The 243,793-nt window shown below is 40.5% G+C and overlaps 5 protein-coding genes across 24 annotated transcripts; 4 read left to right on the top strand and 1 right to left on the bottom strand.

Annotated features, from left to right (window-relative positions):
* Positions 1-6,745: 6,745 nt before the first annotated feature.
* On the top strand, positions 6,746-161,655 carry LOC132382929 (activating transcription factor 7-interacting protein 1-like). 17 transcript variants are annotated; one of them, XM_059953513.1, is made up of 18 exons: positions 6,746-6,908; positions 40,561-40,609; positions 42,024-42,085; positions 80,518-81,626; positions 87,846-87,896; positions 89,861-90,006; positions 92,087-92,224; positions 95,714-95,794; positions 112,529-112,644; positions 115,135-115,223; positions 116,814-117,434; positions 121,888-121,979; positions 146,474-146,755; positions 150,085-150,169; positions 152,164-152,391; positions 156,342-156,560; positions 157,552-157,661; positions 158,662-161,655. In XM_059953513.1, exons 1-18 carry the CDS (start codon positions 6,880-6,882, stop codon positions 159,079-159,081), a joined length of 3,927 nt encoding a protein of 1,308 aa, XP_059809496.1. In that variant the 5' UTR covers positions 6,746-6,879; the 3' UTR covers positions 159,082-161,655. The 17 variants fall into 17 exon arrangements, with proteins under 17 accessions (XP_059809496.1, XP_059809499.1, XP_059809501.1 ...); XM_059953506.1 differs by having other exon boundaries at positions 6,891-6,908; positions 42,024-43,034; XM_059953509.1 differs by lacking the exon at positions 6,746-6,908 and adding an exon at positions 6,923-7,229 and having other exon boundaries at positions 42,024-43,034; positions 157,555-157,661; positions 158,665-161,655.
* Positions 157,557-193,943, bottom strand: LOC132382932 (ankyrin repeat domain-containing protein 54-like). Of its 4 annotated transcripts, none has more exons than XM_059953527.1 (10): positions 193,377-193,937; positions 184,337-184,384; positions 183,291-183,389; positions 180,914-180,985; positions 178,320-178,367; positions 177,216-177,340; positions 174,140-174,247; positions 170,835-170,905; positions 168,691-168,847; positions 157,557-157,692 (listed from the first exon to the last, which is right to left on the bottom strand). In XM_059953527.1, exons 1-10 carry the CDS (start codon positions 193,612-193,614, stop codon positions 157,636-157,638), a joined length of 1,023 nt encoding a protein of 340 aa, XP_059809510.1. In that variant the 5' UTR covers positions 193,615-193,937; the 3' UTR covers positions 157,557-157,635. The 4 variants fall into 4 exon arrangements, with proteins under 4 accessions (XP_059809510.1, XP_059809511.1, XP_059809509.1 ...); XM_059953526.1 differs by lacking the exon at positions 157,557-157,692 and adding an exon at positions 157,699-158,321 and having other exon boundaries at positions 193,377-193,943; XM_059953528.1 differs by lacking the exon at positions 168,691-168,847 and having other exon boundaries at positions 157,627-157,692; positions 193,377-193,932.
* A 2,538-nt stretch (positions 193,944-196,481) lies between these two features.
* Positions 196,482-221,196, top strand: eif3s6ip (eukaryotic translation initiation factor 3, subunit 6 interacting protein). The gene is made up of 15 exons (XM_059953523.1): positions 196,482-196,660; positions 201,147-201,189; positions 204,327-204,537; positions 204,674-204,753; positions 205,193-205,254; positions 206,939-207,008; positions 207,913-207,986; positions 209,152-209,323; positions 213,189-213,343; positions 214,167-214,337; positions 215,676-215,809; positions 217,050-217,223; positions 219,008-219,197; positions 219,412-219,492; positions 220,333-221,196. The coding sequence occupies exons 1-15, from the start codon at positions 196,628-196,630 to the stop codon at positions 220,366-220,368; spliced, it is 1,686 nt and encodes a 561-aa protein (XP_059809506.1). The 5' UTR covers positions 196,482-196,627; the 3' UTR covers positions 220,369-221,196.
* A 4,708-nt stretch (positions 221,197-225,904) lies between these two features.
* Positions 225,905-231,407, top strand: LOC132382934 (mitochondrial ribosome and complex I assembly factor AltMIEF1-like). The gene is made up of 2 exons (XM_059953532.1): positions 225,905-226,027; positions 231,126-231,407. Exon 2 carries the CDS (start codon positions 231,195-231,197, stop codon positions 231,405-231,407), a length of 213 nt encoding a protein of 70 aa, XP_059809515.1. The 5' UTR covers positions 225,905-226,027; positions 231,126-231,194.
* Positions 231,408-234,649: 3,242 nt separating this feature from the next.
* mief1 (mitochondrial elongation factor 1) lies at positions 234,650-243,549 on the top strand. The gene is made up of 4 exons (XM_059953524.1): positions 234,650-234,793; positions 235,980-236,154; positions 239,055-239,308; positions 241,758-243,549. The coding sequence occupies exons 1-4, from the start codon at positions 234,650-234,652 to the stop codon at positions 242,562-242,564; spliced, it is 1,380 nt and encodes a 459-aa protein (XP_059809507.1). The 3' UTR covers positions 242,565-243,549.
* The last annotated feature ends 244 nt before the right edge of the window (positions 243,550-243,793 follow it).

Genomic DNA, 243,793 nt, shown 5'->3' on the forward strand with positions numbered 1-243,793 from the left:
ACATGGCAAAAAAAAGTCTCAAAGTCCTCGCTAGCCCATCATCTCATGTAGACGGTAGAAGGAAGAAAAACTCTTCCTGCCATGAACCTCCAGCGCCGCAAAGCTTCCCGATGCAGCCTCTGGAAGCATCTGACCACAGCCAACTCTAAGTCCGTCCGAAAAACTTTGAGCTTCCAACCAGCCCTCCAACACCGAGCACCATCTCTGTCGAGCGCTTCGACCCTGGCCCCGACCGCCAAGGAACAGGCAAAGTCGAGGATTCGGGGCCTTCCTCTCTGGAGATTTCTCGATCACACAGTAGCAGCAGCAGCGAAACAGACTTGTCAGAAGTTTCACCAGATGTTCCTCCGTGCTTCTCAAGTCCGTCCCCATCAAATCAGGATTGTGCACGGCCCCTACCTAACAGGTAACAGATATTAATTCCTAGAGTGGCCGCGCGCGTTACCATCGCGCCACCATTTTCTCTCTGGAAAGCTTCTTGAATCTGATGGTATGGAACCTAAGGCTCGTGAACTTCCTTCCTGATGGCAGCAGTGAGAAAGGAGCGTGGCCCTAACGGTAGCGCCTGGACAGAGGTGGGGGAAATCAAGCAATCAGTGAGTGGGGGAAATTGACAAGGGATGTGAGTTTGGGATTTTTTAGGGAGGCCACTGCAGGAAATCTAGGGCATCAATTAAACTGACGTAAAGTTGGGTATTGACTTTTATTCCCAGCAGTCATGTCATTCTTGTTACAGGGAATTTCCCCTTGATTTGGCTTCCTGTCAAGTTCAACTTGAAGTTCAAGTTTAATTGTCAATCAACCATACACAAATACCCATGAATACAGCCAAAGAAAACAGCATTACTCCGGAGCCAAGGTGTAAAACTGATATACTGCATGCAGATAACACATAAAAGTTAGTAGTAAACATGCAATCACAGAAAAAAATATAATATAGCCCAAATCCCTGACACTGTGAATGTGTCAGCAAGAGCAAATGCACAGCAGTCTGCAGCAAAACACAATCCTACTTCTTGTCCACAGAGCGAACACTGGAGAGCAGCACCAATGCCAGCACGGATGCTGCGCACTGACTCTGGTGCCTCTCTCTTGGGTGGCTGCAAACATCCGGCACCGTGGAATGAGGCTTAGACCTTGCTACAACCAAGGCCACGCAGTTCCCCCACCATCAGTTCCATCAATATACCAGTGAACCAGACTTGCAGCATGCTACATAACCAATGTCGGAAGCTCAGGGTTTGAAGTAAATTCATTGTCTGTTATGATATGGCAACAATCAATATAGAATTGAGACAGTTTTTTTTATAAATAAATAAACATTTATTTAAACTCTGCTCAATAAAAAATGAAGAGTAAAAAAATGTCTAACTAAACCAGAAGTTAACTGCTATATGGCAACTCGAAAAGTTCTTAAAGTGATAAATACGAACACAGTTCTTCAAATGATAAATGCGAAAGTCCAAATGACTTATACAGTTAATTAGGAGAGACTTTCCTGAAGTAACAAAATCCTTGATGACATTACTGCTGATCCCAGCTGAAATATGCCTTGCCTGAAGGATTCACAATGAAGGAAATAAAAACGGCTTGAAGGAACTGACCTTTTCTTTGGCGAATAACTCTTTGCCCAGCACTTTCTCGCCTTACAAGACAGGGGTTATCTCGGATGCAGGTCACTATTTCTTGAATGAAGATCCAACAAGGTCGGTCCTGTATTACTGCCGATGACACCAACTTTACTTGATCTTTCGGGTTTCCGTACTTTGGTAAATCTTCACTCTCCAATACTTAGACTTTAAGATTAAATCAAAGATACATCAAACATAACTGGCAGTGATTTTCAAAACTGCCTGCACAATGACATGTACCTTACAGTAAGAATTAAAACTCCACTTTAAAACAAAACTGTGTCATGAAACCAAATATGCAGCATAATGGAGTAACGGATGACTTAAACGATGTCCCAACAAAAACTGCTGCATCACAGCAGGCTTTCCCCGTTTTATACCTGTTGGACCAGGCCATCACATGACCTCACACTGGCGGGAAAGTTACATCATGTGATCTCATACTGGCTGGAAAGTACGTCCTGTGACCTCACACTGGTGGGAAAATACATCACCTCACCATCACAAGACTATTACATCACGCTCACATATCAAAGTACATACATGTCACCATATGAGATTTATTGTCTTGCAGGCCTACTCACTGAATCCATAGAATAATCACCATAATAGAATCAATGAAAGACCGCACCAACTTGGGCACTCAACTAGTGTGCAAAAGCAAACAAACTAACCAAATCCAAAAATAAAGAAATGATAAAAATAAATAAGCAATAAACATCGAGAATGCGAGATGAAGAGTCCTTGAAAGTGAGTCCAGATCAGCAGGAACAATTCAGTGATGGGGCAAGTGAAGTTATCCCCTTTGGTTCAAAAGCCTGATGATTGAGGAGTAATAACCATTCTTGAACCTGCTGGTGAGAGTCCTAAGGCTCCTGTAACTTCTTCCTGATGACCGCAGCAAGAAGAGACCATGGCCTGTGGGGTTTCCTGATGATGGATGCTGCCTTCCTGCAACAATGCTCCATGTAGATCTACTTGGTGGTGGGGAGGGCTTTACCTGTGATGGACCGGACCAAATCCACCTACTTTTTGTAGGATTTTCCATTCAAGGACTTGGTGTTTCCATACCAAGCTGTGGTGCAGCCAGTCAATATCCTCTCCACCATTCATCTATAGAAGTTTGTCAAATTTTTAGATGTCATGCCAAATCTTTACAAACTCCTAAGAAAGTAGTGGTGCTGCCATGCTTTCTTCATAATTGCAACTATATGCTGGGCCTAAGACAGGTCCTCCAAAATAATAACAATTCCAACAGTGCCTTGTGATCAGAAGAGGAATAACTAAGGCAATCTCTCACTGTTGGACTGCATACCAACTCCCTTGTCTCTCTGTAGGCAGGCAGCCCGATACAACAGGATTCAGAAAAATCTAACCTCATTGATGCCTTGACCTGAGCAGGATGTGCTTCAGATGTTTCTCAAATTTTGACACATATGAGAGGCCCACTGAATCTGGAAAATGAAAAATTAAAAGATATGCTGAAATGCTAAAACGAGACAGGCCACATTTGTGGGAAGAGAAACAGAGCAAATGTTTCAACTCAAAGGCACTTTGTTTATGACAAATCAGGCAGATTGAGTGATCTGATGCTTTGCTGTCTCCGAGAGGAGAGCTGCCTCGAGGTCAAGAAGATTAGAGACCAGGCACGAGCCCACGAACAGCTCCATTTCTTGCTGATTGAAGTGCCAAAGGAGATTGAAATCATCGAGTGGATGTGGAAGGTGAGTGAGTGTTCAGCACCGACCACCAGCCTCTCGCTCACTGCTGCCAGAGGAAGATGTGTGATGGTATCTCGCAATTATTTAACTAATTTATAGTCAAATATATATAGACTTACTGTAAATCATATTTTTTTTCTATTGTACTGATGCCACAAAGACAACAATATTTCATAACATGTGCCGATGATATTAAACCTGATTCAGATGGCTTTCTTTGTTTTGTGGGTGTCTGTGAGGAAGATGAATCACAGTGTTGTATACTGCATACTTATTTTGATAAGAAATGTACTTTGATTTTGAGCTACCAGTTGGTAGTTTAATTGCTCATTGTAAGTTGTCCTGTGATTGAGGCTACAATTAAACCAGGGGACAACTGGGCAGTGTGGTTCAAATAACCTATTCTCAATAAATAAGTTTTGTTTGTTTCAGTGACGTAAATTCGGGGGGGGGGGGACTGCATCCACTGTATTCGTTGTTGAAACAAGGATTTGTAAGAATATAAAAGGATGCAGATTGTAATTGAGGTAGCAATGGAAAAAACAATGTTCAATATAATGCAACACTTTGTTGAGTTCTTTCACCTTTGCATGAAAAGCATTTGCAAACAATTGGATACAATTGGCAGAATCAAAGGTCATTCTTTGACATGTTAATTGAAATTCCCAAGTTTTGAGGTAAATGAATCTACTGGAGCTCCTATTATTATACTTTTTTCTCTCTTAAAGATCCTGCATTTCCCCTGTTTTTCCCTTTCTCTGTTTTACTAGTAATGCTGAGGTCCATCGTAAGATGTGCTAGGATACATCAACAGTGATGTAACTTGGGATCATTAGGTGCTTCAATATCAGACATCTTCACCCAGGCGACCCAGCCAGGGTTGATTAGGCCCTGGCTTGTGTCCCAGCATCAATGGTCCATGGGTCGCACTTCTTGATCCATGGCCATCTGGAGGCTTGTTCAGCAGCCTCTGTGGTGGTCTTGATGGCTCTTCTCATTGCTACCATCCTAATTCTATATTTAAAACCAAAGACACTTGCAATTTTCTACAGATGTACTGTGGAGAGCTTTCTGACAGTCTGCATCACCATCTGTTATGGGGGGGCATGTGGGGGCTACTGCACAGGTTCGAAGGAAGTTACCAAAGTTGTAAAATTCATCTGCTCCAACATGGGTACCAGCCTCTGTGGTAGCCAAGACATCTTCAAGGAGCGGTGTCTCAGAAAGGCGGTGTAAATCATTAAGGACCCCCATTGCCCAGGACATGCCCTCTTCTCATTGTTACCATCAGGAAGGAGGTACAGAAAAATGAAGGCACACACTCAGCAATTCAGGAACAGCTTCTTCCCCTCTGCCATCCGATTTCTGAATGGGCATTGAACCCACGAACATTACCTCATTACTATTGTTCCTTTTTTTGCACTACTCATTTTAACTGTTTAATACTTCTATACTTACCGTAATTCCGGTTATTATAATGTACTGTACTGCTGCCGCAAAGTTAACAAATTTCACAACATATGCTAATCCTATTAATCCTGATTTTGATTCTTTGCATCCCCCTGTAATGCCGAGGAGAGAGTAGGTTCTGAAGAGTGAGCAGCCAGCAAAAAAACTCTACACCTCATCTCTGTAGGCTCACAGAGTGCCCTCCAAGTCTGTCTTTGGCACTGCTCTGCTGGCTAAAATTTAACTTTTACTGTTTGTTTTATTTGCAAGTACTTTTTCTTATTTTCCCTTTGTGTAACCTTCTGAGACCTCTGAATGCTTTTGTTGTCTGTCTTACTCCCAGGGCATGTTTCAAGTAAAGGAATGCTAATAATTTATTTAGATACTGATTTATAATCCTGGCCATGTGTTATTATTATTAACTTTAATTTCACCATCTGAGTACAATTACATTATATAATAATTTTGCATTTATATTTCCATGCCAGATTTGGAATCAATAATTTATTCTTATTAATTCACTTTCCTAAAAATCTTTGCTCACCATAACTCTAAAGTGACGCCACAATCCAGACTCACTTTCAACGACTGTATTTTATTTTTTAAAAATTTTACTTCTAAAATTTATTTTATTTTGCAACTTGGTTGCTTAACAGTCTTTGTTTATGTATAATTTCTATTGTATTTTATTTTCCTCCAAAAGCTTGCATGAAAATTGAGCTCAAGTTAGTCATATGGTAACATTTTGACACTTTTGACTTACTACAGCAAAAACACCCCCCCCCCCGTGCCTAAATGAAGTTCTTATTTGCATGCCGAGATAGAAAGCTTCTTTTTTTGGAGGAGAGGGCAGGAATTGGCTCAAATCGTGTGTTAAATGAGTGCAAAGACAGGCAACTTCGCGCTGTTGCTATAAGTTCGCGTCTCCCACAAGTTCCAGCGTCAGTTCTGCAGTGGCTCGTCCTGGAGCTCCACAGCGACCCCTGCGGCCGCGCGCGGAAGCGCGTAGGAGTGGCAGAAAAATGCAAGCGCCGATGCTGCCGATGCAAATATTTAGCAAATGCTAAGTGTGGAAAATAAACGTGCAGTCTTGTGGGACCCAAACTAAACTGACCATTTCAGAAGCACTCGGTGTGACCTAAAAATAATTCTGAGTCAGAATTGAAAACAAACGCGTTATTAATATTAGCGAAGTAAAATTAATGCGATATACACCTTATTATTAATGTTATCAAACGTCGGGACATCGAAGCGCCTGGTTCACTGCACAACGGCTGAATCTTTAACGGTATTGACTGGAAATGTAAATAAAGCAGATTTAGTAAACGGTAGCGTTCTTAAGGCAGTGTTTTAGGACCTACATTTATTCTCAGTAATCCGTGTATAGATCTTAAAAGGTATTAAAATTACTTTTGAGTTAGGGAATTAATTGAAAATAGATGTGTAATGAGTATTATAAAACCAATGCAATATGCACCTGATTACCAACGTTATCAAAAGTCGGGAAAACCAAGCGCCTGCTTAGCTGCAAATCGGACGACGCTGAAAATTACATTGACCGGGCTGCTATGCAAATCAGCGCCCGATATATTTACATACCACGCCCCCCCGGCCAATTGTCCTGCGGCAGACGGGTGGAGAAGCTCCCTGTTGAATTTGCATATCAACGCTCCATTATCTGCATAAGATCCAGCCCACTACACGGCGGCCGCTGATTGGTAGTGAGATGCCTAATGACTTGCATGCGAACCTTGCCTTATCTGCATATTAGCGTCCGGCTTGGCCGGCACTAGCGGTAGTGGGGGGAGGGTGGGAAATTCTATCTTACAGATAATAAAAGTAAAAATGAACACTGGTGTGCAGTGAATACATTGAGGGAAGCCAGAGGGGGTGGAAACTAGGGAATATGTTACTGATTTCTGGAGAGAGAGTATAGGGCTCATTTGCATACTCGCCACGCGCAGCCGCCATCTTTGTTATGAGGGGGCGGGCGACAGCTCTGGCGGACAAACGACGGGGCTGCAATAGGGCAAAAGGCGGGTTTGTGGGTTGGGGGGGGTTTAGGCAAAAGCGAACTGATGAGACGGCGTCTGAACCAGTCGCACAGGTAAGCCCGCGTTAAACCGTGCGGAACGAGCCCTTTCCGTGTGCATTTTGTTTCTGTGCCTCCCTCCCTTGGCTCTCGTCGTGCTTGGCGCTTCCGCCCCTGCGGGGCGGCCGGGGTGGCCCCGCGCCCGGCGCGAGCGGCTGCATTGGAGCTGCATGGTTGCTGCACGAGACCGCCGGTGCGACTGCGCATGCGCGTGGCGCTCCCAGCCAAACCACACACACTCTGAACCGTGGTGGTTGCGGGATTTTTCACACCCCCTCCTCTCCTGCCCCCTTCAAACTACAAGTGTGGCGACCTCGCTGGATGCTTCACGGCAAGGTAGGTCTAACTCTGGTTTATACTGATCCAAAAGACACATTGAAATTATTTTCTCTTGAACCATGCAGAGAGATTTTTCCCCCCAGAAGTTTGCATAGTTCAGCTTTATTTCCCTGCCTCCAACGTGGGCATATTTCTCCTTAGGGGGAAGAAAACAACAAATGAATGCATGCAGCTATTGCTGCACTTGCTTTCCTGCTGCATTGTTGTAGCTGCCATCCATATTCTGAATTCTAGATCGTCTGCCCATGTGTGTTTGTGAGCAGGTGATTTTTTTTTAACAAAGAGTACACAGTTAGATTTGACTTGATGCATCAGTGTTAATAATTTATTGATTTTGCAATTTTGAATGTTGATATGCACCCAAATGTACTGCATGCCTGTTGCTACCCATGAAATACATGTCCTGGGGGAATACTTATCTAATTTTTGATTATCTTTCACTCACTAGTTCCAGTAAAAATTCAGAACAGCATGAAAACCTGTATACTTGTGTTGCACAGTACCTAATTTGTTGGAATACGTCTGATACGGGTCATTTGAGAAATTGACTCTGATCTGCACAACCTTATGTATATTTTATGAAATAAAGTATATGCATGTGGCAAGAGAAACAAAAAAAATCTGATTCTTTTACTTAATGTTAAATTTGATCAGCTATTCCTGCTGTTGGTTTTGAATCGTGCAAATCTCTCGAGATTAATCCAAATCCCTTGGGTGGCAAACATAAAAAAAAATCCCTCATTCATCCAAAGGAAGTCTCTCCAAGATGTACAACTGACATTTCTTTGAGGAGTTTGGGTTCTCAGTGCCGCAATCTTTGGGAAATTAAAGCTATATCACAGCATTGAGCCATTTTTAATTTTTATGCCAAGTTTTTCCAAATATTGCCATAAATGCAATTTAAAAACGTGAAACATACATGCCTTTTACTGATCTGAGATGGCAACTGGGAAAGGTTTTCGAAGAATGACGTCTAAGGTGAATTCACCGCTCAAATGCAATCTCCACTTACAGATACTGGTGAAAATGGTGTTTACAGCAATTTTTCACATTGATTATCACCTGACAGTATTCGTATAAAGTACATAGCATTTGAAGATTGTTTAATGTCATTTTCAGTAGACAAATGTAAGGAGAACAAAGTAATTGTTACTCCAGGTTGTTGCAGCACCAAAATAAAACACAGAAGATAAAGAACACAATAACAAAAAAGCACAATAAATATATAAATACATATAATAACTTACACTCGAAGTGATACTAGACACAGGAGCATATGTACATAAGGTGACTGACAGGACATGAAAACGTAGTGGTAGTTGGGGGTGTGACAGGGTGGGTTAGTGGGTGGAGGTGTTAATCAGGCTTACTGCTTGGGGAAAGTAACTTTTTGATCTGGTGGCCCTGGCATGGAACTACATGGCCTCCCTGATCGGAGTGGGACAACAGTCATTGAACAGGGTGGTTGGGATCCTTCATTATGTTACTGGCCCTTTCTGTATGTACGTTACACATTTTAAAACATTACTTTGCGTCAATCTACCAACGGTGAAGGAATGTTGTGAAATTCAATTAATTACATCTGAAAATTTGTGCGTTTGGCCCACAGTTTTTGAATAGAAGGAACTTGAAGGCCATTAAGCAACATTTTCTCAAAGTGCAGTCACTTTCTGAACTTTGGCCCCTTTTTCTCCAGTTTCCGCCGCAGATGATTATGATAAAGGTATTTATTTGTTCTTCAGCTCAATGAATTGAGTGAGCAAAGAGCCAGAGATAGTTGATGAATACTGCCTTGCTTCCGTTACTATTATTTCACAAAAAGGTAAAGGATTCATGTGAAGTTTGCTGATGGCACACACCCAGTTTGAAGGAATCTGAAATTGCATAATAATTATGTCCAGCATTACTTATCAGAAAGGAAAAAAGGGACAATTTGTTCCAATCTTTTAGTGTGCCTGTGAATCTTCTTGCACCAGCCATTGATGCTGTGTAAGTGTGAACCCTGTTCATCATGACTGTACTGGCATAGTTCTAACATCTTCATTGCTGTCTGCTGGGACTAAACTGATGATCCCTTATGTCAGCTGAATTAAGAGTTTGAATTCGTGGTTTTCCATTGTCTTGAGAAAGAAGAGGTAATTCTCAATCTGAGAGGCTGCTTTGTGGAGAATATGAAGAAAACTCAAGAATTGTGACTAGGAAGGGCCTGAGATCTAAACTGGAGCAAGCAAGGAGTCTACAGCCATACCAATAAGCTTGCTTATTTTAATTGCAGTGTTTGGGCAAAATACCATAAGCCTGTTTCACTTCAGCTGGATCCAAGACTTGAAAGTGCTGATTTTGTGTGGTGTCAAGCTACTGGAAATGATCAAATATGGGGCAAAATCCCTTAATTCTCCTTCCAAAACCACCTCCTTTTTGTAAGTTTGATATATAAGATATTAAAGATGATTAAATACTAAAATCATAAGAATTCCTTCTAAAAGTCTTTTATAAAGTCTGTTGAAATACCTTTCCTTCCCAAGCTTTTTGTTGCTCAACTAAAAAGAACAAAGCTCGGTGTAAGATTTTGTTTGTCACTTCAGTGCAGCACTTTGTGCACTGTACCTTCTTAACATAAGAAAAATGAGTAAACCATATGGCAGTTTTAACTGTATACTATTGGATATCTTGGCTGTTTCTTTATCTAAAGTCCCCATCCCTGCCTGATTCCATATTTTTATTGCTTTAGAATCCAAAAGAAAACAATTGGAAGCAGTCAATAATTGATGACTGAATATCCAGGACCGTCTTGGAGGAGAATTCCAACTACTTATGTACCTATTGAAGAAATGTTTCATCTCAGTCTTAAATGGCTATTTATCCTGAGATTGTACTTCCTATTTAGAGGCAAGAGAAGTGCCATCATGTTAATTTTCTTTAGAAATGGGTGTTCCACAGAAATTGCCCTTCATTCTTTGAGATTCATGCCCATCATCTTCAAAGTGCAGTTGCCTCATTCGATGATCCTTTCATTGCATTGTCCTTTGAAATGGAAGCTAAAATGATGCATGGGTCTATCCAAGTGTGGTTTGTGCAAATCTTATACAGGTGTAACAATGCATCAATCTGGCCACCAGTTTCTTTGCAATGGAGGCCAATGTGCCATTTCCTTTCCTAGTTTTTGTTATGGACATGGACAGCAGAATTCCTCTGATTGCTAAGCTTCTTGCAATTTTATTCTTCTGAAACTTTTTAATATCAAGTTTCCCTCTTTAGACTCCACCTACCGCCATCTCCTCCGCTCACTTACCTTGCCTCTTCCTCTCTACCTCATGAGGTATGTGTGTGCCTCATCCATACCTTCCAGGCCTCACTTTTTACATCAGAATTGACATTGCATTATATTTGTTTTTCTCTATTTTAGATGTAGAACTGAGATAAATCCCAGCTCTTTATTTACAGCAGAATGGAAGTATCAGCATATGGCTATTGAGGTTGCAGAAGAGCTATAAGGTTACCTTTCTCAGCTTTCTTTGAAATGTCTTCCATCTAGGTTGACAGCAGTGTTTCACAAAGAATGAGCCTGCTGCCTCAGGTGGGTATCCAACTTTTTGTAGTCTTATGGTCTTACTCTTACACAGAAAATTCCGTTACAGTATTTGGCTGTAAATGCAGGAGGTAAATATGACATAGTTGACTGGATATAATGAATTTAAACAATAATAATCCCTGTTGAACTTTTAAAATTTCTTTTGTATGGATTATTCTGGTCGATGCATATTGTTGCCTTTCTAATGTTCTTTCTTTATAAAGGGCACTACAGTGCAAGCAGCTGCTGGCAACCATTGCTCAGTGAAGTTAATGCATATAAGCCTGATATTTGTTGGATATGCTTGAAGAAATCATCATTACAGTGTCGGTTAGCACTTCTCTAGTTGATCCAAATTTACATGACTATCACCTCGTGAATCCTATTTGACATTGTTTCAGTTGAGCATACAAGGATTTGAGTCAATTTTTCTTCCAGTAGAAATTCTAGTAATGTCTGTGAACAAACAACTTCAATAAATTATGGAAAGAAGCTTTTTCAGGATGGTCAGTGTTCTGAATGGGTGGAGCAAGAATGACAAGAATAGTTGATTAAATGTTTTTACTGAGATGTCAGTAATTGTACATGCTGGACAACTTGCAATATGGGAGTGACAGATCTGAGCCCGCCTGCCAAGACAAAAAGTGTGTCCACTTGAAAATCTGCGTAAAGGATGCCCAATTGATTAATGTGTGATAGGTCAGCCACATACACACTTGCAATATTCTCACAATCGATTTGATACAGTGCCATCCATTTTGCTCTTTAATCCTAATTTATCTTCTTCCCCCCCCCCCCCACCAGTCCTCACTTGCCTACCTTTACCTTTTTAAAGATCGCTTCCTTTTTTTCCCCTTACCATCTTCAAACTTGGGTTTTCTGTGTGGCACTTCACATGCTGTAGTGTGGTATTAATATTTTGAAAGTGATGTGAAATCACTACTGAGCTCTCCATGAACTGTATCTGAATAGAAAAATTTTAGTGATTGAAATGTATCTTTTAAATAAAATATGTTGATTTTTTTTTCCCCATATAAAGAAGTGCCTGGGACTTCCTGAAGCAATTTGTTTTAAAAGCAGATATCATGGGGACTAACAATATTTTAACTTTTCATGAAACCTCCCACAACAAATCCCTGTACTATGGTTTGAATGTTGCCACAGTTTTATATAGATTTATTCTTTTCATATCACTTTCTTTTTGAGCAATTTCATTTGCTTTTAAGTTATTGGAACTGACTTCACAACTGTCACACTGTTTTGAATTTGGTTATTGTGAAACAGTTGCCTGCCATATGATTATGGTGTGATCTTTGGTTTATTTTGGTTATTTGGTTTACTACTTTGCTTCCTGTGTTTTGTTTGAAACCTATTACTATGGAAATGTGTGTAATACAAAATTAAAGAAAATGTATACATAAGTAATATACCAATTAAAATTTGTTTGAAAGTGAATACTTCTAACAAAATTGTTTTACAATTTTTGGCACTGGATAGATTTGTATCAGTACCTTTAAATCCTTTTTAGGCCATTTCAGGGCAAAGCTATGTTACGCCTGAGCCATTGTTATTTGAAAGCACATATCATGGGTTCATCACATTTACCCCATGTACAATCTAATACTATTGAGAAATAATCAGACATTATATACTTGTAAACAAGGCCAGAAGTAGGAAGATCGTTAGTTGGTGCCAGAGAGAGAGTTTTAGAGTTTTGGATTATTGGGCTCTCTTCTAGGGAAGGTTGGACCTGTATAACAGAAACGGTTTGCACCTGAACTGGAGGAGGTATAATATATGAGTGGGAAGGTTTACTAGTGCTGCATGGGTGTTTTAAACTAAAGTAGCAGGGAGGTGGGTACAGAGCACAGAGACAGATAATGGAGTGGTTGTGAAGAAAGATGTTATGCATGGTCAGGAATCAAAAGGTTGAGTATGGTGGGATTAATTTTCTGAGCTGTGTATATTTCATTGCAAGAAATATTGTAGGAAAGGTGGATGAGAGAATAGATCAGCACGTGGAATTATGACAATTGTAGTCATTAGTGAGACCTGGTTGCAGGAGGGGCAGGACTGGTGGGATTCAGTTGTTATAGATGTTAGAGTGAGAGGGCTGGCATTACTAGTCAGAGAAAATCACAATAGTGCTCAGTCAGGACAAACTGGAGAGGCTTTATAATTGAGGAATACGAAAGGTATGACCATGTTAATATGATTACATTATAGACCACCCAACTGTCAGTGGGATTTAGAGGGGCAGATTCATAGAGATATTGCACAGTCGCAAGAAACGTAAGGTAATGATAGGTGATTTTAATTTTCCACATTGATTGGGACTAAAAGGGTTAGATGGAAAGAGTTTGTCATATGTGATCAGTAAGTTTTCTGATGGTAGTCTTTTTCCTTGGAAAGTTTCTAAGGAAGGCTTTCAAAGTTTGCAGCAGGATTTGGACCAGGTTGAAAAATGACTGATGGAATTTAATGCAGACAATTGTGAGATGTTGCACATTGGGAGGACCAGCTAGGGTAGGTCTTTAATGGTGAGCAGTAGGGCACTAAGGAGTACAATTTTTGGGAATACAGATCCATAATTCTTTGAAAGTGTCATTAACAGTAAATGGGGTCATAAGAAAGCTTTTGGCACATTGGCTTTCAAAAATTAATGTATTGAGTCCAGAAGTTAGGAAGTTTTGTTGAAATTGTATAAGATGTTGGTGAGACCTAATTTGGAGTTTTGTATGGAATTTTGGTCACCAACCTTTTTGAAAGATATAAACAAGATTGAAAGAGTACAGAGAATATTTATAAGGGTGTTGCAGGGACTTGAGGATATGAGTTATAAAGAAAAAGCTGAATAGATTAGGACTTTATTTCCTAGAACCTAGAAAATTGAAGGGAGATTTGATAGAGGCTGATGTGTATTCTCTGTGGGTCTTGAATGTACAGTCGAGGATTACAGAAGTAAACTTGATTTATTCAGTAGTCTTTGACTAACCTATGACTTGGTTGGATTTGATTGAAGTTGATTGGTAGTATACTAACAGCGTCTCTCTCCTGTACTAAACCACATTCCTTAATTCACAAGTATGTCAATTTGCTGCATCTCTTGAATATGTTCAATTATTTAGCCTCCTCTGGGTGGAGAATGTCAAACATTCACTATCCCCTGGGTGAAGCTGTTTTATTTCTCATCTATCCAGAATAGCCAGCCAGTTATGTCCAGACCTTGAGCCCTGGTTCTAAACCCAGGGAAAACATTTATCTATCTTCAAATTCCATTAAGAGTCTTGATTCTTTTAGCGAGATCAGTTTCTTGTCTTTGTAAATTCAGGAGCTCAGGCCTAAACTGGTTCTTAAAATGATAATCCTATCTCAATAATCAATTTGTATAATGAAAATACTGTACTTAATCCATTCCTACTGTTCTTAATAACACATTTGGGCAATGGAAAAGGAATGGTGCAGAAAAAGTCAAGCTGACTAAGCTTAGTGTGAATCAGTTAGTATCTTACTCTCTAAAAATCCTTGTTAAACTATAACATAATCCTAGGGAGGCAAGTTATAAATAAATATTTTAGAAGGATTCCTGTTTATCAAGTCTATTGACCCTTCAAAGAATTCACTAAAAGCACAAGTGGTATGTTCAATACAAAGCTTTCAGATGCTGTTTGGTAAGGCTCCATGGAGGATGATATCAAGATAAGAGCATGGATAGCAAATTGGATTCAAATATGGCTGCAGAATTAAAACTTTGCTAGGGAGTAGTTTTAGGCACAATAGAGGCTGCAGAATTTTTAAAAGCTGTTAACAAGGCTGTAAATGTTTTGTTATGGGAAGGGATTTGTGAGGCTGAAGTTGCTTTCTTTGGAATAAGGAGAGCTGAGGGGAGATTTTATTTGAGGTGTTGAACATCTTTGCAGGCCAAAGGCAATAAATAGAATAATATAGCTGGAAGGATATGAAGGAAAAGTTGTCTTCTGGGCGTGTGAGATTCAGAAACATTTTTAACTGTTTTTAAAAGATGCCCATTTTTGGGGTGATCTGTAGGGCTATGGGCTAAGACCTGGGAGATAAAATTAGCTAATTTCTGCTGTGGTATTTCTAGTTTCTAAAAGGGAAAGACTCAAATCTATTGTAAAGAAGTGGTAACGGGATACTTTGTTCAATTTCTTTAGCTTCTGTGTGGATTTATTAAACATAAAACAAATCTATTTTTTAAGATTGTAACGAGCAACATAAATCAGGGTAACCAATGTCTTTTTGAGCCATTGTTGTACCTGTACTTCCAGGAGGTTTCCAAGATTGTTAAGTAAAATTAGTCACCTTAGATTGAGGATCACAAAGGCCTGGATGAAGACTGGTTGGTGGACAAACAGCAGGGGAGTAGTCAAAGGGCCACATTTGGATTGGGAGGCCTGTGGCTATTGGGGTCCATTGGTGAAAGGCTGTGGGAACACAGCAGTTCAGAATTTATTTCAATGCCAAGGGATTGAAAGTTGAAGGTGTTCAGAAGGACCTAATTATCATAGTACATGAATGGCAGGAAGTCACCATTGAGGTACAGCAAGCAAGAAGGCAGGTGGTATCAGCCATTTGTTGTTGGAGGATTTGATAGCAAGGGCATAGGTTATTTACTCTAATTGTATAGGGACTTAGTAAGATTGCATCAGGAATATTTTGTATTAATCTGGTCTCCTAGCCCAAGGAAGAAAAACCCAGTTGGGTTTTTACAGATTCTGTTTCCTCTTGCTTGGCCAAAAAAAAAATGTGTTCATGTGTAGGCTAATAGGGAATGTGAAAGGGAAATTGGAATTAGTGTATGGGTGCCTGATGGTTGCCATGGCCATGCTGGGCTGAAGGGATCTCTTTCTATGCTACAAGAGATAAAATATGATAAAAGTTTATCAGATTGATTTCTGGGGGGTTAAGTTTGTTGTATGAGGTGAGGCTAAGTAAATTGCTATTGTATGGTCTTAGATTTAGAGTGAGAAGTAATCTTATTCAAACATGGAAAATTCTTTATATCTTTGACAAGGTAAATGTGGAATTGATTCATTGTTTTTGACTGAGTTGTTCAGGGCAGTTGGCAACTGCTTCGAAATAAGAGATTGGCTGTTCAGGGATGATTCTTCTTTGCCCAAAGACAGTGGAAGTTTCTACTCATTAGGGTTCTGGAGGTTCTGTCACATGAGTATAATCAAAACAGATTGGTTGATTCCTTTTATTACTAAAAGTCTATGGACATACGGTTGCACAGAAAGATGACGCCCCCATGGAACGTGTAGATTTTCTTCAAGTCCTGTTTCTTCCTACAGTCCAAGGACGTACCAGGTAGGTTAATTGGTCATCGTAAATTGTCCTGTGATTAGGGTAGTGTTAAATCGGGGTTGTTGGGGGTTGCTGCTCAAAGGGCCGGAAAGGCTTATTCCATGCTGTATCTCTTTAAAAATAATAATTAAGCATCATCTTATGGAATTATACTTAATGCAGAAGGAAGCCAGTTTGTTCTTTGTTTCCATGCTGGCATTTAGGTGTATATTCCGCTTTCCCTGTATTGTTGCATCTTTCTCTCTCTCTCTCTCGCTCTCTCACCCTTTAATTCTCATTTGACCCTTTTTGCCGTTAACTACATGAACGGGTAATTTTCAGTAGCCATTTAAGAAACCAGTGCTTGTTTTGAAATGTGGCAAGAAACCCAGGCCCCTTGAGCAAATCAATGTGACCATGAAAATGAACATATAAACACCAAATGACAGCACCCAGAGTAAGGATCAAACCCAGGTAGGTACCTGGAATTGTGCTGTCTTTGGGAGCAAGTATGAAAGCTAAATAGTCTACACAACTAATTCATGTTTGATAACATTTGTAAAGTTTAATATTTAGAACAAAGTAACTAAGAATGTGGGAGACAGTGCGATATAATAAGTTGTGTATAAGTTTCTAGTCACTGGATTAGTAGTGAATTAATTTCCTATCAGTGAAGTTTTCCCCTTTTGGTTGGAAGGATAAAAAGAAAATAAATGGGTTAGAGGAAATGATACAATCTGGGAATAACATTGAAAATTACACAAAAGACTAGCACTATTTGATTGAATAGAAATTTGTTCTTGGTCATTAAAGCTAAAGATGATTACACAAGTGGTGCCTACACATTAAAATCCACTTCTTTCCATTAAATGACACAGTTACAGAATTTGAGAACCTGATGTATACATTGCTCATCTGTTTCCACGCTGTGTGATTAGACCAAGTGACTGAAAAACTAACTTCTGGTCGATTAAATTTCAAGATTCAACCAAAAGATGTAGGGTTCTTTCTGGATTCCACTATCAGGAAAAATTAGGGAGCAGTGTAGTGCCTTGGAAATGTGTTCCTTCAAGTCAAAATCAAGGAACATGTGCCCCCCCCCCCCCCGCAGCATAGGGAATACCTTCACCAGAACTAGTTCAAGAAGATGACTTGGCTACCCTCTCAAAGTCACATAAGAGTGAGCAATAAATTTCTCTGACACTTGCATCTTCTGAAACCATCAATTACAAATTACAAATTAACTTGTTTCTTTTAATTTTTGATTTGTATGATTGTCTTTTTTACAGTATTCACTCATTAAAATAATATGTGTGAAGCATACGGTCAAGTTACTCAATAATGCACATTTAGTTGTCGGTGTCTCATTGAAACAATTGACATAGAGTGTTTCTATTTCTAGAGGCCCCTTTTGGGTTTGAGTTTATTTGATATTTACAACTGTCGACGGCATTAATGGTATGCTTAATCTGCAACTATTTAAATATTAAGTTTGTTTTTACAAACTATAGCTAATATAACAGCTGTGCCATTTTGAAATGAAAAAATATAATGCTGAACAGTTGTTTGCAAAATACCTTAATTAAACTTGTGCAATGAAAATGGCTGATAGTTGGCATGCTGAAGATTAATTTTGCAAAATAATCTTTTCTGCTATAGAATAGTGGGCATAAGCCTGTATTAGTTTAATTCTGTAGTAATAATGAAAATCTTTCATTGCTGTGGCATTTCCCACTGGTTAGGAGAAATAGTGATTACACTGCAGTTAAATGCATCCTTTTCCATTCAGTTTGTGAATTGCATTGAGTGAAATAAAATTTTGGAACAGAAGAGCTTGAGTATTCTAGTTTTCTTAAGTGTTTATTAAATTCAAGACTAACCAAAAATAAAATAAGTGGGTGGTTTGGCCTCTCCCCATTTATGATGTGGGCCCCTGAGACAGCTCTCTGCAGTGCAGACAAGGCAGCCATTTTGTGCACTCTGCTGGTACTCTGACTTCCTCCATTATACAAAGAGTTTAACAGCTGGAATCATGTGACCAGAAATCTCTTTAGAACCTTAGATGCTTCCTTTCTTTACCTACTTTAACCTAGTCTGCTTCACGCATTAAAAAAATGAGTGTGCAAGAGGATCTCTATTCTTAAATTATCTCACAGGAAAGCTATTAAAATCAAAGTGTGCAATGTGAAGTGTCATAATAGAGAAGGACATATTTTTTCATTTTCTGTGAATCTAATTAATACCTTGCATATTTTTTATGGGTAGTTTTAATAAATATAGATTTTGCTCTCTACTTTGAAATTCATAATGGTATAAATGCCCAGTGGGGGGAAGGTTTGTGCAGCTTTTCAGAAATCTGCAACAAAAATATCCTATCATTTACAATGTTTTTTTTGTTTACAAAAGGCAAAGGATAAAAAGAGTAAATTTATTTTATATGTATCTATTTTATCCTAATAGAAAACTGGCAATGCAGTTTGACATTCATTTAAGATTTGTATTCCTCGGTGATCTGCTGCAGTTGTGAAATGTGATCGTTAGTTGTTATATCAATAATATTTCAACATTTACCTCACACAGATGACTAAAATCCCAAGACCTTAGTGTTTTCACCAATGTCTTTCAGTTGACCTTGCAGCTTTCCAGTTCATACCCAGTACAATTTTCCTTTTTGATGTGGTATTATCCATGTTTGTTTGTCTCCAATTTTGCAATGAAACGTTAAATTCTTGTATCGCCTTTGATGCAGTAAGCTATCTGAAGTTGATTTTTTTTTGCTTTTGAGGTGTAGTGGAGACCTGAACAGACTACTCTTTTAAAAGTGCATGCATACCTTAAAGAATATCACATATAAAGAGCACGCGTGCATGTACAGAGGATAATGCACGTTGGCCACAGTCTATATTTCACAATTGTTAAGATGTTATAACTAAGGGGTGCTGTGAATGTGATCTTTCTCACCAGTGAAATCCAGTGAAGTGAAAAGCATATTATGCTGCTGGCTGTGTGCTTCATACAGTAAGAAGAAAATGCAACACAGAAAGGGAGAATCTAATAGCTTGAACTTCTAGATTTAAAATGTTAATGATTGATGTGCCGGCGATGAGAGTATGATGTAGATAAGATCTGAGTTGGTTGGGGTGTCATTTGCTTTGATGATGGACCCTCAAAATACCTTGACAGGGTAACGTTCTATTTCTCAAGTTTTTTTTTAGAATTGTTTAATTTTAAAATGCCAAGATCTGAGATTTGATATCATTGGGGGAAGGGGGGAGGGGATCCCTGTTTATTTTGGTATTATTGACTTTTAAATTAATAAGTGTTTAGACAAAAGTAATTTGGAAAAGATGGGAGTCATTCCTATATTGTGGTTCATGATATAGTCAAATAATGGGTTCAAAGGCTGAGACAGATCTTGCATTCTGGCAATTTCCTCCTGTATGTTCTTGAAGTGGGGCTTCTTTTGTTGTTTTTCCCCTCCCTCTGGTGCCTGGTGGTTCTAATAGCCGTCTGGCTCTCTCTGGCATCTTGGAATCTCTGGCCTGGATTGCCAGGAAGCAGCAAGTAAACTTGCACTGTAGAATCCTGTTTGCTAATTGCCTAGTGTGACTGACAGGCAGTTGACGTCAGTGTGGGGCCGCCTCTAGACACATCTGCTATGCTGTAGTTGCACACCCAACAATCAGAGCTTGCTGTCTGCTGGTAAGTCCTGTTGTTGTTATGTGGTTGTGTGCTTGCAGCTATCTGACTGTAGCAGGCAAAGAATATTGTGTAACATATATACACACACGCCCCAACGTTCACACCCACACCAAAGCTAAAGTGAATGAATCATTGAAGGGAGATGATGCAGGGTAGGAAACCATTTTCTAGTAAGTCTCTGTAGAGAAGTCAGTGTAAGTGAGGATGAAGCTACAGTAACCTCAGCTGCTGTGTCTCGGCAACCTCAAAATGGCTGACATTTGTTGTGGCTGTTTCCCCCTCATGCAAAAATGCCTTGAGCAAGTTTCTGTGGTTTATTTAAGGAAGTGCAAATATCACATATCAACTTTTATAAGCAGGTAAGCAATATTAAATATTTATTGCTTTTTATGTCTAACCAACATCAGACAGCTTTTCTCTCCTGTTGTTTTCAATGTTTTTCTGTTTTTTTTTTCAGATTTTTGAGTTTTTCTGCTAATTTTAAGCGTAAATTAAATTTAAACATAGTTATGTCCTGCTGATTGTATATCATGAATTTTTTTGCGATGTTTCTTGAAAAACTTTTGAATTTAGTCTACTGGAATCCTTCTGAAGGACCAAAATGGCTGCTAAATGGAGATTCAGCGCCTACTTAATCAAAATTCTAGGATTTGGGACTATGAAAATGGCTGTTAAAATTAAGTGAAGACCGCTTAATGTGGTTGAGTGTTTATGTGAATTCACAGGACTTAACCCATTCTCAACTGGTGCACATCAGTGTCTTATTATTTCTCTCTGGTAAGTAATAATTGTGGCCACTTGTAAGGCTGGTGAGGGGATCGGCAGTTACTGGTTTAGTCAATCATTACCAGACAAGGAAAAGCTGTATTCTTTTTGTGTTGAATGGTGCAAGAGTGGCTGTTCAGTAGTAGTTTATTTTGAAAAGGAATTTTCTGCAAATTTTGAAATCTAGACAGCTCCAGAACCAAGAATACTGTTGATTTTATGACGGATAGATGAACGATACTCTCCCATAGTTTTGCAGCCATCATAGGATTCTGAAGAGGGAGGGGTTGGGATGGGTGATGGGAAGAAAGCGCCTGGTGAAAGTCACCCAGGATATGCCTCTTATTGCTACCATTAAGGAGGTGGTACAGGAGGCTTGAAGACACACACATCGTTTCAAGAAGAGCTTCTTTCCTTGCACCATTAAATTGCTCATTCCATCAGGATGGACGATGAACACATGAACACTACCTTGTATCTTTTCCCTTCTTTCTGCACTAATTTAATTCAATTTTTTATATGCACTTGTAATTTATGGTAATTGTTATGTAATGCAGTTTACTGCTGCTGCACAACAAATTTCACACTATATACCGATGATAATAAATTTGATTCTTAATGTAGTTAACACGTTTTAGCTTAGACTTGTGTTTTAACTTTTTATTATATGTTGCTACCAATAAAGTCTTGTATTTAAATATTATAGCTTTTTAATGAGTTTTTAATGTTTGATTAATATTTTAGTTAGTAATTTTCTTAAACTAACTTTGCCAGTTGACCACACACTCACTTTTCATCTTGCATGATGGTTATGCTGGTGCTAGATCCTCAACAGAGTCTTCAAAGCTGCAATCTCTCTCAAGCTTCCAGGATCTTCTCATTTGAGTCTTCCTATGTGGTGTTTTTCAATCATGCGCTGCTCGAATTCATAATACAAAGGCCTGGTCATCTATGAATGCTTAATGTTGCTTTTGTATTTTTAAATAGACTAAATTTTTTTGGCTAGTAACTGTCCTCTCTATATTTGAATATTTTAGGGAATCCTTTGACATGCCTTCTGTTTTTCCAATGTTTTGTAGTATAGCCAAACACAATTTTTAAAAAGTATGGTGCTAATGAATTTTCCTTTCCTTATTCTCCATTCCAAAACAAAACAGACTAAGAAACCATTTTTAAAAATGTCAATTTCTATTTAGAATCTTCTAGAATGATTTGTAATACCTTTGAGTACATTTGGTTTTATTATTTAGAAACTGGGAAATTTGGCTAAGGTGGTAAGGTCTTCATTTAATGATAATTCATTGTTGACTCAAAATCTTGTATTCCAGTGCGTGTTGACACCATCCACAATCATTTGAATAACTTCTGCAGAAAGCACATGCAGTGCTTGCAATATTCTGTAATACTAATCAGGAGCTAAAGTTGGATATTACTTTTGTCATTTTTCACAACAAAAGTGTTTTTGATTCCTATTTATTGGCATTTTGATAGCTGTCCAAAGTAATGAATAAGTGAAATTTCAAAGTAACAATCACATTTCTATTTTTATTCACCATTGATTTCAAATCAATAGTATTTTTGATTTTTGGTAAAACACAGGTATGTAATAATACTTTGGTTTAGTGATACCAATTTAAAATAATGTCATTATCTTTTCAGCATTAATGATATACAATCCTTCAACTTTTCTTTTATCTACTTTAGGCTTTTACCTTAATGGAATGTTTCAATTTAAAATGCCATAATAACAATATAATTTTGCAATCTGTCAGATATTACTTAAAGCTGTAACATTTACTGGATGTTATTGTTAAAAGACAATGTACAATTAGGTTTTTGTACAGGTACTGTTGAAAGCTAACCCCAGTATCCACTTAAGAGGCAGATTACATATTATAACTGTTAACACTTCCAAGTATTAAAATCGATGTTGGCATCAGATTTTAAATAAACCCAGAAAACTGGTTAATTGGTAACATTTTCTAGAGCTCACCTTTGACCAGTCAAGTGGGATACAAGTACTTCATTAGTTATGATTGGCTGTATGATATTCTGAGTTTGGAATTTGTGCTTTTTTTTTAAGATGTACTTTTGGAATGCTAAAATTTTAAATGCTAAATTACTAAATTTTTTACAATGACCTGTTTTCTGGAATCGCATTCTTTGCAATTGCATTTGTCATCCATAAGGCAGAATTTCACATCTAGATTTGCCTCTGGCTGAAGTGTTTATTAACAATTATCTCATTTATTATACTCATCTCACTTGATGAGTGTAAGCACAGATTTTAGTCACCTAACATCTTGTTTGAATTAAGATTTAAAGTTGCTAGTGTTGATTTTTACCCATGTGAGTGTAAAATGCTTTAATTTTGATAAATATAAATTGACTTTCTCAAGCCAACTCACCCAGTGACTTCCCTGTTCGACTCCAGAAGCTTTGAAGATTGTTGAACAATTGAGTCTTGTGAGAAAACCTCTAGTTGTATGTTTATGCTATAAATTGTCTAATGAGTATAGTTCATGTACAGTTATTTTTCATAACTTTTGCTCAGGGTGTGTATGAAGTCCAGCAAAGGGAAATCATTGTGTTTTATCTTTTGTATTCTGTGTGCCCAGGGATAAGGGAGAGCTGAAACGAAGGTCTAGATTATCATCTTATGAGCCAGACACATGCACAATACAACTGGAATTTCACGTGTGGGTATACTGGAGTAATGAGGTTTCTATACTGACTAGCAAAGGGAATAGATCCAAATAGATTGACAAGTAAAATGCTGTCAGTAATGATTTTATTATAAGAAACTTGAGTTGTTTGGAGAACATTTTTTGAAGGGCTTGCAAACAATGTCCTAAAAGAACTGAGTTTCCTGTAAATAATTTTGTAATTGCATAGTTAGCCAGATCTTTTGACTATAGAAGATTACATATTTTGCATTTCTTGCCATACTCTTCAAGCTTCTGACAAATTTAAGATGCAATATGTGTTTTTCTTAAGTGTATTCACTAATTGGCTAACAGGCATGTTTATGTACTTTGTCATATTAAGACCTGAGGAAAAGGAATACATTTTCTTCAGACTTTGTGCTTGTTTTTCATTTCTTGGGAAACTTGCTTGATTAGACCAAAACAAATAGTATGTTTTTGAAGTTTTAAATTTCAAATTTATTTTAGCCACTGTGGTACAGTAGTGTTTATAAGTGGGGAACAATACAAACTATTGAACATATTCATCATTCTTGCACTACACATAATGTTCACTGAGAACTTGATAGTGGTAAGGTTTATTTTTGCATGATTCTTAGTTTATATATACAGATTCAATTAACTAAACCAAACTAGGGATATTCTGATGGTTTCACTGTTCTCTGCAAAAACAGGACATCTCAGTCTTTTAAAGGTAGTGAAGCTGGAGTATGCTTTATGATTAACTCATTATGGTGGTTCTGTCTCAATTCTGCTCAGCTGACCTGGAACATCTAGCAGTCAAATTTTATCTACTGAGGGAGTTTCCTGCCACCATCTTGGTAGTCTCAGGCCAAAGTCATGCAGGAAGTGGAAGAGCTGAGCACTGTGATCAACAATCATGAACCAACACACCCAAATGCCTTCCTTATCATTGCTGGGATTTTCAGTCAGTTCAGCTTGAAGAAGTCTCTGAACAACTACCACCAATGTATCACCCGTGGAGCCAACACACTTGACCACTGTTACACCACCACAAAGAATGCATACCGTGCAAAATACTGTCGTATTTTGGAAAGTCCAATCACCTAGCAGTACTTCTACTCCTTGTGTATAGGCAGAGACTAAAGCTCGTGGCACAAGTGGTGAGAACCAAGAAGGTATAGTCAGGAGGTGAAGGAGCACTTAGAGGACTGCTTTGAGTTGGTGGACTGGACAATATTTAGGGATTCAGCTTCAAATCTGAATGAATTTGCAACAGTTGACAGGGACTTCATCCAGACCTGTGTGGATGAATGTGTGCCTTCAAGAACGTGCCAGATATACCCAAACCGAAGGCCACGGCTGTACCAGGAGATTAGTAATCTGCTGAGGGCTAGGTCTGTAGTATTCAAGACTTGTGATCCAGAACTATAGAAAGAGTCCCGGTAGAACCCACAGAAGGCTATCTTAAGAGCAAAGAGATAATTTGAAGTTGGGAATGAAATCGGATGCATATCAGCTGTGGCATGGTTTGCAGGCCATATCTCCTACAAAGCAAAACCTAACCTCAAGACTGGCTGTGATGCTCATTCCCAGATGTGTTTACTTGAAATGGAGAATAAAACTATATCCCTGCAGCACCTGGTGACCCTGTGAGCTCTTTCTCGGAGACAAAATATTTTTCAAGAGGGTGAACCCTCACGAGACGTCAGGGCCTGATGGTATAACTGAGAAGGCACTGAAAACCTGTGCCAACCAACTTTTGTGTTGAAAGACATCTTCAGTCTCAGTGCTGCAGTTAGGGGTTTTCACCTGTTTCAAAAGGGCAACAATCATACCAGTACCCAGGAATAATAGGGTGAACTGCCTCAATGACTACTGCCCAGTTGCACTCACATCTACTACGATGACGTACTTTGAGAGGTTGCTCTTGGCCAGAATCACGTCCTGTCTAAGCGAGGACTGGGACCTGCTGCAATTTGCCCATTGCACAATAGGTCTGCATCTTATGCAATTAACAGCTTGGTCTTGGGTCATTTAGACAATAGGAATACCTGTGTCAGACCGCTGTTTATTGATACAGCTCAGCATTCAACATAATCATGCCCTCATTTTTAATCAACAAGCTCCAAAACCTGAGCCTCTGTAACACCCTCTGCAACTGGATTGTTGATTTCCTCAGCCTGTGCTTACCAGAATTGATCGCTGAAGATCAACACTGACAATAACCCAAAGGCAGCATCCATCATTAAGGACCCCATCACCCAGGTCATGCCCTTTTCACATTGCTACCATCAGGGAGAAGCCTGAAGGCACACACTCAATGATTCAGGAACAGCTTCCCCTCTGCTGTCAGATTTATGAATGGACATTGGACCCTTGAGCACTACCTCGTTTTTTCTCTTTTTGCATTACTTAATTTTTTTAATGTATCTACTTAATGTAAATTACTTTGTAGTTATTATGTATTGCAGTTTCTACAGCCACAAAACAACAAATTTCACAATGTATGCCAGTAATATTAAACATGATCCTGATTCATTTTGATCCTGGTGTAAGATGTATACATTAGCACCCTCAAGAGATTCAACTTCATTTTTCAACTAGGTCACATTGAATTATGACCCAGTGTTTTGCTTATTTTTTTGCTGATTTGACTGGGATTATATTTAGGGAGTAGAGTTGATAATTCTTAATGGAAAGAATTTGTGTATTTGTCAAATGTCATTCTGCTGAAAGATAACATTTGGCTGGGAATGGTGATCTGGGATGCTATATTCTTAATGCAATTTATACAATTTTCAGGGATTGGGATACGGAAATTCAAAATGCATTCTCCAGCTTCAAAGATAAATTACAGAAGAGGTATAACAAGTTTATATAAAATCCTAAGGTATAAAGTTGCTCTGGAAATAGACCCAGCCTAATAAATAGGAAATATTGATTCCACATCTGTATTTTTCCAGTCATAATCATAGTATGTGATCAGGAGCAGAAACTGTCTTAACCATTTTCTCCAATTAATCTATGTAACCAGCTGTCGAAAGAGATGCCTGGAATTTACAAGAAGTGCAGTGATCTAGTGAGTGACCTAAAAAAATGTTTAGGCAATTATTAGATTGTGTTTACTTTTGATAGTGAGGCGTTGCCTTTATTTTTCTTAATTAAATATCAGTAGATTTTGTTCAAAACATTAATAAGCAGTTTTAAAGTCTTAAGCTTGCATTAGAAGGAGGTTATTTCACTATTTTAGGCTTGTGATTATGGTGCTGTAGTGTGTACAAAATTGAAGTGATAAGATAAAGTAGATAATTTTAAGCAGTTGTATTGAATTTCTTTTGCTTTATTGAAATAAATTGAATATCACTCTTCTCCCTTTTTGAGCCACAACTACTGCTCTGTCTGGTTTTCCTTATGTTATGAGATTTAATGATATTTTACTGTTTTTGACTTTTCTTGTATTATGTTTACAATTTCTGAGGCAGAGGAAATAATGGGGGAAGGAATGTAAACCGAGGTGCTCAGTTATGGTCTTCGCATTAACCTGAAAAGAGCTTAGTTTAGTATGACTTATTTTGAAGACTGGGTATTTTAGTTATATTAGCTGAGTGTTCAAAAAAGCTGATGTTTGATTGTAAATTTCATTATTTTTCAGTTGTATCAATGTTTACTTTTTTCTGTTTACTAATACTGGAAGGTATTCTGCTGATCAGTTGCATCTCTGCATTGAACTGATGATCTTCCAATATTGTGAATCACTGATACGGGTTGCACTACTCTGGACATGGGCGATGTGTAGCAAAATGGGTACCTACTTAACCTTTACTGCTTGAAGCAGATCGAGTATAGACTAGAAATATACTAAGAAGTGTGCATTGGATGATGGTTAATAATCTGGAGATCTAGAATCCAATCAACATTATCATTAATTTTGTAAAATATTTAATATTGCTCACTTTTTCTAAACTTGTATTCTCATTTGTATGATATTCTCTATAAAAACATATAAAACCATTCTTGGTTTGAAGATGGTAGGAACTTGCACTGATGATTAGACAGAAACCCAATAAACTGTTTTCCAGTTTTTGTTATGTAAAACTAGTAGTAGTTACTGATTTATTATATCACAAACAATGCAATATCTTTGCTTAAGTTATTTTCCTGGTCCTCCATATTCAAATTGGATAAGCAAGTAAGATTGCAATAATGACTATGTTGTGATAGTACTTTCAAAGATTGCCACATCTATCAAGATGGATAGAGATTGATGTTAATCTGTCTGCAAATAAGCAATAGGCCTTTTTGGACATAAGCTAGGGATCATTTTATCCTAAGGGGTAGTGAATCTTTCCTTTATTTCCAGTGAGGTCTCTTTAAACAGTAGTTGCTCATATTTCAAGTTTGCTGTTCTTTTTTGCTTCTCTGGGAATCATTTGAGAATCATTTGTTCTTGGGTGGCTGACAAGCCATTGTGGGACTGTAGACTGTCACAAGACAAGCGGGGGAGTAAAAGTGGATCATTGGAGAGATGGTGCATTTCATCATTTAGACTTGGCTTCTGTGTATTTCTATGGAATGGACTCTATTCTCAGTGCCATACTCATTTACCATTCTCAATTATCATAGATTTGTGATTCCCTTAAATCTCTGTGCTAGTTACACTCTCTCAGAGAAGATCATTGTTTTTGTTTGTTGTAGTGGAGTTGGCAAATTTATTTTGCAAGTCTGGTGTCGGGCATATGAACTGCATGGTTTGCTCTTGGGAGTCGATTAGAATCTCAATGCAGGAGATGTCGGCTTGGGAGAGGGCACTGACGTTGGTTCACTTATGCTGCCAGTAGATTTGGAGAAGTGTTTTTATTCTCTTCTGTTGTTCACTACTGGCATTCTGCCCAGTTGTTTAGCCTGCTTTGAGCTAATTATCAGCCTGGTTGCTTAGCAACTGTCAGCCGTCTCCTGGAGACGAAGGGAACTAATGCCTGGGGCAGCAGAAGTGCAGCTGAGCTGGGCGTGAGAGATGGCAACTGGAGTTGCAGCACATGCTGCGGAACTGAGCAGAGTCTGTGGGTACATGATCAATTAGGCATTGCTCAACAATCGGATACTGATTAACGTCTCTTGTATTTGTCATGCTTTTTTACGTATTACATAGTGCTAAAACTAGTCAAGTCTGAGCAAGTGAGGAGAGATGACTAGTGCAGTGTGCATGTTCAGATACTCTGCGCAGCAGTATTTGCAGTGATTTCAGAAAGAACATTCTTTTTATACAATTATCCTTTTTAAGTACTGATTTTTCAGTTTTGAGGTAAAGCAGTTGTAATTTGCAGTACTTTGCTTATTTTTCAAAAGTATTTATAGTTTTAACAGGAAGTGTAATCATTGCTAGACCACAGAGGTTATTCTTTTTTGAAGTATAGGAGTAAAAAAAAATGTTTTTTTTAATGTCTATCTTAAAGCCAAACAGTCTATTCACATTTTGACAAAGGATGGTGGTAAATGTAAACTGTAGTTTAGAGGTTAGCACCACGCTATTACAGCTTGGGACGTTGGAGTTTGGGGTTCAATTCTGACGTTATCTGTATGGAGTCTATATGTCCACATTGGAATGCACAAGTTTTCTGAGAGTCCTCCAGTTTCCTCCACAGTCCAAAGATGGATCGGTTAGTAGGGTAATTCGTTATTGTGAATTGTCCTGTGATTAAGCTAGAGTTAAGTTGGGAGTTGTTGGTTGACACAGTAGTTTGAAAAGCCTATTCTGCGCAGTATCTCTAAATAAATAAAGTGAATTGAAGAACATGAAGTCCATCCAATTCCAACAAAACAAAAGCAGAAGTCAGTTACCTTTTGTACATTTACATCTATGAGCATTTTTCATTCTTCTGTATCTTGAACAAATATTTGTGAATAATAATAAATTGCCAAATCTCTGGAAACCTTAATTTTTTTAAAATTAAAGTTGGTCTTTCTCAATAATACTTGTGCTTTATTCTCCTATTTTGACTACTAGACAAGTTTTTTTTTATTTAGGCTCAGTCGTTCAACAGATGGGCATGTTTGTGCTGATTCTTTTGCACATCTACTGAAATCTCACATGCCTGTATTCAAGGCAGTATTCTTCACTGCCTTGTCTATCTAAGTATCTCTCAAATGTGGTCATAATTTGGTATATATTTGTCAGGTCACGATTCGTGCTCCAGAAAAAGTGAGCCCCAGCTTATCCTATCTCCCCTAAACTGTAGCCCTCCAATTTATACAAACTCCTTGTGAATTATTTCCTCTACTTTCTCCAGTGCATTCATGACCAAGAGAGCTGCACATAATATTCTCTAGTGTATTCTAACCAGTGTCTTATTAAGTTATTTGGATGAATATGTTTATTAGCAAAAGATTAATTCTACTAGAGTGGTTAGTCTTTAATTATTAGATGTCTGCCATCTGTGGTAATTGAATATTCTGGTACTCTATCAAACATGTATAGGAAAACCCCAGTAGTTTTTCACTTGTGTTTAATTCATGGACCTGGAGTGATAATGAATGGATCAGATATTTTAAAAGTTTTTAATTACATTAAACTTTGTACTGATCAATACAAAGGTAACAAGTGGGATGAATGCATGACTGGTCCTGGTCTCCCGAGACATTCATATGATCAAAATAAGATGAAGTTAGTCTCAAAGGTAATGTGTAGTATAAATAAATTTAGAGAGGTTTTGTGTATAAAATGCTTAAAATCAAAAATCTGATGACCATTATTATCCATTTCTTTATTATCATATGTTCAAAGCTATGTTCATTGTTACATAATTTCACTTTTAATGGTTGATCATTGTTGTAGATTCCAGAGACTTCCTCCTTCCCTCCCCCCACCCATGTTATTCCTTAATGTTGGTAATTTCATATTCCATTTGATTTTGTTTTTCTTCTGATTTTATTTTAATAAAGTTGCAGTGCACACACTGCTACTCAAATGATCTGGCTGCATCTTGCAATGGAGTGTGATTGTAAAAATATTGTTTCCTGCAATTCATCGTTGTCTCAATTGGCTTTTGAACCCAGCTCTTTGACTTTTAACTGTATTACAAAACAAAGTTTAAAAATCTTGCCTGCAATACTATATGAAATTTTCATTTCTATAAAGTATTGAAGAATGATCTTGCATCTTCTGCTATAACAGCTTTAACTCCCAAGAAATAATTTTATAAATCTCAAGTGCCTCTGAAAATGCTGCTTTCTTGGCTACTTGATATTTGAGGAGGGGTCAGAGAAGAGCTGCATTGGAAATTATAATTTCCCACGTGGAAAACCTAGATGGGCTTTTTCTTCAGAATGCCACAAATGTTAATATTGAAATGACAAAGTTAGTGAAACCGTGTTCGGTTCTTGAGCCTCACTAATCTACTTACTGTGATTCACCTTGCTGGAAGGTGGTCACACATTTATCTTGCCTCATATTCCAAGAAGCTTTTATTCCTAAATGAAAATGATCGCCTTTCAGCTAAACCAGAAACTTGATTGTGATCTAGAAGCAGGTGCAGCCTTACTACCTTATTGCTACTCCCTCAACTAAATTGTGTTGTACCGGATTGAAAGTCAAGTATGTCTTCTTTTGGACTGCATCGTTTAGCTGCTTTTTGCATCAGCTTACTTAGCCACTGAGGATATTATATGCCTGCAGAACTGAATTTGATAATGCTAGAAGAATTAGCTCAATTAATTAAATGATTAATAGAGAAAATGATCAAAGATGTTGCCTGGATTTGGGCACTTCAGTTACAGTATAGGGAAAGGATGAATATTTTAGAAATGATTAGCTGTATTGCAGTTATTTTATGGTAATAAAGTGACATGTTGCAAATACTTGGGTCAGGCAGCATGTGGCTAGAACAACAGCATTAACATTCAAACCAAGACCTTTAAATGGGATGAGACAAAGTTAGAAAACAAGCAATTTTCAGAGGAGATGAAGCATTGTGAAGAATTTTAGGATGGATACTGAGAGGATTGACTGCTACTGTTACGTACCTGTGACGTGACAGGGATGTACTTGTCACGTGACAGATGTTGAAGCTATACTGGACTTGAGGTAATGGTCTTGTGATGGTGGAGTGATGTCATTTTCCCACCAGTAGAGGTCATGTGACAGTTTTTTTTTACAGAGTATAAAAGGAGGACCCCTCCCTGTGAGGAGGGGCAGTTCGTGGCTGGATTTGCCATGTTGACTTCGTGCCACTGCGTGATTTAATGTTATGATGCAGTTTAGTTGAAAGATGAAGTTTTATCTAATGCCTAAAGTTTAAAAGGTCATTGCCAGCAGTTTCTTTATAATACTGCTAGTTGAGAATCGGTGGAGAGTGAAGATCGGAGTTCGGGAGTTAAAAGATCGAGGGAAGTCGATTTCGACGGTGAAACAGGTTCGACCTTGTTTGATCCTCATTCGGAAGGAATTCGTTGACTGTTCTCGTGTTAATCCCATGAATAATAGCAGAAAGGATTGGGAACAGTTTTGTAAAGGAAAGGTCAGTGCCTTTAAGCCGTTACATATCTTCTTCGTAAAATTCTTCGTGGGAAAAGTAGTTCAACTGGGAATTGCAACAACACGATGTGAAAGAGAATTTAAATCGTCTTAAAAAGTCTCTCCCTTAAATGGACTGTAAGCATTTTGAACTTTTGCAGTACTACTTTGAAGAACTGTTTAAGCTTCATTGCTTTAAGAATTGTTTAAGCTGCCGCACAGCAGCTGATTTCTGGTTACGTGAGTGGTTTGTTTACTTTTGGGGGGGGTTTGTTTTCAGTGTTTAATAAACGTGTTATTTGTTATAAAAACCCCTGCCTCACTCATATATTTATTGTTGCTTGAATCCGTAACACTACAAGCTGATGGTGCTGACTGAGAGTTGAAGATTTGCTGATTGTAGATGATATGTCTGAAGGAGATGCGAATAGAGCAATGTACGAATTGTCAGATCAAGTGCAATAGCTGGAAATCTAGAATAAAGTACTGGAAATGGACAATAAATCAGGCAATTGAGAACATTAGTGGTTGGTTTGGTCTCCTAATTATTGTATTGTGTAGTATAAGTGATGAAATTAAAGTCTGTGAAACAAGTGGGCAGTAATTGTGGGGGCTAATGTCTACATTATAAACCCCTATAAAGTCCCATGTTGGAAGTTAATCAACAAAAATCTAAAGTACATGCAATTTGGGCAATGTACCCAGTCAGTTTAATAGATGGCAGTCAATGAGTGTATTTGTACACCATTGAGAAATTTTGCAATTGGAGAAAGTATTGGAGGGAAATGGGGATAGAAGAGAATTGGGAGTATAATAATTGTAAAAATAATTTATGCTAGTCATGCTTGCATACCAAGAGTGGAGCTAAATTCCTTGATCAGTTGCACACTAATTAATTTCTTAGACTTGACTAATTTGATATGCATTGCCAACTGTTTCTTGAATGAGCATTTTCCTTGCTAGTTTAATGCAGTCATGATGCATCAGTTCTGCATATATAAAGACATTTTGGAGCACTAACTTTCTAAACTGATAGCAGATTCAATAAATAGAATTTTCTGTTTGCCAAGATATAATGAACCGTGTCACAGGCATATTTAACACGTTCACATATCTTGTGATTTATTGGGTGAATCTGATGATTAAATTTGCAAATGACGCAGGTAGGTAAGAAATTAGTGAAGATGATATTTGGGGCTACAAAAAGATATGGATAGGTTAAATAAGTGGGCAAACATCTAGCAAATGGAAGATTGTGTGGGATAATATAAAACGTGAAATTTTACAGGATTTTTTTAAAGCAGTCCATTTAAATTGTTGGAAGTTACAGAGCTCAGTCTATCCTGATACTAGATTTTTGTCTATGTACGTGGATACTGTGACTGGGAAAGGGGAAAGAATTTTCACTTTAAAAGTGAAAGTGGTTTGCTGAGCCTGTTTCAAACCTTACTATTCACAATCTATACAGGTAAAGAAGCTTAATTATCTTTGACTGTCACATTCACTCATTTAGACATCCTGTTCTTTTCTCATCTCTCCCATCTTTTCTGCCACTGAAAACTAATTTGTTTTCTGTCTTGCCCAGTTTTGGCTGAGTGTCTGACTTGAAACATTAACTCTTTCTCTTTCCACAAACACCAGCTGATTTATTGAGCCTTTAGTTTTTTCCATTTTTATTTCAGAATGTTGTTGTTGCAGGAGAATTAAATACAGAAACAGGAAGGTTACACTTTAGTTATACGGGACAAAAGTGAGGCCTCATTTGGAATCTCCAATGCACAGTGTAATATTTGAAATTTCTAAATAAGGAAGAATGTAAATGTATTGGAAATGCTCAGAAAAAGCTAATACATGGAGTGGGTTCATTGTCTCATAGTGCAAGGCTGGACCGTGAAGGCTTGTATCTACAGGAGTTTTGAAGAGTGAGAGGGGGATTTGATGTCTCTGTTGTGAATCTCTGGAGTTCTGTACAGTTAAGTAAGTGGTCAGTGGGATTATTTAAGACAGAGTTTGGATTTTGAAGGAATTGAGTGATTATCCAACCATCTTTTAATATCTTTAATGAGTACTGTCAAAATAAAGAGCCCTTAATATGCTCCTCTTTCTTAGATTACCCGTTTGGCACATGAATGATTTGCTCCCATTTCTAACTCCCTGGGTTCTGTGATTAATCTAGAAAACATTAACCCATTGACTGGTGGAGCTTAAGGTGGCCAATGAAGTGGGTAGTTGAATAGCTTGAGGTCATTTACTCAGGACTTCTATGTACACACTGCATATTGCTCATTTTGGGTTCAAAATGGTCCTTTTATCCTTTGAACAGTTTTAGATGAATTTCTGAATCAGTGGGATTACTGTGCTTGTTTTCGCTAGGAGCATTTGAGAAGATCCTTGAATTTATTTCATCTGCCTGGTTATCTCGTTTGTGCCAGTAGGGAATAGCTTGTTTTGTGATGCTAGGCACACAAACATGGCCTACTCAACAGAGCCAACTGAGTGCAATTAGGTTGGGGATGTTAGCTGGGAAAGAATGGTTTGTTTGACCTTCCACTGAAGATGGAAAATATTTTTAGCAGTGACAATCTTTCCAGTGCCTTGATATGGTTGAGAATTGAACTAACAGCAAGTACTTCAAGGTTTGAAATACTGATGCCTGATAGATTAATTTTGTATCATGTTTCTAGTTTTGATATTTTTTAAAGTGCATTTTCCTAGGTGAACCAAATACTGTGTTGGTACACTGGTGATGGTGGATTTCATTGTCAGTGTAACTGCGGAAATGTGGCGTCTATGGAATGGGAAGCCTGCTTCTGTTTCTTTTCAGCGTGTAATACAGCAAGGAACAAGTAGAGAGAGGAGCTTTAGTGTTGCAGATGTTGAACAGTGTATGCCTTGGTCAGTCAATGATATAGATCTCGGCCTTCAAATGTGAGCAAACATAAGCATTATCATTGTAGTGCCACTCATCTGCTGACATTGATCTGACTTTGGATTTTGAATTTGTTTCCTGTTAAATGAGACAGGATTTCTGCTTCAACATGTGAGAAGTCTATCCCCCAAGATGAAAGACAACAAACTGATCCTCCAGGATGACTTCACCCTCAAAATACAATCCTTGCATTTTGTGATCAGCAAGATGATTTTGTCACAATCAGTAGCCTATTTTGTCAGGACCTTGAGGTATAAGCTGTGGTCCGACATTGGCACCTATTGAATTATATCATTGATAGAAGGACCATAAGGATCTGTCACCTGTCTGTGACAAGTATTGATGACTGTTGGACTGACCTCTGCCCTGTATGTCTTATTAACCTCCATTAAACTGACTACAAAATGTTGCCATAGAACAACAGGGTTGAAGCTATGAAAGAAGAGAACACATCACAGGCAACCTGTTAGCTCGAGCCAGTAGAGCTGCAAAATATCTACAACTGATGGTCTGCCTTGAAAACAGCCATAACTGACTCTTAAATAGACCAGCAAAGCTCAAAGTGAATTTATTATCAAAGAGAGTGTGCATGTGTGTCTACATATAGATGTGTGTATATATCACCATATATTGCATGAGATTTAGTTTCAGGCATTCACAGTAAGCACAAAGAAACACAGTGGAATCAATGAATAACTGCATACAAAGATGGGCAAACGTTCCTTTGTTTAAAGCCAGATTTGTTTAACTTGGTGAGTTGTTTCCCTTACATTTGCTAAGAGTGCAACATCCATTATGAAGGATCCCCACCATTCAGATCACGCTGCTGTTATCAGGAAGGTGCAGGAGTCTCAGGACTCATGCCACCAGGTTCAGGAACAGTTATTACCCCTCAACCATCAGGCTCTTGATCCTGAGTGCATAACTTCACTCAGCCCATCTCTGAACTGTTCCCACAACATATGGAGTCACTTGCAAGGACTCTCCATCTCCTGTTTTCGATATTTATTATTACAATTTTTCTTTTGTATTCGTAGTTTGTTGTCTTTTGGACATTGTTTGTTTGCTAATTCTTTTGGGCGCAGTCTGCTGTTGATTCTATTGTTTTCTTGGATTTACTGAGTATGCCCACCAGAAAATGAATCTTGGGGTTATATACGGTGACATATATGTACTCTAATAATAAATTTACTTTGAACTCTTGACTATTTCCCTATTTAATCAGTTAAAGCATTGTATAAAACAAATCCTCATGGCAATTTGTGTACATTCTTCCCAAACCTTTAGTAAGGATTCTGTCTTTGGGTGAGAGGAAATTATTAACCCCAGACAAGAACAAAATAATTGAAACCAGGATGGTGGTATGGACAGAATAATAGAGCAGTCATAAGAACATTGATTTATTACTTGTATTTATATAGATTTTCTGTAACTATCTATTTTTTTTTCAAAATACATCAGTGAAGTACTTTATAACAGTTATCATTGTTATGAAAGGACATAATAGCAACCATCTTGCCCTGTGTTCTGAATGGCCAGGCAAGTTTTTATTACTAATGGAGTTGCTTGAGGGCTTTGTTGTTCAACTTGGGAATGTTGTGTCAGCAAATCAGGATGGTGAAATTGGGAGAAGGTTCTAGAAAAATTAGGAGAGGTTTTTGTGACGGACACTGGCATGCGTCAAGGTTTTTTTTTGGCAGCAGCTGGGAGAAGACAAGGGAAGATGGCTGAGGATGCTGTTCCTGTTGCACAAGGTGCTTTGTGCAGGTGAATGGCTTCAAGGAGGAGGGACCAGTTTGTTTGAGATTGATTTCAAGTGACATTCGGATTGCGGTGTGCACTTTCACCCAGTCCGAGAGTCCAGTGCATGAGTTAAAAACAACTTCAAGATGAGCTCCAACAAGTGCAAATTTAACTTTTTAATTATGATGAGCCCTTTCTGTTTAAATTTTTCTTTAATAACTTAAGTTAACATTCATAAATATACTTTATTGTTGTATGCAGTTATTGCTTGCATGGGGTTAGTAAATTACACAGTATTCACACTGATGGGGGTTCGGGTGGGCAAGACACCCCATCCTCACAGGTCATAGTGACCCTAGATGTACCAAGTCAGAGAAAGGTGGTTTTCTCACCACTGACTCGGATGGCTGTCAGTGAGGGGTTAATGAGAACCCAGTAAAAAGGGGGTTTCACAAATTTCAATAGCTGTACCACAGAGAGCATTCTGACTGGATGCATCACAGCATGCTATAAAGGCTCCAATGCACAGAATTGCAGGGTTTTGTAGACTCAGCCAGCTCCATCGCTACCTAACATTGAAGACATCTTCATGAGGTAGTGCCTCAAGAAGCCTTAAGAATCCACAGCATACAGATCATTCTCTAATCTCATTACTAGGAGGTACAGGAGACAATTCAGAAACAGCTTCTTTACCTCTGCTTCAGATTTCTCAAAGGTCCACAAACACCATCTTGTGCCTTTTTTTTTGCACTATTTCAAGATTCAAGATTGTTTAGTCATTTCCTTTACAAAAGTGTAAGGAGAACAAAATAATAGTTACTCTAGATGAGGTGCAGCACAGGAAAAAAAGAAAAGATAGACAAATACACAAAATAAATAAATAAATAAATAGATAGATAGATAAAGACAATTATATGTGCATAAAGTGATACTAGGCTGACTGAAAGGAAGTAATAAAGTAGTGGTGGAGTTAGTGGGTGGAGGTGTTGCTCAGTTGTGCTGCTTGGGGAAAGTAACTTTATTTATTGAGATACAGCATGTTGTAGGCCTCTCTACCCTTCAAGCTGTGCCTTTTGAGTCTAGTGGCCCTGGCATTGATGCTACATGGCCTCTTCCCTGATGGGAGTGAGACAAACAGTCTATGAGGAGGGTGGGTGGGATCCTTCATGGGTAATCTGTAGTAATTTTGTGTCTTTGCACTGTCCTGCTGCCACAAGACAAATTTCACTTCATAGGTTTCTGTGCTGTAGTTTTCTGTGACTCTGACTCTGAGAGCAATAGTGATTGACAAATGGGATCTGGTTCTAGCTGTACATGCTCTCCAGTTTTGATTCTCTTTCTATTGACTAATTGCTAGGGTATTTATCCAAATATTAAAGTTTTACTCAAGATTAAGTAGTCACTGTTCCTTTAAGTTGGCCTTATCGGTTCATATTTTGAATAATATTTTGAAATTTTTTTTGAGAAAATATTTTGAGATTTTGAACAATTTCTTCAGTATTCACTAAGGAGAAGGATATTGAATTGTGTAAGGTAAGGGAAAGAAGTAGGGAAGTTATGGAAACTATGACGATTAAAGAGGAGGAAGTACTGGCGCTTTTAAGGAATATAAAAGTGGATAAATCTCCGGGTCCTGACAGAATATTCCCTAGGACCTTGAGGGAGGTTAGTGTAGAAGTAGCAGGGGCTCTGACAGAAATATTTCAAATGTCATTAGAAATTGGGATGGTGCTGGAGGATTGGAGTATTGCTCATGTGGTTTCATTGTTTAAAAAGGGTTCTAAGAGTAAACCGAGCAATTATAGGCCTGTCAGTTTGACATCAGTGGTGGGTAAATTAATGGAGAGTATTCTTAGAGATGTAATATATTATTGTATGGATAGACAAGGTCTGATTAGGAACAGTCAACATGGATTTGTGCGTGGAAGGTCATGTTTGACAAATCTTACTGAATTTTTTGGAAGAAGTTGCGAGGAAAGTTGACAAGGGAAAAGCAGTGGATAGTGTCTATATGAGCTTCAGTAAGGCCTTTGACAAGGTTCCACATGGAACGTTAGTTAGGAAGGTTCAGTCGTCAGGTATTAATATTGAAGTAGTAAAATGGATTCAACAGTGGCTGGATGGAAGACAGAGTAGTGGTGGATAACTGTTTGTCAGGTTGGAGGCCGGTGACCAGTGGTCTGCTTCAGGGATCTGTACTGGGTCCAATGTTGTTTATCATATACATTAATGATCTGGATGATGGGGTGGTAAATTGGATTAGTAAGTATGCAGGTGATACTAAGGTAGTGGTATTGCAGATAATGAAGTAGGCTTTCAAAGCTTGCAGAGAGATCTAGGCCAGTTAGAAGAGTGGGCTGAACGATGGCAGGTGGAGTTTAATGCTGATAAGTGTGAAGTGCTACATTTTGGTAGGAATAATCCAAATAGGACATGCATGGTAAATGGTAGGGCATTGAAGAATGCAGTAGAACAGAGTGATCTAGGAATAATAGTGCATAGTTGTCTGAAGGTGTAATCTCACGTGGATAGGGTGGTGAAGAAAGCTTGTGGTATGTTGGCCTTTATAAATCAGAGCATTGACTATAGGAGTTAGGATGTAATGTTAAGATTGTACAAGGCATTGGTAAGGCCAAATTTGGAGTATTGTGTACAGTTCTGGTCACCGAATTATAGGAAACATGTCAACAAAATAGAGAGAGTACAGAGAAGATTTACTAGAATGCTACCTGGGTTTCAGCACCTAAGTTACAAGGAAAGGTTGAACAAGTTAGGTCTATATTCTTTGGCGCGTAGAAGGTTGAGGGGGGGACTTGATAGAGGTATTTAAGATTATGAGGGGGATAGATAAAGTTGATGTGGATAGGCTTTTTCCATTGAGAGTAGGGGAGATTCAAACAAAAGGACATGAGTTGAGAGTTGGAGGCAAAAGTTTAGGGGTAACATGAGGGGGAACTTCTTTACTTGGAGAGTGGTAGCTGTGTGGAACGAGCTTCCAGTAGAAGTGGTAGAGGGAGGTTTGGTATTGTCATTTAAAGTAGAATTGGATAGATATATGGACATGAAAGGAATGGAGGGTTATGGGCTGAGTGTGGGTCAGTGGGATTAGGTAAGCGTTCGGCACGGACTAGAAGGGCTGAGATGGCCTGTTTCCGTGCTGTAATTGTTATATGGTTATATTAAAAGCTGTTGAACCACAACTGATTACTAAGATATCCATGATAGAAAAATGGTGACCTCATGGAAGCATACAGCAGACAATTGGTTAACAATTAGCAGTTTAATAAAAACAGTAGGTTTTTTTTGTTAACTTTGAAGCAAGTTATATTTATTCTACTTCTACTGTGTGATTAAATGCACACCTGAAACCTCTGCATAGGGCAATTTAACCATTGCACACTTCAGTAAAGTAGAAGTAAGGTTCAATAAAATATTTCAGAAGTAAGGTTCAAAAAAATCAAACCCAAACCTTCATTCTTACTGATGTGATAAATGCCTAAATTAATTCTGATATTTGTATCATCTGTAGTTGATTGTTTTGTTGTAGTCCAAGTTTTAAATAATCTTCTACTCTAAAATATTATTTACTAAAAATGTTTGACGGTGAGCTACATAATAAATTAGTTTGACTATGAGGGATATCCTGAAGCTCCAAAAGCTTATTGAAAATTCTTGACAATAGAAAGAGCAAAAAGATTGCTAGTAATTTAAAGTTTTCTCCTTTATCTAGCCATTATCCAGTATTGAACAAAACAACTTGAAATGCCATATTTAATAAAGTTGTAAATAAATACCGAGCAAGTGAAGAGAAAAGCAGATTTTCAATATCTGAAACTTTCTGCACATGCTACCTAACCTGAGTATTTTTTCAGCATTTTCTGTTTTTATTACAAACTTTTAGCATCTGCTGCATTTTGCATTTTTTCATATTTTGGAAACCTTAAATTATTTTGTGAAGTTTGATATTAACCACCCCCTAATAATGGTTACTGGGTTGAAAGAAATTCATAAAGTACATACTCTGAATGCACTGCTATCTGAATAAGACGTGTCTTGTAAATTTGTTCTCTACTTGATGTTGCTCATTAAATGCTGTTTGCAAGAGTCTAAGATTATTTTCCAATTTCTTTCAGGAGGGACCAAAGTGAAACACTGAATGGTCTGCTTGAAATAAATCAAAAGGTATGGTTGCTGCTTGATATTTCAAGTTAACAAGCTAATTTTGCTGTAGCAATTCAATCTCACTCAAGAATACCTTAGTTTGAAGTAAAGATTGTCACATTTTTCTCCCACTGTGACACAAAGGAACCTTCACAAATTATGCAAACAATTGTCTTATGATTGAAGATGATGCTGTTGCACATATTCTGCTTGGGTGTATGGAAATTTTGTTTTCTTCCCTGTCTATGGTTTAATATGCTTCCAGGATTACTGCACCAATGTGATATTTCACTCTATTGGCCATTGGCCATGACTTATATGAATCCAGACATGATGAACATCATTTTGGAGCCTCTTTCTGTTCTATCTCAACAAGTTTACAGCATGAATCACATAGCCTGATTTAGGAGTAGCAATCTTAGATAACATTCCTTTTGTGTTTTGCAAAATTGAGGTCAAAATTGCGAGAAAGCACCACTCAGATCAAAATTGAATTCTTGCGTTGTGTTTATTTGTAGACACTGTGTTCAATCATACAGAATGTGCTCTGTAATAAATATTAACATCATATTAGGACAACCAGACAATGTTTAATCGTACAACAGCTGCACTTCTCTCTCGATTTTGATCTCATAATTTATTGTCATCTTGATGTATTGCAGCATCAGTATAAGCAGTGTTGTGAAGAATCCTACAGAAACTTTTATTAGATAATTTTGGTTTACTGAATTGAAATGGAAGTATTGGATGAGATGTTGAGATTCATTCCCGCTATTTTGTTTCATTTCCAAATTCCATGTATTCCATGACATTTAAAAGGATTCTTTGCTGAATTGATAACAAGTGTTCAGATCATTAATTAAGAATCAATGGAAGTCATTGCAAAATAATTTAAACTCATTTAATGAACCAAATATAAAAATGCATTTCCTGATTGGGTGCATGTGGTTAATGGACAGAAGAGTTACATTAGTCGTAGAAGGAATGAATGTATTTTTTTAAAAAAAGATCCTTACTTTTCTTGGCACCACTTGTGTTGTGCTATATTTAATAAGCTTTGCATCATGATACAATAAATTTCTGAATCTAACAGTGCAGTACTTTTTTTTTTAAAAAAAAGTCTTAGTTCTGGTCTTCATCAAAGTGGCTTGTCAGCTTGATACATGGAATACCCAATGCATGCATATACTTCAGATTATAACTATATCTCATCTTTAAAATCCGGTTTCTGGATGCTGTTATGCGCACAAGTATAAAGCAAAATCAATGATTTCTTGTGTTTAATTCCTGATATGTTCTGACTTCATATGATTTTAGCTGAAGTTCACCTCTGTAGATTTGAATTCTGGAAAAAAACAATAGTTACGCTCATTAACTGTGAACTAAATCTGTTTTGATAAGATTCTCTTTAAACACTGTTTCAATTCTTGCCTAGATTTTTCCAGGAATGTCTGAAAAGGAGAAAGAAAATGATGACATCAGACAAAGGGAAAGAGGGCACGTGATTTTCACTTAAGCACCAAGTTCTATTTTCTTTCTGTGAATTTGTCATTGAGGCCTTGGATGGGATGCTAGTCCAGAGGTTAGGTTGCTTGGCATTCAAGATGAAGTAGTCAGTTGGATTCAGCATTGGCTTGGCTAAGAAGCCAGAGAAGATAGTACCGTAAATTCCGGACTATAAGCCACTACTTTTTTCCCACGCTTTGAACACTGCGGCCTATACTACGGTGCGGCTAATGCATGTTTTTTTTTCATGCCGCCAAAAACATTTTGCCTCGTAACAGTAGACCAATAAAATTGATGAGTAGTTCACAGAGGTCTAATGAAATTGTACGATAAATCAAGCACACTTTCACAATTAAATTATTGTAAATCAGTCATTTGTACTCACCCTCATCAACATGGAAAACACTCGAAGAAAAGCATATGATGCAGCTTTTAAGTTAAAGGCGATCAATCTGGCGGTTGAAGAAGGAAATCGAGCTGCTGCACATAATTTTGGCATAAATGAATCGATGGTGAGACGGTGGAGACGCCAGCATGAAGAACTGAGTCAATGCAAAAAGACGACAAAAGCTTTCAGAGGTAATCATAGCAGATGGCCCGAACTTGAAAACTTTCTTGAAAACTGGGTTAACACACAGAGAGCAGGCGGCCGCGATGTTTCCACTGAGCAGATCAGACTGAAGGCTAAAGCAATCGCCACCAAAATGAAAATCGAAGATTTTAGAGGTGGGCCATCGTGGTGTTTTAGATTTATGAGACGAAAAGGCCTGTCCATCAGGGTACGCACGACTCTGTGTCAGCAGCTCCCTCCCGACCACGAGGAAAAACTTGCTAACTTCCGCACATTCACTCAAACAAAGATAGCGGAGAATTCCATCGGGCCAGATGATATCATAGTGCGCAGGAGGAAGATGAAGAAGGCGATCAATAACTTTTCCTGGTAGGCTGCAGTACATATATTTTTTTACCAGTCGTTAGGAGATATTGGAATGTTGTTCGTGCACTGTTCAGTAAAAAAGTATACGCAACGTAATTTGTGTGTTACCGATACGTATGTATATTTAAAAGTAGCTGTGTTACAGGCACTGTTCGAAAAAAAGCATTTGCAATATGTATTTGTTTATGTTACCATACGGATTTAATTAAAAGTTAAAAAATCCTCACGTGTAATATCTTTCTGTGTAAATATCTCATATTACAACTTGGGACACCTGCGTCTTAAAATCCGGTGCGGCCTGTACAAGTACAAAATTGATTTTCTTTCTAAAATTAGAGCGTGCGGCTTTTAATCAGGTGCGCTCTGTAGTCCAGAATTTATGGTAGATTGTTTCTGACTGGAAGCCAGTGACAAGTAGTACCCTGCAGGGATTAGTGCTGGATCCATTATTGTTTACCATCTATATTAATGATTCAAATGGTAATATGGAAAATTGGATTGGCGAATTTGCAGATGCCACCAAGATTGGGGACATAGTAGACAATGAGGAAGCCTATCAAAACAAGCAAGATTTGGACCAGCTAGGAAAATTGACTGAAAGATGGCAGAATTTAATGCAGACAAGTGTGAGGTGTTGCACTTTGGAGTGACGAACAACAGTAAGACTTGTACAGTGAATGGTAGGGTACTGAGGTGTGTGTTAGAATGAAGGGACCTGTGAATACAGATCCATAATTCCTTGAAAGTGAGGCAAAATTTGGTGTATGTGCATTTCTGGTCACCACCTAGGGGAAAAGATATCAATAAGCTTGAAAAAGTTCAGAAGATTTGCAGTGATGTTGTTGAGATTTGAGGACATGAGTAATAGGGAAATATTGAATAGGTTAGTACTTTATTCCTAGAACGAGGGGAGATCTTGTAGAGGAATACAAAATTATGTGTGGTATCAATAGAGTGAATGCAAGAAGGCTTCTTCACTTCAGGGTGGGTGAGTGTAGAACTAGAGGTCACAGGTTTGAGGTGAAAGGTGAAATATTTAAGGAAAACCTGAGGGGATCTTCTTCACTAAAAGGGTGACGTGAGTGTGGAATGAGCTACAAGCAGAAGTGGTAGATGCAGGTGTGATCTTAACATTTAAGAGATGTTTGAAAAGTTACATGGATGAGATGGGTATGAAGAGCTTTGTCAGGATACAGATAAATAAGACCAGACCGCCACTGGTTTGATAAGGTTGAAGGGTTGTTTCTGTGTTGTAGTGCTCTGTAACTCTGAAGTAGTGTGGATTAATTTTGCTGCTGAAAATGTGGCCTGCCTTCACTTAGTCACATTAACAAACACACCAGACACTTAATCTTCTGCTGCAAATTGCACACCAAATTAATTTATTCAGTCACTTCACCAGTACATAATACAGTACACTTACCCTGATTATGAGAAGACGACCATTACAAAGATTTCAAGGCGGCCTGCTGCTAAAAGTCTGGCACAGGAAAATCATACTTTCAATTCAAGGAAAGTTTTGTCAAATTTATTTCAAATAGAACCTGGTGTTTTGTATTAGTTGCCAATAACTCTGTTTTGGCGTAGATAGACAACAAGTCTAAAACCTTTTATCTTGAACTAAATCATTAAATAAAAGTGTTGGAAGTGCACAGCAAGTCAGGCAGCATTTGTGGAGAAAGAAATAAAATGCTGTAAGATCATTAACTTGAAATATTAACTCTGTTTTTCTCTCCACAGATGCTGCAAGACCTGAGTATTTCCGGTCTTTTCTGCTTTTATTTGAGATTCATCTGCAGAATTTGCTCTTGGGACTAAACCATCCTTTGTCTCATCTTGTTCCTGAGCTCTCTTCACAGCTGTGTTTCTTACTTAATTGTATTATTTCTGACCTTGTAGAGATCTCCACAAAGTTATTGGGATTTTTAAGTGCTTCCTACTTCTCTATTAGGTTTGTGCAGCATATCTCAGTTTGTTTCGATTCTCCAATCTCAGGTCAGGAGGATAGAAGATGATCCAATATAAATATTAGCTAGCCTACAAAAATTGAACCTCAGCATTTTGAATACACATAAGTTATTGCAATCTTGCTGTGGAAGGTTCAAGGATGATGTATTGCAGAAGGTCAAACACATGATCACTAACTGTAAGCTCCAATCTTATGGACTTCCTGCCCAGGTATTTGGCAGAATTCATCGAAACAATGAACAAACATTACCAAAGATAATATTACACTTTGTTTTACTTTAGAGCCTACATTAAATGAAAACCCAAAGGCAGAAAATAAAATAGTTTTGTATTATTCTATTGCTCTGGTGAGCACTATGCAGCAAACTACATTAAGTCATTTGGTTTCACCTTATTTCCTGCTCTATATAACTCATAATTTGAGCACAGGTGATTATGCAGAATCTGAGTCTTGCAGATCAGGGAAGACTTTTTTGCCTTCTGATTTTTCAATTGTTGGTTTCTTAATTCACTTCAACATTTTTTCTATCATATTTCATTTCTCTGACTTTTTCTGCAAACTAGATTGAGTATTAGAAACATAGAAAACCTATAGCACAATACAGGTGTTTTGGCCCACAATGCTGTGCTGAACATGTACTTTTGAAATCACCTAGGGCTACCCATAGCCCTCTTTTATTAAGCTCCATGTACCTTTCCAGGAGTCTTAAAAGACCCTCACACACAAAATGCTAATGGAACACAGCAGGCCAGGCAGCATCTATAGGAAGTACAGTCAATGTTTTGGGTGGAGACCCTTCGTCAGGACTAACTGAAAGAAAAGGTAGTAAGAGATTTGAAAGTGGGAGAGGGAGGGGGAAATCCGAAATGCATTTTGTATGTGTTGCTTGAATTTCCAGCATCTGCAGATTTCCTCGTGTTTGCGGTCTTAAAAGACCCTATTGTATCCGCCTCCACAGCCATCACTGGCAGCCTATTCCATGCACTTACCACTCTCCGTGCAAAAAAAACCAAAAAAAAAACACAACAGCAACAACAATAACTTACCCCTGACATCATCTCTATGCGTACTTCCAAGCACCTTAAAACTGTGCCCTCTTGTGTTAGCCATTTCAAATATCCCCTGAACATCTGCCACATATCTGCCGTATGTTTTCCTGAGAACATCTGTTCCCAATTTATGCTTCCAAGTTCCTGCCTGATAGCCTCGTATTTCCCCTTACTCCAATTAAACGTTTTCCTAACTTGTCTGTTACTATCCCTCTCCAATGCTATGGTAAAGGAGATAGAATTGTGATCGTTATCTCCAAAATGCTCTTCCACTGAGAGACCTGACATCTGACCGGGTTCACTTCCCAATACGAGATCAATTACAGCCTCTCCTCTTGTAGGCTTATCTACATATTGTGTCAGGAAACCTTCCTGAACACACCTAACAAACTTCACACCATCTAAGCCATTTGCTCTAGGAAGATGCCAAGCAATGTTTAGGAAATTAAAATCTCCCACCACCACGACTCTTATTATTACACCTTTTCAGAATCTGTCTCCCTATCTGCTCCTCAATGTTACTATTGGGTGATTTATATTAAAAAAATCACCCAGTAGAGATATTGACCCCGTGTTTCTGACTTCCACCCACAGAGACTCAGTAGACAATTCCTCCTTCCTCCTTTTCTGCACCCATGACACTACCTCTGATCAGCAGTGCCATACCCCTACCTCTTTTGTCTCCTTCACTGTCCTTTCTGAAACATCTAAAGCCTGGCACTCGAAGTAACCATCCCTGCCCCTGAGCCGTCCAAGTCTCTGTAATGGCCATAACATCATAGCTCCAAGTACTGATCCATGCTCTAAGCTCATGTACTTTGTTCATGATGTTTCTTGCATTAAAATGGACACATCTCAAACCATCGGTCTGAGTGTATCCCTTCTCTATCACCTGCCTATCCTCTCTCTCGCACTGTGTCCAAGCTTTCTCTATTTGTGAGCCAACTGCCCCTTCCTCCATCTCTTCAGTTTCTACCCCTACAGCAATCCTAGTTTAAGCACTCCCCAATAGCCTTAGCAAACCTCCTTAGGGTAGCCTTAGACGTTACGTGATGTCCTTAATTATTTCAAACTTTAAAGTAAATTTATTATCAAAGTATCAAAGTATATGTAACCCTGAGTCTTGTGGGCATTCACAGTACATGCAAAAAACACAACAGAATCAATGAAAGACCGCACCTAAGAGAATAGAAAACAATTAATCTGTAAACCAAATACAAAAGGAAAAATAAATAAGTAATAAATATCGAGAACATGAAATGAAGAGTCCTTGATAATGAGTCTATAGGTTGTGGGAACATTTCAATGTTGAGGTGAGTGTACTTATCCCCTCTGGTTCTAGAGCCTGATGGTTGAGGGATTGTAGAAAGTCATCATTGGTATCAAAATCCCCTCCTCCATGATTTCCATCAACACTGGTGCACCACAGGGCTGTGTGCTTGGCCCCCTGCTCTACTGACTTAACACCTTAGACTGTGTGGCAAAGTACAGCTTCAACACCATATTCAAGTTTGCTGACAACACCACTGTTGTGGGCTGAATCAAAAGCGGTGATGAATCAGCATGCAGGAGAGAGATTGAAATTTTGGCTGACTGGTGTCATAACAACAGCCTGTCACTCAACATCAGCAGACTAAGGAAAGGAGAGGGAAAACTGAAGTCCATGAGCCAGTCCATATTAGAGGATCAGAGGTGGAGAGGGTTAGCAACTTAAAATTCCTGGGTGTTACTATTTCAGAGGACCTGCTGGATGGAAGCATGTAAGTACAATTGCGCAGAAAGCACTGGAGTCTGCAGAGATTCAACATGACATTATTCAACATATATGGTATATATAATTATCTGGATAGACAGGGTCTGATTAGGAACAATCAAAATGGATTTGTGCGTGGAAGGTCATGTTTGACAAATCTTACTGAATTTTTTGGAAGAAGTTACGAGGAAAGTTGACAAGGGAAAAGCAGTGGATAGTGTCTATATGAACTTCAGTAAGGCCTTTGACAAGGTTCCACATGGAACGTTAGTTAGGTATTAATTAGTTAGTTAGGTCCGTCGTCAGGTATTAATATTGAAGTAGTAAAATGGATTCAACAGTGGCTGGATGGAAGACAGAGTAGTGGTGGATAACTGTTTGTCAGGTTGGAGGCCGGTGACCAGTGGTCTGCTTCAGGGATCTGTACTGGGTCCAATGTTGTTTATCATATACATTAATGATCTGGATGATGGGGTGGTAAATTGGATTAGTAAGTATGCAGGTGATACTAAGGTAGTGGTATTGCAGATAATGAAGTAGGCTTTCAAAGCTTGCAGAGAGATCTAGGCCAGTTAGAAGAGTGGGCTGAACGATGGCAGGTGGAGCTTAATGCTGATAAGTGTGAAGTGCTACATTTTGGTAGGAATAATCCAAATAGGACATGCATGGTAAATGGTAGGGCATTGAAGAATGCAGTAGAACAGAGTGATCTAGGAATAATAGTGCATAGTTGTCTGAAGGTGTAATCTCACGTGGATAGGGTGGTGAAGAAAGCTTGTGGTATGTTGGCCTTTATAAATCAGAGCATTGACTATAGGAGTTAGGATGTAATGTTAAGATTGTACAAGGCATTGGTAAGGCCAAATTTGGAGTATTGTGTACAGTTCTGGTCACCGAATTATAGGAAACATGTCAACAAAATAGAGAGAGTACAGAGAAGATTTACTAGAATGTTACCTGGGTTTCAGCACCTAAGTTACAAGGAAAGGTTGAACAAGTTAGGTCTATATTCTTTGGCGCGTAGAAGGTTGAGGGGGGGACTTGATAGAGGTATTTAAGATTATGAGGGGGATAGATAAAGTTGATGTGGATAGGCTTTTTCCATTGAGAGTAGGGGAGATTCAAACAGAAGGACATGAGTTGAGAGTTAGAGGCAAAAGTTTAGGGGTAACATAAGGGGAATTTCTTTACTTAGAGAGTGGTAGCTGTGTGGAACGAGTTTCCAGTAGAAGCGGTAGAGGCAGGTTCGGTATTGTCATTTAAAGTAAAATTGGATAGGTATATGGACAGGATAGGAATGGAGGGTTACAGGCTGAGAGTGCGGGCCAGTGGGACTAGGTGAGAGTAAGCATTCAGCGCGGACTAGAAGGGCTGAGATGGCCTGTTTCCGTGCTGTAATTGTTACATGGTTATATTACATCTAAAACTTTGACAAACTTTTATAAATGAGGAAAGCAACATTCATCATCAGTGATCACCACCACCCAGGTCATGCTTTCTTCTCGCTGTTGCCATTAGATAGAAGGTACAAGTCCTCATGACCAGGTTCAAGAATAGTGACAACCCCTCAACCATCAAGCTCTTGAATAAATGGGGATAATGACAGTCAATTGCTCCCTCTGAAATGTTCGTACAACCAATGATCTCTCTTTAAGGGCTCTTATCTCATCTCATCTCATGTTCTTGTTATTCATTGCTATTTATTTATATTTGCAATTGTTTTGTGAACTCTGGCTGATCTTTCATTGATCCTGTTACAGTTAGTTTTTAATAGATTTGCTGAGTGTGCCCACAGGCAAATGAATCTCAGGTTTGTATGTGGTGATATATATGTACTTTGATAATAAAATTTACTTTGAGCTTAGCTTTGATCATTGAAATCACATAGATTTCAGTTTTCATTATTTAATGCACTTAGCAAATTATTGTTTAAGCTCGTTTTGCTCCTTGCATATCATATCTGCCAAATCTTTTGATAGCTCTTTTTGTAGAACCTGAACTTTTGCACTAAGGATGACCCTAAATGGACAGGTTTCCTTCTGGTTTGTATTGAAGCTTGATTTTTGCTTGTACAAACAAATCAGTAATTGCCAGTTTTATTTTGAAGTAAGCTTACCAGTTTGCATATTTAGGTTAAAATGAGGTAGGGAGACAAATTTTCACAAAATAAATTAGTTTGTAATGAAAAAGTTGTTATTCTGAAGTACTATGCATTAAATGTCTGATTACCTTCACTTATTTGACTCTTGATTTATTAGATAATTGTAAGATACAGTACATTAATGTGTTTCTCTTGAATGCTAATTGGTTGAATGTTCAACAGATTTGAATATGTACAGTAATTCAGTGACCAGTTGACTGCATTTTTTTGTCCATTCTATAGTTATTGAATATTGAGCATTTTGAACAAGTTAGTGACTTCATACAATAACTTTCATTATGGAATGCACAAAAACAATTAAGGATACTGTAAGGAGAATACAGTTCATTTCTAAAATCCAGTCTAATAAGGAAATCGTTTTAATGTAGATACCTTTTTAAAAAATTTTGAATATTAATTCATCTTTAGGGTCAACTGTTTACACAGTTGTTGAAGGGGAGTAGAACATAAAATCATTTCCAATGACTGAATTTTAAGAGATACTGTGTGATATTAGTTTAACGTAGAGGGTTTAACAGTTGGTGGTAATGATTGAGAGGCTTTGGTTGAAAGCGCTTACCTATTTTTTTCCTCCCGATTGAGACAATCATACAACCAGTCGATTTTCACCAAGATCCAAATTGAGTTATTCCTTGTGTTTTCTTCTTTGATAATTTAATGCCAAAATATGTTCAGTTTCAGTAAGTACTGGTTATCTTTTGAAAGTTGGCCAAGGAATAACTTGAGTTAAGAAAGTTTGCTTGCATTCTGGGCTCTGTAGCAGAATTATTGTTATCTTGCGCATTACTTCAAGGATAGCTTGCTTCCTTTCCAAATGCTGATTTTTGTTTTGATGGTTGGTGAATTTTGTGTGGGATCTGCAGGACAGGAGCTACTTGATGTGTAGAATGGTAGTGGTGATGGTGTGCTCCTTTACTGTTCTTCCCTGTGCTTTGGATAAAGAGACTCTAGATTCGGGTTTTACCTGATGCTTCTCCTCCATTTTGACTGGTGTGGACTGAGGATTTCAACAAGTCATTCAGGAAGCTGTATTTTCCAAAGAAGCTCTGAATATTCTGGAAGCATCTTCTTTTTGGCTTCTGATACTTTTTTTTTGCTGCGTTAAAGCTCAGTGGCATGCCAGGTTAGAAGGTCTAATGAAGACACTGCAAATCTTATGGCCCTCTCATAAATGATGCCTGAGTGTAATTGGAATCTCAGTATGAAGATGCTGTACTGAGACAGACCTGAAATTAGTTCATCTACACTGCAAATGGATTTGGAAATATTTCTCTTGTGTGTTTGGATACCCATGTTTCTGAAGTGCAGGAACAACTTGATGCCAGACTGAGGTAAACTGCCACTGCTCTCTTCCATGGGCACACAAGCGCAATGCAGACTAGTGGTGAATTTCATCTACACTTTCACTTGAGAGATGAGCCCCAGAATACAGAAAGTGATCCATATATTTTCTCCTGTTGGTGAGGTGTGACATTAGAAGATGAGAAGACCTTTTGATTTGTGGATGCAGGTTACGGCATTGCAACAAGAAAGTTTGAGAAACGCATTACAGTTTGGCTTTGTTTGACCTTGCTCAGGACTTAGTGAATACATTGATTAGAATCAAGATTGAATGGTTTCACAGCAACCACCTCGCGCTCAATGTCAGCAAGACCAAGGAATGGATTGCGGATATCAGTAAGGGGCAGCTGGGAAATGAGGGATCAGCAGTGGAAAGAGTAAGCAGCGTCATCATCTTGGACAATCTATTTTGGGTTTGTTTTACTGGTTACAGTTTAAAAACAAAACCCATTTCATCTTGGTTGATGGATTTTTAAAAAAGTTTTTCAATCTACTTAATTGAAAAACTCTGTGCTAAATATTCTAATATGTTAGGAAATGCACCAGTAAGCAGATCAGCAACACTACCAATGTGTACAGTTCTGAAATGATGTTGTGAAATGATTTGAAATGCATGAAAGTTACAGCTCGGTGAATGCATTCTTTAATTTGCTGAATTTTAAGCAATATGACCATTTTTGAAAGGAAAATTTGAGTTGTAATTAACTGCATGTATTTATTGTAGATTTAATTTGGTTGAAATACTAACCTAATCAAAATTGAAACGCAAGAGATTTATTCTTGGTGTGCAGCAAATAATAGTGCAAAATATCTACTTTTTTACTCATAAACATGAATAAGCAGCACTGATTTGATGAGCAATGTTCCTAGTGTATACAGTGCAAACAATGCAAAGTTTTGATTTCTTAATGGGTGATTTTGTACTTGGGAGAAACTTCATGAATTGGCTCCATCAAATTAGTGAAGCTGCAGAGCAGAACTGTATAGATTTATGTGTTGGATTTATTTTGAATTTCATTTTTAGTCTGGATCTTGCTGCAGTGTAGAAGTAATACAAGGATTTGGGTACACAAAAGAGAACTATATGAAAGAAGCACATGGTTATGCACCTAGCTGCAAATCCTTTTACTTCACAGGGTTGATTTCCATTGCACATGATATGTTTCCATTTACTTTACAACCGGATTATTTTCCCATAAGCTTTGTCCTTCTGGTCCAAGGTCAGTTCCTCTGTACATTTTTAAATGGCACTCAATAAATGCTTAAAAGATATGGAATGTAGTTGTACTATATTGCAAATAAGATGCAGTGATTTTCCAAAAAACATTATGTGAAATCCTTGCATGAATCTCCATAAATCTGTTTGGTTACCCTCCCGTACTCCCCATGAATATTTAGTTTCTGGTTTGCAACTGTAGAGTAGGCTTTCAGTTCATATGACATTAGTTTGTATTTTGTTAAAATGGAGTTTGAAGGAAATCCCTTAAAAACTTAAACCTTATGTACTGAAGACCCAATTGATGTTTTGATGAATCAGTTTGAGTTGAATTTATTCTTGGTGTTGGATACTGAACTTTATTACTCTATCAAGACTTTGTGGTATGCCTCTCTGAGAAGAGTGATGGCTTATGTATTTGCGAAGAATTTGAGTAGCTGCCTAGAAAACTTTAACTATGCTTCCCAAAAGCACTCAAGAAAAGCACGAACAATAGGTACAGGAAACTCACTCACATCGGTGGATTCAGATTCATCTATTTATCACATCTACATCAAAGCCCACAGTGAAATGCGTTGTTTAACACAAGCGCATCCTAAGGAGGCAGGCTGCAAGTGTTGTCATATATTGAAGTTCAACATAGAATGTCCGCACTGCTCGGCAGAACAGTGCAAGCCTCGTTTCCCCCTCCCACATAGACGGTCCTCAACCCCAGAACAGGCCTCTGGTCCTCCGGCAAGCTCACAGGCAACAGGAAAATTTATTACCCAGTTTCCTCCATTCTGGATCTTCTTCCTTAACTGCATGTAACATGTGTTGTCACGTAAAGAGTTGTGGCGATTGAGGAGACAGTTCAGTACTGGCTCTATTGCAGTTAGGAGTAGGCAATAATGATTTTGGTGATACCCAAAACCTTCAAGTAAATAAATAAACTTCATCTAAGTTCATTTGGAAGAGGATTGTATCAAACCAAGCAGCAAAGTACTGATAAACAACACAAATAAAATGCTGGAGGATCTCTGCATCCAGAAATGAATAAAGTCAACATTTCAGGCCTCAACCCTTCGGAGCTGAGAAGGAGGAGAGCTAAGAAATTCTCTCTTCGGTTGTCCATCGGAATCTGATGATGACACCCACTCCTTTAATGGTGAGATCTTTGATGACTATACAGTCCTATCCTGGGCCCACAAGTTCTATTGCAGGTGGGACACGTATATGTGGTAGCGATGGCAACCATGGCTGCATTTCTCCTGGCTCTCTTCTGCTGTCTTCTGGTTGTCCTTTCCATCTCCAGAATACGAACCCCGTCCCTACACAGCTTACGGTCAGCAGCAACATCCTCCAGGTCCTCAGGTCTGATCTTTTACTTCCTTAAAGCATTTTTAAGAAGCTCTCCAGCTGAGCGTTGACTATGACATAGCTGGCCATATAACACTGTGGAGTAGCCGACATGGGGATATCCTTATCACGTGTCCCAGCCACTGCAGTTGACGCTGGGTGATCATGGCCTCAGTAATTCTGCAGTTGGTCTTTACAAGTATTTCAGTGTGAGACCAAGTACTCACGCCAAGTAATTTCCAGGATGCGCTGAAGGCAGCTTATGTGGAAGCGCTCCAAGAACTTGATGTGACGACTGTATGTTACCCAAGCTTCACAGCTATAAAGGAGGGTGGTGACACAGACCGCTTGGTACAGAGCGACCTTTGTGGAGGGACAAAGGCTCATGTTTCGAAAGACTACGCTGAAGTCTCCCAAGGCAGCTGATGCCTGCTTAATGTGGCTCTGGATCTTGTTGTCAATGCCGCTATCCTCAGACAGAACGCTCCCCAGATATTTGAAAGATGGCAGTACTGACAGCTTTTCATCACCAACAGTGAAGGCGGGTAGGGTGGGTGGGACACTGGTACTCCATTGGCAAACTGCTTCTGTCTTGATGGTACTGACAGTCCGCCCCATCCTGCTGTATGCTTTCACCATCACATCAAGGACAGTCTGAAGATCCTCTGGAGTATGGACCCCAAGAGCACAGTAATCTGCATACTGCAGCTCCAGGACCCGTTCTTTATGGAGTTCAGTGGTTGCATGGAGCCTCCTGATGTTAGAGGTTGCCATCTAATCTGATGGCTCTTTAGGTCCTTTAACAGAGGAAGGGATGGTTACACCTTTTTCTGGAAAGGTTCCCCCTCAGGTGAACAACATCTCCACGGAGTAGGATTGGCCATCAAGAACACCTTTCTACCAAGTCTCACAGAAAGACCTGTTGGCAGTAGTGAAAGACTAATTACTGTATCCCCCTGGCAAAGAAACGTTATGCCACGCTTCTCAGTGCCTATACACCAACTTTGCCATCTGAGAATGAGGCCAAGCAAATTTGGCTTTTTTTTATCATACATTGAATGAAGCTTGAAAATTACTTAACTAATAAAGCACATGAAATTCAGTAATGTGTCTTGAGTGTCTTCCATTATGTTCAGTTTCAATTTTCCTATTGTTAATGAGAAAGAATGGTCTTTTTTTTCTGTTCCAGAATTGAGAAATAGGAAAAGGATTAAAGACTTGTGTCTACTCAGTTGCACTACAGTACATCTTTTACTCTTGTTTCTGTGAATAATTAATTCTCGCACATTTGTCCAGCATTGCTTTTTTGACTTCTCATCTGGTGACCAGTTCCCAAGTCCAATTACAAAATTACACCTGGCTTCTGACTTTTGCTTGTTGGGCTTTTCATTAAACCAAAACACAGATGAACCAATGAAGATCTGGCCTTGCATGCACCTAGCTGAGGTCCATTGGCTACTGTGAACCAATGTTTTATATATGAATATTACTGAGATGCTTGAGTGGAATAGATCAGCGCCTTTGGCCACATCTACAACCTCCATTGGACTTTGCCACCAACAACTTCCCAATGGGATGAAGTGAATCTTCGGAACCAATGAAAAAACTGTTCAGCTTGTGGTGGATACACTCAATGTACTTGTGGTTGAGCTGAATCGTGTGTCTGCAAACTGTAATTGTGTTCCAAGACATTGTCAAACCTGTTCATTTAAAGCATACGAGAGGATGGCTGTATACTCGACATCTCCAAAGGTTTCTTACCAAGCAGTCCTGCTATACTAGACTGCCCTCTTACAGTGAAGGTTCAACAATGGGTGGAGGGGGGTGGGAGAGGTTGAATAGACCACTTTGCATATTGCATTAGCCAACTGTAGATAAGTGTTAACGTCACTGATGGAATTCTCCACTCTTCAGTGTATCAGCTTGTCAGGGAAAGAGGAATTTGAAGATAAAGACTGTGGACCCATGAACACAAGATTCAGTGGGTCCACTGAGCAATTGTGATCTCTGCCTTCCTATAAGTTTCTGAAATGTGAACTACCTACAACAGGTTCTTGAAAAATAGAACCAGTGCTGATAATGTAAAACTTCCAAATTGGGAATGTGAAACACTCTGAGCACCTTCTCCTCAGGCCAATGTTCAACAAACAAAGGCCTTTGTAGTTTTGTCACATCGACTTCAACTGCATCTTTCTCTTAATCCCATGTTTTCTTATTGGGAGCAGATTACCTAGTGGCCAGAGGGGAAAAAAATGTTCAAGAATATGCTTAACACTTCCTTGAAGTATATGAATTTCTAGGAACTTCTGGTCCTGAACTTTTAAATTAGAGAAGGTAGGTTCAGGAAGGGAATGAAAACTTCTAGATCATGCATTGGAATGTACAAAAAGTTGTGCAAGCAATGGAAAATACACTTTCACTCAGTCCATCTGGACGGGTCGATGATTCTCACATTGGTGTAAATTGGCAACCTCAGAATTACAACTGGAGAGGAAGTAAGGCATCCTCAAGCCTGAAGGACTATTCATACTGGACCATAATCTAGCAAGGCTAAAGTAGTGTAACAATGTGGATTTTTCTGTCAGCTTGATTTTTACTGCTTTCAGGTGCAAAAGCTTTTTTTCTCAGCCTTAAATTTATCGTCAGTAGTAACAACTTGCATTTATATATTGATGCATCAAATAACTATATTTGTAAAAGAAACTTCTTTTAAACTGCTGGATTCAAGTAAGTTCTTTAAAATCAGCTTTTTTCCCTCATCCTCATTGCCTCCAAACGTGCCGCACTGAAAATCTTTAATTAAAATGCATAAAATTTTTGTTTAGGGGTTGTGGGTGTCATTTGCAAGTCTAGTACTAAATGCTCAGTGGTGAGCCACCTTTTAAAAATGAATATATTAGCTTTATTTGTCACGTGTACAAAATGCGTTGTTTGCGTCAATGACCTACACAGTCTGAGGATGTGCTGGGGGTGGCCTTCAAGTGCATACGGCCCAGTTAATCATGAGTAAAGACCTCCCCATAATTGAGCACATCTACACAGAACTTTGTAACAGGAAGGCATCATCCATCATCAAGCAACTCTAGGGCTCAACCACCAAGTTCAGGAACAGTTACTTACTTCTCAACCATCAGATTCCTGAACCAGAACGGATATTTTTCATTCAACTTCACATGTCCCATCACTGAACTGTTTCAACAACCTATGGACTCACTTTCAAGAATTCTTCAACTCATTCTCGATATTTACTTTTTCCTTTTTGTGTTTACACAGTTGGCTTTTGCACACTAGATGTCTGCCTGTTAATCCAGTCTTCCATTGATTCTGTTGTGGTTATTTGATCTGTTGAGTAGGCCATAAAAAAATGAATCATTGTCTTAAAAGTTTACTTTGGACGTGTCATGAACCTTCTAGCATCAACACAGCATGTCCACAACTTGTTAACCCTAAGGCGAACTTCTTTGGAATGCAGGAGGAAACAGGAGCACCCAAGGGAAAGCCACGTAGTCATGGGAAGAACGTGCAAACTCCTTACGGGCAATGGCAGGAAATGAACTCTGATCACTGCTGCTGTAAAGTCTTACACTATAGCGGCTACGCTACAGTGCCATTGTACCAACCAGATATTATGGTCTCTCAAGATAAACGTAAAAGTTGGGAATGTTGGAAGCATTTTGCAGTGGAGGGAGCATCCAGAAATAGAAGCCAAGTTTGTTTCTCTTCCCAAGGGGAGCAACTGGCCTGTTGACTGTTTCCAGTATTTTTTATATATCAGATTTATATATCTGTTCTGGTTCAGGAGCCTGATGGTTGAGAATTTTTTGCAATTTTTAAATTTTCTGTTACTCCTGAAATGGTCCATTACAAGTTCTGTTGTAACAGATTACCGGGTTTACAGAGGAAAAGTTTCAAGGACGTATTCAAAGCCACCTTGAAATGCAACATGTCCACTCATGACAACCTCTGGCGCATATATTCAGAATGCCATTGAGAGCATGCACTCTGAGCAACAGAAGCCTTGCATATTCAATGGAATGAATATACAAGTTTGCAAACTGACCGCACAGCTGTCCAGTTATGTCTCCAGCTCCATCTTGGCAAAGTTTCCTACATTGGCGTTGTCAGCATCCTCATAGCCACTGTGGCCATAATAGAAGCAAATGGTCCTTGATTGAGAGGAATTGTGTAAGAAGATTGTAAGGTGAAACTAGGTGCATTTTCTCTTAGTATTCGAACATAGCATCCATTGCTGTGAATAGTCACACACGCAACCTAGATCTGGTGTGCAAGCCACAATTTCTGAATTGTCTATGACACAGTTGGTGCTATTGCAGCAGGATACAAGTAGGCTGCATTTGGTACCTGAAGTTTAATGCAGAGAAATGTGAGCTGATGCATTTTGCTGGGGAGAATGAAGAAAGCCAAAATAAAATAATAGGCAGAGACCAGAGGGAATGTGTGCATGCGCTATTGAAAGTGGTTAATTATGGGTGCACCTTTCTGGGTTTCGTCCTTGTTCAGCATAAAAGCAATTGTGCTTGAAACTTTCACAAGATACTAGCCCATTTGCTGTACTGAATGCAGTTCAGTCACTTCATAGGAATCATGTGAAGTCACAGGAAAGGATCTTGAGGAAACAGGGTATTAGAGAGGCTGAAGCTGTTTTCTTTGGAGGAAAATAGAGATGGTATGTAAAATAGAAGGGTCTGGATGGAGTGAATAATGGGAGGCTATTTTTATTGGTGGAGTGGTTGAGGACTAGAGGTCACATTTTTTTTTAAAAAGGAAGAAAATTAAGAGTAACTTGAAGAAAAACTTAATGCGGAATGTGCTGCCCTCATATAGTGGCGGTAGGTTCTCTTGAGACCTTCAAGAAATCAGTAAAAGGTTATAAAGATTAGCTTTGTCACAAGTATGTCAAAACATATTGTGAAATGCACCTTTTGCATCAATAGCCAACACAGTTGGAAGATGTGCTGAGGAAGCTCACAAGAATGCTTCTGGCACCAACATAGCATGCCTATAACTTATTGACCCTAACCTGTATGTCTTTGGAATGTGGGAGAAAACCAGAGCACCCAGAAGGAGCATTTGCAAAGCTATGGAAAAATGGATGGCAGTGTTGAAGGGAGAAGAGAGGTGGAAACAATGAATTGGTTTGGTGGAGAGTCTAGGCATAGTGGAAATAAATGGATTCCGGGTTTCATGGTAATGGAAGTGTGAGGGATATGCTGGTGCATGAGTTTTTACAGTTTGTGACTGTACATTTCTGCTGATGTTGATTAAATGCTGTGTTTCTTGGATGCCTTGGTTTGAGCTGCCAATTATGTTCAGATTCTATTTTAACTATTTTATAGGAAAGATGTCCTTGATGTAGATAAATCATTGTCAATCAGCTATTTGGTTTTCATGAAGTGCCACCTAATAAGAACTGGGTGTCCTCCATTTGCCTGCAAGATGTGTAGCAGGAAAATGATCTTTATCTTGCGCAACCATAAATGTTTTAAGAATCAACCCAAAACTATATGAATCTTGGTTACTGAAATTTCTTTCACTTATTTCTTCCCTGCATTCATGCTTCACCTTCCTTCTTTTCTCTTGTGTATCTTTATTTGGCTATTAGACATATCTGTGTGGACAGGTACTGCTGTAGGCCTTTTGAAGCCTGTTTCCTCATATACAGTGGATTTCAGTGAATTGGGATACATCGGGACCAGTGCTTTTGGTCCAATTAAGCAGCTGTCCCAATTAGCTGAGGTTTCATGAGAATAGTTAAAAAGACAAACTATCTTTTAACTGAGTAACAAATTTTGCATTTAAATGAAATACAGAACAGTACTATAAAACTGTGTATTAGTTCCCAATAGGTTTTGACAGAAGAATTAATCCAGTGTATGCTACCATGTTCTTTTCAATGAGTGTGAATGACCAAAATCAGTGCAAACACCTAGTGCAGGTAATGGAATTCCTTTTAAATATTAAAAAATCCTACTTGCTGACTTCATTGAGGAGGCAAATTTCAGACTTCAAATATTTTTTACAATTAATTATGTGTATGGACATTAAACATCCTACTGGGCATTCTGTTACTGCAGCTAGTTATTTTAAGAGTTGGGATTTTCCTACCTTCTTGTCAGCCAATTATTTGTAAGCAATGAGTGAATAAATTGTGATTTCAGTTTAAAGCAGTTACAGCATTCCTTACTGTAAATATGCTTGTGCTAAGTGCAAGCTTTTCTACTGGAACTAACTAATACCTACTTAACAAAGCCTGCATTGTGGGGACTTTGGGAATACAGGGATATCAGAAAAATTTTGTCAATTTGACTAGTTACAACCTCTCATGAACCCACAATGAATTCTACACAAGCGGGAAAGCTAATCAATGTCTCTACTTTCTGAGGAGGCTGAAGAGAGCTGGACTACGCACATCTATAGTCATTCTACAGATGCACAGGCCATCGTAACAAGCTGCTTCACTGCCTGGTACAGAAACTGCACAGTGGCAGGCAGGAAGGCTCCACTATATGTAGACAAAACTGTTCAACGCATCACTAGCACCGGACTACCCGCCATCAAGGATGTATATAAAGAAAAGGGCCAGTAATATGGAAGGATCCCACACAGACTTTGCTCATGGACCGTTTGTCCCTCTCTGTGAAGAGGCATTCCAGGACCACCAGACTCAACAACAGTTACTTTCCTCAAGCAGCAAGGCCTAATCAGCACCCTTCACCCACTAACCCACCCCATCATCACTCTTCTATAATTTTCTGTCAGCTTATGTACAGACACTCCTGTGCCTGGCATCACTTCATGTACATGTAATCAGTGTATGTATATTAGCTATCTTACGTATTTATATATTTTTTTTGATTGAGTTTTTTACTGTGCTGCATTGGATCAGGAGTAACAACTATTTCATTCTCCTTTACACTTGTCTACATTAAACAATTGTGAAGTGATGAACATCTAAGTACATTCTCATCAATACACTTGAATCTTCCGGAATCATTAAATATTTTACCCACTGGATGAAGATTTTATGTTCTTGATGAATAGAGTGCAATATTAACTGCATTAATTGTTAGTGACTTGATAGTTATCTAATGCTATTTTTAAGACTAAATGGGTTCAAATTACTCTGCAGATTCATTTTCTGTGGCACTGACAATTACATGGTACATAACATCAATATAATGCAGAACGGCAAGCTATTTTCCTCTTAATTTAGTCTGTTCAGCCATATTTCTATTCATCTTTACCTAACCTCTAACACTGATGTGATCTCTGCTACAATTGCAGCTGCAGTCTCAGAACCCTAAGGTATTTAATATATATAAAAACTCACTTGTTCCAGAACCCCGCAGCACTTTGAATAGTTATTGAAAACAGAAACATAGAAAATAGGTGCAGGAGAAAGCCATTCGGCCCTTCGAGCCTGCACCGCCATTCAGTATGATCATGGCTGATCATCCAACTCAAAACCCTGTACCTGCTTTCTCTCCATACCCCGATCCCTTTAGCCACAAGGGCCATATCTAACTTCCTCTTAAATATAGTTAATGAACTGGCCTTAACTGTCTCCTGTGGCAGAGATCTGTATCCTGTAGCATTTTTCATAATTTAAATTATTTTTTATATAATTTACAAAAATTCTTTTTTTTTAACATAGGTGTGGTTCACAAAAGATGAATATGCATTTCTGTGTTGCCAGTCATGATGACTTGCAATTTGAGTAAATAACCTTGGGGAAAGTAATTATGATGCACAGATTGGCACCCAGTGGATATATTTGTTATATTAGAAAGTATAAAATTGTTCATGTTGTCTTATTGGAGGGAATGGGAGTAGAAGTCTAAAGGATAGCGTGGTTATCTGGCATTCTTTATTTTGTCAGCTTTTTTTTAAGATGTTTTATTGGGGAAAAAAATTCCTTTTACTTGTTTGGAGCCAGTAGTGTTGTACTGCTTTTAAGTTATCTCTGTGTTGTTGGCTGCGTGATCGGTATACAAAAGCAACCATTAGATTACCATTCAAAGTCCTTATCTCATTATGTGATGATTATCATTCAAAAGATTACAATTACCGATTTGTAGTAGTTAGTGAAGAAGGCAGGTATCAGGTTAAATCCTATTTTGAAACCTTTACTCATGATAGATTCTTTTAGGACCATTTTGGTTTATTCCCTCCATGTCAACTGATACAGGCAGGCTGTGATGAAGCATGTATTTGACAACCCACTAACTTTAAATTTCAATTCCTGATTGCACTCTGCAGCTTCTCACAGTGTACCTTTTGAATAGGCCCAGTTTTAGACTGATTAATCTTGTGTCTGGTGCCACCAACTGAATAGTTATAAAAGAGGATTATACAGAACTAATTGAGTCATGTCTAGAATAGTAGTGCTTTGACAGCCTTGGACATTAAAGTAAATAGGTCCATAAATATCACTCATTATTTGATGTTATTTCACTGCCTTTCAGAAAATGGGAACGGTAGAATCATATCTCCCTGATTTTTTTTTTATTTGCACATTAGGTCAATTATATTGGTTACTTAGATGTTGGATGAAGATGCCAGAACTTGCCTGCCTTTCCTCAGTACAGCAAAAATATAAAAGAGATATGTAACAGGAAATACAATGTATTGTCATTTACAGTGACAACTTAATTTAGTAAAATTTACCATAAAAGTTAAATAGGAAGAATGACCAGTGTGTTCAACTGTGAGTGTATGGCAGAATATTCTTCATATTTTGACAGCTTGTATATTAAGCGGCCTGGAGTATCCAAATAAAGAATGGTGGATGATCCAATTTTGTTAAAAAAAAATCTTCTGGTTTTGTGGAACCTCCTGAGTGATAGGTGGATGTAAAATTATCAGAATTTCCATAATCACGATTTTTTTCCTCTCCCATGACCCATGGACACACGAGTTTGATCTCTATATACTGGGTGGCAGTGAGGCCACACAAGAGTCTGTATTTGAGGAAGTCGTATTTTGAATTGCATCCTGCATTCATTCAGTTGTATGTACTGTGCTGGTCTGATGTGATATCAGCTGCAGAGTCTGCAAATATGGTTTGTCTTTTTGCGTCATATTTAGACCTAAAAGCTTTTTTTATTGTGAGAAGATCTTGATGTGGCGTGAGTTATTGCATGCAGTACAACATCTCCATGCAAAGGAATGCAGTTTTTTTTTCTCTGTTTAACAAAGTTAATTGGTTAATGTAGCTTTTGAAAACTAAAGCACACAAAGGTAGATTTATTAGGACAGGAAGGTTTTTGGATGAATCTCATAACTGCACATTTGCAGTCAATTTGTATAATATGTTGAAGCCATTGTCTTCTGTTAATTGTCTTCACATTTCAACTATGTCTCTTTCCCCCCATCCCCCCCATACCTTCCCATCATTACCATATAATCATCTCCTTTGCCCCTGTCTGTTGCCAGGCAAAATTTGCAGTGCTGGCTGTTTATTGCTTAGCTCTGAGCTGCTTCCTATTGGTGGCTGTGGATCTGATTATTCAGACCTATCAGATTGAAGATATTCACCCTTCCCCCACCCAGCTCATTCCCCTCCTCCCTTCCCTCCCCCTTCCCCCCCACCTTCCCAGTGCTCTGACTTCAAGGAAGGTGAGGTCTTGTTTTCTCTGCAGAGTTGCTGAGACTGACTGGGTTACAAAATGGCTGCAGGGGCCTGCCTCATGGGTATGTCCAGCATTTTTAGTTTTCTCTAATGCACGAAATATTTTTAAAATTCATTTTATGGCACATTTTTCTCTGAAGTTTATTGGAACATCAGGAACACAATGAGAATTTTTTTTTGATATAACATTTTCCAATCTTAGGTATAATTGGTGACACTGGGCAAGATGAATAACAGTTCATTGTTTAATGAAAAAAATTGGCACTACAGTTATTTTCCATTGAACCAATTGAGCTGTGTATCCAGAATTGGTGCATTATGGGATAGCTAAATCAGATCAGATTGACATCAAATCTTGGTAGCATTTTTCACTAACACTGAATAGGTGGAACGGGGTTGTAAACTGCAAGACAAGATATTGCTTAATGTTAACAGTTGTTAATCTTGCAGATTATGATGCAAACAGGTGTTTATATTTAAACATTTATTTCACTTTATTTGGTTTCCTGATTTGTAGCATACTGAATGATGCTGCTTTTGAAATGGTATTAATTTAAGTGTATTCGAATTAACTTTTTACTTTGAACACTTATTTAATGAACAACCTGTGGATGAAGAATCCGTACTTGCTACTCATGAATCACTTTTGTAGTCTAAAACTGAGTAAAATAAAGTAGTTTGTAGATTTGCTCAAATAAGTTGAATTCAGTCTGAGCTGATAGCCAATTAATTCTCTTTCCCTCAAAGCCCTATTATAACTCGCAAGAAGGTGCAGATTTAGTTTCAAGTATTGACGATATTTTGACTTCTTACATACACTACTATTGCTTGTGGCATAATTACTGTAAACAGCCCAGAAGGTAGGTCTTGTCCTTTGTGGACAGGCCGTGCTTGTGCTTGAGGGCACTTAGATGATCAGTTGTGTGTTTCCATTTCCTTCAAATCTCACGATCAGGATGACGCAATGCATATGGCAGTTAGTTGGATGCCTAGATATCTTTATTTTCACAGAGCTCCAGGTGATGAGAACTATCTGTGTGATGGAAATGACTCATTGCAAGTCACTCAATCCCTGTGGGAACAAAATGGAGCACACCCAGTTTGATCAAGAACAAAATGGCCATCTTAACTACCTCACAATCCAACACCTTTAATGATACAGCATTGGTACAAATATTGGTACCTGTTAAAGCTTTGAAATAATGGATGGCCTGTACCAATACTGTGGCAAACCCTCAAAAAGATATGCTGCTTGTGGTTTACCAAATAGAATGCACAAGCGCATTTCATAATATATGGCTTTCAGCAAAGTGTGCTTTTGTGGAGCTTTTAATATGCTGATTGGATGGGTTCTTAGCAGTAGTGACAGCCAAGGATAAATGCATGACTAAGTTTTTGAAATAAACTGACAGTAAAGGTAATGTATTTTAAATGTGTTTATGTGCCAGAAGTTATTGCAAGGAGATGCATTTGTTTACCATATTAAACAAGTCAAATATGAGCATTGAAATTGAAACATGATCATTGCTTACCTGAAGTATTCTTAGTGTTATGTTATTTTGGAAAACTAAATAAATTGCTCACATATTCTTCACTGAATAACTTTTGTGTAAATAGTGAGCAGGAGTGCCCTCTGCTGTCAAAATAAGGTTGGATCTTAAAAGATGTGAACAATGTTTGCTGCACACTTGCTTTTAAAAATAGCATTTGGCTACAGTTAGCACCGCATTAGCTCCATTCCAGCTTAACTTTTCTCAGTTGAGCTCTACTGTGAATACAATTTTTTTCATCCCAAAAATGTAGCTTATAACAATTAATACAAGCTGAGTTCTAGGATCATTTCGTTATTGAAGTCAAGTAATGTACCTATGAAGCAACATTTTTAGCACAATAACATTGAGATTCTGGGTGTTGAATGGTAATGCAATTCTAAAAAGGGTCCGCTGACCACTTTTCAGCATGTTTTGTATTTTGTGCAGTTAATCAAACTACTTTTTATTTTAAACCATTGCTTTTGTGTGTTAACAATTTATCTGTGACTGTAAAAGGATAGTTACACATCCATAGCAGAACAATGTGCGCAGTGTGCCCATGAAAAATTAACTGATAGAATTCCTTCCAACAATCTGATTTTTCTCAATGAAAATCAGAGGGAGATGCAAATTTCTTTTGCAAGATATGGAGACTTTCTTGAATACAAATTTTGTAGAAATAGAAGAAGCTATTTCATCTAAGAGAGCTATGGCATGACTTACAAAATTAACAAAATATATTAATGGTCTGAAACTAGACTGGATAATGAGCAATTGAATGGCTAGAAGTCTGAAACTGGTAATTGAAGGGAGAGATCTATAGATGTTCATTTCAGAATCAGGTTTATTATCACCTGCATGTGTTGTGAAATTTGTTAGCTTGACAGCAGCAGTACAATGCAATACATAATATAGAAAGAAAAAAGTTAAGTAAATCAACTAGAGGAAGTATATATGTATATTGAATAGATTAAAATAGTGCAAAAACAGAAATTATATATATTTTTTTAAAAAGTGAGGTAGTGTTCATGAGTTCAATTTCAGTTTAGGAACGTATGGCATCGGGAAAGAAGCTGTCCTGAATCGTCGAGTGTGTCTCTTCAGGTTTCTGAAACTCCTTCCTGATGGTAAAAATGAAATGAGGGCATGCCCTGGGTGATATGGATCCTGGGTCCTTAAGAATTGATGTCACCTTTCTGAAGCACCACTTCTTGAAGATGTCTTGGATACTATGGCAGCCAGTACCCATGATGGAGATTGCTAATTTTACAACTTTCTGTAGCTTTCAGTCCTGTGCAGTAGCCCCCACATACCAGAGGGTTATGCAGATTGTCACAATGCTCTGCACAGTGCATGTATAGAGGTTTCCAAGTGTTTTTTTAGTTGACAAACCAAATCTCTTCAAACTCCTTATGAAATATAGCCGCTGTATTGCCTTTTTCATAGCTCCATTGGTATGTTGGGACCAGGTTAGGTCCTTAGCGATCTTGACACCCTGGAACTTGAAATTGCTCACTCTCTCCACTTCTGATCCCTCTGAGGATTAGTTCATATTCCCTTATCTTACCCTTCCACTTGATAATCAAAAACTTTAATTCTAAATTATGGCGGGGTTTAAAATAGGCATTCACTATTTTTCCAGTGCAGCTATATTGCTTTTGGAAAATATTCAGTTTAAAACTTCACAAAATACCTTCTGTAATCATACCTGCTACAATGTGTCTGAATTAATCTGTAATTTTTGAATTTGGGTCCACCATACAAATGAGATGTTGCAACACTTGTAAAAATCATTTTTAAAATCTGTAGCCATATCATTTAGCCAAAATTACTTGCTTTCTATTTTGGATTTGAACCACCATTTTGCTACATATTTCAAATCACAGATGGCTAGTGGACACTTAAAAATAAGTTTACCAGGTTCATTAAGGCTGTCATTAGAAGAAAGGAAAGCCACGAATCACAAAGTTAGCATACTAGGGGACTGACAGAAACCTGTGAATCAGAATTAGGTTTTAAATTACTGATATATATTGTGATTTTTTTTTTGTTTTGCAATACAGTGCAATAAATAAAAATTATTATTCAATCCTCTTTCAGTCCTGTGCATTGGAGCTTCCGTACTAGATGATGATTTAACCATTCAGGATGCTCTCCATGATGCATCTGTGGAAATTTGCTCAAGGCTTTGGTGACGTACCAGCTCTCCTCAAGCTCCTAATGAAATGTAGCTGCTGGTGTGTCGCCTTCATGATTTGTATCAGTATTATAGGCGTAGGATAGATCTTCAGAGGTGCTGACCATCCGGAACTTGAAACTGCTCCCCCTGCTGATGTCTCAGTGAGGACTACTGAGAGTTCTCCCAATTCTTCCCTTCCTGAAGTCCATAGTCTTACTAATGTATGTAAGTTTGTTGTGACACCACTCAACCAGCTGATCTATCACTCCTGTACACCTCCTCTTGATCATCTGAAATTCTGCCAACAACAGTTGTGTTATCAGTGAATTTATGGATGGTGTTTGAGATGTTCCTAGCCACACAGTCATGAGTGTAACAGTGGGCTAACCTCGCATTCTTGAGGGGTGCCTGTTAATTGCCAGTAATTCGCACTGATTGTAGTCTCCTGACGAAGAAGTCAAGGATCCAATTGCAGTGTGAAGTATAGAGGCTCAAGTTTTGAAGCTTGTTGATAAGTCCTGAGAGGACAATGGTGTTGAATGCTGAGCTGTAATCAGTGAAGAGCAAGCAGCCTGACGTGGGTGTTTCTGTTGTCTAGTGGTCCAAAGCAGAGTGGAGAACCAGTGAGATTTCAAACACTAAACCTGTTGTGGCGGTCGGCAAATTGTAGTGGGTCCAAGTCCTTGGTTAGGAGTTAATTCTAGCCATGACCAACCTCTCAAAGCGCTTGGTCACAGTAGATGTGAATACAACTGGGCAATAATCATTGAGACCACTCACCTTTTTGGGCAGTCTGTATGATTTTTGCCCTTTAGAAGCAGGTGGAGTCTCTGACTACAGCAATGAGAGATTGAAGATGTCCTTCAACACTCCCAACCAGTTGGTTGGCTTAGGTTTTCAGTGAACTACCAGGTACACCACAGGGTACCTTGAAGGATGTTGTAACGTCACCCTCTGAGACAAGTCACAGGATCACCAGATGCTGCAGAGATTTGCATAGGTATTGGTATATTGTCCTTATCAAAGCGTGCATAAAAGGCATTCAGCATACTTGGGAGTGAAACATCATCATTTATGATGTTAGGTATGCAAACCCTGCCAGAGCTGACGTGTATTCAGTTTTGTTTCAATTCTACCTTCACTTGGATTTTCTTTTCCCATTTAAGACAGCCTGTAGGTTGTACTTGGATTTCTTATAAGTTCTTGATCACTGGTCTTGAAGACTATATAGCTAGCCCAACAGCAGACTACACATCTCCTGGTTTATCTACAACTTCTGATCTGGATATGTCCTGTATGTTCTCAAAGCCATACACTCATCCGCACAGGCCTCGATGATAAACCGTGGCATATTCATTCACATCTGAAGCCCTGATTATGATCCAGTCCACCAATCCAAAGCAGTCTTCTGCCTCCCTTGACCATACTTTCATGGTCCTTGCCCCTGGCGCTGTGGTCCTTAGTCTTTGCCTGTACACCAGGAGTAGAAATACAGCCAGGTGTTTGGACTTGACAAAGTGTGGGTGTGGGGATGTCACAGTAAGCATTACTGATGCTGGTGTAACAGTAATCGAGCGTGCTGGCTCCTCAAGTTCCACAGATGGCATGCTGGTAGAAGTCAGACACTACTTCAAGTTGGCTGAGTTGAAGAACCTTGCAAAACAGGTATCCCCTACTTTTCAAAAGTTTGCTTTACGCCACTTTGCTTTTCGAAAGACTGACATTAGTACTTGTTTTCACTTATATGAAAAAAGGCGAAAAGCGAAAATAGCGTTCAGTGTTTGTTTTGCAGCAAGCCGTATAGAGGCAGTGCGCACCCTGAGCAGCGAGAGTGGCACCACCAAGCTCCTTCCCCGGGAACTACACTCAGCATCCATAGCTTTGAACTGTGTCTGTGAGCATCGGTGCTTTATCTCCGTTTATTTTGTGCATCCGTTAGCAAGATGTGTCCTAAGGTATCAGAAAAGCCTAAGAGAGCTCGTAAGAGTGTTACGCTTAGTGTAAAACTGGACGTAATTAAGCGTTTCGATCGTGGTGAAGAAAATAAGGACATTGTGCGTGCGTTGAACTTGCCTGCATCCACCATTCTGTCCAACTGCACTGTATATACATTATTTCTACTTTATATAGGCTGTGTATTTATCATATAATTCCTGCTTTTACTATATGTTAGTGTTATTTTAGGTTTTATGTGTTATTTGGTATGAGTTGGTAGGTTTTTTTTGGGTCTGGGAACGCTCAAAAATTTTTCCCATATAAATTAATGGTAATTGCTTCTTCGCTTTATGCCATTTCAGCTTACGAAAGGTTTCATAGGAATGCTCTACTTTTGGATAGCGGGGGAAATCTGTAATCAGGAAGGCATCAGGGTGTGCTGTCGCATGATTGCTGATATGGTGCTCAGCTCCTCCGGTACCTGCCTGGCTTTGACCAGGGTGGAATGTACACTGTAAGCAGGATGTTAATGGAAATCTCCCTCGGCAGATGGAATGGACAGAACTTGACCATTAAATGTAACTGGCTGTGGGAACAGGACTGAGACAGAACTGCCATGTCTGTGCACCATGATGAATCCTAAAGCAAATGATGATTCCTTGGTCTTTCCATAGTGCTGCTCTCTGGTCCATGCAGTAGAGGGTGAAGCCTTCAGGCTGTACTGCGGGGGTAGAGCAATGTCTGTTGAAAGCAGAGTACACAGCAATCCTTGATGCCTCTGGTACTGTACATTAGCAATCCTTGATGTATTCCAAGGACTGTACATCAGCCAGGTAGGGCGATGGTGCCTCACGGCCTGATGTTTCAGTTTTACCTGTGGCCCAGTCTGACAGCCTCACTTTCTTAAAGGGAAAACCGCTCCCAATATCCATGTGTTCTGCAGTCCAGAGACTGCCAACTTTGAAGCTTGATAGATTTTTAAAAAAATCTTGAAACAATTTTACTTCCTGAAGTACCTGACTTTGACAGTGGATTCCTAAATGGGAGTATTTAATGATTCCTTTGGAACTGCACACAGTTGCTATTCTCAGATGCCATCTTAAATCCTCCAAGCTATTTCAGAATCAGGTTTAATATCACTGACCTATGTTGTGGTATCTGTTGTTTTGTGGCACTGGTACATTGCAATACATAGTCATTTAAAAAAAATTACTAAGTATATATATATATATAAAGAACCAATTTGTGCAGAAAGAAGAGAAAATATATTAAATGTTCATTATCCATTAGGAAATCTGGTGGTGGAAGGGAAGAAGCTGTTATAGAAGAGTTAAGTGTGTGCCTTCAAATTGCTGTACCACCTCCTTGATGGTAGCAATGAAAAGAGGGGATGTGCTGTGTGATGGGAATCCTTTTTGAGGCATCACCTTTTGCCAATGTTTTGGCTAAGTTTGCAACTTTACAGCCTTTTCTCATCCTGTACTGTGCCCCCTCCCCACATCAGAAATTGATTAATTAGAATGCTTTCCAAAGTACATCTGTAGAAATTTGTGAGCATCTTTTGTGACATAACAAATCCTAATTAAATAAAGTTGCTGTCATGCCTTCTTTGTTATTGCACCAAATATGTTGGTTCCAGACTAGGTCCTCAGAGATGTTGATACCTGTCTCTGAATCAGAATCAGGTTATGTCTTGAAATTTAACATAGCTGTAGCAGTACAATGCAATACATGATAAATACAGGAAAAAAATGGATTGCACTTAGTATATATGTAAAATAGTCAAGTTAAACTAAAGATAATGCAAAAGCAGAAATAATTTTAAAAAATAGGTGAGGTAGTGTTCATGTCAGTGTCTGTTTACAAATTGGATAGCAGAGGGAAAGATGCTGTACATCCTTCCTGGTGGTAACATTGGGCATAGGGCATGTCCTGAGTAATGGGGGCCATTGATATGGATGCAGGCCTTTCTGAGGCACTGCTCCTTGAAGATGATTTAGATGTAATGGAAGCTAGTAACCATGATGGAGCCATCTTAATTTTATAACTTTCTGTAGTTTTCAGTCGTGTGCTCTAGCTGCCCCACAAGCCTGTCAGAATGTTCTCCATGGTATACATGTAAAAATCTGCAAGTGTCTTTGGTTTTAAGTATACAGTTGGGATAGAGCACATCGTATTAAATAAATGATAAACTTTTATGGTTGAGAGGAGATATGTTAATAATTGGGAGTCAATATGCTAGTGTAACTTAAAAGCATATTCTATTTCAAGTATCTGAGTGAAAAGGTACGTGAGTTTTCAGGTTGTTTCAATGCCTGATGGTTCATGAAGTAGGAACTGTTGCCCAAGCAAGTGTTTTGGAAAGATGTATCAGCTTCAGTGAATCTCAAAGCAGTTTTTTTCAGTTGTGTCATCTCCTACTTTTAAAAAAATGTTTTCTTCAATTCTTGTGTGCTAATTCAATTGAAATTCTTTTATCTGGAAATTTTTCGGTCATAATTATAAGTTTTGTATCTGCACACTATAATTAAATGTTAACTTATTCAATATATTCAGTTGAATTCATGTTAAAAATATTTCCACTCTTACCAATATCTTTCTTGGGAAAGTTCTGTGTTTAGCATAGATGATGTTCTTGCCCACAGTGGTAAATTTCTTTCGAGATTTGATGTTGAGTAAGGATTAGTGAATATGTTTTGGTGATGAGAAGTGGTTAACTGGTTTACAAAAAAAATACAGACAAGGGAATAGGAATAAAGTAAGGCAATTAAATTTCAACTTTAAAAAGAACTATTTTGTTGCCTCTCCTTATCATCTACAGTAGAAATGCAAGTTGCCAAAGTATCTTCTGGCATGAAAAGAAATCCAGTAACCATTACTGAACTAATTATAACAGTTCAACGCATCAAGTCTATGCTTGTTCACACCAGAGTAATCCCATCAGTTCAGTTCCCCTTGTCTCATATTCCTTTTCACCCTGAAGAATAATGGCCTTTTTCATTTCAGTGACCATAGCATCTGGATTTATGCTGAGCTGCCTTGTTAAGTAATCAAGTATACCTTTCAATTGCTGCTAAAATTGTACTGTCTACCGACACTGTAGGCAGTATTAACATTCAGTTCTACAATACTTGTGAAATAAAGGCTTGAAGCCTGGCAAATAACGAATCTCCTCGAATGTTTAAAATTGCTAAATTACGGAAGCTTTGAAACTTTTCTTATCCCATAGAACATAAAAATGTACAACACATTACAGGCCCTTCAGCCCACAATGTTGTGCTGACCGTGTAACCTACTCTAGAAACTGCCTAGAATTTCCCTAGCACATAGCCCTCTATTTTTCTAAGCTTCACGTACCTATCTACGAGGCTCTTAAAAAGACCCAGTTGTATCTGCTTCCACCACCATCGTCGCAGTGCATTCCATACAACTCACCACTCTCTGTGTGGAAAAACTTACCTCTGACATCCCCTCAGTATCTATGCCCCATTTGAGCCCTGGGAAAAAGCCACTGGCTATCCACACGATCAGTGCCCCTCATCATCTTGTACACCTCTATCAGGTCACCTCTAGTTGTCCATCACTCTAAGGAGAAAAGGACAAGTTCACTCAACCTATTCTCTTAAGGTATGTCTCCAGTCGAGGCAACATCATTGGAAATCTCCTCTGCACTCTATCTATAGTACCAACATCCTTTCTGTAGTGAGGTGACGAGAACTGAGCACAGTACTCCAAGTGAAGTCTGACCAAGGTCTTGTATAGCTGTAACATTACCTCATAACTCTTGAACTCAATCCCACTGTTGAGAATGCCAACATACCATACGCCTTCTTAACAACACTGTCAACCTGCGCAGCAGATTTGTGTGTCCTTTGGACACGGACCCCAAGATCTCTCAGATCCTCCACACTGCCAAGAGTCTTACCATTAATATTATATTCTGTCTTCAAATTAGACCTTCCAAAATGAACCACTTCACACTTATCTGGGTTGAAGTTCATCTGCCACTTCTCAGCCCAGTTCTGTATCCTATTTATGTTCCACTGTAACCTCTGACAACCCTCCGGACTGTCCATAGCACCTCCCAACCTTTGTCAACAGCAAACTTACCCACCCTTCTACTACTTAATCCAGGTCGTTTATAAAAATCACAAGGAGGAAGGGTCCCAGAACAGATCTCTGTGAAACACCACTGGTCACCGACCTCCATGCAGAATAGGAACCATCTACAACCACCCTTTGCCTTCTGTGGGCAAGCAAATTCTGGATCGCTTGTTCAATTTTCAAAGAACAAATCAAGAATAGAAAGGGTGGACTTTTAAGTAGTTCTGCAGTGAAAAGAGTCAGGATGAATTAAATAGTTTAAAAAAAAATTTAGTAATACAACATGGAGTAGGAAGTAGACCCTTTGCGCCACGCTGTTTCAGCAATCCCTGACAAACCTGATTAACCCTAACCTAATACAATAACCAGTTAACCTACTTGGTATGTCTGATGGCTGTTGGAGGAATCTAGAACACCCAAGGAAAACCCATGCATTCCACAGGTGGTCCTATAGGGAGGGACCCCTTCACAAAATAGCGCTGGAACTGAATTGCAAATTCCAGAATGCTCCAGGCTGTAGTGGCATCACAGTAACAGTTACACTATCATGGCACCATTTTTATGATGAAAGTGTGGAAGGTGAAGTCAGTTTGGTCCGTTATGCATGTTCCTTCTATGTAATCTGCCTTACTATTAAGTTCTGGAGAAGATTGTAGCTATGTCTTTTTATGTTTTTTTTTGTAGGTTGGATTTGTATAAACACATGGGAATTTTTGACATAATCTGATGGATTGTTTACTGAGGCATGAAGCATGGTAGAGCATTGTATTAATTTGAACGTTATTTTCTGTGTCCATAATGCCAATTCAAATTACTTCTTGCAGCAAAACAAAAATATATTAACATCTTGATCTCACTTAAAGGAAAAACTTATTGATTCACTTATAATTGCTTAACTTTAAATATCTTGATATGACTGTTTAAATCAAAAGAATTCATCTGTGGAAATATATTAAAATGTAAATACCTGCTTGTGCTGAATCAGATATTTCATTCTGACGTTAGCCGTTGTCCTTAGCCTTTGTTTCCAATGCCATTTCTGTGCCCATAGTTGTACTTCAGTAAACTCTAGTTCTTGTCAAATTCTGCTACTTGCATCCCATGTTGCATAAAAGTCTCCTCGACTATCACCATATTTCCTGCCTTACCTCCATTAGTTCCTGTTACCCTCACGTGCAGTCATATCCTCCCTTTGTCTACATCATATTTTCAAGTCAAGTCACTTTTATTGTCATTTCGACCATAACTGCTGGTACAGTACATAGTAAAAATGAGACAATGTTTTTCAGGACCATGGTGTTACATGACACAGTACAAAAACTAGACTGAACTACACAAAAAAAAACAGAGAAAGCTACACTGGACTACAGACCTACACAGGACTGCATAAGGTGCACAAAAACAGTGCATTCTTCATTTCAGTAGTCTTGAGATGCCTTTTTGGTCTGGATTGATGTAGATCAATAAGGTGCTTAATGGTGCTCTTATTTGTCAGCAGTGATTGTCTTTGCATATGGTAGAACTTCTCAGCCTGGGAGTTGCTTTCTAAACACAAAAGTAACTGGAAATCTTCAATAAAAGAGAACGTTGGATATAGTTAACAGATCAGGTAGAATCTGTGGAGAGAGAAACACGGTTGAGTCCTGAGTTTTCCAATGTGTATAAAGAAGGTAAGGTGCTATCCTGCAAACTATTTGTCAATTACCAGCCTGTGCATAAAGGATGGTATGGGCTGCTTTATTATATGGTACTGAATGTTGTGCATTCATCAAGAAGCATCTCCTCTTTTGGCCCTATTATGGAGGCAATGTAGTGGTGATGAAGTTGGTGGTTTAGGACGTTACATTCCGGAATTCTTACATTCTTACTGGAATTGTTCCAGATCTTAACGTTGAACCCAACAACCACAGCCTGCTTTTGTGTCAGAAAGTGTCGAGTACATTTTCACCTTTGAAGACGCTTGGCCATTTCAGGCCCTCTGTTGGTCAGGGTCAACCATGAATGTTGTATCGTGGCAGAGGAGCGGTTATGGGATTGCTTCAAGTCAGTGGACTGGGCTGTGTTCAAGAAATCATTAGTAGATCTGAATGAATGGTTGTCATGGACTTTATGCAGTAGCAACAGACGAGTATGTCCCCACAAAAGGCAAGGAATCTTCAACGGTTTTTAATTTGGAGCAAGAAGGCTGCGATTGAATGGCTGGTTTTTCGGAGTAAAGGGAGCTTTTTACTACTCAGGTTATAGAGAAGTGAGACTGCACAGGCACATGACGTCAGTCAGTTGAGCGCAAAAGGTTTAAAAAGAAGGCCTCTGTATCCAGTGGGCAGCGGAGTGAGAGGCAGCAGAGTGGTTTTGGCTTAACGGGCTTAGGAGGTAACGGGACGAGGGGAGGTAGGTTCAACTGTGTTAATTGCGGAAAGGAGATAGTATAAGTTTGAGACCGGTGTTCTGTGCTTGGTGTCGGATGTGGGGGGGGGGCGGGGGGTCCTGGAGTCTCCCAGCCTCCCGGACAGCCTTATCTGCACCCGATGTGTCGAGCTGCAGCTCCTGAGGGTCTGATTTAGGGAACTGGAAATACAGCTTGATGACCTTCGCCTGGTCAGGGAGAGCAAGGAGGTGATAGAGAGGAGTTATAGGCAGGTGGTCACACCGGGGCCACGGGAGACAGACAAGTGGGTCACATTCAGGAGGGGGAAGGGGAAGAGTCAGGTACTAGAGAGTACCCCTGTGGCTGTACCTCTTGACAACAAGTACTCTTGTTTGAGTACTGTTGGTGGGGGGGAACAACCTATCTGGGGGAAGCGGCAGTGGCTGTGCCTCTGGCTCAGAGTCTGGCCCTGTGGCTCAGAAGGGTAGGGGAAGGGAAGAGGAAGGCAGTAGTGATAGGGGACTCTATAGTCGGGGTCAGACAGGCGTTTCTGTGGACACAGGAAGGAAACTCGGATGGTGGTTTGCCTCCCAGGTGCCAGGGTCCGGGATGTTTCAGATCACGTCCAAGATATCCTGCAGTGGGAGGGAGAACAGCCAGAGGTCGTGGTACATATTGGTACCAATGACATAGGTAGGAAAAGGGAGGAGGTCCTGAAAAATGACTACAGGGAGTTAAGAAGGGAGTTGAGAAGCAGGACCGCAAAGGTAGTAATCTCGGGATTACTGCTTGTGCCACGCAACAGTGAGAATAGGAATAGGATGAGGTGGAGGATGTGTGGCTGAGGGATTGGAGTAGGGGGTAGGGATTCAGATTTCTGGATCATTGGGACCTCTTTTGGGGCAGGTGTGACCAGTAACAAAAGGATGGGTTGCTCTTGAATCCCAGGGGACCAATATCCTGGCGGGGAGGTTTGCCAAGGCTACTGGCGAGAGTTTAAACTGGAATTGTTGGGGGGTGGGAAGAGACTGGGGAAGAGGAGGTTAGTTCACAAATAGAGAAAGCTTGTAGACAGTGTGAGAGGGAGGATAGGCAGGTGATAGAGAAGTGACGCTTAGACTGAAGGCTTGCAATGTGTCTATTTTAACACAAGGAGTGTTGTGAACAAAGGAGATCGGCTTAAGGTGTGGATCAGTTCTTGGAGATATGACGTGGTGGCCATTACAGAGACTTGGATGGCTCAGGGACAGGAATGGTTACTTCAAGTGTTGAGTTTTAGATGTTTCAGAAAGGACAGGGAAGGAGGAAAAAGAGGTGGGGGCATAGCACTGTTGATCAGAGATAGTGTCGCGGCTGCAGAAAAGGTGGGCGCCATGGAGGGATTGTCTACGCAGTCTCTTTGGGTGTAGGTTAGGAACAGAAAGGGGTCAATAACTTTACTGGGTGTTTTTTTATAGGCTGCCCAATAGTAATAGGGATATTGAGGAGCTGATAGGGAAACGGATCCTGGAAAGGTGTAATAATAACAGTTGTCGTGAATAGAGATTTTAATTTCCCAAATATTAATTGGCATCTCCCTAGAGCTAGGGGTTTAGATTTGGTGGAGTTTGTTAGGTGTGTTGAGGAAGGTTTCTTGACATAGTAAGTAGATAAGCCTACAAGAGGAGAGGCTTTACTTGATTTGGTATTGGGAAATGAACCTGGTCAGGTGTCAGATCTCTCAGTTGGGAGAGCATTTTGGAGATGATGATCATAATTCTATCTCCTTTACAATAGCATTGAAGAGAGATAGGAACAGACAAGTTAGAAAAGCATTTAATTGGACTAAGGGGAATTATGAGGCTATCAGGCAGGAAATTGTTCTCAGGGAAAAGTACGGAAGAAATGCGGCAATATTAAGGGGATATTTATGTGGAGTTCTGTATAGGTACGTTCCAATGAGACGGAAGTTATGGTAGAGTACAGGAACTGTGGTGTACAAAGGCTGTAATAAATCTAGTCAAGAAGAAAAGGTTTCAAAAGGTAACAGAGAGCTAGGTAATGTTAGAGATCTAGAAGATTATAAGGCTACTAGGAAGGAGCTTAAGAAGGAAATTAGGAGAGCCGGAAGGGGCCACGAGAAGGCTTTGGCAGGCAGGATTAAGGAAAACCCCAAAGCATTCTACAAGTATGTGAAGAGCAAGAGGATAAGGTGTGAAAGAATAGGACCTATCAAGTGTGGCAGTGGAAAAGTGTGTATGGAACTGGAGGAAATAGCAGAGGTACTAAATGAATACTTCAGTATTCACAATGGAAAAAGACCTTGGTGATTGTAGTGATGACTTTCAGCAGACTGTTAAGCTTATAACTGTTAAGAGATGAGAAATAACAATTTAATAAATATAGATATTAAAAAAGAGGGTGTGCTGGAGCTTTTGGAAAGCATCAAGTTGGATAAGTCGCCGGGACTGACAAAATGCACCCCAGGCTACTGTGGGAGGTGAGGGTGGAGATTGCTGAGCCTCTGGTGATGATCTTTGCATCATCAATGGGGACAGGAGAGGTAGCCCAGGAAATTATAGACCAGTGAGTCTTACCTCAGTGGTTGGTAAGTTGATGGAGAAGATCCTGAGAAGTGGGATTTATGTACATTTGGAGAGATATAATATGATTAGGAGTAGTCAGCATGGTTTTGTCAAGGGCAGGTCGGCCTTACAAGCTGATTGAATTTTTTTGAGGATGTGACTAAACATTGACAGAGTAGTAGATGTAGTGTATATGGATTTCAGCAAGGCATCTGTTAAGGTACCTATGTAAGGCTTACTGAGAAAGTAAGGAGGCATGGGATCCAAGGGGACATTGCTTTATGGATCCAGAACTGGCTTGCCCACAGAAGGCAAAGAGTGGTTGTAGATGGGTCATATTCTGCATTGAGGTCGGTCACCAGTGGAGTGCCTCAGGGATCTGTTCTGGGACCCTTACTCTTTGTGATTTTTATAAATGACCTGGATGAAGAAGTGGATGGATGGGCTAATAAGTTTGCTGATGACACAAAGGTTGGAGGTGTTATGGATAGAGTGGAGGGCTGTCAGAGCTTACATTGGGCCATTGATAGGATGCAAAACTGGGCTGAGAAGTGGCAGATAGAGTTCAACCCACATAAGTATGAAGTGGTTCATCTTGGTAGGTCAAAAATGATGGCAGAGTATAATAATGGTAAGACTCTTGGCAGTGTGGATTATCAGAGGGATCTTTGGGTCCGAGTCCATAGGATTCTCAAAGCTGCTGCGCAGGATGACTCTGTGGTCAAGAAGGCGTATGGTGTATTGGCCTTCATCAATCATGGAATTGAATCGAGCCATATAGGACCTATATGCAGCTATATAGGACCCTAGTCAGACCCCACCTGGAGTATTGTGCTTAGTTCTGATCAGCTCACTACAGGAATGATGTGGAAACCATAGAAAGGGTGCAGAGGTGATTTACAAGGATGTTGCCTGGATTGGGGACCATGCCTTATAAGAATAGGTTGAATGAACTCAGTCTTTTCTCCTTGGAGCGACGGAGGATAAGAGGTGTATAAGATGATGAGAGACATTAATCATGTAGATAGTCAGAGCCTTTTTCAGAGGCTGAAATGGTTGCCACAAGAGGACGCAGGTTTAAGGTGCTGGAGAGTAGGATACAGAGGAGATGTCAGGGGTAAGTTTTTTACTCAGAGAGTGGTGAGTGCGTTGAATGGGCTGCCAGCAACGCTGTTGGAGGCAGATACGATAGGGTCTTTTAAGAGGCTTTTAGATAGGTACATGGAGCTTAGTAAAATAGCCAGCCATGGGTAAGTCTCGTAATTTCTGAGGTAGGGACATGTTCAGCACAACTTTGTGGCCCAATGGGTCTGTATTTTGCTGTAGGTTTTCTGTGTTTCTAAATTCTATTACTTCTAAACTGACTACTTATTTTATAGTGACCTGTGTAGAATTAAATTCTGATGTCATGAGACATACAATAATCGAGTGGTAATGTTTCTGATTCTTTTAAAATATCTGTTTCATTACATTGCTGTCCTTCAACTTGGCTAAGCTCAGTGTTCTTGCCAGTCAACATTTATGTGGACTCTTCATTTTGAAATTACGTGTCCCAGTAGTTGGAAATCATCTGCAGAGAGATAAGAAATAACAATTTAATAAATAACATAGCAATGGATATACTCTAATCCTATCAATGACCTTCAGATCAGTTGTTGCTGTAGTTTTACATTGTGCTCCTGTATCTTGGAAACCCAGAAGGACTTGGCCCTCCAAAAGATTCAATACAAATATATACCATACATGGCTAAAATATGTCAAGAAAAATCCTAGCAGGTCAAGCAGCATCTGCAGAGGGAAAGAGTTAATATTACATCAATGACATTTACATTTTTGATTAGCATTGTAAGTAGTTGGCTCTGAATTACATCTTTAGATTATTAAAGTATTTTTAAGTATTAAGCACACACAAAATACTGGTGGAACACAGCAAGCCAGGCAGCATCTATAGGGAGAAGCGCTGTCGATGTTTCGGGCCGAGATCCTGATGAAGGGTCTCGGCCCGAAACGTCGACAGTGCTTCTCCCTATAGATGCTGCCTGGCCTGCTGTGTTCCACCAGCATTTTGTGTGTGTTGCTTGAATTTCCAGCATCTGCAGATTTCCTCGTGTTTGCCTTAAGTATTAAGCAATTCATTTATCTTTGTAAAAGTGGTTGAACTAATTTCACTACAGTTATTGTATGGGAAAAAATTACTTTTGAAAGTCATCATAAATCAAAATGACCTGGTAACTTTTTGACCCTGTACACAAGGTATTCAGTAGTCTGTGACTAGAGGGCCTGACCTCTTGAGTTATATCACAATGTTTCTTTCTTACTTTTCAGGCATTCTGAGATGGATACCAGTGAAGAGCTTCCAAGAAAAGTTTTCAAGGCCAGAAAAACGATGCGCGCAAGTGACCGACAACAGCTAGAAGCTATCTATAAAAGCAGAGAGGAGCTTTTAAAAGCCAATGAAGAAACCAAAACTAAACTCTGCAATGGTAAACACGAGAATGGCGATTCTGATGGCAAAACGTCATTAAGTACCAACTGCATGGATGATACAGACATTGACTGCATTAATGATGTGAGGCTGGGTCCAGAAGAACTACAAGGCAACTCTGTTGACGAACTTGGCGTTGCACAAATACCTGAACTAAGTCTTGCTGAAAAATGTCTTAATGATGATAAGGACTCAAGCTCTCAAGATGAAAAAATGGACTCCATGCCCTCAGTTGCTGTAGATGAAGAAATATCTGCTGAAAATGCAGAAAACCAAGTTTTGACGGACAGTGAGAGCAAAACAGATGATGTTGTGGAACCAGAGTGTATTGCATCAAAGGAAGATTCTTTAATAGCAGATAATTCAAGCACTGATCAGAACCTTTCAGATGAAGGGAAACCACCCCCTGTTGATGAAAATGGGGCTCATGATGTACCAGATGAGAGTAGTCTTTTGTTACAGTCATCATCATCTTCCTCTGTGAGGGAAAAGGAAGACTGTGAAAGTTCAGTGGGTGTTAGTGAAGAGGCAATAACAAGCAGCATAGAAACTGTACAGGAGAAAAATGACAGTGAAAACTCTAAAGTGGAGTGTGTAGAGACTGAAAGCGAAAGTGCAACAAAAGATGCATTAAATGAGAGCAGATCAGTTGGGAGTGGCCAATTGGAAATTGGAGATATAATACCTATTCTGGAGAAATTGGCTCCGGAGAAGGATGGTGAATTATCCAGCAATCAAGAAAATGATCCTGCAGTGGAATCACCTACACCAAAGGACAGTCCATTGCAAGAAGAGCAAATGGACACTTCTCTCAATAATTCTCCCTCAAAAGAAGAATGTAATGGCAACTTGCCTGAAGAAGCATTTCTCGTCTTGTCTGATGAGGATGAGCCAGTAGCTGAGAAGCAAGCAGAAAGTGAAGAGCTGGTACCAAAAAACGATAGTGCAGGTACATTGTTTTGGTATCTTGTGCAATCTTGCTGAAAGAGTTTTGGATGTAGTCGGAAATTTCACTGCTTTATCAATTAGTGTTAACATTCATAACTGCCTAATGTATGTATAAAAAAAGCTTGCTTGATTTTGTACTATTTCCTAATGAGTGTGACTAATTGAAGTTTGTCTTTAGGAATATAAAGGTGGGAATTTCACATTACAGGTATTCCATATTTAGGACAATGTGGAAAAGGTTTTATCCCTAAATCTCAAATGATGAACTGCAAGAAAAAGATGAGAAATATCCTCCTTTTCTAAGTTCAAAATATACTTATTATCAAAGTGCACATATGTCACCATGTACTACATTGAGATTCATTTTAGTGTGACATTCACAGTAGATACAAAAAAAATCAATAGAATCAATTAAAACTGCACGCAAGCAAATACAGTGAAACCCCGATTATATGCGCCCTGATTTTACGCAAATTTGAATATAACGCGATGAGTATTTGAACTCCATGTTCATGTCAATCCATACTCCCCTTTCTCCAGCCTTGTATCCCCTTTGCCAGTCAACTTTCCAGCTCTTGGCTTCATCCCTCCCCCTCCTATCTTCTCCTATCATTTCAGGTCTCTCCCTCCCCCTCACACTTTCAAATCTCTTACTAACTCTTATTTCCGTTAGTCCTGACAAAGGGTCTCGAAAAGTTGCTGCCTGGCCTGCTGCGTTCCACCAACATTTTGTGTGAGTCATTGGACCTTTTCTTTTGGTCTATATTGAACAAACTTCTAGAAAAAGAAAATCTTTTTCTGTGAAAGATAAGCTTCACGCACTTGATGTGATCAAGACTAAAAGTCAAACTCAAGTTGCACGAGACCTCAGGATACTGGAATCAGCACTTTGTGGCTGGAAATCTCACAAAGAAAAGCTACACGCGTGACTTTGCAAAGTTTAAAGAAGAAGCAGGACTAAAAGCCAAACGCCTGAAGACAGCCAAAGATGGTAGCCTCGATGGCTCCCTGTATAAGTGGTTCGCTCAAGCTTGCTCAGAAGGCCTTCCAATTTCCGGTCCTATTCTCAAAGCTCAAGCCAAGAAGTTTGACATTCAGATCAACAGAGAAACCTCACAGTTCAAAGCTAGCAATGGATGGCTAGACCGGTTTAAACGCCGTCACGGGATTTCTCAAGTGTTAGTGTCAGGAGAAATTCGTTCAGCCGACAGTGCTGCTGCCAGCTAATACCTGGCTGAACTAAAACCTCTCTTAGAAGAAGGTGACTTTGTGGAAGAACAAGTGTACAACTGTGAAGAAACGGGCCTCTACTACAAGGTATCCCAGACCGTTGACTGGCTAGCAGCCAGCGACTTGCTACATTCAAGCAAGGAACTCTTGATCACTTTATTAAGAAATAAACTGTAAATGATGATTACTAATATTCTTGAATGTTTTTATTTGTTGTTTTGTGTATTATTTAATTCAAAGGTAATTTACTTGCCAGAAGGTAAACGTGCAAAAAATGGATCAAATAGGGTGAAAATAGGGGTGTTTTAGGATGTCAGGTCAACATTAGGTCAGTTTGAACACTGATTTTCTTGAACCCTGCTTTAGTGCAACCCATACATCGATTTGTTGGGACCAGGTTAGATTCTCAGAGATCTTGCACCCAGGAACTTGAAGCTGCTCACTCTTTCCACTTCTGATCCCTGTATGAGGATTGGTATGTGTTCCTTTGTCTTACCCTTCCTGAAGTCCACAATCAGCTCTTTCGTCTTATTGATGTTGAGTGCCAGGTTGTTGCTGTGCCACCACTCCACTAGTTGGCATATCTCATTCCTGTACGCCCTCTTGTCGCCGCCTGAGATTCTACCAACAATGGTTGCATCGTCAGCAAGTTTATAGATGGTATTTCAGCTATTCCTAGCGACGCAGTCATGTGTATATATAGAGTAGAGCAGTGGGCTAAGCACACACTCCTGAGGTGTGCCAGTGTTGATCATCAGCAAGGAGGATATGTTATCACCAATCTGCACAGATTGGTCTTCCAATTAGGAAGTCAAGGATCTAATTGCAAGGGGAGGTACAGAGGCTCAGGCTCTGCAACTTCTCAGTCAGTAAACATGAGGAGAGATGTAAAGTGTGAAAACGCTATAATATGGGGGGGGGGGGGGGAACCAAAGGTGCTTCAAAAAGATGTAATCCAATTTTAAAAAAAGTATGTTTAACCAATATTTAACTGGAAGATTTTTAGAGAATACGTTAAAAAAAATCTATGCCAAAGAGCTGTGTTTTGGGGAGGATGTAATTAAAGAGGTGTTGTGAGTTGTGGCCTGGTCAGGTAGATAGGGGTAAGTAATGACAAGGAAGTCGCATTTTAATTAAATTTGTATTATTATTTTTCTGTGATTTTGGTTCATATCAGGGTCAACTAAGTGGATTGCTTAAGACTTTTTTTGCTGTGTTTGCAAGTTTAGTGCAGACTTTTGCAGTGTGACCTTCAAGTAGGAAGAATTATAAGACCTATCATGGGCAGGTGTACATTATAATCTAAGCCTTAATAGTTGAGCATACAATTCTAAAATGCGCATACCAGCAATAAATGTATTTATTTATTCATGGAATACTTGTGTTGCTAGCAGAGCATGTGTTATTCATCCTATTTATTCTTTAGAAAGATGTGAGCGGTGTGCGGACTTGCTATGGTCCATACAACAAAGGTGCTCCTATAATATTGTCAGCGATTTTAGAAATGTCCATGCGACGAATATGTGCGATTTGGAAGGAGAACTCAGAGATGGAATTCTCAGGCCACAGCAGGTCAGGCAGCATCTGCAGATTGAAAGAAAAATGTAGAAATTTGGTTCATCAGAATTAGAAAAGATTTTTTAACAAAATTTAGATTGCAAGGGAAAGGGATTAGGTGGAGAGAATAAAGAAATGTCTTTGAGGAGGGGACTGAGGAAATACTAAATGACTTTGTGCTGTTGGCTAAGAGAATGTTGAAGGCATGTAACAGAGAGTAGTGGGAAAAAATGAAATTAACTGTGTCAGACCTAAAGCACAAAATTACAGCAGTTATTAGAAACATAGAAAACCTATAGCACAATACAGGCCCTTTGGCCCACAAAGTTGTGCTGAACCTTAGAAAATACTAGGCTTACCTATAGCCCTCTATTTTTCTAAGCTCCATGTACCTATCAAAAAGTCTTTTAAAAGACCCTATCATATTCGCCTCCACCACCATTGCCAGCAACCCATTCCATGCACTCACCACTCTCTGAGTAAAAAAACTTATCCCTGACATCTCCTCTGTACCTACACCCCAGCACCTTAAACCTGTGTCCTCTTGTGGCAACCATTTCAGTCCTGGGGAATATCCACACAATCAGTGCCTCTCATCATCTTATACACCTCTATCAGGTCACCTCTCATTCTCCGTCATTCCAAGGAGAAAAGGCCAAGTGCACTCAACCTATTCTCATAAGGCATGCTCCCCAATCCAGGCAACATCCTTATAAATTTCCTCTGCACCCTTTCTATGGCTTCCATATCCTTCCTGTAATGAGGCAACCAGAACTGAGCGCAGTACTCCAGGTGGGGTCTGACCAGGGTCCTATATAGCTGCAACATTACCTCTCGGCTCCTAAATTCAGTTCCATAATTGATGAAGGCCAATACACTGTATGCCTTCTTAACCACAGTCAATCTGCACAGCTGTTGTGAGCGTCCTATGGACTCGGATTCTCCACACTGCCAAGAGTCTTACCATTGAGACTATACTCCGCCATCATATTTGACCTACCAAAATGAACCACTTCACACTTATGTGGGTTGAACTGCATCTGCCACTTCTCAGCCCAGTTTTGCATCCTATCAATGTCCTGCTGTAACCTGACAGCCCTTCACACTATCCACAACACCTCTAACCTTTGTATCATCAGCAAACTTACTAACCCATCCCTCCACTTCCTCATCCAGGTCATTTATAAAAATCACGAAGAGTAAGGGTCCCAGAACAGATCCCTGTGGCACTCCACTGGTGACAGACCTCCATGCAGAATATGACCCATCTACAACCACTCTTTGCCTTCTGTGGGCAAAGCAGTTCTAGATCCACAAAGCAATGTTCCCTTGGATCCCATGCCTCTTTACTTTCTCAATAAGCCTTCCATGGGGTACCTTGTCAAATACCTTGCTGAAATCCATATACACTACATCTGTTGCTCTTCCTTACTCAATGTGTTTAGTCACATCCTGAAAAAATTCCAATCAGACTCGTAAGGCACGACCTGCCCTTGACAAAGCCATGCTGACTACTCCTAATCATATTAAACCTCTCCAAATGTACATAAATCCCACCTCTCCGGATCTTCTGCATCAACTTACCAACCACTGAGGTAAGACTCACTGGTCTATAATTTCCTGGGCTATCTCTATTCGTTCTCCTGTCGCCATTGACGATGCAAAGATCATCACCAGATGCTCAGCAATCTCCACCCTCGCTTCCCACAGTAGCCTGGGGTACATCTCATCTGATGCCAGCAACTTATCCAACTCGATGCTTTCCAAAAGCTCCAGCACATCCTCTGTCTTAATATCTATATGCTCAAGCTTAACAGTCTGCTGCAAGTCATTACTACAATCACCAAGATCCTTTTCCATTGTGAATACTGAAGTATTCATTTAGTACCTCTACTATTTCCTCTAGTTCCATACACACTTTTCCACTGTCACACTTGATTGTTCCTATTCTTTCACATCTTATCCTCTTGATCTTCACGTACTTGTAGAGTGCTTTGGAGTTTTCCTTAATCTTGCCTGCCAAGGCCTTCTCATGGCCCCTTCCGGCTCTCCTAATTTCCTTCTTAAGTTCCTTCCTAGTAGCCTTATAATCTTCTAGATCTCTAACATTACCTAGCCCTCTGAACCTTTTGTAAGCATTTCTTGTCGTCTTGACTAGATTTATTACAGCCTTTGTACACCACAGTTCCTGTACCCTACCTGTTTCATTGGAATGTAGCTATACAGAACTCTACACAAATATCCCTTGAATATTTGCCACGTTTTTTCCGTACTTTCCCCTGGGAACATCTGTTTTCAATTTAAGCTTCCAATTTCCTGCCTGATAGCCTCGTAATTCCCCTTAGTTCAATTAAATGCTTTTCTAACTTGTCTGTTCCTATCTCTCTCCAATGCTATTGTAAAGGAGATAGAATTATGATCATTATCTCCAAAATGCTCTCCCACTGAGATCTGACACCTGACCAGGTTCATTTCCCAATACCAAATCAAGTAAAGCCTCTCCTCTTCTAGGCTAGTCTACATATTGTGTCAAGAAACCTTGCTGAACACACCTAACAAACTCCACCCTATCAAAACCCCTAGCTCTAAGGAAATACCAATCGATATTTGGGAAATTAAAATCTCCCATCACGACAACTTTTATTATTACACCTTTCCAGGATCTGTTTCCCTATCAGCTCCTTGATAGCCCTGTTACTATTGGGTGGCCTATTTAAAAAAAAAACACCTAGTAAAGTTATTGACCCCTTTCTGTTCCTAACCTCCACCCACAGAAACTCCGTAGACAGTCCCTCCATGGCGTTCACCTTTTCTGCAGCTGTGACACTATCTCTGATCAGCAGTGTCACACCACCACCTCTTTTCTCTCCCTCCATGTCCTTTCTGGAAATCTAAAACCCAGCACTTGAAGTAACCATTCCTGTCTCTGAGCCATCCAAGTCTCTGTAATGGCCACCACATCATAGCTCCAAGTACTGATCCACGCTGAGCTCATCCATTTTGTTCATAACACTCCTTGCATTAAAATCTGAAATGAAAAGAATACCGATTATGCAAAATCTGACCTTTCATGGTCCTGAAAATCCATCAGTGCAGATGTGCAAGAAGCTAGTGGGATTTAAACCGTAAGATGAAGCCAGTAGTAAGTTTTTGATGAGACACTTGTGGCACTTAAGGAATGACCAATCACTCCTATATTTTCTATCATTCCAGTTGTTTTATAACCTTTTATAAACTTGGGTTTAGTACTTTTAACCTTTAATGTTGGTGTTTGTCTCTGATCATATTGCTATGAGCTCTGAGTTAGTTTCAAACGGTTAAGCTGGATAGGAGTTGACAGTTCTTCTAGAGGTGGGGTACATGCATTGAGGTAGATGGTGCACTGATGAATTATAAAATGATTCATTAACTGCTCTGGTACTTTGTTTCTCAGATGCAGACCACAAAGAACAAGCAGCTGATATAAAACAAAAGCAAGAACCAAGTAAGTGCATTTGAAATTGAAGGAAAATGTTGCACGAAGTTGTCATCATATCAATATTCTTCCTACAAATATGTTTCACTTTGTGTAAGTCTCACTCAGTAAAGTATTCTAGATACTAACTTCATCTATCTAGGCTGATGAATTCTGCAGCAGTTGCCTATTTGAAACATAGTAAATTTGTAAAATTAATCTTTTAATTGAAGTTCCCATTTGTTGATGTATTGTTGCTGCTGTTGGTAGCAATAATTCTTCTCCACTTCTGTGACGTGACACATGATATTACAAAATGTCATAATTTGAGGCAGGTAACAATTTGGGAGAGGTACCGTTTTGGATAGTTGTGGGTGCAACAACATGGGCATAGATTTTTCCAGAACTTGTGCTGCTAGGTAGACAAAAGTGCATTTTTTTAATTGGAATTGTGGCAACAGGGTGGTCATGCAACTGAAGGCATAACGTTTTATTTTTGGTTCTTATTAGGGTTTAACATGACAGTGCTGTTGAATAGAATGTTTTCCTTTTCACTCAATGAATTCATTTTGTACTTTCAGGACAGATATAGTACAGTTTAGGTAATATTTAGTGATATCTTGTCCAATAATGCATCTTATAGTTTCTGCATAATGTCCTTCACTACATTATGTTCAAGATACCATTGGATATAAGCATTCCTTGTAATGATTGCAAGCAACAAACTGCTAAGCCATGAAACGTGCCCATGGGTCACTTACTGGGTGTTTATCTGTGATTGCCCAGCTTGTTTCATTTAAAAACTTCCTCCCTCCATCTGTTTGTGATAGAGTTGAGCTCCAGTTCCAGTAGTTTTGATGTAATGAGCTGTACATTTGTGTGAAATACAAGTTTTTCCATTATTATAGACCTTTGCACAGTAGTGTAGCAGTTAGTGTGGCGCTATTACTCTAAGGCGTCAAAGTTCGGAGTATATTCTGAAGTCATCTGTAAGAAATCTATATGTCCTCCCTGTAGAATACATGGGTTTTCACCAGTGCTCTGCTTTCTTCCCACTGCCTAAAGACATACTGGTTGATAGATTAAATGGTCATTGTAAATTATCCCATGATTGGGCTGGGGTTGAATCAGGCTTGGCTCAAAGAGCCTACTTGATGCTGTATCTCTCTAAGTAAAATGAATAGAAAGGGAAGTGTACTGAGGTTTGAGGCAGTGATCAGCAAGTAAACTGAATTGGTTTCCATAATGTTCATTTGTTATGTGCCATCAGAAGTGGTTTGCCATTGCTTTTTTCTGGGCAATGTCTTTGCAAGATGGATGACCCCCACCATTATCAATGCTGTTCAGAGATTGCCTGACGTCAGTGGTCACCTAACCAGGATTTGTGATGTGCACCAGCTGCTCCCATAATTGTATCGTGACCCTGATCTGGAGGGTGGGGTGAGAGGGGCTAATCAAGTGTTACAGCTTGCCCAAGGGTGACCCACAGGCTAGCGGAGAGAAGGAGAGCCTTATACCTCTCTTGGTAGAGATGCATCTCCACCCTCCCAGCCATTCCAAAAAGTACAACACTCAAGTCCTTGGAGAGTGTTACAACTGTGGGTTACAAATGAATAAATATTTTTCTTAAATTGGGGAATGCAAAACGCAGTAATTGGCCATATGATCAGACGTGGAAAATTAAACAATGACGATAAATATAGAACAGAACAATACAGCCAGGAACAGGCCACTTGTCCCAAAGATGTAATGTTCTGCCTGCAGAATTGGGTATCTATGTAAACTGAAGCTGTAACCTGGCAATCTTTCCAAAACCTTTATCCTGTGTATTTGGTCACAGTTTTCTGGTGTTCACATGTTTAGAAAAGTAAAATATTGAAATATGTTCCTTTTTTCCTTCATCATATGCACCATATCTATTTGATCAGTAATTGTGAGAGATCCCCAAATTAAAATTAATTTTTAAAAAGAAATATCTTTGTCCATCTCTGCAGATGAAGTAGTGCCACGGAAAAGGTCCAAGTCTGAAGACATGGAAACCAGTATATCAAAACGGTGTCGGTTTTCTGAAGGTGAATATGAAGCAGCCTTAAAGGTGAAGATCACTGCCCAAGGCGAAATCCGTCAGACATTGGAGAAGGTATATAACCTGTGCTAATGTCTCGCTGTGTCATTAGAAAATGGCTCATTTTTTTTCACCACATCATTGTCCAGTGTGTGATGTCTGCTTAGTTAACTAGAACTTTTCTCTTTCTATAACCTGTTGATCTCAGACAGGAACCCATGTTGTCAGCTCCAATCTTTATAATAGTTTGGTTCAAACTCTTCTGTCTGTTGCTTGCGCTCTTGTTGTCTTCACACAGGTGACATTCTTTCCTTTTGCTGAATTTAGTACAGTTTTTGAAAGACTAATCCATATTTTGATTTTTCAAAGTTCAAAGGAAGATGTATTATCAGTGTACATCCATGTCCCCACGTACAACCCTGAGATTCCTGTTCCTGCGGGAATACTCAACAACTCTATAGAACAGTAACTCTAAACAGCATCAATAAAAGAGCAAGAGCATAGAAGACAACTAACTGTTGAAAGGCAAATATAAGTAAATAGCAATAAATAACAAGAGCATGAAATAACAAGACAAATAATCCTTAAAGTGAGTCTCAATAGAGGAGTGTAATTATCCTCTTTGTTTTTTGTTCAAGAGCTTAATGATTGAGCGGTAGTAACTATTCTTGAAGCTGGTGATGTGAGTCCTGAGGCACTTGTATCTTCTGCCTGATGACAGCAGCGAGAAAAGAGCATTGCATGGGTGGTGAGGTTCTTTGATGATAGATGCTGTTTCCTATTTAAGCGTTTCATGTCGAGTGCTCAGTGGGTGGGTACTGGGCTAAATCCACTACCTTTTATAGGACTTTGAACAGAAGGGCATTGATGTTCCTATACCAGGCTATAATGTAGACAGTTAGCACGCTTTCCCACTACACATGGATAGAAATTTGTCAATGTTTTTGATGTCATGCCGAACCTCCGTAGCTTTCTAAGGAAGTAGACATGCTTCCCTTGCAGTTATGTTTATATAATGGGTCCAGGGCAGGTCCTTTGAGATAGTGGCACCTTCTCCATCTGACCCTCTCCATCTCTGATCCTCCGATGATTACTGGCTCATTAACCTCTGGTTTCCCTCTCCTGCAGTCTACAATTAGTTCCTTGCTCTTGTTGACACTGAGTGAGTGTTTGTTGTTATGACACCACTCAGCCAAATTTTCAGTCTCCCTCCTGTATGCTAATTCATCACAGGAATTACACATCATAAATTTGATACAGCCCACAACAATGATGTCATCAAACTTGAATATAGTGTTGGAGCTGTACTTAGCCCCACAGTCATAAAGTGAGTAGAACAGAGGCTAAGCACACAGCCTTGTGGTACACCTGCGCTGATGGAGATTGCAGAGGAGATGTTTTTATCAGTCCAAACTGGGGTCTGCAAGTGAGGAAATCCAGGGTCCAATTGTACAAGTGTGCAGATTCTCTCATGGCCCTACTAGGATACATTTATTTTCATTTTCTCAGCATCTCGCTTTCTAAACTGAAGTCTTTTCTTAAACCTGCTAACCTGACACTGGCATTTAGATTATTGGTTTTCAGGCCAATTATCTTACTTATTACTATTCTAGAAATTTGATTACTTCCTAAATCAGGTCTGGAAAATGATAGGCACTTGTACCCAGGATTTGTGGGCACATATTGATCAGAATTTGTAGGCACATTATATAGCAACGAGGAGAAGTAAGTCAAAAGCTTGCTCAGCCACTCAATATCTGATCCTTTGCTTTATCCATTCCATCAGCTACCACCCCTGCCTCACCCACCACAACTTGCTTTGATGCTGTGTTTATTTTCCATCCAAAAACTTGTCACTTTCAACCTTGCATTTACTTAACTCTCTCATGACAGATCTGCAGTTCCAAAGTTAGCACCAAGTCAGCATATGTCTGTCCTATGACAAGCATTCTTTGAGCTATATTGTCCAAGGCCTCCTGTAAACTCGCCAGTAAGAGTGCTGCACATGGAGTAATATCATTCATGTCTTTTTGCAAAAATCACAAGTGTGTTAAAGCTTAAGCACTGAGGCAAGTTTTCCAGCTGAAGCGAATGCATAGGAACAGGGGCAATAATATTACTCACAGTGTGTAACTCCAGTTTTATTTTTGCACAGATCGTTCAACAGATTATTGAAGAGCGTATCAATGCCTTGCAAAGTGGTGTTTTCGATAAGAAATTGGCAGAGCTCAAAAACAGAGTCGAAAAGATAGAATGCAATACAAGGCACGAATCTTTAATCAGTGGCTTACAGGTAAGTATGAAAATCCATAGCCCTGTTCTGTACAAGATGTGGAAGTAATTTGGAAAAAAGGTTGACAAATGACTAGAGTTGCTCACAGTTCCTCGCTGCTTGTGAATAAAGATTCAGGACTTGATAATATGTTTGAAATGGTTATTGTGGATACCTCTAAATCTCAGTCAAATACTCAACTTTGTCTTGTGTCATCGTAAGCTTAAAGGGCACCTTTATGAAATTAGGATTTTGGTTCCAGTTAAACAGGTTAACCTATTGGAATCTCTGTAATGCAAGTAAAATGATTGAAAACACCAATTGTGTATGTAACCCTGAGGTTCGGCCAGCATGTGTTTGTCCAGGGCAGGGGTGGGCAAACTTTTTGACTTGTGGGCCACAAAGGGTTCTAAAATTTGACAGGGGGGCCGGACCAGGAGCAGATGGACGGAGTGTTTTGGTAATACACCTCATAAGAGAAAATAAAATATCATGGGATATGTAGAAAACATGTGCTTTAATTTCAATTGAAAATGAACAAATGCATTACAACAAAATATCTGTCTTTGAAGTCCCATGGTATTTAGCTATTTATTGAAATGACTTTTAAAACACTGAAAATTAAATGAATAAAATACAGCTTTTTTAAATAGTAACAGTTATTATTTTAAAGCACTGAAAATTCTGTTATCCTTCAAGATATTATCATCATCACTCTCCTCCTGCCTGTCTTTATTTCAAAAACGGTAGGAGATGCAGGTCTACTTGTCCTGCTCCTTCTTATTCAATTGTCCCCTGTGCCAAAACTCAACAACGACCAGCACAAGGACAGAACAGTGACAGCGCGCCAGTATGCGGAGCGTGTTATTTGATCTGGAGCGCATTTTTTATTTTGAGAATGTACGTGCACCTGCGCACTACTCATGTCCATCACTTAACAGAAATGACATGTAACATGTAAGGCTTATTGAAAAAAATATTTTCAAATGCATTTTTTACATAACACAACGAAGAAACTTATTTTTAATTCCAGTGGGAACAGTGTTGTTGGTCTCCCTTTTTAGCCAGCACATCAAAGTCTGGATTTAGTTTTGTTGTGGCGATTCTCAGGATGGATCTGAGGTGTTGGTCAGTTAACTTGGATCTGTGGCTGGCTTTGTTGATGTTCATGACGCTGAACGCCTGTTCACACAAATAGGTCGAGCCGAACCAAGAGTAAAGCGCAAATGTGGAGTAATACGCTGCACCTCAACAAAGGTCAGTGTGTAGCGGTGTGCTACATGCAGTGCTAAAATTACGACACGGAGTCGGACATGCAGTCGAAGAAAAAAACTTTATTCGAAATCCCCAGCCTCACTTTTAAACCTCCCTCAACCTGCCCCCCCCCCGTGGCACAGAGGCTCCAAAGCTCTGTGCTCGCAAATCCCCGCAGGCTATCTCCCTTAGCCGGAACGCTGGCTAATTGTGAGCCAGTTCGGATGTGCCAGGAAATGGGTCGCCACAAATGTATATAGAGTGCGTCATCTATTGGGAAAACGCCAGAATTGCGGGGAAAAACGTTAGCAAGGTTTATTAATATAATTTCATCAAGTTCTGCGGGTCGGATTAAAAAGCTTAATGGGCCGCATATGCCCATGCCTGGTCTAGGGGAAGACAGCCTCAGGCCCAGCCAAACTGAGAAATCTCGTTTGTGTGGATGCTGCGTGATGTGTTGCCTGGTTACCAATCTGAACCACAAAATATCAGACAGTCCACCATATGCAATTAAATGATTGAACTTTATAAATCTTAATCTGACTATAGGGTTAGTAAAGAAAAGAAAAAGGGCCTGTTTTAATGAAACAGTCCAATGTGCATGTTGGAGCTCATGAATTAAACTATTTGTCCCCATCGACCTTCTCCAAGTGTCGCTGACATTCGAACCCTCGTTCCTAGTCTATCAACTCTCTCCACTCACATCTTCCCTCTTCATCTCTCGCCAACAAAAGACCATGAAATCGCTGCTCCCAGACGCACAAAAAAGAATAATGTGCCTCTCATTAGCTAGCAAACATTCCAAAGCCCCTGTTATCTCTAGTCATAACTCAGACATTGCTGCTACAGAGAAACCATTACCTTAGCAGTGAAAAATTACAGAGAGGCCATTACATTAGCAGTGAAACCTTACAGCACGTTACATGTAGTTAAAAATTAAACGGCATGCCTATATCCTGTTAGAAATATTGTAAATACTGATTTTACGGCTGTATGTCTATTAACGTTTGAAAGAGCTAATTTATTCTTTGGAATCTAGGCATCACTGGCAAGGCTATCATCTTTAATTGTTGTCTTGACCTGCACCAGTCCATCTGGTTAAAATGTTCCCGTGGTTCTGTTCGGTAGGGTATTCTAGGGTTTAGACCCAGCCATGTTAAAGGATTGACGATGTATTTCCAAGTCAGGATGATCTGTGAATTAGAGGAGTATTTGCTGGTAATGGTATTCCTGTGCTTGTTGGTGATGAAGGTTCTGCATTTCAAGTTCAGGTATATTGTCGTTCAACCATACACAACATGTATACAGCTAACATTGTTCTGGGGTAAAACACAGTACATATAGTCACAGACGGCACATATAGTTACAATCCGGCACATATATATATATATAAAATAATATTGGCACAAATATAAAATAATTTGTGGCATGGCCCGAAGATTGACAGTTTAACATAAAGTATGAGGTGCATGCTTATGTAAGACAGTATAATGTCACTGTCTTGTCACTGACACTATTATAATAAAACATGAAGTAGTATAACTATGTGAAATGGCAGCAATAGAAAGTACCAGTGAACGTTGGAGTAGCCTAAACAGTTTTTAAGTGGCGTACATTATAATGAACATTTGAAGGAAATGAATAGGATGCTGAATAGACTACTACCAAAGCAGCCAGCTTTGTTGTAGATAGTATTGAGATGGAAGTTTTTGAGCTGCCTTTATCCAAGGAAGGGAAAAACACTCACGTTCTTGACGTTGTTGCAAAGGCTTTGGGGTGCCAGCAGCAAGTGTCTGAACACTTTTAGTAGCCAGAATATTTATCTGGCTGGCTTAGTTATCTTTATGGTTGGTACTAGCCCACCCCTAAGTGTTACTGATAGACTTAGCAACGTTAAATCCATTGACTGTCAAAGGTAGGTGGTTACACTCTTGTCCATTACCTTGCTCTTAATGAAGTGACTTATTACTGATTTATCAGCCCATGCTTGAATATTGTCAGGCTCATGCAGATTTGGGTTTGCCAAGGAGTTGAGAATGAAATTGAATATCATGCAGTCATCTATGAACATCCTTCTTTCTGATAGTGTTGATAGGAATGTTAATTATGTAGATTCATATTTTTTAGCTTTAAGATGATCTAATTGACAATCAGCTGAGAGTAGTGTTGGGGTAGGAATCTTGGCTGAGTAAAACTCCAGACCAAGATTTTTAAACTTGATCTTCTAAATGATTGTGTTCTTTGTATTTTCTGCAGGCAAAGCTGATGCAGATAGAGAAAAGGCTGGGGTCAGCAAATCAAGCTCGCAGTGATTCCATCTTAAAAAAGACACAAGAGGTTGGTACCAAATGGGTTTGTTGTTTAATGATGTGGGGTGTTGGATCTCTCTTTATTTTCTGAGCCTTCCAGGAGTTAAGAATGACGAGCAGTCTTAAATCCTTAAGGACCATTTAGTTTGAAATACAAACAAACATATAAATACTAAGCAAGCTAAATAAAAAGCTGAGAAACAATGCAGAGAGGTGAATGGACAACAGAGAATGAAGATAAAAAGAGAAGGAAAGGTGGCATCTCTGAAAAAATACATAATTTCTATAATCGAGACAACAGAAATTTCTTGGATAAGAATAAACCAATCAACGGTTGCACAATTACGCAAGTAATGTGCTAATACTTAGCCAATGAAAAATGAGAAGGGTAATAACCATTAGTTTAACTGCTATACCGCTTTCTACCAGTAAGTGGAGATGGACTACCACATAATTTTAAAAATGCATTATTTTTTTAAGAAGTACTAATAATTAATATACAACTTTAGGTTTACATTGATTCATCTTACAAAAAGTATTTTATAAAATCAGTGGTTTCCAACAGGTGAGATAAGGTCCTTTAAGGCATAATTAAGAAATCAGTAGTGTACAAATGAGTCCATATACTTAAATGCAGTATGCAGTAAAGTGTAAATTGTAGTAATCATCAGAAAATCACATTGTTGTATCCCTTTTCAAAGTTCTTTCAAAAATATTGAAGCCTTGTTCTTGAAAAAGAACTTATTGATTCAAATGTCCATACTTGTGTGCATGTGCAGTGGTCAACTAAATTTTAAATGTTTATGTAAGTATCCAGAAAAGATCAATGCAAACTAACTTAGTTCACTACTTACAGAGATAGACTGTAACTTGTTTTAGCAGTTAGCATCAGTTGAAAGCTACCAATAAATTTTTTCCTGTTGTTCTTTGGTTTTTGTCACTTCATATCTTGGCTAAGGAAGGTTGAACAAGTGGTGGTCTTCTAAATTACAACCAGGAGAGAATAGTTTTGGTGTTAAATGCAACATTTTCATGTTTGTGGGCAATGTAAAGCTTGAGAGAAGTGGGTTTTAGTATGAGCTGTGAGGAGGAGAGAAAGGTTTACTGATTTACAAACCCCATTTCCAGAAAAGTTGGGATATTTTCCAAAATGCAATAAAACAAAAATCTGTGATGTTAATTAAAATGAACCTTTATTTAACTGACAAATGTACAAAGAAAAGATTTGCAATAGTTTTACTGACCAACTTATTGTATTTTGTAAATATACACAAATTTAGAATTTGATGGCTGCAACACATTCAACAAAAGTTGGGACAGAGGCATGTTGACCATTGTGTTACATCACCTTTCCTTATAATAACACTTTTTAATCATTTTGGAACTGAGGATACTAATTGTAGTAGATTTGCATTTGGAAATTTTATCCATTCTTGCTTGATATAAGACTTCAGCTGCTCAACAGTCCCTGGTCTCCGTTGTCTGATTCACCGCTTCATGATGCGCCATACATTTTCAGTAAGAGATAGATCTGGACTGGCAGCAGGCCAGTCAAGCACACGCACTCTGTGTCTACAAAGCCACGCTGTTGTAGCCCGTGCAGAATGTGGTCTGGCATTGTCCTGCTGACATAAGCATGGACATCCTGGGAAGAGACGTTGCCTTGATGGCAACATATGTCTCTCTAAAATCCTAATACACACCTCAGAGTCAATGGTACTTTCACATACATGCAACTCACCCATGCCGTGGGCACCGATGCACCCCCATACCATCACAGATGCTGATAACAATCAGGATGGTCGTTTTCATCTTTGGCATGGAGAACGCGACGCCTGTTTTTTCCGAAAACTAGCTGAAATGTGGACTCATCTGACCACAGCAAATGGTTCCACAGTCTTTCGGTCCATCTGAGATGAGCTTGGGCCCAGAGAACTCGCCGGCGTTTCTGCATAGAGTTGATGTATGGCTTCCTCCTTGCGTAATACAGTTTCAAGTTGCATTTATGGATACAGCAACGGACTGTGTTAAGTAACAGTGGTTTTCTGAAGTACTCCCAAGCCCAGGTAGCTGTAATTGTCACAGTAGCATGACAGTTTCTTAGGTAGTGCCGCCTGAGGGCTCGAAGATCAAGCGCACTCAACAGTGGTTTCCAACCTTGCCCTTTACACACTGAGATGTCTTTGAATTCTCTGAATCTTTTCACAATTTTATGTACTGTAGATGTTGAAAGACCTAAACTTACTGCAGTCTTGCATTGGGAAATGTTCATTTTGAACTGACTAACAATTCTCTCACGAACTTTGGCACAAAGTGGTGAGCCACGACCCATCCTTGCTTGCAAAGACTGAGCCTTTGATGGATGCTACTTTTATACCCAGTCATGATACCTCACCTGCTACCAATTAGCCTGCTTAATGTGGAGTCTTACAAACCGGTGTTACTTGAATATTCTGTGCACTTTTCAATCTTAATTAAGCTCTGTCCCAACTTTTGTTGAGTGTGTTGCAGCCATCAAATTCTATATTTGTGTATAATTACAAAATACAATTAAGTTGGTCAGTAAAACTATTGAAAATCTTTTCTTTGTACTTTTGTCAGTTAAATAAAGGTTCACGTGAATTAACATTCAGAGATTTTTGTTTTTATTGGATTTTGGAAAATATCCCAACTTTTCTGGAAATGGGGTTTGTTGAATTTGTTGAATGTTGGATCAAACCTGAAAGAACAAATGTTCAGCTACTGCTCTTTACCATGTAGTGTGGAAATAACATCTGGAAGCACAGGAAGTCCTAATCAGGGGATTTCACAGAAATTCCTTAAAATCCATTGTAAAACCTGGTTCGGTGTTTTCTTTCACTGTTCCAATATTGTGGAAATGTATTTATTTACAAAGATCTGAGTGGCAAATTAAATTGAGGTTGATGAGGGAATTATCACACAACATACTGGAACATAAACTTCATCAAAGATGTTAAAGGTTGAAGTCATTTTGTATGTCATTATTTAGCTCCCTCTGTCATTTTGAATGCCATTCAGTCATTTTGGAAGCAAAACTACAGTTTGCCCATGATGAGCAGATGTTCAGTGGATATGAGGGGTCTTTAATTACACCTTAGGCTACATTGTGGGGCGGGCCTCGTTGTCAAATATTTACACACACTACCCTATTTAAGTACTGCAGTTGACAAAATAACTTGCATTTATCATTTTTCTTAGTAGATAGTGAAGGAGTAATCCCAAGATCCTTTGTTTTTAAGGGGTGATTATGTAAGTGAAATTAAGAAGGGTTATTTCAACCAGTCTCTGTATTTAAATTGGTTTTGGATTATCGGTCATCAATAAGAGCAGAAGAAATAAAATGTCATAACTTGATGCAATCATATTTATTTAACCACTTTGTTTTAAACAAATATTACTTGCCAATGTGTTACTTCTAGTGAAGTTATTGAATGCTTCTCCCCTGGCTGGAAATGGAAAGAAAGGCCAAGTGCACTCACATCTATTGGATCTACTAGGATCACCTGGACGATAGTAATGCCTAAGCCAAGCTGCTATTTATTGATTAGCATTCAACTCAATGTTACCCTCATTTCTAATCAACAAGCTGCAAAACCTAGGTCTCTGTACCTCCCTCTCCAACTGGATCCCTGATGTCCTCAACGGGAGACTGGAGTCTGTGGAAAAGAAATAGCGTCTCCTTGCTGACAACACTGGTGCACCTCAAGGATGTGTGCATAGCTCACTACTCCTAATCTCTCAATACCCACAATTGAGTGGTTAGCCACATCACAAATGTCATTTATAAATTTGCAGACAGCACACCTATTGGCAGAATTTCAGATGGATTTGCAATATATACATGGAACCTGCAAGCGATGGAATATTGACTACTTCAACAAATATGTGCAGTATTCTGACTTTTGGACTGTTCTTGGCAGGCAAGTAAAATACCATACTCAACAAGGCCCCAGCAACCCCCAACAAACCAGATTAACCCTAATCTAATGATGGGACAATTTACAATAACCAATTAACTTACCTGGTACACCTTTGGACAATGGGAGAAAACCTGAAGACCCAGAGATAACCCACACATTCCTAACAGGACAGGGCTGGAATTGGACTCCAAACTCCAGAATGCCTGAGCTGGAATAAGAATTGTACTAACTGCTATATTACCATACCATGGCACCCTATCTAACAGGCTCTGTCAGATTCCATTTTCATTGCTTTCGAAGATCAAGTGATACAGTTTAATTTTTAACACAGTTAATTGGGAGAATTACATAAAGTTACCCCATCCCATCATGTTTATTTTTATTATCTATATCTCTTTTATCCTTTTCCCATTTTAACCACAATCATTGGTTCTGATGTCTCTAACCCCAATCATTAGTTCTCTATTAGCTAATTTTTTCTTGCTGTCAAAATCCCTTCCCTAAGAATATCAAGTGATGGCATTCACCTACTCTTCTCATTCCTAATGACTCAATAGGAGTTTCTTCATCTTGCTCTTTCCGGTAGTTCAGGAGACTTGCCCACAAGCAATGGCAGCAGTAACAGGCTTTTACACTCTGTCCTCTCTTCTTGCAGTTCTGACCAGAAGTCCTCATTATCTAATTTTAAAAAAAGTGAAGCTTTGAGAGATCAATTTCATTAAACTAAACTAAAGTGACGAGTTTAACTGAGGAGCCTATGAAAAAGGCAGTACTACAATTAGATCAGGGCACTTGAAGCTTGTTGTAGATTATGAAGTTTGCATCAACTTATCACCAGCATATAACCTGTAGCACCAGAGATTCCAACACACTAGACCACTGCTATACTAAGATAAGGAATGCCTACCATTCCATGCCCAGACCATATTTCGGGAAATCTAATCACTTGACTGTCCTTCTATCTGCATACAAAGTAAGGACAACAAAGAGCTAGTTGTGGGAGGCAAAGAAGCATCTACGGGATTATTTCAAGTAATGGACTGGACTGTGCTCAAGAACTCGGCTATGGATCTGAATGAATAAACCACAGTTGTCATAGACTTCATAAAAACAGTTGTAGACGAGTGTGTCCCCACAAAATCATTTATTTTTCCTCAACTAGAAGACCTGGATGAACCACAAGATGAGAAATCTGCTCAGGGCTAGATCAGAGACATTCAAGTCTAGTGACCAAGAAAGTTATAAGAAATCCAACTGCAATCTCCAGAAAGTCTTCTCGCAGGCAAAGAGGTAATTTCGGATGAAACTTGAATCAGTGATGGATACTCAACAGCTGTGGTAGGGGCTTGAATGCTGTCACCTCTTACAAAGTGAAATTATGTGACAAAGTTGGTAACAGGGCTTTGCTTCCAGATGAGCTGTCTTCTCTCCTTCTTTGACTGTTAAAACATGGAGAAGTCATTACAAGCTCCCTCTGCCAGCTCTTGATGATCCAGTGATTTCATTCTTGGAGGCCAATGTGAGAATATTCTTCAAGAGAGTGAACCCATGGAAAGCATTCAGCTCAGATGGGGTACCTGGCCAGGCAGTCTGAGGTATCCATCTGCTTCAAGCAGGCTTCGGTTATACCGGTACTTAAGAACGTTGTAACCTGCCTCAACTACGATCACCCAACAACACTTGCATCCACAGTGATGAAGTGTTTAGAAGAGGTTGGTGATGAAACATGCCAACTCCTACCTGAGAAGCAACTTGGATTTGCTTCAATTTGCCTATGGCACAACAGGTCCACTGCAAGTTCCATTTGATTGGCTCTTCACTTAACCCTGAAATAATGCATACATTAGGATGCTCTTTATCAACTACAGCTCAGCTTTCAATGCTATCATCCCCTGAAAACTAATCAATAAGCTCCATGACCTTGGACTCAGTACCTCCTCAACTGGATCCTCAATTTCCTTACTTGCAGACCCTAGTCAATTTGGAGTGGCAACAGCAACTCTGCCCCATTCTCTATTATTGCAGGTATACTACAAGGCTGTGTGTTTATCCTGCTCTATTCACATTACACGTATGACTGTGTGGCTAAGCAAAGCTCCAATGCCATATTCAAGTTTGATGACAGCACCACTGTCTTTGGCAGAATCAAAGGTGGTGACAAATCAGCATATAGGAGGGAGATTTAAAATCCTGCCGGGTGGTGCCACAACAACCTCTCACACAATGTCAGTAAGGCCAAAGAGCTGATTATTCCTTAGTGTTACCATTTCACAGGATCTGTCCTGGGCCCAGCGCATAAGTGCAAATACAAAGAAGGCACTTGCGGCCCCTCTACTTCTTTAGAAGCTTGCAAAGGTTTGGCATGAAATGTAAAACCTACCTGTATTATTGTTGCTTGGTTCCATACTGAGTTGTTTAGTTGGAAAGGAGAAATTGAGATGAGGCAGATCTGTGTGAATTTTTTTTTAAACGGGTAGAAAATTGTTTTTTGTTGAAGATTCAGCTGGTATAGGTGTGGCCAAAATTTATGTAATTTTCTTCCAGAATAATATAGGTTCATTGAACTGTGTGAAACCATTCAGAGCAGCAGCTCAGATCTTGGAAGTTATCAGCCCAGATTCATTATCAACACATGGTTTAAAACCCCTAGCCAGTTTCTTCATGCAAAATTTCTGAATGCTTGGTATTGACCAGGCAGTGAGATACTCTGATTTATTAGATCACATCCGTCAAATGTGTCTTATCACTGTGGCCGATCCCTTAATTGTCACTGTGGCTCATGGAGGGTCTCTAGTGGCAAAGACCAAGTACTGAAGCAGATGGTTTATCAGTGGCTAATTGTGGTTATTGTTTTGTATCTCTGAAGGTATCAAATGGGCACTAAGCAACAGATTCTCATTCTATAGGTCTGAGTGGTCTTACATTTTTAAACTGTTGTTTTCATAGTCCAGTACTTCCAGATCAAAATGGAATAAAATTTAAAACACCTATGTTTCAATAAAATATTTTTAACTGAGTGATTAGTGGACTTGTTTGCAGTCAATCAATAATAGAGGAATAATTTTTCATTTAATCTACTAAATGAACTGTTTGAAAATATTTAGTATTTGCTTCTAAATGTGATGAAATTTTGAGATCTAGATTGGTATTTCTCACTACACTTTAATATTTTAAAATAACCCACAATCTGCTGCTCCCCCCTCTATGATTTCTGCTGCCCTCCGACTCTTCGACCATGTACTCACCCAGACTTACTACCAGTCATGTATCTTTCCCGAGAACTTGTCCTTCCGTTTAAAAAAAAAATCCCTGCCCCTGCCCTCTTCTAATTCCAACTCTAGCCTCTTACTACTTCTCACCTATCTATATTACCTCCCCCTGGGTCCCCTTTCCTTCCTTTTCTCCTACTGTCCACTGTCCTCCCCTATCAGATTACTTCCTCTCCAGCCCTTTACTTTTCCTACCCACCACCAGCATTTTGTCTGTGTTACTTTGGATTTCCAGCATCTGCAGAATTTCTTGTGTACATGTAGGCATGTTTGATTCCAACAGATTTGAGTAGAATTTGGTTCTCTGATATTAGACTGGACGGTTGGCTGAACTTAGGGCCTCCTTGCAGTTGTTCTGTAACAACCACCAGTCCTTTGTTCATCACTAGTGGTGCATATAACCATCAAATAACTTTATTTGCTGCTCATCCAATCACTGACCTTTGTCATTTTTTATCTTAAGAATACTCACTGATAATTGTATATTACATCGTATCTGGCTGCACTGGATTTGCAGTCATCTAACTTGCTGAACTGTCATTGTAGATTTAGAAAGGAAATAACAACTGGTAAATTATTTGTTAATATTTCATTTTTATGTTGACCATATTCTAGAATCTTGCTACCAAATCAATGAAATATATAATTAACATTCAGTACATGCATTCAGAAGCAATTGAAAACGGCTCACACCTGTTCTATTGCATCGGGGAACCCAGATGTGAACAGAATTTGGACTGATCACTATATAAGACTGTAATTTTTATATGAAGTAGCTTGTCAAGTATTGAGTAGTCAGGTGATGTTAAAACTTGCTATTAAAAGCAATTTGATCACCCTTCTCAATTCTTGTAGTTGTTGGTGAGGACAAGCTGATTATTTAAGTAGTTGGAGAACCTATTGAGGAATTTATTAGTAAAGATTTTGAGTGATTAGGAAATGGTGGTTTGAACCAGCATCCTCAACTGAACTTATTCAAACACTAGACGTATAGTCACATTATAAAAATTAAAGCAAAAGATGAACGATTTAGTTCAAGTGATTCCTCCCTGATACTCGTTGAGCACACAGTAGGAGATACTAATTGTGAGGAAGCACATTTGTGAACAATCCATGCTTGGTCAATGGAAATCTACTTAGTCGAATCACAGTACATTTCTCAAAGCCTAAGACAAGTTATTGTCCTGGCATAAACTCAAAAATACCTGGTAAAACCTTGTTGGATATTAAACAAGTACACAGTTTAAAACTGCTGTGTACTTCATAGATGAAATTTAGTTAAAGATCTGGTTTTGTTTTGGTTTGTACAGTACTTAGGTTTCTGAGAGGTACAAGTTTTACTATATATACAGATTTAGTAGCAAATTGTAGATGGGTAGTTTGTGTCAAAAAGTTGCTCATCCTGGGTGTAAATCCCTGCTGAGTTTGTGGAGCCAGGATTATTCCAGGTCATCATTTTGTTTGCAAAGCAGACATGACCTGTTCTGGCATTCTCTCTCTTCTCCATTGATGCTGCCTGACCTGGATTTCCAGCATCTACGGAATCTCGTGCTTATGAGCTGTTCACGCTGTTCTTATTTGCAACCACTTTTAGCTTTTGTTTTGAATAGTAACAGGACCAGTGTCCGCAGAATTTGCTGCAAAAGAAATTTTAAAAATGGATACTTAATGCTCTCATTGTAAATTGATACTATAGTATTATGTGGTAACATTAAATCCTGCTTTAGTAGTGTGTGTGTGTGTGAAGAATTCTAATACATTATTCATTAGGTCTGCAGAATTATGGATGATTGCATTCTGTCTAAACACTGTCAGTTTGAGTAAGGCAAATAAAAGCTGTGGTGATACCATTAAAATAGTAATTGAAATTTTACAATGTTAATTCACAGTAATATCAACCTTGAAGCTTTCATCAATGTAAGGTCACTATATGCTTATTGGCCACTTTATTAGGTACACCTGTACACCTCGTTAGCGCAAAGATCTAATCAGGCAATCATGTGGCAGCAACTCAATGCATAAAATCATTCAGACATAGTCAAGAGGTTCAGTTGTTGTTCAGTCATCAAATTGGGGCAGAAATGTGATCTAAGTGACTTTGACCGTTGGTGCCAGACAGGGTGGATTGAGTATCTCAGAACGGGGAGGGGGGGAGGATGGGATGTTAATCACGACCAGAATATAGGTGATAAGTCACTTATGTGGAATATACTCAATTTCATTTCTAAAAGTGTTTATCTAATGAATTTAATATTAAACACAGCACATATTTTCCTCACATGCATATAAGGATAAGTCAATAGCATTGTAACATTTTAAGTAACGTTTGGATATTAAACACACAGCGCATATAAAATCACTGCAACACACCAATACTGCTGAATCAGTGGGAGCCCTGGGCTTGTTTTCCTGCAACAAGACAGTCCCATCGAGGGGTGATAGGAGACAGCGATACTCGAAAGGGGTTCCTTAAGTTAAGTCTATTCTGCGATTTAGTTTCCGTTGCATTCATTGCAGAAAACCCCGCTTCGCAGAGATAATGATGTTGGAAATGGAAGCAATGTTTTCAGTGCTGTCATGGCTATCTCAGGATATTCAGCCGTGACTTTGATCCAGAATGCCTGCAGAGATGCTATGTCAGACATACTTTTCAACCCACCATCATTTGCGAGCTCAAGAAGATGATCTTCCCGCACTAACATAGATGATTCACTGGGGACATTCATAAATGGGTCACGGACTCATTCCTTTGCACATCTTGGGTCATTTGCGGCTGGGAAGTTACACTCAAGTTCTGTCAACAGCGAACATAGGTGATCGCGCACCAGCTGTGAGAAGGATGGTGCAGCCTCAGTCTCTCCCAAAATCCCAGCTAATGCTGGGATCATGTCAAATATGCCGCTGTCCACTCGCTGTCCCCACAGTTCCAGTTTGGCTTTGAAAGCAGACACTTTATCTGCCAACTTGAAAACAGTTGTCATTCTCTCCTGAAGTGACAAATTTAGTTCACTGAGCAAGTTGAAAATGTCACACAGATCAGCAAGTTTTGCTATCCACTCCTCATCACTGAAGTGTGCTGCCAGTGGTGACTTTTTTCCTGAAAGAAATCTCTGAAGAGGCTCTCTTAACTCAAAAATCCTGGCCAGGGCTCTCCCCCTTGATAGCCAGCTGACTTCAGTAAGAGAAGGCGTTTGTGCTCTGCATCCATTTCCTCGCAAAGCTGTTCAAACAGACGTGAGTTAAGGGCTTTTGCTTTGATGTGATTGATAACTTCAACAACGTCACTCAATACGCTTTTAAGATCAGGTGACATTTTTCGGCTAGCCAGCATTTCCCTGTGTTTGACACAGTGTGTAGCCTGGCATTCAGGAGCAACCTCGTTGATTCGGGTAGTGAAACCAGACAGCCGTCCAGTCATATTCCATCACAGAATGACCAATCCAGCTTGCCTGACACGTAATCATTCAAAGACTTGAATAGTTCTGCCCCAGTTGTGTTAGTTGACAGCAGCAGTGCACACAACATATCCTTGTGCACATCGTCTTGAAATTCATATCACACGTAAACCAGCAGTATTGCCTTGTTGTCGGCATCAGTAGACTTGTCGACCAGGATAGTATACCGTGGTGACTCGTTAAGCTGTTCCAACAACTGTGCTTCGATGTCCTCAGCTATGTCATTGATTCTCCTTGAAACTGTGGTAGCTGAAAGAGAAACCTGTGCCATCTTGTTAGCTGCAGCTTCTCCCAACAGTTCACAGCACATGTCCTTGGCAGCAGGCAGAATCAATTCCTCACCAACAGTGAAAGGCTTCTTAGCCTTAGCAATACGGCTAGACACTAAGTACGATGCTCTCAGAGCAGCAGCAGGTGGTTGCTGTCAGCACTTGCTTCTGTCCTGCTTCCTCACATTTTTTCTGCTCAGAACTCAACTTCGGCTGCTTGGACTCAAGGTGCCGTAGCAGTTTTGAGGGCTTCATTGCCTCATTAGACTGCTTGTCTCCACATATCACACACAGGGGGCTTGGAGCATGCGAGTCACCAGTTACATTAAAGCCATATTTTATATACATCGCGTCGTATTTTCTGTTAAGGGAAACTTTCCTTTGTTTTGCAGTCTCGGCCTCAACTGTCTCTGCATTATCATCATTGTTAGGCCTTTTATGTCCTCTACCACCTCTTCCAAAGAAACTCTCAAGCGATGTTTGTTTTTTACTCATCGAGTAGTTGTAGGTTAATGACCGACTGATGACCTCGCATGCGTTCAAATTCAACAGTGGACATGACGGAATGAGGGAAGGTGCAGCTGACTCATATCATTTCCTCGCAGCCCGGTGGTTGGAGACCGCTGGTTTAGAGTTTACAAAGAATGGTGTGAAAAACAAAACAAAAATGCATTGAACAGCAGTTCTGTAGGCGAAACAGCTTGTTAATGAAAGTCAGAGGAGAATGGCCAAACTGGTTCAAGCTGATAGGAAGGCGACATTACGTTACAACAGTGGTGTGCAGAAGAGCATCTCTGAACACACAATGTACCCAACCTTGAAGTGGATGGGCTACAGCAGCAGAAGACCTTGAACATATCTAATAAAGTGGCTACCACTGAATGTTATTTTTATTGATGGGGGGGGGGGGCTTAAGCAGTTAAGCAGTTAGTGTTACTGTCCAATAACTTCTGCTAATTTCAGCAGAAATCGAATATACAGACAAGAATGAACATTCAGCTTCCATTCCAGCAGAATATTTATGTTGTCATCTTCAGCATTATAAATCTATATATTGATTTTGAATTTTGGTGCAGGGGTGGATAGCACACAATTTAATTTGACAAACCATACCCCTATGCCATGTGAAAATTGTACATTGTTGGATACTGGCTTTTTTATTTTAGAAGCTGAATTTTATTCCTATTGAAAGATTCCATATCTGCTGAAATCAGCAGAAATTGTTGTACAGCAAAACTTATTGCTTAAACCTCCATAAGTCAATATAGTTGACCCTTTATTGATGCTGGATGAAAGTTTCAAAAGAAATTCATGATAATATTGGTGTCAAATTTTTATCAATTAAAAATAAAAGTCCTACTGTAACTAGGGAATGATTTCAAACTGTGGGGGAGATGTAGAACAACTAGGCCTAGTAATGATCATAGACAGTATCAAATTGTGGTTTAAAAAATCACAAGTGCCTTGTCAAGAAAATCTGTAGTCATGTCCAGTTTGGACCCTGTGAATCTAGATTTATCCCGTGTAATTGGTTCATTAATATCCTCAGAAAGCTACGTGGCTTGCAAGCAATAAGGAATGGCCTTACAGTTACCATCCAGATCATCCTCCCCCCACCAAAAAAAAACTATACGTAAAATCTTCAAAACCACAGAATTTGGGCTGCTCTGGCAGTACCTGCTTTCCTCGTGATACCTTTTCACTTCCTTACCAGCAGTTGCAGGATTGGGAATGGCATTGCATTTAATGTCTAAGCAATTTTCTGTTCTCTCTTTCTCTGAACATTTATTGTATCACAAAGTTCTTCTCTACCAACATTTTATCGCATTCTCTGCCATCTCAGGATTAATGAGGAGCGGAGCTGTGGACGCTGTTCATTTCTCAAAGTATTTCTTGTAATCATGACGTGATAGTGCTCATCTTTTTCTGGCAGCCTTTTAGTTTGCCTCTTGTACTATTAGTACTATAAGTAATGTAATCTAGACACATTAGGCAGATGGAACACAGCAGGCCAGGCAGCATCTGTAGGGAGAAGTGCTGTCGACGTTTCGGGCCGTTTGGCCCGAAATGTCGACAGCGCTTCTCCCTATACATGCTGCCTGGCCTGTTGTGTTCCACCAGCATTTTGTGTGTGTTGTTTGAATTTCCAGCATCTGCAGATTTCCTCGTGTTTGCACATTAGGCAGAATTGGGTTGCCTGAGCAATGGCACATGAGTCAAATATGAAGCCAGTGCTCAAGAGTAGAGCTTGTGACTAGTGCTGAACACTTCAGCCTAGGTTTTCCTAGGATTCCTATGAATTGTTATGGATGTGAGACCATACTTTTGAACCAGCCAAAGACAAACAGCAAACGCACAGCATGCAAGAGAATTCCTAGAAGCGTGGTTTTCCATAAACAATTCTATAAACAGACGTGTAGTTCTCAATCTCATATATAAGTCAATGCAGGCAAAATTCCAGACAGCGCAGAGTTCTTCATGCAACCAAACAGTCACAAGACCTCCCTCCCTATGTCACAGTTGAGTTTCTGTAATGACAACCAATCAACTGACTGATAAGGTCCAAGCATTCGGAGGACACTCCAAAAGGGAACAGTGTGCTGATGATGTCTCCTCATACTATGACAAAACATTTACAAATGGATTGCCAAGTTCAGAGAACCACTCAACCCAACCATAAACAGTAGAAAACTACTGGTAGAAAACTCATTGATAGAAAACTTCTTTTAAATCGGTATACAGTGGCATGCAAAAGTTTGGACACCCTGGCCAGATTTTCTGTTACTGTGAATAGCTGAGTGAGTAAAAGATGTCCTGATTTCCAAAAGGCATAAAGTTAAAGATGACACATTTCTTTAATATCTTAAGCAAGGTTACTTTTTTATTTCCATCTTTTACGGTTTCAAAATAACAAAAAAGGAAAAGGGCCCGAAGCAAAAGTTTGGGCACCCTGCATGGTCAGTACTTAGTAACACCCCCTTTGGCAAGTATCACAGCTTGTAAACGCTTTCTGTAGCCAGCTAAGAGTCATTTAATTATTGTTTGGAGGATTGTCGCCCATTCTTTGCAAACGGCTTCTAGTTCTGTGAGATACTTGGGCAATCTTGCATGCACTGCTCTTTTGAGGTCTATTCACAGATTTCTGATGATGTTTAGGTCCGGGGACTGTGAGGGTCATGGTAAAACCTTCAGCTTGTGCCTCTTGAGGTAGTGGATTTTGAGGTGTGTTTAGGATCATTATTATCCTGTTGGAGAAGCCGTCCTCTTTTCACCTTCAGCTTTTTTACAGACAGTGTGATGTTTACTTCAAGAATTTGCTGGTATTTAATTGAATTTATTCTTCCCACTGCCAGTGAAATGTTCCCCATGCCACTGGATGCAACACAAGCCCAAAGCATGATTGATCCACTGCCATGCTTAACAGTTGGAGAGGTATTCTTTTCATGGAATTCTGCACCTTTTTTCTCCAAACATGCCTTTGCTCATTATAAATGATGGTGAAATTCATGAAAAAAGATTTTCTGTTGCAGAGCACCCCGAAACAAAGGTCAAGATATATTTAATGTTTGGTGTTCATATCTGGAAACAAAAGGTCTGTCTTGGAGGATCTGTGTTGGCATCTGTACTGATGGTGCCCCATTCAATGATTGGTTCCATGAGAGGTTTCGTTTCTCTTTTTTAAAAAAAGACAAAATCCTGATACTGTTGCAACACACTGTTTCAACATTGCAAATAAATTTGCATATTGTAAATAGCATTAATTAAAATCAATTTACAACTTTTATTTAAATTAAATCTTCTGAGCCTACCTTTAGAAAAATTAAATCCCATTTTGGCTTAAGCCGGTTCTTTAAAAGAAACTTGTTATGTTTGCCTTAAGAGTTTTAAATATTTTTGAAGGGGAAAGAAAGATTAATTTCAAAAAAGGTTGGTTTTTGAGCCCTGAGACCTGAAAAATTACATCAACAGTTCCTCCAAGCTAAGAAGGTTGAGAAAGGCGGTTCTGTATTCTGACTTTAACCAAATTCACAAAAGTTGATCATCTTCCATAATTCTTCATTGTTATCAGAATTATGGTGTTTCTGTTAAAGGCTTGTATCGCATATTAAATAATAAGTGGAAATCCTCTATAATTGACTCTGCTTTTATTATGCAGATCTGTTCACAAAGTATTTCTCAATTGTGTTCCACTCCTGTACATCTCCCGGTGCCACTGTATTTTAGATCGTATGACATGGGAGCAGATTTAAGCCATTCATCCCATCGAGTCTGCTTCACTATTCAGTTGTGGCTAGTTTATTTTCCCTCTGAAACTTATTCTCCTGCCTTCACTCCATAACCTTTGACACCCCTACTAATCAATTGTAGTTCCTCTTAACAGGAAATCATTAAAGTGTTACATGACATTGTGATTCTTAGAACGCATAGTTGTGCTTCTCAGTTCTAATTCTACATAATGTTCCTTTGGGAATGGATGTATTTTTGTTCCATCTGGTAAGGTTTGATGTGCTAATGAGACTTAAGAATGCAGCTGTGGAATTGAAAGATGCCAAGCATTCACAGGGCAGAATACTTGGGAAGAAACTTAATAACTGCTTGTGTACTTTGAGTTAACACTTGTCACTTGCAGTGAAGTTATCTGCATATCATGTTATTCAGTTAACCAGGGAGAGAAAAGAATTTAAAAAATCACTGCACCAATGCTCGTTAATACATTGACTTGCTTGTGTCCTCTCAACGTGAACATTTTTGCCATATGATAAATGCACTATCATTTAATATTCTGTTCTTTTTTTAGCTTTTTATCTTTCATGGATGTTGTCCACAGCAGTTATTTGCCATTTGGCTGGTAGCCTCATTAGCAGTAAACATCTCTGTATGTAAACATTTTTTTGTGTGTGCATTTCTGTTCAGAACACTCCATACCTTTGCAGATTCCTACTTTTTATTGATCTGCAACTCCGAAGTCTTAAATTAGCACATTGATTTCAGTATACCCTCATTCTGCTGAATAAAACTACGTTGGCAGAGAGTAGATGCATGCTGCCCTTGCTCTCCAGTTTGTCACTATGATTTTTTTTTTACGAATTCTAGTCTTTGACATTAATTAAACCTGAGAAATGAAACACTAGTGAATAAAATAAATGTTTCAGAAGTATAACAGTTTACAACATTTTGAGAATTCAAGCTCAGAATTGGGTTTAATATTGTTGATATGTGTCATGAAATTGTGTTGTTTTGCAGCAGCAGTACAGTGTAATGCATAAATAATAGTAAAACTTACAATAAGAAATATATATATAATATATAATTTTTAAAAAATCTATACCCATCAGAGTGAGGACTGGTCACTACTTCTAAGAGTGAAGATTCGGAATGTGTGGAAAATATGTTCATGCAGAGAGATTATAATTGGGATGTGTGTGTGTGTCTAGAAGTGTGGTGAAAGCAGAGTTGATCAAGACTTTCCAGGGTAAATTGATGTGGCATTTGAGAGAAACCCCTAACTTACAGCCTAAGAAAAAAGAGTGGACAATGAGCCAGTGTGGACTCGGGAACCAATTGATTTCCTCCTGTACTATATGGAATCTATGCCTCTATAAATTTTGTTAAAGAGCAGAAGGTTTTTTTTGGTGGGCAGCAGAGAGGCTGGTCATTTCAGATCCATTAATACGAGAACTGCTTTTCTTCACAATCCAACTGGATACTGTTTAAAGTTATTTAAATGAACCATTTGATGTCCCAGAAACTAATGTGATTCGCTCGTGTTTTAGGAATAGAATATCAACTTGGGAACATGTATTTTTATTAATTTCTGTTCTTCCCAGAATATTTCCATCTCGATACCTCAGCAATCACCTGGAGTTCAGACTACACAACCCAACTCTCCCAGCAAATCCCATAATCCCCCCGTTTGTTCTTCTGGCAATGTGCAATGTCGCAGGTAAAACAGCTCTTGATTCATTCTACCACTTCGTTTAAAGTTTATACGATCAGTAAATATTGTAAAATATGATTCTCGTGCTTGGTGCCCAGTGAGTCTTCATTTAATCACAGTATCAATTTTACATTTAATGTCCGAGAGGTGTATACAATATTCATGCTGAAATACTTATTCTTCGCAACCATCCACGAACCATTTTTTGGAGTACCCCCAAAAAACGAATGAGAGTTAAATGTTAGAACCCCAAAGCACCCCCACCCCCAGCTCCCTCCTCCCCCACCCTCAAAAAAAAGCATCGGCACCCACCGCCAAGCACTCAAGCGTGTGGCAAAGGCACAGACTTGCAGTATCCCAAAGGGAGAAAGAGGTGTTTCCGTTTCACAGTAAGAGGGGAAACATAACAAACAACTTGCTGATTTACAATGTTAAAAATCCATTTGGGCTCTTTCCCCGAGCTCTGTGCCAAAGAACTCGGGTCACTGGGCACATAGCTAGCAGCCAGCTCATTGCTTTCGATCTTCTGTCTCCCACAACAGACCAGATTCCTGAAGAGACACCTACCTTTGGTCTGCCTGTCTCTAGAGCCACGAGATCCCAGATCTCCGAAGGCGAGTTAATCTCCTAGGTCACATCCTTGGCATATCGAATAACAGCCAGTCGTGAAACCCCGAGAGCGGGTCCCACTCCCACAAAGAACCAAAGTCAGCGTGTAACTCCAGGTCAGAGTCTTCAAAAGAACCCCGAAAGGGAAAAAATAGAGATATTAAAGATGGAAATATCTGCTTCCGAAGATGCAAGCAAAGGCAGCGTCATTGTCTCCTCCTAAGCTCCTCCCCTAGATTCCAATCCTCCTTTGATGCCAATTAAAATAGGGTAAAAGAAAAAAAATTTGAGAGATTCATAATATAAAAGGGAGGGAAAGAACTTCTGAAAAACTAATTCACCCAGAGATAAACATTACAAAATTGTGAAGTGATTTTACGTGAAGGTTCAGATGCAGGTGGAGTGTTTCTGGCTGCTGTTTTAGTACATCTCTCGCAATATGAATTGGCCCATGAGCCAAGGCAGCCGGATGCAGTACAGTCCCACATCTAAGTACAGTCTTAAAGGCCAAACAAGTGCTCAAGTCTGACACTAGTTAGCAACTGTTAGGCAACAGTCTCCTGTCCCGGTTAAGCAGCGTAGCGTCTCAAATAAATGATGGGAATCCTGCCTGTTTTCTTGTTTAGTTTTTGTTCTTTAAGAGTTATCCCAAATAAGCATTTGCCCCAATTAACAGGAATCCTCTGTATTTGAAATCTAAGGTATTAGATTTATATCTAGAAACTTAAATGTAGAGGTACAGCACAAACAGGCTCTTCTGACCCAACGAGCCAGTGCCACCCAATTACACCCATGTGACCAACTAACCTACACATGTCTTTGAAATGTGGAAGGAAACCCAGGTGGTTACAGGGAGAGCATAAAAACTCCTTACAGACAATGGTGGGGATTGAACTGGGTTCACTGGTGCTTTTAAGTGTTACACAAACAGCTGTGCTACCATGCCATCTTATCTCACTCAGTATAGTTCAGAATTGTCAATCCCAAATGGAATCCCATGTATAAATGGGGTTCTTGTTTGAGATTATCACACTTCAGCTAGTGTGATTGAAGTATTTCAACTGCAGATGGAAGAAAAGTATTTGGGTGTATACAGTTTATTTCCTACATATCAGTATCCACTCGATGGTCAGAAAGTTGAATTTTCAAACTCTTTGTACCTCCATGGAGCACTGGAATTTTTCTCCATTCTTTCTGGCTCTATCTAGTTTAGCAAAGGTTACCTATGCAGAACTTGTTGTGACATAAATCCAGGTTTTCTTTATTTCTGATTAAGTATATACTCTTGTCTTCCTTTCTTCCCATATCTGAGAGAACTTTCACAACTGTCTACTTCCATTTATTTATAATTCACCCTGTTTGCTTTCTTAACGTTTAATTTCCTCACTAAATGAGATGCTGTTAACTTCACTGGGCAATTAGCTTCTCTTTAATGGCCCCAGTATTAACCTGTAGTCCATCTTATTATCATTAAAATTATCCTACCTCAGATTGCATTTGTGTTGTTAGCTCTTTAATTATAATGACTGACGGAAAAATGGCGGGTTTTGTGGCAGGGAAAATAATATTTAAGACCAGTATGGAAAAACAATGATTTATCTCAGAGTAGGTTATAAAATCAGCACACCACTATGGGCTGAAGGGCCTATACTGTGCTATACTATTCTCTATTCTGTTTCTATTTCTTTCTATTTCTCCCCTCCCTTCAACCTATCTAATAATATTTATCCGTGGTGATTTTAGTTTTAATTTAGGGTTATTTCCAGGTCTGTTATTTTGTGTCCTCAGCAAATGACTTTTTTATTGTGATATAAATTTCACCTTAAAAAAATCAGCAAATGGCAAGGATTGTAATAAGCTTTATTCCCTGTTGTTTTCCGTTTTCAGTGGAACAGTAAGGCAGATGCTGGATTTAAGAAGAAATATGGCAGATATTTCAGCAGCAGTCCAGCCTTCTACAAATTCCGGTAATAAAGGTACTTGCAAAACAATTCAGTGCAATTGCATAGTATCTTCTAACTGAACTTGCATTTACTCTACTCTCTTTCACCTCTCAGCAGAATCCTAGCATGCCTGCCAGACCTGCTAGTTAAAGTAAAGTTCTGACAATCCGCCATCCAAGTATAGGAAATCCCAGTCATTCAGCATCTTTTGTCATGTGGACCCTGCTCCCTTGAAGTGCCTGGGGCACCTATATCTCACTTTCCCTTGAAGTACACTGGTTTCACTGAAATATTTATTATACTACTGTGTGACGTCTTTGAAAAATAAATTAAAAGTCTGTTGAAGCATTAAGTAAAACAACATCAAATAATTCAGAAAATCTGTCAGTCCAGCCCTGCCTAATTCTGAGCATACCAGGTTAATGGAGTTTTACTATAAACTGCAGGATGTGGCTCCGAAGTAACTGATTAGTGAGAATATAATTTTTTACTATTTTTAATTGAAGAAAATTCTGCTTTTCAGAAGAGGAATTTGGATAATTTCTTCTTTCCCTAGTATTCAAATCACTGACTTCTTTACTAGATCTATTTGGTTTCCAACAATGTTTTATAACTTTTATATTTTCTGATTATGTGTTGCCCTGAAGAGCAGAAGAGAGAGCAGGACTTAAAGCAGTTAATATTATTTTAAGCTTCCAATTTGCCAATTTTTTTGTTTGAGATTTAATCGTAAATTTTGCAATTTAACATATTTGTCATCCAGATAAGAGAAAAAGATAATTGCTGCTTTGTTAAGAAGTAATTTTGGGTATTATAAGAACTTGTAGATACCCATCAAAAATTCATTCACATTTAAAACACTCATTTTGTTAACATTAATATAATGACATGCTGTTGCTGTGTTTTCGGCTTAATGACTGGCTCTCTTCACATCTTCTGGGAACGCATCAGTAGTAGGTTCATATCGTACCACAATATTAAATCTGTATCCTACTGCCCCATTGTGTCATGTGTTTAGGCTCCAAAGAGTTGTACAACATATCTGAATTGGCCCTGCCCTTTTGCAATCCTACCATCAGTCAAATTAAAGGCTTAACCACCAGATTTGCCAACCAGACTGTATCTGCAGATGCTGGAAATAAATAATAAGACAAAATGCTGGCAGAACTCAGCAGGCCAGACAACATCTATGGGAGGAGGTAGTGACGACGTTTTGGGCCGAAACCCATCATCAGGAGTGAAGTAACATGGGATGGTCGAGGGGGGATAAGAAGATAAGATCATAGTATAATCTCCCCCCCAGCCCTACCTTTCTTTCTCTTTTATTTCCCATAATTCTCCACCTTCCCCCCCCCAGCCTATTTCCCTCCAGCCTATCATTTCCCAGCTCTCCACTTCATCCCTGCCCCACTTCTTATCCCCCCTCGAACATCCCATGTTACTTCACTCCTGATGAAGGGTTTCGGCCTGAAATGTCGTCACTACCTCCTCCCATAGATGCTGTCTGACAGCATTTTGTGTTTTTATGACTTGCCAACCCCATGGTGGGAGCCATTATGGTGGATGGAGTGGGAAGTATATACTATTTACAGACTCTAATTAAAGGATGTTCTGCTGTTGCAGGGTCATCTGGTCGTGTGCTTCCTCCTCTGCTCCCAGCAACTGCCACAGTGGTAGGAACCAATCAATCACTGCCAGCCTCTGGCAGTAACCAGCCTATGCCAGTATCTCTACAGTCAGTGCCAGTATTACTTACCGTTCCAGTGGCAATGTCTTCCCAACCTCAGCTCCTGCAGGCCTCAGCAAACACCTTGGTGACCAACCAGCAGCCTGGACTGGAGTTTTTACCTGTTCAATCCCAACCCTCGATTAACAACCTCTCGAAGTCACTCGCATCACAAATGCCAGCAAATGTAGCAAAAACAAATGGTGCTAGTACTTCTTTGCCAAGCCCAGGAGTTCAGAGGAAGTCCCCTGCAACGATGGGATCAATGCAAATCAGTAGCGCAATTTCCAGTCAGACTGCTTCTGTGACTAGTACTCAGACTGTTCTTTCACCCCAAATTTCCCGGACGTCACAGCAATCTTTGAACTCCCCAGGACATTTTAGCCCTTCAACAACTTCTAGGCCTGCATTACAGCCAAGGCCTTCACAAACTTACAGCCAAGGGCAAGTGTCTGTGTCATCAGGTCAGCCATTAACTACCAGTTCAGATATAACCAATACAGGAACCTCCAGAACAGGTAATGACAACTCGTGTGCTGCGAGCTGTACGTTCGTTTTGAAATAATGTCTTCTGTGCATTCATTAAGTTAGCATCATAATGCTAGGTTTTATTGTGTTGCCTTTTACTGTCACTAAATCTGTAATTTTTCCATGTTAAGTTGTGAAAAGGTTTTACCTATAGTGCCTATAAAAAGTGTTCACTACTCCCTTGGAAGTTTTCATGTTATATTGTTTTACAACATTGAATCACAGTGGATTTCATTTGGGTTTTTTGACACTGATCAACAGAAAAAGACTTTATGTCAAAATGAAAACAAATCTCTGCAAAGTGATCTAAATTAATGACAAATATAAAACTCAAAATTATTGATTTCATAACCATTCATCCCCTTCAAGTCAGTATTCAGTAGATGCACCTTTGGCATCATAGACTAGACCTCTGCTGGAACATAATATTCATTTCAGGATATAACATTTTGGAAGGAATAACAATACTTTGAGGGAGGGTTATTGAAGATGAGGGACTTTAGTGAGTCTAAGGAACTGAGGTTTGTTCAAGAAGGTTAAGGGGAGACTTAATAGAGCTGTTCAAAAGAGGAACTAATCCCATTGTCAGATGGGCAAGTAACCATACATCCCAGGATTAAAAGATAATCAGAGTAACGATGAAGTATGGTAGGGAGGGGAAATTGGAGAAAATAAATTATATTCTGGCAAGCATGCCATGAAGGGAGAGTGAAATGTAATCATAAAATCAATTTTAAAAAGTAATATACTTGAAGAAATTTGAAGAGATCTGTGAAAGAATTGGAAAGTAAGTCTGCTCAGTTATGCAGCTACTGGAGCTGCTAGTCTTCTGACTTTGATATTGACCACTGTGTAGGTCTTCCAAGGTGCTAGCATAACAATGATGGACTGAAAGACCACCTGCTATATAAATTTATCTGTAACCTCCAGAAGAGTTGAGTGGGGACTGGTGCTAGAATTGTCTGCAGTCTGAGATAAGAAAATGCTGACTTTATTCTTATAAAACAAGTTCCCTATTCCCTCATTCCCAACTAAGTTGGTTAAATTCCAATTTATTGAAGTGCATCTTACTATTAGCCTGAATTTGTTTAGTGACCCATTAGCCCCTTTAAAATTGACAGTTCAGGAATTAGAGGGTAGACTAAGCAATATAGCTAACACTTAGATGAACCTTTCAACTGAGGTAAACTAGTTTCCCACTGGTGCCCTTAACCGTTCTTCTGGAACTTTGGCTGTATAAAGGCCTATTATTATATGTCAATAAAATTGGGTTACAATGCACATTAGACTTCTGGGGTTTAACAAAAAACAAAATGCTGCTGTTCATTGCTTCTGTTAGTAAATTTGCAACAGCTTGTGAGACCATGTTGATAATGTGTTTGCATGCCTGAATAACAAAATACTTGCAAAGCAAAATAAGGTAGCAATTTTGCTATTTTATTTCTAGCTTGTAGCTGGATCTGAGTAGAGCTTTAAAATACAAGTTCTCTGGTCTACTAGGTGGTCTGAGTATCCAATGCAAATGTTTTCCTAACACTTAAAAGGCAAATTCTTACCAAAGTAATAAATTGCATGGTACACAATAGAAAATGTTCTTTGTATAGTGGCATATTGTCAGAATTATTGTGACCAACTTCACGTCAGATATACTGCTATATTTGGAGTGGTGCAGCAAACCGATTGTTTTATACCTGTAAACTTATAAAAATTCTTTCATATATATTTATTAAAACTTGAATGACCTCAGGCTTGTACGTATATTTAGACTGGCCTTAAAAGGGAGAAAAAAAATAGTTGGACAGATTCCACTATAGCAGTAAAATAGCAAAATGTGAAATATCTAATGTCAGTTGTAGGGAAATTGTTGGAGAGAATTCTAAGGGATAGGATATAAGAGCCACGTGGAAACCCAGCATGGCTTTGTGTGGGGCAAGTCGTGTCTTACCAACTTGACTGAATTTTTTGACAAAGAGATGAGAGAGATTGGTAAAGATAGAGCAGTTAATGTTGTCTACATGGATTTAGTAAGACGTTTGACAAAATCCTTCATGGGAGACTAATCCATAAATTGGGATGCATGGGGTCCGCAACATATTGGCAGTTTGGATTCAGAACTTATGCATAGAAGACAGAGAATAGTGGTCGAAGGGACGTGGTGTTCTGCAAAGATCTGTGCTGAAACCTCTGTTTTGTGATGTATATAAATGACCTGGATAAGAATGTAGATGTGGGTTAGTAAGTTTGAGGATAATACCAAGATTGATGGAGTTGTGGATAGTGTGAAAGACTGGTGAAGTATACAGCATGATATAGATGAGTTGCAGATATGGATAGAGAAGTAGCAGATGTAATTTAACCCAGATAAATGTGGTTTAATGTGGCAAGACCCTTAACGGTGTGGCTGAGCTGAGAGATCGTGGGGTCCAAGTTCATAGCTCCTTGAAAGTGGATACACAAGTCAATAGGATCATTGAGAAGGCTTCTGAAATGCTTGCTTGTATTAGTCAAGGCATTGACTTTAAAAGTCAAGAGGATATGTTGCAATTTTATCAGACTCTGGTGAGGCCTCATCTAGAGCATTGCATACAGTTCAGGTTGTGCCTCTGCAGGAAGGATGTTCAGGCTTTGGAGAGGGTACAGAAAAGGCCTACCAGGATACTGCCTAGTTGGACAAAGTTGGGCTGCTTCTTTGAAGCAGCGGAGGCTGAGAGGAGATCTGATAGTTTAAAAGATTGAGAGGCATAGATAGAGTAGACAGGGAGTATCTTTTTCCGAGGGTAGAAATGCCTAATACCAGAGGGCATGCATTGCAGTTGAGAGTTCAAAGAGTATGTGAGAGGTAAGTTTTTTTTTCAGTGGTGGATGCCTGGAACGAGCAGCCTTGTATTGTGGTAGAGGTAAATAAATCAGGCTTTTAAGAAATGTTTGGATAGGCACAGGAATATGAGGAAGGTGGAGGGATATGGATGTTGTGTAGGTAGGAGGGATTAGTTTTGGGGTTTTTTTAAATTTAATTTTTAGCTGGTTCAACAGAACATTGTGGGCCAAAGGGCCAGTTCCTGTGCTGTACTGTTCTATGTTCTGTCGAATGTATTCAATCCAATCATCAGCCAACAATGTCACAAGAAGCTTGCTGGTTTATTTACCAGTTTATACAGAACTGATTTCTGGTGAGGACCAAGATTTTTCTCATGTTTAAGTGAAAACTCAGTTCAGGGATCCCCACCCCATAATATGTAATTAGAAGATATTACTGCGTGTCCAGTATTGGATATCAGACAAGAAGTGTGATGAACTGATGTTGTTATGTGGTGTTGCTGTGCACAGTCAAGTGTTGACATATTTTTGAAAGCTGGCTTGCTTTTAGATAATGAAATTGAGAGTAACATGGGGGTGAGAAGCAGGAAGATATGGGCTGTTCCTTGCTGTTTTCCACAACTGAGCCGGGAACAAGCCATTCAAGGAGAACCTCAGGACTGTGCTAGATAGAGAAGAATAAAACAGGGAGGCAATCTCACTCACCTGGGCAATGGAGGAAGACCATGGCTTTGGTGAAGAAATCGCATGGCCATCACTACTAAAAGCTTGTGTTGATATGATAGAAGATTATAGACATGCTAAAATGGTATTGTGTACCACATCAGTTTAAAAGAAGTGATTTACTTACAGATTAGTGAGTTACACCTAGTAGAATAATACTTTGCACTATATGAGGTACTCTTTTAGTCCTGAAAAACAATATTTTGAGCTTTGTAGTTAAAGCTTTTAATCCCTGCAAATTCAAAAAGTAGAAAAGCTTGTAGAAAGCTACTTTGCATAACGACCTGTATTTAACGATGAACTAAAGTAAGTAAAACATAGCCCCTTCCTATTATCATGTGTGAGTTTAACAGAATCAATTCATTTAAATTTGAAAATAGAACCAATGTAACTCATTTAAATTTTCATTGAATTTGTCCCAGAAATCATGAAAGGAAGCATTTGATGTATGAGCTATCACCTTTTTGCAACTAGATATAAATTAGAAAAACTGCAGAAGGTGATGAAGATATGGACAGCCTATATTAATAGCAGCACGAATGACTAACTGATTTTTAAAGAGCGGGAATTGTGGTGTTTACTATATCAATCAAAACAAAGACAATTGAAAATGAGGTAGCAGAATCTAAAGGGCCAGTGCTTATGGTTTATGTGACAATTTCTAGATGCGTCATTGCCTTCTGTGGCAACTTTTTGTTGAGCTTTAATTGGCGTTGTAAGGAAAATATTTGTTCAAGTTGTTGGAGGTCATTTTAAAACTAGAATTGCACTTGCAACCAAGAAGAAAGATAAGTATTGTAGCAATTGTTGGGACAAAGATACTTTGAATGAAAATGACTTTAATCTTTCTATCATCCTTGTACCAAACTGAAATATTAATGAACTGCCTTTACTCATTAACAGAAAGTAGCCTCAGTCAGGCCACCCAGAGACATTCTACAGCGGTTCCAGGAGAGTCAACAGCCACCAAGAAGGCATCTCCTAGTGGCAACCAGGTGGGTGTAGCACATTTAACAGGACAATTTTTCGCATCATTGATAGCTCATTGAGTTGAGACTGCTGACCAGTGTGGCTAGTGGAATGGTACAGTTACTCCTGGCTGTTGTCTGTAAAGGAAGATGGTCAACCAGAATCTTCATATTGTTCCATTCTGAGGTTAGTTGGACGTGGACCTGCTTGCTCCGCTGGCCCACTAAGGAGTGATGTGCTCTTCAGGTTAACTTCTCCACAGTCAGTAAATTATAAAATAACCAAGCCTTTCATTGATAAATTTACTAAATCCACAAGGGATCTGATCTAAAGAGATGCCACAGCTTTTCACTGTCTTCATATCTTAAAATTTGAGATGCTAAATTGTAGACTTCCACAAACACTTAGAGGTGTGATGCAAAGGGAGTGCAGAAAGCCCTAAGTTGTGCATTTATAACTTCCCCTTGCCACAAAGAAGACAATTGTACAAACCATTGTTTATTTTAACAAAACCAGAAGGGTAAAATTTGTTAACAATTGTGCATTCTCTAAATAAACTGGAAAGATTCTCTGAATGAAACTAGAACAGCACAGCATAGTACGGCTCCATTCACTCCTCAAAGTTTGCGGCTGAAACATTTCCGAATGTTTCAACACAGTGGAAATTGTAATGTGATTAGCTGCTTTGCCTCAGAACAGCATTTAGTCTCCGCATACGGATGAAGCACATCAAAGTGCTGGCACACAAGTTGTTCAATCAGTCAAGGTTCATTTATCAAACATTGTAAGCCTTTTCCCATTTTTTATTACAGATTCTCTTCTCTACAGCAATAAATTTTTCCAGTTCTTCTAGAGAATACAGACATGATATGGATGTTTTCTTCCCCATTTGGAATAATGATTTCTCGGTAGCTGAAAGATTTGCCAGCTACGATAGAGATTTAGTGTTATTTTCCTTTTCCAAACTCAAATCCAATTTGGGTCTTCCTACTGTTTATTGAGTATGTAATGCCATGGTTTATAATGTGTTAAAGTGATTGGTTATTGGGGTGTGCGCTGTTGAATATTGGCACACCCTTGCGGAAACATTAATAATGAGCACCACCTGCTGGATAATTTGTTTTTCTAATATTTAAAGTATCATATCAAAAAATTACGTATTACTCCGCAATTCACAGCTGTCCGAAAAAACAGCGCCTCACTCCTCACTCTACACCTATGGCATTTTCGATGGCAGCACACTGCTCAGTTTTGAGGACCAATTGGCAGATGAACACGTTGCCAGTGATGCGCTTTTAGATGGAACCCAGCGGCATATTAGCGTGACGGAAGAGGATCTCATTGGTCTCGAGGAGGAACGCAATGAGAAGAACACTCGCAAGCAGACAGATTGGGCAGTGAATATCCTAAAACAGTGGCTCATTGAAAAGGGCAAAGATGATAAATTTGAAGCTATATCAGTGGAAGAACTTAATGGTATTTTGAGAGAGTTTTATGGCACAGTGAGGAATCATGATGGTAACACCTACAGTATCTCCAGTTATAAATCAATCCGAGCTGGTTTAAATAGGCACCTTAAGATGCCTCCTTACAGCCGGCAAATCTGCCTGATGCAAGATAAAGAATTCAGTGGTGCCAATAATGTGTTTCTCGGTGTGCTTAAGATACTAAGAAAGCAAGGGAAGGATGAAACAAATCACCACCCCCCTATTAACGCAGGTGACCTACGGAAGATCAGAACATCGGGGGTCCTCGGACTTCATACACCCCTAGCACTCGTGTACAAAGTCTGGTTTGACCTGCAGTTGCACTTTGCCAAGCGTGGGCGGGAAATCCTTAGGGACCTCCCTCCAAATGCTTTTGTTATTAAGCAAGACTCCAACGGACGGCGCTATGCAATGCTAAAATATACTGGGAAAAGCAGAGGCTGCGATGACCCTCTGAAGCTGGGTCGGATGTATGATATGCCAGGCGATGAAAACTGTCCAGTCACTTCACTTGAACTTTATATATCTAAGCGCCCACCTGACCCTCCTGCTTTTTACCTTCACCCTCTAAAATTAACACCAGAACAGTTACATGAGCAACCTGTCTGGTATAAGCGTGAGCCAATGGGGGTAAACTATCTGGGAAGCATGATGCCTAGGATCAGTATTGCTGCCAGACTCTCCCAGAGGTATACCAATCATTCGCTCAGAACCACTACCGTTCGTCTCCTGTGTGACGCGGGCCTTGGAGCACGGGAGATTATGGCACTTACCGGACACCGTTCAGAATCCAGTATTAGAAGCTACTGGGGAGCTGCTGAATTTCAGTACCGAGCCTGGTCAGACAATGCAGGATTCAACTCTGTTTACACAACTCCAAGCTCTGTAGTACATGAATCACAGCCAGGAACTTCATCTCCTGCAGGGAATGTAGCGGCATCAAATAGCAGCGCAGTGTCTGCGAAAAATAGCGGGATCTTCTTGCAAAACTGTGTCATAAAGCAGGAACCACTAACATGAACTGTATAGTACTATGAATGAAATTTAATAAATATACAAATATATGAAATCAGTAATGTACTATTTTAAAAGAATATATAATAGTTCTGAAATGGACAACTGAAAAGTATGATCATGTGCAATTTCAGTGTTGTATTTAATTTTTAACTGAAGGAGACTAGTTCTTTAAATTGAGCTTTTGATCAATAGAGGTTGGCTGTTTTATATATAATTGGAAGTTACTTTAATGATTCTCAGCTTTGTCAGATTTAACCTTGAAGTATATTTTGTCTGTTAAAGCTCTGATTTTTAAAAGAAGTTGGGAATCCACACTGGTTTTGAAAATGGCTACACTGTGGGTTCAAAAGTTTACAATGTGGAGACTGCAGACTTGAGGGGTAGAGATCTAAAAAAGCAGCACCTAGGCTTTGCTGTTCCACCAGAGCTTCTGAAATTGTTACAGCCTTTGTTACTGCACTGATCAAAATGCAGAATATCAATTCCAAATGGTACTTAATGGACAGACCTGCATTAAAATTGTTTTAATTATAAAACTTCTGAGAAGGTAAATCAGAAACTGATCTCATGCCAATAAAAGTACAATATGTGGTTTCAATCATATCAGTTTGAATCTGATATCAAATACCAGTCCTTTCGTAGTGTTAATTGTACAATAATGGTTGTATATGTCCATACAACACTTGGATTGTATGCACTTCCAACACAACCTTGCATCACATTAGTTAGGACACGCATTTAAACTAACGTCCTTGCTTGATATGAGATACTGTTGTTTAAACTCCCGTGTGTAGCCTATATTGTAGGAGACTTTCTTGGAGTCTTATTGTAGCTGTCCTTGCAATAGACTGAGGGGCACTTTCATCTAATGGGATTGGGGGATAGAATCCTTTTCTATCAGTGGCTCTTGAATAAATAAAATGTATATATCTGCCTCAGTTTCCTTTAGTTGCTATAAATGCTGCTGAAATAGAGGTATTCTCATTTGAACTAGCAAGATGAAGTCTGTGTTGGGAGGATAAAACTAGTTTCAGTTTTTCTTTATTTTATAAAATCCATATAATTTGTAACTAATTTATCTACAAATTTATATCAAAGCTAAAATAAGGTAGAGGGTGATTTTTAAAGAGGTGTGGGAATTAAGAGACACGTGAGATCACGTACTTTTATGTATTCAGCTCTTTAAAAGGAGTGGGTTGGATTGATACAATGGCCACAGAAGCATGTTGTTGGATCCTTGGTTTTTATTTTAAACTGAGGTATAGAATACTAAAACACAAAATCTTTCCAAATTACTTGTTCAGCCGTGGCCGAAGTATCTAGTTTTTGGGTATCCACTTTTGCTGACAATGTGAAGCCCTTAAATATAGTTTTGGAGAAATTTGCATTATATCAAGTATAAAATACTGCAGAAGCTAGTACTATTCTCATTAGAGTAGAAATAGTTAAGTGAGTATTTGTGCTCAAAGTTAAAAGGGGTTTTAGTGAAGTGAACAAAACTGCTTCCTTTAAGGGGCAGTAACAAGTAGACACTAATATAACTTAGTTGGCAAATAAATTGTATTTTTTTAATGCAGCAGGTTCTATGGTTCAGGTGAAGGCTGGTATAAGCTATGAAATGAATAATTCTCATTGCCTACCTGCAAGTTTCACTAAGCAACACCAATAATGTGTTTTAAATCATTTCAGATTATTTTTTGAACTGGCAACAATTAAATATTACCCTACATTTTATGTGACAATCAATGGAGGCTAACAATCTTGAATGTTAGCAACTTCCCCATATAATGCAAACTCCATCTTTATCCAGTGAGATTATATTTCTTTAGCTATTTGACACCTTTTCCAGGTTTATTTTAAGATAATTATTCTGTAATAATTATAAAATAATTATTGTTGCAAAACTTGTCAAATCTGTAAAAATATACTCACTGTTTTAAAGGATTAACTATTTAAGCTGCACTGTTATATGTAACAGTCTTTAAATGTAATTAGTGTTGACAGTTGGGTTCTGATTGAATATACAGTGGATTCTAGATAATTGGGTCATCAGTTAATTGGGGCAACTCATAAAGAACAAAAACTCTAATTGAGAAAATAGCCAGGATTCCCTTTGTTTATTTGGGACACTATTCACTTAATTGAGAAAGGAGACTAATGCTGAACAGTTCCTAACTAGCATCAGTCGTGTGCACTTTTGTGGCGATTAGACACTGCACCTTGCATGGAGTGAACACTTTTTAGATAGTGCCAGTTGCGTGTGCTTGTGATATGTTATCCATTTGGGCCAAGGGACACCGATTCAAAAAGCAGTGATTTTTGATAATTCTGTTTTATATTTTGACTTTAAAAAATTTCAGACTCTTGCCAAGATGGCACGAAAAGATTTGACACTAGCCGAAAAAGTTACCCTACTGGATCAAATTAAAAGTTATCCGCCTAACACCACTTATCGTCGGCTGGCGGAGATAACTGGAGTGCCAAAATCTACGATTGCACGCTTGATACTTCAGCAAGATAAACTGCGAGAATGGGCATTACGTGAGGGTCAACAGGGAACATCCCAAAAACGAAAGCGTGAAAGTAAGGATCCAAATGTTGAAGAGGCCCTCAATCAGTGGTTTTCCATTGTGACTGGTCGAGGCGTACGTGTCAGTGGACCAATGTTAAAAAATGTGTCAGAGGAGTTAGCTAAGAAGCTGGGACACAAAGATTTTAAAGCAACAGATGGTTGGTTGTTCCGATGGAAACGTAGGCACCACATTAAATTCAAGAAAGTACAAGGCGAGAAAGATGGTGCTGATTCTGTAAGTGCAGAAACATGGAAATCTACAAAATTCCCTGAAGGTTTGGAGGATGCAGTCATCGAAAGCATTGTATCTTAACACCAAAGCAGGAAATATGAAGACAAGGAAAATGATGAAGATGATACATCTGAACTTGAACTCGTGACTATATAGAATAATAGGAAATCTATTGTTAGATTATGACATTGCTTCATACAGGAAGGCAGTGAAGCCAGTCCATTATCTGCACTTGGTTGTCTGTGTTGATTTTGATCATTTATAGCCCATCAAAAGAACAGCAGCATACACTGGATCCTCCAATCGATAACTATTAGGAACTAATACATTTTATAGTACTGTAGTAGTATTGGTAGTGTTCTAATTTATCCTGCATTTCTTTTAAATGGATAATTTGTTATTCAGTTAAATGGTAGTTTGCCTTTTTTATATACATCTTAACTATTTCCATTGCTGGATTCTGACGCTTTTGATCCAAGGTTCTTTCGGAGGTCAAAAAAGAGGCATAAAACTTGTTGCTTCACAATCATTTTATTAAACACTAATAGAACAAAGAGAATTGAAAACGAGAAGTAGTGAGAGGCTAGTAGAGGAAGGGAAAGAAGAAGCAAAGAAAAGAAGATGGTGAGTCAATGTGCTCAGCCCTTATTTCATTCAAATTTGTAAATAAGAGTTGGCCAATCAGTTAAGTCCTATCAAATAATTCAATACCAAAGAAAATTCCAGAAAGAGGCAGAACTTGGAAATAGACTGAACAATTACATGTATATAGGTAATTATATACAATACAAGCAGGCAAACATTGTTAAACTGGAGAGAAAGTAACAATTATAGCGTCTAACGCCATGAAACTTTGCCTAATTGAGTTAAAATATACTGGGGTTCCCAATGTCTCCCAATTAACTGGATCCACTGTATATTAAATCATACTCAAGGGGAACTGGAGTGATAAGGCTGAGGATGGGGTTGTTGATTTACAAACAGGCAATGTGTAGTGAGACTGCTAGCAAAGAGGCTGATGATAGGGTAGAATTACAGTGAATAGGATTAGCTGCAACGTAAAAGAGAACAATATTGAAAAGGGTGATGAACATAGGTTTAGAAGTGTTACCTTTGAATGCTTTGCAGTATACAGAATAAGGCAGATGAAACTTGTAGCACAGATACAGATTGGCATGTATGACATCGTGGGCATCACTGAATCATGGCTGAAAGAAGATTATAGCTGGGAGCTTAACATCTAAGGATAGACATTGTATCAAAAGGGCAGACAGATAGGCAGAGGGGGTGGTGTGGCTCAATGAAATCAAATCCTTAGAGGGTGACATGGAATCGGAAGGTGTGGAATCCTTGTGGGTAGAGCTAAGAAATTTGCAAGGGTAAAAAGACACTGATGGGTTTTATATACAGGCCTTTGAAGAGTAGCCAGGATATGTGCTACAAATTACAATGGGAGATAGAAAATGCATGTCAGAAGGATAATGTTAGGATAGTCATGAAGGATTTCAATATGCAGATAGATTGGGAAAAATCAGGTTGGTGCTCAGTACCAAGAGGGAGAATTTGTAGAATGCCTACAAAATGGCTTTTTGGAGCTGCTCGTGGGTGAGCACACTTGGGGATCAGCTAATCTGGATTGGGTGTTGTGTGATGAACTGGATACTTTAAGGTAAAGGAACCCTTAGGCGGCATATATTGAATATCTATTATATATGATAGAATTCACCCTGAAAATTGAGATTTACAGTAGAGTAAAGGAAATTACAGGGGCATGAGGGAGGAGCTAGCCCAAATTGATTGGAAGGGGACACTAGCAAGGATGACATCAGAGCAGCAATGACTGGAGTTCCTGGGAGCAATCCAGATGGCACAGGATAGATACATCCCAAAGAAGAAGTGTTTTAAAGGCAGAATGACACAATCATGACTGACAAAGAAGAGTCAAAAGCCAACATGAAAAGCATATAATGGAACAAAAATTAGTGTGAAATTACAGGATTGGGAGGCTTTTAAGAACCAACATTAGACAACTTTAAAACAAAGTCATAAAGAGGGACGTGCAGGTAAGCTAGCCAATAATAATAGCTCAAATATGATGGCAAAATATAGTATTACTGGTAAGACTCTCGGCAGTGTGGAGGATCAGAGGGATCTTGGGTCCAAGTCCATAGGATGCTCAAAAGCAGCTGCACAGGTTGACTCTGTGGTTAAGAAGGCATACGGTGTATTGGGCTTCATCAATCGTGGAATTGAATTTAGGAGCCAAGAGGTATTGTTGCAGCTATATAGGACCCTGCTCAGACCCCACTTAGAGTACCGTGCTCAGTTCTGGTCGCCTCACTACAGGAAGGGTGTGGAAGCCATAGAAAGGGTGCAGTGGAGATTTATAAGGATGTTGCCTGGATTGGGGAGCATGCCTTATAAGAATAGGTTGAGTGAACTTGGCCTTTTCTCCTTGAAGCGACGAAGGATGAGAGGTGACCTGATAGAGGTGTATAAGATGATGAGAGGCATTGATCATGTGGATAGTCAGAAGTTTTATCCCAGGGCTGATATGGTCGCCACAAGAGGACACAGGTTTAAGGTGCTGGTGAGTAGGTACAGAGGAGATGTCCTGGGTAAGTTTTTTACTCAGAGAGTGGTGAGTGCGTGGAATGGGCTGCTGGATTCTGGCATGGTTCCAGAAGACTGGAAAATTGCAAATGTCACTCCACTCCAAAAAGGGAGGCAGGCACAAGAAAGGAAATTTTAGGCCAGTCATCCTGACATCGTAGGTTTGGAAGATGTTGGAGTCCATTGTCATTAACATGACCTCCCTTCACAGTTTGCTTTTATTCTGTGGTTCCCAACATCTTTTCCTATCCAGTAGAATCTTTTCCCAAAACCTGACAGGACATTTTGAAATTGCTCTGGCTGCCACCCAGCTGATTAATCATCAGCTACTTTTTTTTTAATGTGTTCCTTGCAACTGTATTCAGAAGCTGGTGCTCATGTAGAAAGCTTTTTCCACACCTGAACTCCACATTTCCTTTATTTGTTGATTACTATGCAGCCAGTACTAGAGCTGTTCCTACATCATTGGAGAATGTTGAGGTCTTGTTTCCATATCCACACTTCTCCAAGTTGTGTATTTGCAGCATTCATTTTTGCTTTGCAGTTTAAACTTTAGGGTTGGCTCTGTTAAATTAATGCAGCCCAACTTTATAGTTTTACTGTTAACTTTGATTCTGTAGGTTTTTTGTGATTTTATGTATTTATTTGTTTATTTAAAGATGTTGTGTGGAATAGGACCTTCCCGTCTTTGAGCCACGCCACCCACCTATTTAACCTTAGCCTTATCAGGGGATAATTTACAATGACCAGTTAATCTACTTAACCGGTATGTCTTTCGAATGTGGGAGGAAACCCACGCGCATACTGGAGGAAATGTACAAATTTGCTGAAAGAGGACGCCGGAGTTGAACACCAAACTCCAATAGCCTGAACTGTAATCACGTTGCGCTAGCTGGTATGTTATGAAACCTATACACAATTTATTCCAGCTAAACATCACCAAATGTATCACACTAGAAATTCAGTATCTTAACTCCTGTTGAGCCCCAGTCTGTAAAATCCATCTTGGCATCCTTCACTGCCTTGTGTTAGTTTTAGTAAACATATAAGAGGATTAACTTCTACCTCCCATCAGTGTCTGTACCCATTCTTGCTCCCCCTGCACCAAATGACTTGTTCAAACTTGTTATTGCTTTAAACTCAACTACTACATTTCTTTTCCGATGAACACCAAATAGTACAAAAGCCCCAAAATTATAGCAGCCCCTATTTTTGTTCAAAGATCTTTTCCCACGTAACGTTTCCCACTTGCCTTATGCCATGATTGTTGCTGTGGCTTACCTTACAACCTCATTGAGCCTCTTGTTCTATCATTCACAAAAAATATCCTCCACTAATTGTACCAAGTGAGTTAAGAGCTTTGTCCCGTGCAAACAAAATTGTGTAAGTTGATTTATTTTTCCATCCTCACATTTAATGACCCCTGTAAACCTTCAGTTTCTTCCTTAGTGTGCTATTGTTTCCCTGCCATGGAATGTTTTGGAAACTTAGTGCTCAGGTCTAATATGTATGTGCAGATGGTTCTACCTGTTAGTAGTTCTCTACGCAGGAGTTTTCCATATTACTTCAGTACGTGTACAGGTAAATTGAAAGATGTAATTGAGCTAGAGAGGGCACAGAAAATATTCAAAGTTGCTTGGGCAGGAGGGTTTGAGTTACAAGGAGAGATTGGAAAGACTGGGACAGTTTTCCTTGGAGTGAACGAGGCAAGGACTGAGACATTTATACAATTATGAGAGATCGATAGTCATAGTCAGTTTCCCAGGGTAAGGGCATCTAAAATGAAAGAGTATACATTGAAGGAGAGGGGAAATATTTAAAGGGGATTTTAGGGTCAAATTTTTCTATACAGAGTGGTGGGTTTTATGGAATGAGCTGTGACAGGTGGTAATGGAAGCAGGTAAAACTACAATGTGTAAAATATATTTGGTAGATTACACGGATAAGCAGGATTTAAAATAATATCAGCCAAATACAGGAAAATGGAATTAATGTAGATAGACACCCAAGTTGGCATGTGGAGTTTGTGCTGAATGGACTGTTTCAGAGGTCTATAACTCTATGACTGACTTAAGCCCATCGCCGATCTTTGCAATGTCAGAGCAGAGCCACAGATTCCACAAAATTCATGCAGCCTTTTCTTTCTCTAACTCTGACTGAGCACTAGTCCTGGTCATGATCTACTTTTATACCCTTTAAGATTCCTTCAAAGCTTAACATAATTATCATCCTGGTACTTTTCCATCCCTTGGTTGTCCCAGCTGCGCTCCCTGATCTCTAACCTTCAGCCCAGATACATAATTTAGGAAAACAAAGACCAACAGAGTTTTAAGGGGGATCTTAATGATATGCATTCAAAATAGAGAAAAAAATATTGGTCAGTAAGAGGGAAAACAGGCTGTTACTGTCGTGGTTTCTTGTGCCCCACAAAGGACCAGGAGACGCAGAAGATTCTTCAAGAAGTGTTAAACTTTAATTTGCAAATCAAAGCTGAGACAGTCAGTGAGCTAATCGCTGATTGCCCACCAATCCTTGTGCTTAGTATTTTCTATAGCAATCTCCTAGTTTAGTTATATTAGCATATCCAATTGGTCTACAGTTGCGTGTCACCAGTATATCAGCTCCCAACTTCCCACTATTGTTTCTACCCATTAACTTAAATCATGTTCTAATCTACTTTTTGGGCCATGTGTTACCTCATCCCTGGCCACAGTTATCTCTTAGCTAGCCTCTCATTAACACACCATTATCTTCTTATTTGGCTACATTCTTAAGTCACTAATGTGTTCAATAGTACAGAGATTTCATTCTACTAAATTGGATACATACATAACAAATAGCAAACACAAAGCTGACTACATAGTTTTGGTTACACCTCTCATTAACACACCATTATCTTATTTGGCTACATTCTTAAGTCACTGATGTGTTCAATAGTACAGAGATTTCATTCTACTAAATTGGATACATACATAACAAATAGCAAACACAAAGCTGACTACATAGTTTTGGTTACACCTCTCATTAACACACCATTATCTTATTTGGCTACATTCTTAAGTCACTGATGTGTTCAATAGTACAGAGATTTCATTCTACTAAATTGGATACATACATAACAAATAGCAACCACAAAGCTGACTACATAGTTTTGGTTACACCTCTCATTAACACACCATTATCTTCTTATTTGGCTACATCCTTAAGTCACTGATGTGTTCAATAGTACAGAGATTTCATTCTACTAAATTGGATACATACATAGCAAATACAAAGCTGACTACATAGTTTTGGTTACACAGCAAACAGTGCAACTTTATACTCCAATATTACCACATTCCAACTTGACATCACTTTGTCTTCGAACTTACATTTTATTTCAGCAAGGAGGAATCACAATTTTCCTTACACCCCTAATGGGATATAGGCCACTGACAGCAGCTGGCCAGAGTCCTCTGTCCTGGGCCACTTTTTTAAGTTGTCCCCAGGTATAATCCATCTTATTGGTGTTCCCTTAACTCTCCCAGGGTTAAGGTCTTTGGAGTTCTGTTGGCATTTTTGTAGCTCTGGGTTTTTAACGGGATGGGATTGCTAACTCGCAGCTGGGCTTGAGAGAATCCGTGGCAGAGTTGTAACTCTATGAAGCTGTTATTATGGTGGTTGTCTGTCGTATCTGACGACGACAGGAAACCTGTGCTGGAGAGTTTTTAAAGTGGAAAAGCCATTGCACTGTGGCAGTTCCACTCTCGACATTGGAAGTCCGGGTCTAATGGTGCAAATAGTCGTCACAACTGGGGTCTTCCTTGGATGACCATTAGTTATACCTTGTCATATCCTTCGCTCACCACGGAGCGTTGCAGAACAACCGTAGTGGCCTTTGATCTCATTATAGATCTCATTCACCCAGGCTGCTGAAGTCGACTTCACATGCTAGATTAGGCACGTTCCTATTTAACTGCGAGCTGTCCTCATCTGGTTTAGCCCACCTGTCAAAATGGTGCGCCGGGGTGTGGCTACTGTCACATGCAAACGGCTACTTTGGAATCAGGATTAATATCACTGACATGTCATGAAATTTGTGGTTCTGCAGCAGCGGTACATTGCAATACATAATAAAAACTATAAATTACAATTAGTATATATAAAAAGGGAAATTAAATAAGTAGTGAAAAAAGAGAAGGAAAGAAAAACAAAATTCTGAGGTAGTGCTTGGAGCCATACATGAGAGCTCAATGTCCAAAGGGGCCCAAAGGTGAATTAATGAGCTGCCCCAGAATGGACACAACAAGCCCCTTCATTAGAGGTGCTACCCTTCCTTAGACACCTCAGTGAACCTATTAATAAATGCTTCATAATTTACAGCTCCCAACTACATTAACAATTTAACATCTCACTGTACTTCAGCAGAGATAGTGCTACATTAATAGCCATTGACTTGCCACTATCAGTCAGTATATGTTCTAATTAAAATACACAGGAAACAGAAAAGGCTTGTTTAAGGGGCTTTTAGAGAAGCTATTATAAAGTTCTTGATGTCAGAAGGTTAATACATGTAATTGGTTCTGAGAAGAGTAACAAAAGGGGGAAAAATCAGTTTCAGTTTACAATGATTGGATATGAATATGCAAGTTGTGTCAATCACAGAATGCTCACTTGTGTTGAAGTTTTGATCCAGGTATGTGTACTTAGAAAGCAGGAAGGTTTTAGCAAGATTATACAAATGTTGGAAATGTTTGACAGATGTGTTGACACTATACTGCAAAATCATTGTATTGTGTGATGAGGTTTAAGAATGTGGACATTTTGTATTGTGTAATATGAAATGAAGGAATTGTAAAATACAAGTGATATTGTAGATCATATCCACTGAGGTGGTATTGGCTTGTTGAGCTAGTTCATTTGGCTCTATAACTTCATTTTTACTGCTCATAGCACATATAATTTGTTCATTTGTCTCCAAGCCTGAATTCAAGTCTAGAATTTTTTCTTTAAAATTAACCTGTGAAATGCTACCTCGGTCATCAAAAGCTCAAAGTCAGTAACATTCTGGAGTTAATACTGTAAACTGTTTTGTATTTTTTTTAATTTTGAGGTTCTTTAGTTATTGTCAGTTTCAAAATTGCAAACTAAAATAATGTAATATGATGTATTGTGATATCTTTTTCACCCTCAATAATGAGCAAGAAGGTGTATATTAGCCAGTAATGCACTGGTCAATCATTTCACTGTCTTCCCATGTAGTGTGCATTCCAGTTTTTTTTCTGAGCACAAGAAGGGTTAATGATGTGAGCAAAACATCTGTGCCTTAAAATTTGTTGGAAGGAAATTAATTTCAATATTGTCTTATCCAAAATAAAAATTGATATCCAGACAGAAAAACTTGTACGTATCAGTGAAGGAACTCTCCCAGAGTAAAGCCATCTTTAAAGCATATGGTGGTGTGTTTTAGGAGTAATCACAGCAGTAAGGCTTTTGTCAAAAGCCAATACAGTGCAATTTTACAAAAGGAAACACTTTGCACAAGTAGACTCAGCTCTATTTGTATTTTAGCCTAAAGTTGTGGCTAAGGTCATCAAAAGTAAATCTGCTGTGGCACGAATCTGGGGGAAATCCCCATAATCAATGAGTAAGACCATTCATTAACTCAAACTTGCAGATGACTGGGACACTTCCATGCAACTAAATGTAAAAGAGGAAAAAGCTAAATTTAAGACTCTAAAATTTGTATAATAAAATGGATCCCAGTTGTTTATTTAGTGATACAGTTTGGAATAGGCTTATCAGCCATGCCGCTCTGACAACCCCAGCTTAACCTTAACATAATCACAGGACAATTTACAATGACCAGTCAACCTACCCAGTACATCACTGGACTGTGGGAAAACCCTGAGCACCTGCGGGAAACCCACGTTCTATGGGGAAGACGTACAGAGACTCCTTACAGAGAATGCCTGAATTGAACTCTGAACTCGGTGACAACCCAAGCTGCAATAGAGTGTGCTAACCGCAGTGCTACCGAGGTGCCCAATCAGATGATAATATTAACATGCAGCTTACTAAGTTCTGTAAACAAAGCTGTTGTCTTGAGGGGGGAATATTCCTTTTGGAATTCACTCTGTTGTGTTCTAGGTGGGCTTGTATTGATTTATCGTGGCACTTTTATAATTTAGGATGGAATCCCAACCTTGACTTTGACAGATTCCTTTTTTGAGACAAAATAGTTGTGTAGTTTGAGCTAATGTGACAGTCAGATGCTATTTAGAAAGAAATTAAAAAGCATGTGACTTCTTGTATGTTAAAGTCTGTATAGCCTAAACTCCTTTTTACCCCAAAATAATGACTTAGAATTGAAAGGGATTTTGTAATAGACTATTCTGACCGCTAAATTACAAGGCTTCAACAGTCTACCATGCCCAAGAGGGGAAAAGATTACAAAATCAAGATTTGAGTCAATACAATTCTCTTTTTTTTTAAAGATTCCTAGATGAATGGGATGTAAAGAATATCTATACAAAATGTACAAAAAAATATACACCTTCCAGTTCCTTATTGCTATTATATAACGCCGAGGAGCATTTGTTGTAGTATTATTCTTGTTGTTTGCATACTTGAGAATTTTCATTCAGTCTGTGGTGGGTGCATGTGACAGTGAACTGGGCAAAGGCTGCTGATAATTATGTTGTAATGCCTGGTAATTGCTAAGCTACCACAGTTTAATGTGTTTTTAAGTTTGAATGGCATTGCCTGTGATTAACCTGTTTCAAGGTTATCGGTGGATAACCCAGAATGTTGTGGACCCGGAATACTGGCAAAGGCCAGTCTAGAACCAGTGTGGCTCCAATGTAAACTCTTTTTCTTGTCTTTCTTTCTGAAATGGACCCAGCAGGTGGCGCTCGTTTTTAAAACTTAAGGAGAACAATGCATTGTCCTGAGCAATGCACATGTTCTAACCATTCAGTCTTTGCACATATGACCATGGCGTTATATAATAATAATACTGTTGTCAATACTGTATTCTTTACAAATATGATCATAAGTTTGAGAAATGAAGAGTTAATTATGTATGAAAAGAAATTGACGCATGTTTTGTAGTGGAATTGGAATAGGAACTACAGTATAATTCAATGAATTATTTACAGTGAAATAACTTATCAAAACATTGTGGATGTTTTTCAAAATGTGAAACTCAACAGTATGAAGGCTTTAACTCTCCCTTCTCTTGGAGTGGAAGAAAGCTCTTCACCGATCAGTAATATTGACGTTCAGTATTAAGAGGGAACGAGAATAAAATGCAAGGTTTGCAATTGGCTGAGTAGGGATGTTTGATTCTTGGACGCTGTTATTTTGTCCCAAAGGAATGTTTCAGCTGGAATGCATCTCAAAAGACTTTTAAACCTAAATAGCCAGTAGAAGATTGTGTAACCTCACAGTTTGATCTTGGGTATTGAGTTGACTGTCAATTCAGTTTTGATTGGTATTTGTCCCTCTGGTCTGTAATGCACACTATAGCTTTAATGTGAACGCTGTATATTGGCTACCACTTTATGCTTTATTCGGCTATTTTGTCTTCTAATTGATGTTAATAGTAAGCTTCTGTGAAGCCATTCAAAAGTCATTAGATAATCTCAAATCCCAATTCAGTTCTTCCACCTATTAGTGACTTTTAATCTGTTTGAATCATTGTTGCAATTGAATGCTAAAAATGGGATGATATTATCAAGATGTTTCTGAACAATATGATCTCACCTTGGCCCACAACATTATTTTCTCTGTGCTGCCCAGCTTTAAAAAGGAATAGTTGAGTTAATCTTTGGTTACATGTGTATTCTAATCATTACATTTAACATGAGGTTTTGTAGCTGCCAGGCTGCCGGCTGTGCAATTGACACAACATCAGTGGAATTGGATGGCATTAATATTTCCTGTCAGTGACCCCAGTGGAAAAAGCTGCAAAGTGTCTAGCTGTTTCTTCACACTTCAGTCAGCTTTTGTCATTTCTCTTGTACACTTGGCACTATATGGTCTTTGTATTGTGTCTATAGTTGTCTTACTTCTTGCATTTGAATCTCCTTTTAATCCCTGTTCCACCCAGTCAGGCATTGCAGTTCCTCCTCAACTCGTCTTCCCACAACTAGTTGTATTATATGTTGTACTGACATTGTTTCTTCTGTGATCTTCTGTCTCCTTAATCTATCTCCTATCTTGCGCATAGGCTTTATCACTATCCTCCTTGTTATCATAAACTGTACATAGTTGTGTTTTCTGAGCGAATGTATTACACTGACCATATTGTACTCTGTCCCTCATCCACCATACCCAGACTGCTGAGGTTTTTTTTCCCCATTCATATTGTTTTGGTATCACAAAATTGTCATTGAGAAGATGCTTGTTGAGCTGTCTAGAGTCCCTGGAGTGTTTTTATCTATGGTGCTCTTACAATGCATGATAGTGATATAACCAAGTAAGTTCCAGGCCTTTTCAGAGATTAACTAAGAGTTGGCCACATTCCAGCTTTTTGGAACATTGGGAACTGGATGGCATCAACAACAACAAATCAATGGGATTCATTTTTTGTGGATAAATTATCAGAGTCAGGGTTGAACTTGTCTCTGAAATATTTGTCACTCCTCAGTATTACTAGTCCAGTAACATATTTGTACCGCTAGTGTACCTCTAAGTGATGTGCTTCAATGCTCGTAGCTACTCAGTAATCCGTATTTTGTTGTAAATCCTGTCACCGATGGAATTACAGAGTATCACTCTGCTCACAACATTTTCTAAATAAATGACGTTGCAACCCTTTACGGATTTTTAACTTTTTTGTTTTAGAAGTGTTCGATATTCTGTGATGCTTAATTGATGAAATGAAGGAAGTATTTTATTAATGTGGCAAAATATTCCAAAACACTGTAAATAAAATTTTATATTGAGTCACATTAAATTATTAGGACAGAGTTTTTAAAGTAGTAACTTCGGAGTAAGGGATGAAACAAGCTTAGAGAGGAAATTCCATTGCAAAGATCTTTGGGTGTTTGACCAATGGTGCTGAGCAGTTGAGATAGGGAAGCATCAATTCTCTGGAACTGGAGAAACATAAATATTTCAGTTAAGAGATATGTGGAAGCATAAAGAGCTTGGGAGAGCAAAGAAGAGAATTTTTAAATCAAGGCAACATCTACCTGGAGCCAGTACAACTTAGAAAGCATAGGTGTGTTAGAACACGTGTACAAAGGTTTTGGGTGATCTCAGTTTAATAAAATGTGGAACCAAAGTTCTGGCCAGAAGTTTATTAGAATGGCCAAGACTGAATGTAGCAATTGAGCATAGAGGCAGAGCCAGGCAATTTTAGGGAGGTCTTGGTGATAATGAAGCTATGGAGTCTTGGGTCAAAGTGACAAATAATCTCATTCAGTTTTTGATAGTTGCCAAATGTAGAGCTGGTGGCTAGGATCAGACTGGTAATCAGAATAATAATCTTTATTCAGTGGTCCCATTTAATATCAGAGAATTTGTTACAATATATTTAGTTCTTTTTCATCCTGGACTGGATAATGTGTTCAGTCTTATCATTTGGGACCTGATTTTTTTTTCTCTCTCTTTGCTAGGGATTAAATAAAGTTGTTGCTCATTACAGCCCAATCCTGTCCCATTCAAACTTGTTCCTCTAGAATTTCCTGGGTAGATACAAGAACTTTGATAATTTTTTCCTACCAGATTTAGGGGCCGTCTTACAAGCTGTGGCAGCCTTTCTACAGCCAGGGTTTAAAGTCCTCAGCACACATAGCCCTTGGATTGTAACCCTGTGCTTTAAAAATGTCTTTGTTTTCCCCTGAACTAATTTATAGATTTACCCTGAACATTTTACATAAATCGCTTTTGAAAACGATTTTGCTTGAGCTGATTTCCAGTGGAAATCCTGTCTGGTGAAAAAATTGACCTTGCTCTTAAGGTTATGCATGGGTTTCAGTTTCCCTACCCCATCCCACACACATGATAACATCTTTTAGCAGCATGGTGCTATTTCTAAATTGAAGGCAACACAAGCAACTCATGGAAGATGCTGGAGGAACTCAGCAAGTCAGGCAGCATCTATAGAAATGAATAAGCAGCCAACATTTCAGGCCAAGACCCTTCTTCAGGATACTTTTGTGATACGTCCATCATTGTTAATCCCAAAATTGGGTCCCCCACTGGCTCTAATTTTTCTGACTCACCATATTGATTTTCATATGCAGCACTTCTGCAGATTCATTGCACTTTTGCAGATTTGAGTCACTTCCAAACCTTGCAGTACCTACACTTGCTATATGACGACGTCGCTGAAGATTGTTCTATAACAATGTTTCTAGTCCAATTAGATTGCTTTTCTCAGAAAGAACTCAATTATCCAATGCTACAGTTTTTGTTGCTCCCTTGACCGTCTTAACTCCCCTGATTTCCCTTATTTCTTTCCCTTCACTCCATGGCAGCCTGAGTAGCCAGCATTGTCAGAGCTCCTTGCCTGTGCTGAAACATAGACCAGAGTCCAATTAGCAGCAGCTGTTCTTGAACTAGCCATCGTTTATGCTTGTAACAAGCTTAGAAGATGAAATAACAATTCCAACACCTCCCTCCCCTTTCTTGATCTTTCTGTCTCCATCTCTGGAGTCGGCTTATCTACTGATATCTACTTTCAGACTCTCACGGCTACCTGGACTATTCCTCTTCCCACCCTGTCTCTTGCAAAAATGCCATCCATCCCCTTCTTGCAATTCCTCCATCTCCACCGCATCTGTTCTCAGGATGAGGCTTTACATTCCAGGATGAAAGAGATGTCTTCCTTTTTTAAACAAAGGGGCTTCCCTTCCTCCACTATCTGATCTCAAAAAGTATCTCTCCCATTTCCTGCACATCTCCCTCACCCCATCCGCCCGCCCGGGATAGGGTTCCCCTTGTCCTTGCCTACCACCCCACCAGCTTCCAGGTCCAACGTATAATTCTCTGTAACTTACACCTCCAACGGGATCCCACCACCAAAGACATCTTTCCCTTCCCCCCCCCCCCACCTTTCTGTTTTCCACGGGGATCGCTCCCTACATGACTCCCTTGTCCATTTGTTCCCCCCCCCCCCCAATCCGTTACCACCGATCTCCCTCCCACCACTTATCCTTGTAAGCGGAACAAGTGCAACACCTCCCCTTACACTTCCTCCCCACCACCATTCAGGGCCCCAGACAGTCCTTCCAGGTGAGGCGACACTTCACCTGTGAGTTGGCTGGTGTGGTCTACTGCGTCCAGCGCTCCCGGTGTGGCCTTTTATACATTAGTGAGACCCAACACAGACTGGGAGACCGTTTCGCTGAACACCTACGCTCTCCGCCAGAGAAAGCAGGATCTCCCAGTAGCCACACATTTTAATTCCACGTCCTATTCCCATTCTGATATGTCTATCCATTGCCGCCTCTACTGTCAAGATGAAGTCACACTCAGGTTGGAGGAACAACACCTTATATTCCGTCTGGGTAGCATCCAACCTGATGACATGAACATTAACTTCCGTTAATGCCCCCCCCTCCCTTTCTTACCCCATCCCTGATTTATTTATTTCTCCCCCCCCCCTTTTTTTTCCCTCTGCCCATCGCTCTTTGCCTGTTCTCCGTCTCCTTCTGGTGCTCCCCTCCCTCGTTCTTTCTCCCTAGGCCTCCCGTCCTATGATCCTTTCCCTTCTCCAGCTCTGTATCCCTTTTGCCAATCACCTTGCCGGCTTTCAGCCTCACCACCCCCCCCCCCCCCCCTCCGGTTTTCTATCATTTCGGATTTGCCCCTCCCCCTCCTACTTTCAAATTTCTTCCTATCTTTTCCTTCAGTTAGTCCTGATGAAGGGTCTCGGCCCAAAACATCAACAGTGCTTCTTCCTATAGATGCTGCCTGGCCTGCTGCGTTCCACCAGCATTTTGTGTGTGTTGCTTGAATTTCCAGCATCTGCAGATTTTCTCATGTTGGATAACAGTTTCTTAGTGGGAGTTCCCTGTTTATTGACATTTTCTAATGATATTGTGGCAAAATCCACTTAATAAATCAAAACTCAGTGAAATCCAATTTTTAGCTAAAATCTCTGGGTTTTTACAGATAATTGTTTTAAATCTGACTCCTGGGTTACTTATCCATTCGTCATTAGTTTCTCTTTACTCCAGCGAAAGTATTAACAAGTCTAAACTCTCAAAAAATGTTCTGCACTATATTTTAAATCCATTTTAATTTATGTTCTGATAGATGTAGAGGCCTACTCTCTCGCTGCTCCAGTAGAGATTGGACAAAAATGACATTCTTCTATGCTGTAACCATTCTTAATCCTGTCTCCATTCCCCAATCCCCCATCCTAATATTCCTGCACCAGGCTAGAGAACACAAAAAAATGGGAGCAAGATTAGACCACTCGGCACCTCAAGCCTGCCCTGCTGCTTGGTATAATTGGAGTTGATCTCTACTGGCTTGTAATAAGGAAATTATGGTTGTTATAAGTAATAACCATAATTCCTCAATATTTCAAATATCAGTCTTTGCCTTAAGTTTATCTACTGATCACAGGTGAAGTGTCGCCTCACCTGGGAGGACTGTTTGCAGCCTTGAATGGAGATGGAGGAGAGGATTGAGCAGTGTAGTGACACCATTCAAATGGTCAGGGAAATGTTGAGATTTAAATAACCTGGATTCTTTTGGGTAGAATCATATATTACCAGCAGGTTTGTCAGTTGTTAACAATGGGTATGTCTGCAAGTGACATCAACACTTAATGATAGATGGGGAGTTTTTAAACATTAAATGAGCCTGTTTTTAGGGCCCAAGGTCTTAGTAATAAAGCTGCTGGATTATCGGTACTGTTCAGGTTCAGATCCAGCTACCAAATGTGCTGTATACTGTTTCCAAAGTGTTCCAGGAAAGAACTGATCACTCTCTCCAACTCAGTCAAATAAAACTTTGTCACCTGTGTTTGCAATGAGGTAAACTACAATTTATGCCGTAGTTGGTCAGTATCCAGTAGATTGCAAATCCCATCAGTTACTGGTGTAATAGCAGATCTCTATGTAGTGGATAGCTTTGGTCTCTGGTCTTCAGTACTGCATATTAAAAGCCGGTGGATTAGAAGCATCGAACAATGTATGGTGCCACGTGGGATTTGGACAAGATTTGGTCCCCATGTCAACTGTTTTGCCCTTCTACATTAATCTCATTCACTAATCTCCTAAGTAATAAACTGCCTTGCATTACAGTAAGTCCCCAGGTTAAAAACGTCAGACTTGTGGCCAACTCGTACTTACGAAAGGACTGCCATAAAGCCTATTATAATAAAAATTTGTCGGCTCGAGGTATTTTAAGTTGGATCACGTTGCCGTTAACACTGCTGAGTGTGTAATTTTGTATTTGGATTAAATTTTTCTCTTATTTACCCTTGTAACCATGCCTTTAAAGCGTAAATCCAATGCAAGTGCTGGTGAAGCATCAAAGAAAAGGAAAGCGATCACGATTGAAAATAAAGTGGAAATAATAAAGCGATCAGAAAGAGGTGAAACGCCATCGGTCATTGGAAAAGCATTAGGCTACAGTCGGTCAACGATCGGAACAATTTTAAAGGATAAAGTGAGAATAATGGAGCATGTGAAAGGCTCTGCCCCGATGAAAGCTACAATTATTACAAAGCAACGCAATGGTTTAATTATTGAAATGGAAAGGCTATTGATAATTTGGTTAGATGATCAAAATCAGCGTAATATTCCTATTAGCCTTGCTTCAGTGCAAGAAAAGGCTCGAAGCCTTTTCAATGATTTAAAAGCTGCACGTGCAGCAAGTGAAGGTGATTGTGTTGAAGAATTTGTTGCAAGTAGGGGTTGGTTCAATCGTTTCAAAGTGAGAGCAAATTTACAGTTTTAAGAACTGTTTCTTTATTTTTTTACAGTACTGTATACCTACAAACATAGTTTCTCTCTCAGTACAGTACTGTATGTAGTTACTTTTATTATTACTGTATTATGTACTGTATTATGATTAAGATGTTTCAGTATATTTGGAACTGTTTCTTAAGAGTTTTTTTAAGCATAGAAAGGTAAAATAATATACTAAGACAAACATTTGACTAACTGACGCTAAATAAGAACCGTATGTACCTGTTCCGACTTACCTACAAATTCAACTTAAAGACAGACTTAGGAATGGATCTTGTTCATAACTGGTGGGGACTGCCTGTGTATATACTGATTATGTCTCTCGAATAGCCTTTATACTTCAATCCCCCTGCAATTCTAGATTTAAATACTTTTCTATTTGTCTTATGCTTATAAAATTAATTGTTAGGAGTGATAGAAAATTAAATAAAAGCATCAAGATATCCAAAGAAACATAAGTTTTAATGGAGATGGAGTTCTTTTACTGTTTCTTGGGTAGATAGCTCAGTGTATTAATTCACCAAGTATTATCACACTCTGCCAGGAAATGCGATAATATGGATTTGTTAAACCCCAGGGTGCAAATGGAACATGTGGATCTAATACTAATACTTTAAAAAAATGTAATAACTTTTAAGAGATGCAAATAGTGAAACATTAGTCACAGGCTCAGCAACCCATCATAAACATGAAAAACCCCATAGATGCTAGAAATCAAAATAAACACACACAAACTGCTGGAGGAACTAGGCAGGTCAGGCAACGTCTTTGGAAATGAATTGATAGTCGACATTTCAGGCCAAGACCCTTCTTCAGAACTGGAAAGGAAAGCGGGGAGATGCCAGAATAAAAAGATTCTGATTGGTGGGGGGGAGTGGAGGATAACTAAAAATTGATGGTTGAAGTCTGATTGGTAGGAACAGTAAAGAGCTGGAGAAGAAGGAATCTGGTAGGAGAGCAGAGTGGTCCTCAGGAGAAAGGGAAGGAGGATGGGCACCAGGGTAGATGATAGGCTGGTAAGAAGAGGAAGAGGCCAGAGTGGGCAATAGAAGAAGAGGGAATGGGGAGGTTTTTTAACTGGAAGGAGGAATCAATATTCGTACCATCGGGTTCATGTTGCTCCTCCACCTTGAAGGCAGAGTCATCTTGGCACAAGAGGAGGCCATGGACTGACATGTCAGAATGAGAATGGGAGTCATAATTTAAAATATTTGACCACCAGGAAGTTCCGCTTTTGGTGATGGAGCAGAGGTGCTTGATGGAGTGATCCCCCAATTTGATACAGTGGAGACTGGGGGGGAGGGGGGTTGGCCAAGTTGCCTTTCTGTGGTGTAAATCAGGGAACACTTCTTACTGTATGACAATCTGGAGGAGTTACAAGCTTCAGTGGCTGAAATAGGTGAGACTGTGCATACAACAACTGTTGCCCGGGTGCTTCACATGTCACAGCTTACTGGGAGGATGGTGAAAAAGAAAGCCACTGTTGGGGGAGTGGGGGAGGAAAACTCACATGAAATCGTGGCTAGAGTTTGACAGAAGCAGTTTGGGAAATTCTGAAGTCAGCTGGAAGAAGGTTCTATGGCCTGATGAAACCAAAATTGAGCTTTTTGCCATCAGACTAAACACTGTTTGCTGTAAGCCAAAAATATCGCACATCATGAAAAAAAACACCATCCCTACCATGAAGCATGTTGGTGGCTGCATCATACTGTGGGGATGCTTCACTGCAGCAGGTCCTGGAAGGCTTGTGAAGGTAGCGAGTAAAATGAATGCAGCAAAATACGGGAAAATCCTGGAGGAAGCCCTGTTGCAATGTGCAAGAGAACTGAATGAAAGAAGATTTGTTTTCCAGCAAGAAAATGACCCCAAGCATAAAGCCAAAGCTATACTGCTTATACAAAGTATTCACCCCCACTTGGCAGTTCTCATGTTTTATTGTTTTACAACATTGAATCAGGATGGATTTAATTTGGTTTTTTGACACTGATCAACTAAAAAGTCTCATGTTAAAGTGAAAACAAATTTCTACAAGTTGGTCTAAATTTATTTCAATTATTAAACACAAAATAATTGATTGCGTGATTACTCACCTCTTCAAGTCAGTATTCAGTAGATGCTCCTTTGGCAGCAGTTACAGCCTTGAATCTGAGAGGTTAGGTATCTTATCAGCTTTGCACATGTGGACACTAATTTTTCCCCATTCTTCTTTACAAAACTGCTCAAGCTCTGTCAAATTGCATGGGGATCATGAGTGAACAGCCCCACAAATTCTCAATTGGATTGAGGTCTGGACTCTCTGACTTAGCCACTCCAGTACATTAACTTTGTTTTTAAGCCATTCCTGTATACAGTGCCTGTATACTTCACTTGGAAGTTTTCATGTTTTATTGTTTTACAACATTGAATCATAATGGATTTAATTTGGCTTTCTGATAAACAGAAAAAGACTCTTTCATATCAGAGTAAAAACAGATCTCTACAAAGTGATCTAAATTAATTACAAATGTAAAACAAAATACTCGATTGCATAAGGATTCACCCCCTTTCAATATGACACACCAAATCATCACTGGTGCAGCCAATTGGTTTTAGAAGTCACTTAATTAGTTAAATAGAAATCACCTGTGTGCAGTCAAGGTGTTTCAATTGATTGTAGTAAAAATACACCTGTATCTGGAAGGTCCAACTGCTGGTGAGTCAGTATCCTGGCAAAAACTACACCATGAAGACAAAAGAACACTCCAAGCAACTCCGCGAAAAGGTTATTGAAAAGCACAAGTCAGGAGATGGATACAAGAAAATTTCCAAGTCACTGAATATCCCTTGGAGTACAGTTAAGTCAATCATCAAGAAATGGAAAGAATATGGCGCAGCTGTAAATCTGCCTAGAACAGGCCGTCCTCAAAAACTGGGTGACTGTGCAAGAAGGGGACTAGTGAGTGAGGCCACCAAGAGACTTACAGTAAGTAACTGCTTGGAGTCTGGGACAGTAGGGTTAAAAGGGTTTCCTCACTGACAGAATAAAACACAATTTATTCTTCAGGGATCCAAGCTTTTTCACCTTGTATATCAGTGATTTTGAATCAATTACGTTCAATTTGGATCCAAGCAAAACAGTGTGGGATACTTCATTAATGACGGAAAATTTTAATAATGAACAAGAAACAAAGCAATTCCCATGTATGGTGACACAGATCACAAGCATATTACGCTGGCACAATAAATTCAGAACATCCATTGGCCTTTTTGGGAAACCAGCCATGAAACATACCACCAATCTGTTGTAATCTTTTAAAAAAAGTTGATTCTCCAAAAAGCCCTGTTCTTGATCAGTAGAGTATCTTCTTGGTATCACATTTATAACCCACTATTAACCCATCTTGAAACCCTATGCGTCCATATGATATCTTTGGTGTCAAATGAAACTTGGAACAATAACCCAGGTGGTCAGAGGTATGAATGTGTAAGCATAAGAATTAAGAGTAGATTAGCTCAAAGGCCTCTTAAGTTTGTTGATCCATTTAATAGGATTGTGATAAATTTGGTCCATTTTCCAGACGTATCCAAAAATTCTTGCTCTCAGTAATGTATGTTACTGGGTAACTAAGACACCATGAATCTGAAAGGTGGAGAATTGCAGATTATAAGCCATCTAAGTGAAGAGAGTCCATATAGTCACTACCAAAAGCTTCTTGATTCTAGGTTCTTCAGCTAGAGGAGGACTTCTCTCAGCATCTATTATTCTGTTTCCGTCTTGCTGACTCCACGGAAAAAGCAGTTTATGAAACGATCCTTTAGATAACATTTCGGAGAACGTGCTACATCATCTCCAAGATGAATTCATGCTTTCCTGGATATAGAGCCAAAAAAATATATGCAGATGTCTTGCAGGTGCCCCGTAGAGTTGCAGTAAGATTTACCCACACTTGTACTCCTCTGCTATGCAATAGATACTGGAACTTCTGCCTTTCTGTGGCTATTTTCTGGTTTTGTACTTGAGTGCACACAGATCCCTCCAAATACCTAAAGTGAACCAATATTCTGAGTTTCTTCCTACAAAAAAAATAACATTTTCAATATGACACCCCAAAATAGAGCATATATATTGATGTTTACCACCACTGAGTTTTAAAAGATATGTGCCTGCAGACTTGAAGATTTATCAGTTTAAGGTAATATAATTAGGGACAAGAGAAGGTCTTTTTCCTCCTCAAGCCTGTCCTGATATTCAGTAAGGTCATGACTGATGCAATTTCCCTCTTAAGTTTCCTGTCCTGTCTATAAATCCTCAATTCTGTTACTTATTCAAAGCTGAGATAGATAGCAGTATCGTGGATTTGAGTATCCAGCCACCTTTACTTTCTGGGTAAGGAATTCAACCCTTTGAGAAAAGTCTTTCTACCCTATCTCTTTCATAGTTAGACAACCCGTTATTCAGGGTCTTTGTTGTCTGTAGTCTTAGGTTCTCCTTTGAGCCTAGGACCTAAAAAAGAAAAGGATAAGCCCGACAACTAATCACTTGATTCAGAAATACTGATCCAGAATGGGATTAATTGGGGGGAATGGATGAAATATGGCAAGCCAGCACTGAATTGTGAGGGCAAACCATGTTCAACCAATTTGTTCAACTAGTTTTAACGTGATAGCTGAATTGGATGATGGTTATAAAGTTAATGTGGTGTGCATAGACTTGCAGCAGCTTCTGGTAGGGTGCCAGATTACAGCTGTACCAGCACAGTTGCAGCTCGTATAAAGGAGACATTGGTAGTATGAATATGATGTTCAGTTGTAGACAATAGGAGCAAGTCTTTGAAAGTCACAGGTATAGAGCGAAGAAATATGAATGGTGATGTTAAAAAAGTAGCTTTAGATCTCTAGATGTAGTCTCAATATAGTGTCTTGTACAATAGTAGTAAAACTTACTGTCTTTAATTCCCTTGAAGTAAAAGACAGCATTCCATTAGCTTTCCCTCTTCACTGCATTTACATGCCAGTTTTCTGTGTTTCCTGTACAGTGACCCACAAGCCTGTGCTGCATCTTTCTCTGGCCTTTCTTCATATAAATAACAAACTGTTTTCTGCATTTAACCTATGAATATCCCTCTGTAATTTTTCTCTACTCTCCACGGCCTGTCTTCCACTTACTCTTGTACTGCCTGCAAATTTGCAGTTAAGTTTCCATCTGCAGTCTAAACAAGAGCAAACTTAACCCTAAAATTTCCATTCACAAGAAAGAGTGAGGTCACTCAGTGGATGTGCTAGTTAACAATTGTGTTTCTTCCATCCCACCACGTTGTATATGAAAAGCAAAGGCTACTAGGATACTGGGAGGATCCTGATGAGTGAGGTTGGGCAAGGTAAAGACTGTGACCTCATGGGACTTTGGTGAGATTTCTCTCACTTAAAGCTTCAAAGGGGACTCAGGGGAGGGGGCTGGGGTAGGTAATTATGGGCGGCACAGCAGCCTAGCAGTTAGCATAATGTTATTACAACACCTGCGACCCAGGTTCATATCTGCCGTCTGTGAGGAGCTTGTGCTTTCTCCCTGTGACCACGTGGGTTTCCTCCCACGTTCCAAGAATGTGCTGGTTAGAAGGTTAATTGGTTATATGGGGTGTAATTGAGCAGCACGGGCACATTGGGTCAAAAGGGTCTGTTAGCATGCTGTAATCTCTTTTTAAAAAAATCTTCCCGTCTTTCAGCCACAAACATGCCCAAACTTTTCTGCATATTTATTGATGTGTTTTATTGACATTAACCAAGTAAGCCACACAATTTTTCAGCACTCAAATCTGCCAATAGATCATTCTAGATATTTGTTCCAATCTACAACACAATACTTGTAAGTTCATGGAATAAAATAGTCACTTATCAGAACTCACGCTGGAGGCGCAATGACATCAGCGCCGGACTCTGGAGCGAAGGTTCCCGAGTTCGAATCCATTAGGGCCGCTCCCAGATAAGCTTTCCATCTGTGCCGGGTTGAGTGTCAAGCTCGCAACTCGGCCTCTTAAATAAAAAACACTGCGCTGTGAGAAGGATGTGAAAGACCACTCACAGAATCTTTCCTCTAAGACAACCACTTTGGGGAAGAGAAGTGGTCGCCGAGGCTCTGGCAGAGTATGGCACACAAAAAAAATCAGAACTTAAAATGTGAAACCATGGAGGACAGTTCACCTGTCACGGTTCACATCTCTCAGAGGTCTCTGAATAGTGACGTGAGCAGATGTTGATGTGTAGTCCATTGCTGCTCGAGGAATCCCATCGCAAAACAGCAGTTTTTTCTTTCAGAGTGGAAAGACAGGAGGAAGTGAGAAAGACATGGGAGCTGTCATTGACCTGACGGGTGACGATGAAGAAGACATGTCGACACAAGGTATGGACCTTTACAATCTTCCACCATCTTCCTCTTGAAGCTCCCTGTAATTAGTGATGCATAACTCTCCCCTGAAATCTATAAACATCAGTTGTAGTTGTGACAAACTCCTGGTGCATGCCTGATTCTGATACAGAATCTCCCTCAGAAAGAATACCCATCCATCGGTGAGTTTATTTTAGCTAAGTATATTTTTTAGGCCTGGTGCCAGTAAAGTAGTTTATCATATAAATTAAAAGAGCATTGCAGTAATAAAAATATATAAAAGGCTGCACCGGGAGCACCGGACACAGTATATCACACCATCTGACTCACAGGTGAAGTGTCGCCTCACCTGGAAGGACTGTCTGGGGCCTTGAATGGTGGTGAGGGAGGAAGTGTAAGAGCAGGTGTAGCACTTGTTCCGCTTACAAGGATAAGTGCCAGGAGGGAGATCGGTGGGAAGGGATGGTTGGGGGGGGGAAGCGAATGGACAAGGGAGTTGCGTAGGGAGTGATCCCTGCAGAAAGCAGGAAGAGGAGGGGAGGGGAAGATGTGCTTGGTGGTGGGATCCCATTGGTGGTGGCGGAAGTTACGGAGAATTATATGTTGGACCTGGAGGCTGGTGGGTTGGTAGGTGTGGACAAGGGGAACCCTATCCCGAGTGGGGTGGCGGGCGGATGGGGTGAGAGCAGATGTCAAATTAATCATGTCTGTCTGCTTGAGATCCATATCCTTCCATTCCCTTCATGTTTATGTTTCTATCTAAATGCCCCTATTACCTCAGCCACCATCACCTGGGGGCAGAGCATTCCAGGCACCTAGCACTTTCTGTCTAAACCAGGGGTCGGCAACGTTTACCACTGAAAGAGCCAATATGGACCCATTTCCCACAGAAAAGAAAACACTGGGAGCCACAAAACCCGTTTGACATTTATTAAAATGAAATAACACTGCATACAACGGGTTTTTTTGCCTTTATGCTATGTATAAACAAACTATAATGTGTTGCATTTATGAAATTGATGAACTCCTGCAGAGAAAACGAAATTACATTTCTGCATGCAACAAAAACATTTTGAACTCCGAAAAAAAAGACGTTGGGTTGAAGGTTACTCCATAGGTAGCCTACCTTGGATCGAAGAATTAAAAGAAAGCGTGCACTGGCGGGTGTCAGGCATTGGCAGTGGTGATGTATAGCGATAAAAAACACGTTGTAGAGGTGTAGCGCTACACGCAGCGCTAAAATAAAGACACTGCAGTCAAAGGTTACTTTATTCGAACTAAACAGCCTTGATTTAAAACCTCCCTCAACCCATCCTACGTACTCACAAACCCCCGTAGGCTATCTCCCTTAGCCGGAACGGTGGCTAATTGTGAGCCGGTTCGGATGTGCCAGGAAATGGGTTGCCACAACGTTTTTAGATTGTACAAGATCACCATTATCTTCAAATTTCGAATTACATTTCAAAAACTAACAAACTACGGGGAGCCGCAGCACAGAGATCAAAGAGGCGCATGCGGCTCCGGAGCCGCGGGTTGCCGACCCTTGGTCTAAACAAAAACTTGTCCTGCACATCTTAAAATTACTCCCTGAGCAGGCTAAATGTGTTATCAATCTGGCTGAAATTGCACATGAAATGGTAGCATAGTGGTTAGCGTAACACTATTACTGTATTAGCAACTTGGATTCAATTCCTGCCGCTGCCTAAGGAACTTGTATGTTCTCCCCGTGGCCAAGTGGGTTTCCTCCGGGTGGTTCGGTTTACTCCCACATTCCAAAGACACGTGTTCAGTGGGTTAATTGGTCACTTGGGTGTAATTGGGCAGCACAGGTGCATTGGGCCAAGAGGGACTGTTACTGTGCTGTATCTCTAAAATTAAAGTAAGCTTGCATCTGGATACTATTACTGAACAAATATGTCCATTCAAAGTGTTCTCAGCTTCTCTCTGTGGGTGGATATAGTTGATATGTCAGGCTTGTATAACTTCAGCATACGTTTTATCTTGACTAGGTGCCAGGAAACACAATCAGCCTACTAACCAAGGAACGAACCAGCTTCCACTGCCCCTGCCCGTTGTCCAAAACCAGGTTCGACCTCCTGCTGCTTCCCAGGGGATTTCTGCACAGCAGCCCTCCACACAGACCCACTTACCAGCAAGCCAGAACAGCACGACCACCATCGGGTTAACAGTACAGACGGCCAGTGTGCACAGTGTGTCTGCAGGTAGAGTATTAGCAGGTATTGAATCCTAATGTTAAGTATCAGTTTCCGATCTTGCCTTGGCATTTATAGGACAGAAAATTGGCTGGTTTGGAGGCTGCTTAATAGTGCTGGCACTTGTCCTAGTGTCACTTTATGGACATAACAATCAGTGTATGTATTTATATTTATTGTGTTTTTTTAATATTGTGCTCTTTATCTTTTGTGGGATTTTTGTGCTGCATCTGATCCGGAGTAACAATTATTTTGTTCTCCTTACACTTATGTACAGGAAATGATATTAAACAATTTTTAATCTTGAGTCATAGTTACACTTCCAGAATTTACAAAGATGTTAATGAGATACTTCCATATTGTTTCATTGTTTTAACATAGAAACAGACTGTCTAGCACTACAGGCAGTAAAGGCCCTTCAACCCATGGTTGTTTTATCTATCTTTATCTATCCAAGACCAATCTAACCCTTCCCTCCTACTTAGCCCTCTATTTTGCTATCATCCACATGCCTACCTAAGTGTGTCTTAAGTGCTGCTAATGTATGTGCCTCTACCACCATCTGTGTTCCATGCAGTCTTGTGAAAAAACTTTTTTTTTAAAAAAAACAACCTGACTTTGACATCCCCCTATATTTTCTTCCATTTACCTTAAAATTATGCCTCCCTCATCTTACCCATTTCTACCCTGGTAAAAAAAAATTCTGCTATTGTGTGAGAATTTACAATAAAATTCCACTGCATCCTACTGGGATTAGGAGTGAGGTGTCAATAGCTTCTATACATAGCCCTGTTCCTCCTGCCCTACTCCACTACAAACTTCAATCTCACAGTTTCAAGGTCAGAACCTCTTGAAGGATAAAGTGAGAGGAGTATCAGGCAGATGGTGGAGGAAAGGTCAAGATGCTAGCACCCTCTCAGTGTTCGTGGTCGGTGGGTTTTAGGGTAGTCAGAAGCAGGAGGCATGAGGTGCAACAGACCAAGTTCACTCGGAGTGCTGGTGTTGTGTCTGGTGCAGATAAGAGGTAATGGGAGTGGATTGTGGTTATGCAGGTTTAGGAAAGTAAAGACATGAAGAATGCAAGGTATTGACACACGGCTGATAACAGTCTGCCTTCTTGTTGCAATATGAGTGTTACGTAAGGAATGACGTCCATCCTCTGCACTATTGACACTGAAACCTTTAAGGGCACAAGGGTAGACTCATCGCAGATGTATACTGATAATTTTCCAAAGCGATGCAAAAGCAGTGCAGAAATGTTATTATATTTCATTGCAAATATTTGATTGCATCATTTTTCAAAGTTACGGGGCAACACAATAGCATAGTTGTTAGTGCAGTCACTTTACAGCACCGGCTGTCAGAAGAAGAATAGCCCTTAACCTGGCAGTGGAGTTATCGGGGAAGCATCATGACAGTGTTTCCATAGTAAGCTATTCTAGTTTTTACAAGCCCAGGTTGCTAGCTGAATGCTCAACCGGACTTGGATTCAAACTTGGAAACCTTCACTCCGGAGTCCGGCACTGATATTATTGTGGGACCAGCTGTCAGATTGAGGCTCATCTGTAAGGAGTCTGTACGTCCCCGTGACCGCATGGGTTTCCTCCAGGTGCTCTGGTTTCCTCCCACATTCCAAAGACGTATGGTTAGAGAAAATGAGTTGTGGGCTTGCTATGTTGCTGCTGGAAGCATGGTGACACTTATGGGCTGCCCAGTGCAATCGCTGAATTAATTTGTCATAAATGACACAGCTCACTGTATGTTTCTATGTACATATGACAAATAATGTTAATCTTTAAAATAATAAAATATTTGTTCAGCTGTATTTCCAGGTGATTGATCCTGATGTGTGGTTACAAATAATCCCAACATGTGAAGAAAAAAAACAGAAGAATCCTTGCTCCTTAAACAGAAATTCCTAAGAGAGGTTCTTTGGCCATTGTCATTATTGTGTTCAATGTTGAGGGACAGTGCAGAGCAAACCAGGACACCAGCATGCAGGATATTCAACTGAACTTTATTGATAACACTGCTTGTACAGTATGTGAACTCCATGTGGGAGTGGCTAGTTGAGCAGCATGGGACTAACACTAATAACTGCACTACAGTCACACTGCTGTTTGTGGCATCTTCATTCGAGCTAGAATGATTTCTCTGTTGTAAAAGACTCCCTAAGTGTTTGCCTTCTCCTTTCTTTAGTCCTGTTAAAAAGGGGTGAAATGTATCCAGGTTGCAGATAAGTAAAAAGCAGGAAGAAGAAAAGTCTGATATAGGTGAACTTCCAGCCCTAAACAGTAGGTGTACTGTAGGAAGAATATAAATCAGGATTATTTTTAAAGAATATGGCAATAATTGTAAACATTTAATTTTTGGGAAAGGAAAACTAATCAAATTTGCAAAGTTAGAATGGAGTCCATTCAGGATTTCTGTGTATCAAACCAGGGAGTGACTTATTTAAGATCTGGTTATGTGAAATGAGATGGGATTATTAATAGTTAAGGAATTCCTGGGGGCAGCATGATCATAACATAAAATTTCATGCTCAGTTTTAGAGTGAAGAACTTGACTGAAATATCTATCTTAATCCTAGAGGGAATTAGAAAGGTATGAAGGTAATGTTGGCTACCGGATTTCGGGAAAATTGAAGCTAAGGTGGCAGATAACGAGTGGTAATATTGAAGGAAATGTTTTATCATTCTGAGCAAACATTTGAGATACAGAATGTGGAAAAAAATATCTGTAGTTAACTGGAAAGATTAAGAGTGTCCAATTAAAAGGAAAAGATTAGAGTTCGTACTGAAAATGGCAAAGGCAAAAGGCAAAGGATAAATTGGGAAAATGCAGATTGCACTGAATACTGATGAGATTGCACCCATAATCTACAATTTACAGATTTGGCCTTTACTTAAGGAGCTTGCATTGTACTTGCATTTGAGACAGTTTACGAGCTTGATTCCTGTGGGGTAAGGGGAGTGTATTCTCAGGAATGATGTCCTCCACCTGCTGGTGTACAGGTGAATGAGAGTGAATGAAGGGGCGGGGGTGCTAGGTAGGGTGGGTGTTGGGAAAGTGCCTTTTATTGGTGCGGGGCCTAGAGTCAGAATAAGACAATGTGCATTTAAGGAAGAGATGAAGAGAAGTTTCTTCCTAATGTCCAGGAAAAGATGTACAGACTTTTTTTTAAGTCTATGAGGGAGCTGAGATGATGGGACACGGGCTGGAACTTGCAGATCAGATCAGCTATGATCTAATGAAAGACAGAATAAGGGGGTGGGGCGAGATGACTTTAGGTTCAGATCTTTCTGTAATGATTAGTTTCATCATATGTGAACCTAAAGAAGGTTGTTGTGAGTAAGTGCGAACCGGTTGAAGCATTGGTTTACACGTAATCAGTGACCACTGGGCTCGACGGTTTCTATCCTACTGTAATCAGAACAGACCTCTTGTTTGATGAGGTGAGCTCTTAGCCTCACAATCTACCTCTTAGGATCTTGCACTTTATTGTTTACCTGCATGGCACCTTTTCAGTAGCTCTTACACTGTGTAACAATCTGATCTGTGCACAGTACGTAAGACTAGCTTTTCAGTGTATCTCCATACATGTGACAATAATAAACCACTTCCAGCAACACACACACAAAATGCTGGACGAATTTGGCAGGTCAGGCAGCATTTATGGAGAGGAAAAAACAGTGAACATTTCAGGCTGAAGCCCTTCATCAGGACAGGAAAGGAAAGGAGAAGAAGCCTGAATAAGAACATAGGGAAGGAAGAAGTACAGGGCTGAAGAAAAAGGAATCTGATCATAGAGGACAGAGGACCATGGAAGAAAGGGAAGCAGAAGGGAAGCCAGAATGGGGAATGTAGAGAAGAGGGGGGGTTCACAAAAATCGATAAATGTGTTGAATGTTTCTTAAGAATGCTGGCATATGTGGATCAGATATGGCATAATATTCGATGTGTTCTGTTCACAGGGCAATCAAATCCAAGCATTCTGCAGCATCAGCGTCCTCAAATGCCCCCGCCCACATCACAAGCACCCATCAGACCTCCCCCTGCCATTCTCCAAAGAGGAAGCTCCAACCCTGCAGTTTACACATCATCCCCAGCATACCAAAGTCACAGTGCAGTGCGTGCTGTAACGACACAGAGCCAGGCAGTGCGCCAGCCTAGTCCTCAGCCTCCTGTCAGTGGTAAGGATCATTTTAGTTCATTTTAACCTAGTAGACAAACGAAGGAAAATCTACAGTGTTTAACTCCATCTTCCTCCTGCCTTGGAAATGTTCTGTTTTTAGGTAAACAAGCTTATGACATTCCATCGGTTGTCTGTAAGGTGTTTGTACGTTCTCCCTGTGACCATGTGGGTTTCCTCCACATGCTGCAGTTTCCTCCTGCAGTCCAAAGACGTGTGGGTTATGATTGTAATTGTGGCATAAATGCAAGAGATTCTGCAGAATGCTGAAAATCCAGAGTAACACACACAAAATGTTGGAGGAACTCAGCGGGTCAGGCAGCATCTATGGTGAGAAATAAAGAGCCAACGTTTCAGGTAGAGGCCTCTCATCAGTCCTGATGAATGGTCTCAGCCTGGAACATCGGCAGCCTGAGCTGCTGAGTTTCTCCAGCACTTTGCTGGGGAACCACAACTGGTAAGTCGTGGGCTTGGCAACATTATGAGGCTGTCTCCAGTGCATCCTCAACACGTGATGTACTTCACTGCATGTTTCAGTATACATGTGGCAAGTAAAACCTAATATTTAAACCTTTTCCTCACAGATAATAGTTAAAGTTCCTTTGGAAGTAGGCTGTTGAATGCTTTGAGAGTGAGAATTCAAAAACCTTAACTTCAGATGCAGTTGGCCAGAATCTGAAAAATTGTACATCAACCCCAACAGCTCACAATCATATTGCCAGTCATAATTCAAAGCTCTAAAGTTCAAAATACATTTATTATCAAAGTATGTATTCCGTATACAGCCTTGAAATTCAACTTCTTACAGGCACCCACAAAACAAAGAAACACAATAGAATCCACGGGGGGTGGGGGGGGGGACTCACAACCAAAACCGACAAACATCCAATGGACAAAAAAGGAACAAATTGTGCAAACTTTTTTTTAAAAAAGTAAACAATTTGTTCTTTTTCTCTTCAGTACACTCAAAGTAAAGTCTTGTATTCTGTCAGCAGGAATGTCAGTCCGGCCACCACAAACCTCGTATATCGTCAACAATGTGATCTCTATTCCAATGATGCCGAATATGCCTCAGTTCACGGTACATCACCGGCCTTCACAGGTAAGGCACTCTGAGGAGGGCAGCTAATGCACTGTAATATCCAAAAAAAAGTCAGAGTCAGGTGGAGGGATTGGGGCAGGTGGAGGGATTAACCAATACAGTGTATTAAAATATTACTTTTCTGCCTTGTAAATTTTCTCTGTACTTATTTACATTGTTCCTGTAGGTGGCCAGAAGTGCACACAGTACTCCAAATTTGGCCTCGCCAATGTCTTATACAATTTCAACTTCACATCCCAGTTCCTATACTCACTTTGATTTATGAAGGCCAATGTATCAAAAGCTCTCTTTATGACCCCACATACCTGTAATGCCACTTTCAATGAATTATGAATCTATTCCCTGATCCTTCTGCCACGCCCTATGCCCTTCCCTGGGTTGTCCTTCCAAACTGGAACACCTCGAACTTGACTTCATTAAAGTCCACCTGACATTTTTCAGCCCATTTTTCCAGCTGATCCAGATCCTGACAGCCTTCCTTGGTGGTATCCGCAAATTTGCTGGACCTGTTTCCCACATTATTATCCAAGTCACTAATATCGATGACAACAACAGGCCCAGCACTGATCCTTGTAGAACATCACTCTGGAAGGAGTTTATCATTCTTTTTGCATAGTTTTCCATTGATTCTATTGTATTTCTCGCTTCAACAGTGAATGCCTGCAAGAAAATGAATGGTGACTTAACATATGTTCTTAATAAATTTACTTGAACTTTGGACTTTGAAAGCCGCCTGATTCAAAACATTAATTGGTTTCAATTTCCATAGCTGCTGCTTGTGTAGCTGAGTTCTTGCATGTTTCCTGTTGTTTTCAGATCCCAGCACTTAACACTTTTTGTTTCCCAATTTCCATGTGACCCTCAATACACATACTTGTTCTGTTGTAGTTTTACATGTTTTCTGAAGGTTTGCATTGTATGATTTGATTTAAGAATCAGACGTAAGTAATGGGTGGGGTTTCTCAGGCTCTGGAAATGACCTGTGTCCTTTACATTGCAGCAGGATCCTCCACGACCTATCCACCCAGCACCGCTCCCTGAAGCCCAAGCACCACAGCGGCTACCACCAGAGGCAGCCAACACCTCTCCACCCCAGAAACCCCACCTGAAGCTGGCCCGTGTCCAGAGCCAAAACGGAATTGTCCTGTCCTGGAGTGTTCTGGAGGTGGACCGCTCTTGTGCCCCTGTGGACAGTTATCATCTCTACGCCTACCACGAAGACCCAGCCACCACCACGCCATCTCAGTGGAAGAAGATAGGAGAAGTGAAGGCACTACCCCTTCCCATGGCCTGCACGCTTACCCAGTTTGTCTCTGGAAGCAAGTACTACTTTGCCGTCCGAGCTAAGGACGTTTACGGCCGATACGGACCTTTCTGTGACCCGCAGTCGACTGATGTGATGTCGACACAGGGTAATTAATAACAAAAATCAACAAAAAGAATCATGATATTTTTTCATTTCTTTTCTTACATCATGCATGACGTGTTGTAGTTTTTCTATAGATGTCTCTGACTCGATTAGTACCTGTGTACACTACACTGTATATATACAAAGAGGTTCATGGTATAAATTAGGCAGCACAATAAATACAGGATATTGCACCAAGATGTGCTGCTTACTCCTCCTCTGAGTTGCATTTCTTTCCGCTGCAGACTCGATTTGACCGGAGATGTTTGACTCATAGGGTCTTTAATGAGGCATCACCTACAGTGGAATTATTCAGCTCGTTCTATGGTTCTCAATGGGTCGACATTTAAAGAGAAACATTCCTAAATGTGACAAATGATGCAGACTGTTAAAGTGATTCGTACATGTATAACTTTTTGTGTTTTTTAAATTTTTTTTACTATTGTTTTCACTGCGGCCTCTAGCTATCACTTTGAAAAGCAGTGAAGTTGATCAGCAGTGACTGTAGGATAATTGCCTGAAATACTCCTGAAATGAATGCAACTTGCAATAGACTGCATACTTGATTCAGAGGCATTGTGACTGATTGAGCCTCAGCAAAGATGTCAGACCCCCACCCCCTTTCTTTTATTTTTCCAGTAAGACTATTGAAACCGTGTAAGATTTCAAACTGAGTTGCTTTACTGTGTTTTGATGGGAAGGGATTTTGGGTAATACGGTGGCGAATAAAAACAGATTCTATGGTTTTTGCCAAATGCCTGTGTTAAAAGTGTTATCAGAGCAACCTGTTGGTTCAGAAGATACAAATGAGATTCTCAAATATATTTTTAATCAGTGTGAAAGTACCTTATGTGTTCACTGGATAGTGAGTCTTTGAGAGAACCTTTTTTCATCAGTACCACTTTTCTGGTATAATGAATTTTTTAAGAAGATATATATAAATATATATATATATGTATATGTAAATCTCAATCCTGCTCTCCCATTAAAGCCACTATGTTGTATATATTCTTCCTTGCAAGCATCAAATCTTTCCTTTCGAACTTGATCTCAAGTCAGCAAGCACAAATCCTGCCATCCTGGGGAAGGGTTTCCATGCTCTTTGAAGGGGCAGATTAGTTAGCAGGAGCGAGTAAACGGTGCTCATGCTGAGTGGTTTTCAGATTCTTCCCAGATTGCCTTCTGGTTTCTCGCTGCAGCAGTTTCGGGGAGTCCCTTGCTTTTGGTTGAGTTTGTGCCTGTTCTTTAAAATTACCAGATGCCCACTACTACCCGTACTATAAACCCCTTCTGTTTGAAAGCTCTACAATATGGAAATCAGAACTGCTTAAGACCTGTCGGCACAACTCTGTTAGCAAAAGTCTGATCTGTCTGTTGTACAGTGACATTGGTGTGATGCAAACATGCCGACTCAAAGTCTGGTATACGCAAGGATGGACCAAGCAGTTCTCAGTACCACACCCAACAAAGTTGTGCCCCTGCACTGAAAGTCGGTTACTTTTGTGAAGCATTAATAAAGTTTAAAATTTTACATTAATTTAATCAAAGAATGGTCCTTTGAATTGGGTTGTGGCATCATGTACAGTCCCTCCCCTATCCCCATCCCTAGGGCGGCAGTGGCCAGGCAACAGCCTGTGTAGATTGTGTATTTAGAAACAATCTACTTTAATTTGAGCAGAACCTTAAAACACCGTAGTTCAACTAAACTTCTTCAAAATGGCCATAGTCAATCAACTGTTGTGACACTGACCTCGTACAGAAATAAAAATGATATTATGCACAAATTGTTACTTGTTCTGCAGGCTGTACTATTTCTATTGAGATTGAGGCCCCTCATCCACGCTCCAGGGTGGCTTCAGTACCTGTTGAGGGACCCAAGGCCATATTAAGTAACAATCGAGAAATCTGGAGCAAGTAGTGGTTGGCCATGTGATGGCCAGCAATGATTGGTAGGTAAAGGGTTAATGGTCAGTGGAGAAAAGTCTTCCAGCAGTTAAGGGGAATGGCAGGGGATTTACAACCTACTGCGGAGTAAAGCATCTACTGGGAAAGAGCATGCTTGGTGCAAGGAGACTGGATGCCTGTTTGTTTGCAGGTGAAGTCTGGAGTTGGAGAGAGAATAATCAGTAGAGCTTGGGCAGTTGATGTCACTCAATGAATATTCCTCTGCAGGTCTCGGGAATAGATTAAACAATTTGAACACCAGTAAAGTGTGCCTCACTGTGTCATTTTACTTGGAGAAAATTATAACTTATTACATTGTTTACTCATTTATGCAGCCTTCTAGCCAAAGGGTACAACAATAAAATCATGAGAAGTATATTTGTAATAGAGAAATCTCTTTCCCAGGGAGGGATTAAACACTGAAATGCTGGAACAGGTTGAATGTAATTGTATTGCCTTTTGGTTTTTTTATATTATTATTCTTTAGTTTACACGTAGTATACGGTCAATTGCAAGATCATGATAATTGTATTTCAGAAATGTGGCATCAAGCTGTGTTGCCCTGGATGCGACTTTTAAGTGAAATTTTGTTCACAAAAATCTGAAGTTTATAGTGTGAAAATAAAGATACTAGCAATGTTGTCTTCTCTCTTGCGTATAACTAAAATGAACTTCCAATTTAGTCTTCTACAGTCCAGCCCAGTTCCTTGTATATCTAATTACTGCCCTCAAAAGTTCAAAGTAAATTTATTACCGAAGTACATACATGTCAACATATACTACCTTGAGATTCTTTCTTGCAGACATTTAAAGGAAAATGGAATACAATAGAATTCATGAAAAATTATAAAGGTTCATAGTGAATACATATATGTGGAGCCCAAGTTACACATGCTGGTTGTGTGAAAATCTGCCTCCTGGTTCATTTGGCAGCATTGATGATTGACAAACACAGGAGTCTTGCATTGTCCTTCTCCACTGTTGGCAGGCTCTCAATAAAGCAGTTACAAAGACACTGAGATTCGTCTTTGTATTCCTAGTGAGGTATCAAGGTGGACAAGAAAATGGAGAAGGTTATCCCATTAATCCCCTCAGGTTTTTATGTGTGTGCACACTCACTCATGCACATACACATGTCCATGTGTGTATTGGTGTGTTACATGGGCATGATTTCTTCCAGCTATGTCAAATGACAGTTTCAGAGTATCACAATGGATCTTGAATCTTCCACACATTTGAAAAGGATTGTTGTTCGTAGTTTCAAATGGCATAGCCCAGGAGGGGCAGACGCAAGGCTGTCTGTTTGGGAGCCGGGGTTGCATCAAGCTATATCTGACATTTTGTCTACAGCCATTCCAACATGGGTGGTCCAGGATTGGAGTAAAATGTGTGATCTTCTCTAGAGTTAAATTTTTCAGTTGGGTGTTTGTTGCCTAATTTGAACATTATGAATATAAGATGCAGCATTTCCCCAATTAAACTGCTGAAACTAGAACTCCCCAAGCAAATTTCAAGTCTAATATTTTACACTTTGCCTACTAAATATGGAATGGGTATTAGTATATATGAAGTACAAGACTGTACATTATAATCTCAATAGATTTTTCCCAGAATAATCCAATCCTAATTGGTGTCTGCATATCTTCATCACACAAGATGTATATATATAGAGATATACAGTGGCATACGAAGGTTTGGGCACGCATGGTCAAAATTTCTGTTACTATGAATAACTAAGCGAGTAAAAGATGACCTGATTTCCAAAAGGCATAAAGTTAAAGGTGATATATTTAACATTTTAAGCAAGATTACTTTTTTATTTCCATCTTTTACAGTTTCAAAATAACAAAAAAGGAAAAGGGCCTGAAGCAAACATTTGGGCACTCTGCATGGTCAGTACTTAGTAACATCCCCTTTGGCAAGTATCACAGCTTGTAAACGCTTTCTGAAGCCAGCTAAGAGTCTTTAAATTTTTGTTTGGGGGGAGTTTCATCCATTCTTCCTTGCAAAAGGCTTCTAGTTCTGTGAGATTCTTGGGCTGTCTTGCATGCACAAGACAGACCTTTTTGAAAAGGTCACAAGATAGACCTTTTGAGGTCTATCCACAGATTTCCAATGATGTTTAGATCATGAGGGCCTTGGCAAAACCTTCAGCTTGCACCTCTTGAGGTAGTCCATTGTGGATTTTGAGGTGCGTTTAGGATCATTATCCTGTTGTAGAAGCTGTCCTCTTTCCATCTTCAGCTTTTTTTTTACAGACATTGTGGTGTTTGCTTCCAAAATTTCATTCTTCCCTCTTCCAATGAAATGTTCACATGCCACTGGCTGAAACACAAGTCCAAAGCATGATCGAACCACCCCCATGCTTAACAGTTGGAGAGGTGTTCTTTTCATGAAATTCTGCACCTTTTTTCTCCAAACGTACCTTTGATCATTGCGGCCAGTAAGTTCTATTTTAACTTCATCAGTCCACAGGACTTGTTTCCAAAATGCATCAGGCTTGATTAGCTGTTCATTTGCAAACTTCTGACACTGAATTTTGTGGTGAGGATGCAGGAAAGGACTTCTGATGACTCTTCCATGAAGGTCCTATTTGCGCAGGTGTTGCTGCGCAGTAGAACAGTGCACCACCACTCCAGAATCTGCTAAATCTTCCTGAAGGTCTTTCGCAGTCATACAGGAATTTTGATTTGCCTTTCTAGCAATCCTACGAGCAGTTTTCTTGGTCTTCCAGACCTCAATTTGACCTCCACCGTTCCTGTTAACAGCCATTTCTTAATCACATTACGAACTGATGAAACGGCTACCTCAAAACACTTTACTATCTTCTTATAGCCTTCTCCTGCTTTGTGGGTATTTATTTTAATTTTCAGATTAGGCAGCTGCTTAGAGGAGCCCATGGCTGCTAATTGTTAGGACAAGATTTGAGGAATCAGGGTTTGAAAAGCTTTGAAAGTTGCATCACCTGGCCTTTCCTAATGACAACTGTGAACGAGCCATCACCCTAATTAAGCTCTGAGACCTTGGTAAAAGTTATCTGAGAGCTCAAATCTCTTGGGGTGCCCAAACTTTTGCATGGTGCTCCTTTACTTTTTTTTTCCACTCTAAAATTGTACAAAACAAAAATAATACACTAACCTTGCTTAAAATGTTGAAACGAATGTTTCATTATGACTTTTGGAAATCAGTTCATCTTCTACTCACTTAACTATTCACAGTAACAGAAATTTTGAACGGGGTGCCCAAACTTTTGCATGCCACTGTGTGTGTATGTATATAAACACACACACACACATATATATAGAGAGAGAGAGAGAGAGAGAGAACATAGAGCAGTACAGCACAGGAACAGGCACTTTAACCCACAATGTTGTGTCAAGCCAATTAAATTAATAATCAAATGGACAACTAATGCCTAACAATGTCCACATCCTTCCGTTTCCTCACATTCATGTGCCTGTCTTTTAAAAGTCTTATGAATCTATCTACCACCACCCCAGGCCCTGAATTTTAGTGATCCATCACTTAGTGTTTAAAAAAAGTCTTGCCCCTCATATCTCACTTTAAATACTGCCTTCTGGTATTACATAATTTAATCCTCAGAAAAATAGTGTCTATTTATGCCTCATAATCTTATAAACCTCTATCAGATCTCAAAGTAAATTTATTATCAAAATGTATTTATGTCATGTACAATCATGGAATTATTTTCCTTGTGGGCATACTCAATAAATCCATAATAGAAAAATAATCATAATAGAATCAATGAAAGACTGCGCCAAGTTTGTCCAACCCCTTGTTTCAATACAATTCATTATTTTAATTGAAAATTACATTCTAGGGTTTATATACCTTTAAAAAAAGGTTCATTTGACTTTAGAATTGCTGAAATTAACATGTAATCTGTCCCAAATAAAAGAATTATGGTAGGGAACAGTCCCAGCATAATCAATGTGCTTCTGTTACTGGCTGAACTGATTATAATGCTGTCAAGGAAGATGTATCTTGCAGATCTGTAACTAAGTGTTTTCCACACCCTACTTACGTGTAATAATTCATTTTGAACATTAGTGGTCTGTAATATTGAATGTATTAACAAATTGTTGCTTCTATTATAGTACAGTGCAAAAGTCTTAGGATCATGGAAAAAAATCTAAAATGATAGATGCTTTCAAAAATAATAAATTTCTAAATATCAAACAATTACTATAAAGAGCAGTAAACAGTAAAAAACTAAATCAAATCAATATGTGGTGTGACCACCCTTTGACTTTAAAACTGGATGAATTATCTTCGGTACAGGTACACTGTCGTGCAGTTTTATAACAAAATCAGCTGGTAGGATGTTCCAAGCATCTTGGAAGAACTTGCCACTTCTTTTTGCAGACTTTGGCCGTCTTGCTTGCTTCTGTCTCTCCAGGTAATCCCAGACAACCTCTGATGTAAGATCAGGGTTCTGTGGTGGCCATACCATCTGTTACAGAACTCCTTGTTCTTTTCACAAAAAGATAGTTCTTTATTGCCTTGGCCATGCATCCAGAACACTTGTTGCCACTGTTCAACTCCCCAGAGCTTGTGTTTTTGTGTGTAGGCGAGTCTCTTGGCTTTGTTTCCACTTGGAGGAATGGACTCTTCCATGAAGACCACTTCTGACAAGACTTCTCCGGACAGTAGAGGGGAGTACTTGGGTTTGTTGGAAAAGAGAGAGAGAGCGAGATACTGCTTCTACCTCTTCAAACAATTCTGAGTGAGGCACAGAGAGATTTGTATTTAATGACAATTACCTTTATTGGTCAAACTAACAAGTAAGTGACTTCATACACTAAATACCTTGTGCGCACACCTGCTAAGTATCCCTGACTCTCCTGGATAGTCAAAGAATAGCAAAGGTATTACCCGGGTGGAGGAATTTACACTGGCCAGGCGTTCCTTGTTCCTCGTGGTCCCGATTCATTCTCCACGTGCTTCACGCAGGGTTCTTCTCGCTTGTATCTGCGATGGTTATTCTTCGAAGTTACCACCACCAGCACCTACAAAGCATCCACTTCCAATCAATTCAGATGTCGCATTCCCGTGTCATTGGCCGCAGGTCATGTGTCTGGCCTTTAACACCTGGTCGTTGGCTCTGGTCCAAAGCAGCATCCATTTATTGTCCTCTCCCCATCAAGGGACAGTTGCTGACTCATGGCTCTTTGTTCTCAGTCAGCAATGAGCTCGAATCGCCTCAGGCATTCACAATCCTGCATGTTATAGCCAACCAAAGAACATCTCATAAATAACTCATTTGGAAATGACCTCCAGTCCAGCAATTACCTGAAGAATCTTTGTGTCTTTATAACACTAATCATGTCAAGCTCACAAAATGGAGAATAGAGTGTCTTCACAAAATGGCAGCCTCCATCCCCCAAGCATACGGCAAGAACAAAGACGGCTTCCACTGTCCTTGATTCATTTGAATTCACTGATTTGAAGATTATCATTCTTTCTGCCCAACAGGTTCCAGTGGCTTCTGAGAGTTTAGAGCTGTTAAGTGCTGGATGACTTCAGATTTAGAAGGGACATCAGTTTGATGTACAGTACCTCTCAACTGCTGCACTCAGTTTCCATGGCAGCCACTGTGTTTCTGGTCCTTCAACCTTGCCTTTTTATTTGTGTTTCTTCAGAGAAACTTGGACAGCACATCTTGGAATTCCTGTTTCCCATGAAATTTCTGCTTGGGAGAGACCCTGCTGATGCAGGATGACCACCTTGTATTGTGCTCTGCTCACATTTGCCATGTTCATTCAGCTCATTGCGTCATTGATCATTAGCACCTGTTTTCGATCTTTGTTTAATCATGTATTGGGCAAAATACCTGCAGACGCATCAAGATTTTATTTGAAGAGTGGCACATTACTTAATATGTTACTTTCTTTAAATAAATACAAGTACTTTTCTTACATTTATTTTTTGGAAAATGAATGGGAAATCTAACATTTGTTGTTTTCTATTGACAAGTTAATACAAAAGGTACAAATTAAACATCCGAAACAAAACTTATATTAAAAAATTGAGTGTGCCTAAGACTTCTGCAAGTTCTAAATCTAACAGCTGCAGCAATCACAAAATGTTTCTGGACAGAACATACTTCTGAGCCAGACGAACAAAGCTATCTTCACAAGTCAAACAATGGAAGTGGATCATAACCTAGACTTCACTTACCACCCTGCAAGAATGAATTATAGAAATAGTTTTAATTTCTATGAATCTACAACTGCCTCTCCAGAGGTCACTGACATTAGCTGTAATGGTGAGCTCACCAAAGAAGGAATTTCAAAGACAATGTGCCTTCACTCATTACCAATGTGGCTGAACCATGGCTCCCCCTTAATGCTACACCTTTCAAAGCTGTAGTAGGTACATGTCACTAAGCACACCTCTTATTTTCCAACATGGGAAATGCTCCCAAGTGCTGATGTGGCAAGGATGGAATATATTAAAGGGGTGAAGCTGTTTTGATAATTCAGAATACTGTACATTGTGGCCTTAACTTTTCTTAATCAACTTTATAATCGGCATTGGAAATTTGCCTCATTTGGGTGTGGCCCAAAGGGGCCACACTGTGCTGTGCCGATCTATGTTCTATATCTCTAATCAGCCCCTCTGCCCAGACTCAAACCTTTGTACTGTTACAGTGTTTTTGGTATTAGGACATATAGCAACTAATCAGATCTGGATATGGGTGTAGATTAAATTTTAAATGCAGCTCTGGACAATGGGATCCTAGAGCTATGAAAACAGCAGTTGATTGAAAGGCCAGACAATGTTAATTAATTAACATTGTCTAGAGTGTGAGTGCTAAGGGGGCAGGGGGTGAGGTTTACATGTGGTTCAAAGAAAACGTACATTGTAGATACATTGTAAATATAGAATTGCCCTTTGATCTTTAGCATATATAATGTCATGTAGTGTTGCGTCGAGTGTTGCAGGCCTCTTTCTCTGAAAAGTTTTCAATATAATGCCTGCTGTGTGTCATTTTGTTGAATAAAAGACTACTTTCTATCTTCCAGTTACGTCTCTCTGGCGACTTTGTTCATGCTACAACAGTACAAATCATTTGTCTCTTATTCTGTGAGCCTGAAACTGAAATACAGTTTCTCTCATGGCTTGATAAATGAAAATTTCAACCCATAAAATCAACATTTATACAAATTCATAGGAGAATAATTCTAACTTAAATGTACAACTTGTGCGCTTTACAAAGGGCACCATGTTCCACAGTGAAAGCTCGGACACACCCAGTTTGGTTAGATAATTTGCACATTACATGATCTTAACCTGAAAGCCAGTTGTTTCACTTTGGAATGACTTGCTAGTGACTTCCAAGTGTGAGCAGTAACACTTGAGTTTTACTTAACCTGGAAAAATGTGTATAAGAGGTGAAGAAACCAGATCATTAATCAGCTTATTCCAAGTCTAATTTTACATTCTAATTATGAGATCTTCCCACTGACCATTACAGTGCTGGCCCTTCAACCCACTCCAAGATCAATCCAACCCCTTGTTACACTCAGTTCAGATCTGGTGGTAAGAGCTCAGAGGAGGCACGATTAATTGTAAAGCACTGATCAATTTACTCTGTCCTCAAGGAAACTCAAGGAAACCTAAGCAATATAATACTTATCTACTGCGAAGCACCTTCATCTCTTCTTCTGTCTCCAATATTGGCCGCAACAGTCTGTTGGTACAGCTCCTCCGTAAGTGTGGAGTGGTTCTGTTTGCTCCCAACTGTACTTCTTCTAGGGGGTGCAAACAAGTTCTTCTTGCCCCACAAGTTGCCACCGTAACTGTGCCACTGCAGGGTTCGGCAAGGCAAGGGAGTTTCACTATACAGTAAAGTTAACATAGCGCATTGAACCGTTCTCTGCAATTTGTGTTTCAAAATGTTTCAATGAGTTCAGCTACCCCCTCACTCAAGGCACGTAGCAGCCGCTCAGATGTTCACCTATTGCTTGGCTTTACATTTTATCCCTCTATATACCCCTCCCTCCCTCAAAGCCCTCCAGTTTACCATCATCCATATGCCTATCTGTCTCTTAAAATGTCCTCTAACGTATCTGCCTCTACCATTAATTACCCCAGGCAGTGCAGACACACCCACCACTCAGTGTAAAGAACTTACCTCTGACATCCGCCCTGTACTTCCCTCCAATCTCCTTCAAGTTATGCTCCCCTCATATTAGTTATTAGTCACAGCACAACCTCTGGACTCAACAACTCATGTCCTCAATATTATTTATGTATTGATTGTTATTTTTTTCCATGTGTTTTCTTTTGTACACAGGTTGCTTGCCCGTCTTTTTGTATAGATTTTCACTGATTCTATTGTGTATCTTTATACCTACTATAAACGCCAATTGTATAAACTTTGATAATAAAACTGCTTTTAACACTTGATTACAATCCATTTTCAGTTCTGTAGCTTGTACTACAAACATCAGTGAGGTTATGGAGAACTGCTCTTTAGAATAGAATCAGAATCTTATATACTGAACGCTGCAGGTAGTTCTAGTGTTCAACATCCCCTAACAATTGAGAAATCCCCAAATTCACTGGAATCTCCGGAATGGAATTCAGACACATAAGTAGGAGTTGGCATTCGCCTATTTTCCATTTAGCGACTGCGCCACAGATAACAAATACTGCTGCAGATGCTGTGGCTGCACATTAGAGTAGACTCAACAGATGGATGCCCTTCTAAATGGTGAGAGGAAGGAGCGGACTGAGAATACGTGTAGTGTTCGTCATCAAGGCCAGTTCAGCTGAGGGAAGTGTGGATGAACAAAGCTGTAACCTTGTTCTTCCCATTCAGTACCAAAGGAACAGTAATTTCACTTGGTGCCCACATTGATTTTGATTAAGTCCGTAAGACATAGGAGTTGAATTAGGCACAGATATGGTACTCAATACCACACCACCACTCAAGTCTCAATCTGTTCACACTATACTCCATGCTGTGTAGAGCTTTAGCTCTACTGTTTAAAGAAAAATTGCAAAATGAAATTTGAAGATTAAACAAATTACAGTTTCACCAAAACTTAAAAGTATCTTGAAGCAACACACAAAATGCTGGAGGAACTCAACAGGTCAGGCAGCGTCTATGGAAAAGAGTAAACAGTCATAATTTTGGATCAGGACCTTCATCAGGACACATGCTTGTGAATGTTTCTTGAATTTTATTTTACATGCTAAAACTCTGCATTGAAAACCCATTTATCATTACAATTTTACATTCTTTTATCACAGATAAAATTGGTAACTTCTCATGACACAAATCAGTAACACAGGCCCATTAAGATTAAATTCAAGGGATTCAGGAGTTCCCAAATTTTTTTATGCCATGGACCATTACCATTAAGCAAAGGGTCCGTGGACCCCAGGTTGGGAACCCCTGAAGGGATTGTCAGGTGTTAGTTAAACTATCAACATGTATAATTAAATAAAAATACTTGGAAAATGTTCCTTGTACTTCATCATAAATTACTGCATGGTGTTGCAGATGTCGTGTTGGCTGCCAGCTTTGTGCACACTTGTCCACATTGTTTTCAAAATCCAGCACAATTAACACATGGATTGTGAAACTCAAAAGCTTCGTTCCAAAATGTCAACATTTTTATTGCATTGAAAATGAGAATCCTGCAAAGTTCCTAAGACCAAGACCACAAGCAGACAGAGATGAAGAAGTCACATCATCACTTCCACAGGTCTCACAAGAGTCTTTGTTCTTCCTTTGGTTCCTGCCATATTTTAACAATGGCAGTGCTGGGAACGGAGTCAGTTACCTTTTGTCTAAGTTGTGTATCTGTAGGCTGAGGGTTGTGAAGCTCGAAAGGAGATCAGCCACTTCATCAACCTGTGGAGCAACAGGAAGGCAAGAGCAAGTTACAAACAAGGACTTGTGGCAAAACTCCCAAAAGCTGTTTACAGACATGAATGGATAGTTGAGCTTAAGTGCTCAATCTACCATAAGCTTTATTTGCCCGACTGCACAATACACACTCAAAACGTTGGAGGAACTCAGCAGATCAGGCAGTATCTATGGAGAGAGATAAAGAGTCAATGTTTTGGGCCAAGACGCGTAAAGGGGAAGAAGCCAGAATAAGATGATAGGAGAGGGTAGGTGGGTGGAGGAGAGGGCTGAAGAGAGGAGCTGGAAGATGATAGGTGGATGTTTCACACTGAGACACATCAGGGTCCCGATGAAGGGTCTTGGCCTGAAATGTAGACTTGGTTCCTCTCCACAGATGCTGCCTGACATGCTGAGTTCCTCCAGTATTTTGTGTGTGTTACCCTGGTTCTCTAGCATCTGCAGATATTTATTATTTGTCTATCTGCATAGCACTTACTCTGTAATTGCTGCACTACATTCTCACTGTTTTAACTACACCAATATATTCGTGCATTGAATACATTTACCAGTAAGGCACACAACCGAAACCTTTTCACTGCACACGTGACAATAATAAACCAAACCTATAAATGACTTGGATGAGGAAGGGGAAGGGTGGGACAGCAAGTCTGCAGATGACATTAATGTTGGTGCTGTTGTGGATCGTTAGAAAGTTGGTGTACTTTACAACGGGACACTGACAGTATGCAGAGCTGGGATGAGAAGTCATTGATGGAAAAGATTAAAAAAGTCAGCCCAACATTGTGATAATATTGAACTGCACATTAGTATCAGTAAAGCAGAGGCTAAGTGTGTAATCTGGGAAAAAGTCATCCAAATGTGGCAAGAAAGATTAGAGAGAGAGGGGAAAGGGAGGCATTTATATCAAATACAAAAGAGTGTTACAGGTGCTAGGGTAGTCAGTGGATACAGAAGAGAGGAAACTGTGTGAACGAGGTTAAGGCTGGGACACTGTGCACTGAACAAAACAGTGAAAATGATAGGGAAACACCAGACAGGACTGTGTGAGGAATGTCAGGAAGATTTGTAATTCTGATTTGCAGGAAGTATGGGATACAGAGAGAGATGATGAGAATTAATCTAAGGGAAATGGGGGGTGCAAGAATTCACATTAAAAGGGTTACTGGGAATGGGTGAGAGAGCACAGGTCAGGGTACTTTTAGCTTTCTTAAGGGACACAGGGGTTTTTTATAGGATTTGATGGATAAGCAGGAATAGGGTACTAGAATGGCCAAAGGAAGAAGGATAAAGTGTAGATTAGGGTATGTGTGTGTGTGGGAATGAGTGAAGGGATTTAGAATGTTAGTGTATCATTTGATCCACACTCCGGAACAGAAGGTGGTGGTAATGCACCATTAAGCTGGGTACCAAACACTTAAAAACAAGAAGAACATTGTGAATCGAAGTGCCTGTACTGTAATGCACCGTTCTACACTCAGTGGCCATTTTATTAGGTCCATCTGTACACCTGCTCATTAATGCACAATGCTCATTAATGCTCATTTATCAGCCAATCGTGTGGCAGCAACTCAATGCAGAAAAGCATGCAGACGTGGTCAAGAGGTTCAGTTGTCATCCAGACCAAACATCAGAATGGGGGTAAAATGCAATCTAAGCAACTTTGACTGTGGAATAATTGTTGGTGCCAGATGCAGTGGTCTGATCTCCTGGGATTTTCACATACAACCATACAGAGAATGCTGCAAAAAAAAATACATCCAGTGAGCAGCATTTCTGTGGGTAACAACACCTTGTTAATGAGAGAGTTCAGAGGAGAATGGCCAGACTGGTTCAAGCTGACAGGAAGGTGATCTTAACTCAAAATAACCACACGTTACAACAGTGGTGTGCAGAAGAGCATCTCTGAATGCAAAACATGTTGAACCTTGAAGTGGATGGGCTACAGCAGCAGAAGACACTCAGTGGCCACTTTATTAGGTACAAGGTGTAACTAGTAAAATAGCCACTGAGTGTATAGTTTTATAAAGCTCATCAACACCACTTAAGACCTGAAGTCACTGCCTCTAACCCTTGCTTTAGTGCAGGGATTGAAATGGACAGTTCCGAGATCTTCATTTGGTTCACTGAGCAGAAGTGCTGTCTGCATTGACGAAGTAATTCACCGCTTCAATCAGAACTTAATGCTGAATCTGCTGAGACACAAGGGACTGCAGATGCTATAATCTTCATTTTCACTGTATCATTCAATATGATTGTCGATACCTTCAAAGTCTTCATAGTTCCTAACTTGTTGATGTAGTGAAACTGTTTCATTTTCACCCTTGGCCATTTCTGGCATCTCCGCAACTGAATGTTTGAAACCGCAATGAGCAAAACAATTCTGAATTTCTCACCAACTATGTGACAAAAATCACTGCTTTTTGAACACCAACAACATGCAACTGACACCATTTAAAAACTTTGCTCTAAGCAAGTGGAAGCGTCTAACAGCCACACAAGTACATGCGACTGATGCTAGTTACAACCTGGTCAGCAAGCCTCCTGTCCCAATTAAGCGGCATAAATGAAAGGAATCCCAACAATTTTCTCAATACATTTTTGTTCTTTAAGAGTTGTCTCAAATAAGCAGCTATCCTGATTAACAAATGGCCCAATTAACTGGAATCCACAGTATTTAAAGCTAAGATTTTAGGTTTTTCATTAGTAAGGGTGCTAAAGGTTACAGGGAGAAGCAGGAGAATGGGACTGAAAGGGATAATAAATCAGCCATGATGGAATGCTGCAGCTGACACGAATGGCCTAATTCTGTTCCTATGTCCTATGGTCTAAAATGGCCAACACCAGAAATATAAATAAAAATCTTGGGAGAACTGCTCAGTCTGATTAGAAACATTGGGGTAGAACTGTCTTCATAGGAAATAGTGCTGGACGGTGCTACAGTCTTAGAGGAAGTCAAAAGACTGAGTGTTTGGGGCTAGCGGGGGAGAGTATAACCAGCAGCTGGTACCAGCAGAAGTGATCAAAGGCTTTCTCTCCCATAAAATCAAGAAGTGGTCACCTAACACCTTGAGCCTCCACTCATTAGCTTTTATTCTTATCCTTAGAATCAGGGCTATTAAAATCAGCGGCCAAGCACTTCAGTCACTGAGATTTGAGATTTTTCCCCTACTCAACCAACTATCCTTAACTGGAACCCCTTCCCCTGTTTTCACCTACCTCTTCCTTTGTGTTGGTCATCTGAAGTTTTGTACAAAGATCATCCAACTGCTCGGTTTCTTGACGGTTACCCAGTCGCTCCAAGTACTCACGCAGCATCTGAATGATCTGAAGAAGGGAAACAGCATAACCTGACAGGCTCCTAATGCAGTACCTGCAGTACTTGGGTGACAGCAAACATCCCCAAGGCGTTAAACTTCAGTTGTTATTGAAATTATTCCACCTAGTGCCAAACACAAGTTGTGCACAGTTTCACACCGTCAATATTAGGGTCCATCTGGGAAAATGGATTAGGGAGCAGCCATCATCTTACTGGACGGCAGAGCAGATGACCCACTTCTATGTTGTAAATGAGTCAGGCAATAATGAAAACGAGCCTGCAAGAAAGAGAGCCTGTCAAATTCCAGACCATGATGAGGGTGAGCTCAGACTGGAGGAGCCATACTTCATTCTATCTGGGTAGCCTCCAACCTAATGGCATGAACGTCGAATTCTCGAACTTCCAGGAATTTCTTCCCCCACTTTTTTCCTTTCCCCATTCTGGTTCCCCTCTTACCCCTTCTCCTCGCCTGCCTTTCTCCTTCCCTTTCTCCCATGGCCACAGTCCTCTTCAATCAGATTCCCCCCTTCTTCAGCCCTTATTTTTTTCCATCTATCTCCTCTTAGCTTCTTACTTCAACCACCCCCTACCCCCACTCACCCACCTTCCCCTTCACCTGGTCTCACCAATCACCTGCCAGCTGGTATCCCTTCCCCTCCCCCTGACCACTTTATTCTAGCTTCTGTCCCCTTTCTTTCCAGTCCTGATGAAGGGGGTCCGGCTAGAAACATCGACTGTTTATATCCCCACCACAGATGCTGCCCGACTTCCTGAGTTCCTCCAGCATTTTGTGTGTGTTTAGCAAATTGTGTTCTTTGGTTGTGTTCTGAACTCCTATTGGTAGAAGGGAGAAAAAGAAAAACACCATGTTCAGGAAGAATGAGAGTATTTCAGGGTTATGTCAACGACAGGTCCTGGGATCAAATGGAAGTCGGGAAGCCAAAATCCAACGGCCAAAGCCCTGGATGTGCGAGCCTGCCAAGGAAGTTGGTAGTCTGCAAGTCTGTTGAGTCTATGAGCTGCAGACACAGAACCTCCTGGGGTTGGATGACTGTCTATGTGCGTGAGTGGGTGGACAGGAAGGAGGAAAGGGGCTTGCTTTGCTCCTGTTCCTTTGGTTCTGCTGAACACTGTGGGCATGCTACATGTGGTGACGCTCGCAGGCTACCAGCACTTCCTTAGGTTCTGCTGGCTGTTAACTCAAATGACGTATTTCAATGTTCGAGTGGTAAATAAATTAATCAGATTCTGCCTTTCAGAGGCACAGGATTAAAGTTAGAGAGACAGAGATATAGAAGGGTTTTTAAAAAAAAGCAGACAGAACAAGGTGAGGAGGAGGTAAAGCAGGAGAGAAGACAAAGATGATGAGCAGATAGAACCAGCTGAGAGAGGCGATGAGCCCAGGTAAGAAGGGAGAGGTTGGGTTAGATGGACAAGATAATTAGTTGGTGACCCTGGGTAGATTGTTGAGAGTGTGGGAAAGCAACATGGGGGAGGGGAGTAGGTTACTGTTGGATCCAACTGTTTATTGTCATTTTCTTCGCAATCTGACAGTTATTTACCTGCTTGTATTTTAAGTAGTCTTTATATACATAACAGTTTAATGTGCCTCGAGTGGTTATACAGAGTATAATTCTGGAAAGTTCTGCATAAAGTGAATGTGCTGTTCCCATTGCTTAACCTTTTATTGCAGTATCGCCAAGTACTTTCCTTTTAGCTATTTGGATTCAGAACTGGCTTGCGCAAAGACAACGAGGGTAATGGTTGAAGGGACTCTTTTGAACTGGAGATCAGTAGTTAGTGGTTCTGCAGGGATCCGTCCTGTGACCCCTGCTGTTCATATAAACGACCTGGATGAAAAATGTAGGTGGGTAAACTTGCAGATGATACCAAGATTGGTGGAGTTATGGATAGTGTGAAGAATACAGCGCAATATAGATCAGTTGCAGATATGAGCTGAGGAATGGCAGATGGAGTTTAACCCAGATAAATGTGACACGTTGCAATTCGGTAAGCCAAATGCAAGGAGGCGGTATTCTGTTATGGGCAAGATCCTCAAGAGTGCTACTGAACAGGGAGATCTTGGGATCCAAGTTCATCACTCCTTCAAAGTGGCCACAGAAGTTGATAAGGTAGTTAAGTTCCCTTAGGGAATGCTTGCTTTTATTAGTCAAGACAATGAGTTCAAAAGTCAGGAGGTTATGTTGCAAGTTAATAAAACTCTGGTATGGTGTTGGGGCAAAGAGGTTTTAAAGGATAGACATGTGATACAAGAAAGATGGTGAGATACAGTAGGAGGGATTAGTGTATGGGTGCTTTTGATTTGTTTTTTTAGCTCGTTTGGCACAACAGTGTGGGCCAAGTGCCCTGTTCCTGTGCTGTACTCTTCTATGTTCTAAGTTCAATCTACAGATTAGAATGGAATTTTCCTTATCTCTATAGATATAAAATAGATGTTTCATGTTATATTCTTATTTCGAATTTTAGCTTTCTCTGTCATTGTCTGTTAAACTTTCCTCTGTTAAAACAACTCTTAATAAAACAATTGTGAAGCAACAGATTTTGTGCCTTGTTTCTGACTTCTAAAAGAACTTTGGATTTAAACACACAAACTGAAAAATTCAATGTTCGTGCCACTGGACTGCAGTCTATAAAAGCCAAATGAGATACTGTTCTTAAAGAGATTAGCTAGCGATTACTTGAGACAGAAAGATACAGTAAATTGTAATTAGTACAAGGGGAGAGGTTCTGTGCAGGATGTAAAGATAACAGGAGCTTGGGAAGAGACCAAAGCATTGCAATACAAAATAATAACAGGGATTAGGATTACACTCTACAGGAGGTTCATTTCTCTGCTGAGTTTCTTTTCGCTGACTTCATCTGCATCACCATGGGAGTTCAACTAGTTTCAAAATGCAATCAAGAGTTTTAAGCAGAGAGACAGGTCAGTTGCTGGAAAAAAAACCTTTCTCTTACCTGCTTCACCTCAGCCCGAAGTGCCTCTAAACTGTGTGAATGTCCATCCTGCAAGATGTTCAGTTTAGATCGAGCAAGGTGGAGCGGCGTTCTTCCTGCTCGGTCAAGGGCATCCACTCGAGCACCTGAGGGCAACAAAGGAGGTTTCCCGTCAGCCTCTTACTGCCAGTCACCAGAGGCCACGAGTTTCCAGCTGGCCCAGTCTGAACTGCTGCTTTGGTACGAAACTGAATCACCTCTACCTGTTGCAGCACCACTCAAAGCCAGTGAACTGAACGAGCACATGAAAGGGGAGGTTACTCCATCACTGGTCACCAATAACTTAAATGAAACCAAATATACAGGGGGAGAGGATAATGTAGTCAAAGGTCTCAAATGCATTTCAGGTGACAAAATCGTTTGTGGTTAAAGAACTTAGTACTCCTGCTGAAGGGTCTCAGCCCAAAATGGCAACTGTGCACTTTTCCATAGATGCTGAGTTCCTCCAGCACTTTATTTGTGATGCTCAGGATTTCCAGCATCTGCAGAATCTTTTGTATTTACCTTAAGGACAACGTGGTCCCAGTTCCCCTGCAGAGATAGTTTTACACAAGAAACTATTTCATTTCAAGCGGCCCTGTTGGAATTTTAAGAGCAGTTATGACTGGATGCAACTGATTGAATTTTCCCCAAATAAGATTCGGAAGTGATTGATGATGTGTTTCACTCATGGAGAATAAAAATAATAATTATAAATTGCAAAGCAAAAACAGTATTTGGTGTGACTGATTTTCAAGCCAAACCAGTAAATCTACTATTCCCCCAATCCAAGGACTCATACTTCCATTTCAATTGTTCTCACCACAAAGAAACTTCAACTTTATTAACCCAATTTTGACCTATATCAATCAGAAAATCAAAGCACAAAAGTCATCACAGTCGTAGTCTAGGCTACTCCACTTTGTCCTAGGACTGATAGTAGGCAGATTATATATACTTATACAAGGGTAGATTGCAATTTGTAAGGATGTATGAAAAACAGAACCACGTTATTATAAGAAGTCCCTTATAAATGCTAACTATTAGTAACTATATATACATTTAAAATTAGTAGCAATTACATACCTCCTCTTAACAGTGTAGTGATCACTGGTACGTGGTTTGTACAGGCAGCTATGAAGAATAGAATCAAATGTTAGATAATATTTTACATTGTAAAGCATGGAGGTACAAAGGCATTGGAGGAACACAGAAAACACTGGAGGAACTCAGCAGGTCAGGCAGAATCTACGGAGGGGAATAAACAGTCAACGTCTCAGACTGCGACCCTTCATGAGTACTGAAAAGGAGTGGGGCAAAAGCCAGAATAAGAAGATGGAGGAGGGAAGAGAAAGAGTACAAGCTGGCAGGTGATAGCTCAGGGGGAAGGTGAGTGGCTGATAGGAGGGAGGAAGGAGTAAAAAAACTGGGAGGCGATAGGCAAGGGAGAAGATGAGTGGCTGGGGATAGGGGAGGAGGAGGAAAAAGCTGGGAGGTGATAGCTGCAATTGGTAAAGGGCTGTAGAAGGCAGAATCTGATAGGAGAGGGCAGTAGACCAGGGAAGGAGGAGGGGAACCAGAGGAAGGTGATGGGCAGATGAGAATTGAAGGGGTGAGAGGGCAATCAGATGCAATATCAGGTGTTAATCCTCCAACATGTGTTTGGCCTCATCATGGCAGTAAAGAAGAACAAGTAAAAGAAACTTCCTAAGCTACAATAACGATAATTAGCATTGAGTTACCTATCAGAGATAGTTCTATCCACATCCCACCCTCTATGGATTTCAATGTTAAACTGTTTTCCCTCTCTCTTCCAGTTTTGATAAAAATCATAATTGTATCGCACAGCAACAGACCCTTTGGCCTAATGCCTTTGACATTAAGTAGGTTCCTCATTTTACAGATTCTGAATGTTTCCAGCATGGGACAATTGCAATTTTTTTGTGTGTGCATTTATTGCTTTTATTAACTCGATTAGACAATGTATCCAGGACAGCTTTAAGGAGCAATACCACTAAAAAACAGTGTCTGTCATTAAGGAGACCCATCACCCAGGTCAACCCTTGTTCTCATTGCTACCATAAGGCATAAGGCTGATGGCACACACTCAACGATTCAGGAACAGCTTTTTCCTCTCCACCTTCCGATTTCTGAATGGGCATTTATTGTGATACAGTGTGAAATAGGCTTTTTTGGCCCTTTAAGCCATGCTGCCTGGCAATCCCCAAATTTTTTAATCCTAGCCTAATAACAGGACATTTTATAATGAGCAATTAACCTACCAACCATAAAATATGAGGCCATTTGGCCCATTGAGTCTGCTTCGCCATTCAATCATGGCTGATCCAAATCTTCCAGTCCCCTATCTTCTTCGCATACGCTTTGACACCCTTGCTAATCAAGAACCTATCTATCTCTGCCTTAAATGCACCCAATGACTTGGCCTCCACAGCTGCTCGTGGCAACAAATTCCACAGATTTACCACACTCTGACTAAAGTAATTTCTCCACATCTCTGTTCTAAAAGGATGTCCTTCAATCCTGAAGTCATTCCCTCTTGCCCTAGACTTCACTACCACGGGAAATAGCTTTGCAAAATCTAATCTGTTCAGGCCTTTTAACATTCATAATATTTCTATGAGAGTCCCCTCATTCTCCTGAACTCCAGGGAGTACAGCCCAAAAGCTGCCAGACGTTCATCATACAGTAACCCTTTCTTTCCTGTATACCAATATGCCGTTGGGACTGTGGGAGGAAAATGGAGCACCCAGAGGAAACCCACTCTCTCACGGGGAGAGCGTACAAACTCCTTACAGGCAGTGGTGGGAATTGAATCCGGGTCGCTGGTACTATAAAGCATTGTGCTAACCACTACGCTACCAGCCACCCAATGAACCCTTGAGTACTGTCTCACTACTTTTTAAATTTATTTTTTAATACTACTTATCTAACAATTTAATATATATTTACTATTGCAATTCAGTTTTTTTCCCCTCTCTTATCATGTATTGCATTGTACTGCTGCCTCAAAGACAACAAATTTCACGACACATACCAGTGACAGTAAACCGGATTCTGTTGAGTTTGTGGCTCAGAACCAAACTATACTGTTTTACCCATTAGAAAGCTGAATGTACCGCTGACAGAACTGGCTGGCACTTGTCTGTTTTTTGCTGCTCTGGGAAGGCGTTGCTCAGGATAAAAATGTTCTTCTGTAAAATTTGATCTTTTGTGCAGGTTGGGGTCAATGTCAACTGACACATTTCAAGTACATTTGCAAGCATTAACGGTTAGCACAACGCTTTAAAGTGTCAGAGGCTTGAGTTCAATTCCCTCCACTCCCTGTAAGGAGGTTGCATGTTCTCCCTGTGACAGTGTGTGTTTCCTCCTATGTTCCGTCCAGAGATGTACTGGTTGATAGGTTAGTTAGTTGTTGCAAATTGTTTTGTGATTGTTAATTCAGGGGTTCCTGGGCAGTATGGTTCGAAAGGCCAGAAGGGACTATTCTGCACTGTACCTCAATAAATAAATAAAACAACAAAGGAAATCAATGCAAAAATAGTGAAACATGGCTTTAAATGCAGAAATAATTTTCAATATTCAATCCTTGTTCTGCAGTTTTATTTCCCTGACGACCTGAGTTCATTAACTAGTAGCAGGATTTCTCATCTCTCTCATACCTAGATGCAATGGTGTGTTTCCCAATCCATCCTTCTGGTTGGGGTCTGCTCCGTGATCCAGCAACAACTGTACTAAAGCGCAAAGAGGAAACAAGGTTAGAGGACAGCTGATGTACTGTGTTTTATCCAAAAAAAATCAGCAAAGTCAAGAAGAGGGATTGATTTATGTGGTATTATGTGGTGTGACTTTTCTGCTATTTGCGGCCAAAATTTAGCATCAGAAGTTTGCAAAGGAACATCGAAACAAGCCTCATGCATTTTGGAAACTGGTCCTGTGGACTGATGAAGTTAAAATAGAACTTTTTGGCCACAATGAGCAAAGGGACATTTGGAGAAAAAAAGGGTGCAGAATTTCATGAAAAGTACACCTCTCCAACTGTTAAGCACGGAGGTGGATCGATCATGCTTTGGGCTTGTGTTGCAGCCAATGGCACGGGGAACATTTCACTGGTAGAGGAAAGAATGAATTCAATTAAATACCAGCAAATTCTCGAAGCAAACGTCACACCGTCTGTAAACAAAAGCTGAAGATGAAAAGAGGATGGCTTCTACAACAGGACAATGATCCTAAACACACCTCAAAATCCACAATGTACTACCTCAAGAGGCGCAAGCTGGAGGTCTTGCCATGGCCCTCAGAGTCCCCCGCCTAAACATCATCGAAAATCTGTGGATAGACCTCAGAAGTCCAGTGCATGCAAGATGGCCCAAGAATCTCACAGAACTAGAAGCCTTTTGCAAGGAAGAATGGGCGAAAATCCCCCAAACAAGAATTGAAAGACTCTTAGCTGGATACAGAAAGCACTTACAAGCTGTGATAGTTGCCAAAGGGGGTGTTACTAAGTACTGACCATGCAGGGTGCCCAATGTTTTGCTTCGGGCCCTTTTCCTTTTTTGTTATTTTGAAACTGTAAGATGGAAATAAAAAAGTAATCTTGCATAAAATATTAAAGAAATGTGTCATCTTTAACTTTATGCCTTTTGGAAATCAGGTCATTTTTTACTCGCTTTGCTATTCACAGTAATAGAAATTTTGACCAGGGGTGCCCAAACTTTTGCATGCTACTGAATCAGCTGCTCTCCATGTAAAATCAAAACTCCCTTTCAATCTTCTTTAAAGCTCCTTTAATCTATATCCTCTTCATTGTGTAAAGGGGATTTCTTCTTTTTCTTTATTACTGTGTATGTAATCAAAATGGCTTCTTTGTTTTGTTAAATGTAGGAATGCTTCTTTGTTGAGAGAGTGTGCTGGAAGCTTGTTTGGGTTAAAATTTACTGATAACGAGAATTGTATTCCTTTGTAAACCAATTGGGATTAATGTTGCTCTTTCTTCTGAGTCTGTAAACTATTGTTGGCAGGCTTTTGGGGAGATCAGCGCGAGGGGTTGAGAGAGAGAGGACGCGATGCTGTAAACTGGGCGAGGAACAGACCCCAAGCAGGGGTCCAAGGCCAGGAGATACCTCAAGGAGAGGAGATGAAGCTAGATGTGCTTGGTTGACCATTTCGGATGGTCCTAAGCTGCGAGTTGAGGAGTTCGGAGGGGATCGAATGGTGGCCAGAAGACTTCAGTAATTGAGCTCCAACGGTTGTGCACGAAGTGGTTTGGACTTTGATAAGTTTGGCGCCTTTTTTTTCCCTTCATATATACTGTATCATTATTAATCACTTAGTTATAGTAACCTTTATAAATTGTACTCATTTAATCGCATATGGTGTACTGTCTGTTTTTGGGCGAGGCGGGGACATCACACAGCATCCACAACAGCTGATTACCCAGTTTGGCAGGGCCGAAGGCTGCTCCCCCTAGACGAGAACGAGCTGAGCGAGCCTGAGGCGACCCAGGGGGTTACAATTGTGATATCCCACCGTACACAATCTTTATATCTCAATCCGGTTACACCCCACCAACCCCCACAGCCACCTGCTTGGGGTCCGTTCCTCGCCCAGTTTACAGCATCGCGTCCTCTCTCTCTCAACCCCTCGCGCTGATCTCCCCAAAAGCCTGCCAACAATAGTTTACAGACTCAGAAGAAAGAGCAACATTAATCCCAATTGGTTTACAAAGGAATACAATTCTCGTTATCAGTAAATTTTAACCCAAACAAGCCACCTATACCTACCAAACTTCTCCCCACAGCTAAACCTCTCCCCCCCCCCCCCCCCCAATCCATGTAACATCCTGGCAAACATCCTTGAATTTTCTTCAGTGCAATTACATCCCTCCTACTGCATGTTGAACAGAACTGCAAGCAATACTCCATAAGACCATAAGATATATGAGCAGAATTAGGCCATTCAGCCCATTAAGTCTGCTCCACTTATTGTGGCTGATTTATTATCCCTCTATACCCCAAAATTTGCTCCAGCTCCACTCACCAATTGAGCTATTTCCATTACAAGAGGCAAAATGAAGGGCAGTCCTGCCTTTGTCATCAGCTACACATGGATCAGCACCACCTTCGAGTAACTGGCTCACTAAACAGAACAGAAAAGGTATGATTAAAAAATAAGTTAAGTGACAAGCATTCAGCAGTCATTTCTGACTCAATTTTCACCATCTCAATCAATTCAGGTTAAAACAGGTCATTGAGCACTCGAATCAAGAATTATTGTGTGTAGAGAAAATAGGGAGTCAGTGTTGAAGCAGAGTCAAGGCAGGGTTGTGGCCTCCACGAGAGCGAGGGAAGTACCAATGTCTGATTGACTTAAATGCCAGGCCGAACTGGAAAGGTCAGGTACAGGTTGGATCGTGGCGGCAGGATCAGGCCCCAGAGTGGTTTGAAAGAACCAGAGTTTGGTTGAAAGAAGTTTGGACGATTTAAGCACCGGGCCGGATTGAAAAGGTCGAGGTGTTGGACCACAGGAGAGGCGAGGACCGGTTCTGCTTGCTGCACCGCACTGAACTGAAGCTGAGGCCTGTTCTAGCTGCAGTGATGCCTGGCTTTGTGTCTTTCATAAAACTTCAATTCTGAAGCTACAGTATATGCTTACTTTTATTGTTTGCACAACTTGTTTATTCTCTCTTTGCACATTGACTGACAGTCATTTTTTTTTTAAAAAGGGGCTCTTTTGAGGTTTCTTTGAGCAGAGGCTACAAATGGGAGGAGAAAGCTACAGAATGCAGATACCAGAAGTCAGCAAGGAGCTGGTTTCTCGAGGACTGTCGTCATTTCAGTCAGGGCATCACAATTTAGAGACAATTCACTGGCCAGGTGTGTAGTGACAACTGCACAAGACATCAAGGCTAGAGGACCCGTGTTCAAATCCGGACGCCTCCTTGCACGTTTTCCATCTGTGCTGGGTTGAGCGTCGAGCCTCATAAAAGACAAACAAACCCTAAAGAAAAGACAAGGTTGCTACCCAATGCGCCTCAAGGCATGGAAAGGAACAACTGTGCAAACGCAAAGGTAATTCAAACATACCAGTCTCAACCTCGTTTGCATTTGCTGCTTCTCGTAATCGTTTCTGTGCTGCAAAGTAAACAGAATCATTTGTAAAACTCACAGATCAAGCTGAATAGATCAAATAGGCAAAAGTTCAAATTAGTATCAGAATACTCGAATAATCAGATTGCTCCCGTGTATTTTTTGTTAATGACATTTAAAATTCGATCTAGTTGTTCCAAATGCAACGGACTCTTACATCTATCTGCTTCTGGTAAACTTATTAAGCATTTCAGTCATTTCCTCTGGAGTGGATAGCTTCATTCACCACTGCCCCCGACTGATTCTATGACCTGCACACCTAATGCCTCTTTACAACTCATGCTCTCGGTAATATTTCTATATGCATAGTTTGTCTTCTTTTGCAGACATACTTTTTCAGGCTTTGTCTGTTTATGTAGCATTTTTCCATAAAATTCTACTTCCTTTTTCCTGTAAATAAATGTTTGGCACGGACTAGAAGGGCCGAGATGGCCTGTTTCCATGCTGTAACTATTATATGTTATATGGTTAAATGCCTGCAACAGAACGAATCTCAAGGAAACGTTTACTTTTATAGAAAATTCACTTTGAACCGTACATTGCAGGTTGACAACATAAGTCTGTGTGTGGAATTCATCTTTAAAACCATTGATTTTGACTTTTGCTTTCTAGACATACACTATCCAAAGTCACAAATATTCATACATCGGAGAAAGTAATTGCTTTTTTTTTGAGGTGGATCTAAGTGTCTCAAGGAAATTGCCATCATTTCATCTATTTTATAAAACTACTGTCAGTATGAGAAGTCAAGGACAATAATGAGATTTATAGTGCAGCACATTCCCATAGTTATGACAGACATCGAAAGTGAATGTTCTACCTGTTCGGGAAATAACAGGCCTGCACTAACTAACAAATCATACCATTAGAAAACACTTTTGGTAAAATTGTAGCTAACCTACTGACATTTGCTGTATGGCACTATGTGAATACAAGTGCAATTGCAAAACAAAGAAAGCACGATATTGCCTCTACTTCCTTAGGTGTTTGTGGAGATTTGCCATGACATCTAAAACTTTGACAAACTTCAATAATGTGTAGTGGAGAGCATCACGGCCTGGAATAGAAACACCAATGCCTTTGAACAGAAAATCCTACAAAAGGTAGGATTCACCCCAGTATATCACGGGTAAAGCCCTCTTGACCATTGAGCACATCTACATGAAACATTGTTGTAGGAAAACAGCATCCATAATCAGAAATCCCCACCACCCAGGCCGTGGTCCCTTCTCGCTATTCCAATCAGATAAAAGGTACAAAAGCATCAGGACTCATACCACCATTTACTACCCCTCAACCATCAGGCTCTTGATCAAAGGGGATGACTACACTCACTTGCCCATCCATTGTGATGTTCCCACAACCAATTATCTCACCTTAAGGACTCTTCATCTTTTCTCGTGTTCTTGTAATTTATTCATATTTGTATTTGCACAGTTTCTTGTCTTCTGCACTCTGGTTGATGTCATTGTTCCTGTTATAGTTACTATTCTGTAGATCTGTTAAGTATGCCTGCAGGAAATTGAATCTCAGGATTGTATGAAGTACATATATGTACTCTGATAATAACATTTACTTTAAACGTTAACGTTGGGGATCACTAGCTCCAAACCAAAACTGGCCAGTTGAATTTCAGTGAGGTATCTGCTCAATGATTACATTACCACCTGAGAAGTCACTGTGTTAGTCTAAACTACATTTCTGAAAGTACTTGATAAGTCAAGGATCAACTTTATTGGCCTTATACATTTACAGTACTGTGCAAAATTCTTAGGGGGGGTGTGTGTGTGTGTGTGTGTGTGTGTGTGCGTGTGTGTGCGTGTGTGTGCGTGTGTGTGCGCGTGTGTGTGCGCGTGTGTATGTGTGTGTGTGTGTGTGTGTGTGTGTGTGTGTGTGTGTGTGTGTGTGTGTGTGTGTGTGTGTGTGTGTGCGTGCGTGCGCCTAAGACTTTTGTGCAGTAGAGTAGTAATTTTATATACTGCACTGTCTATTGCAGATGGTCTAACACTTCTGAAGAATCAGAATACCATTCTGCTGAGGTGAGCTGAGCATTTTAATACCCTGCTTAATCAGGACTGTGACGCAGATCCCACCATCCTGGACGAACTGCCTAAACTTCCTCCTATCCATGACCTCAGTCTACCACCAACCTTCCAGGAGGTTCTATCAGCTATCCATTCCTTAAGAACAACAAGTTCCCTGGCACTGACAATATCCTCGCTGAGTTACTGAAGAACAGACGGTACATGTGTATGCGCACCCTCTACCAGTACATCACCAAGGCCTGGACTAACGAGAACATCCTACAGCAATGAAGAAATGTAAACATCGTTGTCATTTACAAGAACAAGGGTGACAAGGCCATCTGCAGCAATAGTAGGGGCATATCACTTCTTTCTGTTGCTGGAAAGGTCCTGGCTAGGGTGAAGCTTCAGAGACTCGTCAGCAACATCATCGAGTCACTGCTGCCTGAATCGCAGTGTGGATTTAGGAAGAACAGGAGCACGATCAACATGATCTTCACAGCCCAGCAGCTTCAGGAAAAGTCCCGGGAGCAACATCAGGACCTGTTTATGGCCTTTGGTCACCTCTCCAAAGCATTCGACACTGTGCAAAGAGAGCTCTTATGGGATGTCCTCCTCAGGTTTGACTGTCCCAATAAATCTGTTAACATCCTCTGCCAGTTCCACGATAGAATGACTGCTCAGGTGACCATAGGAGGACAAGAGTCTGAGCCCTTCCTTGTACGCACAGGGATGAGGCAGGGGTGTGTGCTAGCACCAGTACTCTTTAACATCTTCCTCTGTGTGTTACCAAGCTTCTCCACAATGAGATTGAGGACAGCAGTGGTATGGCAGTGGACGTCAGATTAGATGGCAACCTCTTTGACATCAGGAGGCTCCACACAACCACTCAACTCTGTAGAGAACAGGTCCTGGAGCCGCAGTATGCGGACTGTGCTCTTGTGGCCTATGCTCCAGAGGATCTTCAGACTGTCCTTTCTGTGGCGGTGAGAGCGTACAGCAGGATGGGGCTGACTGTCAATACCACCAAGACAGAAGTGGCTTGCCAGTGGAGTACCAGTGTCCCACCTACCCTACCTACTTCACTGTTGGTGATGAAAAGCTGTCAGTACTGCCATCTTTCAAATAGCTGGGGGGCATTCTCTCTAAGGATATTGACAACGACATCCAGAGCCGCATTAAACAGGCATCAGCACCCTTTGGGAGACTTCAGCATACAGTCTTTCAGAACAGGAGGCTTCATTCCTCCACAAAGGTTGTTGTATACCAAGTGATCTGTGTCACCACCCTCCTTTATAGCTGTGAAGCTTGGGTAACCTACAGCTGTCACAACAAGTCCTTGGAGCACTTCCACATAAGCTGCCTTCAGCGCATCCTGGGAATTACCTGACGTGAGTGGGTGCCTCACACTGAAATACTTGTAAAGTATTTACAAGTAAACTGCAGAAGTATTGAGGCCAGGATCACCCAGAGTCACCTTCAGTGGCAGGGGCACGGGATAAGGATGCCCCCATGTTGACGGTCCATGCTCAGCTGGAGGACTGAAGAAGCGCCGTAAGGATTAGATGAAGAATGCTTTAAGGAAGTGCAAGATCAGGCCTGAGGACCTGGAGGATGTTGCTGCTGACCGTACCACTTGGCGACAGCTGTGTAGGGATGGGGTTCGTATTCTGGAGATGGAAAGAACTACCAGAAGACAGCAGAAGAGAGCCAAAAGAAATGCAGTCTTGGTGGCCACCCCTACTACATATACATTTCCCACCTGCAATAGAGCTTGTGGGTCCAGGATAGGACTGCATAGTCATCAAAGATCTCACTGTTAAAGGAGTGGACGTCATCATCGGATTTCGATAGACAACCAAAGAAGAGGAGCATTTGTAGGGCTGTTAGACACACCATGCTTAGAGCAAACAGTTGCGTGTGTTTGTGTTCAAAAAGCAGTGATAAATAAGTAAGCAGTAAGACAATTCAGAAGTATTTTGCTCATTGCGGTCTCAAGCAATCAGGCTTGGAGTTGCTAGAAAAGGCCGGGAGTGAAAATGAAATGACTTCACTACTTCAACAAGTTAGGAACAATGAAGAACTTGATGGTATCAACAATCATCTTGAATGTTACAATAACAGTGAAGATTTGAAGGCAGTCCATTATCTGTAATAGGTATCTGTGCTGATTTTGATCATTTACACAATCAATGAAATGAACATGACACTGGATGAATTCCTCTGCTGATAATTATTAAGAACTAATATAGTTTTATAGTACTCCAGTGTTTTAATTTGTTCTGTATTTCATTTAAGTACATAATTTGTTACTCAGTTAAACAGTTTGTCTTTTTTAATGTTCCTTTTAAACTACCTCTATGAAATTTCCATTAATTAGGGCATCCAAGTTATTGGGCTACTGATCCCAATATGTACCAATTAACTGGAATCCACTATATTAGGAACATGCAACAAATAATAAGTCTTGTGACTGACAACAGTTTTTGGTTAAACTGTGAACTACTTTCTTTTAAGACCCTTCTAGTATCGTCAGCTCCAAGAAGGCTGATATAAAAACAGAAAATACTGGAAATGATCTGCAGCTCACACTGAAGAGAGGAACAAAGATAGTGTTTCAGGTCAACAGCCAATCATCATGCCTTCTGACAAATCTTTTTCCTTCTGGCATCCCCATTCAGAAGTTTAACCAGGGCTCAGCTGCCCTTGTCAAGAGATGCAGAACACAGGTCCCATGTAACTTTTTTTTATATAGCGTCGTGGTTTCTTGTGCCCCACAAACGACCAGGAGACGCAGAAGATTCTTCAAGAAGTATTAAACTTTAATTTGCAAATCAAAGCTGAGACAGTCAGTGAGCTAGTCGCTGATTGCCCACCGATCCTTGGACATAGCATGTTTTATAGCAATCTCCTGTTTTAGTTGCATTAGCATATCCAATCGGTCTATAGTTGCCCATTTAGAAGGCCCATTTAAACATCTAGTGATCGATCACGTAGACATGATAAAGACAGTGAGAGGGAAAAGATACATGCTGGTAGTAATTGATCGATTTAGCAGATGGGTGGAGGCGGTACCTTCAAGAGATCAAGGGGCAAAGACGGTAAAATTTCTGACAAATGAAGTGATCCCAAGGTTTGGAATACCTACAGAAGTTAGCTCAGACAATGGTTCAGCTTTTATCCAGAAAGTGGTCAAAGTAGTACTACAGGCACCGAGGATAAAGCAAAGATTTAGATGTGTGTACCACCCTCAGTCGCAGGGCATGGTAGAGAGAATTAATGGAACCCTGAAAGCCAAACTAAACAAAATCTGTGCAGACACTAAACTTAATTGGGTCGATGCTTTACCGTTAGCATTGATGAGTTACCGCATGCAAACTAATCGAATGACATGCCTGACACCGAATGAGATTGCTGCAGGCTGGGAAGCTATCATACCTGTTATAGGGGTAAGCAAAAATGTTGAATGGATAAACTATATATACTACAATCAGCAGAGATTCATCAACTACACCGAAGATGCACTGGAGGCCTTTGGGCAACAGCTGGATGCAACTAACAGGATGGTGTGGCAAAAGACAGGTACTCGATTGGCTTTTGGCAGAAGAAGGGTGTGTGTGTGTAATGTGTGTGAGAACAATGCTGCACTTTCATACCGAACAATACTAGCCCAGAAGGGTCTTTCACCAGAGCAATGAATAAATTAAAGAATCTGCGGACGGAGGTCAAACAGAATGCAGGATTTGAACATCAGTTCTTTGATTGGTTAGAAAGTAGACTCGGAGGATGGGGAGCATGGCTGACTAAAATAGCAATAACTGTCAGTATTATATTGTTGAGCTGTGCGCTTGTGCTGTGCTGTTTTCTTCCTTTCTCAAATCTCTTGTAGTGCGTGCTGCAACCAAACAATTTCCAATGCTCATGGCAATTAGTGGAGAAAGAAACACCGAAAATGTATCGTTACAGCCTACAACACCTGCAGGATAAACAAGAGCAAAACGACAGTGTAGGAGTAAATTGTAAGGGCTTCTGAGTCTTTTTCCCTGTCTCAGGAACAGAGGGACAGGTTTTTGGCTCAGCGGCCCAGGGTAACAGGGAGAGAATACTTTGAGGTCTTGGCGCAGAAAATTATAGTTTAACCTGAGATTTGGGAATAAGTGCTTGAGTTTACTGGGGCTTTTGTGCGCAGACTCCTAGTCTTTTTTCTCTGTGTGAAACCCTCTGGGTCTCAAAGGGGGGGATATATTGGAGTATAAAAGTTGCAACTTGCTATTTGCTAGAGAATGAAATCTTAGGAATGTAGAAGACAATGGTGTGTTAATGAGAGGTAGCTAAGAGATGTAGATTAGAACATGATTAAGTCAATGGGTAGAAACAATAGTGGCGGATGTACATGTGATACGCAACTATAGACCGGTTGCATATGCTAATGCAACGATACCAGGAGATTGCTATAAAACATGCTATGTCCAAGGATCGGTGGGCAATCAGTGACTAGCTCAATGACTGTCTCAGCTTTGATTTGCAAATTAAAGTTTAACCCTTCTTGAAGAATCTTCTGCGTCTCCTAGTCATTTGTGGGGCACAAGAAACCACGACATGTACAGGTTAGAGTTAGTAAAATTGTTGACATGCATGTCAGCACTGGAAGCGTGGCAACACTTCCAGACTGCCTTAGCATAATCGTCCAACTGTATTGGTTGCTGCCGCATAATAATACATTTCTGCGTATCTTTCAAAGAATGTAATAATTTTTTTTAAAAGCTAATCTTTAAAACACAAGACTTTTTTTGCACATCCTATCAGCTCATAACATTAAACATTCAATCCAAAAGCCATCAGCGTCTCAGTACAGGGCCTCCCTGGGTTACAAACACCTGATTTTACGAGCATCCCGTACATACGAACGAGCGTTTGGGGGACTGGCATGTTGAATGAAGGTGGATTTGCTGGCTGCTGTGGAATTTCAGGCTACTTCTGCCAGGTGGGAAATGGGGCATTTCCACATACTTTCTCTCCCCATCAACTCCAAGCTGCGACCATCGAACTGGGAGCGCTGAGTAGTCACTGAGGCAGTAACGTCAGTTGGCAGAGCTCTTCCCTCCCCTCCCTGCCTGATTGCTTGCCTGTCACAGCTGTTCTACCACACATTATCTTTTTGTTCATTTCCAACGTACAAAGCAGTTCCCTGTCACAACGTGGGGACTGTCCATGGTGCACAGAAGCCCCAATTGCTGTTGTGTGGAGTATTTTTTTTGCCTGGGATAGGCTATTCAGGTCCATAATGAGATCCCTTCACTGGGAATGCAGTGGACCCTCTATTGATCCATTCATTCACAACAATTCCTGGATGCAAAAGGATGTGGGGAACTTTCCTGCAGGAATCAAACCCACTAACCACCTCACTCAATTAGGAATTGCTGCCACTGAGCACAGATACAAAAAGATTCTGCAAATGCTGGAAATCTTGAGCAACGCACATCAAGCGCTGGAGGAAATCAAAGCAGGCAGCATTTATGGTGGGGAATAAACAGCTGATATTTCAGACCCAAAACATCGACTGCCTATTCCCCACCACAGATTCAGGTTCATTTATTTATCACAGGTACATCGAAATGTACTGTGAAACGCAACATTAACTACCAGTACAACCTAAAGATACCTCTAAACATCTAACCCTACATCCCCGTCGTGAGAGGGGGAACGGGTAAAGCTAGCCAACCAGGCTCTGGTGAAGCTGTATAGACCAATCTCCTGTACAGTGAATACGATGGATTACAAAAATATTGATGAATTCCATCGACTTTGTCAAAAGAGGCTCATCATCGGCTGAGCACCAGATGCAGCGCAGGGAAAGTCATCAGGATCCTGCACAGCCGACAATACCTGGTTCACAACTGAGGATGATGGAGATGGAAGATCATTGACGGCCTACATTCCACTGCGAACTGAGGGCCCAAGCAGAAGACGGCAAGCTAAAAATGTGCTGGGGGCAGCTGGCAAGTATCACATCACATTCCGGCGCCAATAAAGCATGCCAACCACATTCAGCGGAACAACACAAGCAACGACAACAGGATGACAGTACAATGATTCTAGCTGGACACAAGAACATCAAGAGCAAACACAAGGAAATCTGCAGATGCTGGAAATTCAGCATCTATAAGGAGAAGCACTGTCAACTAACAAAGGGCACTGACGAAGGGTCTCGGCCCAAAACGTCAACAGTGCTTCTCCTCATAGATGCTGCCTGGCCTGCTGTGTTCCACCAGCATTTTGTGTGTGTTGTTCACAAGAACACCAAAATGTTTTGTGACCGTGAGCAACTTTCAGGAGTTAATACAGTGAGAGGCTTCAGTGGCAAGATCAGACCTTGCAATTTCCCTGGTGTTGTCTCTCATTGGGGGGGGGGGGGTTCAATACAGTGACCTAATCAATATAATAGGTGCTGCTTGGCCTGCTGAGTTCCTCCAGCAATGTGTGTGTGTGTGTATACATGTATGTGTGTGAGTATGGGTATATGTGTGTATGTGTCAGTCTGTGTATGCTGTGTGTGTGTGTGTGTGTGTGTGTGTGTGTGTGTACATGTATGTGTGTGAGTATGTGTATATGTCTGAGAGTGTGTGAATGTGTCTGAGTGTGTGTGTGTCTGTGAGGGTGTGTCTGTGTCTGTGTGTGTACATGTATGTGTGTGAGTATGTGTATATGTGTGTGGCGTGTGTGTCCGTGAGGGTGTGTCTGTGTCTGTCTGTCTGTGTGTACATGTATGTGTGTATGCGAGTACATGTATGTGTGTGAGTATGTGTATATGTCTGTGTTGGTGTTTTGGTGAACGGGTGAGGGGGACACAGTCACAACCACAGGCTTTTGACAAGCGAAGGGAGCGCGCGTCCCCGCTCGCGCCCTTCCGGGGCGCGTTTCCTTCATGCGCGTGCCCGCCCGCCCGCACTCACCGTGCGCCTCCTTGCCCAGGGGGCTGCCCCGACGGTGCGCCTTGAACTGCCGCCTCAAGCGGCTGACGCCCATCTTCCCACCCAGCTGCTCCTGCTGCTGATGATCCTCCGGCCGCTGCCACATCAAGTGCAGGCGGGCCTGCGCCTGGGCGCTGTGCTGCAGCAGAGCGGCGGCCGCCATCTGCAACCTCTGCTCCGACACCGCGCACTCGGCCTCCGAGATCGGCTGCTCCGACATGATGCCGCCGGCCGACCGCCGCCGCTTCTCCCTGTCAGTGGGAGCCCGGGGCGCCGTCAAGATGACTGACCTAATCGTTGGCCAATCAGAACCCACCCTCGGGTCGGCTTTGTCATTTCTATCCAATTGCGGCGTGGGTTGCCCTTCGGTGGGCGGGAATGAACCTGGTCCTGCGACCGATTAGAAGTTCAGACACAGTGCCTGATGACAGATATAATTTGCTGTTGATTTCAGACATCGTAGGAGGAAAATATTTTTTCTTGTTCGTTACATGGATTGGTAGTCCATTAAATTAGGGGCACGACAGCTTCAGATAATCAGCTTTTCAGTTTCTCTCTCCACAGATGCTGCTTGACTTGCTGGGTATACCCAACATTCTCTTTATTTGAGTTTACAGCAGTTGCTGTGTTCTACAGCTCAAAGATCCTTTTTCTCATTTCCATTATTTTACATGATTTATGTGCTTCCAAACAACTAAACTGAAGACTCTCAGCATGACTAATTCCAAGGTCAATCAACTTATATTTGGTCTCAGCTCAATAACCAACAGTCCCTCTGCTCTCTGCCCTACCTATTTCTCCAATTTAAAACTTCCCTTGATTTCCAGCTACGGTGGATTCCAGCTAATTGCGCCATCAGTTAATCAGGACAGCCACTTATTTGGGACAACTCTTAAAGAACAAAAACTAATCAAGAAAATAGCCAGGATTCCCTTCATTTATTTGGGACACTATGCTGTTTAATTGGGGCTGGAGACTTGCTTAACAGTTCCTAACTAGCATCAGTCAAGTGCACTTGTGTAGCTGTTAGATGCTACATCTTGCTTAGAATTTTTAAATACTAGTGCACACAAAATGCTGGAGGAACTCAGCAGGGCAGGCAGAATCTATACAGGACAGATGAAGGGTCTCAGCCCAAAACATCAACTATACTCTTTTCCCTAGATGCTGCCTGGCCGGCATTTTTTGTGTGTTGCTTGGATTTACAGCATCTGCAAATTTTCTCTTTTTAGTTTTTAAATAGCATCAGTTATGTGAGCTTGTGTTCAAAAAGCAGTCATTTTTTTCACTGATAGTTGGCAAGAAATAGGAAGCAAGGCAATTTAGAACGCTTGTTTACTATGATTTCACAGCATTCTGGATTGAAGATGCCAGAAACAAGCCAGAAGTGAAAATGAACTGATTTCACCACTTCAACAAGTTAGAAACTACAAAGAATATGAAGTTATTAACAATCATCTCGAATGTTACATTGAAAATGAAGATTTGGAGGATGCAGTCATCAATAGTTTTGCATAAAGGCAGTCAGTTATCTACACTAGGTGTCTGCACTGGTTTTGTTCATTTGCAGTCAATTAGAAGAACATGCCAGTACACCTTGAATACCTCTGTCATACCTATCAGGAACTAATACACGGTTTTATAGTACTATCATAGTATTGATAGTGTTCTGTATTTCGTTTAAATACAGAATTTGTTACTCAGTTTACAACAGTTTGTCTTTTTGATATCTTTTTAACTATTTCCATGAAATTTAGGCTAATTAGGACAGCTGCTGTATTGGGCCAAAATGTATTGGTCCTGATGTGTCCCAATTAACCAGAATCCACTGTATTATGATAAGTCAATGATTTGAAATGTTAACTATATTTCTCTCTTCCTGGATGCTGGCCTTTTCTCTTTTTATTTCACCTTAATGCCTTTTACAGTATTGGTATTTATTTGGCTTTTTGATTATAGTGGGTATGTTTTTTATTATTGGAGGTATTATGTGTATGTTTAAAGCTGCTTTACTTTTTAAAAATCAATTTTAAATTATGACTTTTAATGTGGGTTTGACTGTGATTTACATTGTTTTGATGGTGTTGAGGAGGCATTCAGGAGTCAGAGAGATCAGCCGAATGAGTGGTGTTGCACTCTTGCACTAAACATCCATAAGACCTAGGAACTGACTGTGGACTTCAGAAAGGAGAAGGCGAAGGAACATGCACGAGTCCTCATCAAGGGATCAGCAGTGAAAAGGGTAAGCAGTTTCAAGTTCCTGGGTGTCAACATCGCTGAAGTTCTAACCAGGACCCAACATACTAACGAAGGCACGGCAGTGTCTGTATTTCATTAGGAGTTTGAGGAGAGTTGGTATGTCACCAAGAACTCTTGCAAATTTCTACAGATGTACCGTGGAGAGCGTACTAACTGGTAGCATCGCCGTCTGGTATGGAAGGGTCACTGTACAGGATTGGAAAAAGTTGCAATGTCAGCCAGCTCCGTGATGGCACCAAGGATATCCTTAAAAAGTAATGTCTCAAAAAGGCTGCATCCATCATTGAGAACTTGCCCCCCCCCCACACACCCCTCTTCTCTTTGCCATTGGAGGAATTACAGGAGTCTGAAGCCACACACTCAATATTTTTGGAACAGGTTCTTTTTGCATTACCTATTATATATATATAAAAATGTACTTTCTGTAATTTATAATTTTTTGTAAGGTACTGCACTGTAGTGCTACAGATTTCACAATGTATGCCAGTGATATTAAACCTGATTCCAATTCTAATATATAATAAATCAATTTATATACATTGTAAGTACATTTGTACATATATAATTATTTGTAATATATAAATTACGCGTCATAATTTATAAATTATGTATAATACTGAGGGATAATTTGGACCTTTGTGGATTCATTTTGGTTGAAGGATCAACATTAAACAAGAAACAGAGGTGAACCTCAGAGTTCAGTGCAATATTGTCATTGGAGCTTTTTCCAATTGGAAGGTATCAAACATCGGAAAAATAAAAGTAGAATTGTGGTAAAGATTATTTTTTTCTAAAATTCTTCTCAGCTCTATTGAGGACTTCGGTTGCCCTTTTTAGCGGCGGAACTGTTGTTGGTGTCGGAGTGCCGTGGGGGGACGTAGTTCGCGAAGCACCAACTTGCCGGTTATTCATCGTGTGTTTCTGCTGAAAATTTAGCTGTAAAGAAATAGCGGAGGAAACCTACAAGCGCCAAGATGTCGGGGTTTGTGGATGAGTACACGACAGATGTGAGTATGTAGCGAATGCCTGTTTGTTTCTGAAGGTCTGGTTCAGGTTCAGTGTTTCCCCACAGAGAGCACGAGGTCTGCGGCCTAAGAGGCGAGCGATCCGGTTGATCTACAAAACTAAATTCTTCGCATTAATGTTTGAAACGTTCCTTTACTTATATCCTTCCTTGGAAGAAGATATATAGAAAAACCCTGAGACGTGTAGGTTCTTCAACAGGTGAAGCTGAAATGATGAAAGGTACAATATTAAAACCTTCAACTAAATATTTTAAATACAGTAGTACCAATCCTTTACCATTGGGATAATGACATCCACTGTGCAGCTTCTTTCCTCACCCAGTTTATAGTCCAGCTCAGCTATTGTTCGCTCTTCTGTCTTCTGAGACAATGAGCATAATGTCCTTGATAAATGTTGCATTGCAATTCATAATAGCGAGTTCTAGATAACACTGGACAACATTTTTTTCGAAAGTTTGGCTTCCTCAGAATTTTTTTTGTTTATGATAGACTTCTTGTATCTGAACACAAATATAATTCTTGTATCATGTAGGAATTTGGAGAAACAAGAAGTTAACTTTTATTGAATATAAATAACTTTGCAATAACTCAACCAAGCCAAAAATGTCTTGTAGATAATTTTGTTTGTACTCAGTATCTGAGGCTTCTTGCTTAAGTGTCTAACAATAATCAGCTAGCATTGATGGATTCCAGTTGCCCTGATACAGTTTCTCCATGACCAGAAAGTCCTGGTGAAACTTTTCACCGTGCTCGTCGCTGACAGCGCCAAGATTTGCAGGGAAGAAGTCTAAATGGGAATGCAGAAAATGAATCTTTAGTGACATGTTGCACTTCATGGTTTTGTATGCTTGAAGCACCTTGTCAACCAGCTGCACATAGTTTGGTGCTCTGTAGTTGCCAAGAATATTTTCAACAACATCCTTGAATGCCTTCTTTGCGATTTTCTCCAGATCCACTAGAAGTTCTTCCAATTGCCTGTCATTGATGACCTATTTGATTTGTGGCCTTCCTTAATCTTGGCATTCTGACTTGAATTATGAATTAAAATAACAAATATAGGCAATTTCAAATACAATGGTGTGTGGAAGGGAAATTTCAGGATAATTTTCATGATCAGGGGCCCAAAGTCCATGAGGTACACCCAGAGGTATTCAGGAAACAAAATCTTAGTTGTCCTGCATAATTAAGACTCATTAGGACCAGTACATTTTAGTCCAATTAAACAGCAATCGCCTATTTTGCCAGACAACACAATAGCAACCAACAATTTACAAGGCATTAGTGTAAATGGCCATGAACAATCAGAATCAGGTTTAATATCACTGGCATATGTCATGAAATTTGTTGATCAACAATTAGCAGAATGGTCACCTGCAAATGTCAACAATCAAACTTAAATGTGAACATTTGAACAGACTCAATAATCCACAGAACAAGGAGATCAGGAAAGACCATTTAACGGATGTTGTGCAGGGACAGGGTATTACATCTGAGTGAGTTTTGTTGAGAAGCTGGATAGCGACAGGAAAGAAGCTTCAAAGATGACGTGTAATGCTGGTGATGATAGACTTGCAGCGTATCCCTGATGGCAGTTTGGTGAATCGGTGACCTCTAGGGTGGGTGGAGTCAGCAGAAATTTTTCCGGCTCTTTTCTTCGCTGTGACTATGAACAGGTCTTTTACTGTCGGTCGCTGACAGCCAATGATCTTCTCTGTTGAGTGGGCTGCTCACTGCAACCTGGACTAGGAGAGGGAAGAGTTGGCGGGAAACCAAACAGTGATAGAGGTGGTCACAACACTCATCAGGCAAGATTAAATTAATCAGGATATGTCCTGAACTGGCATAGGAAGAACAGCCTCAACTGGGATTTCATTGTACTGTTTTGGTAATGATAGTCCCCAAGAATTTGAATAGCTCAGCCACATACACAGCCTGATCCTTAATTTCCAGGGGTGGTGCTGGTAGGGGGTTGTCAGTGGAAGTCAATCCGTATTTCCACTCTCTTGATAACATTAAGCTCCAATATGATATGAGCACACCATGTTGCAAGATGCATCTTTTGATGTATATCATATTGGTCTTGAGACCAATACAGTCATGTCAACTGCAGACTTTAGGATATAAATGGATTTGTCTGGAAGTACAGTCATTTGTATAAAGTATGAACAGGAGGGGTGAAAGAACACATCCTTGGGGAAAGCCTTTGCTTATAGAAATTGGATCAGACAAGCAGGAGCCCAGCCTTACATACGCCTTCCTTTCTTTTGGCCCTTCGAGCCGTGAAACCCAGCAACCACCCAATCTGACGAAGGGTCTCGGCCGGAAACGTCGACAGTGCTTCTCCTTATAGATGCTGCCTGGCCTGCTGTGTTCCACCAGCATTATGTGTGTGTTGTTTGAACCACCCAACAAGCCCAATTTAACCTTAACCCAATCGTGGGACAATTTACAAAGACCAGTTAACCTACCAGGTACATCTTTGGGCTGTGGGAGGAAACTGGAACACCTGGGGAAAACCCACGCATTCCACAGGGAGGATGTACAGAGACTGCTTACAGAGGGCACTGGGACTGAACTCCAAGCTCCGATTCCCTGAACTGTTAGAGGATATTTCTACTGTGCTGCCCCAGAAATTTTTGGCAAGTCTAGCAATTGTTGCCCATTTCCAGACTCGATGGGCCAAACGGCCTAATTCTGCTCCTCTGTCTATGGTTTTGTGTCATTTGAAGGGTAATTTGTTGGACTGTATCATCATTGAATGTCACATTACTATGTCTGGAGTCTTATACAGACCAAAGAAGGTGGCAAATTTATTCCTCTTTTAAACAAAGCTAGTTCTGTGCTCTTTAACCACAAGTCTGGGTTTGCTTTATTAACCATGCTTATATTTGCTAGTAGGCATTGTGGAACTGGAATTATGTTACCAGATAATAGTTTAAACTAGATTAGTACTCCACTAAACCATGATCTGTACTCCGTGTGCATGCTCAGTAGAGCACTGAACTTTGAATTCTGAAACAAACTTTACACAGCTACAAAGTATGTCACCATATACAAAACTGAGATTAGTTTTCTTGTGGCCATTCACAGTAAATCCAAGAAACACAGTAGAATCAATAAATGACAGCACCCTACAGAATGAACAATGTGCAAAAGACAACAAAGTATGCAAATAAAAATAAGCAATAATTATTGAGAACATGAGATAAAGAGCCCTTGAAAGTGAGTCCATGGGTTGTGGGAACAGTGGGAGGAGTGAAGTTACCCCTCTGGTGCAAGAGCCTGATGGTTGAGGGGTAATAACTGTCCCTAACCCTGGTGGTGTGGGACCTGAGGCTTCTTTCTGATGGCAACAGCAAGAAGAGTGCTAATCGGGAGACCACTTTAAATAAACACGGTACACAGAAAACCATCCCAGTCAAAGTATACTTAACAAGATTAAAACACAAGGGCTTAAACAATAGATAAGAAAACAATTAACATACAGGTGCACAGGCCTGCATGAATCATCACCATCATTTCTGACTCTGAATTTACATCCTATTAGTAAACAGTGTTTGTCGCACATATGTACTGCTGCAGCCGTTCAGCATGTTAAATTTACATCAGCAATGATCTCAGCAAGCTCATCTATGTATTTATCTGCTGCTTCGTGCTGCAGACGCTTTATCACCACAAATCCTTCAAAATTTAATGCAGTCTTTTAAAATTTCTGAAACTAGCCTGCTGAATTTTCATAATTACCTTCAATTTTCAGTTTGTTATAATATATATCTTGTTTCATGATCAGCTTATACTATTAAGTAGCATAGGTTCACTCTAACACTGACGAATTCAATACCCAATCAAGATCTACAGTTATTACTTTATGCAGTGTTTTTCTATTTATCATTCACTCCCGTTCATTACATATGTGAGGTTATTTCTCAGACCTGTCTGTCATGTACTGAGACCTGCGCAACGCCCTGGGAACCTTCCCAACAACTTGTGGAATTTTCCATTTGTGATTCATGTCAGCGCTCAAAAAATTTCATATTTTAGATGAGTGGTAGTGGTTATTCAGTGACAGTGATATCATTGAACGTCATGAAGCATCAGTGATAAATATCTATGTAACACAAATATTACTTATAATCCAAAGCCTGACAATTGTTCAGAATAATGAATGTTAAGCAACATTAGCCAAACTAGCCTGTTACCACCGGTCACTGCGTAATGATATTTATTCCTAAGAATGCTTCTCTGCACAATTCTGTCTAGCCATATTTTGGTGCTGAGCATACTGTAATTTGTCACTTAATATTTTGTAGGTATAGAATTGTTTGTAGGATGAGTTGTTTGTACAATTTTTTTTGTTGTGTGAATGACTGAAATCTGAATGCTTCATGGACGAGTTTGTATTGTACCCTGCAATCTCAATGTGTTTTTGAGTTCACAGCACTTATATTGTTTTCACTTTTGTTCGCAGTACGATCCGTATGCCTACAATGTGGACTACGACCTTCATACTGGTAAATCCTTATTGAATTTTTTTTTACTGTTAAGTGCCGTCAAGCTGCTTTGAGCTGAGGAAAAGAGTTGAGCAGAACTGAGCCCTTTGTGAGGTGGCTGAGTTTGACCATGAGTGCAGCAGTTTGTTCTACAAAGAGTGTGGCTACGACAGCTTGCCCGTCTGAGGAGTGTTTGGGGAAGCCTGCCTGAGCCTGATCAATAAGGCCATAAGATAAAGGAGCAATATTAGGCCAGTCAGCCCACTGAGTTTCTCACCCATTCCATCTCATTCTCCTGCCTTCTTTTCACAACCTTTGATACCCTTGCTAATCAAGAACCTATTAACCTCCACTTTAAATATACCCGATGACCGACTCCAAAGCCGTCTGTGGCAGTGAATCTGACAGATTCATTCACCTCCTTCTGGCTAAAGAAATTCCTTCTCATCTCTGTTCTAAAGGGGCATGCTTCAATTCTGAGGCTATGCCCTCTGGTCCTCTCTTGGAAACATTCTCACTGTGTCTGTTCTGTCTTGGCCTATTCATGAAACCACTGGACCGACTGCTCGCACTAAGTAGTCTGTGTAGTTCCCCAGGCAGAGCCATTCACTGGGGAATGGAGCAGAGAGCCCAGTACAAGAACTACTTGTGGCCTTGGATAGCTCTTTAAAAAAATCTGTGTCTTCATTGGGTCTCTCTACTCCTCTTTCTCAGGATCAGCATAAACTGCTGTCCCTGTGTTTTTTTAAAGTGGTAAATCTGTCATGCGCTGCTGATTAATCACCCTACCATGGAATTTAAAGTAGATTGTAGGCATTTTTGAGCATTTCATTGTGGTGAGCGAAGAGAACACTAACCATATGAATAACAGTGCATGCATTCTGATTGAAAGAAAAGCTGTTGCTCATCCTGGCTGCCCTAGAATATTATTTTGGGTCCTTTATCCATAGAAAGGATGTGCTGGTGTTGGACAGGGTCCAGAGGAGGTTCATGAGAATGATCCTGCAAACGAAAGGGTTAATAATGAGCGTTTGATGGCTGTGGGCCTGTGCTTGCTGGAGCTCAGAACAGTGGGGGGAGGGGTGGGTCTCATTAAAACCTATCAAATATTGAAAGGCCTATATAAAGCGGATGTGGGGAGGATGCTTTCAATGGTAGGGGCATCTAGGATTAGAGGGTACGGCCTCAGAATAGAAAGATGCCGCTTTAGAGAGATATGAGGAGGAACTATTTTACCCAGAGGAAGGTGAATCTGTGGAGGCCAGTATTTAAGTCAGAAATTGATATATTCTTAATTAGTGAGGGTGTCAAATGTTTCAGGGAGTGGGTAGAAGAATGGGAGTGAGAGGGATAATAAATCAGCCATGATGGAATGGTAGATCAGACTCAAAGGACCAAATGGCCTAATTCTGCTCCTATATCTTACGGTCTTATGCTCTTATTACCAAAATGACAATGAAGTTGGTTAGTAGAGCTTTTAATCTTGATATGCTCGCCTGTGAGAATTTTTTTTAAATCCTAGATTATATAAAAGCTCAGAGCTCAGTTTGAGGAAAATAAACTTATTGTGATTTAAGAACTGGAAAACGCTTGAAATGAGATCTTTGTTGAGTAGGTTGTAACTTGTGTGTCCATTTGGAGGTTACCTCTGGCTCAGTACTGAACCGTATCATCCAGTGTGAATTTCCAAAGTTTAGTGTAACGCTCAGCTATATCGGTTTGTACGTATCTAGGGGAGACCCTGTACCCCGCCCAACCTTGTCTCACAGTTGCGTCGGTTGCTGTGCAATGCCAACTGATCAGCCAGCACACAATGTACATTTTACAAATTATACTTCATAAATCTACTTGGACCATGACATTAATAAAGATACAATACAAAAAGGAATGAATGGAGACAAAAAAAAAGGTGCCAGACTTATCAAAGTTCAGTTTCTTTGTGCACATACAGTTGGAGCTCAGGACCACCTGAAGTGATCGACCAGAGCACTCCCAGCACGTCTGTCTTCCTCTCATCTCCCCACCAACTCCCCAAAAGCCCACGAAACACTAGCTTACAGACCCACTTGGTCTGTAATATCTATCCCAATTGGTTAACAAATGAATACAATTCTCGTTATCAGTAATTATAACCCAAACAAGCTGCGAGGGAACGCACTCTCTCACCAGTTAACGTAACAAAGAAGCCATTTTGATTAACGTATACAGTAGCATAAAGAAGAAACCCCTTACATTAGTATTTAGTATTTTACATTAACTAGTTAGTTTTAGCACTGGAGAGGTTGGAAGAAAGAGATTTCAGTTACACTGTTTACTGCAACTATGGATAACAAATGTAGTTGACCTAGTGCGAGATGAGGAACTGCTGTATGCTTCTTCTTCCAGAAACATGGCTCCAGGCTAACTGCCCATGCACCATCAATCTTCAGGCCTTGTTACTCAGGGATTTGTGCTAATATTATTTTGTGACTGTATTGTGCTGCTGTGTGTGGGGGTCAGGCAGCATTTGAGCGTCAGCATTTTGGATTGAGCCCTTTCATCTGGACTGAACAAGTAGAGGGTTGTTGAAGAGGGGTAGGACAACACACGGTCATATTGCTGCTGTTTCACATTTTACTCAACTGCCAGTTTTATTATAATAATGCCAGTAACATTATACTGCCCTACATGCACCCTACACTTTATAGCAAACTGTTAATCTTCAGGCAGTGCCACTCAGGGACTAGTCTTAATATTATTTTGTGACTGTGTATAGTGGATATCTGCTGTGTGTGACTATATGCACTGTGTTTTGCAAATTGGTCCTAAAGGAACAATGTTTCATTTAGCTGTATACATGTGCAAGGTTGAATCACAGTTGAATTTGAACAATCTTCAACTAGCCAGAGAGTGGTGAATCTGTGGAATTCATTGCCACAGGCAGCTGTGCAGGTCAAGTCTTTCTGTACGTTTAAGGCAGAAGTTAGTAGATTTGTGATTGGTCAGGACATGAAGGGATACAGGAAGATGGCAGGAGATAGGGACTAAGGGAAAATGGATCAGCTGTGATGAAATAGGAGAGCAGACACAATGGGCCAAATGGCCTGATTCTGCTCCTATATTTATGGTCTTGTAGTTCATTTTCAAGTATTTTAAAAGTATTCTACATGTGTTCTCAGGAGATCCCAAGCAGGACCTTGCTTACGAGCGACAGTATGAACAGCAAACATACCACGTGATCCCTGAAGTAATTAAAAATTTTATCCAATATTTCCACAAAACTGTCACGGACCTGATTGATCAGAAGGTCTACGAACTACAGTCCAACCGCGTGTCCAGTGACATGATTGAACAGAAGCTTTATGAGATTCAGGATATCTATGAAAACAGGTACAAATATTAAAAAGCACACATTTATATGCTTGTATGTCAGTAATGTAGAAGAAGCAGTTAATGTTTTAGATTAATTTATTTTAAAGAAGAATAATTCTATATGTTTATTAATTCCCCTATTACGCTTCCTCAGCTGGAATAAACTGACTGAGAGATTCTTCAAAAACTCTCCCTGGCCAGAAGCAGAAGCTATTGCCTCCATATGTCGAAATGGTAGGATTTCAGTTTTCAAATTAGTATTACTTGATAAAATACTCCTGTAAAATGTAGTCTAACCTTGCATAATGTGTCCTAGCTGATACTGTTAAAATCTACTTGGTATGCATATTTTCTGTTTTAATCTGTTGAATGTTTGCCATTGTGTGGATGTCTTCAGGGAATCTCAGAAATTTTTCCCCAAATTAAACCAGATTCTTTCCTTAGTTTGATCTAATTTGTGCTTTTGAACTGTGCAGCCAGTCAGAGTGCTCTCCCAAGGTACATCTGTAGAAGTAGGAGGTAACTAGACCTGCCATTCTTGGGAATACATTGAGCTTTTTAATTTAATAATATTGTGGTAGCTCATTTCTGTGTATGGGGTGTTCATAAGTCAAGCATTTGTAACCCATGAATTGCCTGTAACTTTATTCACATGCTTTATTCTCTGTTCCAGATGCCGTCTTTCTTATTCTGTACAAGGAGCTCTACTACAGGCATATTTATGCTAAAGTTAGCGTAAGTTGATACTTCAGTTACTTAAACATACAAAATCGCAAGCAGCTTTTAATTACTCATGTAAATACACAGATTTTCTTTATATTTTTATTTGTGCTCAATAAAACAGCACGGACTTTCGTTCCTGTAAGTTATGACAAACAAAGACACATTTTACTTTAGAGACATGAAACTGCTGTGTGTGACTATAAGTGATTTTTTCTTAATTGAAGTACATATGTCACCATTTACAAACCTGAGACTCATTAACCAGAAGACGTACTGAATAAATTTATCGATTAATAACCATAACAGAGTCAATGAAAAACTGTACCAACTTGGGCATTCAACCAGTGTGCAAAGGACAACAAATTGTGCAAAGGTAAAAAGAAAGAAATAATAAATAAATAAGCAGTGAATATTAAGAACATGAGATGAAGAGTTCTTGAAAGTAAATCCATAGGTTGTGATGGGGCAAGTGAAGTTGAGTTATTCTCTTTAGTTCAAGTGCCTGATGGTTGACGGTTAGTAACTATTCCTGAACATGGTGGTGTGAATCCTGAGGCTCCTATACCTTCTTCTCGATGGCAGCAGCAAGAAAAGAGCATGGCCTGGATGGTGGGGATCCTTGATGTTGGTTTGCTGCGACAGCATTCCTTGTAGATATGCTCAATGGTGGGGAAGGCTTTTACTGTGATGGACTGTGGATACAGCTAATTTATAGGCTTTTCCATTTAAGGGCATTGATGTTTCCATACCAGGCCATGATTTAGTATTAGATTGTGGAAGTTTTGACATTCTTAGTTACATATTGATAGATTTTAAGTTTCTGACAATGTTAATTCTGTTTGTACTGAGGGAGACTATTAATGAATCTGGCTCATGGGAGCAATCCTATTGATCCTATAAACACAAGAAAGTCTGCAGGTGCTGAAAATCCAAACCATAACGAACAAAATGCTGCAGGAGCTTAGCAGGTCAGGCAGCACCTGCGGAAATGAATATACAATTAACGTTTGCTTCAGGACTGAGAAGGAAGGGGGAAGAGGTGGGGGGAGTGGAAGGTGATAGGTGAAGCCAGGTAGTTGGGAAACGTTGAGGACTAGCGAGGAATGAATCTGATAGGAGAGGAGAGTGGACCTTAGGAGAAAGGGAATGAGGAGGGACTCAGCGGTTAATACGCAGGTGAGAAGCAGGAATAGGTCAGAATGGGGAATAGAGGAAGGGGGTAGGGGGGTAGGATTTGTTTACTGGAAGGAGAGATCAAAATTCATGCCATTTGGTTGAAGGGACAAAATATAAGGTGTTGCTCCTCCACCCTGAGAGTGGCCTCCTCTTGGCACCATCTTGTTTTCTCTATTCCATCTCTTCTTGTTTCTCTAATCCTCCATGTACTGCATGTCCTTCAACACCCCTTGGAGCCTTTTTGCCATTAAATTTAAGCTGAAGGGATAATTTATGGTAGCGAGTTAACCTACTAACATATTTTTGGGATGTGCAAGGAAACTGCAGCACCCGTGAGTAGCTGATGGGGGCCACAGGGAAAGTTCAAACTGCACAGATGGCATCTGAGATCAGATGAACATGGGTCCCTGGGGCTGTGAAAGAGATACAATAACAGTTCTGCGTTAAATTATATTTTTAATGCATAACTTAGTGCATCTGTGATGTTCCTTTATCATTAAATATTTCTTGTACTCCCTAGGGTGGACCTACATTGGAACAGAGGTTTGAATCTTACTACAATTACTGCAATCTGTTCAACTACATTCTCAGTAAGTATTTTAGTGAAATAGCTATTCAGTTTCTCTTCATTCTAAAGGTTCCATATCTGACCCCTTTCTCTCATTTTTTTTTCCTCCTACTCCCACATTTTTTGTTATTCCTCTCTGCTCCTTGTGGCACATTGAGTGGGAACTTTGCCGTTTCTTTAGCATTTTGTCTTTTTTATGAGACCGAGTTTCTAGCTCGACGCTCAACCCAGCACGGATGGAAAACGTGCAAGGACCTAGCCGGATTCGAACCCGGGACCACTTGTCTCTAAGTCTGGTGCTGATGCCACTACACCACTGGCTGGCCATCCCACTCCCTGAGATGGGGAGAAATTTGGCAAAGATTTAATAATTACATTGTCATATCTAGATGTGTTACAGTAGAAGGGATTGCCAGTCTGGACAATGTGGCAGAGTAGCTGTCCGGCATGTTGGATGCAGGGTTGATTAACAAGAGATCTGTCTTAAATTCTAAGAGTATATCTTGCAGTTGTGGCACAAAGGGATTCCCTAAAGGTTAACTTGCAGATTTAATCTGTGGTAAGGAAGACAAATACAATGTTAATAAGATTTCATTGAGGTCACCCCTCATTCTTCTGAATTCTAGTGAGAAGAGGCCCAGAGCCAACGAACACTCCTCATATGACAAGCCTTTCAATCCCGGAATCATTTTCACGGACTTCCTTTGAACGTGCTCCAATGTCAGCACATCTTTTCTTAGATAAAGGGACCCAAAACTGCTCACAGCATTTTGTGTGTGTGTTGCTATCAAAAAGTATTTGGAGTCAATAATTCCTTCATGCACAGTCTCCTCATTCGAGGCTGCTACTTCGTATAATAACATAAACAGATCTACATTTGTTTAACTCGTTTCTAAATTTTAAAATATTTTTGTCATCCTCTTTAGATGCCGATGGTCCTGTTCCCCTAGAACTCCCCAATCAGTGGCTATGGGACATCATTGATGAGTTCATTTACCAGGTGACTTTCCACCTTTTTCTTCATGTCAACTTGCCTGGATGTCAACCATAAGCAGCATCTCCTTTCCATTTCAGTAGGACTTGCGTGTTTGCAGAGCAGGCAGGGTGTTAATTTACTTTTGGCTGCTCCTGTATGTGTGGCTCTGCAGTGTTTACTGTCCGTACTTGTCCTCTTGTTTTGGCTGTCACAGCTGGCTGTGAACACAAGGCTTATTTTTTGTAAAGTGTGATCTGAGTCCTGTGCCTCTAGAACCACAATTTGACTGCTGATTTAAAAAAAGTCTTAAAATCTAGAATAGTTCTGGCTTTAAACCAAGGTATATCTTGTGGATTTTCCTTCTTTGAGGAAAAAAAGAATTCTTATGAAACACTGCATTATAAAGCGGGGGGCATAATGACAGCTAGTTAAGCCTTTCATTTAGAATATAGAACTTTACAGCACAGTACAGACCTCCGGCCCAAAATGTTGTGCCATTCTTGTAACCTACTCTAAGATTAATCTAACCCTTTCCTTCTATGTAGCCCTCTATTTTTCTACTACCACCCCTAGCAGGGCGTTCCACGGACCAACCAATCTGTTCGTTTAAAAGGAAAACTTAATCCGATATTTCCCCCCTACACTTTCCTTTAATTACCTTAAAATTATGGCCCCTTGGATTAGCCATTTCCATATTGTTTCTATCTATTTCATCTGGGTCTCTTGTCATCTAGTACACCTCTAACAAATCATCTCTCATCCTCCCTCACTCCAAAGAGAAAAGCCATAGCTCATTCAATGTATCCTCATAAGATATGCTCTCTAATCCAGGCAGCATCCTGGTAAATCTCTCCAAAGCTTCCACATCCTTCCTCAAATGGTGCGACCAGAACCGAACACAATATTTCAAGTACTCCAATATGTTTCTCTTAGTGTTTACATTAATGAACAGTGTTAGCTTCTAACCTCTGCGACACTGATCTGGGCTGACTGCTGACTCAAGGGTCTAAATCTGCCTTTGAACAGAGCCAAGTGGAGGTTTGTTTGCAGAGCAAACTAAATCATTTGGTTGAATGTCTAACTTTTGATGCTTCCCTCCTGCCATTTCCTGTGGAAATTTATTGCTCTGTCTATTTGATCAAGGTTGGAATGCTTCCATTTCCAACTTCTTATCTGATTCTCTGCACAGTTCCAATCTTTCAGTCAGTACCGCTGTAAAACAGCCAAGAAGTCAGACGAGGAGATTGAATTCCTGCGGTCAAATCCGAAGATCTGGAACGTTCACAGTGTCCTCAACGTCTTGCATTCCCTAGTGGATAAATCTAACATTAACCGTCAGCTAGAAGTCTACACCAGTGGAGGCAAGTATTGATGGTTCTTCGTTCTGTGAAGATGGTGCTTGTCTTCCCTTTAGTTCATTCGTTTTTTATTCATTTAGAGATGCAGTGCGGAATAGGCCCTTCTGGCCCTTTGAGCCGAGCCATTCAGTGACCCCTGATTTAACCCTAACCTAGTCACAGGACAATTTACAATGACCATTTAACCTACTAATTGACATGAGTTTGGACTGTGGGAGGAAACCGGAGCATCTGAGGGACGCCCGTGCAAACTCTGAACAGAGTACGCCGGGATTGAACTCTGAACTCTGACACCCCAAGCGGCAATGGTGTTGCAGTAACCGCTATCCTCTATTGCTGCTTGGTCTATATATACTTTGGAAATATTTAAAATATCTTTGTTTTCTGCACAGAAACATTTATCCATAATAGTGTTTTGATGTATATATAACAAATTATAAACCTACATGTCCAACTCAAAGTTATTGTATGCACAGGTGCAATGAAAATCTTACTTGCAACAGCATCGCAACGTAGCATCATATAGGCAGCGATCACCTAAATTAAGCATACTTGCCTTCATTGGTGAGGTTGTTGAGGTAAAGATTGTGAGGTCACATTGTGGCTGCATGATATTTAGGTTAGGCTACATTTGAAGTTTTGTCTGCAATTCTGGTTCCTGCATTTCAGGAAGGATGTGGAGGTCATGGAGACACTGCAGAAGTAGTTGTTCAGCAGCATATTGTCTAGATTAGAGACCATAAGAGATTGGAGCAGAATTAGGCCATTCAGCCCATCAAGTCTGCTCCACTATTCATAGCAGATTGATTATCCCTCAACTCCGTTCACTTGCCTTGTCCCGGTAACATTTAATGCTCTGACTAATCAAGAGCCTATCGACCTCAGCTTTAAATATATTTAAATATTAGGTAGGAAAAGATGTTGGAAACACTTGTAGTGTTTTCTCTGGATCCTTGAAGGGTAAAGAGTAACTTAACAGAAGTATATGAGATCATAAAAAAGCATAGATAAGGTAGACGCTAAGAAACTTCATCCTTCTCCCTGCAGGAGTATAGTAGCACAGCAGTTAGCCCCACACTTTACACCACCAGCGATAGGGTTCAGTTACTACCACTGCATGTCAGGCGTTTGTACATTCACCTCGTGACCGTGTGGACTTTCTCCTAGTGTTCTGGTTTCCTCCCACAGGCTAAAGATGTGCAGGTTAAGATTATTAAGTTGTGGGCACTGGAAACGTGGCAACACCTGTGGGCTGCCGCAGCACGTCCTCAAGCTGTGTTGGTCATTGATGCGAACAACGCATTTCACTCTGTTTCGATGTACATATCACAAACAAAGTGAATCTTTATACATTTCAAGTACTAGAGGGCATTGCTTTATGGTAAGGGGGAAAGTTCAATGGAATCAGGTTTAATGTCTTTGACATACTATGTTGTGAAGCTCGTTGCTTTGCAGCAGCATTACAGTGCAAGAGATGTGTTTCTCTCTGGGCAGTAAACCAACCTTTTGTTAACATGCAAAATGCTGGATTCTCCATTCTAAGTTTTATGTTGTATTTTTCAAACTTGTGGTTAACTTTGTGCGTCTACCTAATGCATAGTACAAACAATTTCTTGTATTCATCCACTAATTATATCTGTCACACTTCAAATTCAGTGCCATCCCAGACCTTGATTTTCACTTTCCTGCAGTGTCTTTCATGATACTAGGCACATTAGAAAGCTTAGCTAATAACACTGGACAACAAACAATTTTGCTTCCCGAATACCTTCAATGTATCTTATGAATTTTGAGCTACTGATGATGAAAATCACCATAAAATTTCCCTATCACGCACCATTTTTAAAAAATAAACCTGTTTATTATTTCAATTCATAATTCAAGTCAATTAAAATGTTGCCTACAATGTAAGCTGGTAAGTTTCCTATCTTGTCCAGGCATGCTTGGGCATGCTTAGGCAGCGCAGCTGCTGCATAGCAGGACAGGTTTTAGTAATTACTGGGTTCAGGACTGTAAGAATACTCCTAACCTACAGGTTTTAGTTTTTACCTCTCTTAGCAAGAAGAGCAATCTTGCTTAAATGGAAGGAGTCTACCCCTGCTACACATCTTCAATGGCTATGTGATATTATATCTTACTTAAATTTAGAAAAGATCCGCTGCTCAGTCTTAAATTCGAAACAATCTTTTTATGATATCTGGGGAACTTTCCTAAATTACTTTTCCAGTTTATGAAGTTTAACAGTGCAATGTATATTTTTATCTTCTCTTCTTAAGCGAATGTTTTTCTTTCTAATTATCCATTATCATCCATCAGCTTTTTTCTTTGGTAGTTGGTAGGGGGTTGACTTTTTTATATAAAAAAAAATTCTTATGATGTATGACTTATCTTTAAATTTTTGATTACAGAGTGGTATACCTTTATGTGTTATGCTATAACATTTTGATCAATTTTATTACAATATATGTACACAAGTTATGTTGAGATGTATCTATGTGTTGCACTCTGTAAATCTTGTTTTTTTTTTCTTCTGAATAAAAATATTGTAAAAAGAAAAGAAAGGACTGTAAGGATGGAATTGCTATTACCAGGCACAAAAATTTCTATGAAGGATTTTGATATTTGAGACAGATGCTTCCCAGAATAACTGATGCCAAGATTAAGAAAAGCATTTTTGTTGCTCCACAAATCAAACAGGTCATCTACAGAGCACCATACTACATGCAGTTGGTTGAAAGCATGCTTCAAGCATATAAAACCATGAAATGCAACATGTCGCTAAAGATTCATTTTCTGCATTCCCATTTAGACTTCTTCCCTGCAAATCCTGGTGCTGTCAGTGACGAGCACGGTGAAAGGTTTCACCAGGACATTGCAGTCATGGAGAAACGGTATCAGGGCAACTGGAATCCATCAATGCTGGCTGATTATTGTTGGACATTTAAGCGAGAAGCCTCAGACACTGAGTACAAATGAAAATCATCAACAAAATATTTTAACTTAGTTGAACTATTTCAAAGCATCAGCACTATTATGCAATTAAACTCATTATATCCAATAAAAGTTAATTTGTTGTTTCTCCAAATTCCTACGTGATATAACTAGTCTGAAATTGTAAGGCAACACGAGTGAATCTGCAGATGCTGGAAATAAATAAAAACACAAAATGCTGGCAGAACTCAGCAGGCCAGGCGGCATCTATGGGAGGAGGTAGTGACGACGGGGGTAAGGTTGGAATTAGAGCAAGGGGTGGTGAAGGGGTCTGAAATTATATTTCATCTTACATCTTCAAGCAGTCTATCATAAAAAAAAAATTATGAGGAAGCAACACTTCTGAAAAAATTTGTTGTCCAGTGTTAACTAGTTGATGTTTGCTGTTGTTCCTTTGCGCACTTTATGGTGCATCGGGCGGCGACCTTGCCATTTCTTTAGCACTTTTGACTTTATTTTTAAACGAGGCCGAGTTGCTAGCTTGATGCTCAACCCAGCACAGATGGAAAGAGTGTAAGGAGCTGGCCGGATTCAAACCCAGGACCACTCGCCTTGAAGTCTAATGCCGATGTCACTACACCACCGGCCAGCAAATTAGCTAATTAGCTCATCAAAATCCTCACGAAGGGTCTCAGCCCAAAACATTGATAGTTTATTCCTTTCCATAGATGCTGCCTGATCAGCTTCTCCAGCGTGTGTGTTGCTCTGGATTTCCAGCATTCTCAGAATCTGTTTTGATTAGCTAATAATCAGCTGCTTTTGAAATCTTTACAAACAACATTCTCCCACAAAGTAATTATAACAAGGTTGTGCTAGTTAAGACTAAATGGTATTTGCACTTACTCTGTAGTTAACATCTCCCATTGTTTGTTTACAGGAGACCCTGAGAGTGTTGCTGGGGAGTATGGTCGTCACTCCCTGTATAAGATGCTGGGTTATTTCAGCTTGGTGGGCCTCCTGCGTCTCCATTCACTGCTTGGGGATTACTATCAGGCCATTAAAGTGCTTGAGAACATTGAACTCAATAAAAAGGTATGTTTCATTTTATTGATATTGGATATTCTACTGATTGAAATAACACTTGTAAATGTCAGAATCAGGTTTAATATCACTGACATTTGTCATTAAATTTGTTTTGCAGCAGCAGTATGGTGTAATACATAAAATCTATACATTACTATATATAGTAATAAGAAATATAAGTGCAAAGGGAAAAAAGTTGAAGTAGGATACATGGGTTTATTGTCCATTCAGAAATCCGATGGCAGAGGGAAAGAAACTATTTCCGAAACGTTGAGTGTGTGCCTTCAGGCTCCTGTACCTGCTCCCTGATGGTAACAATAAGAAGAGCGCATATCCTGGGTGACGAGGGGGCAATCACAGTAAATACAAGAAACACAATAGAATCAATGAGGGATCACACCCAACAGGATGGACAACAACCAATGTGCAAAAGGAAAATAATAATAAATAAGTAATAAATATCAAGAACATGAGATGAAGAGTCCTTGAAAGTGAGTCCAGACAAGTGGGAACAGTTCAGTGATGGGGCGAGTGAAGCTATCCTCTCTGGTTCAAGAGCCTGATGGTTGATGGGTAATAACTACTCCTGCCACATATGCTTGTAGTGATCACAGCAGATAAGAAGTAGAACAATCATTAATCAGTTGTCCTCGCAGCGCCCTGATCAAGGGACAATGTCACAAATCGGTAATTCACAATGTCTTGCAGATTAGTAGGGAACTAGATTGCTCAAAGCTGTTAAATGGATTCTTGCAAACAAATACGTGGTTTAGAAAATAGTGAAAGCATTGTTATAAAGATATTTGAAGTCTGGTGTTTGGTTCCATTACAGAGTATGTACTCACGAGTACCAGAATGTCAAGTCACGACCTATTACTACGTGGGCTTTGCCTATTTGATGATGCGCCGTTACCAGGATTCGATCCGCGTGTTTGCCAATATCTTGTTGTACATCCAGAGAACCAAGAACATGTTTCAGCGCTCAACCTACAAATACGAAATGGTAAATCATTGAAATGCTTGTGATAAAATTAGAAATATTCAACAGTTCGGACAACATCATACCTGAATCTATGACTCTACATCTCAATGTACATCAGCATCTGCAGAGTGTAATACTGTGTCATTATGATATCAATATGAAGATCATAAAGATGTTTAATCCAAATGTTTGAAATTTTTTTTAAAAACTTAGAAATAATTGCTTCCAGATTTAGCACCTAGAACATTACAGCTCAGTACAGATCCTTCAGCCCACAATAATGTGCCAAACTTATTAACTACTTTAAGATCAATTTAACCCTTCCCTCCTATATAACCTTCCATTTTTCTATCGTCCGTTTGCCTAAGAGTTTCTTAAAAGCCACTAATGTATCTGCCTCTATCACCACCCCGGAAGAGTGTTCCATGCACTCACCACTCTTGGGGGAAAAAATTCTCTGGCTATCTGCTCTATCTATGCCCCATCATCTGTACTCCTCTATCAAGGCACCCCTCATCCCCCTTTGTTCCAAAGAGAAAAGCACTGATATGGTAGCAGCCAACCAGAAAAGGCTCCTTTTATTCCCACTCTTTGCCTCCTGTCAATCAGCCAATGCTCTATCCATGCTAGTATCTTTCGTAATACCATGGGCTCTTAACTTGTTGAGCAGCCTCATGTGTGACACCTTGTCAAAGGCCTTTTAAAAATTTAAATACACAATATTCACCAATTCTCCTTTGTCTAGCCTGCTTGTTAAACAGATTTCAGGCAAGATTTTCTCTTAGGGAAACCATGCTGACTTCAGCCTATTTTATGTGCCTCCAAGTACCCGGAAACTATGTCCTTAACAATCGACTCCCAACATCTTCCCAACCTTTTGAGGTCAGACTAACTGGCCTATAATTTCCTGTCTTTTGCCTCCCTCCCTTCTTGAAGAGTGCCAGCTGTAAGATCAGTGCTGTCTGTAAGGAGTTTGTACGTTCTCCCTGTGGGTTTCCTCTGGGTGCTCCAGTTTCCTCCCACATTCCAAAGATGGACGGTTAGAGTTAGTAAGTTATGGGCAGGCTATGTTGGCGCTGAAAACGTGGCGATGCTTGTGGGCTGCCCAGCATAATCCTCGCTGATTTGATGCAAACAATGTATTTCTCTTTATGCTTCTACGTACAGAAGATAAGTCTAATCTTTAAAATTAAAAACTCAAGTTCATTGTCATAGGTACACTGTATCTACCCAAATTACAAAATGCTGTGAAGATTAGCTTGTTTGCAGTAGCAACACGGTACATCACACATAATGCAAACATATTCTATTATTAACTGTAGTTGTTCTCTTTTGCCATGTCTTCACATCTAATTGCAGATAAACAAGCAGAATGAACAGATGCACAGTCTGTTGGCAATCGCTTTGACCCTATACCCAATGAGAATCGACGAGAGCATCCACACCCAGCTGCGAGAGAAGTATGGGGACAAGATGCTGCGTATGCAGAAAGGGTGGGTCTTTGTTTTTTTTCTTGTGTTGCAATAGCTAACTATACATATGTGCTTAAGACTTTTGCACAATACTATAGTGATTTTATGTATTGCACTGTACTGCTGTCACAAAAATACAAATTTCATGACGTGAGTATTGATAACCCTGATTCTGATATGGGTCTCTGGTATGGACAAAGTGGGAAGGGGCATGGTTGGGAAAGGGGGAAAGGAGCGGGGAGGGAGCAGAAAGCACCAGAGAGACATTCTATAATCAATAAATCAATTGTTTGGAATCAAATGACTTTGCCTGGTGTCTCAGGGCTGGGTGTGTCTGCTTCACCACCACCTGTCCCACACCCCTCCTTCACCATTTCCAACATCCTTTGCTCCTGCCAGATTTACAAACTTGGTCTCCAATTCATGGCAGATACAGAACTGTGCAGAAGTCTCAGGCACCCTAGCTATATATACGCTATGTGCCTAAGACTTCTGCACAGTACTGTACATGAGTCTCAATTTGGCACCTGTAAATACAGTAGAATGTTCAGTGTTTCATAACTTAATAACAAACCATGTAAGGGGATTCTGAGCCAGTAAATAGATAGTTTTTAAGGAACAGCTTACAGAGCAGTGGGAAGTAAACCCTTGGGCATTCTCTACCCTGAAGGGTTTGGAAGGATTGTTGCCTCTCAATAGTCAGGTCAATAGGTTACTAAAGGTATTTGAGGATTATGTGGATGAAGAATTAGTTCAAGATCTTGTTAAGTGGCGTAGCAAGCCAAAGGGGTCAAATTGTGTCCTGCTTCTTACAAATACTTTATTTTTCTATATGCTTTCCAAAACAACCCTGTGTAAATAATACATCTCTTCCCTCTATTGCAGATGATCTGAAGTTGCCATTTTTCCCCTCAGCTCTGACTGAACTGCTCTGCTTTTCGAAAGCTTTGTTTTAATATTAATCTTCCAATTTCTTCCCAAGTTCAAGTGTAATTATCATTCAGCTGTATACAAGAGTAGCCAACTGAAACAGTGTTCCTCTGAGGCCAAGATACAAAGCAATTACCAACAGCACACTGCACAGATAACACATATGGTTAAGATAATAGAAAAAGATAAAGCCACACAAAGAGGAATAAAATAATATAGGCCTTGTCCCTGAGTGGCATGACTGTAGATTGATGGGAAGTTATTCTTCCACTGAGCAAACACTGGAGGGCAGCACCAACAGGTAATGAAATCTAATATCATCTTCTTACAGAGAGATGCAGATATTTGAGGAGCTATTCAGTTTTGCCTGTCCCAAGTTCTTGTCTCCAGTGGTACCAAATTATGAGTCACTCCATGCCAACTATCACAAGGAGCCGTTCCTGCAGCAACTGAAAGTGTTTATGGACGAGGTACAGCAGCAGGCGGTACTTTCCACCATCCGGAGGTACGTGAACACAACATGCAGAAATTACCATGAATGATCCCTTTCATGTATTAACGTATTGCTGTCTTATCTCTAAGTCAAGTTTATTGTCATATGTGCAAGTAATGTGTACACAGGTACAATGAAAAGATTACAGCAGCAGCATCATAGGCACATAGCATCACATAAGCGGTATTCGCAGGAAAAACAAAACAGACGTTTATTTTATTTAGAGATGCAACATAGAATAGGCCTTTCCAGTACTTCGAGCTGTGCCACCCCAACAACACCAGCTTGACCCCAGCCTAATCACGGGGCAATTTGCAATGACCAGATAACCGAAACAAAAAGTGTTTGGATTGTGGGAGGAAACCAGAGTGAACCCAAGCATTCCACTGGGAGGACGTACAGAGTCCTTACAGTGGGATTGAACTCCAATTCCACGCCCCAAGATATAATAGCGCTATGTTATCATGGCACACTAATTAGACTATTTTTATAAGAAAGAACACAATAAGAGTCAAAAAAATCCCTTTTAATACAAAGTGATCAAAGTGGTAACGATGGTGCTAAACTGCAGTGATTAGGGTTGAGTTGGTTCTGCCATCAGATTTCTGAACGGATATGAACATCTCACTATTCCTGTTTTCTCTATTTATATATTTTTGTAGCTTACGTTTACTCTGTCTGTGCCATAAAATAACAAACGTCACGAAATAGACAAGATTCTGCAGATGCTGGAAATGCAGGCTGCACACACGCGTCAGGCAGCATATGTGGAAGGGAATGAATGTTTTTTTGGGCTGAGACCCTTAATCAGGACTGGAAAGTAAACTGCAGAAGACAGAAATTTCACAACATGTGTCAGTGATAATAAACCTGATCCTGGGTTCCAGTTGATTGAAGGGAAGTTACTGTTCTTGAACTTGGTGTGCGGACTTCATTCTTCCCCTCCATTATCACTGCGTCCCACCAACTCTTCAACTGTACTCTCCCAGACTCACTACCACAGCCACGTAACCCTCATGGGAACTTGTCTTCGCCGATGTCTTGTTCCACATGGCTTCCAGCTCCATTTTCAGGTCTCTCGGTTTAGGCACCTTGTATTTCATCTGAGTAACCTTGTATTTCAACCTGAATAAGATATCGACTTCTCCTACCAGTTTTAAAAAAGGGGGGGGAATCCTTTCCCTCCCCTCTTCTATTCCCCCACACTGGCCTTTTACCACTTCTCACCTTTCAATCACCTCCACCTGGTTCCATCCCCCTTTCCTTTCTCTCCAGCTCTTTACTTTTCCCACACACCAGACTTCACCTATCACCAAGCTATACCTGCTTCCCCTCCTCCCACCTTTTTTTAATTCTGGCATCTTCCCCTTCCTTTCCAGTCCTAAAGAAGAGTCTCAGCTTGAAATGTTGACTGTTCATTTCCATGGATGTTGCCTGACCTGCTGAATTCCTCCAGCATTTTGTATATGGGGTCTGTCTTTGATTCTATTGTGTTTCTTGTATTTACTGTGACTGCCTGCAAGAATGTGAATCTCAGGGTTGAATATGGTGATATATATGTACTTTGATAATAAATTTACTTTGCACTTTGAGATTCCTGGGCTGAGCCGGAAACCCTCCTCAGGGCAATTCAGAGAGACTTATTGAGCACTGCATGGGATATGTTTGCAAATCAGTTTAACTGAAGAGCCAGTGGATGGTGTTTACCTGAAAACCACCTGGAATTGTGCTCCATTTAATGTCATCGTTTGAGCACCTCTGTTTGGTTGAAACGTTGCTCTCTCTTCCCCCTACAGTTTCCTGAAGTTGTACACCACAATGCCTGTCATCAAGCTAGCTGGATTCCTAGACATGACGGAGCAGGAATTTCGCATCAACCTCCTGGTCTTCAAGCACAAGATGAAGAACCTGGTATGGACAAGTGGGATTTCGGCCCTCGATGGTGAATTTCAGTCTGCTTCTGAGGTGGACTTCTATATTGACAAGGTGTGTTTTACCTGTGAGGACTCCCTATTATTCCAGTAGATCTGAAATCCCTAGAATCTCAGCAATCTGGAAGGTACCATATCCACTTGTTGCTGACTGATTTAACATTAAAGATTCTGGCAAAGTAAGGGATTTTGGTGGAGGACTGGGCTGCTCCTTGGTCACGAATGGATTTGCATTTCTGTTTAACCTTTGCCTTTCCCCATTCTTTCAGGACATGATCCACATTGCAGATACCAAAGTGGCTAGGCGATACGGAGACTTCTTCATCAGGCAGATTCACAAGTTTGAGGAGGTGAGCCGAACATTTTGACTTCTTGCCTTACTGTTGTCCATCAGGGATGCAACCTGGATCGTCCTCAGTGCTCCTGAAATCTTCCAGCCTTTCTTTTGCCTCAGTAAAGCAGTCAGCATAATCAAAGACACCACCTATTCCAGACATTCTCTCTTCTCCCCCCTCCCATTGGGATGAAGATGCAAAAGCCTGGAAGCATGTTCTACCAGGCTCAAGGACAGCTGCCACATTGCTGTTATCAGACTCTTGAATGGATCTCATGTATAAGATGGAATCTTGACCTCACAATCTACCTCCTTGAGATCTTGAACCTTATCGTTTATCCACGCTGCACTTCCTCTGTATTCATTTCACTTTATTCTGCATTGTTGTTTTACCTTGTTCTACCTCAAAGCACGATATAATGATCTGATGTGTACGAACAAGCTTTTTAGTGTATCTTGGTGCATATGCCTCCAAGAGGACAACAGACTTGTCGTGGTTTGGAGGCTTGTGTACCTCAGTGACCCAGAGAGTGATGTTGGCTGGAGTCAAGGCATTGTGTTTTGGCTCTTAGTAGGGTCAAACAGGTCAAAGGGTGGAGGACAGACTAAGGGTGAAACACTGGTCCTCTAGGTTCAGGGATTCATCTTGGTGCTAGTAACCCTGACTGATCAAAAAAAGATTGTTAAGGAAATAGCAATGAAGAATATTTGATATAGACAGAAGGAGATGGAGGATCTTCCCTGCTGCCCTAAACAACAGTGGTGTAACAGGCAATGGAGCTTGGTACATGTGACAATAATAAAGCAATACCAATAACGAGCCCAGATATTCACGTGTTTGTTTTTTATATTCTAGCTCAACCGAAGCCTGAAGAAAATCAACCCACGATAATATCTGTGAAGACGTGGAGTGCTGCTTCCCGGCAACTGATGGTTGCTGAGTGAGTCTCTGTAATTGTTGCTCCTGTATATCTGAAGACCTGGATGTGTCACTTAGATATACTTAGCCAGAGATAAATTAACTCCTGGTTACAATGAAGCCTTCTGATATGTTTGTATACAGATCATTAGTACTTTGCATTGTTCTCAACAAGATCCAAGGCCAACTCAATAGGCATAAGATTGCTCTATTGAGTTAACATAAATCAAATTCAACTATCTTATTTCTAATGACCAACTGTCACTGTAGATCTAATTAAAACAATACGTCATAATACTTCTGTACTGCCATGCCTTGGTGGTTTTTTTTTTGCAAAAGCAGATGATGTATAAACAAATACTGAAGATCTCTTCAGCAACACACACAACATTGGAGGAACTTAGAAGGCCAGGCAGCATCCATGGGAAAGAGTACAGTTGACATTTTGGGCTGAAACCCTTCATCAGAACTCTTGATTACTCTTCCATAGATGCAGCCTGGCCTGCGGAGTTTGTCCAGCATTTTGTATGTAGGTTTTACTTTGGATTTCCTGCATCTGCAGATTTTCTCGTGTTTGAGATCAATTTCTTTACTAATTTTCAGCAGGTGTTTTGGAAAACTCCACAGAAATATAACTCTGAAGTTAATTAGGATAACAAACCTGTGCATGGCTCCATCTAACCGTCTATAAAACATCTGCCACGGAGACCTATCTGTAATTGTTTTTTTTACATTGACAGTCTGGATTTATTTAGCTGTCAATCCATCATTCAATAAACTAACTTTTATTGTTTAAGTCAACTTGTGTCAGTCAAAAAATTCTTTATGATGATTATGATGGCATCCGTCTGTCTTGAAAGGCCTGGGCAGACGGTATGGAGATCCTGGGGCACCCAGTCGTCCCTCGGCCTCACCAGTGTAGTCCAATGGAAAATAAGGCAATACGTTTGACACCGGCCTAGCTGCAGGAGCTGCCAGAAGGATGTTCAATGATGTCCAGGCGCCTGAGGGGCTCCACTCCAGATTTTCTGTCTGGGTTTACTCCCATAGCCTTCGTCTCTCCCAAGGCCACCCACAAGGCAGTGGGGCTATCTACCCATAGCTGGGGATTTGGTTCACGAGCATCAGGCATGTCCACATGCCGGTGGGCCCCCATGCTACATGTGAAGGGGCCAGACCTATGCTCTGTCCTCTGTGGTTCAGCCCAAGTCCGAAATGAGTTCAGTTTCTGTGTGCCACCAGCGAGGAGGCACGATATTAGGCTTCCTGTTGCAGAGGCTACATACTGACAGGGAGAAACTCTCACATTCAGCTCTCCTTTTCGCAAGACTGCTAGCCAGCGGGTGGAAGCGAGAAACGAGAGCAACAACCACTACCCAACCACACTTGAAGCGTCACAACCAGCGTTTGACACACAAAAATCTTTATGTACCTCTGCTATAGGCCCTCACAGTTTTGTACACCTCTATCAGGTACACTCCCAAGGAATTGGGTGGCATGGTAGCATAGTGGTTAGCACAATGCTATTGCGCCCGTGACCCAGGTTGATTTTAAAAGCACATTTATTATCAAAGTGTGTATACATTATACAATCTTGAGATTCGTCTCCTTAAAGAAGTCCAAAAGTATGTAAAATACCCAATGCAAAGGGGGGGTACAAATTGCACTAACAATAAAAGTAAGCAAATGTCATTTAGAATGAAAGTGGGTCCTCGGACATGAAGCCCAGAACAGGCCACAGCCTCGGCCTCAGTTCAGTACACAGCAGAGTGAACATCACAGAGCCAGAGCGGGCCTCTGCTTCAGTGCAGCAAAGAGCAGAGTGTTTGTCGTGGATCAGTGGGCAGAACTGGCCCAACCCTCGCCTCTGGTCCCAACACGCTGCCTTTTCAATCCACCTGTCCCAGCATTTAAATTGTCCAAACATTGGGTCGTCCCTCTCTCTAAGACCCGGACACATCGATTCGCTCTGGTTCTGGACCCCGCCGCCACGTTTGCATTGTCTGTAAACAGTTCTATGTTCTCCTCACGACCACGTGGGTTTCCCCTCTTGTACTGCAGTTTAATCGGTCCCGTGAGTGTAATTGGGCCAAAGGGGCCTGTTACCGTGTTGTATCTCCGAATAAAAAGTAAACTGTTATATTTATTTAGTGATACAGCGAGAAACTGGCCCTTCCAGCCCACCAGGCTGTGTCATCCAGCAATCCACCTATTTAACCCTTGCCTAATCACAGGACAATTGACAGTGACCAATTAACCTGCCAACCAGTACAACTTTGGAAAGTGGGAGGAAACCAGAGCACCAGGAGGAAACACACAGTCACGGAGAGGACGTGCAATCTCATAACAGATGGCGATTAAACGCTGAACTCTGATGCACCGAGCTGTATTATCATCATGCTAACTGCGACACTACCACTGTGCATGGAAGAGGACTACGTTTAATTTTGTTCACTCTTTCTTTCAGGGATCCAGATTTGCCCTAGATAGTCTCTCCCTCTTTACATACCTAAAGAAGCTCTTAGAGTCGATATCTAGTTTGCTCACTAGTTTCATATTCTATTTTCCAGTTTCTTCAGCCTTTGTTGAATTCTAAAGCACTTAAGTCCTTTGGTAACTTTGCAAGTCTCTTCCTTAGACCATTGCTAATGTAGCCCCTAATCCATGGTTGGAGCATTTTTCCTGTCATTTCTTTATACACATGACATCTGTATGCCAGGTTCCAGATTCCGAGTTCTGTCACGAAAGGGATTATCAAATCAGAATCAGGTTTAATACCACTGGCATGCATCGTGAAATTTGTTGTTTCGTGGCAGCAGTACAATACAACACATAATAAAAGCTATAAATAAACTAAAACTGTAAATAGTATAAAACAATAAACTTAGTAAGTATATATATATAGAAAAAGTAATGAAGCAATGTTCTTGGGTTCAATGTCCATTTAGATATCTCACCCCCCCCTCCCCCCTCCCTCCACTTCTCACAGTCTATCCCAGGCCCAACATATTGATGCAGGTCCAATACCATAAGAAGGCCTGACAGATGCTATATTTCATTAGGAGTTTGAGGTGAATTGGTATGTCATCAAAGACATAACCAATTTTTACATGAATTTTTACAGATGTACATTGCTGTGGAGGGGTCGCTGCACAGGATCAGAAAAATCTGCAGAAAGTTATAAACTCAGCCAACTCCATCATGGGCACTAGCCTCCCCAGCATTGAGGGACAAGTATAAAAGGTGGCATCCATCAGTAAGGACCCCTATCACCCAGGATGAGTCCTCTTTTCATTGCTACCATCAGGAAGGAGGTACAGAAGCCTGAAGGCACACACTCTTGATTCAGGAACAGCTGCTTCCCCTCTGCCATCCAATTTCTAAATGGACATCAAACCCATGAACGCTAACTCACTGCTTTTTCTTTTGCTGTAATTAACCCCTTCTGGTTTCAAAGCCAGCTCTAAAATAGTCTGCTGCCTGCAGGGACAATAATCTTACCTAGAAAACCATTTCTTATCTATTGCCAAGTCAGGCAGCATCCGTTCAGGGGAATAAACAGTCAATGTTTCAGCCCAAAACCCTTCTTCAGGACAGATCATTGGGACCAAGTCTCTTGTGCTCTTTTCCATTGCTTCTGTACTGTCAGTAATAAATTGGTTTGCCTGGATTGTATTTAGATTATTGCCCCTTGTTATCAGATTTCTGAATGGACAATTAACCCGTAAACACTACCTTGTTTTCTTTCTCTTCTTGTACTACTCATTTAATTTGTTTGCTTTTTATATATACTTTTGTAAATTATAGTTTTCGTTATTATGTAGTATATGGGGCTGAGAGGTAAATGGATCAGCCATGATGAAATGGCAGAACACTCAATGGGCCAAATGGCCTAATTCTGCACCTCTATGGTTATGGTCTTATGGTGGTGTAATTTTCTGCTGGCACAAAAAAACAAATTTCACAACATATTCCAGTGAGATTAATTCTGATTCTGATTAGAAAAGGTAGTCGAAATGTAATCCTACAGAAAATAGTGGATATGGCCCAGTCCATCGTGGGTGAAGCCATCCCCACCACTGTACACATCTATGCAGAGCGCTGTCGCAGGAAAGCATCAAGTCAAATCACATTTTATTGTCATTTCGACCATAAACTGCTGGTACAGTACATAGTAAAAACGAGACAACGTTTTTCAGGATCATGGTGCTACATGAAACAATACAAAAACTACACTAGACTACAGACCTACCCAGGACTACATAAAGTGCACAAAACAGTACAGTCATTACAATAAATAATAAACAAGACAATAAACACAGTAGAGAGCAGCAGGTTGGTGTCAGTCCAGGCTCTGAGTATTGAGGAGTCTGATGGCTTGAGGGGAAAAAAAGCTGTTACATAGTCTGGTTGTAAGAGCCCGAATGCTCCGGTGCCTTTTTCCCAGATGGCAGGAGGGAGAAGAGTTTGTATGAGGGGTGCATGGGGTCCTTCATAATGCTGTCCGCTTTGCGGATGCAGCGTGTGGTGTAAATGTCTGTAATGGCGGGAAGAGAGACCCCGATGATCTTCTCAACTGACTTCACTATCCGCTGCAGGTTCTTGCAATTTGAGATTGTGCAGTTTCTGAATCAGGCAGTGATGCAGCTGCTCAGGATGCTCTCAATAAAACCCCTGTAGAATGTGGTGAGGATGGGGGAGGGGGGAAGGAGATGAACTTTTCTCAGCCTTTGTTGAAAGTAGAGATGCTGCTGGGGTTTCTTTGCTATGGAGCTGGTGTTGAGGGACCAGGTGAGATTCTCCGCCAGGTAAACACCAAGAAATTTGGTGCTCTTAATGATCTCTACTGAGGAGCCTTTGATGTTCAGCGGAGAGTGGTCTGCTGAAGTCAACAACCATCTCTTTTGTTCACATTCAGAGACAGGTTATTGGCTCTGCACCAGTCCGTTAGCCGCTGCACCTCCTCTCTGTATGCTGACTCATCGTTCTTGCTGATGAAACCCACTACGCTCCTGTCATCACATTAGCATCATCCATCATCAGGGACCCCTGCACCAAAGTCATGCTCTCTCTTGCTGCTGCCATCAGGAAGAAGGTATGGGAACCTCAAGACTCACATCACCAGGTCCAGGAAGTTATTACTGTACCCCATAACCATTAGGCCCTTGAACCAGAGAGGATAACCACTCAACTTCACTCACCCCCATCACTGAACTATACCCATAAACTATGGACTCACTTTCAAGGACTCCTCATCTCAATTTCTCGATATTCTTTGCTTATTTATTTATTGTTATTATTTCTCGTTTATTGTGTTTGCACAGTTGTCTTTTTGAACTCTGGTTGTTTGCCCAGTCTTTCAATGATTCCATTAGTTATTGGATCTACTGGGTATTCCCGCAAGAAAACGAATCTTACGGTTGTGTACGATTATCACTTAATAAGTTTACTTCGAACTTTGAGCTCGTACAGGAGGAGAACCAGAGGCGAGCCATGTGACGTCATGTATCCTTTGGTGTATGACGTAGAATGTGACCCGGATTCAATTGCGTGCGTCTCTTGGGCGCCATGTTCTTCGTCCTCTTGTCGAGCGGGTAGTGGATCCGTCGCTGAGCTCGGACAGAAGGGCAAGGTAAATAATATTAATTTAGCGGCTTTATACTTGACGTGGAGGATTCAGAGGTAGTCATTTAATAGTGTTCTTCCGGTTCCTTAGCATTAAGTCAGCTGCCATTATCATTTTATTTCAATCGAGTGGCTTCAGCCCCGGTTAGGAAAGATTGACAAGGCGCCCGACCAATAAGGGAACAGAACTGGGAAGAGTGGTCCAATGGAGAGATGCGGGCGGGGCCGTCGATGCTGGGCTGCCGAACTTTGGGGAGGCTGTGGAACCTGTTAAACCAAAAACCAGCGTTGTGGCAAGGAAATGGTTAACGGCCCGCGTTCACTCAGTCAAAGGAAAGGAAATCGCTTCTCTTCACATTCTGATTATGGGCCAGTCGGGTTTGGGATGTGACAGTGGAAAAAGAGAGGAAGGCCCTACATATAAACTGTCTTTCATTTGCTTTCTCCCGTGTGTACCTATCCAGGCCTCACTTCAGTGAACCGCTTGTTACATGTAATGGTGCAGTCCTGTCATTTCTTAAATCATGAGAGTAGAATCAGTCCATTCTGCCCCTTTCGATCATACCTGGTATATTTTCTTGCTCAATTTCATTCTCTTGTCTTCTCCCCGTAACATAAAGAGCCTAGCAACTTCCGCTCTAAATATACCCTCCACAGCCATCTGTGGCAATGAATTCCACATAATCACCAACCTGTGTTCACCAGGGACGTCCTTCTATACTGACTGCGCCATCGATACTGGACTCTTCCAGCATCTGAAGATTCCTCTCCATGTTCACTTCGTCTGGGCCTTTAAATATTTGGTAGACTTCTCTGAGTTCTCGTTTTCTCTCTCTCCCTCCCTCCTCCCACTCTTTCTCTCCCTCCCTCCTCCCACTCTTTCTCTCCCTCCCTCCTCCCACACTTTCTCTCCCTCCCTCCTCCCACTCTTTCTCTCCCTCCCTCCTCCCACTCTTCTCTCCTCCCACTCTCTCACCCTCCCTCCTCCCACTCTCACTCCCTCCCTCCTCCCACACTCTCTCTCTCCCTCCTCCCACTCTCTCTCTCCCTCCCTCCTCCCACTCTCTCTCCCTCCCACCTCCCACTCTCTCTCCTCCCTCCTCCCCCACACTCTCACCCTCCCTCCTCCCACTCACTCTCCCTCCCTCCTCCCACTCTCTCTCCTCCCTCCTCCCACTCACACTCTCCCTCCCTCCTCCCACACTCTCTCTCCCTCCCTCCTCCCACTCTCTCTCTCCCTCCCCCCTCTCCCTCCCCCTCTCCCTCCCCCTCTCCCTCCCCCTCTCCCCCCTCTCTCCCCCACCCCCCTCTCTCCCCCTTCTCTCCCCCTCCCCCTTCTCTCCCCCTCCCCCTTCTCTCCCCCCCCCCCTCTCTCCCCCTCCCCCCTCTCTCCCCCTCCCCCCTCTCTCCCCTCCCCCCTCTCTCCCCCTCCCCCCTCTCTCCCCCTCCCCCCTCTCTCCCTCCCCCCTCTCCCCCTCCCCCCTCTCCCCCTCCCCCCTCTCCCCCTCCCCCCTCCCCCCTCTCTCCCTCTCCCCCTCTCCCCTTCTCCCCCCCTCTCTCCCCCCTCTCCCCCTCCCCCCTCTCCCCCTCCCCTCTCCCCTCTCCCCCTCCCCCTCTCCCCTCTCCCCCTCCCCCCTCTCCCCCTCCCCCCTCTCCCCCTCCCCCCTCTCTCCCCCTCCCCCCCTCTCCCCTCCCCCCTCTCTCCCCCTCCCCCCTCTCTCCCCCTCCCCCTCTCTCCCCCTCCCCCTCTCTCCCCCTCCCCCCTCTCTCCCCCTCCCCCCTCTCTCCCCCTCCCCCCTCTCTCCCCCTCCCCCCCTCTCTCCCCTCCCCCCCTCCCCCTTCTCTCCCTCCCCCTTCTCTCCCCCCTCCCCCCTCTCTCCCCCTCCCCCCTCTCTCCCCCTCCCCCCTCTCTCCCCCTCCCCCCTCTCTCCCCCTCCCCCCTCTCTCCCCCTCCCCCCTCTCTCCCCCTCCCCCCTCTCTCCCCCTCCCCCCTCTCTCCCCCTCCCCCCTCTCTCCCCCTCCCCCCTCTCTCCCCCCTCCCCCCTCTCTCCCCCTCCCCCCTCTCTCCCCCTTCTCTCCCCTCCCCCTTCTCTCCCCCTCCCCCTTCTCTCCCCCTCCCCCCTCTCTCCCCCTCCCCCCTCTCTCCCCCTCCCCCCTCTCTCCCCCTCCCCCCTCTCTCCCCCTCCCCCCTCTCTCCCCCTCCCCCCTCTCTCCCCCTCCCCCCTCTCTCCCCCTCCCCCCTCTCTCCCCCTCCCCCCTCTCTCCCCCTCCCCCCTCTCTCCCCCTCCCCCCTCTCTCCCCTCCCCCCTCTCTCCCCTCCCCCCTCTCTCCCCTCCCCCCTCTCTCCCCTCCCCCTCTCTCCCCTCCCCCTCTCTCTCCCCCTCCCCCTCTCTCTCCCCCTCCCCCTCTCTCTCCCCCTCCCCCTCTCTCTCCCCCTCCCCCTCTCTCTCTCCCTCCTCCTCTCTCTCCCTCCTCCTCTCTCTCCCTCCTCCTCTCTCTCCCTCTCTTCTCTCCCTCTCTCTTCTCTCCCTCTCTCTCTCCCTCCCCCCTCCCTCCCTCCCTCCCCCTCTCTCCCCTCCCCCCTCCCCCCCTCTCTCCCCTCCCCCCTCCCCCCTCTCCCCTCCCCCCTCTCCCTCCCCCCTCTCCCCTCCCCCCTCTCCCCTCCCCCCTCTCCCCTCTCCCCTCTCCCCTCTCCCCTCTCCCCTCTCCCCTCTCCCCTCTCCCCTCTCCCCTCTCCCCTCTCCCCTCTCCCCTCTCCCCTCTCCCTCTCCCCTCTCCCCTCTCCCTCCCCCTCCTCCTCTCTCCCCCCCCCTCTCCCCCCCCCCCCCTTCATTCTTCTGAACGCCCGTGAGTATAGGCCAGAACCATCAAACTCTGCTCCTACTCCTACTTTCATTCCCTGGATAAACTGGACCCTCTCCTCATCCTTTTTTGGAGCACATCCTTTCTCAGATGTGAGGCCCAAAACTGCTCACAATACTCCACATGTCGTCTGACCAATGTCTTGTAAAGACTCTGCATTATATCCTTGTTTTTATATTCCAGTTCTCTTGAAATGAATGGTAACGTTGCATTTGCCTTCCTTACCATTGACTCAACTTGCAAGTAAACATTTAGGGAATCCAGCACGAGGACTCCCTTTGCACCTCCGATTTCTGAATTGGCTCCCTGTTTAGCAAATAGTGTCTTTATTGCTTCTACCAAAGTGCATGACCATACACTTCCCTGCACTGCATTCCATTTGCCACTTCTCTGCCCATTCGCTAATCTCAACAGGTCTTTCAGGCTCCCTGTTTTCTCCACACTATCTGTCCCTCCACATATCTTTGTATTGTCTGCAGACTTGGCTGCAAAGATACAGATCATTAACGTAACAAGTTACTGAACCAACACCAATCCCTGCAGAACACCACTGCAGCCAATCGAAAGAGGCTCCCTAATTCCCACTCTGCCAGTCAGCCAATCTTTTATCCATGCTAGTATCTTTCCTGTAATACCATGGCCTCTTATTAAGCAGCCTCGTGTGGCCTTGTAAAAGGCCTTCTGAAAATCCAAGTAAGCAACATCCAATGATTTTCCTTTGTCTAGCCTGCTTGTTGTTTCCTCAAGGAATTCCAACAGATTTGTTAGGTATGATTCCTCCCCCCCCCCCCCCCCAAGGAATCCATGTTTCCATGTTGACTTCTGACCATTTTATCGTGCGCTTCCAAGTACCCTGAAACCTCATCTTTAATATTGAATGCTTAACATCTTGCCAACCACTCTAACTGGCCTATAATTTCCTGTCTTTTGCCTCCCTTTTTAAAGAGTGGAATGACACTTTAAGGAGTGGAATAATCTTCCAATCCTCTGGAATCATTTCAGAAGCTAGTAATTCTTGAAAGATCACCACTAATGCCTCTCCACAGTCTCTTCAACTACTTCTTTCAGAACCCTGGGGTGTAGTCCATCTGGTTCAGGTGACCTTTCAGCTTCCCAAGCATCTTCTCCTTAATAATAGCAACCACACTCATATTTGTACTGCACACTCTGGCTACTGTTCAGAGTTCTGTACATAACACTCAATAGGATGTCTACTCTTACTCTAGTAATTTATTATTGTTACATGTCATGAAATATAGTGAATTCTGTTTGCATGCCATTGGGCAGATCATTTCAGGTACAAGAACATTGAGCTAGTACAAAATAAATCAGAACAGAATGCTGAGTGTGGTGTTTCAGACTATTAGGAGTGCAGGTTTATGAACAAGTTCAAGTTCAGTTTATTGTCATTCAACCATACATGTATACCACCAAATGAATTTGGTTCCTACAGACCAAAGAGCACAAGACAGTACATATAACTCACATACGACACATGAAGTGACATTACCACAAATAATTTAACTAGTAATGAGGTGCATTTATGAGATAAATAAGGTGTAAAGGCCACGACGAGATAGATTGAGATCAAGGGCTCACCTTTAATATAAGAGGTCATTTTAAGATTCTTATGATAGCGGGTGGCAAGTAGAAATAAGTCTCTACCAAAGGAGGTGTAAGGTGTTCCTTCCCTCAGCTAGCCTGTAGGTCACCCTTGAGCAAGCTGGTGCATTTGCTTAGCCCTCTGATCAGAATAGATAGAATGGACTTGGAGAGGATGTTTCCTATATTGGGAGAGCCTAAGACCAGAGGCCACGACCTCAGAATATAAAGGCATCCTTTTAGAACAGAGCTGAGAAGGAATTTCTTTAGTGGGAGGGTGATGAATCATTGGCATTCATTGCCACAGACAGCTGTGGAGTCATTGAGTATATTTAAAGTGGAAGTTGATAGGCTGTTGGTTAGTCAGGGCATCAAAGGTTACTGGGAGAAGGCAAAAGTCAGGTCCCAAGGTTAGTGGATTGGAGAGTTTCATCCGATATAATTGTAACTAAACTGAAAAGGCAGGCAATCTTTCAAGATGATGAATGATGCAAAATTTCATGTCTGGAATAACACAGAAATACTGATGCAAAAGATTCTGGTTTGACAATGCTGTCTGCTTATTTTTTCTCTGCAAGTTCTTCAGTAACTGCTTCCATTGAAGAGAGTCAGTTTTCTTTTTCTCTCTCTCTGTTTTTCAGGTATGGCAGAGAGGATCATCTCGTTCTGATTGGAGAACGGCCCCAATTTTCCCAGTTGAGTCACTTGTCATGGCGACCTGGTCTCGTGTGGCTGTGTTGAACCTTTACCGAGCTCTCCTGCGTGAGGGCCGCAGTCTGCGTTACACTGACCGAGAGTTCTACTATTCATTCATCAAGCAGGAATTCAGAAAAAACCAACATCTCACCGGGGAGGAAGAGAAGGTGAAGCAACTGGAAAAAGGTCGCTATTTTCTTGAGAACAAACTTGGAGGCCTGGTTTAATTTGCATTTGGAACATAACATCAAATTTGAAGCATCTTGGTAGGTTCTTAAGTCCCGATTTAAATATGATAATCCATCTCTTTTAAGCCTTTCACATTTGGAGTTTTGTAAGCCCACTGTTGGCAAATCATTAATTGGGCCAAAATGTATTGGTCACAATGGGTCCCAATTAACTGGAGTCTACTCTATATCACTATTTCTTCATTGACACTAATTCCTGGAGTGCCCTGACATCATTATGGCAGCCCCTTGATCGGAGGAACACAGTGATTCAAGCAAGAGGCTTGAAAGTCTTTGGGAGTGACCAACTGCTTCTACACCAATATCCACTCACAATTGCAATTCTTCCAGGGTATTAAAGGAATCAAGAGATAAGGGAATAATGCTAGAAAAATGGCCTTGAGGGAGAAAGTCAGTCATAATCTTCAGCCATAGGGCAGGTTCAAAGGATCTCCTGTTTCTTTTTCTTATGTTCTTAACCAATAAAGAAGCTTATGGCTTATTTCCATTCCAGTACAAAAGCATTCCATTATTAATTTCAGTGAAATCATCAGTTAATATTAATCACCAGTTAATAAGTTTGGAAATTTAGCCAGAACTTTCCTCTGGAGAATACTGGAGAATTCCATTTAGTCTCTTAAGCATGCTTCAATTGTATCATGGCATCTCAGAAATCCACTGATTTACCTTGATCTTGTTGGTGTGTTGGGTTTCATAAATAGGAACTTAGTGTGTTAAGCAAAGGGGTGCACAGTTATGAAGAGGTTGAAAGTGAAAAAATCAGCCATGATTGAATGGTGGGAGCAGATTTAATGGGCCAAATGGCCTAATTCTGCTTCTGGGTCTTACAGAAATTTTAATGGAAACACATACCATTTTATCTCCTAAAGAAGACTTGCATAAATCCTTAAAGCAAATGCAATAGAGAGAATGATTTCCCATGGAGTTTATTTTGAACTACCATAAATATTATTAGGCAAGTAGACTCCATGCCCAGGGACCTTCCTTAGTTCCTGATTGGTTAGCTACAAAGTTCCTTAACATCCTTTCCTGCCTTAAACCTTTATCCCTTCATTTCATTGATGCCAGATTTCTGAATGCAACCAATGACTGATCTCCACAGCTCTCTCTGGCTGAGAATGCCAAAGGTTCGGCATCCTCTGAGTGAAGATGTTTCTAGTTATTTGTTTACGACAGCTTACACTCATAACAGACCCACAAATCAATCAACCAATTTGCTGAATCTTTACTACACTCTCTCCTTAGCAAGTATATCCTTTTGAAACTTGGGTCTTTCTACGGCCCTATGTAATCTTAGATTTGGTTCAGATGACTCTGCATCTCCTACTCCCTTATCATGTCTCCATCCCCATGAAGCCTCTCTGAATTGTGAAGATTAAACATTAGTTTTATTTGTCACATGTACATAAAAGCACACAGTGAAATTCATTGCGTGCATCAGCAACCAACGCAGTTCAATTATGTGCTGGGAACAGCCAGCAGACATCACCTGGCATCTGCCACCAACATAGCATGCCTAACCTGTACGGAATTCTTGAAGGTGTCATCACATTTCCCTTTGTTTTGTTTATTTGTTTAGAGATAGAGCTCAGTAACAGTCCCTTCCAGAGGTCACAGCAAAAATGTACAAACTCCTTACAGGCAGCGGAAGAATTGAACCTGGTTCGTTGGCGCTGCAATAGCGTTATGCCAACAGCTATGCTGTGCCACTCCCTTTGTGTCCCCGGTAAACTTGATAATATTATCTTTAGTTCCCCCCATTAACTTAATTGATGTAGGTTGTGAATAATTATGGCTCAGGCAGCACCAATACTTGTCAAACTGAGAAGGACCTGTTTATTCCTAGTCTTTGTTTTCTATATGTTAACCAGTTGTATCTGTTTTGCTTCACATCCTCCATTATACGGTATATATCCACAAAGAACTGAAGTAGATGAATCAAACGTTATTATTTTCTCACTTGTAGATCCGACTTGACACTGTTCAATCATATTATTTTCTAAGTGTTTGAATCCTTAAATAGTCCCCAGGCAATTGTGTTTCTTTGAAGTCCTCCATTGGTCGGAATCGACTTTGGATATTGCGTGATAGCAAGCCGATGTGCAGGTCAGGGCAGTAGGATATAGAGAATAAGCTATTGCCCATATATCAGGCTCCCACTCTCCACGTAGCTGATGAACAGCAAAGACCAATACAGTTTGGAACCAGCAGAGTCACAGCAGTTGCCAGTCAGCGTTGAACTCAGTGTAAGACTGCCTTAGGGACTCCAGCTCTAGAACTTTTCACGGGGTTTACTCCATGAATGGGTATAGCTGCAAGGCAGCGGAAGTTTGAAGTCAGAATTTTCCTTTTCCTAGATGAACTGCCAACCACGGCTGATGACCCTCATTTGTCTGTTGCGAATGGTTTTAAGGCCACCTTTGCCTCTTCTCCTGTCAGGGGAAATGGTTCTGTTGAGCTTAGTAGCTAAGACCAAGAGCTGGACTCGGTTGTCAGAGGCTATTTGAGATGCATTTCATTGGGAGCATTTAACAAGTAGTGGGAGCTTACCCCCACTACCACCCCTGACTATGACAACCTTAAGACAACTATCTAGACAATGATACTTATTGGAAGTAATGCATGATTTATTAGTGTTGCTTCTGAGCGTGTACTGCATTTGAGACTCACATTGGGATTTGACCCAGGGTCATCTGACATATCAGGGTGATTCCCAAGTCTTGTCAGTTGATGCATTAGGCTGAATCTGTGCATGAAGCTGTTTAAGATCAGTAGGTACAAGCACCAGGTACAAGGTACCCCCCCCCCCCCCCCCATCAGTTATTGGTAGGGGTTCATGGCATGAAAATGGTTGAGAACCCTTGATCTATGGAAGGGAGTGAGTAGCTGATGTTTCAGGCCAAGACCCTTCATCAGGACCCTATGTGAACTGTCTTGATCAAGGGACTTGGCCTGAAATGTCGACTGTTCACTCCTCTCCATAGATGCTGCCTGACATGTTGAGTTCTTCCAGCATTTTGTGAGTGTTCCTCTGCATTTTCAGCATTTGCAGAATCTCTGTGCTTAAGGTTAGTAGGTAGTTTTTGGTTTCATGACAACCTTCCTTCCTCATCAGCTACCACCCAATCAATGTTTAACTAAAAGAGTATGCATTTTGATACATTTTAAGTAAAGGATAATATTGACACTAATATTGTTTCACTAGGTGTTCTTTGTTCATAATGGCTGGTATGGGAGAAGGGAAAAGCAAGAAAGGAGACAATGGAGTAGGGAATGCCATTGACTTTGTCCTCTCAAATGCCCGGCTGGTGTTAGGTGTTGGTGGTGCTGCGATGTTGGGCATTGCAACATTGGCAGTAAAGAGGGTAAGAATGCTCTTCATTTTTCAACATACCTGCACCATTTTCTTCAGCTTTCAATTTTGAAATACTTATTTTTAAACTGTATTAGAGAAACTGGTTTTCACTTTGCACCATGTACAAATGTATGCAACAGAGATCTCGAATATGTATTGTAATTCATGAAAAGATCCATCCAAACTTTGACCTTGTACATGCCTACTATCGCCCGACAATGCTTCAGATTTTTCAAATTGCTCTGGACGCCACCCTTCTCTATTTCCGTTATCATTCCTGTCTCTACAGTATATTTGTGACCTTCCAATTCTACCTCTAGTGAATCCTGTTTTAAACCTTCTATCTTTGGCACATGGGTCTTCAGCTGTCCAGGCTCTAAGTTTTCATATTTCATTGTAAACTTGCCTCTCTTTCCTATTTGTTAAAACCAATAATTTCACAAGCTTTAGTCATTTGTCCTTATCTCCACACTTGGTTTCGTTTGGTAACTTCCTTGTGAAACAACTTTGACATCTTGTTTTTATTGAAGTTCACTCAGTGATCACTTTATCATTACAGGAGTGGTACCTGGTGTGGTCTTCTGCTGCCGTAGGCCATCCACTTCAAGGTTCAACCTGTTGTGTCTTTCGAGATACTTTTCTGCACACTGCTGTTGAAATGTGTGGTTATTTGAGATACTGTCACTTTCTAGTCAGCTTGCACCATTCTGACCATCCTCTCTCATTAATAACACTTTTTTCCCACGGAACTGCTGCTCACTGACTATTTTTTTGTTTCTTGCACCATTCCCTCTGAAGTTTAGAGACTGTCCTCCACAAACATCCTAGTAGATGAGCAGTTTCTGGGGCCAACAGTCATTTCGCAGTCAAAGTCACTTAGATCATATTTATTTCCCATTCTGATATTGGACTTCTTGACCATGTCTCCGTGCTTTTATGCATCGAGTTGCTGCCGCATGATTGGCTGATTAAATATTTGCATTAGTGAGCAGCTGTATACAGTTCTTAATAAAGTGGCCACTGAGTAGTTAGTTGCTGTCTCAGCAGGCTTGAGAAATGTAGTAATGATATAACACAAGTAGCACTAAAATTTGCTTGAACAGGATTTTTACTTTGTCTTGCTCTCTTCCTTTGACTATTGGAAAACATTACCTGTTACTTTGAGGTTCTTGTGACCCTTTGCCTTTATCTTACAGATGTATGACCGAGCAATCAGTGCCCCCAATAGCCCCAGCAAAATGGACTTGAGATCAGCAAAGCAAAGCTGGGAGGAGCCCAGCTGGATTGGGTCATCACCCCGCTTATTGAGCAGGGACATGAAAGGCAACATCAGCAGGTCCCTACAGACACTCCCCACCAGCTGTGAAGCAGGTAAGTTCATAGGGGTAGTGATGTAGTCAAAGTTCAAGTAAAGTTATGGTCAAAGTACATCTATATCACCATGTACAACTCTGAGGTTCACTTTCTTGCAGGCATTCACAGTGAATACCAAGAAACACAGTAGAATAAATGAATGACTGCACCCAACAGAAGTTTCAAAGAATACAACTCTGAAATTCTTCAATTCTCTGGGCAGCCAAGAAACCAAGAAAGAAAAAGAAAGGCAGCATAATTATCAACTCCAAAATCCCACCTCCCTGCAAAAACAAACGAACAAAAACGGATCGGGCACTTCAACCTCCAAATCGCTCCTGCACAAAAAAAAAATAAAACTTAACAGGCACATCGACCCCCCCCAAATCTCCCTCCTCACACAAAAAAATCTGAGGCGATCAGGTGAAAAAATACGGAATATAAAAAAACTAAAAGACTGGAAAAAAATACTTTATAGTCCAAGTTCACATCCAAATGCAGAAAAAACCTGGGCAACAGTCTCCGTGCACAGCAGCAGGCTCTCCCTTTTTCGGTACAGAGCATCCGATCAAAAGACAGGCAGCCGGTGCTCACCCTCTACACTCGCTCCGATGCCTCAATCTCCCTCGTCGCTTTAATGGGTGAGGTTTGTGTATGCTGCTGTTGCCTCTGCCTCCTGGAATCGTCTCAGAGCCTGCAGAGTGCTGGAACAAGTGACCTCCAAACTTTCGCCCTCGTCACTTTAATCGGCGAGCAATAGAAGCTGTAATGGTCAAAATGGGGTGAAACATCAGCCCACAGGCCATCCTGCAGCCTTCCCGCCACAAGGTTTGCTCACGCTGCCATGTGTCTCCCGGAATCCTCTCGGAGAATGCAGAGCACTGAAGCACCCACACGATCTCCAAACAGTAAAACACAGGCTCCAACAGTCCCAGAATCACATTCAAGACGAGCAACAAATATAAAATACATAATAGAAGTGTAAAAGATGGTTTCATGATCTATCCAGAAGTTGTCGACCAAAGAAGTGTCGTATGCAGGCGCCATCTTGACAGGAGATCAGGACGGACGGACAAACAACCAATGTGCAAAAGACAGCAAACTGCAAATATAATAATAAAATAAATATCAAGAACATGAGATGAAGAGTCCTTGAAAGTGAGTCCATAGGTTGTAGGAACAGTTTGGTGATGGGGCAAGTGAAGTTATCCCCTTTGGTTCAGAAGCTTGATGGTTGAGGGGTAATAACTGTTCCTGAAGCTGGTGGTGTGAGTCCTGAGGCTCCTGTATCCTTCTTGATGGCAGCAGTGAGAAGAGAGCATGGCCTGAATGGTGGGGGTCTTTGATATGGATGCTTTCTAGCGGTAGTGCTTCATGTAGCTGTGCTCATTGGTGGGGAGGGCTTTTCCCCAATGAACTGAGCTGTAACCAACACTAAATCGTCTGTTTATTAAAGGGGGAAATTAGTGAAGGCTTATTTTTTTGGGTGGGCAGCAGTATGCTTTGGCAAAACTGCTTTTGGATGTACATAATTTCTACCATTTGTTTTTGGTCTTGTGTGTCCTCACTTGATTCTTTCATATCACAGCTTTAAAGCCTCTGGTGCTGTTGTCCCTGGGCTCTACTGCTGAAACAGGTGTCTCAGAATCAGGTTTATTACTTATTTATTTTGATATAAAACAACAAATTCCACGACATATGCTAGCGATATTAAACCCGATTCTGAGTTCTGAAATATATAAAGTTTAAAAAGTAAGCAGTATAAAAGCTTCATATGTGATGAGGCCTGGGTGGTGGCAGGCTGGTGAGATAATTGGCTAGAATGCACTCCATCGTACATCTCTACAACAAACAGATTTTCCAGTTAGTAATCGATTTTGGAGCTTGCCATGTGCAAATTAGCTGTTGTATTTCCCACACTGCTTCAGGGACTAGACTTCATAAGTGCTTTAAATAAATATTTTATATTTCCACTTCTCTGATATGCAAATATGTAAAGAGCTTTATTCTCTGCTGTCATGACATGAAGGTGGTTCAGCATTGGATCCTTTTGAAGTTGCCATGCTGAATCACATACAGAGAGTGTTGATCTACACTTCTGTGGCTGATCCCCAATGCTTCATGAATGTGCATTTTTGAGCTGTTGTATATGATTTTGTTCCACTTACAGGGCATAAACATTTATTTCTTCAACTTTCAGTAATCTTGCCCCTCTCACTCCTTCTCTTCTCCTCACAAGCCCATTATTTACCTCTGGTTCCCTCCTCCTCTCCTTTCTTCCATGGTCCACTGTCCTGTCAGATTTCTCCTTCGCCCCATTATCTCTTCCACTTACTCCCGCCTAGCTTCTTAACTCATTCCCCCACATGCCCCCCATCACATTCTGGTTTCTTCCTCCTTCCTTTCCAGTCCTGAAAAAGGGTCTTGGCCCAAAATATTAACTGTTTATTCACCTCTATAAATGCTGCCTGACGTGCTGAGCTCCCCCAGCATTTTGTGTGTGTTGCTCTGGATTTCCAGCATCATATTTAGTAGGTTTCAATGAGATCCCCCTTCATTCTCCTAAAGTCCAATGAGAAAAGTCCAAGAGCCCTCAGGTGCTGCTCATATGTGAACCCTTTCATTCCTGGGATTGTACTCCCTGAGCCTTCTTCAATGCCTTTCTTAGATATAGGGCCCAAAAGTAGTTGGCTTGGGTTTTCTAATTGACCTGTTGTCCAGCTCTACGTAGCCCCAAGCCTTGCTGTTATTTACAATGCCTAGGTACGGCCAGGAGAGTATTTCATTCATATATACCTTTTACTTGCTGTAAATCATAAATATTGAGGCAGTCTGTACTTATTGGACATTGATTTGATATTGCTGTCATTGTCCAAGCATGCATATGTTGAATTTGTTCCAATTGTATCTTGGTACAGATGCTTCCAAGGGTGCTAGTCCCAGTAGGAAGACCCAAATGGATCTGAAGAAAGCCAGGCTCCGGTTGTCCATGCAGGACAAGCTCTTTGCATATTACCGTAAGCACGTTGTTATCCCGGGTGCAGAAGTGAGCCGTGCCAAACAAGCTGCATTGGATATCTGTGCAGAGCTGAGGAACTTCATCCACACCAAGCTTCCTGACATGCCTCTCCGGGATATGTACCTCAGTGGCAGTCTGTATGATGACCTACAGGTTTGGGTTCAATTTAATTCCGTTAAATCGTTTCATCAGATCAGACGGTAGACCACTTGTCCCGTTTCTCTACCACTGAATGCTGTGTTGTCTAGAGACAAGTCTAGTGTAAGAATAAAAAGAAACTACAATGGGGTTAGGAAAAGGACAGATTTATGGTTTTACTCATTTCCTGTCACCCAGTGCAAGGTTAGATCAAATCACACTGGTAATTGCTTGATCCATCAGATGATAAAGCAGAATTAGGCCATTTGGCCCATTGAGTTAATGCCAGCATTCAATTGTGGTTGATTTATTTTCCTTCTCAGCCCCATTTTCCTGTCTTCCTCTCATTCCCTTTAACGTCCTTACTAGTTAAACACCTATCAACTTCTGCTTCAAATATACCTGATCACCTGGCCCCCATTTCCACTCATCTGTGGAAATGGATTCCCCGGTTCACCACCCAGTGGTTAAAGAAATTCCTCATCTCTGTTATGAAGGGATGTCCTCTATTCTGAAGTTGTGTCCTCTGGTCCTAGACTCCTCCACTATTGGAAACATCTAGTCCATATCTACTCTATCTAAAGCTTTCAATATTCAATTGGCTTCAGTGAAATTCCCCCCTTTTTCTTCTAAGCTCCAGCGAGTACAAGCACAGAGCAATCAAATGCTCCTCTTATGTTAACCCTTTCATTCCCGGCATTCAACAGATTTCATGACATGTGACTGTGATATTAAACCTGATTTTGATAAAACACCTCTGGACTCTCTCCAATACCAGCTCCTCCTTTTTTAGATATAGGGCCCAAAATAGTTGGCCTGGGTTTTCTGGTTTGTCCTGCTGTCAGGCTTTGAACGGAACCAGCGCATTCCAAAACGCTTTGCAGTTTTGTGTTTTGAATTGTGCCATGGAGTCTTGGCAAACGATTGGATGTACAGGTTCCTATGGTCAGTAACCTGATAAGTAACAAGGTAATCTAATAACATGATGTTATGAGAATCTGTCGTCCTTCATAAACATGGGCTTGAAGATGGTGTCAGTAATATAAGTTCAATGTTACTGGAAAGAGCCCTAAGAAATGTTAGGGCATTATTGGGCAATGTAGAGGAAGGGTGTATACTTATTGTGGGTGCTGCCACAATGTGAATATTACGGGAATATTGTAATAGTGGCATAAATCCAAAAGGTGCTGGTGTTCTATTTTTTAAATTATTTTATTTAAAGATATAGTGTGGAATTGCCCCTTCTAGCCCTTCGAAGCACAGCGACCCAGCATCCCCCAACAACCCTAATTTAACCCTAACCTAATCACGGGACAATTTACAATTTCCATTTAATGTACCTGGTAGGTCTTTGGAATGTGGGAGGAATCTGGGGAAACACAGACACATTTCCCAGGGACTCCTTGAGCAGTACACCCTCCCTGAGCTGTGATGGCATGATGCTAACCACTATGCTACCATGAATTTAGTCACGGTAGGTTCATTTATTTTGTGAATCAGGAACTCCCAGGTCTCAGATTCTCACTCCATTCTGCTGATGATAAAGAGATGCAGATTTACTCGATGGTTTTGTTACAAAAAAGATCACAAAAAAGCAAAGCATAAAGCCATAAGACTTTGGCGCACAATTGGCCATTTGGCCCATCAAGACTGCTTCTACCATTCAATCAAGGCTGATTTATTACCCCCCTCGACCCCAATCTCCTGCCTTTTCCTTGTAACCTTTGACAACCTATCAACCTCCATTTTAAATGTACCCAATGACTTGGCCTCCACAACCGTCAGTGGCAATAAATTCCACAGGTTCTCCACCTTCTGGCAAAAGAAACTCCTCTTCATCGCTATTCAAAATGGACTTCCTTCTATTCTGTGGCCGTGCCCTCTGGTCCTAGAAACATAGAAAATAGGTGCCGGAGTAGGCCATTCAGCCCTTTGAGCCTGCACCGCCATTCAGTATGACCATGGCTGATCATCCAACTCAGAACCCTATACCTGCTTTCTCTCCATACCCCCGATCCCTTTAGCCACAAGGGCCATATCTAACTTCCTCTTAAATATAGTCAATGAACCGGCCTCAACTGTTTCCTGTGGCAGAGAATTCCACAGATTCACCATGCTCTGTGTGAAGAGGTTTTTCATCTCAGTCCTAAAAGTCTGCTCCTTTATCCTTAAACTGTGACCCCTCGTTCTGGACTTCCCCAACATCGGAAACAATCTTCCTGCATCTAGCCTGTCCAATCCCTTTAGAATTTTATACGTTAGAATTGTCGGAAACTTCCTCTGCATATCCATTCTCTTGAAGGGGGAAGAACATTCAAAGACTTTGGTTTGGAGGATTTACATTTTTAGGTAACTGGTGTTGTTCTATTGTAACTTGTTTTATTTTGTTACTGTACGTGCTTGTTTTGATACAGCATGCTCTTACAGTGATAACAGAAAAGTTTAATTGTATCTGACACTTTAGGTCATCACTGCCGATCACGTTCAGCTGATGGTACCCTTGGTCCTAGAAAGGAACCTCTGGGCTACAGTTCCAGGTGAGGAGACCATTATGAACGTCCCTGGATTCTGGCTGGTCCGCAGGGAAAACCTGGAATACTTTCCCCGCAATAGCAGCTACTGGGACCGCTGCATTGTGGGTGGTTACCTGTCACCTAAAGTAGTGACTGAAAATTTTGATAAAGTCTTGTCGGGGACCATCAACTGGCCAGCTATCGGAAGTGTCCTGGACCTCATCATTCGGCCAGTGGTTCCGTCAGAAACATTGACTTTGGAAGTTCAGTACGACACGAGTAAAAAATTATTTATTGACTTCCTACCACTGATCGTGATGGAGGACACCATGCTGATCGCCAAACCGCACCGCAATGGACGATATGACAACATGTGGCGGCAAAGCTTCAGAACTGCCGAAACCGCCAAGCTTCGTGCCCTAGACGAGAGGGACGGAGGCTGTCGCTGCTGCTGCCTCAAGATACTGAAGGCCATCTGCAAGTCCAATGCCATCCTCAACAAGTTGACGGCTAGTCAACTGACCAACGTGATCCTGCATGGTTGCGGAAAGGAATTGGACTGGACTTCAGAGACACTGGCTGATAAATTCCTGCTGGTACTTAAAGAATTAATAAGCTACTTGGAGCAAGGCTTCTTACCATGCAGTTTAGATACCAAAGTGAACCTGTTTTTGGAATTTACGGAAGAGGAGATTGATGAGTTGGGATACATGCTGTACTCTTCCTTATCTGAGCCAGAAATTCTGTTAAATACTTGAATTAGGTTTGAGGTCAGCTCACAGAGATTTGTACTTGATAGTTATCAGGCTTCTCCAGACAACAGTTAGACAGCTGTTAAACTTTTAATAACCCCATTGACTCGATGACTGTTCTGCATTTCCTAAATCTGTAATTATTGGAAGTTGCATGGAAATGATGCTGAGGGAAAGGTTTCAATATTATTTACAGATCTGGGGTATCAGACAGAATTAAGCTTGGGCTGAGAGCTAAATTGTCCTTTAGTAAGCCAAATATGAAATCTATATTTCCCCACTAATGCACAAAATATAAAGATGTAAAATAAAAATGAGTTTGAAAAGTTTAGAAGGAAGTTTTCAAAATTGCAACTGTCAATAAAGCCAATTTGATTGGTCCAGTTACACTTCCTGCTGATTTTTTTTAAACAATGAATTTCCAGGATTGTCACAGTGGGGATATCTTAAAAGGAATGTACACACTAAAGATTAAAAAGTAAAATCAAGCAGAAATTCAATGAAAAGTTTCCTTCCACTTCAAGATTGTGTGAAATGCCTTTCCACTTCAACAGGACCCTCCAAAATGTCCATGGGTTTTTAAGCTGCAACTTCTCGTTTTGCACAAATTCCTCTTGGATTTCTGACTCTGAAATGAAATATAAGTAGAAAATGCTGGAAGCATTCAGTGGGATGAGCAGAATCTGTCAAAAGAGAATTATCATTAATATCTTATGTTCGATTTAGAACAGTTTCTCTTTACACAGACAGTGCTTGACCTGTTGAATGTTCCCAGCATTTTCTGATTTTATTTCAGAATTCTAGCATCTGTATGTATTTTTATATTCCCTGTGAAAAAGGAAAAAAATCTGTGGAGCCAGAACCCTGTTACATTGTAGTAAATTCCAAGGAAAATGTGAAGTCCTAGAAGTAAGAATCAGGTTTTAATGACACCAGCATATGTCATGAAAATTGTTAAACTTTATGGTAGAGAGAAAAAAAACTGAATTACTCTGTGTGTGTGTGTGTGTTTGTGTGTATTTTTCAATGTCCATTTAGAGATCAGATGGCTGGAAGAAGCTGTTCCTGAATTGCTTTGTGTGTGCCTTCAGGCTTCTGTACCTCCTTTCCAATGGTAACAATGAGAGGAGAGCATGTCCTGAGTGGTGGGGTCTTTAATGATAGACGCCATCTTCCTAAGGCACCACTCCCTGAAGATGTCATGGAGACTGTGGAGGCTAGTACCCATGGTAGAG

This window comes from Hypanus sabinus, chromosome 29, assembly GCF_030144855.1.
Source record: "Hypanus sabinus isolate sHypSab1 chromosome 29, sHypSab1.hap1, whole genome shotgun sequence".
NCBI lineage: Eukaryota > Metazoa > Chordata > Chondrichthyes > Myliobatiformes > Dasyatidae > Hypanus > Hypanus sabinus.

Coding starts and splice junctions, on each gene's coding strand:
- LOC132382929 (XM_059953506.1), top strand. CDS start 42,490: ATGGAAAACACTCGAAGAAAAGCATATGATGCAGCTTTTAAGTTAAAG. Junction 92,225..95,713: donor CTTTAATCAGTGGCTTACAG/GTAAGTATGAAA, acceptor TATTTTCTGCAG/GCAAAGCTGATGCAGATAGA. Junction 152,392..156,341: donor TGCAGGTAGAGTATTAGCAG/GTATTGAATCCT, acceptor TTCTGTTCACAG/GGCAATCAAATCCAAGCATT.
- LOC132382932 (XM_059953526.1), bottom strand. CDS start 193,614: ATGTCGGAGCAGCCGATCTCGGAGGCCGAGTGCGCGGTGTCGGAGCAG. Junction 183,390..184,336: donor TGCAAACGAGGTTGAGACTG/GTATGTTTGAAT, acceptor TGTTCTGTTTAG/TGAGCCAGTTACTCGAAGGT. Junction 178,368..180,913: donor AAACACACCATTGCATCTAG/GTATGAGAGAGA, acceptor TATTCTTCATAG/CTGCCTGTACAAACCACGTA.
- eif3s6ip (XM_059953523.1), top strand. CDS start 196,628: ATGTCGGGGTTTGTGGATGAGTACACGACAGAT. Junction 204,538..204,673: donor CAGGATATCTATGAAAACAG/GTACAAATATTA, acceptor ACGCTTCCTCAG/CTGGAATAAACTGACTGAGA. Junction 215,810..217,049: donor ATGCTGCGTATGCAGAAAGG/GTGGGTCTTTGT, acceptor ATCTTCTTACAG/AGAGATGCAGATATTTGAGG.
- LOC132382934 (XM_059953532.1), top strand. CDS start 231,195: ATGGCGACCTGGTCTCGTGTGGCTGTGTTGAACCTTTACCGAGCTCTC.
- mief1 (XM_059953524.1), top strand. CDS start 234,650: ATGGCTGGTATGGGAGAAGGGAAAAGCAAGAAAGGAGACAATGGAGTA. Junction 234,794..235,979: donor CAACATTGGCAGTAAAGAGG/GTAAGAATGCTC, acceptor TTTATCTTACAG/ATGTATGACCGAGCAATCAG. Junction 236,155..239,054: donor CCCCACCAGCTGTGAAGCAG/GTAAGTTCATAG, acceptor ATCTTGGTACAG/ATGCTTCCAAGGGTGCTAGT.